The sequence below is a fragment of the Natrix helvetica genome, assembly GCF_964273705.1.
Source record: "Natrix helvetica genome assembly, chromosome: 3".
In the NCBI taxonomy this organism is placed as follows: domain Eukaryota; kingdom Metazoa; phylum Chordata; class Lepidosauria; order Squamata; family Natricidae; genus Natrix; species Natrix helvetica.
Window position 1 is genome coordinate 175,905,092 of NC_138549.1, and position 261,500 is coordinate 176,166,591.

At 47.8% G+C, this 261,500-nt stretch overlaps 7 protein-coding genes across 16 annotated transcripts in view; 3 read left to right on the forward strand and 4 right to left on the reverse strand.

The window, feature by feature from the left end:
- The window catches only part of LOC309390061 (bactericidal permeability-increasing protein-like), a 22,584-nt gene extending 10,196 nt beyond the window's left edge, over window positions 1-12,388 (forward strand). Inside the window, exons 7-16 of the mRNA XM_081949141.1 lie at window positions 1,924-1,984; window positions 2,069-2,160; window positions 3,439-3,615; window positions 4,361-4,420; window positions 4,539-4,706; window positions 5,917-6,005; window positions 8,272-8,314; window positions 10,033-10,093; window positions 10,232-10,308; window positions 11,703-12,388. Of these exons, the coding sequence (XP_081805267.1) occupies window positions 1,924-1,984; window positions 2,069-2,160; window positions 3,439-3,615; window positions 4,361-4,420; window positions 4,539-4,706; window positions 5,917-6,005; window positions 8,272-8,314; window positions 10,033-10,093; window positions 10,232-10,308; window positions 11,703-11,759 (885 nt within the window). The 3' untranslated portion in view covers window positions 11,760-12,388. The remainder of the gene's footprint in view (window positions 1-1,923; window positions 1,985-2,068; window positions 2,161-3,438; window positions 3,616-4,360; window positions 4,421-4,538; window positions 4,707-5,916; window positions 6,006-8,271; window positions 8,315-10,032; window positions 10,094-10,231; window positions 10,309-11,702) is intronic.
- An 8,134-nt stretch (window positions 12,389-20,522) lies between these two features.
- Window positions 20,523-81,275, reverse strand: BCL2L1 (BCL2 like 1). Of its 3 annotated transcripts, none has more exons than XM_081949801.1 (3): window positions 81,025-81,275; window positions 73,111-73,775; window positions 20,523-22,923 (listed from the first exon to the last, which is right to left on the reverse strand). In XM_081949801.1, the coding sequence occupies exons 2-3, from the start codon at window positions 73,720-73,722 to the stop codon at window positions 22,786-22,788; spliced, it is 750 nt and encodes a 249-aa protein (XP_081805927.1). In that variant the 5' UTR covers window positions 73,723-73,775; window positions 81,025-81,275; the 3' UTR covers window positions 20,523-22,785. The 3 variants fall into 3 exon arrangements, with proteins under 3 accessions (XP_081805927.1, XP_081805926.1, XP_081805928.1); XM_081949800.1 differs by lacking the exon at window positions 81,025-81,275 and adding an exon at window positions 75,820-75,980; XM_081949802.1 differs by lacking the exon at window positions 81,025-81,275 and adding an exon at window positions 74,109-74,223.
- Window positions 76,187-134,885, forward strand: TPX2 (TPX2 microtubule nucleation factor). 6 transcript variants are annotated; one of them, XM_081949696.1, is made up of 18 exons: window positions 76,187-76,227; window positions 103,722-103,873; window positions 107,345-107,467; window positions 107,994-108,111; window positions 109,828-109,956; window positions 111,680-111,733; window positions 111,902-111,994; window positions 115,284-115,417; window positions 116,915-117,069; window positions 118,730-118,901; window positions 120,308-120,440; window positions 122,217-122,433; window positions 124,144-124,245; window positions 125,473-125,649; window positions 129,317-129,463; window positions 132,939-133,050; window positions 133,468-133,634; window positions 134,525-134,885. In XM_081949696.1, exons 1-18 carry the CDS (start codon window positions 76,202-76,204, stop codon window positions 134,633-134,635), a joined length of 2,322 nt encoding a protein of 773 aa, XP_081805822.1. In that variant the 5' UTR covers window positions 76,187-76,201; the 3' UTR covers window positions 134,636-134,885. The 6 variants fall into 6 exon arrangements, with proteins under 6 accessions (XP_081805822.1, XP_081805826.1, XP_081805823.1 ...); XM_081949698.1 differs by lacking the exon at window positions 76,187-76,227 and adding an exon at window positions 85,501-85,654; XM_081949699.1 differs by lacking the exon at window positions 76,187-76,227 and adding an exon at window positions 86,999-87,200.
- Window positions 134,886-136,585: 1,700 nt separating this feature from the next.
- Window positions 136,586-184,858, forward strand: MYLK2 (myosin light chain kinase 2). 2 transcript variants are annotated; one of them, XM_081947892.1, is made up of 12 exons: window positions 136,586-136,856; window positions 154,097-154,420; window positions 155,648-156,003; window positions 161,585-161,690; window positions 162,816-162,909; window positions 163,021-163,130; window positions 164,621-164,762; window positions 168,830-168,900; window positions 172,950-173,078; window positions 174,919-175,071; window positions 176,812-176,944; window positions 182,194-184,858. In XM_081947892.1, the coding sequence occupies exons 2-12, from the start codon at window positions 154,185-154,187 to the stop codon at window positions 182,272-182,274; spliced, it is 1,611 nt and encodes a 536-aa protein (XP_081804018.1). In that variant the 5' UTR covers window positions 136,586-136,856; window positions 154,097-154,184; the 3' UTR covers window positions 182,275-184,858. The 2 variants fall into 2 exon arrangements, with proteins under 2 accessions (XP_081804018.1, XP_081804017.1); XM_081947891.1 differs by lacking the exon at window positions 136,586-136,856 and adding an exon at window positions 147,179-147,352.
- Window positions 184,859-209,209: 24,351 nt separating this feature from the next.
- On the reverse strand, window positions 209,210-210,794 carry FOXS1 (forkhead box S1). The gene has a single exon (XM_081949443.1). The coding sequence runs from the start codon at window positions 210,788-210,790 to the stop codon at window positions 209,435-209,437; it is 1,356 nt and encodes a 451-aa protein (XP_081805569.1). The 5' UTR covers window positions 210,791-210,794; the 3' UTR covers window positions 209,210-209,434.
- Window positions 210,795-214,261: 3,467 nt separating this feature from the next.
- Window positions 214,262-230,613, reverse strand: LOC309388864 (interferon regulatory factor 4-like). Of its 2 annotated transcripts, XM_081946564.1 has the most exons (8): window positions 230,435-230,613; window positions 230,089-230,281; window positions 226,023-226,108; window positions 222,704-222,794; window positions 221,808-221,924; window positions 219,694-220,089; window positions 218,409-218,527; window positions 214,262-216,552 (listed from the first exon to the last, which is right to left on the reverse strand). In XM_081946564.1, exons 1-8 carry the CDS (start codon window positions 230,609-230,611, stop codon window positions 216,427-216,429), a joined length of 1,305 nt encoding a protein of 434 aa, XP_081802690.1. In that variant the 5' UTR covers window positions 230,612-230,613; the 3' UTR covers window positions 214,262-216,426. The 2 variants fall into 2 exon arrangements, with proteins under 2 accessions (XP_081802690.1, XP_081802691.1); XM_081946565.1 differs by lacking the exon at window positions 221,808-221,924.
- A 7,211-nt stretch (window positions 230,614-237,824) lies between these two features.
- On the reverse strand, window positions 237,825-256,820 carry DUSP15 (dual specificity phosphatase 15). The gene is made up of 7 exons (XM_081949842.1): window positions 256,403-256,820; window positions 253,587-253,620; window positions 249,326-249,408; window positions 245,638-245,687; window positions 244,249-244,323; window positions 241,788-241,962; window positions 237,825-238,403 (listed from the first exon to the last, which is right to left on the reverse strand). Exons 1-7 carry the CDS (start codon window positions 256,421-256,423, stop codon window positions 238,179-238,181), a joined length of 663 nt encoding a protein of 220 aa, XP_081805968.1. The 5' UTR covers window positions 256,424-256,820; the 3' UTR covers window positions 237,825-238,178.
- Between the last annotated feature and the right edge of the window lie 4,680 nt (window positions 256,821-261,500).

Here is a 261,500-nt window from a genome sequence, read left to right on the forward strand (position 1 = left end):
TTCAACAAACAGATTGTCTTTCATTAGAGAGCCCAATTTATCTTCCCGCTGGTTCATGCCGAGATTATTTTTCCAAGGTCCTTTCTCTGAATGGGAAGGGGGGGGGCCCTCCGTCGCTTCCCTCCCTGCCCCAGCCAGGTGGAAGGCAACAGGTGTTGGTCGATATTTTCCCAGCCCCTCCTGCCTCTTTACGCAGAAAATGGGCAGGTGCAGGTGGGAGGGAGGGCTCCAATGTCAATCAAAGGGCTCACCTGTCCGGTGGCAGAAGGCGGGTGAGCAGGTAAGGTGCCAAACAGATGGGTAGCGACTCTAGAAATGGTCCATCCATCGTCCTCGCCCTACCTGTTCACCTGTCCAGTTTGCACACTGCTTTTTTTGAGTCCAAAGATAGTCCGAAGGGCACTTTGTCCTCCCTGTAGTGTAGGCCAGGATGAAGAAAAAGAGCATGATACCAAAAAAGGTGATCCTGAGGCGAGGTTGCGACCTACAAACTTTGTTCGACTTCTCAACTCTACATTGAGTGACTGTTCGAACTTACAACGGTCAACAACTGATGGCTTTTGACGCTTACGACTGTCATAGCATCAAGATTCGGTACACTTGGCTATTGACTCATATTTACAACGGTCGCAGTGTCCCAGGGGGGTGTCACACGATCCTCTTTGGTGAATTTCCAACCAGCAAAGTCAACGGGGAAGCGTGTTTCACTTAACAACCGTGTGGCTCACTTAAGGACGGCAGTGGGTCGCTTCACCGCGGTGGCAGGAAAAGGGGGCAAAACGGAGCAAAACTCACGCAACAACTGTCTTGCTTAGTGATGGAAATTCGAGGCTCCGTTGTGGTCTTAAGTCGAGGACCCACCTGTATAGGTTACCGGGTGATAATTGAGGGGTTGGGGGTTTAGGAGTCAACTCCCGACGTTTCTGGGGGACACCAGAGGCCAGATGTCAGAGCTGGCATTTCACACCTGCCCTTCACATTCATTTGCTGCCAGCCTGCCATAAACTTTGGGGGAAGGGAGCTGGATGGGAGGGGGGGAAATTTACTGCTCATGGTCCCTTCTAGAGACACAATGGGTGGGATTCAGCCAGTTCGGGAGAACCGGATGTTAATTTTAATCTGGTTTGCCAAATTGGTAGTTACAAGGACTGGCTGGCCTCGCCCACCCCTCCCCACTCCTCCCAAGAATCTCCACGCAGTCCGTTTTGGATGCCAACTAAGCGCAGGGCCCATGCGGAGGCTCTGTGAGGGCGAAAAATGAGCCTCCCGGAAATACCGGAAGTCCAGAAATGGGCGCGTTTTGGGCCTCCGGTGCCCAGGGGAGATCGTTCTCACCCTCCCGGAGGCTCAAGGAAAGCACCGCCCCATTTACAGTCGAAGAGACCGTTCCCAAAACATTTTATATGATTGGACAAAGGGAAACCAGCCATGGGAAGGGACTAAGGGGAGGAAAGTTATCTGGGAAAATTTGGGAGCGTGAATTTCAGTTCTGGCTTTGCTATCCATTTGACCTTTCGTAAAGCATACCTTTCACTATGAATGGAGTCGAGGGTCTTTTCTGCTTAAAGGACCAAGTTGGGGCAGGACTGACACTGGAGAACTGAAAAAGCTTTTCTATGCTGGCCTCTTTTTCTTCTTCTTCCTCTTCTTCTTCTTCTTCTTCTTCTTCTTCTTCTTCTTCCTCCTCCTCCTCCTCCTCCTCCCCCCCCTCCTCCTCCTCCTCCTCCTCTTCTTCTTCTTCTTCTTCTTCTTCTTCCTCCTCCTCCTCCTCCTCCCCCTCCCCCCTCCTCCTCCTCCTCCTCCTCCTCCTCCTCCTCCTCCTCCTCCTCCTCCTCCTCCTCTTCTTCTTCTTCTTCTTCTTCTTCTTCTTCTTCTTCTTCTTCTTCTTCTTCTTCTTCTGAACAGGTTTTCCTTCTTTTCCAGGTGTGCGCAGAGGTCAAGAAATCCGTTGACCATTTTTCATACGATTTGAGAAACACAAAGTGTGAGTACGCCTACCACCATCCAGTTCAAACCCAGCTTCCCCTCCAACAGATCTTGAAAGTTGCTTTCTCTTCTTCTTCCCTAGTCTGGGCCGAGATCGACGCCGTAGGAGGGTTCAACTACTCCTTGGTGGGCAAACCAGAGATCACAGAGGATGAATGTAATCTGGACTTCCAGGTAATGGCAGACGGACACAGCATTCAAGGTGGTCTCAATTGATCTGTGATCCCCCGGTTATTTTTTAAATTCTAGAGTGCAGAGAAGAGCAACGAAGACGATTAAAGGCCTGGAGGCTAAAACATAGGAAGAACAGTTGCAGGATTTGGGTTTGGCCAGTGTAGAGAAAAAAAGGACTAGGGGGAACATGATATTCTTCCCCTCCTCTCTCTCCCTCCTCCTCCTCTTCCTCCTCTTCCTCTTCTCCTCTCCAAACCCCCTTCCTTCTAGCATTGACATTGTTCCCTAGTTGGGTCATGAAACATCTGGAAGAAAAAAGCCAAGCTCAGAGAGAACCAAGATCCCCACAGTTCTTCTCCTCCTCCTCCTCTTCCTTTTTCTTCTCCTCCTTTTTCTTCTCCTCTTTTTTCTCCTCCTCCTCCTCCTCCTCCTCCTCCTCCTCCTCCTCCTCCTCCTTCTCATTCTTTTTCATTCTTTCCTTCTAGCATTGACGTTGTTCCCTAGTTGGGTCATGAAACATCTGGAAGAAAACAGCCAAGCTCAGATAGCACCAAGATCCCCACAGTTCTTCTCCTCCTCCTCCTTCTTCTCCTCCTCCTCCTTTTTCTTCTCCTCCCCTCCTCCTTTTTCTTCTCCTCTTTTTTCTTCTTCTCCTCCTCCTCCTCCTTCTCATTCTTTTTCATTCTTTCCTTCTAGCATTGACGTTGTTCCCTAGTTGAGTCATGAAACATCTGGAAGAAAACAGCCAAGCTCAGATAGCACCAAGATCCCCACAGTTCTTCTCCTCCTCCTCCTTCTTCTCCTCCTCCTCCTTTTTCTTCTCCTCCCCTCCTCCTTTTTCTTCTCCTCTTTTTTCTTCTTCTCCTCCTCCTCCTCCTTCTCATTCTTTTTCATTCTTTCCTTCTAGCATTGACGTTCCCTAGTTGGGTCATGAAACATCTGGAAGAAAACAGCCAAGCTCAGAGAGAACCAAGATGCCCACAGTTCTCCTCCTCCTCCTCCTCCTCCTCCTCCTCCTCCTCCTCCTCCTCCTCCTCCTCCTTTTTCTTCTCCTCTCCTCCTCCTTTTTCTTCTCCTCTTTTTTCTCCTCCTCCTCCTCCTCCTCCTCCTCCTCCTTCTCATTCTCTTTCTCCTCCTCCTCCTCCTCAACCTCCTCTTTTACCACTTCAGATGTCAACGGTTAGGCCCTTCCTATGGAGAATGTCACCCATGGAACTTAGCTTTCCACCAGTTGGAAGAGAAAGGAACGACTTTACCGTTTCTCCTCTTGTCTTTCAGGGGGAATTCTTCTCGGTGAGACAGCGCCAAAGAAGCCCCCTCGTGCCCACCCCCATCATCCTACCCAACCGGTCGCCCTCCATGGCTGTAATCGGGATCTCTGATGTTTTGGTCAACTCTGCAGCCTTTGTGTATTTCACTGGAAACAGGTTACAGGTGAAATACACCGACAAGAGGGTAAGGATCCTCCAGGGATTATCCCAGCTTGGAGGAGACCTTTCTCCTTCAAGGGGGAGGAGGAAGGAGGAGGGGGGAGAAGGAAGAGGAGGAGGAAATGGAGAGGAAGAGGAGGAGAAGAAAGAGAAGAGAAAGGGGAAGGAGGAGGAAGTGGAGAGGAAGGAGGAAGAGAAGAAAAAGGGGAAGGAGGAAGAGGAAGTGGAGAGGAAGAGTAGGAGGAGGAAGAGAAGAGAAAGGGGAAGGAGGAGGGGGAGGAAGGAGGAGGGGGAGGAGGAGGAAGAGAAGAGAAAGGGGAAGGAGGAGGAAGAGGAAGGAGGAGGGGGAGAAGGAGGAAGTGGAGAGGAAGAGGAGGAGGAGGAAGAGAAGAGAAAGGGGAAGGAGTAGGAAGGAGGAGGGGGAGAAGGAGGAGGAAGTGGAGAGGAAGGAGGAAGAGCAGAGAAAGGGGAAGGAGGAAGAGGAAGGAGGAGGGGGAGAAGGAAGAGGAGGAGGAAGTGGAGGGGAAGAGAAGAGAAAGGGGAAGGAGGAAGGAGGAGGAGGGTGGAGAAGGAAGAGGAAATGGAGAGGAAGAAGAAAAAGAGGAAGAGAAGACAAAGGGGAAGGAGGAGGGGGGAGAAGGAGATTGGGGAGCCGTTTGTCCGAAATGGTGTAGGCTCTCCTGCTTGAGCAGGGGGTTGGAGTAGACGACCTCTAAGGTCCCTTCCAACTCTGGTTGCCTATATTCGAAGCAAACCCGTTCTCCTTTCAGATACCCAAAAGGGTCCCGTTTCGCTTGAATACCCAACACATCGGAGCCTTTTTACCCGAGGTGAGAATGGTTTGGGGAATCAGGCGGGGCTAGGGGGCTGATGGGGGGGGGGGTTTGCTGGGGATGGAGGGGGGGGATCTTGGGTGGACCTTCAGCCTCCACTCTTCTCCCTCCCCAGCTGAAGAGGCAGTTTCCAAAGATGCCCATGGAGGTCCACCTGGCGGCCCAGAAGGCACCGAAGCTGCACTTCCACCCCGGGGGTCTGGATGCCACCATCCAGGGCCAGGCGGAGGCCTTTGTGGTCCTGCCCAACAGCACCCTGGTGCCCGTCTTCACCCTTTGCGTTGTAAGCATTTATAGGGGCAGGGAAAGGGGTCCGGTTGGACAGAGGGAGCCTGGCGGGAAGGCCTCTGAGATGAGGAGAAAGGGAGGTGGAGGGGGAGAGAAAGGAGGAAGAGAAGAGGGGAATGCAGGAAACAGGAAGAGGAAATAAGACAAAGGAGGAAGAGAAGAGGAAAAGAAGAGGGGAATGGAGGAAACAGGAAGAGGAAATAAGACAAAGGAGGAAGAGAAGAGGAGAGAAGATGTGGAGGAGGAACTGGGTGACAGCAGGAGGAGGAAGAGGAGGAAGAAAGAGGAGGAAAGGAGGAGGAGGAAGAGAAGTGGTGGAGGGGGAAATAAGAGGTAGAAGATGAAATAAGAGAGAGGAGGAAGAGAAGAGAGGAGAGGAGAGGAGAGAGGAGAGGAGAAGAGAAGAGGTGGAGGAGGAACTGGGAGATAGCAGGAGTGGGAAGAGGAGGAAGAAGGAGGAAGGAAGAGGAAGGAAGAGGAAGGAGGAGGAAATAGGAGATGGGAGGAGGAAGAAGAGAAGAGGAAGAGGAGAAGGAGGAAATATGGAGGGGGGAAAGGAAAGAATGAAGGAAGAAAAGATGTAGAAGAGGAAATAAGAGAGGAGGAAGAGTGGAGTGGAGAGGAGAAGAGAAAAGAAAAGAGAAGGAACAGGAACTAGGAGACAGGAGGAGGAAGAAGAGGCTGAAGAAGAGGAAGGAGGAGGAGGAAGGAAGACAGTAGAAGGAGGAAGAGAAGAGTAAGAGAAGAGGAGGGGAAGGAAATATGGGGAAGATAGGAGGAAGAAGGAGGAGGAAGGAAGAGGAAGATGGTGGAGGAAGAGAAGGGAAAGAAGAGAGGTGGAGGAGGACAAAGGAATAGGAGGAAGGGAAGAGGAGGAGGAAGAGGAGGAGAATGAAGGAGGGGGAAAAGCAGAGGAAGGAGCTGGAGAAAAGAAGGAAGGAAGAGGAGGATGAAAAAGGAGGAAGGGGATTGCCAACACAGATAGACCAGTGAATATGCATCTAACACGCATGTAAATAAGACGGTCTTACTCAATCCCATGCACTTCAGACTATTTCCAGAAAGTCTTCCTGAGACCCCTACTTGGGAGTCAAGAAGACCCCCAGGCCAAGGCCTGCTCCTCCACCTCCTCCTTGGGGGCCACAGGGGAGTAGGCACTCCAGCCTCTTCTGCACCTGACGTACGTTGTTCTTGCTTACTCCTAGGAGTGCAACCTCACGGGACAGATCTTTCTGGAAGCCGGCTGTTTGGGCAGCTCCTTTGCCAAGGTTGGGGGCTCGGTGGCCCTCAAAGGGTGAGGCTCCCCCTCTTCTTGCTCCCCTTCCCCTTCTGTCTTCCCCGAGCATTGCTCCTGTTTGCAGGCAGTCCTCGACTTACGGCCATCCATTGAGCAGATACGTTACGAGGGCAGTGACTTACAACCAGTCCTCACACACTTAAAAACTGTTGCAGCATCCCACAATCCCCTTATGAAAATTAAGATACTGATGTCCGGCAGATACATAAAGTCCTCGACTTACAACGGTTCATCTAGTGACCATTTGAAGTTACGGCAACACTGGAAAAGTGGCTTAGGGCCATTTTTCCTGCTTACGACCGTTGTAGTGTCTGGACGAGGGGTCAACATTCAGAAGCTTGGCAAATAGTTCATGTTTATGATGGCCGCAGAGTCCCCGGGTCATATGTAATCCTGCTTTGCGACCTTCTGACAAGCAAAGTCAATTCAGAAGCCAGATTTACGTAACAACAGTGGCAAGGAAGGTCGTAAAATGGGGCAAAACACACTGAGCAGCAGTCCTGCTTAGCAACAGAAATTCTGGGCTCAATTGTGGTCGTAGGTTGAGGACTCACTGTATATAAAAATTGGGCTGCAGGCCAGAGATGAGAGAATTAAATTAAATTAAAACTAATTTGAAATAATGAAGAGAAAAGAAAAGAAAAGAAAAGAAAATATGGAATGGAATGAATTAGAATACAATATATTAGACTAGAAGAGAAGAGAAAAGAAGAAAAAAGAAAAAAGAAAAGAAAAAATATGGAATGGAATAAATTAGAATAGAATAGAATAAACAGTTGGAGGGGATGTTGGAGGTCTTCTAGTCCAGCCCCCTTCCTAGGCACAAAGTCTATATACGATTCTAGACCAAGGGCTGTCCAATCCCTTTTCAAAAACCTCCAGGGATGGAGCACGCACAACTTCCTGTGGCAAGCAGTTCCACTGGTTAATTGTTCTCACTGTCGGGAAATTTCTCCTTGATCCTACGGTAGGTTAGTTCTTTCATAGACCAATACTAGAGTTGGAAGGGACCTTGGAGGTCTTCTAGCCCAACCCCTTGCTCAGGCAGCAAACCCCAGACCATTCCAGACAAATGATTCTCCAATCTCTTCTTAAAAACCTCCAGGGATGAAGCACCCACAACCTCTGGTGGCGAGCAGTTCCCCTGGTTAATTGTTCTCATTATTGGGAAGTTACTCCTTAGTTCTAAGTTGCTTCTCTCCTTGATTAGTTTCCATCCGTTGCTTCTTGTCCTGCCTTCGGGTGCTTTGGAGAATAGCTTGACTCCCTCTTCTTTGGGGCAGCTCTTCAAATACTGGAAGATGCTATCAATGTCCCCACCCTGGTCCTTCTTTTTTCTAGACTGGCCCAACCCAAATCCTGCAGCCGTTCTCCCTCTCTCTTGGCCTCGGTCCTCCGTGGGAATCCCAGGCTCATTCCGTTCAAAAAGATTTAGCAAAAATGTTTAAGGATAAATCAGCTTAAAATGTTGGAAATGTCACCAATTGCCAGGAACGTACTGTCATATGTGGTGGATGTGCAAAAAGCTATTGGGTTAAAATACAAACATGGTTAGAGAAAATGATACCTCAACCCATAGAGTTTAAGCCAGAGATATTTTTATGGGGTATTCTACCAGAGAAATACAGTAAAGAAGATTCATATTTGATTGTACAAATAATAAGAGCAGCCAGAATTGTATTGGCACAAAATTGGAAAGCAGACAAAATCCCCTCGGAATGGGAAGTAATAAAGAAGATATATTAGATTGTGTAGAAATGAACAGGTTGACATTGAGAATAAAGGACAAAGAGGAATCAGTATACTTACAGGACATGGGGGCGATTTTACGAGTGGTTTGAAAAAAGGTATAAACAGAAAGAAAAAGGAACAAAAGATGAAATAAGTATCTCAGACGACACATGATTAATATAGGGCAGGGGTGTCCAAACTTGGGAACTTTAAGACTTGTGGACTTCAACTCCCAGAATTCCCCAGCCAGCAGAACACCCCTGATATAGGGGGAGAGGGGAAATAAGAAGATATCGAAATGTAAATATATGGGCCGAAAAATGATATGAATTGATATACATTAAATAACAATGATAAGAACGTATATCTAAGAATGCATTTGAAAGGGAAAATTAAAAAAACTTTTTACAAAGAAGAAAAATTTGGGGCAGAGGCCGTGGGTTGGTGGTGGGGGTGGGTGGGTGGGGGTCTGTCTTGAGAATACCAAAAGACACCCCCCCCCTGATGAAGACTGTTTTGTGTGCCCCCACAGTTTGCGCTTGTCCCAGGAGTGGTCCAGGATTGGCGAGATCCCGGTGAGTGTCTCAAAGAGGAGAAAACTTCACTCCATCCATTTGGGACCTTCTTAAATGCAGGCAGTCCTCAACGTATTATTTCGCTCATATTAGTTATATAGAAGGCTTTATTTTATTTTTTTCATTTGCATAACATATAACCCCATGGATACTATTACATAGCCAACATCGTGTTGCATTGTTAAACGTTTACATCAATTCGTCTTGCCATCAACTCCCCAAAACCAATTATTGGCTCTTCTGCTCTCCATACATCCTATTTGTACCTTATCCATCACTTTCTTCTCCCTCTCTCCTCCCTACCTCCTTTCTTCCCTTTGTCATCACTCTCTTCTCTACTTCTCCCTCCTCTCTCCTTCTCCTCTCTCCCCTTTCCACTCCTTCTTTCTCTCCTGCTTGTCCTCTCCCTTCTATTTCCCTATATTTTCCTCCTCCCTACCTGCTTCTTCCCTCTGTCTTCCTTCTCTTCTCAACTTCACCTTCCTCTCTCCTCCTCCTCTTCCCCCTTTCTTTCTCTCCTCCTCTTCCCCCCCACCCACTCTCCTATCCCTCTCTTCTTCCCTTCCCTCTCTCCTCTACTTCCCACTCTTCCTCTCATTTACTTGGTGTATTTCAGCCTCTGAGCGAGCTCCATTTTATGTTGATGGTATTTATAATTCCTTTTCAACGTACATATTTAGTTTTGACATGTATCTTCCTCCTCCTTTTTAAAGGAGGAGGAACAAAAAAGTATACATATATAGTAACTGTGCTTTTAACACACACACACACACACACACACACACACACACACACACACCCTCATTTTGGCCGAGATGTAGACCTGGTTACACTTCCCAGCTATTCTCATCATTAAATTTATATAATTATACATCCTTAATTATTATGGAGCCTTATTAGGAATTAGGATTTCCATTGCCAAGCCAGGTGGTTGCTAACTGAGACATGCTTCCTTTTGCAACCATTTGGGCCACTCTGGGGAAGCAAATGAAGCCCTTGACTTACCAGGGTTCATTTAGTGACCGTTACCACAGTGCTGAAAAAAAGGGAGCGTTTTTTACACGCTGCCTTGCCCCATGCTCACGTGATCGCAAGACGCTTGGCCACTGGCTCGTCTTTATGACGGTCACCGCGTCCCAGGGTCACGCGATCCCCTTCTACAGAATTTCGGACAAGCAAAGTCAATCTGGGAAGCCGGATTGGCTTAACAACCGTGTTACTCATTTAACAACGGCAGGGGTCCGCGTAACACTGGTGGCAGGAAAGGTTGTAAAATGGGGCAAAAATTCACTTCACAAATGTGACAACGGAAATGTTGGGCTCAATTGAGTTTGTACCTGTAGTCCTCGGGTTATGACCACAATTGATTCAAAATTCATAATTAGAGCTGTGGGGTCAGACTAGAAACCCTCCAAGGTCCCTTCCAGCTCAATTCTGATTGATTGATTGATTGATTGAGCAAGGGGTTGGACTAGAAGACCACCAAAGTCCCTTCCAGCTCAATTCTGATTGATTGATTGATTGATTGATTGATTGATTGAGCAAGGGGTTGGACTAGAAGACCACCAAAGTCCCTTCCAGCTCAATTCTGATTGATTGATTGATTGATTGATTGAGCAAGGGGTTGGACTAGAAGACCTCCAAGGTCCCTTCTAGCTCAATTCTGATTGAAATAATTCATAATTTCATAATTCTGAAGTATTTATTTTCTTGTACAGGTGTCCCATCTGGAGAGCCTTCTGAAGATAGCTGGGCATGTGGCATTAGTCGGACTTAACAGTGAGTCCAGAGGCCCATCTTCCCCTTCCCCAAGGGGGGGTCTCCCCCCCAACTAGCCCACAGCTGTTGATGGGAGCGGTGGCTTCCTGGAGGCCATTTTCTCCTCTTAGCCTCCCCTCCTTCCTCCTCTTTCTTTAGGAAAGCTCCGAGCAGGGACACCCCTTCCCAACTTCTACACGGCCAGCCTTATGGGTCCTGAAGTCTCCATGCACGAGGTGGGTACCCCTTTTCCTATTCGGAGGCTTCTCGTTATGCTTCTGTCTCTATCCTGGTCTAGGAAGTCCGATATTGGGAAATCCTCAAGTTAGGATGGTCCATTTAGTGACCGTTCAAAGTCCCAACAGACTGAAAAAAAGGATTTAGGGCCCTTTTTCACACTTACGACCGTTGCAGCCTCCCCGCAGTCACGTGATCGAAATTCAGAGGCTTGGCAACTGACTCATACTTATGACGGTTTCATTGTCCTGAGTTGATCCCCCTTTTGCGACCTTCTGACCAGTCATGGGGAAGCTAGATTCACTCAACAACAATATTACTAACTTAACATCTGCAGCAATTCACTTAACAACAGTGGAAAGGAAGGTCGTAAAACAGGGCAAAACTCACACCACTTGTTTCACTGAGGGACGGAAATTTTGTGGTTGTGGTTGCAATTCGCAGATTATCTGTACGGTTCCTATGATATTGCAATAATATTCATATTACGTGTAGCCCTCGACTTATGACTGTAATGGACCTTAGAATTACGGTCATAAGTTGTGCCGGTTGTTAAAGAGGTTACCCTGTGACCACACCCAGTTTTTTTAAAAATTTTTTGTGGTGGTCATTAAGCAATTCTGGCAGTTCTTAAGTGAATATGGCCATCATTAAGTGAGTGCGTTGTACAGGTAGTCCTTTACTTCACTGTACTTTAGTCCTCGACTTATGACCACATTTTCTCCTCTCCTAGTTTCCTTCTTTCTCTGTAAAGATTTTAAGAAAAACAGGCAGTCCTTGCCTTAACGACCATAATCGAGTCCAGTTGCTCCCTGAGCTTTGCCCCGTTTTACGACATTTCTTGCCACTCACGTTAAATGAATCACCACAGTCATTAAGTGAGCCACATGGTCGTTAAACGAATCTGCCTTCCCCATGGGCTTTGCTCGTCTGAAGGTCGCAAAAAAGGGACGCTGCGACCGTCGTAAATATGAACCGGTTGCCGAAAGTAGAAATTTTGTTCCCATGAGTCATCAGGGAGAAAAAAATAGTCCTTTTTTTAAATGCCATCGCAACTTCAAACGGTCACTAAATGAACGTTTGTAAGTTGAGGACTACCTGTAGCCAATGGGCCACAAATTTGCCAGAAATCGGACATGAATTGCCTAAGAAGGAATGGTATATAGAAGATATCAGGTCCCTGAGTGGATGCGGCTGCTGGGGCGGTCAAAAAAGTCAAAATGGCTGCAATCAAAGCCACATTAAAAGTGGGTGTGGCTCCCGTGGCACAATCGGGGCCGCCATTTTGACTTTTTTGACCATGCCCTGCAGAGTTCACCCCTCCCCTGCAAGAAAAGGAGAGGGAGGGTCCTAAATTTCACCTTCTTCTTTTTCTTTCTTTTCCTCTCCGCAGGGGTTTATGCTGATAAAAACGGACCTGCAGGTTTCCCTCCCAAACTCCGTTCTGTAGCCCCCCAGCCCACCCCCCCGGGATGAGCGGACACGGGGCCAAAGAAGAAGGAAGGAAGAAGAAAGGGGAAATACGGGGGGGTCCCCGCTTGAACTGCGGCAGCAAGCAAGAGACCCTGAAATCTTGCAGGCCGTTTGGGACATTAGACCCCCAAATTATCTTTTTTTCGCCATCTTCTTCCTCTGTTCAATGACAGCTGATTAAGTCCTTGCAGCTTTTCTGGGCCAAGTTTTCTTGGTTTGCCACTGCCTCCTTCCTAGGGCTCAGAAAAAGCGTCTGGCCCAAAGTCTGTCTTTCCTGGCTAAGGCGGGACTAGAACTCACCGTCTCCTGGTGATTGGCCCAACGTCACCCAGATGGCTTTCATGCCTAAGGCGGGACTAGAACTCACCGTCTCCTGGTGATTGACCCAAAGTCACCCAGATGACTTTCCTGCCTAAGGCGGGACTAGAACTCACCGTCTCCTGGTGATTGGCCCAAAGTCACCCAGCCTGCTTGTATGATTACAAGTCTAGAACTCCCAGTCTCCCGGTTTCTTGGCTGCAGAGAAAATTCATGGCAATCAAGGCCTCCCAGAGTCGCCTGATGGCCAAGAGGGGTGGCATATAAATGTAATAAATGAAAGAAATAAAGAATAAAACTCAATCAAGTGTTGTGAAGGGAATGTTGTTCTGCAGGAGGGGGTCCCTTGCCCCCCTGCCTTTCTGTTTGTCTCTGCTTTTCCCCCAAATTTTTGTTATAAACTCACACACAAACACAAACACAAACACACACGGTGGCATTTGAAAACGTTTTGAGTCCACAACGTCACTTTTAATGAAGGAGGACACTGTTCAGGTAGTCCTCGACTTAACAACCATTCGTTTAGTGACGGCTTGAATTGACGACAGCGCAGGAAAAAAGGGAACTTATGACCAGTTCTCAACCCCCTGAGGACCATTGCAGCATCCTCAGAGGCTCGGCAACTGGCATGGACTTGTGACAGTTTGAAAATGTCCCGGGGGGGGGAGGGGGGGAGTGTCACTTGAAGACCCCTTTTGACCTTCCCAGCCAGTCGGCTTCCAACAAGCAAAGTCAATGAAGAAAGTTGGAGTGCGCTTAACGACTGCACAGCCCTGCCCAACCAGGTCACAAAATCGGACGTGACTCGCTTAACAACCGCTTGCCTTAGGAGTGGAAATTCTGCTCCCAGCTGCGGTTGTAAGTGGAGGACTTCCTGTGTAAACTGGGAGTATTCAAGGGGGTATACAAAGGACAGGGTCAGCAAAACGTGGGCGTGTGTGTCCGTGGTTGTGTATGTTTGTGTGTTTGTGTGTGAGTTGTGTATGTGTGTGTATATTTATATGTGTCTGTGATTATGTCCGTGTGTATTGTGTATGTCTGTCTTTGTTTGTGTGTATATGTCTGTGCGTTTGTATGTGTCTGTGTGTATACTTGTGTGTTTTTTGTATGTCTCTCTGTGTGTGTTGTGTGTGTGTTTGTGTGTGTGTCTTTGTATGTTCCAGACCCTCTTCTTCAAAGCTTTTATGCAAAACCGGGTCCCCAGGGAGCCTCTGTTGTTCCCCATTGGGCCACCAGAGGGCGCAAGCGGCCGGTGAGCGTGGCTCAGGACTGCTGCAGATCTTCCCATCCTTCCCAAATTAATGGAAAAATTGGGGAGGCAGAAGCCGCATCAGGAGCAGAAGTTGGAGGGGGGGCGGAGGAGAAAGGCTCGCCCATTCTGGGGAGGAAATTACTGTAATAAGGAAGACAGGAGCTCTCTATTGACACAATATAATTAGCCAAACAAGCCCCCTCCCCTGATAAAGGCCCTCCTGGAGGCAGAGTGGAAATCCACATTTCCCATCCCGATAATCACAGGCTGTGAGGCTTCAGGGCGAAGGCAGCGACAGGCTGGTAATCTTTTCTTCTCGCCATTAAGTCGTAACCAAAGAACGATGATTAAACGTGGACCGGAGACCGCTGGGCGTTTGCATTTCATTCCCTTTCCTGATTTATAACAGCCCCCAATTAAAAAGGGGCCTTGGCTGCCTCTCATTCTCTTCTGGATGCAGAAACCCCAGTTCCCAGTCCCTCCCACCCATTCACCCACCAGGGAGCTGCTGTGATGGGAAAATGGGTTGGAAGCCTCCTGGCTGATCTTGGGAAGTCCCGGGAATAGAAAAAGAGTTACTAGAAAAGGGATAATGGGTGAAAATATCACACTCTCTCTCTATTTTTATTATACTGTAAGCCACCTAGAATTGCCCCAAACAGTGACATGAGCAATATATAAATGAGAAAGAGAGAGAGAGAGAGAGAGGGAGGGAGGGAGATAATAGTAGAACTATAGAAAGATAGATAGACAGCTGGCTAGATGGATGAACAGACACACAAGCTAGCTAGACAGATAGCTAGACAAAAGATAGATAGATGATATGTGATAATTGATAATGTTACCTAGGTGCAGAGATAGATATAAGATGATGAAAGATGTTTGATATTGTGTAGATAGATGATAGGTGTTAGATGAAAGAGGGAGAGAGGTGATGATAGATAGATAGATAGATAGATAGATAGATGATAGATAGATAGATAGATAGATAGATAGATAGATAATAGAGATAGATGATAGATAGATAGATAGATAGATAGATAGATAGATAGATAGATAGATAGATAGATAGATAGATAGATGAGAGAGGGAGGGAAGAAAGGAGGGAAATGGTAGATGATAAATGATGATAGATAAGATAGATAGATGGATGGATAGATAGATAGATGAGAGAGGGAGGGAGGGAGGGAGGGAGGGAAATGATAGATGATGATAGATAGATAGATAGATAGATAGATAGATAGATAGATAGATAGATAGATAGATAGATAGATAGATAGCTGTGTGAGAGATAGAGAGGACAGAAAGAGGGGGAGGGAGGGAGATGATAGATAGATAGATAGATAGATAGATAGATAGATAGATAGATAGATAGATGATAGATAGATAGATAGATAGATAGATGATAGATAGACAGACAGACAGACAGACAGACACAGACAGACAGATGAGAGAGGGAGGGAAGAAGGGAGGGAGATGATAGACAGACAGACAGCAGATACATAGATAGATAAATAGATAGAAACAGTATAGATAGAGAAAACTGATAGATGTTACATAGCTGCAGATAGATGATAAGTGATAGATGAGAGAGGGAGACAGACAGACAGATAGACACAGACAAGATGGATAGATAGAAAAGAGATAGCTATAGACAGGACAGATATAGATAGAACATAAAAAGAAAGAAAGAAATAGATAAAAATAGAAATAGATAGAAATAGAAAAAAGATAGATATAGGCAGAAAGATAGGTAGGTAGGTAGGTAGATGATAGATAGATAGATAGATAGATAGATAGATAGATAGATAGATAGATAGATGATGATAGATAGATGATAGATAGATAGATAGATAGATAGATAGATAGATAGATAGATAGATAGATAGATAGATGATAGATAAATAGATGATAGATAGATAGACAGACAGAGGGAGGGAGAGAGAGAAAGAGAGAGACAGAGGCATACATAGAGACCCTGGGGATGCTGCAATGGTTACTAAGTGTGAAAAACAATCATAAGTTTTTTCAGTGACGTCATTGTGAACAGTTACTAAACAAATGGCTGTAAAACGAGGACCTCCTTGCCCTGAATGTTTGGATGCCACCAAACAGATTCTTCCCCCTCAAAAAACTTCACTGCTCCTTCCTCCTTCACCTGCTTAGCTCCAAGCTGAAAATTAAAAGGGGAGAAAAAGAGGTCGGGAAAACAACAAACAAACAAACACAAACAAACCGTGGGAGAAAATGGCATTTCCTGGATTTCCTGCTGGAGCCCCCAAACCTGCCAGAGCGCCAGGCTCAACCGCACAAGGTTAGAAACCCCCCCGCCTTGCAAATTCAGATTCTGCAGCATCGAACTTTCTTTTGAAGGAAGGGAGATGGGAATATTGTGGAGCAGGGAATGAAAGAAAGTGGCAAACATTAATCATAATTTGTTTTCGTGCCAATGTCAGGGAGGGAAAGGGGGCGAGGGGGCTCCGTTTGGTGAGGCCACATGCCACGTTTCCTGCAGGGGGAAAGGATGGAGGGAGAATTTGGTTGTGACTTTAACATCCAGTATTAAACTGAGTGTGTGTATTCTGATTGATGGATTGAGCAGGGGGCTGGACTAGAAGACCTCATAGGTCCCTTCCAGCTGTATTCTGATTGATTGATTGAGCAGGGGGCTGGACTAGAAGACCTCATAGGTCCCTTCCAGCTGTATTCTGATTGATTGATTGAGCAGGGGGCTGGACTAGAAGACCTCATAGGTCCCTTCCAGCTCCATTCTGATTGATTGATTGATTGATTGATTGAGCAGGGGGCTGGACTACAAGACCTCCAAGGTCCCTTCAAGCTCTATTCTGATTGATTGAGCAGGGGGCTGGACTAGAAGGCCTCTGGAGTCCCTTCAAGCTCTATTTTGATTGATTGATTGAGCAGGGGGCTGGACTAGAAGACCTCCAAGGTCCCTTCCAGTTCTATTCTGATTGATTGAGCAGGGGGCTGGACTAGAAAACCTCTGAAGTCCCTTCCAGCTCCATTCTGATTGATTGATTGAGCAGGGGGCTGGACTAGAAGGCCTCCGAGATCCCTTCCAGCTCTATTCTGATGGATTGATTGCCATTTGCTGTTTGGGCACTTCTGCACTGGAAGACACTTCCAATCAGAGGGCATATTCCCTCTGGCCCAGCTGTTCCTCCTTCCTCCCCCCCATCTCCCAACCCAGGTCTTTTGCCCGCAGCCACCGATGGCCCAGATCCATGGGGAGCAAACCCCCCCCCCCATGTGCTCATGTCAGCCTGCAGTCCTGAGCACCAGGGTGGGGTAGGAACAAAGGGCTCCTGTTGGACTCCCCCTGGTTGATGCCCGCTGAGCTGTTTTCTTGGCTTTGCAACACAAGCCCCTTTGCCAAGCGAGGGGTGTGGAGGAGGAGGAGGAGGAGAAGGAGGAGAGCCAGGGAAGCAGGAAGGAGCCGGCTCTCTGGCGAGGCAAGGCGACTGTTGGCATCCTTCTCTGGGCTCTAGGCAATCCGTGGAGCTACCATTGTTTAGGGGGAGACCCTGGTGCGAACAGCTAGCCCACCAGGTAGAGTGGTGTCCAATCTTGGCAGCTTTAAGGCTCGTGGACTTCAACTCCCAGAATTCCCCAGCCAGCATGGGATAGCTGCTGGGTCATTGCCAATATTGTGGCTCTTGGGGTGGGGAGAGGCGGAAGGGTCCTAGCTGGAGCAACCTGTACCTGGGTGGGCAGCTCCCCAAATTCTCCAGGCAGCATGGTCCTTGTTGACATTCTGGCTAGGGAATCCTGGGAGTTGAAGTCTACATCTCTTCAAGGACAGGAGGAGCAGAGGGGTGGACTAGAAGACCTCTAAGGTCCCTTCCAGCTCTATGCTGATTGATTGATTCAGTCATTGAGCAGGAGGTTAAACTACTAGAAGATCTCTAAGGTTCCTTCCAGCTTTATGTTGATTGATGGATTGATTAGAGGGGTGGACTAGAAGACCTCCAAGGTCCCTTCCAGCTCTATTGTGATTGATTGACTGATTTAAGTAGGGGGTTAGACTAGAAGACCTCTAAGGTGCCTTCCAGTTACATTGTGATTGACTGATTAAGCAGGGGGTTGGACTAGAAGACCTCTAGGATCCTTTCCAGTTCTATTCTGATTGATGGATGGATTGATTGATTGATTGATGGAGCAGGGAGTGGACTAGAAGACCTCCAAGATTCCTTCCAGCTTTATTCCGATTGATTGATTGAGCAGGGGGTTGTACTAGAAGACCTCTAAGGTGCCTTCCAGTTCTATTGTGATTGATTGACTGATTAAGCAGAGGGTTAGACTAGAAGACCTCCGAGGTCCCTTCCAGCTCTATTCTGATTGATGGATTGAGCAGAAGGCTGGACTAGAAGGCCTCCGAGGTCCCTTCCAGTTCTATTCTGATGGATTGATTGATCAGGGGGTTGGACTTGAAGACCTCCAAGATCCCTTCCAGCTGTTGTTATTCTATTGAAGCTTTGAGTCCTTCTGGCCAAAGCCATTTCTCTCCCACCACTTGGAGGCTGCAATGTTTTCCATTCTGCTCCAAAGTCTCTTCGTAGCCGTGGGGCGCAGAGGTTAAACCACTGTCCTTTGATGTGGCTGCCTGGTGTGTATGTGTGTGTGTGTGTGTCAGCCCCAGCTTGACAAGAAACACGAGACCTAATGGCCCTTTTCCGGTTTTGCAGCTTTGCACGGCCCTTGGGTGCCCATTCAGAGTCTCATCCTCTGCAATCGTCCAGGGGACGGATAACTGGCACAAGGGGATTATCTGAACAAGCCAGGGCCTATTCCCCCCTCCCCCCCTTGCAAACACCAGGCTTTTTGCGTCCGCAGGGATCTTGGTTTGGAATTTGTCAACGCAAACAGGGATCCCCCCCCCCCCCCAAGGATCTCCAACCAAGGCTTACAGCTTTGAAAATAATCATTTTAGATCCGCGGGGACCCTGCTTGGACTCCTTTGTGCAAAGTGGCCTCCCCCCACCCCCACCCCCATCATTTGAAAAGGCTGCAACTTTTCAAATGATGTGTTGAGAACTGGCTGGATCCTGGCTTAGGGCCCTAAACGATCCCTCCAAGGTCCCTTCGAACTGGGTTACTCTGTATTCTGGTTTGTAGCTAATATCTATATTCCAATATCTCAGGGGTTGCCATCCAGATCTGTCTGTCTGTCTGTCTACTGTTTCTACCTATCTATATCTCCATCCACCCACCAACCAACCTCTACCTAACTACCTACCTGCCATCTGTTTATCTATCCACCCATCCGTTGTCTATCATCTATCAATCTATCATTTATCCATCCATCGTCTATCTATTTATCCATCCATCTATCAATCTATCATCCATCCATCATCTATCAATCTATCATTTATCCATCCATCCATCCATCCATCCATCCATCCATCTATCTATCATGTATCTATCCATCCATCTAATTATCTATATTGTTGAAGACCTGCCCCACCCACTGGTCATATTTTGGTTTCTAAACGCCCAGTTTTTGAGCCTATTTTTTGGGCTTTTCTGCCCATTTTTCAGGGCTTTTTTTCAGTCCGTTTTTTTTGTGTGGGAAAAAACGTGCCGAAAAAAGCCTCGAAAACCGGCTGGGAAAAAAAAGCCTCAAAAACAGGCCCAAAAGCCCCCCAAATGTGCCAAAAAAAGCCTCGAAAAAGGGCTGGAAAAAGGCAGAAAAAGAGGACCTCCCAAAGGGCCAAAATTGGGGCACACAGAGGCCAAAATCCTTTTTGTTTTGCTCTTCTAAATTTAGGTGCGTCTGATACCCCCCAAAATACGGTATTTGTACCTCTATCTATGGATTGTGCCTGTTTACCATCAATTTCTATCATCCCTCCCTCCAACCGTCTCTCTCATCTATCCACCACAGTGGCCCCCAAACTTTCGGGCACCAGGGACTAGATCCATGGAGAGAGGCTTTTCCAGGGACTGGCAGGGGACTGCCTGCATCCCAGAGATAGTCTTCTCTTGTTTGTGTGGCCCGGTTGCTGCGTGCCGTGGCCCGTCCACGGACTGGGGGTTGCAGACCCCTGATATCTATATTTAGAAATCCCACCGAGGAATTCCGTTCCCCCAGGGAGGGAGCCCCCACGGAGAAAGCCCTTCAGACGACCTCCTTAAAGAGGGACACCTATAACACCCCCTGCCAACCCCTTCTGTTGCCAGGCAGAGGGTCCCCAGGGAAAGGCAGTCTACAGCACCCCCTCTCTGGCTTTCACGGGCCAACGTTGGAGGTGACGGGTGCTGTAGTTAAACCCATCTGGGGGTCCCTGGATGGGGGAAGAAGTCTTCTGCCTTGGCCAATCCTGCTGAGTCTGGCTGAAATGTATAGGGTTGGACTAGAAGACCTCCAAGGTCCCTTCCAACTCTCTCATCCTGGCTCTGCTCGTCAACTTGGGAGTCTTAGTGGACAACTAGCTAAATAGGAGCCAGCAAAAAGCCAATGCAATCCTAAACTGCATTAACAGAGGGATTGAATCAGGATCGAGGTACTAATACCCCTCTGTAAAGCCTTAGTAAGGCCACACCTGGAATTCTGCATCCAGTTTTGGTCACCACACTATAAAAAAAGATGTGGAGACTCTAGAAAGAGTGCAGAGAAGAGCAACAAAGAAGATGAGGGGACTGGAGGCTAAAACATAGGATGAACGGTTGCAGGAACTGGGCCTGGCTAGTCTAGGGAAGAGAAGGACCAGGGGAGACAGGAGAGCATCTTCCAGTATTGGAGGGGCTGCTACGGAGAGGAGGGGGGTCAAGCTATTTTCCAAAGCACCCAAAGGCCAGACAAGGAATAAATGGATGGAAACTGACCAAGGAGAGATTCAACCTAAAAATAAATAAGGAGGAATTTTCTGACAGTCAACCGATGGAAGAGAAGTTGCCTTCAGAAGTTGTGGGAGATTCATCACTGGAGGCTTTCAAGAAGAGACTGGACTGCCATCTGTCAGAAACGGTGTCGGGTCTCCTGCTTGGCTGGGTGTGGTTGGGGTTGGACTAGATGACCTCCAAGGTCCCTTCCAACCCTGTTAATCTGTAACCTGTAGCCCTGGGGAGCCGGTTTTGCAGAGGGGGTCCCTTGGAGAGCCCACCGCCCACCCTGGAGAAAGGACCCAAGAACCAGACAGGAAGCTCGGCTCAAACACCACAGTTTTTATTATCTGTCTTCAGATTCACCTTCATTTTTGTCTCTTCTCTAATAAGGGCATCGTCAGAGGACACTGAGGACAGGCAGGCTGGGGAAAGGGGGGTGGGTGGGCAGGCGGGCGAGAGAGCTGGGCTCTTTCCGGGCTGGGACCCCCACACCTCCCCTCCCGAGGGGCTGCCTTTGCAATCGAAAGGGGTGGGGGGGTTAAATGGGGCACAGGGGGTGGGAGGAGGAGGGCAAGCACAGCCAAAACACATAAATACAGACATACGGTTAACAAAAATAGTATTATTGTATTCACAACTGAATAAAAACTAGTCTTCCATATATACAGCTGATCTCAGTCGTATATCTTCGGGGGGGGGGCAGGCAAGCTGCGAGGGTACGCCCTGGGCTTTTTCTGTGGGGAGGGGGGCAAGGCCAGGCCGGGGAGGAGGTGGGGGGACGTCATTTGAGTCCGGAGGGGGTGGGATGGAGCCCCTTGCTGAGGAAGGCTGGGCTCTCCCAAGGGGAAGAAGACCCCTCCCCAAGACCTGGATAGGGGCCTGTCGTGCTGCAGTGGCTGAAAGAGACCCCCTCCCCAAAATGCCCCGTGCCCTAGGCTGCTGCAGAGCCCAAGGGAAAAAGCAGACCCCCATGTTTCTCGCTTGCCCCCCCTCCAGCTCCAGCTGCCCTACCCCTCTCTTCTCCCTCCCACACACCTGCTACCCCCTCCCCAAATCCTCAGCCCCCTCCCTGACTCTGTCCACTGACCTAACACTTGCAAGCAAACCTCAAAAGAAGTGCAGCCCACCCCCTACCCACCTCCCGCCCCCCACCACCACAACCACAACTAAGTTCCTGACCCCCACGCCCCCCCTGGCTTGCTCCTCAGAGCCTCAATACCCCCCCACCCCCAGCCTGCCTGCCTGGTCCTGCACCCACGCACCTTTCCCCCACGCCCCAGGCAGAGGGCGCCCCTCCCCTCCCCTTCTCCTCCCCTCCACCCCCACCACCAAAGGACCCGCCGATGATGCCCGCTCTTCCCGGAAGATCTTTGGGCCAACGCCAAGGAGGGTCCCCGGAGGGCTCAGTGGGCAATTAGCAACTGGTGGTAAACACCTTCTCCAAGCGGCTGCAGAGAAGGCAGTGGGGGCCCCTTCCAGTCCCCCCCCATCCTGCCCCTGCTCTCTCTCCCCTGCCCCCAGCAGCAAAATGGGGAGGGGGAAGACCGCGAACGAGATTTCCCCCGAGTGCTGGAGAATCTAAGATTCCTTCCCAGGCCTTTTTTTTGGGGGGGGGGAGGTTGGGGGGGGGGTTGTCTGCCTTAAGGGGTCTCTGACCCACAGTCCTTCTGGGGCACCCAGCCACCGTCCTTGGCACAGTGGGGCCCATAACTGAGTAGGGGCGCGGAGCCAGGGAGGCCGGGTTTTGCGAGATGAGCTTGAAGCTGGCGTCCCTTCCTCAGCAGCTGCCCTGCCCCTAAACTGCCCCGGAGCGTCCTTCGTGAGCCCCCTGGGTACTGCCCAGGCTTACGCAGAGCTGGGGGGGGGGGAAGCCTTGCCATCCCCCTATTGACCAGCGATTAGGGCAGCCCTGCGGCATGGCCACGCATAATATCGGGAGCCCCGTGTTTCGTGAGGCCTTGTACCCCTTCCTCTCCCCGTGGCAAAAGCTACACACACACACACCCTGGGAGGCATCCCTCTCCCTTGCAACTCCCAGGAGCATGGGTTGTGTAGTTGTCAGGGTCTAGGGATGCCCGTGGGAAGAGAGAGGCATCAGGAAAAGTCCCGAGATTCGCTTAACGGCGGCAGATGGAGAAGGAGCCATGCGTTTTTTCTCCCTTGCCAAAGCCTTTGGAGGGTGGGGTATAGCAGCCCCTCCCCTCCCTGAAGCAAACACTGCCCCCCCCCTTCTCCCCAGGGTCTGCTGGGGGGCGGGGGAACAGGGCAAGGGGAGCCTTTACGGACGTTAATTTGCAGAAGGGACTCCTCGGAATGGGGAGGGGGGGCTTATGAGGGTGGGCGTGTGCTCGGAGGATCGGAGGCCCCCAGCCAGGGGGTCTGCGTAGGGGACAACAGAGATTGTGGGTCTTTTTCTGGGGGGGGAGGCGGGGGCTGGCAGGAGGCCCCCGGAAGAGGTCGGTGAGTTGCCTGGGGTCGGAGGGGGGGCTTGCGAGGCAGAGCCCCCTCCCCCCCACCCCCTGGAATGATTACGAGGCTGAGGGCCGGGTGGCCGAGATGGGCGGCTGGTCAGTCGGTCAGTCTCTAGCTATTTGCGGCTCAGCAGGGAGCCGAGGAGAACCACGCCGGCCACGGTGGCCCCCGTCCACAGCCACTTGGTGAAGCGCTCCTGCCCCTTCCGGCTCTTGGCGGCCGCGTCGTTCCCGTAGAGATCCACAAAACGCTCCTGCGAGGAAGAAGAAGAGGAGGAGGGTCAGGCCGGATGCTTCCATACGAAAGGGAGAATAACAGGGTTGGAAGGGACCTCGGAGGTCTTCTAGTCCAACCCTAGGTGCACTAGAACTCACCGTCTCCTGGTGATTGGTCCAAGGGCACTTAACTGGCTTTCGTGCCTAAGGCGGTACTAGAACTCACAATCTCCTGGTGATTGGCTCAGAGTCACCCAATTGGCTTTCAGGCCTAAGGCAGGATTAGAACTCCCAGTCCCCTGGTTTCTCGCCTTGCGCCTTAACCACCAAGCCGACTGTCAAGTCCTTTGATCTTGGCTTCGCAGCGAGGGGGAGCTGACAGGAGGCCCTCTCGGGAAGGAGGCGTTTTTGGAGCAAGGCTCCATCCTGACAGGGCCTCCCCGGAGACCCTCGCCTAGAGACGTCCCAGCCGTCGTCAGTTCAAAGCAGCCCGAGACCCCCGGCTGGGCTCGATTTTATTGGGAATTTTGCTCGCTTTTCACAGCGGCTGCTGTGTTTTTTTCCCTCCTTTTCTCCCCCTTATTGTTTGCGGCTTGTATTTTATTCTTTTTAATTTATCTCAGCATTTGCCCAGAGCGAGCGCCGGGGATTGGATGACGGGAGCGTGCAATAAAGGGAATTGATTTTGCAGGGACGCCATCTTCCCCGCTCGGCAGTGACGGAAAAGGAATTTCCCTTTTTAAAAAAAAATCAAAAAAATCGAAATCATGCTGGACGTTGGAGGGAGTGGAAGCCCCAAAACAGCCAAAAGGCATTCAAAAAATACCGTAAGTTGGACCTAAACAGGAAAAGCTGCCACTGAAGTTATGGCACCTCTCCGGGTCCTTCCGCTCCAACCTGGCGAAAGGCGCAGCTGTCCGAGTCGCCATCTTAAAAATGGGTGGGTGGGAAGGGGTGCCAGTTCTGCCCTTGTGAGGCATGCCAAGCCCCTCCGGATTTTTCCTTCCTTCTACATTGAAACTTTCCTTCCTTCCTTCTTTTTTCCTTTCTTCCTTCCTTCCTTCTTCCTTCCTCTTTTTCCCTTCCTTCCTTCTTTCTTTTTTCCTCCCTTCCTCTTTTTTCTTTCTTTCCTTCCTCTTTTCCTTCCTTTCTTTTTTCCTTCTTTCCTTCCCCTTTTTTCCTTCCTTCCTTTTTCCTTTCCTTCCTTTTTTCCTTCCTTCCTTCTTTCCTCTTTTTTCCTTCCTTCCTTCCTTCCTCATTTTTCGTCCCTTCCTTCTTTCTTTTTTCCTTCCTTCCTTCCTTCCCTCCATATGCCCCTCCATCTCAGTGTTCAAAGTGGGAGGCTTACAATATAGTAAAACTAGAAATATAACAACCATTATAAACGTATAAAATTGAACCAGATTAAATCCAGACGAATAAAATAAAAACCGGAGGCATTTTTTCCTCTCCTCCGGCCCAGAGCCCCTCACTCCGAATGGCCTTCTTCCCCCCAAATCGTTTCTCAATCCTGGCTCACAGCCGCTCCGTGCAGTGCCAATGGATGCATGGGAAGCAATGGGCCAACAGCCAAAGCCATGTTTTCCGACCCAACTTCCTGGTCTCCAAAACTGGCACACACACACACACACCGAACTTCTGTGGGCCCAGAGAAAGCAGCAGAGGGAAGAGTTCTTGGAAGCCCGGATGGCCCAGCCACGAGGCATTGGGAGCACCAGAGTGAGCACGGAGGGGGAGTGGAGGAAGGAAGGAGATGCTCCCCCTGCAAAGGCAGAGCTTCCCCACAAGGTTGCCCTCAGAAGAGAGGAGAACTTCATCTTGTGAAGATGCCTGGCCTGGTTGCCGAGCGTCCTGGAGGACGAATGCCCCTCCACGCCAAGACTCAGGTGCCCGAAACCTCCCCTTCAAGAAGGCCAAGCGGAGGAGGGCAGGGAGGACCACGCAGGATGAGGCCCCTGGGAGTTTGGGCCCCTGGCTCAAGCAACAGACTCGGCACCGGTTGTCCAACCTCTTCTTCAAAACTTCCAGTGTTGGAGCACTCACAGCTTCTGGTGGCAGGTTGTTCCACTGATTAGTTGTTGTAACTGACAGGGAAATTTTCCTTCTGTTCTAAGTTGCTTCTCTCCTTGATTAGTTTCCACCCATTGCTTCTTGTTCTGTCCTCAGGTGCCTTGGAGAATAGCTTGACTCCCTCTTCTTTGGGGCAACCCCTGAGATATTGGAAGACTGCTATCATGTCTCCCCTGGTCCTTCTTTCTCTTAAGCTAAACATACCCAGTTCCTGCAACAGTTCTTCATATGTTTTAGCCTCCAGGCTCCTGGCTCAGCAGTGCCCAAACTTTCGGGCGCCAGGGGCCGTTTCCGTGGCGGGCAGTTTTTCCATGACCCTTGGAGGGCATGGTTTCATGTAGTGCCTGGATCCTGCACATCCACGAATGGGGCTTTGCTTGTTGTGTGGCACGGATCTTGGTGGGTCTTAGACCGGGGCCAGTCCATGGGCCAGGCGTTGGAGACCCCTATTCTAGCATATTTGAGGTAGAGGCTCTCAATTTCACCCTTTGAAAGCATATTTTAAAGCATATTTTTAAAGCATATGGCTAATCTAGGGAAGAGAAGGACCAGGGGAGACAGGAGAGCATCTTCCAATATTGGAGGGGCTGCCCCAGAGAGGAGGAAGGGGGTCAAGCTGTTTTCCAAAGCACCCGAAGGTCCAGACAAGGAACAATGGATGGGAACTGACCAAGGAGAGATCCAACCTGGAAAGAAATGAGAATTTTCCTGGAAGTGAGAACAATTAATCAGTGGAACGGCTTGCCACTAGACGTTGTGGCTACTGCAAGATTGGAGGCTTTCAAGAAGAGTTTGGGTAACCATTTATCTGAAATGGGAGAGGGTTTCCTGCCTGAGCAGAGGGTTGGACTAGAAGACCTACAAGGTCCCCTACAACTCTGTTATTCTATTCTGTTAGCTTAATAAAAAGGAGGGCTACGGGGGACATGACAACAGTCTTCCAATGTTTGAGAGGCTGCCCCAAAGAGGAGGGAGTCAACTATTCTCCAGGGCACCTGAGTGTAAAACGAGAAGCAATGGGTGGAAACTAATCAAGGAGAGAAGCAACCTAGAACTCAGGAGAAATTTCCTGACAGTGAGAACAATCCACCCATGGAACAGAAGTTCCCTTCGGAAGTTGTGGGTGCTTCCATCCCTGGAGGCTTTCAAGAAGAGACTGGACTGCCATCGGTCAGAAATGGTGTAGGGTCTCCTTCTTGGGCGGAGGGTTGGACTAGATGACCCACAAGGTCCCTTCCAACTCTGTTCATCTGTAATAGAACCTGTATCCTCTTCCAGGTCTATTTGAGAACCAACAGGGCCGCAGGATTCTTGAAGGGAGGAGGAGAGGAATGCCTGCTTGGGATTAGCCAAGACTGTGCAACCTGCAGCCTCTTGCCTCATTCGCTGCTGATCTTGAGCTTCTCCTACTGCAGCCAAGGCCCACGTCTCTTGCCCTCTCCACCCATCCGTGGGTCACATGCACACCTCACATGTGGCCTGGGAAGAGACGCCCCCAGCACACAGGAAGGGCACATGGCCTGCTCATGATTTCCCTTGTGATGTTTTGGGACGGTCAAACTCATCTCAGCACAGACATTCGCACTCTCCACCCCCCCCCAGGTGTCAGGAAAAATGCAAGCAGACCCATTTAAGCAGCCCCAAAATTGTAGGGTGGAAGGGACCCTTGGAGGTCTTCTAGTCCAACCCCCGGCTCAATCAGATGATGCTGTATTATCCCAGACAAATGGCTGCTTAGTCTCTCCTTAAAAACACCCCTGCCTGCTCCTGTTCCTCTCTGCAAACCTAACTCCCTTCTAGCACTGATGATGTTCTCTAGTTGGGTCATGAAACGTCTGCAAGAAAACCACCAAGCTCAGAGAGCGCTAAGGACCCCATCATCGAGAACCTATACCATTTCAGACAAGGTCTGACCAGACTTTTCCTAAAAACCTCCAATGATGGGGCACCCTCCCTCCTCTTCCTCTCCCCTCCTCTTCAAACCCTCCCTATCTTCTAGCACTGATGATGTTACCTAGTTGGATCATGAAACGTTTGCAAGAAAACGACCAAACTCAGAGAGCGTCAAGGACCCCCCCAGTTGTCCACCTCCTCCTCCCTCCTATCTCTGATGATGTTCCTTAGTTGGGTCATGAAACGTCTGCATGAAAACCAGCCAGAGAGCCCCCAGGACCACACAGCCCTCTTCCTTCTCCTCCTCCTTTCCTCCTCTTTGCAAACCCCTCTTCCTTCTAGCACTGATAACGTTACTTAACTGGGTCATGAAACCCCCACCAAGCTGGGAGAACACCAAGGACCCTGCAGTTTCATGCTGAGTTACGGATATTCTCTTTTGCCGATGCTGTTATTGATCTCCCGCAGCTGATGAGGGTTGATAACTGTGTCATCCCACCCACGGTGGAGTGGGACTCAGTGCCACGAGATTAAGTGGGACTGCTTTGGTTTCACCCCACCAAGCTGCCTCTACTGCGAGGGTCCTTCTACAGGACCCCTAGTTAATTTGAGACCACCAGCACCTCACTTGCTGCCAAGTAGACAGGATGGAAGTCCGAGATCCGCTTCGCTTGAGCTGCCTAATCAAACTGAAACTAACTGAAACTGATCAAAGGAGAGAAGCGAGGAGAAACTTCGCCACAGTGGGGACAATTAAGCAGTGGAACTGCTTGCCACCAGAGGTTATGGATGCTCCAGCACTGGAGGTTTTTAAGAAGAGACCGGACAGCCACCTGTCTGGAAGGGTCTCCTGTCTGAGCAGGGGGCTGGGCTACAAGACCTCCAAGGTCCCTTCCAGCTCTATTCTATTCTATTCTATTCTATTCTATTCTATTCTATTTCATTCCATATTTTCTATTCCATTCTATTCTATTCTACTCTACTCTACACACCATTTCATTTCATTCCATATTTTCTTTTCTATTCTATTCCATATTTTCTATTCTATTCTATTCCATCCCATTCCCAGAATTTCCCAGCCAGCAGGCTATAAGATGGGTGGACTCCAACTCCCAGAATTCCCCAGCCAGCATCTTAAAGTGGCCAGGGCTGAGCAAAACTGCTTTAGGAGAATGGAATTTGAATCTTGGTGAGCTGCCATCAAAAATATTTCTCCGTTCTTTCGGCCGTGGAAATAAAAGCTGCATTCCAGGAGGATCAGATATTTGGGGTGTGTGTGTCTGGCTGATCTGATCCCAGATTCAGCACCCTTTAAATCCAGCAAGAGGGTGGGTAGGGCGTGGGATTCCAGAAAGGCCCTGCAAATCGGACTCTGGGGGCTCCCGGACCAGAACCGAGAAAGGAGGACTTGACCGTGAAGAGTTTGCCAGGGAGCCTCACTCAGGATTAGAAGGGATGGTGACCTAATTGATCTCTCCTGCCTTCCTAGGAGACGGATCCGGTAGAGCAGTGTTCGGATCTCTGGTACCGAAGAGCTCGGTCTAAAAATGTATTTTTCAGGTCGTGGAGGAGAAGCAGCGTCTGGGGAGCTGCTGGGTCAGCTCTGAGGAAATCAGGATGGGGCTGAGAATAAAGTTTTGGGGAGGAATGTTTCTACTGGACCTCTGCTTTAATCCAACTGCCTGCCCAGCTGAGCTAGGCTGAATGGCCTCCGGAAGTGTGGATGGTCCAAGAGTCTGAAATGGTCTGGGGTTTCCTATCTGACAAGTGAGGTGGACTATAGGACCTCCAGGGTCCCTTTTCCTTTCCTTCCTTATTTCCTTTCCATTCTTTTCTTTTTTCCTTTCCTTTCCTATTTCCTTTCCATTCTTTTCTTTTTTCCTTTCCTTTTTCCTTTCCATTCTTTTCTTTTTTCCTTTCCTTTTTGCTTTCCATTCTTTTCTTTTTTCCTTTCCTTTTTCCTTTCCATTCTTTTCTTTTTTCCTTTCCATTCTTTTCTTTTTTCCTTTCCTTTTTCCTTTCCATTCTTTTCTTTTTTCCTTTCCTTTTTCCTTTCCATTCTTTTCTTTTTTCCTTTCCTTTTTGCTTTCCATTCTTTTCTTTTTTCCTTTCCTTTCCTTTCCATTCTTTTCTTTTTTCCTTTCCTTTTTCCTTTCCATTCTTTTCTTTTTTCCTTTCCTTTTTGCTTTCCATTCTTTTCTTTTTTCCTTTCCTTTTTGCTTTCCATTCTTTTCTTTTTTCCTTTCCTTTTTGCTTTCCATTCTTTTCTTTTTTCCTTTCCTTTCCTTTCCATTCTTTTCTTTTTTCCTTTCCTTTTTGCTTTCCATTCTTTTCTTTTTTCCTTTCCTTTCCCCTTTCCATTCTTTTCTTTTTTCCTTTCCTTTCTTATTTCCTTTCCATTCTTTTCTTTTTTCCTTTCCTTTCCTTTCCATTCTTTTCTTTTTTCCTTTCCTTTCTTATTTCCTTTCCATTCTTTTCTTTTTTCCTTTCCTTTCCTTTCCATTTTCTTTTTTCCTTTCCTTTCCCCTTTCCATTCTTTTCTTTTTTCCTTTCCTTTTTCCTTTCCATTCTTTTCTTTTTTCCTTTCCTTTTTGCTTTCCATTCTTTTCTTTTTTCCTTTCCTTTCCTTTCCATTCTTTTCTTTTTTCCTTTCCTTTTTCCTTTCCATTCTTTTCTTTTTTCCTTTCCTTTTTGCTTTCCATTCTTTTCTTTTTTCCTTTCCTTTTTGCTTTCCATTCTTTTCTTTTTTCCTTTCCTTTTTGCTTTCCATTCTTTTCTTTTTTCCTTTCCTTTCCTTTCCATTCTTTTCTTTTTTCCTTTCCTTTTTGCTTTCCATTCTTTTCTTTTTTCCTTTCCTTTCCCCTTTCCATTCTTTTCTTTTTTCCTTTCCTTTCTTATTTCCTTTCCATTCTTTTCTTTTTTCCTTTCCTTTCCTTTCCATTCTTTTCTTTTTTCCTTTCCTTTCTTATTTCCTTTCCATTCTTTTCTTTTTTCCTTTCCTTTCCTTTCCATTTTCTTTTTTCCTTTCCTTTCCCCTTTCCATTCTTTTCTTTTTTCCTTTCCTTTTTCCTTTCCATTCTTTTCTTTTTTCCTTTCCTTTCTTATTTCCTTTCCATTCTTTTCTTTTTTCCTTTCCTTTCCTTTCCATTCTTTTCTTTTTTCCTTTCCTTTCCCCTTTCCATTCTTTTCTTTTTTCCTTTCCTTTCTTATTTCCTTTCCATTCTTTTCTTTTTTCCTTTCCTTTCTTATTTCCTTTCCATTCTTTTCTTTTTTCCTTTCCTTTCCTTTCCATTCTTTTCTTTTTTCCTTTCCTTTTTGCTTTCCATTCTTTTCTTTTTTCCTTTCCTTTCTTATTTCCTTTCCATTCTTTTCTTTTTTCCTTTCCTTTTTCCTTTCCATTCTTTTCTTTTTTCCTTTCCTTTTTGCTTTCCATTCTTTTCTTTTTTCCTTTCCTTTTTGCTTTCCATTCTTTTCTTTTTTCCTTTCCTTTTTCCTTTCCATTCTTTTCTTTTTTCCTTTCCTTTTTCCTTTCCATTCTTTTCTTTTTTCCTTTCCTTTTTCCTTTTCATTCTTTTCTTTTTTCCTTTCCTTTCCTTTCTGCTCTCCTTTCTTATTTTGAATTCTATTCTATTCCATTCCATTCTATTCTTATTCTATTCCATTCCATATCTCTATTCTATTCTATTCCATTCCATTTTTTCTCTTCTCTTCAATACCATTCCATCAGGGGGCGTTGGGCTAGAATAAATAAATCTGTTATTCTGTTAGAGGTGGAAGGAACCTCGGAGGTCTTCTAGTCCAACCCCTTGCCCAAGCAGAAGGCCCTAGAGTAGACCACTTCAGGCAAACGGTTCTTGAAAATCTCTTCTTGAAAACCTCCAGTGATGGGAGCCCCCACAACTTCTGGGTTCAACTGATTAATTGTTCTAACTAACAGGAAACTTCTCCTTAGTTCTTGGTTGCTTCTCTCCTTGATGAGTTTCCATCCATTGCTTCTTCTCCTGCCTTCTGGTGCTTTGGAGAGTAAGTGGACCTTCTCTTCCTTTGCCCTTAGTTGCCACTGAGCTTTGGTGCGGCTCCTGGCAAGGCACATCTGCAACCGAAGTGCAGGCGGAAATCAAACAATGATCCTTTTTTCCTAGGAAGGGAGGCGTCCCTCCGCCCACGGGAGATGTGCGATGACGAGGAACATCCATGCTCATGTTTTCACGTCCCTCCCTAGGCTGCCTTTCAGCCCACGAAGGGAGTGGCGGAAGGCAGTACCCAAGATTTTCAGGCCACGCACCGTACGGGAGAAGCAGGAAAGGGTGTGTGTGTGGGGAGTTCAGACCTCTCCAGAAAACAGAGATGAGAGAGATGCTAGGCATGGAAAGGCAGATGTTGGGAGAGGAGGTACGCTCTGGGCAGAAACTCTCCGGATTTCAGCTTGCAAGAGGGAAACTGTAAATCAGGGATCTCCAACCTTGGCTCACTTTTAAGACTTGTGGACTTCAACTCCCAGAGTTCAACTCCCAGAACTCTGGGAGCTGAAGTCCACAAGTCTTAAAAGTGAGCCAAGGTTGGAGATCCCTGCTGTCAATCATCCCTTCCATGGATTTTCCCTTGTGGAAGCAGATCCAGCTGTAACTGTCGTAAAATATTACTACTGCTTTACAAAGCCTTAGTAAGGCGACACTTGCATCCACTTTGGGTCACCGTATTGTAAAAAAAGGATGTGGAGACTGTAGAAAGAGTGCAGAGAAGAGCAACTAAGAGGATTAGGGGACTGGAGGATAAAACATACAAAGGACGGTTGCAGGAATTGGGCATGTCTTCGTTTAAGGAAGAGAAGGACCAGGGGAGACAGGAGAGCATCTTCCAATATTTGAGGGGCTGCCACAGAGAAGAGGGAGTCAAGCTATTCTCCAAAGCTCCTGAAGGCCAGGCAACGAAGAATGGATGGAAACTAATCAAGGAGAGAAGCAACCTGGAAATAAGGAGGAATTTCCTGACACTTAGAACAATTAATCAGTGGAACTGCTTGCCCCCAGAAGTTGTGGAACACTGGAGGTTTTTTTTAAAGAACGGCCATTTGTCTCAAATGTGTAGGATTTCCAGCCTACAGGGGGTTGGACTAGAAGACCTCAGAGGTCCCTTCCAACTGTTATTCGGTTATGCTAGTCTGTTAATTAGCTACTTGTGCCTGTTTTACAGGAGGCAACAGACTTTTATAAAAGTGGATGCCCAAGGGACGTGTTGCCACAGGGCTCCTTGGGGCCCTCTGAAACAGCCGGTTTTCTGGCAGACGTTTCGTGACCCAACCAGGGAACATCATCAGTGCTAGAAAGAAGGGAGGGTTTCAAGAGGAGGGAGGGAGGAAAAGGAAGAGGAGGGAGGGAGGAAGAAGAGGCATGGAGGAAGAGGGGGGAGGAAGAGGAGATGGTGGAGAACTGTGGGGTCCTTGGTGCTCTCTGAGGTTGGTGGTTTTCTTGCAGACGTTTCTTGACCCAACCAGGGAACATCATCAGTGCTAGAAAGAAGGGAGGGTTTCAAGAGGAGGGAGGGAGGAAGAGGAAGAGGAGGGAGGGAGGAAGAAGAGGCATGGAGGAAGAGGGGGGAGGAAGAGGAGATGGTGGAGAACTGTGGGGTCCTTGGTGCTCTCTGAGGTTGGTGGTTTTCTTGCAGACATTTCTTGACCCAACTAGGGAATATGATCAATGCTAGAATGGAGAAGAATTTGCAGGGAGTGGGGAAGAAGAAGAGCAGGAGAAGTGGAAGAGGAAAAGGAGGAATATGAAGAGGAAAAGTGAGGAAGAGGGGGAGGGGAAAGGAGAAGTGTGGGGTCCTTGGAGCTCTCTGAACTTGGTGGTTTCCTTGCAGACATTTCATGACCCAACTAGGGAACATCACCAAGGCAAGCTTTGTGTTAGTCTCTGCTTATCTGGGTGTTGAGTGCTGGTGAGGAGAAGTCGTGGTCTTTTTGTTTCCTTGTTAGCTTTTTAACTGAATGGTGGTAGGCAGATGTTGTTGATCCCTGTGTGCCTGTTGATGGCGGGTTTGTCTGAATGCCAAGCTCTAAAAGGAAATCTCTGGTGTTTTGGGACATGGGATGCTCCCCGTAGTTGCTCAAACGTGCTCAACGTGCTTTCCAGTTGACACTACGATGAAGTCCGTCACCCTCCACCCGCCATGGTTTCATCATGTCTTCCGACTGGTAGTTGAGGTTTACTCATCACTCCCACAAACACTGACAGGGCAAACCATTACATTTGAAGAGAAAGCAAACCACTTCCTTCTAGCAAGGATGATGTTACCTGGTTGGGTAATGAAACGTCTGCTACAAAACGGCCAAGCTTAAGAGAGCACCAAGGACCTCGGAGTCCTCCTTCTCCTCCTCCTCCCGTCTCCTCCTCTCTTCTCCTCCTGCCCTCCTCCCTCTCTGCAATCCCCACTCCCTTCTAGCCCTGATGTCATTACCTAGTTGGGTCATAAGAAGAAAACAAACAAGAAAACTATCAAGCTCAGGGAGCACTGAGGACCACACAGTCCTCTTCCTCTTCCTCCTCCTCCTCCTCTACTCCACAAACCCCCCTCCCTGCTAGCACTGATGATGGTCCCTAGTTGGGTCATGAAACATCTGCAAGGAAACCACCAAGCTCAGAGAGCACCAAGGACCCCACAGTCCTCCTCCTCCTCCTCTCTGCAAACCCCACTCCCTTCTAACACTGATGATGTTCTCTAGTTGGGTCATGAAACGTCTGCAAGAAAACCACCAAACTCAGAGAGCGCTAAGGACCCCATCACCGAGACCCTATACCATTTCAGACAAGTGGCTGACCAGTCTTTTCCTAAAAACCTCCAATGATGGGGCACCCACAACGTCTGGTGGCAAGCAGTTCCACTGGTGGATTGTTCTCACTGTTAGGAAGTTTCTCTTTAGTTCCAGTGTTGCTTCTCTCCTTGTTGAGTTTCCACCCGTTGCTTCTTCTCCTGCCTTTGGGGGCTTTGGAGAATAAGTCGACCCCCTCTTCTTTGGGGCAGCCCCTCCAATACTGGAAGACATCTCTCATGCCTCCCCTGGTCCTTCTTTTCTCTAGATTACCCAGAGCCAAATCCTGCAACCGTTCTTCGTATGTTTTAGTCTCCAGGCCTTTGATTGTCTTTGTTGCTCTTCTCTGACCCTTTTCCATCTTTTTTGTAGTATGGCAGGGGTGTCCAAACTTGGCAACTTTAAGACTTGTGGACTTCAACTCCCAGAATTCCCCAGCCGGCTGGGGAATTCTGGGAGTTGAAGTCCACAAGTCTTAAAGTTGCCAAGTTTGGACACCCCTGTAGTATGGGGACCAAAATTCGTTGCCGTAATCCAGGTGTGGCCGTACTAGTTTTTGTTTTGAAGTGGCCAAGGTTGGGAAACGCCCTCCTGTCTGTCTTTCTTCTCCCCACAAACTCTCGGGGCCAAGGACTTATTTTATTTTTGGGTCATCTGTGATTAAAAAGCAGTGTGCGAGGTAAACAGACACGCAAGCGAGCTATGCGCAACCAAGGAACAATGCCGTTCGTTGCATCACCCCCTGGTCATACACAAGGGCCCGACTCTCTGCGTGGGGAAATAATACTCCCCACTTCCGCAAAGTCGTAAATTGCCCTTCTTAGGAGAGCCTGAGTGGATGCCAAGGAGCTGATGTAACTGCTGCAGACGTGCCTACTCCACGTGGGTGGAAAGATAGCAAACCCATAAAAGGAGCAGCCCGGAGGTTTTCTCTATTTGAGGTGGTAGAAGAGGAGGAACATATGAAGAACGGTTGCAGGAACTGCGTGTGGCTAATCTAATGGGAGGAAGGACCAGGGGTGACTTGATAGCAGTCTACTTGAGGGGCTGCCCCAAAGAAGAGGGAGTCAAGCTATTCTCCAAAGCCCCCGAAGGCAGAACAAGAAGCAATGGGTGGAAACTAATCAAGGAGAGAACATCTCCCTCCCTCCCTCCCTCTCATCTATCTCTCATCTATCTATCTCTCATCTATCTATCTATCTATCTATCTCTCATCTATCTCTCTATCTATCTATCTATCTGTCTGTCTGTCTTCCAATATCTCAGGGGTTGCCACAAAGAAGAGGGAGTCAAGCTATTCTCCAAGGCACCTGAGGGCAGGACAAGAAACAATGGGTGGAAACTAACCAAGGAGAGAAACCACCCCTGTCTCTCGTCTATCTATCTTATCTATATATCTATCATCTATCTGTCTGTCTTCCAATATCTCAGGGGCAATGGGTGGAAACTAATCAAAGAGAGAACATCTCTCCCTCATCTATCTATGTATCTATGTATCTATGTATGTATGTATGTATGTATGTATCTATCTATCTATCTATCTATCTATCTATCTATCTATCTATCTATCTATCTATCTATCATCTATCTATCTATCTATCTATCATCTATCTATCTATCATCTATCTATCTATCATCTATCTAGCTATCTAGCTATCTATCTATCTATCTATCATCTATCTATCTATCATCTTCCAATATCTCAGGAGCAATGGGTGGAAACTAATGAAGGAGAGAGGCTAGGCTAGAATAGGGGTCTCCAACGCCTGCCCACAGACTGGCCCCGGTCTAAGACCCACCAAGAACGGGACCACACAACAAGCAAAGCCCCATTCGTGGATGTGCAGGTTCGAGGCACTACATGAAACCTTGCCCTCCAAGGGTCATGGAAAAACTGCCCGCCACGGAAATGGCCCCTGGCGCCCGAAAGTTTGAGGACTGATGAGTCAGGAGACTGGAGGCTAAAGCATACGAAGAACGGTTGCAGGAACTGGGTATGTCTAGCTGAATGATAAGAAGGACTAGGGGAGACAGGATAGCAGTCTTCCAATATCTCAGAGGTTGCCATAAAGAAGAGGGAGTCAAACTATTTTCCAAGGCACCTGAGGGCAGAACAAGAAGCAATGGGTGGAAACTAATCAAGGAGAGAAGCAACTTAGAACTGAGGGGAAATTTCCTGACGGTTAAAACAATTCATCAGTGGAACAGAAGTTGCCTCCAGAAGTTGTGAATGCCCCAACATTGGAAGTCTTTAAGAAGATGTTGGATAGCCATTTGTCTGAAACGGTAGAGGGCAGGGTTGGCGAATGTTTTCGGCACCGAGGGCAAGAACTGTCGCCGATTGCTCACCACCACCCACCCAGTTGCCCCCTCGCTTGCAACCCTTTGCATTCCAGCTGTCAAAGAGGAGACGGCTGAAAAGTCCTCGGGTTAGGCGAAAAAAGCAAGTGCCGTCACCGCCATGTTCTTCGCGCATGTGCATCCCATTGCCTTGCGCATGCGCGAAGAACATGGCAGCAATGGCAGCCGATTTTTCACACCCCGGAGGACTTTTTAGCGGCCAGCCTCTTTTGAGAGCTGCTTTGCCCTGTTCTGTTCTGCTCTATTCTATTCTCCAAGGCACCCGAGGGCAGGACAAGAAGCAATGGGTGGAAACTAATCCAGGAGAGAAGCAACCTGGAACTCAGGAGAAACTTCCTGACAGTCAGAGCAATCAATCAGTGGGACAGCTTGCCTCCAGAAGTTGTGAATGCTCCAACACTGGAGGTTTTAAAGAAGATGTTGGATAGCCATTTCTCTGAAACGGTAAATAGGATTTCCTTCCTAGGCAGGGGGTTGGACTAGAAGACCTCCAAGGTCCCTTCCAACTCTCTTATTCTGTGACATCCAGAAGGAAGCCGAGAACGGATGTGTGTCCAAGAAAGAAGGGGATGTCCTCATTAAGGACGGTTGAAATCTGGAAGCCGCTGATCCGCTGAGGTGCAATCTCGCAGCGGTGCAGTCATGCTGCACCAGAGACGCGATGCCGTTCCTTCCGCCAATGCGCTTCTCCTCACTGCAACTAGCGGCTCGTTGTGGGAATAAAACAGCTCAGAAACTTGATTAACGTGACCTATATAATGGCGGAAGGTGCAGCAGCCGGGAAAACTGCGGCAAGCCTGACAGCCCTCGACTGGAAAATGAATGCAACGCAGGGCGAAGCGAGCGCAGGGAGGACGGCTTGATTCGATTTCAGAATAATTAGAGGACGGCCAGATCCTTCCATTTGATTAGCAATGTTCTGCAGAATCTCCGGCTGAGAAAAGACGCCGAGGAAATATCATTTGGGGGGAGGGGAAGCGGGGGGGAGAAGGGAATTTTGAGGATCCTTGCAGATTGAGGTGGGGGGCGAATGAAGTGGAAATAAAGCAAGAATGAGCTTTCCAAAAGAGGAAAACACACATTTATGTGTCATTTGGATTCTCCAACAGTCGAGGGCATGGGCGGGGGTGAGAGAGAGAGAGAGAGAGAGGGACAGATCTGGAGGGGTGTGCTTTCCTGCAACAGCAGGAATCCCCCACCTACACTCACACACATTCCCCCCCCCCCATGAGCACTGATGATGGTCCCTAGTTGGGTCATGAAACGTCTGCAAGAAAACAGCCAAGCTCAGAGAGCAGGAAACATCACACAGTAGTCTTCCTCCTCCTCTTCCTCTCTGCAAACCCCCTTCTAACACTGATGATGTTACCTAGCTGGGTCATGAAATGTCTGCAAGAAAACCAGCAAGTTCAGAGAGCATCAAGGACCCTATAGTTGTCCTCCCCTTCCCCCTCCCCCTCTTTCTCTCCACAAACCTTACTCCTTTCTGATACTGATGTTAGCTAGTTGGGTCATGAAACATCTGCCAGAAAAAACCCCACGCTCAGAGAGCACCAAGGACCCCACAGTCCTCCTCCTCCTCTTCCTCCCTTTCTCTTCCTCCACTCCACAAACCGCACTCCCTTCTACCATAGCATTGATGAGGTTCCCAAGTTAGGTCATGAAATGTCTGCAAGAAAATCATCACGCTCAGAGAGCACAAAGGACCCCACAGTCCTCCTCCTCTTCCTTCTCCTCCTCTACTCCACACACCCAACTCCCTCCTAGCACTGATGATGTTACCTAATTAGGTCATGAGACATCTGCAAGAAAACCACCAAGCTCAGAGAGCACTAAGGACTCCACAGTCGTTATCTTCTTTCTCATCCTCCTCCACCCTCGCTCCCTCTCCTCCTCCTTTTCCTCTCCTGCCTTCCTCCTCCTCAAACCCCACTCCCTTCTAGCACTAATGATGTTCCCTAGTTGGGTCATGAAACGTCTGCAAGAAAACAACCAAGCTCAGAGAGCATCAAGGACTCCTCTTCCTCCCTCCCTCTTCCTCTCCCCTCCTCTTCAAACCCTCCCTTCCTTCAAGCACTGATGATGTTACCTAGTTGGGTCATGAAACGTCTGCAAGAAAACAACCAAGCTCAGAGAGCACCAGGGACCCCACACTTGTCCTCCTCTTCCTCCCTCCCTCCTCTTCCTCTTCCTCCTCCTCTTTAAACCCTCCCTTCCTTCTAGCCCTGATGATGTTCCCTAGTTGGGTCATGAAACGTCTGCAAGAAATGCACCAAGCTCAGAGAGCTCCATGGATCCCACAGCGGACCTCCTCCTCCGATTCAATTTTAGTGAAGAATAATTGCAGACCTAGGAAGGTCCTTCCGTTTGATGAGGATTAGGCTCCAGAGGGGCTGCTAGGAAAGAGGTTGACCAATTTGGGAGAAACGCTCCTGCGGAGACTGGTGGGGGCGAAATGCTGAGGATCCTTTCCAGACTAGGGGGATAAAGTGGGAACGAAGCAACCAACGGCTTCCACAACTGGATTATCTTGCTCTGGAGGGCCGTTCAGACAGCGGGGCCATTATGAAGCAAGCAGAACAGATGTTTTCTCCGTGATGTAAGAGCCAAGAGCTTGGAGGGAGACAATGGTGATAACAAGGAAGCCTTCCCCAAGCTGGCGCTCTCCAGATGCCTGGGCCTTATTTCTATTTGTTTATTTATGTATTTATTTAGAAAGCTGCCTTGTTGACAGGGGCAGGAGCTAGAATAACCAAAGCAATCGGTATACTGGTTTTTTTCGGAGTATAAGACGCACCTATTTGTCCCCCAAAAGGGGGTGAAAATGTCGGTGCGTCTTATAGACCGAATATGGCCGAAGCTCCACCTGCCTGCCAGGCCAGGATTTGGCCCCTGAATGCCACGTTTTCAGGCCTTTTTTCAGCCTTTTTCAGGCCTTTTTTCAGCCCATTTTCGGGGCTTTCTTTCAGCCTGTTTTCGAGGCTTTTTCTGGCCCATTTTTGAGGCCTTTTTCAGCCTGGGTTTTTTTTTGGGGGGGGGAAGGTAATGACCCCCCAAAAGGGCCCAAAAAACCTTCAAAAACTGGGCAAAAAAGTCTCGAAAATGGCCCAAAAAAGGGCTGAAAAAAGCCTCAAAATGGCCCAAAAAACACCTCAAAAATGAGTAGAAAAAAGGCCGGAAAAGGCCCCAAAAAAGGCCCCCCAAAGGGCTGAAAATGTGCTGTGCGGAGGCCAAAAACCTTTTTTGTTGTTTTCCTCTTCTAAATTTAGGTGTGTCTTATACTCCGAAAAATATGTTGTTTCTTTTTTTCCTTTTTAAATATTGATGCTGTGTCTCCCCCTCCCTTTCAAACAGGCGAAAGCTGGAGAGGAATTGGACGTTGGGATTCAGAGACTTACATCAGGACGGAGTGCAGGCGGTCCTCAACTTACAACGGTCCATTGAGCGACCGTTTCAAAGTTACAACAGGACTGAGAAAAGTGACTCAGGAGACGGTTTTTCACCCTGGCGACCGTTACGGCATCCCTGATCAAAATTCAGACGCTTGGCAACGGTCTCGTATTTATGACGGTTGCACTGTCCCGGGGTCACGTGATCCCCCTTTGCAACCTTCTCACAAGCAAAGTCGGAGGGGAAGAACAGGTCGAACTTCACAACCGTGTCACTAACCTAACAACTGTAGGGATTCACTTAACAACGGTGGCAAAGAAGGCCGTCAAAAGGGGGCAAAACTCATTTTAAGGAGAGTCTCGCTTAACGAGGGAAATTTGGGGGGCCCAATTGCGGCCGTAAGTCAAAGACTGCCTGTATCCAGATTGAAGGGACCAATGCTTGTCAGTGTTGGATGCTTAGAGATGGAGTGGACTTCAACTCCCAGAATCCTCTGCTGGCTATGGAATTCTGGGAGTTGAAGTCCACTCACCTTCCAGTGGTCAGGATTGAGGAACATGGCTCCGTGAAACGCACTCTGCGTCAGTCAGCGAAGGCGACAAACGCAACCATCCCCTGTGCCTCCCCAGTGCTGAGGACACAACACACCACTGGTTCTCAGGACACACAAAGCACAATTTCTCCCACTCTGGAGACAGGGAGCTGAGGTCAGCTTCTGAACTTCCAGAGCATGTCCATTTTCCAAGCCCGGAAAAGCAGGAGAAAGGTCCCATTATTTGGCCATCTAAAAATATCAGCCGGAGCGTGACTCCTTCTCCTGCCAGCGGCTCTTCTTCAAGGAATGATCCAGAAGATTGTGCAAAACGGATTGTTTAAGGACAAGTCCTTCCCGCCCCCCCCCATCCTCCCCTCCCTGCTTCCTGAAGGGACCTCCCATCCTTTGTCCTTGGCAAGAGAGACAATAGCCGAAGGGAGGGGCAGAGAGAGGGAGGGGCTCCAGACCCCAGGGAGCTATCAAGACCCTCTTGCGCACAGCACCCACTGCTGCAAGACTCATCACAATTCTGGCAAGAGGATAGGATGCAGATCGTGGGAAGTGTTCGTACCGCTTTTATAAGGCCTGGACATTGCACCCAGTTGCAAAAAAAGACGGGGAGACTCTAGAAAGAGTGCAGAGAAGAGCAACAAAGAGGATTAGGGGAGGCTAAAACATATGAAGAACGGTCGCAGGAACTGGGTAGGTCTAGTTTAATGAAAAGAAGGACCAGGGAAGACATGATAGCAGTCTTCCAATATCTCAGGGCTTGCCACAAAGGAGGAGGAGTCCACCTATTCTCCAGGGCACCTGAGTGTAAAACAAGAAGCAGTGGGTGGAAACTAATCAAGGAGAGAAGCAACCTAGAACTGAGGAGAAATTTACCGACACTGAGGACTGGAGACTAAAACATATGAAGAATGGCTGCAGGAACTGGGGATGTCTAGTTTAATGAAAAGAGGGACCAGGGGAGACATGATAGCAGTCTTCCAATATCTCAGGGGTTGCCACAAAGAAGAGGGAGTCAAATTATTCTCCAAGGCACCTGAGGGTAGAACAAGAAGCAATGGATGGAAACTAATCAAGGAGAGAAGCAACTTAGAACTGAGGAGAAATTTACCGACACTGAGGACTGGAGACTAAAACATATGAAGAATGGCTGCAGGAACTGGGTATGTTTAGCTTAAGAGAAAGAAGGACTAGGGGAGACATGATAGCAGTGTTCCAATATCTCATGGGTTGCCACAAAGAAGAGGGAGTCAAGCTATTCTCCAAGGCACCTGTGGACAGAACAAGAAGCAATGGGTGGAAACTAATCAAGGAGAGAAGCAACTTAGACCTACCTAACAGTGAGGACAATTAACCAGTGTAACTGCCTGCCTCCAGAAATTGTGGGTGCTCCATCACTGGAGGTTTTAAAGAAAAAATTGGACAGTCACTTAGCTAAATTGGTATAGATTCTCTTGCGTGAGCAGGGGGGGTGGATTAGAAGATCTCCAAGGTCCCTTCCAGCTCTATTCTGAACTGAATAGCCTTATTCTATTCTATTCCATTCCATTCCATTCCATTCCATTCCATTCCATGTATTCTATTCTATTCTGTTCTATTTTGTTTTGTTTTGTTCTGTTCTATTCTAATTCCAATATTCTATTCTATTTCAATTATTCTATTGTATTTCAATTATTCTATTCTATTCTATTCTATTCTATTCCATATATTCTGTTCTATTCTATTCTATTCTAATTCCAATATTCTATTCTATTCCATATATTCTATTCTATTCCATTCCATTCTATTCCATATATTCTATTCTATTCTATTCCCAATCTAGACCAGACCAGACCAGACCAGAAGTGACATGATAGCAGTCTTCTAATATCTCAGGGGTTGCCACAAAGAAGAGGGAGTCAAGCTATTCTCCAAAGCACCTGAGGGCAGAACAAGAAGCAATGGGTGGAAACTAATCAAGGAGAGAAGCAACTTAGAACTGAGGAGAAATTTCCTGACAGTGAGAACAATTAACCAGCGGAACTGCTTGCCTCCAGAAGTTCTAACTGTCAGGAAATTTCTCCTTATTTTCTAGGCTGAATCTCTCCTTGGATCAGTTTCCATCCATTGTTCCTTCTCTGGCCTTCGGGTGCCTTGGAAAATAGCTTGACTCCCTCTTCTTTGGGGCAACCCCTGAGATATTGGGACACTCCTATCATGTCTCCCCTGGTCCTTCCCTACTGACTACCCTGATTTGCAGCCCGAGACAATATCCGCTTCACCACAACGCAGGGAACTGAACCTCTTGCCGAACAGGTAGTTATAACGGGGACCTCTTGAATGGAAAAAACACAAAGTCCACTCACACGCTGGCTTACAGGTTGTCGGAATCTGCAGGCCAGGTCAGAAGATGATTGAGGAACGCTGGGAATTGAAGTCCACCCACCTTCATATCGGCAAGGTTGAGAGACCCCGCACTAAAGACGAGATCGGAAATGTCCAATATGTGCTTTTTTCAGGAGGCAACTGGACCTTCAGGTTTTTTTCTTTTAAGACGTTACCCTTCTCATCCAAGAAGCTCTGACTGGGGGGGGGGGGGGGATGGAAGTCTGCAAGGAGTATAAATCCTTCCCTTCTCCACCCTCCAGTCAGAGCGGAAGAAGCTTCTTGGATGAAAAGCGAAAGGTCTTCAAAAGAAAAAAAAGACAAGGAAATCCAAGCCCCTTTGGAGCAACCGTGACCTGGAGGAGGGAGAATCTCTATAGACTTTTACCTATGCAATTTGGGATGGAGACCCTTTGAATGGTGTAGGGCAGTGTTTCTCAAACTTGGCGACTTTAAGTCCTGTGGACTTCAACTCCCAGAATCCCCCAGCCAGCTATGCTGGCTGGGGCATTCTGGGAGTTGAAGTCCACAGGACTTAAAGTCGCCAAGTTTGAGAAACACTGGTGTAGGGGTAGGGACGGATTTCCAGAGGGGAAACTGCAGGCTACAGGAACCATTTGCCCCACTCAGGTGACCCTGAGAATACAGAGAAACGTCCAAGTGGCCTCAACGACCCTCCAAAAGGATGCAAATGACCAGCTGTCCGCAAGGAGTGTCAATCCTTCCCTTCCCCACCCTCCAGTCAGAGAGGAAGAAGTTCTGGGATGAGAAGTGAAACCTCCTCAAAGACCAATAATAATAATAATAATGAAGTCCAGTTGCCTCTTGGAAAAAGCACCTTTGGGACATCCTTGGTCCTAGCTTGGCCTCTCATAGACCACAGAACATAGAATAGTAGAGCTGGAAGGGACCTTGGAGATCTTCTAGTCCAACCCTCTGCTTAAGCAGGAAACCCTAAAACAGCTCGGAGCTGAAGAAGCTCCTCGGAAGAGAAGCGAAACATCTTCAAGGAAAAACCAGAAAGTCCAGTTGCCTCTTGGAGGGGGGTGGGGGGGAAGCAGCTTTGGGACAACCGTGACGTGGGTGGCTGAGAATCTCCATAGACACAAGACTGGAAACTTGCGGCCACTTTAGTGTGTGTGTGAGTGTGTGTGTGTACACAAGCTCCAGGCCAGGCAGGATAGGTTTCCGATTCCTGGCTCCACGTGACCTCCTGGAAATCAAATTCTGAGAAGGGCCTCCTCGTCTGCCGGAGATAACCGCATCCCCCAGGGCTATCAAGAGCTGCAAGCTGTTGGGAGGGACTCTCGGCTGGGGAGGGGGTGGGGGAGGCCTCTTTTTTCAGCTGCAAAACTGGGATGCCCAGGGATGGGCCTGGCTGGCTCTCTGCCCTGGGAACGGAACCAGAAGGGACCATTGCTCCTGTCTCTGGGACTGGTGGGGAGGAGGAGGCCCACGGCTTATAACACAGTTCTTCTCCTCTTTTCATGACATGTTGGGAGGAGGAGGAGGAGGAGGCGGAAGAGGAGGTGGTGGTGGAGGAGGAAGAAAAGGAGGAAGAGGAGGAGGAGGAGAAGGCAGAAGAGGAGGAAGCGGAAGAGGAGGTGGTGGTGGAGAAGGAGAAGGAAGAGGAAGAGAGAGAAAAGGAGGAAGAGGAGGAGGAAGAGGAGCAGGAGGAGGAGGAGGAGGAAGAAGAAAAGGAGGGGGAGGAAGAGGAAGAAAAGTAAGAAAAGGAGGAAGAGGAGGAGGAGAAAGAAGAGAAGGAGGAAGAAGAGAAGGAGGAAGAAGAAAAGGAGGAGGAGAAAAAGGCGAAGAAAGAGTATTGTGGGGTCCTTGATGCTCTGAACTTGGTGGTTTTCTTGCAAATGTTTCCTGACCCAACTAGGGAACATCATCAGTGCTACAAAGGAGTAGGGCGTGCAGGGAGGAGGAGGAGGAGGAGGAGGAAGACTGTAGAGTCCTTTGTGCCCTCTGAGCTTGTTTATTTTCTTGAAGTTTCATTACCCTAATTAACTAACTAGGGTCGCTCTGACGAGGTTACCTAGTTTGGGTAATGTAATGGTTGCAAGAAGGCAACCAAGGGACCCCACAGTCCTCCTCCCCCTCCCTGCAAGCCCCCTTCCCTTCTAGCACTGATGACGTTACCTAGCTTGGGTCACGAAACGCCTGCAAGAAAACCACCCAACTCAGAGTCAACCCGGAGCTACAAATATTCTCCGTTATTGATGCAAAGCATCACCCTGAAAAATATGCTGGAGGCATTTTCGAAAGCTCCTGGGGCATAAATGTTCTCTCCAACCATCCCACCACAATGCTCTCCTGAGAACACGGTCACCATGATACAGAAGATGTGGAGACTCTAGAAAGAGTGCAGAGAAGAGCAACCAGGATGATGAGGGGACTGAAGGCTCAAAGATACGATGGGACGGGTGCAGGAACTGGGCCTGGCTAGTCTGGTGAACAGAAGGACCAGGGGAGACAGGAGAGCATCTTCCAATAGTTGAGGGGCTGCCCCAGGGAGGAGGAAGGGAGTCAAGCTATTCTCCAAGGAACCTGAAGGTCAAACAAGGAAGAATGGATGGAAACTGACCAAGGAGAGAGTTTGTTAAGTGAATCACTGCAGCTGTTAAGTGAATAACCCGGTTGTTAACTGAATCTGGCCTCCCCCATTGATTTTGCTTGTCAGGTGCGACCGTCGTAAATGTGAGTCAGTTGTCAAGCATCCACATGTAAACCAGGTGATCAAGAGGATGGTGCAATGGTCGTAAAAGTTTGGAAAAATAGTCACCGGTGAGTTTTTTCAGTGCCGTCAGTAACTTTGGTCACTAAGTGAGCTGTCGTTAGACGAGGACTATCTGTAGAGCTTTGGCGGACCATGGTGATGCTGCAACGGTCGTAAAAGTGTGAAAATGGTCACAAGTGGGGTTTTTTCCAGTGCCGTCATAACTTCAAACGGTCACTAAGTGAGCTGTCGTAAGACAAGGACTACATGTAGAGCTTTGGCGAGATCTGAGAAGTTTATAGCCTGCAGCGACAACCACGCAGGCGTTGAAAGGCATTCTCACAACACACCGCTTTCTCCCTGGGCAAGGAGCAGGAGCGACTTCCTTAACACCTTCTGGGCGCGCTAAGTGAAGCGTGACAGATCTTTGGACCAGGGCTTGAACCCAGGACTTGCCTCAACATGTTCGGACGCCTCCCCTTTGGAGAGGAAATATTTGGCATTCCTGGGTTACCCAACCAGCCCTTCGGAGGTAGCAACGGTCAGAACTGGTACACACGGTGACTAAGCTCCCCGCTTCTTTGCACACTCATGGAGGAAGGACAGGGCACGCTGCAATCAGCTGCAAATCTGGTGTGTGTGTTTGCGCGTGTGCCTGTATGATTCCCATGACTGCGTGGTCATTGCATGACGGCAGAGAAGCGCAGGGGACTGGGCAGCTCAAAGGCTCAGCATCCTCTTTCTATGCTGAGCAGGGAGCTCCAAATATGTAAGACTTGCGGACTTCAGCTCCAAGAATTCCCCAGCCGGCACAACTTTAAGACTTGTGGACTTCCAGGTGTGCCGGCTGGGGAATTCTGGGAGCGGAAGTCCGCAAGTCTTAAAGTTGTGGCTGGCTGGGGAATTCTGGGAGCGGAAGTCCGCAAGTCTTAAAGTTGTGGCTGGCTGGGGAATTCTGGGAGCGGAAGTCCACAAGTCTTAAAGTTGTGCTGGCTGGGGAATTCTGGGAGCGGAAGTCCACAAGTCTTAAAGTTGTGCCGGCTGGGGAATTCTGGGAGCGGAAGTCCACAAGTCTTAAAGTTGTGCCGGCTGGGGAATTCTGGGAGCGGAAGTCCACAAGTCTTAAAGTTGTGCTGGCTGGGGAATTCTGGGAGCGGAAGTCCACACGTCTTAAAGTTGTGCCGGCTGGGGAATTCTGGGAGCGGAAGTCCACAAGTCTTAAAGTTGTGCTGGCTGGGGAATTCTGGGAGCGGAAGTCCACACGTCTTAAAGTTGTGGCTGGCTGGGGAATTCTGGGAGCGGAAGTCCACAAGTCTTAAAGTTGTGCTGGCTGGGGAATTCTGGGAGCGGAAGTCCACAAGTCTTAAAGTTGTGCCGGCTGGGGAATTCTGGGAGCGGAAGTCCACAAGTCTTAAAGTTGTGGCTGGCTGGGGAATTCTGGGAGCGGAAGTCCACACGTCTTAAAGTTGTGGCTGGCTGGGGAATTCTGGGAGCGGAAGTCCACAAGTCTTAAAGTTGTGCCGGCTGGGGAATTCTGGGAGCGGAAGTCCACAAGTCTTAAAGTTGTGCCGGCTGGGGAATTCTGGGAGCGGAAGTCCACAAGTCTTAAAGTTGTGGCTGGCTGGGGAATTCTGGGAGCGGAAGTCCACAAGTCTTAAAGTTGTGCCGGCTGGGGAATTCTGGGAGCGGAAGTCCACACGTCTTAAAGTTGTGGCTGGCTGGGGAATTCTGGGAGCGGAAGTCCACAAGTCTTAAAGTTGTGCTGGCTGGGGAATTCTGGGAGCGGAAGTCCACAAGTCTTAAAGTTGTGCCGGCTGGGGAATTCTGGGAGCGGAAGTCCACACGTCTTAAAGTTGTGCTGGCTGGGGAATTCTGGGAGCGGAAGTCCACACGTCTTAAAGTTGTGGCTGGCTGGGGAATTCTGGGAGCGGAAGTCCACAAGTCTTAAAGTTGTGCCGGCTGGGGAATTCTGGGAGCGGAAGTCCACAAGTCTTAAAGTTGTGCCGGCTGGGGAATTCTGGGAGCGGAAGTCCACAAGTCTTAAAGTTGTGCTGGCTGGGGAATTCTGGGAGCGGAAGTCCACAAGTCTTAAAGTTACCATGTTTGGAGACCCCTGCTCTAGAGGAAGTCTCTAAGCCAGTGGCCCCTCACCTTTCTTCCTTTGCAGACTGGCGGGGAAAGCAGGAGAGGAAATGGCCTGGGGGGGGGGGCAGGTACGCATGCTTGCCAGCTCCGTTTTCGTGAGGGGAGGGGGAACAGGACTTGTGTGTGTGTGTGATGGTCCGTTGGCGCGAGTGGTGGATGTGCCCACTGCTCGTTCCAACGGAGCTTTGTGCGCGCTCTCAAGTCCCCTGCCACTCATGGAAATGGAGCCGTGAACTCTTCTGAATGGTAGGCAGATGTTGTTGATCCCTGTGTGCCTGTTGATGGCAGGTTTGTCTGAATGCCAAGCTCTAAAAGGAAATCTCTGGTGTTTTGGGACATGGGATGCTCCCCGTAGTTGCTCAAACGTGCTCAACGTGCTTTCCAGTTGACACTACGATGAAGTCTGTCACCCTCCACCCGCCATGGTTTCATCATGTCTTCCGACTGCTAGTTGGGGTTTACTCATCATTCCCACAAACAGTGACAGAGCAAACCATTACATTTGAAGAGAAAGCAAACCACTTCCTTCTAGCAAGGATGATGTTACCTGGTTGGGTAATGAAACGTCTGCTACAAAACAGCCAAGCTCAGAGAGCACCAAGGACCTCGGAGTCCTCCTCCTCCTCCTCTCTTCTCCTCCTGCCCTCCTCCCTCTCTGCAATCCCCACTCCCTTCCAGCCCTGATGTTATTACCTAGTCGGGTCATAAGAAGAAAGAAAGCAAGAAAACTATCAAGCTCAGGGAGCACCGAGGACCTCACAGTCCTCCTCTCTCTCTTCTTCCTTCTCCTCCTCCTCTACTCCACAAACCCCACTCCCTTTTAACACTGATAACGTTCCCTAGTTGGGTCATGAAACATCTGCAAGGAAACCACCAAGCTCAGAGAGCACCAAGGACTCCACAATTCTCCTCCTCCTCCTCTCTGCAAACCCCACTCCCTTCTAACACTGATGAGGTTCCCTAGTTGGGCCATGAAACAACATGCCTGCAAGGAAACAACCAAGCTCAGAGCGCACCAAGGACCATGTCCCTGTCTCAGGGGAATCTTTTTTAAAAAACTACCTCCAGCCCTGTGATCTCCCTGTGGTCTCCAGGCTGAGCAGACAGCAGGCGCATCCTTGCCAAAGCTTTCTGAGATTGGCCGGCCCTGCCTAAGGAGTCCAGCATGGCTGGGCTGGCTGAGGAATTCTGGGAGTTGAAGTCCACAAGTCGCAAAGTGGCCAAGGATGGAGACAATCCCCCACACACACACACACATACACTCTAGAGCAGTGTTTCTCAAACTTGGCGACTTTAAGTCCTGTGGACCTCAACTCCCAGAATCCCCCAGCCAGCATAGCTGGCTGGGGGATTCTGGGAGTTGAAGTCCACAGGACTTAAAGTCGCCAAGTTTGAGAAACACTGCTCTAGAGGATTCCAGAAATATCCATTTGATATTTTCCCCCCTCTGGGATCCTGGGCTGGATGGGGAGAAGCCTAAACTGGGAGGGGTCCCTCTCTAAGCTTCCAACGTCTGATGCTTACTGGCAGGGCGTGCCCCCAGCCCGAGGGGGCTGGATTAGCCCCAGTGAGCCTGGCAGGTGCAGCCGGGGTTTCCAACTGTTATGCAAATGACTTCGTTGGGACCAGCTGGTCTCTTTCAGCAAAGACCGAGGGAGGGAATGCTGGTCCCCCAGCAGAGCAAACAAGCCCTCATCGGCCTCCGTTGCCTCTCCATGCAGAGCGGAAAGGGTTAAGGCGTCACAGGGGAGTGTATGTGTGTTTGGGGGGCTCCCTCCCTCCCTTCCCTCCCCCACCCGCAAGGCTTGGGAACCAAGTCAGCAAGACGCCTGGCTTCACCCCTAGTGGCATTCGAGCCCCAAAAGGGCAAAGGGGGGGGGGATGAGGATGCCCAGCCCCCCCTCCTCTCTCAAACTGCCCACCCCAAAGTATTTAGAATAGAATAGAATACCAGAGTTGGAAGGGACCTTGGAGGTCTTCTAGTCCAACCCCCTGCTCAAGTAGGAAACCCTATACCGTTTCAGACAGATGGCTATCCAACATCTTCTTAAAGACTTCCAGTGTTGGGGCATTCACAACTTCTGGAGGCAACTTCTGTTCCACTGATTCATTGTTCTAACTGTCAGGAAATTAATCCTTAGCTCTAAGTTGCTTCTCTTCTTGATTAGAATAGAATAGAATAGAATAGAATACCAGAGTTGGAAGGGAGCTTGGAGGTCATCTAGTCCAACCCCCTGCCTAGGCAGGAAACCCTATACCGTTCCAGACAAATGGCTACCCAACATCTTCTTAGAGACTTCCAGTGTTGGAGCATTCACAACTTCTGGTGGCAACTTCTCTTCCACTGATTCATTGTTCTCACTGTCAGGAAGTTTCTCCTCAGTTCTAAGTTGCTTCTCTCCTTGCTTAGTTTCCACCCATTGCTTCTTGTCCTGCCCTCAGGTGCCTTGGAGAATAGCTTGACTCCCTCTTCTTTGTGGCAACCCCTGAGATATTGGAAGACTGCTATCATGTCTCCCCTAGTCCTTCTTTCTCTTAAGCTAAACATACCCAGTTCCTGCAACCGTTCTTCGCATGTTTTAGTCTCCAGTCCCCTAATCCTCTTTGTTGCTCTTCTCTGCACTCTTTCTAGAGTTTATACAACACAATACAATACAATAGCAGAGTTGGAAGGGACCTTGGAGATCCTCTAGTTCAACCCCCTGCCTAGACAGGAAACCCTATACCGTTTCAGACAGATGGCTATCCAACATCTTCTTAAAGACTTCCAGTGTTGGGGCATTCACAACTTCTGGAGGCAACTTCTGTTCCACTGATTAATTGTTCTAACTGTCAGGAAGTTTCTCCTCAGTTCTAAGTTGCTTCTCTCCTTGATTAGTTTCCACCCATTGCTTCTTGTTCTGCCCTCAGGTGCCTTGGAGAATAGTTTGACTCCCTCTTCTTTGGGGCAACCCCTGAGATATTGGAAGACTGCTATCATGTTTCCCCTGGTCCTTCTTTTCATTAAACTAGACATATTCCCATTGGGCAGATTGGCAGTGGTGGCAAGCCATTTCTTAGCTGGCATTGTTGGCATTTCTACATTTTTTAAGGGGGGGGGGGAAACCCCTGGCAGAATTTCCACCCAGCACTGGTAAAGGCAGGTTTGGCTGCCAACAAGGGTTTTGGTGGGCAAGCAGAAAGCCTGTGTATACCAGGAAGGGGGGGAGGGGGGGGGAGAACCAAACTGATGTGCCAGTGGCGACATTCCCAGAGGTCCCCACCAGCCTGAGTCCTCCCTCACCCACTTAGAAAGGAAGAGAGGTGAGATAAGGGGTCTTTGGTGCCCTCTGACCTTGGTTGTTTTCTTGCAGGCATTTCATGGCCCCACTAGGTAACGTCATCAGTGCGCAAGGGAGTGGAGTTTGTGGAGAGGAAGAGGAGGACTTAGGGGGTCCTTGGTGCTCTCTTGAGCTTGGTGTTTTCCTTGCAGATGGTTCATGGCCCAACTAGGTAACATCTTCGGGACAGAAGGGAGTGGGGTTAGCGGGGGCGGGGGGAGGGAGGAGACTGTGGGCTCCTTGATACTCTTTGAACCTTTTTTCTTGACCCAACCAGGGAACATCATCAGTGCTAGAAGGGAGGGGTGGATGTGAGGAAGAGGAGGAAGAAGAGGGCAACTGTGGCCTCCTTGATGCTCTCTTGAGCCTGGGTTCTTGCAGGCATTTCATGACCCAACGAGATAACATCATCAGTGCAGAAGGGAGTGGGGTTTGCAGGGAGGAGGAGGAGGAGGAGGAGGACAACTGTTGGTGATCTTGGTCGTTTTCTTGTAGACGTTTCATGACCCAACTAGGTAACCTCATCAGTGCTAGAAAGGAGTGGGGTCTGCTGCTGATGTTCCCTGGACATTGACTTCTTATCCATGTATTAATACTCTTTGGAACTTTTGAGGAGGCTGAGACCCAAATTAGGTAATAATCAACACTGCTGATGGTGTGAACAGAGAACAACGGAGCTGGAAGAAACCTGGGAGATCTTCTAGTCCAACCTCCTATAGCAGGGGTGTCCAAACTTGGGAACTTTAAGACTTGTGGACTTCAACTCCCAGAATTCTGGGAGTTGAAGTCCACAAGTCTTAAAGTTCCCAAGTTTGGACACCCCTGTCCTATACCAGTGCAGGAAACCCCATAGTAGGGTTAACCTTTTCGGCCACATGTGCCAAAACTGGAGTGCGCATGCGGAAGAGAGCAGCTGGCTGGTACACATGCGCACAATGCAACCTGGAAGAGCAGCTGGTGATGGCGCATATTCCAACAGCTCTGCATGCCACCTCTGGCACGTGTGGCCAAGGTTCGCCATCATGGCCCTATACCATGTTGTCCAATCTCCTCTTAAAAGCCTCCGGCGATGGATCACCCACAACTTCTGGAGGCAAGACGTTCCACCGATTATTCTGGGTCACGAAACGTCTGCAAGGAAACTACCAAGCTGGTATTCTTCTCTATTCTGTACAAAACACTGCATTGCCACTACAAAGAGGATTAGGGGAGGCTAAAACATATGAAGAACGGTCGCAGGAACTGGGTAGGTCTAGTTTAATGAAAAGAAGGACCAGGGGAGACATGATAGCAGTCTTCCAATATCTCAGGGGTTGCCCCAAAGAAGAGGGAGTCAAGCTATTCTCCAAGGCACCTGAGGGCAGAAGAAGAAACAATGGGTGGAAACCAAGGAGAGAACCTCTCTCTCTCATCCATCTATCTATCCATCCATCCATCCATCCATCTATCATCTATCTATCTATCTATCTATCTATCTATCTATCTATCTATCTATCATCTATCTATCTATCTATCATCTATCTATCTATCTATCTATCTATCTATCATCTATCTATCTATCTATCTATCTATCTATCTATCTATCTATCTATCTATCTATCATCTATCCATCCATCATCTATCATCTATCATCTATCTATCTATCTATCTATCTATCTATCTATCTATCTATCTATCTATCTATCATCTATCTATCTATCTATCTATCTATCTATCTATCTATCTATCTATCTATCTATCAATCTATCATCTATCTATCTATCTATCTAATCAGTCTTCCAATATCTCAGGGGTTGCCCCAAAGAAGAGGGGCTCCACCTATTCTCCAAAGCACCTGAGGGCAGAACAAGAAGCAATGGGTGGAAACTAATCAACCTCCAACTCTCTTTATTCTGTAATTCCGTAAGGGTCTCCTGCTTGAGCAGGGGGGTTGGACTAGAAGACCTCCAAGGTCCCTTCTAATTCTGTATTCTGTAATTCTGCCAAGCGGGATAGGACAACTTTGACCCAAAAGCCGCTCTTAAGAGATTAGCACCTGCTGGGCGGGGTTTCCCTCCCCCAGATGATCCCGGTTAATGCCCTTTGACTCTGCCCCTCCCCCCTCCCCCTTTAATGGACATCTGTTGCCTGAGCCTCCCTCGGGAGGGGGGGGAGGGCTTTGTTGAAGGTGGGGCTGCCTTGCACCCGATAAGACCGGCATTAAGCAGGTCGACTGTGGGGTCTGGCTAAGTCTCTTTAGGGGGGTCATCGCTTTAGTGGATCGGGAGTAATCCTGATTTTCCTCTCATTTGCTTGCAAAACAACCCTGCGAAGCAGGCCAGCACCGTTCCCATCTCAGGGTTCTTCACGCTTAGGGGGTGTATGGAGCACTCTCGAGAAAAGCAGAGGCAAGGTCCATCTAGGTCAGATGTCCAGGCACAAGATGGGCCGGACTTTAATGGTTCCACTTTACAAGGAGTCCTCGGCTTACTGCCACAATTGAGCCCGAAATTTCGGTTGCTAAGTGAGACATATGCCCCGTTTTACGACCTTTCTTGCCACCGTTGTTAAGTTAGTCGCTCGGTTGTTAAACGAATCCGGCTCCCCCGTTGACTTGGCTTCTCAGAAGGTCGCAAAAGGGGATCACGTGACCCCGGGACACTGCGACCGTCATAAATACGAGTCCGGTGCCAAGGCTCTGAATTTTGATCATGTGACCCTGGGGATGCTGCAATGGGCGTAAGTGTGAAAAATGGTTCCAGGTCCAATTTAACTGTGAGCAGTCACTAAATGAACCGTTGTAAGTCGAGGACGACCTGTATAGCAAAGGCTATTCGATACTTCAGACTTCCGAAGAAATTACAATGGCACTAGAAAAAGTCACTTAGGCCGGTCCTCGCACTTATGACCGTTGCTGCATGCCCTGTGGGCACGTGATCAAAATTCAGCCACTTGGCAAGGGATTCGTATTTATGACGGCCAAGCAACCTTTTGACAAGCAAAGGCCATTCTGGGAAGCCGGGTTCACTTCGGGACCGTGTCCTTAACTTCACAACTGCAGGGATTCACTTAACAGGCGTGGTGAGAAAGGTCGTAAAGCGGGGCAGAGCTCGCGTAACAAACGTTTCGCTTAGCGACAGAAATTCTGGGCTCCGTTGTGGCTGTACGCCGAGGATTAACTGGGTAGGCACTTAATCTAACTAACTCCAGTTAGTTGGGGGGGGGGGAGAGTTTCGGGCCTAAGCCACCCAGAATTACCCCTATGTTAAGATAAGGGGGGGGGGGGAGAGAGAATAAATTTAATAGAAAGAAATGACTACCGTATTTTTCAGAGTATAAGACGCAATTCCTCCCCCCAAAGAAAGAGGATGATAACCTCGGTGCATCTTATACACTGAATACAGCATTTTTCTGCCTTCCGAAACCCCGCCCCCTTTGCAAAAATGGCCATGCAGAGCCTTTAGGGGGCTTCCAGAGTGCTGGGGAGGGCAAAAACGAGTGAAAAATGGGTCGTTTTTTGCTCCTTTTTGCCCCCAGAAGCAATCTACAAGCCTCCTAAAGGCTGTGCATGCCCGTTTTCGGAGAAAAAAATGGGCTCATTTCCGCGAAAAAGGGGCCTTTTCGGGGAGCTCTGCAGAGTGCAAAAACTTTTAATTTTAATTTGCCTCTCATACTCTGAAAAATACGGTAAATAAAAATTTCCACTCTTTTCTTTCAAGGCGGGATTTCCTGCTGCTCCTCCCGCAGAGACGGGAACTAGGATGGTGCGAAGTCCAAGTGTTGGACGGAGCTTGGACATTTAGGGGGTTTTAGCCACGCGGGTTCAGAGTTCACCGCTGGCGCCCATCTCTGGTGCCGCCACTCGAATGTGCAAAGAGAGAGAGAGAGAGAAAGAAAGAAATAAGAAAGGAGGAAGAGGAAACGGATTGAGGAAGCACCCCATAAAACAGCATTTTTCAACTTCAGTCGCTTTCAAGATGGATGGACTTCAACTCCCAGAATTCCCAGGTCTTCCAATCCAACCCCAGGCTCAAGCAGGAGACCCTATACGCACGCATGCCGGAGGTGGCACGCAGAGTCATCTCTCCAGGCACGCCAGCCGTCGCCTGATGCTCTTCCGGGTTCCGGCGGGCACACGCGCCCCTGCCAGCTGGTCTTCATGTGCCCCGGGAGCGCTGAAAGCTGGAAGAACAGCTCTGTGGTGCGTATCTACGCGCCGGGAAACTGAGCTTCCGGTTTCTGGCGTGCCAACTGGTGTTCATGTGCTCCCAGAAAGACCAGGTGACTGGTGCGCATGGGCACGCCAGAAACTGGAAGCTCAGCTTCCCGGTGCCAGGGAACTGCTCTTCCAGTTTCCGGCATTCCCATGCGTGGCTCCCGTTTCGGGACTCTGTGCCGAAAAGGTTCGCCAACACTGCCCGATGGCATTCTGGACAAATGGCTGTCCAATCTCTTCTTAAAAGCCTCCAGTGTCTCCACTGCCACAACGTCTAGTGGCAGGCTGTTCCACTGGCTGATTGTTCTGCTGAGTTCCAGGTTGCTTCTCTCCTTGATGAGTTTCCACCCGTCTTGCCTTCGGGTGCTTTGGAGAATAAGTTGACCCCCCCTCCTCTTCTTTGGGGCAGCCCCTCAAATACTGGACCTCTTGCTCTCGTGTGCCCCCTAAGTCCTCCTCTTTGTTAAGCTAGACGTAGTTACTTCCTCATTGCTCCACCACGCCTGTCTCCTTCAAGCCCATAAAAGCCACCGCAGGAAGAAAAAGGACCGTGTGCCACGACTACTCCGAGGTCAATCCCACCACGTTCACCCCCGTTACTTCCAGGTGAGGCTGCCAAGGCCTGCCCAAGCCAGACAAGTCGAAAGTCCAGGGGCCGTTCCCCGGTGTGGAGGAGGAGGAGGAGGAGGGCAGGCTCAGGGCTCCAAGGCCCTGGCTCCGCAGAAGGCAGCGCCAGCTGATCTGCCAAGGCAAACCACCCGTGCAATTCCCCCTGCATGGCTCAGAAGGAAAAACACGGCACCGAAATGCCACCCTGGGGGTTTGTGGGGGGAGGTGTTGCAGGCTGTTTAACTCCCCCTTCGCTGCTCCTCCCTTCCTCCGCCTGCCGCTTTCCCCCCAGAGAAGCAGAGGGAGGGGGAGGGAGAGGCAGGGGGAGGGAGGCTCCGATTCCCCACGAAGGGAATCCTCGGGGATGGCGCAGGGAGGTCCACGTGAGCTGATTCCCTCGAGCAACACGTGACATTGCACAGAGGCACAGGCTGCGCACAAGAGCCGCACTGGGTGTCCCTGCCTGGATGTTGTCCCAGGTCTTCCTTCCTTCCTTCCTTCCTTCCTTCCTTCCTTCCTTCCTTCCTTCCTTCCTTCCTTCCTTCCCTCCCCTGATCTCCCATCCCTTCCTCCTTGCTTGATTTCCTCTCCTTCCTTCCTTCCTTCTCCTTCTTTTCCTTCCTTCCGTCCCTCCTTCCTTGATCTCCTCCCTTTCCTTCTCCTTTATTTTTCTTCTTTTCCTCCCTCTCTCCCTGGTCTCCCTTCCTTCCCTCCTTCCTTGATCCCCTCCCCCTTCTTTATTTTCCTTCTTTTCCCCCCCTCCCTCCTTGACCTTCCTTCCTTCCTTCCCTTCCTCCCAATCTTTATTTTCCTTCTTTTCCTCCCTCCCTCCTTGGTCTCCCTTCCTTCCCTCCTTCTCTCCTTCCTTGATCTCCCCCCCTTCTTTATTTTCTTTCTTTTCCTCCCTCCCTCCTTGACCTTCCTTCTTTCCTTCCCTCCCTCCTTCCCTCCCTCCTGCGCTCAGAGCCAGCTCCAAATAAAGCAGGAGATAAAACAAGCCAAGGGGAGTAGAAATGCAGGGGGGGGGGAAAGGAAGGCAGAATAAGTGGGTCAGGCCAGACCCTGCACCGTAGAGCCCCCGCATGGGTGCCGGCTGCTCAGCCACACACACACACCTGCTCCTGTGGCCCCCCCAGCTGCAGCCATCTGCCAGCTAACGGTCCGGCCCCACAGGCGGAAGCTCCATGGCCCCCCTCCACCATCTTGCCCCCAGCTGTTTTGCTTGTGCAACTCGGTGGAACTCAACCCTTCACCGCCCCCCCCCCCCACCGGTGCCAATCCGGGGCAGCACGAAAACAAGCCCAGATGCGCCCTGCGGGGGGATTGGGCCTGAAAAGAAGGGCCAGGGAAGGCAGCCTATTCTCCAAAGCTCCAAATAGGGCAAGACAAGAAGCAACAACGGATGGAAACTAATCAAGGAGAGAAGCAACCTGGAAGGAAGGAGGCATTTCCTGACACTGAGAGCAATTGACCAGTGGAACTGCTTGCCACCAGGAGTTGTGGGGGCTCCAACACAGGAGGCTTTCAAGAAGAGAGTGGGCAGGCATTTATTTAGAATGGTGTAGGGTTTCCTGCTTGAGCAGGGGGTTGGACTAGATGACCTCTGAGCTCCCTTCCAACTCTGGTATTCTGTTATTGGGTAGGTCTAGTTAAATGAAAAGAAGGACAAGGGGAGACATGAAAGCAGTTTTCCAATATTTGAGGGGCTGCCCCAAAGAAGAGGGAGTCAAACTATTCTCCAAGGCACCTGAGGGTAGAACAAGAAGCAATGGGTGGAAACTAATCAAGGAGAGAAGCAACTTAGAACTGAGGAGAAACTTCCTGATAGTTAGAACAATTAATCAGTGGAACAGAAGTTGCCTCCAGAAGTTGTGGGTGGACTTCAATTGAAGTCCACCCATCTTCAAGGGCCCAAGATTGAGATGTATTAATCTAAGTCAGCAACCTTAAACACTCAAAAGAGCCACAAATGCCCTAACCGGAAGCCCCCCATTCAATTCTGGAGCCGACAGGAAGTCCGGTTCCCCCACCATAGAGTCTCTTCCTAGTGTGGCGTCCTTTTTCCTCTGCCAACCGGACGTCCAGTTCCCCCACCATAGAGTCTCCTCCTAGCGCGGCGTCCTTTTTCCTCTCCCTGTCCTAACCGAAAGCCCTATCCATTGTGGAGCCGACCGGTGACAGGGAGCCGCAGCAGAGGGATGAGAGAGCCACATGTGGCTCCAGAGCCGCAGAATTGCCGACCCCTGATCTAACTTGAAAGGACCCTCTGCCCCTCACCGCACCTGCGATCAAACCAAACCAGTGGCGCCTCACTCAGTAGTTCCACTCAGGTACCCCAGTCGTCGTCCCCCTCCCCAGCTCGAGCGACGAGTGCCATATTGAGGCTGGTAAAATCGCCAAACTTCGCAGCTTTCCCGATTGCACAGCAAAACCAGAGAGAAAAGAAGATGTCTCAGAAGTGACATTCAGCCTTGCCTCCCCTCCCACCCACCCCCTCGACCACGGCGGGGGGATGTGTGTGCGCTCCCCAGCACGTCCTATTATATAACATCTTACATCATTTTTCTGAGTCAGGGCTGGAGTATCGCGCGCCCGTCCTGCGTTTTTCTGCACTCTGAAAGAGAAGCGGCGCTTGTGCGACGAAGAGGAAGGGCCTGGGGGTGACTTGTGAGAAGCCACAGTGTGTGTCTGTGTGCGCGCGCGCACTTTTTGCACTGATCTTGTTGATCGACGGGTGGAAAGTGATCAAGAGATGCAACCTAGGCCTAAGAAACAATCTGTGGAACAGAAGTTGCCTTCAGAAGTCGTGGGAGCTTCATCCCTGGAGGCTTTCAAGAAGAGGCTGGACTGCCATCTGTCAGAGATGCTGTAGGCAGGGTTTCCTGCCTGGGCAGGGGGTTGAACTAGATGGCCTTCAAGGTCCCTCCCAACTCTGTTCATCTGTATGTGGTGGCATGATAGCAGTCTTCCTACATCTCAAGGGCTGCCACAAAGAAGGAGGAATCCAATTATTCCCCAAAGCACCTGAAGGCAGGACAAGAAGCAACGGATGGAAATAGGTATGGGGTCTCCGGCTTGAGCAGGGGGCTAGACTAGAAGATCTCCAAGGTCCCTTCCAACTTAGTGGGGTGCTGAAGCTGGCCTTCTGGGATGCCCAACAATTCCCCAACCTCCAGAATAACAGACTTATTCTTAGGGGTTTGTGGGTGCTCCATCGTAGAGCTGGAAGGGTCCTTGGAGGTCTTCTATCCCAACCCCCTGCTCAGGCAGAAGATCCTATCCCATTTCACACAAGTGGCTGTCCAGTCTCTTCTTAAAAGCCTCCAGTGTTAAGAGCGTCCGCAACTTCTGGTGGCAACCAGAGATTAATTGTTCTCACTGTTAGGTAGTTTCTTCCAGTTCCATCACTGGAGTTTTTAAAGAAGGGATTGGAAGCCATTTGTTTGACATGATACATGGTCTGCCTTGGGCTGCCTTGGGGGTTGGACTACAGGACCTCCAAGGTCCCTTCCAACCCTGTTATTCTATATTCTGCATGAAACACTACGCTATCACGACAAAGATGACCAGAGGTCAGGATGCTAAATCATATGATGAACAGTTGCAGCAACTGGATAGGTTTAGTTTAATGACATGATAGCAGGTTTCCAGTATTTGAGGGGCTGCCCCAAAGAAGTGGGAGTCCAGCTATTCTCCCAAGCACTTGAAGGCAGGACAAGAAGCAACGGCTGGAAACCCACCAAGTGGGTTGGACTAGAAGACCTCCAAGGTCCTTTCCTGTCCTGTCCTATTTCGAATTCTATCCTATCCCATCCCATATTTTCTATTCTATTCTATCCTATCCTGCATCCTATCCTATCCTATTCCATATTTCCTATCCCATCCCATTCTAAATAATCAAGGAGAGAAGCAACCTGGAATTAAGGAGAAACTTCCCAACAGTGAGGGCAATTAGCCAGTGGAACAGCTCACCTCCAGAAGTTGTGGGGGCTTCATCACTGGAGGCTTTCAAGAAGAGACTGGACAGCCATCTATCAGAAATGGGATAAGCTCTCCTGCCTGAGCAGGGGGTTGGACTAGAAGACCCCCCGAGGTCCCTCCCAACTCTGTTATTCTGTTATGTACACCCCGTGAATCACAAAACAGCCTTCAGCCAAGTCACCAAAACTTCACAATCTCCCACAGCAGCAGCAGCAGAAGAAGAAGAAAACCCGGCTCTAAAATGTCCTCTAAATTCAGAAAGAAAATTCATAAATGTGTGCCAGGATCCTCTCCGTCAAAAGCAAAGGGGGGAAAAAAAGAAGCCTGAAGCTTGCACTGGCTCCCCCCCACAAAACACACACACATCGCATTCTCTGCGCCAGGAATGCGACCTGGGAGAGGAAATGGTGGGGAGGGAAGTCATTCCATTGGCATTTCCTGAAAAGCTCCGCAGAATCCCCTCCCACTTCCGAATCGGCTTGGGCGGCTGCCAGCCGGAGAAGACAGCCCAGCCTCCTCCCGCCCCTCCGACTGCAGGGGCTACCTGCGGCTGGAAGCTCGGGCTTTGCGTCAGGCGCTGGGAAGCCACGGGGGTCTTCCTGGGAAGCCGAGCTCCTGGCGCATTGCCGCGCATACAAAATAAGAGAAGAGCGGAGTTGGAAGGGACCTCGGAGGTCTTCTAGTCCAAGCCCCTGTTCACGCAGGAGACCCTTTCTGGTGATGGCGAACCTATGACATGCATGCCAGAGGTGGCACATGCGCCATTGCAGGCTGGTCTTCACGGGCAGCAGAGCATGGGAAAATGGCCTCAAAAGGGCCAAAAACCAGACCACTTTCAGGCTGTTTTAGGGATCAAAAAACAGCCCTGGAAACGGCCCGAAAACAGCTTGAAACCGGCCTGAAAACAGCCCAAATTTGGCCAAAAAACAGGCATACACGCCTTTCCATTTCATATTCACCCGCACGCCTGTTCTGGTTTGGGCACTTGGTGCCAAAAAGGTTCACCGTCCCTGCCCTGTTCCATTCCAGACAAATGACTGTTTGTCTCTTCTTAAAAGCCTCCAATGACGGATCACCCACAACTTCTGAAGGAAAGCCCTCCCACTGATTCATTGTGGGTGGGCAGGAAATTCCTCCTCAATTCTAGGCTGCTTCTCTCCTGGATTAGTTTCCACCCATTGCTTCTTGTTCTACCCTCGGGTTCCTTGGAGAATAGCTTGACTCCCTCTTCTTTGGGGCAACCCCTGAGATATTGGAAGGCTGCTGTCATGTCTCCCCTGGTCCTCCCCCCCCCCACTAGAGTAGACACACCCCATTCCTGCTCTTCGTATATTTTAGCCTGCTGAGGAGTCGGGCTAGGAATATGGGTGTAGCCAATGACGAAGGAAAATGGACATTTAAGAGTGCAGTGAAATGAGAACCAGGACACTCTAGAAAGAGTGCAGAGAAGAGCAACGAAGAAGATTAGGGGACTGGGACGGTTACAGGAATTGGGTATGTTTAGTACAATGAAAAGAAGGACTAGTGGTGAAGAGAAGGACCAGGGGAGACACTCTCTACATGGGGCTTCCCTTGAAATGCACCCGGAGGCTACAGTTGGTCCAGAACGCAGCCGCGCGGGTAATTATGGGGAGTACTAGGTACTCCCATGTGACACCGTTCCTGCGCGAGCTGCACTGGCTTCCTGTGGTCTATCGGGTGCGTTTCAAGGTTTTGATAACTATCTTTAAAGCGCTCCATGGCTCAGGACCTAGTTACTTACGGGATCGTATTCTGCCCCATACATCCCTGCGACCAATTCCCTCGCACAGAGAGGGCCTCCTCCAGGTGCCGTCCACCAGACAGTGTCGAGGGGCGGCGCCTAGGAGTAGAGCCTTCTCTGTGGCGGGCCCAGCCCTGTGGAATGACCTCCCCCCCGGATATTAGGAATACCTCTGACCTCCGCTCCTTCCGTGTAAAGCTCAAGACCCACCTATTCCAAGTAGCTGGCCTGGCTCGACCATGATCTAACTATATCGCTCCTGACGGGTTTTTTATTAGTGTAATTTAATTGTATTTATTTATTTAGGGGTTTTTAAACATTGTGATTTTAATTGTTTTTATCCAACAGCCCACCTCCTCCTTGTACACGTCTTATTATATGTCTTTGTTATATGTATGTCTTGTCTAGATATGTATTTTATATGTTTTATTGTAAGCCGCCCCGAGTCCTTCGGGAGAGGGTGCGGCTAAGAAATAAATATTTATTATTATTATTATTATTATTATGATCAAAGTCTTCCAGTATTGGAGGGGCTGCCCCAGAGAGGAGGGGGTCAAGCTATTCTCCAAAGCACCCGAAGGCCAGACAGGGAAGAATGGATGGAAACTGATCAAGGAGAGATTCAACCTGGAAATAAGGAGGAATTTCCTGACAGTGAGAACAATCCACCCATGGAACAGAAGTTGCCTTTGGAAGTTGTGGGTGCTTCCATCCCTGGAGGCTTTCAAGAAGAGACTGGACTGCCATCTGCCAGAAATGGTGTAGGGTCTCCTTCTTGGGCGGAGGGTTGGACTAGATGACCTACAAGGTCCCTTCCAACTCTGTTCATCTGTATCTGTATATGGTGGACTGATAGCAGTCTTCCAATATCTCAGGGGCTGCCCCAAAGAAGAGGGAGTCAAGCTATTCTCCAAAGCTCTTGAGGGCAGAACAAGAAGCAACGGGTGAAAACTCACCAAGGAGAGAACATCTCTCTCGTCCGTCTATCTATCTATCTATCTATCTATCTATCTATCTATCTATCTATCTATCTATCTATCTATCTATCTATCATCTATCTATCTATCTATCTATCTATCTATCTATCTATCTATCTATCTATCTATCATCATCTATCATCTGTCTGTCTTCCAATATCTCAGGGGTTGCCCCAAAGAAGAGGGAGTCAAACTATTCTCCAAAGCACCTGAGGGCAGAACAAGAAGCAATGGGTGGAAATTAATCAAGGAGAGAAGCAACCTAGAACTGAGGAGAAATTTCCTAAGAATGAGAACAATCAAGCAGTGGAAGGACTTTTCAGAAAGCCATTTGTCTGGAATGCTGTGGGGTCTCCTGCTTAGCCAGGGGTGGGACTAGAAGGTCCCTTCCAACCCTACCATTTTATGTCCCGTGCCGCTGTTGGGAAGGATCCTGTCTCCGGGTTTTATAAGGTAACGGGGGGGGGGGGGACCCAGGTCTTTTGCCTTGCAAATGTGGGAGTGCCTGTGGCGTCAAAGGTGCGCTCGGAGGCGCAAATCACCTTTTAGGCCAGGACACCCTCGCCTGCCTGGATCACATGCTGGACGGGCAATGCCACAAGCCTGACAACCGCAAGCCGCCGTACGGATCCTTCTCTCTCTCATTAAACCCGCTGGGGATTCGATCCGTGGTTTGCACGCCAGCTTCGATCCACGGGGCCCTCCCTCAAAAGTCGAGTCGAGGCTTCCCGGGAAGGTTTGAGGTGTTCCCAGGCGTCTCGCCACACGCCATGCGCAAACCAAGTTCACAGACACACCTACCTGTCCTGCTCACATTCCAGCCCGTGAGACAAAGAGGCCGGTTGCTGAGTTTTAATCCCAGCACCCATTCCACACAATGGGTGGGTGTTTAATGTTGAACCTGGCAAACGCTGCCCTCTCTATGGTTGCCCGGAACACATGGCTGCCTTTCAGGGTTATAGGGACCCTCTCACGGCTTGGCCTAGGGGTGCTGCCCTAGCAGCCCTCCCCACCCCCGAAAAAAAGCAGCACAGAAGAGGCCGCCTGGGTGGGCTGCAGGGAAGAAGGACAAGGAGAAGCAGAAGAAGGGAACGAAGAGCATAGGAGGAGGAGGAGAATAGTAGTAGAAGAAGAAAAGGAGAATAGAAGGAGGGGAACAGAAGAAGGGAAAGGATGGGGTGGGAGGAGGAGGAAGAGGAGGGGAAGAGGAGAATAGTAGAAGGAGAGAAGAAGGGAAGAAGGACAAGGAAAAGCAGAGGAAGAGAAGAAGAATGGAATGGAATGTGGCTAGGAGGAGGAGGAAGAGGAGGAGAACAGAAGAAGGGGAAGAATGGGATGAAATGGGATGGGGGGAGGACGAAGAGGAGAATACTAGAAGGAGAGAAGAAGGAGAAGGGAAGAAGGACAAGGAGAAGCAGAAGAAGAGAAGAAAATGGGATGGAATGAAATGGGAGGAGGAGGAAGAGGAGGAGAACAGAAGATGGGGAAGAATGGGATGGAACGGAAGGAGGAGAAGGAGAAGAATAGTAGAAGGAGAGAAGAAGGACAAGGAGGAGGAGACAAAAAGGAGAATGGGAGAAGAAGAATGGAACATGAATAGGAAGAAGAGGAGGAGGAAAGTAGAAGAAGAGAAGAAAGAGAATAATGGGATGGGATAGGATTGCAAGGAAGGAGGAGAAGAAAGAGAAGGAGATGGAAAGAAGAACAAGGAGGAGAAGGGAAGGGAATGAGGAGGAGGAGGAGGTGGTGGTGAGGGAGAAGAGAAGGAAGGGAGAAGGAAGGAAGAGGAGGAAAAAGAGAAGGAGGGGACAGTCGCTGCCTTCCCAACAGGGCCTGGGCAGACCTACCCATCCAAACTGTCCTTTGTCACCACGTTCTCCGCCCCCTCCCCTTCCAGCCCCCCCCCCCCCCGGTTTCTCCACCGCCCTGAAGAGGAAAGGACGGGAAGGGACACCTCTGCCTAGCCAACGTGTCCCCCAGGCACTCTTCGCCAAGGTCCTCCCTGAGCATCAAACGCTGGGGGCGGAGGGGGGGGCTCGGGGGAATGCATGCAAGGCTGCTCCCTGCCAGGGACAGGCCTGCCAGAACATGTATGCCTCCGGGTAGCTCTCTTTCTTGGCAGCTCCGCCCTGCCCACAGAGGCCTCGTTCCAGAGGGCCAGGACGAGGAGGCTCTGCTTCCCTGGGCCTCGAGAGAGAGAGGGAGGATGCCAAGCGCACAGGAGCTCGGGGGTGGGGGGGTGGGCTTGGGTCAGAGGCAGGGGAAACAGCCCACTCCCTTCCATCCCAGGGGTTCTCCAGGCCATCGGCCCAAGAGAAGAGCAAGGCCGTGATGGCAAACCTATGGCAACGTGCCCAAAATGGCACGTGGAGCCATGTCGGCTGGCACGCATGGCACCGCCTGTTTCTGGTGTGCATCAGTTGTTTTCTGCATGTGCGGCACTGGCAGAAACCGGAAGAGCTGGTCCTCCAGTTTCCATTGTGCCCATGCGCCCCAGCCAGCTGATCACCGTGCGTGCATGCGCGCCAGTAACTGGCTGACAAGCTGGCCGGTGCGCCTGAGCACGCTAGAAAACCATAAAGTTCGTTTCCCAGCACACGCGTGGCCACTTGGCAGCTTCTCTTTCAAGGCAGTTGGCACACATGCGGGCAAAGGGGGTGCAAAGCGCATGCACAAACTCACTTTTCCGCACTTGGTGCCGAAAAGGTTCACCATCCCTGGCCTAGGGGTTAAGGCACTAGAGTAGGAAGCAAAGCAGAGAATTCCTGACTCAGCCATGAAAATGGGACTTTGGGCTAATCACTAGGAGATTCTAGGTGGGTGACTTTGGGCCAATCACCAGGAGACGGTGAGTTCTAGTCCCGCCTTAGGCACAAAAAAGCTGGCTGGGTAAATTTGGGCCAATCAGCAATAGACAGTGAGTTCTAGTCCCACCTTAGGCATGAAAGCGGCTGGAGGACTGGCCAATCAGTCCTTTTCAGCCTCACCCACCTCGCAGGGTTGTTGTGCAGAAAATAGGAGGAGGAGGAAGTGTTCACGGCCTTGAATTATTTGTAAAAAGAAAGACTCTGGCCCCTTCAAGACCTGTGGACTTTAACTCCCAGAATTCCTAACATGGCTAGCATAGGAATTCTGGGAGTTGAAGTCCACAGGTTGTAAAGGGGCCAGAGTTGCCCACCATTGGTGTAACTGCGATCGATTGATCAATCAATAGAGATAGATGGAGATATAGATAGATAGATAGATGGATGGATGGATGGATGGATGGATGGATGGAGATATAGATAGATACAATACAATACAATAGTAGAGTTGGAAGGGACCTTGGAGATCTTCTAGTCCAACCCCCTGCCTAGGCAGGAAACCCTATACCGTTTCAGACAAATGGCTATCCAACATCTTCTTAAAGACTTCCAGTGTTGGGGCATTCACAACTTCTGGAGGCAACTTCTGTTCCACTGATTCATTGTTCTCACTGTCAGGAAGTTTCTCCTCAGTTCTAAGTTGCTTCTCTCCTTGATTAGTTAGATAATGATGATAGATAGATAGATAGATAGATAGATAGATAGATAGATAGATAGATAGATAGATAGATGATTGATAGATAGATAGATAGATGATTGATAGATAGATAGATAGATGATTGATAGATAGATAGATAGATAGATAGATAGATAGATAGATAGATATAGAGATGGATGGATGGATGGATGGATGGATGGATGGATAGATAGATAGATGATTGATAGATAGATAGATAGATAGATGATTGATAGATAGATAGATAGATAGATAGATAGATAGATAGATAGATATAGAGATGGATGGATGGATGGATGGATGGATGGATGGATGGATGGATAGATAGATAGATAGATAGATAGATAGATAGATAGATAGATAGATAGATATGGAGAGATAGATGGATAGATATAGAGAGATAGAGAGAGATACCGTAGATGATAGATCAATGAGATAGATAGATAGATAGATAGATAGATAGATAGATAGATAGATAGATAGAAATTGGAAACAGTCCCATTTCAATTGAGCTGTTGCTTCTAAGGAGATAGGACTCTCTTGGGAAGATCTGAGGGCAGGAATCCATCTCCAGAAATCCTCAGGGAAGGTCCAGGGCCAAAACCCGAACCCTGCCCTTCCTGGAGGAAGAAAACAATGGGCCACGAAGGCACGCCAACCTCTTTATTGTTGCTTGGCAGAAACCATGCAGTTCACCTCCTTCCTAAAACTTTATTCCCATTTCGGAGCTTGGCAATCGAAAAACCTCTGTTGCATAAACAGAGGCAGAGAATCAAAATCAGTACCGCTTTGCAAAGCCTTAGTAAGGCCACACCTGGAATATTCTGCATCCAAGTTTTGGTCCCCACACTACAAAAAAGAGATTGAGACTTTGGAAAAAGGGCAGAGAAGAGCAACAAAGAGGGTTAAAGGCCTGGAGACTAAAACATATATGAAGAACGGTTGCAGGATTTGGGTATATCTAATTTAATAAAAAGAAGGATTGGGGGAGACATACAGCAGAGAGGCTGCCACAAAGAAGAGGGAGTCAAGCTATTCTCCAAAGCATCAGAAGGCAACCGAAGGAAACTGAACAAAGAGAAAAGCAACCTAGAACTCAGGAGAAACTTCCCAATACTGAGAACAATTAATCAGTGGAACTACTTGCCTCCAGAAATCGTGGGTGCTTCATCACTGGAGGTTTTTAGGAAAAGACTGGACAGCCACTTAACTATTCTGTTCTTCAATAATCAAGGAGAGAAGCAACCTGGAATTGAGGAGAAACTTCCTAACAGTGAGGACAATTAACCCGCGGAACAGCTTGCCACCAGAAGTTCTTTGGTGACCCACCATTGGAGGTTTTTAAGAAGAGACTGGACTGCTACCTGCCAGAAATTTATTTTTATTTTATTTCTTTCGGAAAATGTATATTGCCGCCTCCTCGCACAGGGCGACTTCATAAGGGCCTCCTCTTTGAGCAGGGGGCTGGACTGGAAGTCCTCCAAGGCCCCTTCCAGCTCTGTTCTAAACTGAATTCCCTGCAACGTCCCTTGAGATTTATTTTTTAAAAAAAACCAGGGATAGAGAGAGAATGACGGGAGAAATTAATTTAGTTCTGGCTGTCAGCTGGCTGATCGACATTTCCAAAGCCGAGCGCATCCTCTCTTAAGCCTGCACCAGGAATGAATACTTAAAACTGGCTCCACAAAGGCTGACTGAGGGAAAAGGGGAGGGGGGAAGGGAAGGAGCATTTTTAGCACCTTTTGATTAGTCAGGTGTAGTTCAGGTGGAAAGAGAAGCTCCAGAGAATTGCGAAGGCAGGTGGAGAGAAACTTCCCCACCATGATGAGGCTTATTTTAGTCGAAGGTCCCAGCTGGGCCCTGCTAAATGAGCAGGTTGAGCCCGCAGGCAGGTTGAGAGAGGCAGATTTTCCAAATAACTAGGTGTGTCCATGCAAACACAATTCGTAGAGTACGCCCTGCGTACCTGGGAGTGAAAGATTAATCGGTTTTGTAAAATAAAAAAAATATTAAACCAGAGCAGAAATAAATCCGGAAGGCAGCTTTCTTTCATTTTCAGGTCTGGTTTTTATTACGGTCAGCAAGGTTACTGCTAATAGCTGATCTCCATGTAGATTGATGCATTTTGGGATCTAAAGGCCAATTACTGGTTTCACTGACCTGAAGCTAAGCATGTGTTAGCCTGGTTAGATTTTGGAGGGGAGGCTTCTACGGAGCAATGAGGTCACAGGCTCAAGTGTGACATTCAAAATCTCCGGAGGCGGTGGGATGCTTTCATGCCCATGGCCAACAGAGCCTGTGTGATCCAGTAGTTAAGGCTAGAAATCAGGAGATGGGGAGTTCTAGTCCCACCTTGGGCATGGAAGTCAGCTGGGTGGCCTTGGGCCAATCACCAGGAGATGGGGAGTTCTAGTCCCACCTTGGGCATGAGAGCTGACTGAATGACTTTGAGCCGGTCACTCTCAGCTCGACCTACCTTACAGAGTTGTTGTTTAGGAAAACTAGGAAGTGGAAGGAACATTAGCTAGGTTTGCTGTCTTGTGTTACTTATAACACTAATAAAGGTGTGAGAGTAACAAATAAAGAACCAAAGAAAGAAAAAGAGAAAGAGAAAGAAAGGAAAAGAGAAAGAAAGAGAAAGAAAAGTAAAATTAGACAGAAAAAGATAGAAGGCAGAAAAAAGAAAAAGAAAGAAAAAAAGGAAAAGAAAGAAAAGAAAAAGTGAAATTAGACAGTAAATGCGGCAGAAAAAAGAGAGAGAGAGAGAGAGAGAGAGAGAGAGAGAGAGAGAGAGAGAAAGGGAATGAAAAGAAACGCCAGGAAACGGAGTTCACCTTAAGACCTTCCCAGCACATTTTTTTTACTAAAAATAGATGCTTCAACTTGTGACTCCATAAAAGAACAAATGTGGTTTGTAGGCTGGCTGGACTCAAAGCAGAGAATTTATTGTCTAAACTTGCATTCTGCATTTGGACATTTTCTTCTAAACCGTTCCTTACGCATTCAGCAACACGGGCAAGAACAACATTTTCTCTGTTTTCAGAAGAAAACAAATAAGGAAGACCTATTGCAATTGGCGCCTGAGGTGGGTGACTTGTGTGTGCGAGGTTTGTGTAACTTGTGCAGTCCCTGTCATTCTGTTGGGAGGGGGGAGCCCCCCCACAACCTCCTGTTTTATGGGGGCTGCTTCACCCTCCTGTCCTTTTCGAGTTCAGTGTTTACTTGTCAAAGTGTTATTATTATTTTTTTAAACGCGTTGAGTAAAAACCAAACATCTAAAGTTGCACAGGAGTTGTGAAATGAAGCCAAGTTTCCTGACGTCAGTCTCTGGATCTCGGGCTGCGCAATTCCTCAGCACGGCAGCAGCCCAGTTTTCCCGTCTCCAGCTCCAGGATTTGGGGGTACAATTCCCAAGATGGGAGGGTTGCAGGATGCAGAAGCCCCCCCCCCCCCCCGGTCAGTCTTCCCAACCTCAGGATTCAGAGGGCTGCACTTCAACTCCCAGGATTCCCTGCCCAGCTCTCTTTCCCTTCTTCCTTCCTTCTTTTTCCTTTCATCCTCTCTCCTTTGCTCCATCCCTTTCCTCCCTCTCTCCTTGCTTTTCTTTTACTTTGTTTCTCTCTTTCTTACTCTCTCTTTTTCCCTTCTTCCTTTTCCCCCTTCTATCCTTCCTTCCTTCTTTCTTTCTCTTTCCCTTCTTCTTTACTTCCTCCCTTCTTCCCTCCCTGCCTCTTTTCTTTTTCTTTCTCTCTCTCTTTCCCTTCCTTCTTTTCTTTCCTTCCTTCTTTTTCCTCCCTCCCTCTTTTCTTTGTCTTTCTCTCTCTCTTTTTCCATTCTCCCTCCCTCCCTCCCTGCCTCCCTTCCTTCTCTCCTCCCGTCCTACTTTTTCTTTCTTTCTTTCTTTCTTTCTTTCTTTCTTTCTTTCTTTCTTTCTTTCTTTCTTTCTTTCTTTCTTCTTTCTTTCTTCTTTCTTTCTTTTCCTTCCTTCCAAACTGTGGTGGCACAGTGGTTAAAATGCAGCATTGCAGACTAACTCACTCTCTCACTGCCAGGAGTTCGATCCTGAGTGGCTCCAGGTCAACTCACCCTTCCATCCTTCTGAGGTTGGTAAGATAAGGAGACGGCTGTAAAAGCCCTGAGAAGCAGCAGATATAAAGGCTGTTGCTATGTCTACTCTAAGGAAGAGAAGGACCAGGGGGTGACATGAGAGCAGCCTTCCAATATCTCAGGGGCTGCCACAAAGAAGAGGGGGGGGTGTCAAATTATTTTCCAAAGCACCAGAAGGCAAAACAACAAGCAATGGAGGGAAACCAACCAAGGAGAGAAGCAACCTGGAACTAAGGAGAAACTTCCTAACAGTGAGGACAATTAACCAGTGGAACCACTTGCCTCTGGAAATTGTGGGAGCTCCAACGCAGGACGTTTTGAAGAAGAGACTGGAGAGCCATTTGTCTGACATGGTACAGGGTCCCCTGCCTGAGCAGGGGGTTGGACTAGAGGACCTCCAAGATCCCTTCCAACTCTGCTATTCTGTATTCTGTTTTGTTTCCCCCCCCCCCCCTCCATTCCCACTTGACAAGCAAGGGCCAGTGACTTTCCATCCGCAATTTAATCTAAATCCCCCCGGGGGAGTTCATTGACAAAATCAGATTACATTATCGCCTTGGTCTCCAGGAGACGGCCCCATCGTCACCCGAGCGACCGTGGAAAATCTCCACTGGGCCTAGGATTAATCTCGGAAGCTGGAGGCTAGGGCGAAGTGGGGGGTGGGTGGGGTGGCAAGTGAAGAACCAGAGGGAAGGGAGAGGAGACAGCCAAAAAGGAAGGAAGGAAGGAAGGAAGGAAGGAAAGAAAGAAAAAGAACGAAAGGAAGGAAGGAAGACAGAAAGAAAGAAAAGAGTAAAAGAAAGAAAAGAAGGACAGAAAGGAATGGAGGGTGGAAAGAAAGAAAGAAAAAGAAAGGAAGGGAGGAATGGAGAGGAAAGAAAGAAAAAGAAAAGAAAGAATGAAAAGAAAGGAAAGAATGGAGGGAGGAAAGAGAAAAAGAAAAAGAAAGAAAAGAAGGAAGGAATGGTGGGAGGAAAGAAAAGGAAAGAAAGAAGGCCTAAAGGGGGGCCTGCACCCCCTCCCCACCAGGTGATCCAGAAAGAACCAGTCTGATTTGTTTGGCCAGACACACCCAGGCTCTGTTCCTGGGACAGCTGCATACCAGGCATTCCTGACCCCCCCCCGCCCCTTTGCCCCTCCCCAGGAGCTCTTCCTACCTCTCACCTCCTTCTCTTTGCCCTGCCTGGCCGTCCTCTTCCTCCCTCCCTCCCTCCCCCAGGGAATCCCCCATCTGCCTCCTGCATGACAGGCAGTCCTCAACTGACAGCTATGCAGGGTGGGGGGGGATGCTGGGAGTTGTAGTCCACCCCTCTTCAAGCGGCCCAATGTTGAGAAAGGCTTGGGTGGAGCCTTAAGAGCTCCTGCCAGCAAGGAAGCCAAGGCGAGGCTTTGCCGCTCGACCGAATGCACCTGCACGACACACAACAGGCTCAACGGCAACCTTGGCGACAATATTGGCCTGGAGAGCAAAAGTTGTAGCAGGCCGGCTGGGGGATGCTGGGAGTTGAAGTCCACCCGCCTTCAAGGGACCGAGATTGAGGAGGAGGAGTAGCCCACACGTAGGCCGAGGATGGGATTCAGCCCCTGGACCTCTTGCGGTCTCTGCAAGCGGACGGACCAGATTTACTCGCTGGAGCTGCAGCAGACGGTGGACCTGCCTCTAAGGAAGGGGAAGGAACCTCAAGTCCCTGGCAAGGTGGATCTCCAAGCCACCATGCCAACTCCACAGCCCTGAGGTTCCAGGAACAACAAGAAGCTGGTTGGCCAGACAGGGCACTGATGATGTTCCCTAGCTGGGTCATGAAACGTCTGCAAGAAAACCACCAAGCTCTGAAGACTCTCAAAGACTCCACAGTCCTCCTCTTCCTCCCCCTTCTAGCCCTGATGATGTTCCCTAGTTGGGTCATGAAACATCTGCAAGAAAACCACCAGGCTCTGAGAGCACCTTGGACCCCACAGTCCCCCCTCCTCCTCTCTGCAACCCCATTCCCTTCTAGTGCTGATGATGTTCCCTAGCTGGGTCATGAAACGTCTGCAAGAAACCAACCGAGCTCAGAGAGCAGCTAAGACCCCACTGTCGTCCTCGCCCTCTCCGCACACTCCACTCCCTTCTAGCCCTGATGATGTTATCTAGTTGGGTCATGAAACATCTGCAAGAAACCAGCTGAGCTCAGAGGGCATCAGCTCAACCCCCAAGTGTCTCCTCCATTGGCTTCCCCTCCCAGCTCAGACCTAACCTTCACCGGAGATCTGGGCTCGCTTCACCTCTTCCCTGCCACCACGATGGTTGCCAGGTCAAACAAGGGAAGGCAGCTCTGGGCCTTTGATCCTCTGCCAGGGGGGCAAGGTTCCAGGAGGAGGGGGCAGCCCTACACCGGGCCCAAGGGCAAGATAGCCCCTCCCACGTTTTAATTCTAGAATTGAGCCGCCTTTGCAGGGAGGGCAGCCGGAGGAAATCCGAAATTCCGCGGGAGGCTTGTCACCGAAGGTGCGGGGGTCCCACTCAACCCCAAAGGCTGATGGACCCCGATAGAGGATTTTACCCTAAAGGGCAGACACCCCCGCGACCGATCCCACTCCCGCCGAGGATCAGAGGCCGTGAGAAATAACAGGTAGTCGAGTTACGACCGCAACGGAGCCCCGCATTCCTGCTGCTCCGCGAAACGTTGGGATTTAAGCGAGTTTCGCCCGCCCGCCCGCCCTTTTACGAATCTCCTTGCCGGGGCCATTAAGAGAACCAACTGCCGTTGTTAAAGTTAGTCCCCCAGTTCTGAAGTGAATCCAGATTCCCCATTGGCTTTGCTGTCACATGACAGGGGAGTCACATGACTCCCGGGGGAAGGCCGCGACTGTCCTACATGTGAGCGAGTTGCCAAGCGGGTGAATTTGGACCACATGGCCGTGGGAAGGAAGGAAGGAAGGAAAAAGGCCACTTTTTGCGTTGTTGTTTTGAACGGTCGCTAAATGAACAGTTGCCATTCGAGGACTACCTTGTTTCCCTGAAAATGAGACCCCTCCGGATAATAAACCCGGTGGGGCTTTTGAGCGCATGTGCTAAAATAACGCCTCCCCCCCCCCAAATAATTGCAACACAGCAGCAGCTATGAGGTGACTACGCCAGGGGTGTCCAAACTTGGGAACTTTAAGACTTGTGGACTTCAACTCCCAGAATTCCCCAGCCAGCTACAAGTCTTAAAGTTCCCAAGTTTGGACACCCCTGGACTACGCTCACCGCCTCCTGCGCCACCCAAATAATAAGACCTCCCCGAAAATAAGGCTTATTTTGGGTGTCAAAAGAAAATAAGACCCTGTCTTATTTGGGGGGGAAACACGGTACCTCTGCATCACAGCTGATTTTACAGGGAATCGGAAGGGGCGCCCCTCTTGCCTCCCCCTCCCCGCCTTCGCCACCCCGCTGGTCCTTTGCCAAAGCTTACCCAGCCTCCGTTGTCTTGGATCCAGGGGTCCAGGTGTTCGGTGAGGTACGTCGCCATCCAGGAGGCGATCCGCTCCACCAAGCCTCGCATTTCCTTGTCAACGCTTTCCACGCACAGAGCACCGCCGAAGGAGAAAAAGGCCACAATCCTGCCCCAGTTCACCCCGTCCCGGAAAAGTTCGTTCACCACCTGCTCGAAGCTCTGGTAAGCCGTGCCGGGAGTGATGTGGAGCTGCGAGGTCAGGTCGCTAAAAGCCCGCCGGTAGCGCAGTTCGAACTCGTCCCCGGCTTCCCGCAGCGTCTGCCTGACATCCAACTGGGGGCCGTGGTCCAGGGTTTCCAGGAGATCCGAGTGGCCCGCCGCCCCGTTGACCACCGGGCTGGGGCTGGGGTGCCAGGGCTGGCTCCCGCCGTTCAGGACGCCGCCCATCTCGCCGGACAGCTCCGTCCGGTTCTCGCCGTCGCCCTCGATCTCGCGCCAGCTGTGTCCCCTCTGCGCCAGCTTGTAGGAGATGAAGTCCACCACCAGGGACCGGTTGCCGCTCGACATTTTCACACCTCTGCAGGTCTCAGTGAGTCCATGGTCTGCAACACCAGCCGTCCTGCTTACCATAGGAGGCTCCCTTCCGTGGCGGTCACAGCCATCCCAAGCGCCGGGCACGGAAACTTCGCAGGGGTGGCAAAAGGGGGGGAAAAAAGAGGAAAGTATTAAAGGACCAGCCGCTGACTGGGTGTTCTCCGGGGCGAGCAGCAGGAGCAGCAACGGGGAGGGGGGGAAGACTTCACGGCCCCCTCAGAAAGCTCATACGTTTGCAAGCGGCAATTCTTGCCTCTCTCTCTCTCTCTCTCTCTCTCTCTCTCTCTCTCTCTCTCGTCCGTCCCATGTAGGGGCCGCCCAGCAACACAACCCCGGCTACCGATTCCGCCCCCCGGAGGGTCCCTAATGGGAACCAGATCCTCGTCACCCGGCCAGGCCCCGTGCCTCGCCTCCCAGCCCACCTCCTGGAGCCAAACCAGCTGCGACCGGCGTGCGATGCTGCAGCTTGCCAGGCTGGAAAGCGACGGAGAGCGAACCCAAGAGGTTTCCCTTTGCCACTTTGATGGAGTGCTGCGGGTCTGCTGCAGCAGTAAAGCATGGAAACCCCTCCCTCTTCACGCCCCCTGCCTCTCCCCCTCCCACCCACCCACCCACATCACCTCCCTCCTCTCCCTGGGATCAAAGCACTTCCTGGTTCTTGAGAGTAGCTGGCTGGCTGGCTTGCTAGGCTTTTTATTTTTTATTTTTTAAAGAGACAAGAGCTGGCGAGGGCTTCCGGCCACCAACGGGGACCAGGGCTGAACTATGACCCTGATTTCCAGAAGGGGCTGCTCCCAAGAGGTGGAGCAGAGGGGACAAACAGGCCAGGAAATATTGCCAAAGTCAGGAAGGGGGATTAATAGCAGGTTTCCAGGGCTGGTGAAGCCAATCAGAATCAAGCTGGAAGGGACCTTGGAGGTCTTCTAGTCCAGCCCCCTGCTCAAGAAGGAGATCCTATACCATTTCAGACAGGTGGCTGTCCAGTCTCTTCTTAAAAACCTCCAGGGAGGTTTTTACCCACAAACTTCTGGAGGCAACTCATTCCTCTGAATAATTGTCTTCCCTGTCAGAAAAATTATCTTTAATTCCAGGTTGCTTCTCTCCTGGATTAATTTCCATCCAATTCTTTCTTGCTTTGCCTTTTGGGGCTTTGGAAAATAAGTCGACCCTCCCCCTCTTCTTTGTGCCAGCCCTTCAAATACTGGAGTGCCCCCCCCCCAAGCCCAAATCCACTCAGTTGCAAGACTGCAAGTTTCCCAAGGAGGCTTCGAGCTCAGACCCCCCACTTCCCAGCCTCCTCGCCGTCCCCACGGATGGGCGGCTGTATGGCAACCCCGGGAGCAAAACTTTGGTGTGAAGTTAAATGCAGGCAAAGTGGAGAAAGGAAGAGAGAGAGAGAGAGAAAGAGAGAGAGAGAGGGGGAGAAAGAGAGAAAGAAGAGAGGGAGAAAGAGAGAAGAGAGAAAGAAAAAGAGTGAAAGAGAGAGAAAAGAAAGAGAGGGAGAGGGAGAAAGAGAAAGAAAAGAGAGAATAAGAAAAAGCAAAAGAGATAGAAAGAAGAGAGGGAGAAAGAAAGAAAGAGGAGAGAGGAAGAGAGAGAGAGAAGAGGGAGAGAGAGAGCAAAGGAGAGAGAAAAGAGAGAGGGAGAGAAGGAGAAAGAGAGAAAAGAAAGAGAAAGAGATAGAAAGAAGAGAGGGAGAAAGAAAGAGAAAGAAAGAAAGCGAAAGAGATAGAAAGAAGAGAGGGAGAAAGAAAGAGAAAGAAAGAAAGCGAAAGAGATAGAAAGAAGAGAGGGAGAAAGAAAGAGAAAGAAAGAAAGCGAAAGAGATAGAAAGAAGAGAGGGAGAAAGAAAGAGAGAAAGAGAGGGAGAAAGAGAGAGAGAGAGAAAAGAATTCTCAATTCTCCTCTCCTCCACTACGGCAGTGAGTCATCCGGTGAGACACATTCCAAGAAGCGGTGAAGCAAGCAGGGGCCGGGGCAGGCAACAGACACCAACCTCCCCAGGAATGGCTAGGGAGAAAAACCACCAGCTGTGCGCCTGGCTACCCTGGCTTCCTGGTGTTTGCAAAGCCCCTCCAGGACTTCCCGATGGGCTGGCCGGGCACGCTTCCAGGGGTCTGCGAGGGTACTCACCGCCCTGGAAAAGGCAGCAGGGGCTTCAAACAGGGGGGGGAGATCTCAGCCGAGGGAGCTGTGCGCGGCGGAGCGAGCGAATGTGAGAATCTGGAGGAGGAGGAGGCAGGCAGGCAGGCAGGCGAGCGTTCCAGGCACTGGCTGACCCTCCTTGTCATCCAATTGCCCGCCTACCGGGGAGTCCCGCCCTCCCCCTCCCCTCCCAGCGCATAAGCCGCCCCATCCCCACCCAGGTTTTGCAAGTGTCAAGGCTCGGCCTTGCAAAACCAGGTGAGCCTCCTCCCTGCTCGCCTTCCCTTCGGCAAAGTTTGGGTGGCCGCCTTAACCCGAAGAAAAAAAAGCATGGAGACTTTGGGAAAAGTGCAGAGAAGAGCAGCCAGGGATGATTAAAGGAGCGGAGAGGAAAAGGTACGGAGGACGTTTGCAGGAAGAAAAGGACGGGGAGGGGACAGGGGGAGAACAGGATAGCAGCATTCCAGTATTTGAGGGGCTGCCACAAAGAGTGGGGGGTGTCAGCCTACTCTCCGAAGCGCCTGAGGGCAGGACAAGAAGCAACGGATGGAAACAAACCAAGGAGAGAAGCAACCTAGAAATTAGGAGACATTTCCTGACAGAGAGAGCAATCAACCAGTGGAACTGCTTGCCACCAGAAGTTGTGGCTGCTCCATCACTGGAAGTTTTTAAGACGAGACTGGACAGCCACTTGTCTGAAATGGTGTAGGATCTCCTGTTTGAGTAGGGGGTTGGACTCTTATTTTAGTCTTATTCTAGTCTTATTCCTATTCTATTCTAATTCTAATTCTATTCGTCTTTTATTCTATTCTAGTCTTATTCTATTCTTATTCTATTCTTTTTCTAGTCGTATTCCTATTCTATTCTATTTTCCATTCTATTCCATTCCATTCTATTCTATATTCTATTCTATATTCTATTTTATTCTATTTTCTGTTCTATTCTATTTTATTCTATTTTCTGTTCTATTCTATTTTCTATTCTATTTCTATTCTATTCTATATTCTATTCCTATTCTATTCTATTCCTATTCTATTCTATTTTCTAATCTATTCTATCTTCTATTCTATTCTATTCTATCCTATTCTATCCTATTCCTATTCTATTCTATATTCTATTCTATTCCTAGTCTATTCTATTTTCTGTTCTATTCTATTTCCTACTCTATATTCTATTCTACTCTATATTCTATTCTATATTCTATCCTATCCTATTCCTATTCAATATTCTATTCTATTTTCTATTCTATTTTCTATTCCTATTCTATTCTGGTCACATGGCTATTAAGTAAATCTGCCTTCCCCATTGACTTGGCTTTTCAGAAAGTCCCCAAAGGGGAAATCACGTGACCAGGGGAGAGGGCAGCCATCGTAAATGTTGAGTTGCCAAGCATTTGAATTCCGATCCCATGACCCTGGGGATGCTGCAATGGTCTAAAAAATGGTCATACGTCCCTTTCTCCGATGCCCTTCTAACTTTGAACAGTGACTAAACAAACTGTTGTGAGATGAGGACTTCCTCCATTCCAAATCGGCCCTTGGATTCGAACCACGATCCCTCAAGTTGTGCACAAATTAACTCTTCCTCTGTAGTCCATTTAGATCAGGGGTGTCCAAACTTGGCAACTTTAAGACTTGTGGACTTCAACTCCCAGAATTCCAGAGCTGGCTGGGGAATTCTGGGAGCTGAAGTCCACAAGTCTTAAAGTTGCCAAGTTTGGACACCCCTGATTTAGGTAAAGCTGGAGGATTCATTTGTACTAACCCCACAGGGTCTGTAGGTGTAAAACAACACACCTGGATTCTCTGCTCTGACTTCCTGCAGCAGCCATAATAAGAACTGCAATGTATCGGTAGTCCTCAACTTATGACGGCAATGGAGGCCGGTGTTTGTCGTTAAGCGAGACCTCGGTTGAGTCCATTTTTGTCCCATTTTACGACCTTTCTTGCCACAGTTGTTAAGGGAATCACTGCGGTTGTTAAAGTTAGTTCACACATCAAAGCCAGCTGGGTGACTTTGGGGCCAGTCACTCTCTCTCTCCCTTCAGCCTAACCCACCTCGCAGGATTGTTGTTGCAGTGAAAACAGGAGGAAGGAGTTATTAGGTATGTTCGCCCCCACCCTACCCAGAGTTGTTTATAAACCGTACAATAAAAGCAGGATAAAAATCAAATGAATAAATCAAAGGGAGGACTGAAGAATGGCAAGTGAGATGGCTATTGTTATCGGCTTGATTTAGAATAGAATAGAATAGAATAGAATAGAATAGAATAGAATAGAATAACCGAGTTGGAAGGGACCTTGGAGGAAATAAAGGAGAGAAGCACCCTGGAATTAAGGAGAAACTTCCTAACTGTGAGGACAATTAACCAGTGGAACTATTCGCCACCAGAAGTTATGGGTGCTTCATCACTGGAGGTTTTTCAGAGAGATTGGAGAACCATTTGTCTGGAATGGTATATAGCAGGGGTGTCCAAACTTGGGAACTTTAAGACTTGTTTGACTTCAACTCCCAGAATTCCCCAGCCAGCATGGCTGGCTAGGGAATTCTGGGAGTTGAAGTCCACAAGTCTTAAAGTTCCCAAGTTTGGACACCCCTGGTATATAGGTTCTCCTGCTTGAGCAGGGGGTTGGACTAGAAGACCTCCAAGGCCCCTTCCAGGTCTATTCTATTCCCCTTCCTTATAAACTAGGGATGTCCAACGTTTAAGACTTGCGGATTTCAACTCCCAGAATTCTCCAGCCAGGTTGGGGAATTCTGGGAGTTGAAGTCCACAAGTCTTAAAGTTGCCAAGGTTGGAGACCCCCTGATCTAGACCAACATTTTTGCCAGCTCTCTGCACGGCTGGCTCAGGAATTCTGGGAGTTGAAGTCCCAGGAGTTTATATCAAAAGTGAGTGGTGGTGTTTTGCTTTGCTTTTGAAAAAAATACATTCTTCCAACAGCATCTAATACAACTGAGGAAGCTTTCAGGATAGGAAATGAAACATCTCGCTTGTCTAGTTGCTTTGTTCAAAAAAACTTTTTAATATTTTTGCTACAACTATGACTTGAGGATCTTCATAAGACATTCTCCTAGAATTTTACCCCTGGTAAAGTTGCCATAGTGCCACAACCTTGCAGCAAACAATATCTGTGTGTGATTTATTCATTAACCTTATTCATTCATGAGAGGGGTGTGTGTGAGGGGGAAAGGGTTTCCTTTAAAAAAAAAATCTACAGCTGTTTTGTTGGTTTGAGTATATTAACAACAGAGCCACATAAGGAAAGTGTCCTTGGGGTGTTAGCATATCACAAAGTCCACGACAATGTGGATAAATAAAGATATAGGTGTAATAAAAAACAAACAAACTTGAACCAGGACGCATTGAATAAACTCTGAGGTTGCAAATGTGGATTCAACACCCTGGAGAAGTTCAGGGCCAGTGTCCCAAGGGTGTTTTTTTTTTCAAGAGGCAATTGGACTTTCTGGTTTTTCTTTGAAGATGCTTCACTTCTCAGCCAAGAAGCTTCCCCCGCTCTAACTGAATGGTGGGGAAGGGAAGAATTTATATTCCTTGCAGACAGCTGGACATTTGCATCCTTTTAGAGGGTTGTTGAGGCCACTTGGAAGTTTTTCTGTATTCTCAAAGTCACCTGAGTGGTGCAAATGGGGGTGGAGCCTTCTTGGCTGCAGGATGCTTTCTGCCTTGTGTCCCTCGTCCCCAACAGCCTACACCTGCCATGCACATTTGCACAACTCTGAGCACACATACAAACCTCCCAAGTATGGGTCATAAAACATCTGCAAGCAAGCAACCAAGCTCAGAGAGCATGAAGGACCTCCAATTTTTTCCCCCTCCACCTTCCCTTTCCTTCTTCTCTACTCCGCAAACTCCACCCCCTTTCAATACAGATAACGTTCCCTAGTTGGGTCATAAAACATCTGCAAGAAGCAACCAAGCTCAGAGAGCACCAAGGACCCCACAGTCCTCCTCCTCTCTGCAAACCCCCCTCCCTTCTAGCACTGATGATGTTCCCTAATTGGGTCAAGAAACGTCTGCAAGAAAGCCAAGTTGGGAGAGCACCGGGGACCCCAGAGTTCAACCCCAAGCTACAGATATTCTCTTTGATTATGAGGTTTTAATCATTTGTGTTAAATTTAATTTGCCTTATTCTCCCGGGGCCATAATAAACAGATTACAGGTAGACCTTGATTTATAAACCCGAATTGAGCCCAAAATTTATGTTGTTAAGTGAAACATTTGCTGAGTGAATGTTGCCCCATTCTACGACCTTTCTCCCTTCTGTCGTTAAGCGAATCAGTGCTGTTGATAAGGCAACTCAAGTGAATCTGGCTTCCCCGTTGACTCTGCTTGCCAGAAGGTCGCAAAGGGGGATCACGAGACCTTGGGGCGCTTCATAAGTATGAAGCAGTTGCCAATCGTCTGAATTTTGATCACGCGACCCTGGGAGAGGCTGCAAAGGTCATGGGTCTGAAAAACGGTCATAAGTCACATCTTCCAGTGCTATTGTAACTTTGAACGGTCACTAAACAAAACGGTCACTAAGTCGAGGACTACCTGTATTTTCTGGCTTCCCAATCCCAGCCAGCCCACTCACCTCTTACCTTCTCAGTCCCCCCACCCTCTTCATCACCCATCCAGAACTGGGTCTCCCCCCCCCAAAGGGCCAGGAGAGCAGTTCCTTAATGGGGCATTAAGGGTAGGGTCTTTTCTAGAACCCCCCCCCCCCAGCCAATATCCAGGTTTAGGAACCAAGATGACAGCAATCATGGCTTGCCAAAGCTGATTCCAGCAAGGCGCCTTATGGGTGGGTGGCTTTGATCATCCCCCCCAGGGGGCTTCCCTTTGTTTCCCCGCACCCTCCCCCCGTCCTTTTTGTCCACAATCTCTAGACACGTTGGACTACAACTCCCATAAGTAACAGCCTGCTGGGAATCATGGGACGGGGTGCCCAAGACCCCAACCCCAAAGCGCCCCATCCTGGAAAAGCTGCCCCCCCCACCATACTACCTCCCCCCTCCCCTTCTCTCCATTCATTTTCTCAAATATTCAAATTGGGAAAAAACACGCCCCGCTCTCTCCGCCCCAAGCCAATCAAAGCGAGCGGGAGGCGAAAAGGGGAGGGCGCAACGCACGGCGGCTTTTATTGGCCGGCGTCCGTGTCAATCTCTCCCAATCTCCGCCCTTACCTTGAATAATGACGAAGAGGCCCCGCCCCCGGCCCCGCTTCTCTTTACCGGTCTCGTTTGCCGGCTACCTCTGAGGGGAACCGGCCGGTTCGAACCGCTAGAACGAGCCACCGAAGTGAGTCGGTGGCTTCGGCGGTAACAGCTTGGCTTTTTCCCCCTCCGCGCACTAAGCGGCAGTTTCCCCCGCGAGTGCTGACTCGTTCTGACCGGCCGGGTGAAGGAATAGTGCGCATGTGCCACAACCGCGCCTTTCGAGCCGGCCGGGCGCATGCGCGGCTCGAAGGCAATGCGCAGGCGAATAACGTAAAGCAGATGGGGCGGAGTCGTTGCTCTAATGCAGTCAACGCGCTTGCCCAGTCGGGCCGGCTGCCCAGAGAAGGGTTGGAGCGCCCTCTGTCGGCTCAAGGACTCCATGTTAGCATTTTTATATATCTTTTTTTGTCTTTTTTTTTCCTCTCCAAAAATGAAACCACCCCCAAAAAATATCACAAGGAATTTGGTAGTACTTTCCCCCCCCCAATAAATTTTATTATAATAAATTCAAAAGGTTTCATGAGCTGCAGCTTCTTGTTGCCATAGTCCTCGACTTAATGACCACAATTGAGTGAAAGGACACAGAGTGGAAACCACACCTGCAGAAAATACAGCTCCACTACATAGTTCTTTCAACGGTTCTAAAAAGGCTCCAAACCCATTTGCACCACTCAGGTGAACCCTGAGGACACAGACAAACCTCCGAATGGCCTCAATGACTCCCTTTAAAAAGTGCAAATGACCAGCTGTCCGCAAGGAGTATAAATCCTTCCATTCCTGTCAAGAATAGAATAAGAGAATGAAATGGTTGCACGCTATTATTATTATCTCTTTTATTCATTAAACATGAAACTCAGTCAAGTGAACATTTAAAGATGTGTCACAAATACCAGTGACTGGTGCTAATGGTTGCTACTGGTTGCTGCCAGCGTCCTAGGTATCAACCAAGGACCTTCTTAAAATATAAGAGGTTCCGAGTAGCACAGATTTTTGCAGTTCTGCTGCTGTTATTGCAGTGTAGGAAGTTATCACCCAGCCCTCTCCCAGAAAAATGAAATATCCTAGGAAATATTGATAAGGCAGAATATTATATTTTCCTGGATGTGAAAAAGGGAGAAACACATTTTAAACAAAGTAAATTCCTGCAGCTTCCGGCCCATCCCCACTTTATCCCCACTTTGTCAATGGGCCATTAAGAAGGCCAAGCTAGTCCACTTTACATAATAAAGAGTTCAGCTCCAGGGGGATGGGTGTAGAGTTCTGGCAGGGACAATGAAGGCATGATAATATAAGCCTTTACTCAACTGACCACATGGCATCTGAACTCAATCAAACCTGGATTCAAAACTCAGCAGCCTAGAGAGTTGGCCCATGTGAGTCTGACAACCAATCAGAATACATTTCTTACACAGGAACAGGAAACAGAGAGGTGGGACTGAACAGGTTATAAAAATCCCTGCAAGCCCTTCTTCAGCCCTTCTCTTCCCTTCTCTTCTTCTCCACCAACATTGAAGCATGTGATCACCTTTTCTGTTCAGGACTCAAGCCATGCGGTCCTGTCCACCATTAAACCATCTTTCCAAGCAGCCTCCATGTCTCCAGTGTCTTTTCCCCCACTTGGAACCAAACCCAGAAGGACATTTCTTTCAACAGCAGGAAGCTGCAATTTGTGGATGTATCTTGTAAAATTCTTGGACATGGTGCCAAGTGCCCCAGTGACAATGGGTATCACTTACATGCTTCATCCATAGCCATGTAGTTTCGATGGCCAGGTCCCAATATTTCATGATTTTTTCTAGTTCTTTTTCTTCGACTCTGGCATCTCCAGGAACAGCGATATCAATAAACTGTACCCTTCGGCCCTCGACAACCGTGATATCTGGCGTGTTGTGCTCCAAATGACGATCCGTTTGTATTCGAAACTCCCACAAGATCTTCACCTTCTCATTTACGATAACTTTCTCCACTTTATGTTTCTATGACTTTCTGGATACAGGTAAACCATAATTTTTTACATAATGACCAGTGGATTAATTTAGCAACTCGGTTGTGTCTAGCTTTATAATCAGTTTGTGCGATTTTGCTGCATTCACATATTGAGTGTGAAACAGTTTCGCCTTTGTTATTCCAAAGTCGGCAGTTTGGGTTGTCAGTGGATTTTTGTATCTTCGCTTTCATGGCCTTAGTTTGTAGTGCTTCCTCTTGAGCAGCCAGTATTAAACCTTCCGTTTCTTTCTTGATGGTTCCCAACTGAAGCCATGTCCATGTCAAGTTGTCATCACATTTTCCTTCAATGTTTTTCAAGTGCTGTCCATACAAAGCCATCTATTTCATCTGTCATCCAGCTGTTTTTCCTTATATTCTGCCTTTGATTGTTGTTTTTATAATGTTTTTATGATGACAGTGGTTATCTGTTCTGCCCCCCCTCCGTCCAGTAATGACACAAGCTTAGCTGTTTGCCACTCTTTATTTACAGTAATTATAATCCTGTTGGCTGAAAGCCCAAACACGACTCACGGGCAAGATGTTGGCAGCAACCCAGACTCCAACAGATACAGACAAGAGTTTCTTAGGAACGGTTGTGTCCTGCAAAAAGCCTCCTCCCAAAGTCTCTTCTTATATACTCTCTTGGGAGGGGCCAAACCACAACCACCTGGGCTTGATTATCTCTTATGAGTCTGTCTCCATAATTGCTGCCTCCGTTTCTCCGCCCTCCGTTGCCTGGCGTCAAGGACCAACTCCCTCTGATCTTCCCCACTGCTCCATGCCTCAGGCGCCTCCTGGTGGCCAACCTGCTCTGAGTCTGAACCCTGCCCAGGGTCCTCCATCTCTTCCATAGCCGACTCATAGGGTTCGTGGCTATTGAGTCCCTCAGCAGCTCCAATGGATCCTGCTGGGCCACAACAGTATCACTGTTACATGTTTCATCCATAATCACATAGTTTCAATGGCTATCTTTATCTGTTGTTTTGCAAGCACATCAGTGCTCTCTCTACCAGAGACAAATTCCTTATGTGTCTAACCACACTTGGCCAAATAAAGTATTCCTATTCTATTCTGCCAATTCCTGCCATGTTTGAAGGGTGTTGGGCTGAGAGATGAAGAACAGCTGAAGCAGAAAGGTGTGATTCTCAGCGATAAAATAATGAAAATATATTTGGGGCCTGCCACATTGCGGAACTGCAAGTTGCACATAATTGGGTTGGCAAAATTAGTTGCTGTGTGTTATTTTTGTTTCCAGGAAGGTCTGCTCATTTGCGATTCGGGAAAGTAAGAGCCAAGCGAGCGGCACAAGATTTTCAGAGACAGCAACGGGGAAAACTGGGAAATGATTTCTCCAGTTCTCCTGGGTGCCTTTTCCCAGACATTCTAGCTTGCTGGTTTCTCCAATGTAGGAAGCATAATTTTGACCTTGCAGGTTGGGTCATGAAACGTCTGCAAGCTCAGAGAGCACCAAGGACACCAAAGTCCTCCCCACTCCTCCCTGCAAATTCTCCTCGCCTGCATCATTGATAACGTTCCCTAGTTGGGTCATGAAACATTTGCAAGAAAGCAAGAAAGCTCAGAGAGCACCAAGGACCACACAGTTGCTGTTCTTGTTGTTCTCCTCCTCCTTCCACCTCCATCTCATCCTCCCTTTCCTCTCCTCCCTCCCTCCTCCTCCTCCCCCCTCCCTCCTCCTCTTGCTCCGCCATGCCTTCTCTTTCTCCTCCTCCTCCTCCCCATAAACCCTCCTACATTCTTGCACTGATGATGTTCCCTAGTTGGGTCACGAAACGTCTGCCAAGAAAACAAGCAAGCCCAGAGAGCAACAAGGATCCCACAGTCCTCCCCCCATCCTCTCTTTCCCTTCCTCCACAACACTCCACAAATCCCACCCCCTTCTACCATAGCACCAATGATGTTCAGAGACCAGAGAGCACCAAGAACCCCCAGTGTCCTCCCCAGAGTCCTTCTCCTTCCTCCTCCTCCCCACTTCTGGCACTGATAATGTTCCCTAGTTGGGTCATGAAATGTCTGCAAGAAAACCGCCATGCTCAGAGAGCACCAAGGACCCCACACAGTTATCCACCTCCTCTTCCTCCCTCCTCCTCCTCCCTCTTCCCTCCTCCTCTTGAAACCCTCCCTTCCTTCTAGCACTGGTGTTGTTCCCTAGTCGGGTCACGAAACGCCTGCAAGAAAACCACCCAAAGAGCAGCCAGGACCCCTCATTTCAACCCTGACCTACAAATAGATTCTCCATTGTCACCCCCTCCTTTCGGCTTCTCTGCTTTGAAACTGACCAAGCCCCGCCCACTCAGCTGGCTGGGCTGTCCGGCTCCGCCCCCTCCCTCCCTCCCTCCCTCCTCCTCCCCCTCCGACTACCCCTCCCAGCAACCCTCAGGGCGGCGCGGGCGCAAGGCAGGATGGGAGGCGCGCCTCTCCCCGCCCTCTCTCCCGCCTCCCTCGCGCACTCCGCGTCCAATCGGCTGGCGGGAAGGCCAGGCTGGCGAGCGGCGATTGGCCGCTTTGGAAACGAGGCGGCCGTTTGAAATCTTTTAACGGCGGCGGGCCGTGAGGTAAACTACGAGGGTCCTTTCGGAGGCCCGGTAGTGAGGTAAGTCTGATTTGAGGGGGGGGGCTCTTGGTCTGGGGGGGGCAGAAGGGGCCCTTTGTGGGGGTCACGCCGGGATTGGGAAACGGGTGTGTAGGAAAACAGGGACGCACTTTCCCTCCCGGTCCGCACTCCTTTTTTTCACCCCCTCCTTTCCTCTCCCCCCCTTCCGCCCCAAAACAAGTGGCAGGCAGTCCCGCGAGTGAACCGGGATGAGGGAGGGGAGCTTTGAGGGAGAGGGGAGGTCTGTGCTCCCCGCCCGCCGAATTCTGGGTGGCTTGGACTACAACTCCCATCATCCTGAGGGTTGTGTGGGGAGGGGTCGTGAGGGGAAGGGGGGACACCTCGACAGCCTCTCTTCGATGTGGTGGAAAAAGGGAGCCCGATACATACATATATATATATATATATATATATATATATATATCATGATATTACACAATAACGTCATTTTTTAAACGTGATATATATTTATTTTAGATCTAACCATCATTGATCATCATTACAACAATGCTGGTTATCCTTTATGATGCTATGTAATATTATCTAACATTGTCACCAAGAAGGGGCTGTGGGGGGCTTTGTTTTTTTTACTCTTTTTATAATGTTTTTATTTTTTTGTGAGTCCTCTTTAAAGAGTCAGTGAAAGTGCCTGTGTATAAATTATATTTTACATTGTGTACATTTACCTATGAATATTATCCATTTTCTACATAAATAAAAACATAAACAGGTCCCTGCTATAATTTGCAAGTATATAAATTATATTTTGCATTGTGTACATTTACCTATGAATATTATCCATTCTCTACGTAAATAAAAACTTAAATAGGCCCATGCTATAATTTGGAAGTATATAAACTCTATTTTACATTGTGTAAATTTACATGTGAATATTATCCATTCTCTACGTAAATAAAAACATAAATAGGTCCCTGCTATACTTTGGAAATATATAAATTATATTTTACATTATGTACATTTACATATGAATAATATCCATTCTCTACGTAAATAAAAACATAAATAGTATAATTTGTGTATAAATAGTATAATTTGGTATAATTTGTAAGTATGTAAATTATATTTTACATAGTATACATTTATCTATGAATATTATCCATTCTCTACGTAAATAAAAACATAAATAGGTCCCTGCTGCCTGACTCTCAACCACTCTTGAGTGTTGATTCAACAGAGAAATTAAAAATAGCATCAAAACAACCTAAGCACCCTTTGTTTTTATTGTCCGAAATAATAAAGATAAAAGGTGTTGAAGGAAAGGCTTTTGCTCTTCCTGGAGTGTGTGTTTGTGTTTGTACTGATGGCCAAATCTGGCTTTTTCAGGCTTGTGCGTATTTTCCAATGAGACAAACCGAGACAGGAAGATCATTTTATTACAATTTATCAGAATATTCAGAAAAAGGATTCCTCATTTAAAGACCAAACCCCTAACTTTGGAATAGGATTCTTTATTGGCCAAGTGTGATTGGAGACACAAGGAATTTGTCTTTGGTGCAGAGGCTCCCAGGGTACATAAAAAGACAAGGTACATTAATCAAGAATCATAGGGTATAAATAAGCAACCAGAAAACAATATAAATAATAAGGATACAAGCCACAAAGTTACAGTCCTACAGTCATAAGTGGGAAGAGATGGGGGATATGAACATGAGAAAAATAATAGTAATAGCAATGCAGCCTTAGTGAATGGTTTGACAGTGTTGAGAATTGTTTGTGTAGCAGAGTGATGGCATTCAGGAAAAAACTGTCCTGGTGTCTAGTTGTCTTGGTGTGCAGTGCCCTATAGCATCGTTTTGAGGTAGGAGTTGAAACAATTTATGTCCAGGATGTGAGGGATATGTAAATATTTTACAGGTCCTCAATGGAAGGCAGGTTGGCAGTAATTGTTTTTTCTGCAGTTCCGATTATCCTCTGAAGTCTGTGTCTGTCTTGTTGGGTTGCAGAGCCAAACCAGACAATTATGGAGGTGCAGATGACAGATTCAATAATTCCTCTGTAGACCTGGATCAGCAGTTTACATCCTTTACATCCCCTTTTATAGTTAACATAACAAAGAAATCTGAAAGAGGAAAGTTGATTGGACAGTATAATAGCATGTATGTTTATTAAAATGAACGTCTGAAGGGGAATAAATTGTAAGAAGAAAGTTATTTTAGGGCTCACAAAAGAGATAAGCCAGACCCCAAGTTGTACTAACCAATTTTTCTTATCTGGAACTTGTTTATCAGTTTAGTAAACTTAAAAACTAATAACCCTTGAACATCACTTTAAAAGAAAGAATATAAACCAGATTAAAATACAAAGTAACTATGTTAATTAACAAATAATAAAACCCATGTTATTTGTCTCTCAATGCACACACACAATTACTACATATATACTCAAACATCTTTTTGTGTTTCTATCTTCTTATATTTATTTTATTCCTTAAATTTATGTGCTGACCATCTCACTCATTAAAGCAACACTGAAGAAAATATATTAGATGTCTTAAAGTTTTCTACAGGTTTTATTGTTTTTTTTCCCAATTAGATATAGAATTTTTTATTGGTAAGATTGACATGGAAGGAATTTTTCTCCTGTGCTTACTCTTCAGAGTAAATACTCTGGTAGTAGAGAAGATGAGAAGGATAATAATACAGTCTACTACATGGGTAAATATATTTAGGCCTAATTTACTGCTGTGGGAATCACCTAATTCCCACTGCAGAGTGATGGCACAGGGAAAAAACTACCTTTTGTGCCTAATTGTTTTAAAATGTTTTTCTTTAATTTTTAATTATATGTTTTGAATGGTAAATTGCCCAGAGTCATTGACTGATATTGGATGGCTATAGAAACTAAACAAATGAATAAATATTATTGCATGTATAGTATAATACAATATATGCTAACCCCAAACATTGGGTTAAATGCCAGGGATGCTGGAGAAGACGTTTTTTAAGGGCCTCGATTTTTCTTTAATCGTTGCCCATGTTTTATTATTTTGTCTACCATCCAGACTTCCACTGCTTAAGGGGGGCAGCCTGTAAAGTGGATTCAGAAAATTTAAAAATAAATATTGCATCTTTATTTCCTTCAGCGCCTGCTGTTTGCTCCTGTGGAGAAAATCAGTTTTCAGATAAAACAGAATCGATTTAACCTTAAATCAAGTTGACATATAAAGACCTAGGACATTTAGCCTTCAATCTACAGCCTGATATCTTATTGGAATGTTCCCATGGCAACCCATAAATCTGTCCTCAAGGTACCAGTCCGGGATGCCTCTCCTGGGTCATTTGGCAACTCTGAATTGCCCCCTTCTTTTGATTTATTTCTTCTCACTCTTTTGTTAAAAATAAATAGGCAGTAGAAGGGTTGGAAGTAGCTTTAGATCCATTCCTTTTGGAAATGTAGGTTGCATCATTTAACACAAACACCTTACAGTGCATCTCTTGCTGGCAAGGTGTCTCACTATCTTCTCCAGAGCTAAAGGGATATTTGCACCTCAAGGTTGAATTGTGGAGTCCTTGGTGCTCTCCAAGCTTGGTTGTTTTCTTGTAGTTGTTTCATGATCCAACTAGGTAACATCATCAGTTCTACAAAGGAATGGGGTTTCCTGTCTTGTTTATATACAGTACAAGGTTCTTGCCCTGTCAGGCAACCAAGGAACTTTAAACCCAGATAAATAATCAAACAACAGCCTAATCAAGAAAGCACAAGAACCCTTCCACCAACACTGGTAGAACAAGCCACTGGTATATAAACAGCTAACCCCACCCACCCTTCCAGCACTGATGATGTTAGGTGATCAAATGTCTGCAAGAGAAGAACTCAACTCCGGGAGCACCAAGGACCCAGTGATAAACACTGAAACGAAATTGCAGGCAGTCCTTAAGGCTGTATGGAACCTACATATTACGGTCATAATGTCAGGGTTCCAAATAGCATCCAAAAGTAAATCAGAGTCCAAGGCAGAGTCCTCCCATTTTACCACAATAGAAAATGCATAGTATAATAATAGAATGAAATTCAATGGTGAAAAGAGTAAGGTTCTACATTTAGGCAAGAAAAACGGAATGCACAGGTACAGTATAGGTGGTACCTTGCTCAACAGTAGTAACTGTGAAAGGGATCTTGGAGTCCTAGTGGACAACCATTTAAATAGGAGCCAGCCGTGTGCAGCAGCTGCCAAAAAAGCCAACACAGTTCTAGGCTGCATCAACAGAGGGATAGAATCAAGATCACGTGAAGGGTTAATACCACTTTATAAGGCCTTAGTAAGGCCACCCTTGGAATACTGCATTCAGTTCTGGTCACCACGATGTAAAAAAGATGTGGAGACTCTGGAAAGTGCAGAGAAGAGCAACAAAGAGGATTAGGGGAGTGGAGACTAAAACATATGAAGAACGGTTGCAGGAACTGGGCATGTCTAGTTTAATGAAAAGAAGGACTAAGGGAGACATGAAAACAGTCTTCCAATATCTCAGGGGTTGCCCCAAAGAAGAGGGAGTCAAACTATTCTCCAAGGCACCTGAGGGTAGAACAAGAAGCAATGGGTGGAAACTAATCAAGGAGAGAAGCAACTTAAAACTGAGGAGAAATTTCCTGACAGTTAGAACAATGAATCAGAGGAACAGAAGTTGCCTCCAGAAGTTGTGAATGCCCCAACACTGGAAGTCTTTAAGAAGATGTTGGATAGCCATTTGTCTGAAACTGTATAGGGTTTCCTGCCTAGGCAGGGGGTTGGACTAGAAGACCTCCAAGGTCCCTTCCAACTCTGGTATTGTATTGTATTATATTGTATAGAAAGTGTGGCAGGCCAAAGATCCAAAAGAAAAGATGGCTGCAGGCCTGACACATAACTTGTGACAACCCTAAAATTATTTGATGACCTTTCTTACTTGCAACTCACTGTAATTGTTGCAACTCACTGCAATCATTACGTGACAATTGTTAAGCAAACCAACAGTTTCCTATGGGCTTTGCTGAATTGGAAATAAATGCTGGCTTTGGGTGAACCCAGCATAAAATGCACACCTTTGAATCTGGGTAAAATGTATTCCATCTGCCCCCCCTCCCCCCACTCTGATAGGTCTGTTGGAATTTTGAATGGTTGGTAAATGACTGGTCGTAAGTCGAGGACTAGCTGTATTGGCTTTGGGCCCTTGAATTTGCGCGTTGGAAGGCTCCTTGCTGAGGGTTTTGCTTTAGGGTTTGGCAAAGGCACCTGGGAAGCCTTCGTTTGAAGAGAGATGCTGCCCTGGAGGTACCCTCCGCCTGCCAACTTTAGATAAAAGCATGGGTGGGGCCTTTGAATTCTCTGCCTCCCTAACAGAAGTAGAAGTACAACTGGTTGCTAGTTTTAAATAAGGTCCGGAAAAGAATATTTGTAGCTCGGGTTCTCAGGAGGAGGACTGGCGCTCTCTGAACTTGGTTGTTTTCTCGAAAATATTTCATGACCAGTTAGGTAACACCATCAATGCTGGAAGGGAGTGGGATTTGCAGGGTGGAAGAGAATGAGGAGTGGGGGGAGGACGGTTGTCTCCTTGGGGTTCACTCAGCTTGGGTTGTTGTTGTTGTTGTTTTGTTTTTTGCAGACATCTTATGACCCAACTAGAGAACATCATCAGTACTAGAAGGGATCAGAATTCACTGTCTCTTGGTGATTGGCCCAGAGTCAGCCAGCTGGTTTTTTGTGTCGTTCACAGCTAGGCTAAAATGAGAACTCATTGATATCTGAAGCCCGTTTGGGAACCAGATAATGACACTCAGCCTCAATATGGCTGATTTATTAGTATCACTATATAGTCCTTGACTGACGACCACAAGAGCCCCACATTTCTGTTACCAAGGGAGACATTTATTAAGTGAGTTTTGCCCCATTTTACGACAGTTGTTAAGTGAATCACTGCAGTTGGTAAATTAGTAACACGGTTGTTAAGTGAATCCGATTTCCCCATTGACTTTGCTTGTCAGAAAGTCGCAGAGGGGATCGCGTGGCCTTGCAACCGTCCGTTCTGTTCTGTTCTGTTGTTCTGTTCTCTAGTGGAGTCACGTGGTGGTTAAGTCAACCTGGTTTCCCCATTGACTTGGCTTCTCAGAAAGTCCCAAAAGGGGGAATCCCATGACCACAGGGATGCGGCAGTGGTCCTTTGTGGGGAAAAGGGTCATAAGTCCTTTTTTCCGGTGCTGTTGCAACCCCGAATGGCCACTAAATGAACTGTTGTTACACAAGGACTTCCTTTATGTGTGATTCCAAATCAGTCCTTGTGTTTTAACCACGATTTGTCAGCACATCTGACTCTTCCTCTGTAGTCCATTTAGATAAAGCTGGATGCTTCATTTGTACTAACTCCACAGTGTCTGTATGTGTAAAATAACACACTTGGACTCTCTCCTCTGATTTCCCCCAGCAGCCATAATAAGAACTGCAATGGGTTTTTAAGGACTGCAAGACTTATTTTAATTTTGGGCCTTTGTTGGCTTGTGAAATCTGGAAAGATATCTTTAGAAATTGGCAAGAGTTTGTGGCTGCTCATTTAACTCTGCTGTATTCTGCCTTGCACAAAGCAGCCAAAGGCAGGGTCCTCTTTACGGAATGATTGATCTTTGCTGCAACACGGTGAGAAGAAGGAGGAGAAAGAGGGAGCGGAGCAAATACAGCCTTCCTCTGAATTGCAATGCATGCCACCGCTGTGGCATTGCAGATTTCCAAGACCTATATGGGCGAGGAATCATGGGCAACGTAGTGCAAAAGAGGAGAGGCTTAAGGGAGATCCCAGGTTGGGAAAAGGGCCAAGCACGCAGTGGCCAACGTCTTCAAAACTGCTCCCTGGGGTTACATTTGGCCAGGGCAGGGGTCGGCAACCCTAAACACTCCAAGAGCCACAAAGATCCTAACCGGAAGCCCCCCATTCAATTCTGCAGCCAAAAGTCCGGTTCCCCCACCATCGAGTCTCCTCCTAGCGCGGCATCCTTTTTCCTCTACCTGTCCTAACCGAAAGCCCTATCCATTGTGGAACTGACTGGAAAACCCGCCCCTTGCCATAGAGTCTCCTCCTAGCGCGCTGTGCTCCATTGTGGACTGCGTAACTTGAAGACTACCTGTATTGTGGACCCAGGGTTAAACGTCCGGCTCGGGCCTAATTTGGTTTGGAAAGGGCCCAAGATTGCCAAAGGCCTTTTCTCTTTGCTTATGGACCCCTCGCTTGCGCCTGTCTGCCTATCCTGGCTCGGCTTACTGGCCCAGCGTTGTCATCAAACCACAAACCAGACATCCCTGAGTCAAAGCATCTGAAGAATGAGACAATAACCCATGAAGAAGGGCTACAGGTAGTGGGTAATCTCTACAGACTTTTAGCCATGCAATTTGGGATGAGGACCCTTTGAATAGTGTGGGAATAGGAACGAATTTCCAGAGGGGAAAATTGCAGACTGCAGGAACCATTTGCACCACTCAAGTGATTCTGAGGACACAGAGGAACCTCCAAGTGCTTCAATGACCCTCTAAAAAGGATGCAATGACCAGCTGTCTGCAAGGAATATAAATCCTTCCCTTCCCCTCCATCCAGTCAGAGCTGAGGAAACATCTGGGATGAGAAGCGAAACGTCTTCAAAACAAAAAAACAAGAAAGACCAGCTGCCCCCTGAAAAAGCACCTTTGGGACAACCATGACGTGGAGGATGGAGAATCTCTACAATAGATGGAAACTAATCTAGGAGAGAAGCCATCTGGAATTAAGGAGAAACTTCCTAACAGTGAGGACAACCAGTGGAACAGAGGTTGCCTCCAGAAGTCATGGGTGATTCCATCACTGGAGGATCTTAAGAAGAGACTGGACAGTCACTTGCCTGGAATGGTATAGGGTTTCCTGCTTGGGCAGGGGGTTGGACTAGAAGACCTCCAACGTCCCTTTCAGCTCTATTCAATACAATACAATAGCAGAGTTAACATCCCAAGAAAACAGGAGCTTGAAAACATTTTTGCAAGCGCATTTGTTTTTTTATAAGGCCGATCTTAATGACTTAACGACTGTCTTGCTTCACCGTAGACATTTTGGTCTCAGCTGTGGTCACAAGTCAAGGATTACCTCTATCCCCCGAGGTGATCCATTATAACGTCAAACGTTTACTTAAGTGACCCGTCATAAATCGAGCAATTACTTGTCTGGTCACAAAAGTCAAAATGGCCGTTCCAACGATGCCTCCGAAGTTCCATCTCCGTTTTGATGCTGGTCACGCACTAAACAGCCGGTGCTTCCATCACATCACATGACTTTTTTTGTGACTGCCAGATGCTCCTGCTCCCAGTTTAAATCCGGGCAGTTGCGCAAACATTGTGGTTGTTGAAGAGATGCTGGATGCAGCTGATAAGCCTTCTGGAGGGTGACAGGTAGGAAGAAAATTGGACTGTACATTACCATCAAGTCACCAAAGGAGGCAGCTGCGCTCAGAGCTACTCGGCAGCGGTATTTGAAATCCTGGCTGTCGAGATGATTGATGGATTCGGCCTGGCCTGTCAGGAAGGGAACCAGGCTTGACTGAAAAGTGTTAGATTGCTAATCGAAATAACTTGTGAGGCGTCCTTGGTGCTTCCTGGGCTTGGTTCTGTTCTTGTCGATGTTTCGTGACCCAACTAGGTAACATCATCAGTGCTAGTGGGGTTTGTAGAGAGGGGGAGGAGGACTGTGGGGTCCTGGGTGCTCTCTGAGCTTGTTTTGTGGCAGTCATTTCATGACCCCGCTAGGTAACAACATCTGGTAGGAGGGAGTGGAGTTTGCAAGGAGGAGGAGGAGCCCTTGATGCTCTCTGAAGTTGGTCATTTTCTTGCAGATGTTTTGTGACCCAACTAGGTAACATTGTCAGTGCTAGGAGGGAATGGAGTTGACGAGGAGGAGGAGAATGGAGGAGGGGGACAGGGGACCTTGATGCGCTCTGAACTTGGTTCTTGTCTTGCAGATGTTTCCTTAGCCAAACTGGGTAACATCATCAGTACTTGGAAGGGGTGGGATTTGTTCAGCAGTCAGAAGTGTTGATGAAAACTCTTTAATTTCACAACAGGCTTACCCATAGTTTCAGCTGGTACATCCCAATCCAAACCAAGCAATTTCTAGCAGCCTGGCATAGTGACAAATTACTAGCTATCAACAGACACATAGACATAAAGAAAATGTAGTCAAAAAAGTGTTCCTCTCCACAAATTTCAAACCCCCGCTCCCTTCTAGCACTGATGGTGTTACATACTTTGGTAATGAAATGTCTACAAGAAAGCAACCATGCTCAGAGAGGACTGAGGACCTCAGAGCCCTCCTCCTCCATCATGCACACTCTGCTCCTTCTAGCACTGATAATGTTACCTAGTTTGGGTCACGAAACGTCCACCGGAAAACAACCAAGCTCAGAGACCACCCAAGGCGCCCCCATTTCAATCCTGAGCTACAAATATTCTCCTTTATCCACCATCCGTGGTGCCCCAGCGGTTAGAGCGCAGTACTGCAGGCTACTTCTGCTGCCTGCTGGCTACCTGCAATTCAGCAGTTCGATTCTCACCAGGCTCAAGGTGGACTCAGCCTTCCATCCTTCGGAGGTGGGTAAAATGAGGACCCAGATTGTGGGGGCAATATGTTGACTCTAAACCGCTTAGAGAGAGCCGGAAAGCACTACGAAGCGCTATATATTGCTATTCCTTCCTTCCCTCCCTTCCTTCGAAAGCACTATGAAGTGGTATATAAGTAAGTGCTATTGCTATTCCTTCCCTCCCTCCTTCTTTCCTTCCTTCCTTTGAAAGCACCATGAAGTGGTATATAAGTCTAAGTGCTATTGCTATTCTTTCTTTCCCTCCCTCCCTCCTTCCTTCGAAAGCACTATGAAGTGGTATATAAGTAAGTGCTATTGCTATTCCTTCCCTCCCTCCTTCTTTCCTTCCTTCCTTTGAAAGCACCATGAAGTGGTATATAAGTCTAAGTGCTATTGCTATTCTTTCTTTCCCTCCCTCCCTCCTTCCTTCGAAAGCACTATGAAGTGGTATATAAGTCTAAGTGCTATTCCGTCCTTCCTTCGAAAGCATTGCGAAGCGGTATATAAGTTTAAGTGCTATTGCTTTTCCTTCCTTCCTTCCTTCCTTCCTTCCTTCCTTAGCACTATGAAGTACTATATACTGTAAGTCTAAGTATTATTGCTTCATTGAAACGGCTCTTTATTAAATTGGTCTATCGTTCCTCATCTTGGGCCAGCGGTGCCCGATGCAACCTGAAAGAATTCCCTGGCTCAGAAAAAGCCACCCAATATTTTGCCAGGCTGCATGGTGGCAATGAAACAGAGATTTTTTTTTCCTCTTCTCCCAGCGGGAGAAAAAGTTACCCGTCCGTTCCTGGCCCTATAAGATGGGTCATCTTAGGGACTCGCTGGCCGGGGTTTGCAGGAGGCTCAAAAGTTTCTGCTTTTCCTTTGACACCTATTTTTAACCTGATGTTGCTCAAAGCTTGTTGGGGGAGAGGGGGGGCGCGAATTACAGGGCATGCAATGTCAGGGGCATTTATTTTTGGGTTGCTGGGAAGGGAGACACGGATCTGTAGCCAGGACAGGCTGGGGGCGGGCAGCGAAGGAGCCTGGGAAATCCTGGCACCGCTTTGATCTTCCCTTCTGGACTAATGCCCAATTCCAGAAATGGCTCCGATGCTCCTTCGGGCACACCAGAGAAGCAGAGTTAGCCCGGATTTTTTAGCATAAGCCAGCCATGACTGGTAAGGGATGCGGTGGCTCAGTGGCTAAGGCGCTGAGCTTGTCGATCTAGAAAAGTTGGCAGTTTGAATCCCCAGCGCCATGTGTGATGAAGTGAGCTCCCATTACTTGTCCCAGCTATTGCCAACCTAGCAGTTTGAAAGCACGTAAAAATGCAAGTAGAAAAATAGGGACCACCTTTGGTGGGAAGGTAATGGCGCTCTATGCTCCTTCAGTGTTGAGGTATGCTGGCCACATGACCACGGAGACGTCTTCAGACAGTGCTGGCTCTTCGGCTTTGAAACGGAAATTAGCACCGCCCCCTAGAGTCGGGAACGACTAGCACATATGTGCGAGGGGAATCTTTACCTTTATCCATGACTGGCAACTTGGGCATTGGAGAAAGGGGACCCTCTGGAGGTCCCAAAGGGGCTTTTTCCATAGACGACTGGACTTTGTTTTTTTCCTTGAAGATGTTTTGCCTCTCGTCCAAGAAGCTTCTTCAGTTCTTCAGGTGAGAACCGAAGAAGCTTCTTGGATGAGAAGCGAAATGTCCTCAAGGAAAAACAAAGTCCAGTGGCCTTTTGAAAAAGCACATTAGGAAATACTCTGACTTTGGGTGACCGAGAATCTCCATAGACCCACTTGGTGGCCTTTGGAGGGGTCTTCATTCCCTATCAGCAGGAACAGTTGGGTTTTGGCTCTTGGGCCAGCCCTGCCAACTAAATACAGGTAATCCTCGACTTACAACAGTTCATTTAGTGACAGTTCAAAGTTACAACGACACTGAAAAAAGCGACTTTGGACCGTTTTTCACAGTGACCTTTGCAGGATCCCTGTGATCGAAATTCAGATGCTTGGCAACTGACCCGTATTTATGACCATTGCTGTGTCCCATTTGATCACCTTTTACGACCTTCTGACCAGTAAAGTCAATGGAGGAGGCCAGATTCATTTAACAACCGGGTGACTAACTTATTAGCTACAGTGACTCTCTTAACAACAGGGGCAAGAAAAGTTGGAAAATGGGGCAAAATCCCATAACAAACATCTCACTTAACCGCAGAAATTTTAGGTTCCATTGCGGTTGTAAGCTGAGGACTTGCCTAGATAACAGAAGTGTCCAACCTTGCCAATTGAAGACCTGGCTGGCTGGGGAATTCTGGGAGTTGAAGTTCACAAATTTTAAAGCTGCCAAGGTTGGACACCCCCTGATACACACATTCCTAAGGCTGGGGAAACTAGAAAAAAAGAAGCATTTTTGTAGATGAGGGCAGCATCTCATCAGCTTGCTGTGAACTGCGGCCTTCAAGATCGGCCGAATTTTATATTTGTTTTTTTAAAAGTTTTTTATTGAACACAAATTAAAACATCGGACACGGTGTAACCGTCCTGGCAAAGTCTATTCTATGCCATACATACTGGAGTATAAAGTTATCCATCATAACCATCATGCTTATTTACAATTGGTCTATTCAGTATTTACAAATATAAAAATATTGTATTTCCAACCATGTTGTAAATGTTATATGTTTTTTACTCCATTGTACGCCGCCCCGAGTCCTATTCGGAAAGGGAGCGGCTAATAAATTTAAATTATTATTATTATTATTATTATTATTATGTTGCTTTGTTTTTATCTTATACATTTTCACTGTTATAGTTTTATACATAATTCTAATCTCCATTCTATAAATCTTAGTCATTGCTTATTTTGGGTCTTTCCTTTTTTGTTCCAACCATCGATAAAATTTTTCCCAGATCTTATAATATTCTGATTCGTCTTTATTCTTCAATTCCCACATCAATTTATCCATTTCAGCACAAATAAAAATTTTCCTAATTACTTCCTCTTCTTGTGGAATTTCCCTGTTTTTCTAGTTTTGGACAAAGACCATTCTTGCTGCCATAATAATATGTATTGTTAAGTAGATTACCCCCTTGTTATGTTTATTGTTTATGATTCCCAAAAGAAATAGTTCTGGTTTGAATTCTATTTCCTCTTCCGTTATCTATCAGCCACCTTTGAATTTTCTGCCAATATTCTTTTGATTTTTGGCACAACCACCACATATGGTAATACGTGCCTGATTCATAATTACATTTCCAACAATTTGGCACTAAATTTCTAAAAGTTTTGGCTGTTCTCGTGGGTGGGAGATCCCACCTATAAAACATTTTATATGTTTTCTTAATACGGTGTTGACAATGTTATTTTCCTATTCCTTTCACATAGTTCTTGCCATTTTTCCAGATATATATGATAGCCAAAGTTTATCGCCCCTGCAGAATTTCATATTTGGATGGGGATGAGGACCTGTGTGTGTGTGAGTGTGTGTGTGAGAGAGAGAGAGAGAGAGAAGGGGGAGAGAGAGAGAGAGAAATATATCTCTCAACTGGATCAGAATTAAAAAGTAGGAGACGTTTTCCACTTTGAGCAGTCTATTTCTCGAAATATGTGCAAAAACGTTCCCCATTTCAAGAGCAAAAGATAGGTACCGTAGTCCTCAGGTTATATCCATAATTGAGACCTAAATTCCTGTTTTTGGGTGAGACAGTTAAGTGAGTTTTGCCCCACTTTACAATCTTTCTTGCCATAGGAAGTTGTAAATCGAGGACTTCCTGTACTGCCTTTATTCTGGAAGTGTTTAAGGCTGCCCAACTTGGCAATGATTCTAGTTGCCATACCTTCAAAATACAGATAAAAATCAGTTGTTAAGCGAATCCCTGCAGTTGTTAAGTTAGTAAGCTGGTTGTTAAGTGAATCTGGCTTCCCCGTTGACTTGGCTTGTCAGAAGGTTACAAAAGGGGATCACATGACCCACTGCAACCATCAGAAATAGGAGTCAGTTGCAAAGCATTTTCATTTTGATCGCATGGCCATGGGCATACTGAAACGGTCGTAAGTATGTAAAATAGTCATAAGTCACTTTCTTCAGTGCTGTTGTAACTTTGAAAGGACACTCATCGAACTGTCATAAGTCAGGGACTATTTTTACTTATTGTTTTATTTTAGAAAATTAAGTTGCACCTGGCCACTCAAGGCCACTCCCTGCATTGTGTCCGCGGTGTCTTCTAATTGCAGAGTTAGCGACTTCTCCTTTCCGCTTGGTGCCTGCTTGTTCCAGTGGAGAGCTAAAAGAACAAGAATTTAGCAGTTGAAATAAGTTGAAATAAAAAAAAACAGACCTACGATTCATTCATATAAAATAACACATTATGAACTGTATAACTGCCAAATATTCAGGCTGCCTAAGGTTTAAGGAATTTTGTTCCAAGCTGTTTTTTTCTGCCAAACCTACTTATTTCTGTAACTGTAAGGGAAACCAGGAAAGGGATTTAGTCCAGCGGTCCCCAATTTTCTGGCGCCGTAGATTAGTGGTGGTGGTGGTGGGAGGCAATCACTGTGGCTGGTTGAGGGAGGGGAGAGTTCTTGAACACAGCCTAGATCTGTGATGGCAAACCTATGGCACAGGTACCAGAGGTGGCATGCAGAGCCCTTTCTATGGGCACACCTGCTGTTGCCAACTGTACTGTTTCTGCTGGCGGCCAGGTGGTCTTTGTGGGTGCTGCTGCGCCGGGAAACGGCCCAGAAACAGCCTGGAAATGGCCAAAGACAGCGCAAAACCAGGCAGCTGATTTTCGGGTTTCCGGTACTCCGGCGGGAGTGAAGGCCAGCTGGCCGGCGCATATGCTTGTGCCGGGAACACAAATACCAGCTGGCTGGTGTGTGCATGCACCCTGGCCAGCTGGTCTTTGGGTTTCCAGCACTCTGGCGCATTCACCTGCATTCCAGTTTGGCCACTCAGTGCCGAAGAGGTTCTCCATCACTGACCTAGATATCCCATGCATGCGCAGATGAAGCTTCGTGCGCTCACCTGTCACTTGCATGGCTCAGTGCGCAACAGGCTGCAGCCCGGGAGTTTAGCACCGCTGATTTAGACCATCGGTAGTCCTTGACTTACAACAGTTCATTTAGTGACGGTTCGAAGACCGAAAAATAGTAACTTACGACAGGTTTCCCATTTACCTCTGCTACGGCATCCCCACGTGATCATCATCCAGGCGCTTGCCAACTGACTCGTATTTATGACAGTTGTAGTGTCCTGGGGTCCCCATGATCCCCTTTTGCGACCTTCTGACCAGCAGAGTCAAGAGGGGAACCAGATTCCCTTAGGACTGTGTCGCTAACTGAACAACCGCAGTGTTTCACTCAACAACGGTGGCAAAAAAGCCATAAAATAGGGGGCAAACCTCACTCAACTGCTCTCTCACTTAGCAGCAGAAATGATGGGTCCCATATGGAGGCATCGTACTGGTATTCAATAAATAATTCGTATCGCACCCTGGCTTTTGCAATGGTTTGGGAATTCTAGCATCAGGTGGTGCTCCAAATTGCCAGCAGCCGAAGCTGGGCAGAAACGTGTCGATTTACGTCCACTCTGGAAATGACCTGGTCACGGAGGGGGATTCCTTCCATGATCTCCCAGAGGACCACTTCCTCTTTTGCTCTCCATAAAGAAGCCGCCATTGTCACTCCGTCGCCAAGCGAGGCACGGCGCCCTGGAGACGTTGCTTGGGTGGAGGGGGCAAACGCCACTGAAATGCGATGCCTGCTCATCATCCTTGGCAGCTCCGCTTGTTGAGCTGAGTGGGCGAGAAGAACGCCGATGACGCAGTTATGATTACAATTTTATTTTCTTTTACGGGAGGAGTGTTGACAGAAATGCGATCCCCACCCCAGGGGGCAGGGGGTGAAGAACGGATCTCTTTCCAGCCCGGCTGTCAACCTCCATTCCTCTCCTTCAGGCTCCACTACGTTTCCCTTCCTTTGGGGCGCACAATTTTGTGAGGGGGAGGAGGGCAAGGTTGGCATCTTGTGGTCCAAGGCTTCTGCTCCTTTGCAGCCAAGCGACGCTTGTGTGCGTGGGGATTGCTCCCCACTTGAAGTTGGCCGTCGTCCACCTTGCAGCGAGGGGAGGCCGGGGTTAAGGATGAGAGTGGCACCTGCTAATGGCCTGGTAATACACACCTGGGCAATATGCCCACATGTCAAAGACACTAGTTGAGTAAAAACAGATAAATCCAAGGTAATGCCACCCTCGGCCCCAGCTGTCTGCAGGGAAGCTTGCACTCAAAAGCCTTTCTCCAGAGATGGCAGCGATGCTTTATACCTGGGTGACTTTGGGAAGCTTTCGCCGCCACTGTCTTGGGCGGCATCTGATGCCATCTCCAGCTTCTGGTTTAGAAGAGCCAGGTATGGCTGGTCCTCAACTTACGACCATTCGTTTAAAGACTGTTCCATGAGCCCGAGACGCTGCAACCATTTGAGTCAGTTGCCAAGCATCTGAATTTTGATTATGTGACCCTGGGGATGGCTGCAACGGTCGTAAGTGTGAAAAAATGGTCATAAGTGACTTTTCACTCACCTTGTAACTTTGAACGGTCACTAAATGAACTGTTGTAAGTCAAGGACTTCCTGTACAGCACTGGAAAAAGGACCATTTTTGACATTTCCCGAGCCGCAAATTTCCATTGCTAAGCAAGGCAATGGCTGAGGGAGCTTGGCCTCGCTTTACGACCTTTCTTGCTGCAGTTCTTAAGCCAATCACTGTGGTCGTTAAGTGAATCTGGCTTCCCCAATGACTTTGCTTGTCAGAAGGTCGCAAAAGGGGATCACATGATCCCGGGTCACAGCGACCGTCATAAGCATGAGTCAGTTGCCAAGTGTCTGTCTTTGAATCGTGTGACCATCGGGATGCTGCAATGGTTGTGTGGAAAACGGCCGTAAGTCACTTTTTCAGTCCCCTTGTAACTTTGAACGGTCACTAAACGGATGGGTCGTAAGTCGAGGAATACCTGTATTCAGGGTTTTGTAAATTGGAAGGAGCAGCCCTTGGGCATGAGAAGAGTTTCAAGGGCTCCCATAACGAATCTGGCCATCAAGGAAAGTGATGAAGGCAAATTGCAACACACACACACACAAATAACACACCCGCCACAACACCCCCAGGTTCCACTTTATGGACTAAAAAGACTTTACCAAACGAAGGAGGCTAGAGAACTGAATGCCCATAAGGAGTATTTGGGGCATCATGTAGCCTTCCCCTTGGACAATGTCCAGCCATGTGCGATGCAACAGCCAAAAAAGCGAATACGACCCTTGGTTGCACAGAGGCATGGAATCCAAATCACCTGAAGTATTAGTACCGCTTTGTAAAGCAGTAGTAAGGCCACACCTGGAATATTCTGCATCCCGTTTTGCTCACCACGTTACAAAAAAGATGTTGAGAGACTTGGGAACAAATGCAGAGAAGAGCAACTAAGGCAGGGAAGGCTAACCTTTATGTCATTGCGTGCCCGCAATGCTTGTGCAACACACACACCCCCTATGCTCCCCCTGCCCATGCACGCATGACCCCCCTCGTCCCCCATTTTGGGCCTGGCAGGACTCTCTCCAGCCTCCTGGGACCAAAAATGGGGCACTGTGGGGGGCACGCCGCACCTGCCTTACTCCCCCCTACCCTCACATATGCACGTGACACCCCCTCCCCCCTCCGTGCATGCACACATGTCTCCTGTATGCACCCCTCCCCCGTGCGTGCACAGCAGACACCCAAAAATGAGATGCTGGTGGGAGGTGTGCGTGCAAGCGCGGTGGAGGTGAGCTGGGGCGACGGTTTGCATGCCCGCAGAGAGGGCTCCGCTGCCACCTGGGGCACACCTGCCATAGATTAGCCATCACGGAACTAAGATGATCAAAGGCCCGGAGAGTAAAACATATGAATAACAATTGCAGAATTTGGGTTTGGCCAGACTGGGCAAGAGAAGGATTGGGAATGGGGACAAGATAGCAGGATTCCGGTATTTGAAGGGCTGCCAGAAAGAAGAGGGGGCTCAACTTATTTACCAAAGCACCACAAGGCAGGACAAGAAGCAATAGATGGAAACTAATTAAGGAGAGAAGCAACCTCAAACTAGGGAGAAATTTCCTGAGAGTGAGGACAATTAACCAGTGGAACAGCTTGCCACCAGAAGTTGTGGGTGCTCCATCACTGGGGCTTTTAAGAAGAGACTGGACATCTATTTGTCTGAAGTGATGTAGGGCAGGGGTGTCCAAACTTGGGAACTTTAAGACTTGTGGACTTCAACTCCCAGAATTCCCCAGCCAGCTCTGCTGGCTGGGGAATTCTGGAAGTTGAAGTCCACAAGTCTTAAAGTTCCCAAGTTTGGACACCCCTGATGTAGGGTCTTCTGCTTCAGCAGAGAGCTGGACTAGAAGACCTCCAAGGTCCCTTCCAACTCTGTTCCAAATTCTAAACGTGGCCTTTATTGTCCTTTGCAGGTCTTCACTTCAGAAGAACTGGGCACAGCCTGTGCCAGCCGAGGAAGAGATTAAAATGTCTCAGGAAACGTATTCTTACGATGTTCCCGATGTGGGCCTTGACTTCAGAGATATGAATGATGACCAGACCTTTAACATTGATGCCTGGTTTGGTGAGTACCCCCTCCACGGCCGGGAGGAGGATGTGCCGTCTGCCAAGAGGCCACACTAACTACCGGTCTCTTTCCTGAGCGTTATAGGTGGGAAGGGCAGGGGGCTTTATGAGTGATGCTCCACCCGTGTTTCATTCTTTATATCCCACCTTTCTTATTTTTACCGCTCAGGGCAGTGAACATATCCAACACACCCTCCTTCTATTTTCTGTACTACAACAACCCTGCAAGGTGGGTTGGGCTGAGAGAGAGCAGTGGCCAGTTGGGTTTCACGCCTAAGTGGAACTAGAATTCACTGACCCCTGGAGATTGGCCTAAAGTTCCCTACCTGGCTTTCATGCTTAATGCAGGACTAGAACTCACTGTCTCTTGGTGATTGGCCCAAAGTCACCTGGCCACTTTTCCTGCTTATGGTGGGACTAGAACTCGCTAGAATTCACTGACTCCTAATTTGGCCTAAAGTCCTCTAGATCAGTGGTTCTTAACCTTTTTGAAAGAATTGCCCCCTTGAGCCATTGAGGAAGTTATCATCGCCCCCCCTCCCGCGACATAACCTCTCAATCACAACACAAGCAAAGCAAATACAACAATAAGAGCTGAGACAATTATTAACGAAGAAAATGCATGTACACAAAAAGCAAAAAAAGGAACATCAATGGCTGCCTTGTGCTTGGTGAGCTGATGCCAATTTCCTGATGTCTGGAACCATTTTTGTTAATCTCATTCTTAAATCGCCGCTCTCAGTGATCTTCAACATGTTCCTTGACTTAGAAAGGATCGGTTGGATGGCGCTGAAGCTCCTCTCCACTAAGTAAGTGGAAGGAAAGGCTAAAAGAAGCAACTTAACTTCCTCCCACAATATTGGGGAAGTGTTCCTCATTTTCACCCAAAAGGTTTCGCAGCCGTAACTCTGAAAATGATTGGGCTTCACAGTCGTATTTCAGATCTGTCAGTGGCTCTTGCAGTTTGGGATGAAGTTGTGCAAAGTCTGCTGTGAAAGGATTTAGCACCCAAGTGGGCACTTCCAGATTTCTCAGATCATAGAATCTGGTTTCCACGTCTTCTTTTAGTTGCTTCAAAAGGCAGCAAAAAACGTCCACATCTTCTGCTTGGAGTTGACGTTCATTACCAAGGCTTGGGAACTGATGCAGCTCCTGCCGACTCATATTGCTTGCAAGGAGGTCCAATTTGGAAATAAATGAGCAGATGACTCCTTTGGCCTTAAGAAAATTGATTTTATCTCCTTGCAGCTTTATGTTCACTTCATTCAGCTTGTCAAAACCATCAGCGAGATAAGCTGCATCCAGACGTCGAAGTTTAAGAGAATTGCTTAGACTTGGATCAATGGATTCAAGAAATTGGACAAGTGTGTCAAAAAGTTCGTGGAATTCCTTTTGAAAGCCACTTTACTTCGGTGTGCAAAAGGAGACGCTCAAACTCCTCGTCATTTTCTTCACAAAGCTTGTGAAAAAGTCGGTTGTTCAAGGCATTCGACTTAATTTTATTCACAGCGTTAATGACGTAACGTATAGACTCGTGCAAACGGCCACTCAAATTTTTTGAGACAAGGTGCTGCCTATGAACGACGCAATGGACAGTCATAACTCCAGGTACAACCGATTTTAGATGAGCTTGAAATCCGCGATATCGTCCAACCATGGATGCAGCTCCGTCGGTTGCACCTGTTTGTCAAAGGGATGTTTTTCTCATTAAAAAACTCTTCAACCTTTTTAAATGTCGAAGAACCTTTTGGGTCGGTGGCTAAATTTCGAGCAAATAACAGTTCTTCCCCGAACTCTTCATTCCCGTTGATGAAACGGACATAAGCCAATAACACGGCTTCATTTTCACGACTCGTTGGCTCATCAATCTGCATCACAAATTCTGTACTTTTCAAGGTGTCAATAAGCCTTTCTTCCACATCAGCAGCCCTTTCATCAATTCTTTTTGACACGGCGTCATTGCTCAAAGGAATCGATTGTGTGAAAGGGCTTGCGCTGGGCCCCAACATGGTGGCAACAATCTGTTTCACTGCTGGTAAAATCAGCCTTTCTCCGATAGTGTGAGGTTTGCCCCATTTTGCTCTCAACAAAGATACTTCATAGGAACAAATGGGCCCCTTGTCGGCGTTGAGTGACGATTTTCCAAATAACCTCTCAACAGTGCTGCGACCCTCAAACTTGGCCTTTAAGGATTGGAAAAACGATAGCGGTTTGTCGGCTTTATCCGAATGAATTCTTACCAAATGGTCTTTCAGTCGGGAAGGCTTCATCGCTTCATTTGAAAATGTTTTCGCACAAAGAAGAAAAAACGGAAGCTGTACGTTGGAAGGAGATGGAATGAATCCTAATTTTAGGTATTCCGTCAAATACTGGCGATGCTTCCTCTTCTGGGCCATGTTGAGAGGTCTTCGAAATGAAAGGCACTAACTGCAAATTAAACTTTTGACTGCACTGGCACACTATAAAACACACATGGACGTCGCTAAACCTAGTTTCAACAGTTACGTTGATATTACAGCTGACATCACAGGGGACAGCCACTCAGCATGCGATGTTTCGAAAGAAGTGCTCGGCCCTCCATCACTGCCCATTCTGGCCAGTGGCGCGCCAGTAGGGCGATAGAGGCCGCTGCGCAACGTGCATGAAGATGTGCGATGCGTATTCACATATGTACGGTGTTCTGTACTGAAGCTAGCTGGAGGAACATTTTAAAACACAGTACAATCCACTAATAGCGAGCGATCAGATGTTTTTGTGCGACAGATATACAGCGGTTCACTGTATGAAAAAGGTCTCAAAAGTGTCCCCAAAACCTCTCGCTCCATCACCCCCATATCGACTCCTTCCGTTTCTTTGCCCCCGCCTCGCCCCTTTTTGTTCCATTTTCCCAGGTTAAGAACCACTGCTCTAGATGGCTTTCATGCTTAAGGCAGGACTAGAACTCACCATCTCCTGGTGATTGGCTCAAAGCCACCTGGCCAGTTTTTGTGCTTACAGTAGGACTAAAACTCTGTCTCTCAGAGAATGGCCAGCTGGGGTTCATGCCTAAGTGGAACTAGAACTTACTGTCTCCTGGTGATTGTCTTAAAGTCCCCTCCCTGGCTTTCATGCTTAAGGCAGAACTAGAATTCATCATCTCCTGGTGATTGGCTTAAAGTTACCCAGACAGTTTTCGTTCTTACGATGGGACTAGAACTCCCTGTCTCCTAGTGAGTGGCCAGCTGGGTTTTATGCCTAAGAGAAACTAGAAGTCACTGTCTCTTGGTGATTGGCCCACAGTCACCCACAGTTTTTGTGCTTACGGAGGAACTAGAACTCCCCATCTCCCAGTCTGTAGTTTGATGCCTTAACTGCTAAACCAAACTGGCTCTTTAGGCTGGGCCCAGGGAGGTGCTTGATGGTTGGTGGCTGGTGGTCTCCTTGCCTCGCAGCGTGGAGGACCCTGCAAGGATCGTAACTATTTTTGCAGATGTCCGATCTGCCGCCTTGATGACCCCAAGAGCAGAGATGGGGACGTCGGGCATCCTACCTAAAGCATTGTCATCGAGGCCTAACCTTCCCTTGGCTGTGGTCTCACCCATGATGAAATCAGGTGAGATGCTTCCTTGAGACCCAACCAATCAAGTTTCAAGGCTGAAAGAGGTCCACCTGCAGGGCCCATCCAGCCTTTGTTGGTGTTCTTAATCCCACCAACACCCTTATGGACTCTCAAGGCATCCCTTGGGAGCTGAGGCACCATCCCCTTCTTCGGGCCACGTCGCAGAGTTCCCCGTAAGCCGTTTTAACTTGGGTACGGCAAATTGTGGGCACTTGGCCTCTGGGGGTGTGTCTCTTGGACCTTAAAATGCCGGGTCTCCCACATGAGAGAGTTCAGATGAGCTTCTGTCTCGTCCTCTCCTGAGGCCACCATCTCCAGGTGCTGATATCTCCATTTTGGTGTGAAGAGAGCAGGTTACGAAAGGTCTACGAGTCTCCCCAAATGTTCACCTCGGTCTCTTCCAAAGTATAACTCCGTTCTTCCCCAGGAGGTTAGAGTCCTGGTGAGGACCATGCTTGGTTCCATCGCTTTGCTTTGATCTCTTGCCTGAGAAATATCCTCTATGTCTCCCTACCTTTAGACGACAAGGAGAATGGGGATCAAAAGGTGGAGCTGGCCAATGAAGGCCCAGCCAATGTGGTTCGTTCGATGGCGGAGTGGCACCCAACCAGACAAGAGAACGCGCCCCCTCCAGGACGGTAAGACCCTGCTTCTTCTTGAATGTAGCCCCGGATGGAGCCTTCCCTTCTTCTGGAATGGGGATGTTCATTCAGCTTTTGGGCTCCAGAACTGCCTCTAACAGAATAACAAGAGTTGGAAGGGACCTTGGAGGTCTCCTAGTCCAGCCCCCTGCTCAAACAGGAGACGTTACATTCTTCTGGACAAATAGTTGTCCAATCTCTTCTTGAAAACCTCCAGTGATGGAGTACCTACAACTCCTAGTGGCAAGCAGTTCCACTGGTTAATTGTCCTCACTCTTAGGAAGTTTCTCCTAAGTTCCAGGTTGCTTCTTTCCTTGATTACTTTCCACTCATTGTTTCTTGTCCGGCCTTCCTGCGCTTTGGAGAATAGGGTGACAACCCTCCCCCCCCCCCCATTCTTTATGGCAGCACCTCAAATATTGGAAGACTTCTATTATGTTATCCCAGCCCTCTCTCTTTGTTAGACAGAATGACAGAGTCAGAAGGGACCTTGGAGGTCATCTAGTCCTACCCCCTGCTCAAGCAGGAGACCTTATAGCATTTCAGCCAAGTCTCGGTGTCTAGTCTCTTCTTTAAAAAACTCGAGTGATGAAGCAACCACAACTTAATAATTTTGGCAATAAAGGTCATAAAATGGAGCCAAACTCCCTTAAGAACTATTTTGCTCAGCGACACAAATTTTGGGCTCAATTGTGGTCATAAATAGAGGACCACCTGTCCTATCATATGGAAAGAATGACCAATCCTGTTTGTCCAGCACATTGTCCTCTAAAGGGCTTGAGATTGTCCGGCTTCTGTATCTAGAAATGCTGAACTGTCTCTTTTGCCTTGCGAGAATAGCTGGTGGGATTTGAAGGGGTTGTTCTGCCCTAGGCGTCCCCAACAGCACGAAGCTGAGTCCTCGTCCCAATAAAACCCCTTTTATTTCATTGACAGGGAATTCCTCTCCAGCAAAGTCTTTCCTCTCCCACAGTGTTTCAAGATAGTTCCCAATTCCTGACCTTTATCAGGCTTGGAGAGTGGCCAGGTTGATATCTTTCAGACGCCCCAATACTTGGCAAGAATGCAGGAATGAACTAATGGCCTCCTGCAAACTCCACTCCCCTTTCGCTCCTCTTTTATTCCCTCTGGGAGGGGCCATTCATTGTCCATCTGTGGCCTTACTCCCAAGTCGACCCCTGTTCTTTAGCTCTTCTCTTCATATGGAAACTCTGTGCATGTGCACATTGGGAACAGGCTCCAGCTGTTTGTCTGCCTCACTGATGTCTGACTCCGAAGGCAGCTGATAACTGGCACACAGCCCTGGCCCCCTCTCTGCCTCCGACACAGAGCCCTCCTCAGAGCCTTCCCCAGACTCCAGGAATGGCCCAGCTTCCTCCCCAATCTCCTCACTGTCCGAATCTGCTGCCAGATCCGCTGGCTGCTGGTGGGCCACAACAAGGGGCTCCACATCCTGGCATGGTCGAAAAGCAAAGACAAAGGATGACCTTGGCTTTCTAGAAAGAATTTTGTTATGGCTACATAGCATCTCACTCCGTACAATCTCCCCCTCCCATGTTCCCACTATAGAAAATGCATAGCAAAATAATAGAAAGTGTGGCGGGGCAAAGATCCGAAAGAAAAGATGGCTGCAGGCCTGACACTCTCCTCCTCCCTCCCTCCCTCCCTCCCTCCTTCTTTTGCTCAAGGGCTCTTTTTCTTTCCCCCCTTTAGGGTGGCCAAGAAGCTTTCAGCCCGGCGAAGGAGTGCCCAGCGTCGGATTATGGCCAAAAGCCATGCAGAGAAGGTTGCCACCACCTTGGCCAACAAGCAGGAACCCCCTCCTTTAAAGAAGCAGAAAATGTAGGTTTCTGGGATAACGCTGGCACTTAGACTTATACAGTAGATACCGCCCCACAGTGCTTTACAGCCTTTTCTAGGCGGTTTACCATGATGGTGTTATTTGCATCTTGCCCCCAACAATCTGGGCCCTCATTTTACCCACCTCGGAAGGAGGGAAGGCTTAGCCGACCTTGAGCCCGTCGGAATTGAACTCCTGACAGTCGGCAGAGCTTGCCTGCAATACTGCATTCTAACCATTGCCTCAACAGATATAGAATAGGTGATGACAGATAGATAGTTGAATGGATGGATATAGATGAGAGAGAGACAGAGAGAAAGATGATGGAGAGAGAGAGAGATGATAGATAAGAGAGCGGGTTAGAGCATTAGTATTAGACTTATATACCACTTCACAGTGCTTTACAACCCTCTAAGTGGTTTACAGAGTCAGCATTTTGCCCCCAAACATCTGGGTCCTCATTTTACCGACCTCGGAAGGAGGGAAGGCTGAGTCGACCTTGAGCCGGTCAGGAGTGAACTCCTGGCAGTGGGCAGAGTTAGCTTGCAATGATGCATTTTAGCCACTGCACCACCACCACTTGGAAGGAAGACTTATATACTGCTTCCCAGTCCTTTCCAGCCCTCTCTAAGTGGCTTATAGAGTCAGCCTCTTGCCCCCAACAATCTGGGTCCTCATTTCACCCACCTCGGAAGGATGGAAGGTTGAGTCGACCTTCAGCTGGTGAGGATCGAACTTCTGGCAGATGGCAGAGTTAGCCTGCAATGCTGCATTCTAGCCATTGCGCCACCAGGTATGGAATAGGTGATGATACCTTGTGTGCTGGATTCCTCTGTCCGATAAAGCTAGGCTTCTGAAAAAGGAGAATTGTTGGTAGCTCAGTGTTGAAATGTCTCCTGAGCATGGGTGTTTCCTTGCAAACATTTCATGACCCATCTAGGTATCATCATCAGTGCTAGAAGGGAGGAGGGTGTGCAGAGTGGAAGAAAGGGAAAAGGAGGAAGAGGAGAAGGTAGACTGTGGGGTTCTTGGTACCCACTGAGCTTGGATGTTTTCAGATGTTTCATGACCCATCTAGATAGCATCATCAGTGCTAGAAGGGAGGAGGGTGTGAAGAGTGGAGTAGAGGAGGAGGACTCTGGAGTCCTTGAGGCTCTCTTTCTCGCAGACCTTTCAGTCCCCAACTAGGGAACCCCATCAGAGCTCAGCTCTTCCCTAGAGAATGCCCCACGGCTTTGCCCTCGGGCAGACAAATGTCCGTGCAAACTGGGTGACAGGATTCCAAGTAGCATCCAAAAGTAAATCAGAGTCCAAAGCAAAATATTGCTCAAAGTTCCAATTTATGAAGAGAGCCATGTTGGGAAAACCCGAATCTGAAAGCTTCCCGGTTTTCCCCACCCAGTTGAAAGTTCAAGATCTTGCCCCCACCCCCACATGGTCCAATCTCCCACTGCCACGCTGGCAGTTCCACCCATCCAGTTCCGGCCAGGTGCAGCGGTGCAGAGACAAAAGATGACCTTGGCTTTCTAGAAAGAATGTTGTTATGGCTGCATAGCATCTAACTCCGTACAATCCTCCCTCCCATTTCCCCACCATAGAAAATGCCTAGTAGAAGAATAGAAAGTGTGGCAGGCCTGAGACCCAAAAGAAAAGATGGCTGCAGGCCTGTCACGGGGGCCATGGTGTTAGTGCAAACTATGAGCGAGTGCCCTGTTCCCTCTCTAGCTCCGTCAGGCGTGCCAAGACGTCTGGGCCCCGTGAAGTGGCCCAAACGGTGAGGTAAGGCCGAATCACCTCCAGGTGCTGGTGTTTGGGTTTCCACGCCCCACGGGCTCACCTTGTCGTTAAGAGGAACACAGTGGGGAGTCAAAGGCCTTTCCTTCCTTCCTTCCTTCCTTCCCTAGCACACCCTCCACCCTTCTCTCTCTCTCTCTCCTCAAAACCCAGGTCTACCCATCGGGAGAACTTGGGGGAAATTGATCTGAACCAAAACGCCTTGCCAGAGAACCCACAAGATCCCGTCACACCCGATGCACACAAGTAGGTGGCTGGGCTTAGAGGTGTGTTTTGTCTGCTGCTTCTCTTCTCCCCCACCCCCACCCCCAGGATTTGGGTGCTTGTGTGAATGCACATTGGGGCACGCAACACGGGGGGGGGGGTGTCAGTTGTAATGAAAAAGGCTTGTTGTACGCAGTGAAGTCAGGAAGAAGCCTTGAGATCAATAAGTTTGTAAAATCCGTTTGAAAAGCTGTACAGGTAGGCCTCGGCTTACGATGGCTTGCTTAGCGACCATTCAGAGTTGCAACGGCACTGAAAAAAAAGCAACCTCTGACCAATTGTTTCACACTTGCGACCATTGTAGTATATCTACGGTCGTGTAATCAAAATTCGGACGCTGGGCAATTGACTCATTTATTTACAAAAAAAAATGATTTTTTATTCTCTTACATACCATACATTTACATTATTATTACTATTCTTTGCATTTACCATTCTTATACATTTGCTATTCCATTTAATAGGTTATAACCGTGATGGCGAACCTATGGCACGCGTGCCACAAGTGGCACGCGGAGCCATTTGTCAGGGCACGCGAAGCGCTGCCCTGTCAGCTGGCCAGCGCGCATGCCCGCGCTGGCCAGCTGAGTTCACCTTTCTAAAAGCTATTTTTCGTCTTCCCCAGGCTCCAGAGGCTTTATAGGAGCCTGGGGAGGGTGAAAAGAGCTCCCCCCCCCCCCCCCGAGGCTTCAAGGACCGTCCGGCAGCGATGTGACGGCCGGGCCCTGGCGAGCGCGCAGAGGCTGGGCGGAGCAGCGCAAGGATGCCGGGCCCGAGGCGCCACGTGGCGGAGGTGATCCGAGCCCGGGCGATGGAGACGCACGTCTCGTGCCTGTTCAGGGACCGTCCGGAGGCTTCCCTGAAGCCTTCAGAGTGCTTAAAACGACCATCCGAGCAACCCGGAAGTCACTTTCGGGTTGCTCGGAGGGTGGTTTCAAGTATTCCGAAGGCTTCAGGGAAGCCTCCGGACGGTCCCTGAAGCCTCCGGAGGGCCTCCGTGGGGGCGGGGGAGGCTCTTTTCACCCTCCCCAGGCTCCTATAAAGCCTCTGGAGCCTGGGGAGGGCGAAAAAAGCATGCAAAAATGGGTGCCTTGTGCGCGCATGCGCACTGGGGGGCGCGTTGCATTATGGGTGCGGCACGCCCGCACACGACCCCCCCCCGCGCTCCCCCCACTTGTGGCACGCAAGCCAAAAAAGGTTCGCCATCGCTGGGTTATAATATACAGTTTGGGTTGCTTTATTTACCATCCTTTCCGCCTGTTGTAACACCATCTTCTTTCCCCTTTCTTTTCTCCCTCCCTCCCTTCTCTACTTTCTTCTGTCCTCCTCTCCTTCCCCTTCCTTTTTCCCTTAGCTCTCTCCTACTCTTCCTCTTCCCCTTCCTACCCTCTCTCCTTCTCTTTCTCTCCCTTCCACCCTCCTCTCCTTTCCTCTTCCTTCCTTCCCTCCTCTTCCTCTCCTCCGCTCTCCCTTTCTTTTTCTGTTGTTATAGGTGTCTCTTTCAAATCTCAGTTTATGTTTTCTTGGGATGGTATTTCCGCAAACCCAAATATAATTTAGTATCATTTCTTATTTCCTTACCTTCACTAATCTATCCTATGTTTTTCCCCCCCTTTATATCTCGCTCTTGAATATATAATATATTTAATATTTTCTTTTCTATTTTTCCCTTCTCCCCTCCCCCTTTTCAAGGATAAAGTGGCAATTGACTCATATTTATGACTTTTTTGCGACCTCCTGACAAGCCAATTTAATAATAATAATAATAATAAAAACAATTTATTTGTTAGCCGCACCCTCTCCAGAAGGACTCGGGGCGGCGTACAATAAAAACACATAAAATACAAATATAGACAATACATACACATAAACATAGACGTATACGTGGAGGAGGTAGACAGATAAATGGAAATAGAATTAAGATTGCAATTTAAAATCCCCTAATTAAAATTACAAGGTTAAAAACCCGTCAGGAGCGATATGATCAAACTATGGTTGAGTCAGGCCAGCTACTTGGAAAAGGTGGGTCTTGAGCTTTGCACGGAAGGAGCGGAGGTCAGAGGTGGTCCTGATATCCGGGGGGAGGTCATTCCACAGGGCTGGGCCCGCCACAGAGAAGGCTCTGCTCCTAGGCACCGCCCCCCGACACTGTCTGGTGGACGGCACCTGGAGAAGTCCCTCTCTGTGCGAGCGAATTAGTCGCAGGGATGTATGGGGCAGGATACGATCCCGCAAGTAGCTAGGTCAGCTACTAGTAGCTAGTAGCTCCATCAATTTGATGGAGAAGCCGAATTCATTGAACAACAGTTTGACTTGTTCAGCAACTGCTGTGATTCACTTAACAACAGTGGCAAGAAAAGTCGTAAAAAGGGGCAAAACTCACTTAGCAATCGTTTAAATTAGCAACTGAAATTTTGGGCTCAATTGTGGTCATAAGTCAAACACTATTTCTGATGTAGTGCAGGACATGCAAAAGCAGATTTCCCCAATCTGGTGTCTTCTAAGTGTGTTGGACAATAGATAGTCCTTGACTTACAACCATTCATTTAGTGACTGTTTGAAGTTACAACGGTGCCAAAAAAAGTGACTTGAAAAAAGATGGCTTTTCACACTTAACCCACGGTTGAAATAAATCCTTGAATTTGTGGAAAGGACTTTTGTTTGGAACTGTTACCCTTCACAGCAGACACGTTGTATCCTGGGGAACTCTGAATGTTGCCTGCGACAGATAATCCTGTGTCATCTTTTTAAGGTTATAAAGGTAGAAAGCAACAGAAATATCTCAGGCTCTGTGCAACAAGACGGATATCAAGAACACCTGAAGCCATCTTGTGTTCTCCTAATGATCTATTGCAGAAGTCTCCAAACCTGGCCACTTGGGGACTTCAACTCCCAGAATTCATGGTTGGCTGGCTGGGGAATTCTGGGAGTTGAAATCCAGAAGCCTTAAAAGTTGAATTCTGGGAGTTGAGGTCCAAAAGTCTTAAAAGCAGCCAAGCCGTAAAATTGAATTCTGAGAGTTGAAGTTTTAAAGTTGCCAAGTCTCAACATTGAAGATGAAGTTTGGAGACCCCCGATCTCTCACAATCTCTCTCAACCTCAGCAACATTCAGCTGTGTGGACTTCAACTCCCAGAATTCCCCAGCCAGCTGTGGTTAGAGGAAGAGGACATCCCTCTTGTTGGTCTTCTGTTACAGGGGGTGTCCTTGAAATATATGCTGGCTCTAGGCAGCTCATTCACTTAAAAGCACCGTCGTGTTTTCCTCTGCAGGACGAGAGGTCCCTCCACTAAGGGGAAGTCGACGGAGGAGCTGGAACTGGAGAAGATGCAGCAATTGCAACAAGAGGTGGTAGAACTGCGGAGGAAGAATGAGGAGTCCCTCAAAGCAGCCATTGCTGGACCAGGTGAGACCTTGGTGGGGTTTCTCTGAGAGATAAGACTCTTCCATTCTGGTTTTGACAAGACGTTCTAATAGAAGAGACCATTTGTAGGTCGGGTGAATTGTTTGGTCCTTGGGGCTTTCTGAGGTTGGTTGTTTTCTTGCAGATGTTTCATTATCCAGCTAGGTAATATCATCAGTGCTAGGAAGGAGGAGGATTTGTGAAGCGAAGGAGGCAGAGTGGACTGTAGTGTCCTCTTGGTGGTTTTCTTGCAGACATCTTGTTACCAAACTAGATAATATCAATACCACAAGGGAATGGGGCTTGCAGAAAGGAGTCGTCCTCGGTGATCTCTGAGCTTGGTTGATTTCTTGCAGATGTTTCATTTCCCAACTTCTTTAGTGCTAGAAAGGAATGGGGTTTGCCCTCTCTTGATATACAATTCCTTCTAGCACTGATGAAGTTCCCTAGTTGGGTAATGAAATGCCACCAAGAAAACCACCAAGCTCAGACAGCACCAAGGACCTCAAGTTCTCCTCCTCCTCCTTCCTTGTAGCACTTTGTAGTAGTTTTCTGCAAAAAACAAAACAAAACCCAATGACCCTACAGTCCTTCCCACCCCCACCTCCTTTTCCTCTTCTTCCTTCTCAAACCTCCCTCTCTTCTAACACTGACTATGCTCCCTACCTGGGTCATGAAATATCTGGAAGAAAACATTTCTAGAAAGAGTACAGAGAAGAGCAACAAAGACAATTAGAGGTAAAGGTAAAGGTTCCCCTCCCACAATTGTTCTAGTCGTTCCAGACTCTAGGGGGCAGTGATCATCTCTGTTTCAAAGCTGAAGAGCCAGTTCTGTCCAAAGACGTCTCTGTGGTCATGTAGCCGGCATGACCAAACTGAAGGCGCACGGAACACTGTTTATTAGAAGGCTAAAACCTACGATGAACAGTTAGAGCAACTGGGCCTGGCTAGTCTAGTGAAGAGAAGGACCAGGGGAGACAGGAGAGCATCTTTCAATAGTTGAGGGGCTGCCACAGAGAGGAGGGGGGTCAAGCTATTCTTCAAGGCATCTGAAGGCCATCCAACAATGGATGGAAATTGATCCAGGAGAGATTCAACCTGGAAATAAAGAGCATTTTTCTGACAGTGAGGACAATCAACCAATGGAACAGAAGTTGCCTTTGGAAGTTGTAGGACCTCCATCACTGGAGGCTTTCAAGAAGAGACTGGCCTGCCATCTGTCAGAAATGGTGGAGGTTCTCCGCCTTGACCAGGGGGTTGGACTAGATGAGCTACAATGTCCCTTCCAACTCTGTTAATCTGTTAGACACCCCCAAGGACCCTACAGCCCTTCCCCTCCTCGTCTTCCTCCTCAAACCTCCCTCCCTCCCATCACTGATCATGCCTGGGTCATGGAAGGTCTGGCAGAAAAGAGCCAAGCTCCACAGGCCACCAAGAAGCTCCTTGGCCTTTGACTTGCGGCCTGGCTGACTTCTGCGATCTCCCCTTTTTCCTGGTCAGGGCAACCGGTGAAGGCGAGCAGCCACACTACCAAGCCCATGGATTTCCACTTCTGTACCGATGAGCGGCTCAAGCAGCACGGCGAAAGCCAGCCGGCCACAGAATATAAGGAGGTGGATTTCATAGGCGCCCTAAGGAAACACCCCCCGTCTCCGGTGAGAGCCTGCGGCTGGGGAGGATGGGTTGGAGGGCCGCTTGGTCAGAGAGGCATGTTGCAAGGGTAACGAAGGGCAGGGAAGCCTGGGGGTGGAAAAACGGAGCAAGGCAGGTTTGAGCCCCGTGCGGGTGGTCCTTGACTTACAACCGCGACTGAGCCCCAAATTTACTGAAGGGAGAGGTTTGTTCACGGCGTTCGGCTCCATTTTACAACCTTTTTTGGCACAGTTGTTAACTGAATTACTTGTAGGATTAGACCTCGGCTTATGACTGCAACTGAGCCCAGAATTTATGTTGCTGAGTGAGACGTTTCGTTAAGCGAATTTTGGCTCTGTTTATGACCTTTCTTGCCACATTTGTTAAGTGAATCCCTGCTGTTGTTAAGTGTGTCACACAGTTGTCGAGTGAATCTGGTTTCCCCATTGACTTTGCTTGCCAGAAGGTCGCAAAAGTTGATCACGTCACCCCAGGACACTGCGTCCGTCGTAAATGTGAATCACTTGTCAAGCATCCGAATGCAAATCATGTAACCCTTTGGATGTGATGTGAAATGTGTGTCAGAAAAGGTCACGACTCGCTTTTCTCAGTGCCGTTATAAATTTGAACGGTCACTAAATGAAGTAAGTCAAGGACTGCATGTAGTTAATAACATGGTCGCTAAATGAATCTGCCTTCCCCACTGACTTAGCTTGTCAGAAGTCTGCAAAAGGAGATCACGTGGCCTCAGGACGCTGCAACCGTCATAAATATGAAACTGTTGCCAAGCGTCTCATATTTATGAATTTTGAGCACGTGAATGCTGCAATGGTCATAAGTGTGAAAAATGGCCATAAATCAATTTTTTCCCATGCCGTTGTAAGTTCAAACATTTCCTAAACAAATGGTTGTTAAACTCCTCAACTTACAACAGTTCATTTAGTGACCAAAGTTAGGACAGCACTGAAAAAAGTCACTTATGACTATTTTTCACACTTATGCCCATTGCAGCATCCCCATGGTCACATGATTTACATCCGGACGCTTGACAAGTGACTCACAGTTATGACGGGGTCCTGCGATCCCCTTATGGGACCTTCTAATGCATAGCTGGCTGGGGAATTCTGGCAGTTGAAGTCCACAAGTCTTAAAGTTGCCAAGTTTGGACACCCCTGTTCTAATGAGCAAAATCAATGGGGAAGCCAAATTCGCTTAACAAAGGTGGTAGTAATTTAACAACCGCAGGGATTCACTTCACGACGGCAAGAAAGATAGTAAAAATGGGGCTAAATTCACTTAACAACTGTCTTGTTTAGCCACATAAATTTTGGGGCTCAATTGTAGTCGAGATCGACCTGCGCCTCTTAATGTCCCTTCCCCATGTCAAAAATTGGAATTTTGTTAAAAAAACCAAAACGAAACCAAAATCCATAACGTGACAGCAAATTGCCTTCATGCCTTCTTAAAATAAGAGGCAACTTTTCACGGATTTGTCTCTTTGTCCCGTCTCACCCCCCCTCGTCCCCTGGTAATTTTTCGGCCTTCTCCGGAGTTACAGCCGGCTTAAATTTCACTTGCGGCGAGCTGGAAGACGGGGGAAGATTGACAGGCTGATCTAATCGAAATGGGTGATGGAAAAATACACTTAAATTGAGAAATTACGAGGCAATCCTCCTTTTGCAGTCCCGGCTGACCAAGGGACCCACAATCCCAAAGCCCTTCAACCTCTCCTGCGGGAACAAACGTAAACTGGACGAAGCCCCCGCCCAATACGTCCCGCTGGCCCAACAGGTGGAAAACTTTCAGAAACGCACCCCTCAGAGATATCATCTACGGAGCCGGAAGGAGGAAGAAGGTAAGGCTAAGGGGGGGGGGGTCTCGTTTCTGTGGCCTCTGCTGTTTTACGTCAGTTCAGCCAATGGTGGCTTACTCCGTCAATCAGGGCCCAGGGTTCTGAATGATTTGGGAAGTGTTGAACCCGTGCCCGGCTCCGCTTCCTCCCAGGGCGTGGGCGAAAATGGCTGGGATGGTTAGGTTTGTTGGCAGGGCGTCTTGAAATGGCTGGTGGGGGAGGATTAAGTCAGGAGTCTCCAAACCTGGAAACTTAAGACTTGTGGACTTCAACTCCCAGAATTCCTCAGCCAGCCACGCTTGTGCTGTCTTGATGATCTATTGCGGAGGTCTCCAAACCTAGCCACGTCTGGACTTCAACTCCGAGAATTCATGGCTGGCTGGCTGGGCAGAATTCTGGGAGTTGAAGTCCAGAACTCTTAAAGTTGCCGAGCCTTAAAGTTGAATTCTGGGAATTGAAGTCCACAAGTCTTAAATTTGCTGAGTTAGGAGATCCTTCAAAGCACTAAAGGGTCAGCTGCTATCTTCGCATTGCAAAGACGGGTGTGTTTTCCTTCCACAGACCAGCTGTGAATTGTGGGGAAGGGGTTTCCCTTTAAGTTGAGAGAACATAATGTGTGCTTTTGAAACAGATCCAAGCTGGGTGACCCTCGACTTAACAACTAATTGAACCTGCACTTTTGGTCGTCAGTTATGATGGTGGTAGACCAGGTCACCATATCACTGGGACTGATTTGACAAGGGTTTTTTTTAGTGACCATTAAGTGAACCTATTGCCCATTTGGTCTGGTGGTTAAGGTGTCAGACTAGAAAGTGGGAGAAAGTGAGTTTTAGTCCTGCCTTAGGCATGAGAGCTGGCTGAGTGACTTTGGGCCATTCATCAGGAGACTGGGAGTTCTAGTGCTGCCTTAGGCATGAAAGCTGGCTGGGTGACTTTGGACCATTTACCAGGCAATAGTGAATTCTAGTCCTGCCTTAGACATGAAAGCTGGCTGGGTGATTTTGGGCCAATCACCAGGAGACTGGGAGTTCTAGTGCTGCCTTAGGCATGAAAGCTGGCTGGGTGACTTTGGGCCAATCACCAGGAGACTGGGAGTTCTAGTCCTGCCTTAGGCATGAAAACCAACTGGGTGACTCTGGGCCAAAGACCCGGCGACGGTACACCTGGCAGTTGGTTGGGATTTTATCCTTCATTTGTGTCTAATTTTTGCCATCTTAAATTCAGCCTCACGTTTGGAGCACAATTGTTTTTGGGGAATAAGTTGAATTCATAAATCAGTCAATCAATTTGAATCAATTTCCTCCCTCACGGTGTGTATATAAAACTCCTAACGCTCAGCCTCCCCCCTTTGGCCTTTTGAATGCTGATGGTCATCCTCTGCTATTGTCTCTCGCCTTTCTTTGGCCCAGGTCCAAGCAGGCCTTTAAGACCCCGACTGACCAACCCCAGAACTCCCCACCTGGAAACCAAGAGCCGTTTGAGACCCACCAGCTGCAAGAGTGCAGCCGAGCTGGAAGACGAGGAAATTGCCAAGCTCCAACAGTGAGTTTTTTTAAAAAAATTATTCACTGAGTAAATAGAACTCCAGTGCTGAACAAAACATTCAATCAGAATACGGCTGGAAGGGACCTTGGAGGTCTTCTAGTCCCACCCGGTGCCCAAGCAGCAGACTCAATACAATTTCAGACAAATGGCTGTCTAGTCTCTTCTTAAAAACCTCTAGTGTTGTAGCATTCACAACTTCTGGTGGCAAGCAGTTCCACTGGTTTACTGTCCTCACTGTTAAGACATTTCTCCTTAATTCCAGGTTGCTTCTCTCCTGGATTAGTTTCCATCTGGTGGTTCTCATCCTGCCTTTTGATACTTTGGAGAATAGATTAACCCCCCTCTTCTTTGTGGCAGCCCCTCAAATATCTCCCCTCGTTCTTCTTTTCATTAAACTAGACCTTCCTAATTCCTGCAACCATTATTCATATGTTTTAGCCTCCAGTCCCTTAATTATCCTGGTCGCTCTTCTCTTCAAGAACATCTTTTTATAGTGTGGTGACCAAAACTGGGTGCAGTATTCTAGGTGTGACCTTACTAAGTGGTATTAGTACCTCCCTTGATTTTGATTGTATCCGTCTGTTAATGCAACTGAGGATTGCCTTGGCTTTTTTGGCTGCCGCTGCACACGGCTGGCTCCTATTTAACCGGATGCCCACTGATCATATTATATCAGTAAATTCTGGTTAAGGCTGGTTTGTAGCATAACCTACAATACTCAAGGTTCATCCTAGCTCTTGGAGATTTGAAGTAAAGTCAACGTGTTTTCTTCACGGGCTAGCATGTCTCCTTACGATTCTGTAAAAACAAGACGGCTCTCTTTCCCACACTTTGAATAATACAATAATACAATACAATACAATAGTAGAGTTGGAAGGGACCTTGGAGGTCTTCTAGTCCAACCCCCCCTGAATAAGTTTACTTTCCGCTAATGGATAGGTTTTCTCATGTTCTGCATCCAGTTTCAGTCACCACATTATAAAAGAAAGAGGTGGAGACTGAAGAAAGAATGCAGAGAAGAGCAACCAGGATGAGGAGGGGACTGGAAGCTGAAACATGCAATGGACGGTTGCAGGAACTGGACCAGAGATGGTATTCAGCAGGTTCTGACCAGTTCTGGAGAAGCGGTAGCGGACATTTTGAGTGATTCGGAGAACCGGTAAATACTGCCTCTGCCCCCATCTATTCTCCGCCTCTCAAGTCCCAGGTGATCGGGAGGAAATGGGGATTTTGCAGTAACCTTCCCCTACTACGCCCACCAAGCCATGCCACCCCCACCGAACCGGTAGTAAAAAAATGTTGAATCCCACCACTGAACTGGGCCTGGCTAGTCTAGTGAAGAGAAGGACCAGGAGAGTGATGAGAGCAGTCTTCCAATATTGGAGGGGCTGCCCCAGAGAGGAGGGGGGGGTCAAGCTATTTTCCAAGACACCCGAAGGCCAGACAGGGAATAATGGATGGAAACTGACCAAGGAGAGATTCAACCTGGAAATAAGGAGGAATTTTCTGAGCGTGAGAACAATCCACCCATGGAACAGAAGTTGCCTTTGGAAGTTGTGGAGGCTTCATCCTTGGAGGCTTTCAAGAAGAGACTGGGCTGCCATCTGTCAGAAAGGGTGTAGGGTCTCCTGCTTGGGTTGGACTAGATGACCTCCAAGGTCCCTTCCAGATCTGTTAATCTGCAATCTGCTCTGTACCCTGAGCCCCAGAGCACCTGGCTTTCTGCTAAGAGAGCCTCACCGCCTGCTTCCCCACCCCCGTCCCTCCCAACAGGTACCGGTTCAAAGCGCAGGAACTCAACCACCGCATCTTGGAGGACGGCCCCCTCCTGCCCAAGAAGCCCCAGGCGAAGGAGCTGACCAAGCCCATCGGCTTCAACCTGGAAATCGAGAAGCGGATCCAGGAGCGGGAGACTAAGAAGGTTCCGGAACAGGAGCACTTCGAGTTCCATTCCAGGCCCTGCCCCACCCGGATCCTGGAAGATGTGGTGGTAACTGAGGGGTTTGGGTTCCCGCCTTCCTCAAGAAAAGGTTTTACCTGAATAGTGTGAGAAACTGGTAGTCCTCGACTTACAACCCCTTCACTTAGTGACCGAAGCTACAACGGCACCTGAAAAAAGTGGCTTATGTCCGCTTTTCCACACTTATGACCGTTGTGCGCCCCCATGGTTGGATGCTTAACATTCGGACGTTTGGCAACTTGACTCATATTTATGACGGTCGCCTTGTCCCCAGATCCCTTTTGCGCCCTTCTGACCAGCCGAGTCAATGGGGAAGCCAGATTCACTTAACAACCATGTAACTAACAGGTGCGCCTCAACTTACAACTTTTCATTTAGTGACCGTTCAAAATCACAACGGCATGGAAAAAGAGGACTTATGGCCATGTTTCACACTTACGACCGTTGCAGCGTCCCCCACGGTCATGTGATAAAAATTCGGACGCTCAGAAACTGACTCATATTTATGACGGCTGTAGCATCCCGGGATCATGTAATCCCCTTTTGCGACCTGGTGACAAGCAACAGTCAATAGGGAAGCCAGATTCGCTTAATGACCGTGTTACTAATTGAATAACTGCAGTGATTCCCTTAATAAATGTGGCAAGATTCACTTAGCACATTTCTCACGTAGCAACAGAAATCTTTAATTTTTTTTTTTCCTCAAATTTATGACCATTGCCGCCTCCTCCTGGTCACGTGATCAAAATTCAGCCGCTTGGCAACTGACTCACATTTATGGGTTATAGGATCCCCTTTTGCGACCTTCTGGCCAGTTATAAGTCGAGGACTACTTGGAATTGTTCTCATTAGACCAGGGGTGTCCAAACTTGGGAACTTTAAGACTTGTGGACTTCAACTCCCAGAATTCTGGGAGTTGAAGTCCACAAGTCTTAAAGTTCCCAAGTTTGGTCACCCCTGCATTAGACACTCCGCACGGCATTGGTGTCTTTGTTGCCCAGGTAGTCCTCAACTTAACAACAGTCCATTTAGTGACCGTTCGAAGTCACAACGGCAGTGAAAAAAGTGACTCCTGGCCCTTTTTTCACACTTACGACCGTTGCAGCATCCCCGTGATCACGTCATCGAGATTTTGCTGCTTGAGAGAACTGACTCTTATTTATGACGGTCAGCGTATCCCAGGCTCAAGTCCCCTTTTGCGACCTTCTGACGTGCAAAGGCAACGGGGGGGGGGGAGCCCGATTCACTTAACGACCCCGCGACTCACTTCACCACTGCAGTGATCCGCTTAACCACGGTGTCAAGAAAGATCGTCAAATGAGGCAGGAACGTTGCGCTTAGCGACTGAAAATTTGGGTGGGCCTCCCTTGTGGTTCTTAAGCCGAGGACTCCCTGAAATGGTTTTTATCAGCCCCCCCTTGTATGTCGTCAATGTCTTTGTTGCATTTGATGAACTAAATATGTTGGGGATCCACCCGGTCACTTGACTGGACAGAACAGGGAGAGATCCTCGGAAGGCAAAGCGATCTCGTTCCCAGAAGAGCAGAATATTCGTCTGATAAAGGCCTACATTTTGGGGGGATGGTCAGTGCTTGATTGCAGAACGATCTGTCCGTCCTGTCTCCTTTTGCGCCAAGAGAATCCGATGCGCTTGGTGGGACCCTGGCTGGGTCTTCTCCATCCCATAGCTGAACCAGGCAGACACCCCCCCATGACTTCCTCCCCTTCCTCTCATTCCAGGGAGTTCCGGAGAAGAAGCAGCTGCCCATCACAATGCCCAAGTCCCCAGCTTTTGCTTTGAAAAACAAAGCGAGGGACCTGGTTAAAGAGCAGAAGGAAAAGGTATCGGTTGGGCGCTGGGGCTGGTGGGCACGGCGGGGTATCTCTGCCCATGGTGGAGGGGCTGGTTCCTGCCTCCATGGTGCTCTGAAGCCCCGGTTGATCTCCCTGGGCTGAGGAGGTTTTATGCCGCTTCCCCGGAACTGGTTTTCACTCCCCTTCTTAACAAATCCCCCTCCTTTCTAGCACTGATGATGTTCCCTAGTTGGGTCATGAAACGTCTGCAGGAAAATAACCCAGCTCAGAGAGCACTAAGGACCTTACAGTCCTCCTCCCTCCCTCCTCCTCCTCTCCTCCAGTTTTCCTTCTCCCCTCTGGACACCCCACTCCCTTCTATCGCTGATGATGTTACCTAGTTAGGTCATGAAACGTCTGCAAGAAACCAACCAAGATCAGAGAGCACCAAGGATCCCATAGTCCCCCTCCACTTCTTTCTCCTCCTCTCCTCCAGTTTTCTTTCTCCCCTCTGGACACCCCACTCCCTTCTATCGCTGATGATGTTACTTAGTTAGGTCCTGAAACCCCACAGCTGTCCTCCTTCCCTTCTCCTCCTTCTCTTTCTCCTCCTGCCTTCCTTCCTCTCCACAAACATCAAACACCCCTTCCTTCTACACTGTTGATGTTACGTAGTTGGATCCTGAGATGTTTGCAAGAAACCCACCAAGCTTAGAGAGCACTAAGGACCCCACAGTCTTCCTCTCTGCAAACCTCATTCCCTCCTAAAGCTAATAATATTACCCAGCCGGGTCATGAAACATCTGCAAGAAAACCCCCAAATTCAGAAAGCCCCTTTCTCCTCTTTCTCTCCGCTCACCCTAATGCCCATTGCAGCAACCCCCTGATGCCATGATCAAAATCTGGGCATTTGGCAACCGGCATCTACTAATAATGGTTGGACGGTCCCAGGGTCACGTGATCGCCATTGGCGACCTTCCCAGCCGGCTTCCGGCGTACAAAATCGACGGGAGAAGCCAGATTCACTTAGTAACCACATCACCTCAGCAAGAAAGATAATAAAATCAGGGGTGACTCCTTGAAAACGACCTACAACGGATATTCTGGTCCCAGCTTTCGTCATAAACGGAGGACTACCTGTATTGGACCTGGCGCTGATGCCAGCAATAAATCTGCCCATGCCAAGACTGGTGTCCCTGGGTCTCCCCCAACAGTGGGCTGGGATTCTCTCCCCTCTTTTTCCATGCGACCTGCTGATGCCGGGGTCTCTTGCAGGTGGAGGAAGTGGCCCATGTGATAAAAGCAAAGCCGGTGCCCCATCCAGGGGTGCCCTTCAAACCCAAAGCCGCAGAGCCGAGGCTGGTGGAAAGCTGCCCGTTCTCTTTTGACGCCCGGGACAAGGAGCGGCTGCTTCAGAAAGAGAAAAAAATTGAAGAGCTGCAGAAGGAGGAGGTAGGTGCCAATTAAAAGGGTACTTCCTTGTTATTATTTATTGGTGGACTTTATTGTCCCCCTGTCTTGCCATGGGACTATAATTAAAAGAAAAACAAAAATGAAAGGAGTGAAAACGGAGCAGAAGTAAAATAATAGAACAATAAAGTAAACAACGACAAGAAGAATGCAGGAAGTCCTCGACTTCATGGCCGTAACTGAGCCCAAAATCTCTGATGTAAAACGAGGGCGTTGAGTTTTGCCCCATTTTAGGACCGTTCTTGTCACCGTTGTTAAGTGAATCACTCCAGTTTTAAGTCGTTAACGTGGTTATAACATGAATTGGGCTTCCCCTTTGACTGAGACTTAGAATAACTTGTCACTAATCAGCATACATTAAAATGAAATTTCATTGCCCACAGCTCTCCACCTCCAATATATACTACATAACCATGACAAATCAATAAATAATATGCATATACCCACATATATTCTATGACACAGAGAAACAATAGTCTAGTCCAGGGATGGCGAGCCTATTTCGCCTCGGGTGCCAAAAGCACGTGCGTGGGCGCTCTCGCGCTCGCTCGTGTGCCCACCCCCATAATTTAATGCCCCTCCCCCCCCATCACGTGACCCCTGCTGCCCTGTGCACGGCTTTCTTGGCACCTGGGAAGGGTGAAAACTGCCTCCCCCACCCCACGAAGGCCCTCCAGAGGCTGGAAACGGCATGTTTTCCATTTCCGGTGGGCCCAGTATGCCCGTTTTCCACCCTCCCCAGGCTCCAGAGGCTTTCTATGGGCCTGGGGAGGGCAAAAACGGCCCGTTTTCCAACTTACGGTTTGTGGGTTGGGCTGTTTTTCACCCTCCAGAGGCTTCACGGAAGCCTCCTGAAACCTCCGGAGGACAAAAAACAGCCGAAAATCAACACCAAAATCAGGATGAAAATCAAGACCGCGCACTGCCTCACGTGCCTTCAGAAATGGTTCCGCAGAAATGCTTTGAAACCCCCTCCCAGAGGGAAGCATGTATCCAGCTCTTAAGCACAGAACGCTTACAAGCAGCATCCTAAATAATGGGAAGGGAGCTTCCTATAATCTTCTCCACGTCCCTCACCACTCTCTGTAGGGACTTTCTATCTAAGGCACTGCAGCCACCAAACCAAACAGGGATGCATTTTGTTAAGATGCTCTCAATTGTCCCTCTATAAAAAGTGGCCAGGACAAGTCCTCCTTAGCCGTGAAAGCCAAATGGGTGACCCTGGGCCAATCACCAAGAGAAAGTGATTTCTGGCCCCACCTAAGGTACGGAAACCCACTGGGTAACCTTCGGGCCAAGTCCCCCCTTCTCTCTCTTATCCCGACCCACATCACAGGGTTATTGTTGTGGGGAAAATAGGAGGAGGAAGTTATGTTGGATATGTCCACCGCCTTATTTGAAAAACTAATAACAGTGGGATATAAACAAATAAAAAAAAATACTTGAAATAACCAAAGTAGACATCAGACAAAATCAGGGGGAAACCCGTTGCAGCCGAAAGTTGCTTTTTCAGGAGGCACCTGGACTTTCTTGGGTTGTTTTCTTTGAAGACGTTTCGCTTCTCGTCCAAGAAGCTTCTTCAGCTCTAACTGGATTGATGGGGGAGGGGGGGATGGAAATCTGCAAGGAGTGTAAATCCCTCCAGGCCCCACCATCCAGTCAGAACGGAAGAAGCTTCTTAGATGAGTAGCAAAACGTCTTCAAGTAAAACGAGGAAAAGTCTTGGAAAAAAAGCACTTTGGGGGGACAACCGTCACCTAGGGACATTGCAGCCTAACTTTTATGAACGCTTCTCCTGGGCTCCTTCTTCCACCCAACGCCAAGCTGGATTCTCGCACATGTACAGTAAGGGATGCCTCTTTTCTCTTGGGCTACAAAAGCACTCGGACTATTTGCACCCGCCGCCAAAGGTCTAAAAGTGACGTTTGAGAAGTCAGGAAGAACGTCTCTCCCTCCCTCCCTCCCGGCCCTGACCCCTGCATTTCCTGTGGCTCTTTCAACACTTGTGCTGCAGGGAGGTCTTGGCTCCCGGGACATTCGTGCCGGTTTCCCAAAATGTCAGGCGATAAGGGAGCGGCCATCTGGACACGGAAGTACAAAAGCTCCATTATCAGCTGAGGTGGAGCTTGTCTTTCCTAGTGGCTTCTGGCTGCCAGATAGTAAATGGCATTACAAACTTTTTGTCACACTTCAGGACGGGACGTGATATAAGGTTGGACTAGAAGACTTCCAAGGTCCCTTTCAGCTCTGTTCTGAATGGAATGAGTCGTTCCCAGAGGGGGGCTGCTGCTGGTTCGCATCGGTTCAAATGAACTCATAAAGATTCTGCACAGTTTGGCAAACCAGCAAATCCCAACACTGGCTGGCCTCGCCCCAGTTGCTTTTCGGCCTGCTTTTCGGCCTGTTTTTTTTTTTGCTTTCAGGCCAAAAATGATCCGAAAAATGGGCAGGGGCGGGGCCAGCCAGTGGTGGGATTAACCCCTACCTTTACCTTTGAGGGGGGTGGCCAGGAGGCAGGGCAGATCAGTGACGTCACCCACCCAGTCACATGACCAACCGGCCACGCCTACCCAGCCAGAGAACCAGTTGTTAAATTATTCAAGTCCCACCACTGGTCGTTCCCATCTATCTAACATGTCCCATGGCTGTCTTCTTGAAAAGGACATAGAGTAACTGCGGCTAGAATGTCATTTGCTCAAAACTGGATAACTCCAGAGCTGCAGTTTGCTGACCCCTGCCCTAGACCATTCCACACAAATGGCTGCCCAGTCTCTTCTCAAAGACTTCCCGTGATGGAGCAGCCACAACCTCTCGAGTCAATTTATTCCCCTGATTAATTGTTCTTGTTATCAGGAAATTCCTCCTTTGTTCCGGATCACAGCCCTCGATTTACAACAGCTCTGAAAAATGTGACCTATGACCGTTTTTCATACTTGCAAACAACCGTTGCAGCACCCCCATGGTCACGGGAACAAAATTCAGAACATGTGGCAACGGTCTCATATTTATGACGGTTGCAGTGTCCGGGGGGGGGGGGTTGCACATTTGTGTGATCCTCTTTTGCAACCTGAAAAGCAAAATCAATGAGGATTCACCTAACAGCCATGTTACTAACTTAAGAACTGCAGTGATTCGCTGAACAAATGGGGCAAGAAAAGTCGTAAAACGGAGCCCAAAGTTTATGTTGTTAAGTGAAACATTTGTTCAGTATTTTGCCCCATTGTACGACCTTTCGTGCCACAGTTGTTCAGTAAATCGCTGCCGTTCTTAAATCAGTCACCCGGTTGTTAAGCGAATCCGGCTTCCCCCTTGACATTATTGGTCAGAAGGTCTCCAAAGCGGATCAGGTGACTCGGGGACACCTTGACCGTCATAAATGTGAGTCAGTTGTCAATCATCCAAATGTGGGTCACGTGACCCTGGGGATACTGCAACAGTTGTAAGTGTGAAAAAGGGGTCGTAAGTCCCCTTTTTCAGTGCCGTTGTAAATTTGAACGGACGCTAAGTGAACTATTGTAAGTCGAGGACTGCCTGCAACCAGCGGAAAGGCTTGCCTGCAGAGGTTTGTGGGGGCTCCATCCTAGCAGCCCCTGGGCCAAAGAAAGCAGCCAGCAGCCTCACTCACCAGGTGTGTTTCCTGCCTTCGCAGGTGCCCAAGTTCAAAGCCCAGGCCCTGCCTCAGTTTGACCACATCAACCTGCCCGAGAAGAAGGTGAAAAGTGCCACGAAGCCGGAGCCCTTCCAGCTGGCCATCGATGCCCGCGGAGCCGTCCGGCAGGAGATGTGGCAGAACCAGGTAAGAGGGCAGCGGTGGGGGGGGGGAGATATGGCAGGATCTGGGGGGGCTTCAAAGACATTGTCAGGGTTCCAAATAGCATCCAGTTGAAAGTTCAAGATCTTTCCCCCACCCACCCACCAGTCCATCCCATGGTCCAATCTCCCACTGCCATGCTGGCAGTTCCACCCATCCAGTTCCGGTCAGGTGCAGAGGTGCAGAGACAAAGGATGACCTTGGCTTCCTAGAAAGAATTTTGTTATGGCTACATATCATCTAACTCTGTACAATCCCCCCTCCCATTTTCCCACCATAGAAAATGCATAGCAGAATAATGGAAAGTGTGGCAGGCCTGAGACCCAAAAGGAAAGATAGCTGCAGGCCTGACAGACATGTTTGTCCACAAATGAGAGAACAGAAATCCCAAGATGGGTTCAGCCCCCTGCCCTGGCCCTTGTGGCTTTGGGTGGGTGGCTCCAAAGGGCTCTCGGAATACGGGAACGTGAGCACCAGGTTTTCCTCTCCCGGAAGAGAGTTTTCCGATTCTCTTTTCCTGCCGAGGAGAAAAATGTGAGTGAGCTGGTGACTGTGCTTTTTTTCCCCCTTAACAAGGGAAAGATGGGTACATAACTAGGCGTCTGGGGTCCTTGGTGGTCCCTGAGCTCTTTTTCTTGCAGACATTTTGTGACCCAACTAGTTTACATCATCAGGGTCAGAGGGAGTGGGGTTTGCTCTGTGTTTATATTCCATGGCTTAGCTGATTCTTTTCTAGCACTGATGATGTTCCCTAGTTGGGTCATGAAACGTCTGCAAGGAAACAACCAAGCTCAGAGAGCACCAAGGACCCCACAGTCCTTCTCTTCCCCACAAACCCTAATCCCTTCTATCACTGATGATGTTATTTAGATGGGTCATGAAACATCTTCAAGAAAACAAGCTCAGTGAGCATCTAGGACCCCACAGTCCTTGTCCTTCTCCTCTGCCTCCTCCTCTCCCACCCTTTCTTCTAGCACTGATGATGTTAACTAGTTGGGTCATGAAACTGTTGTGGCCGCCAGCAGAGTGGGACAGTGAGGAGGTTGGGGAGGAACCTGGGCCAGTCCTGGGGGCTGAGGAAAACTCAGGCGAGGGCTCTGCGTCGGAGGCAGAGAGGGAGCTAGGCAGCAGTGAGGCAGAGGAACAGCTGGAGCCTGTTCCCAGTGTGCGCATGCGCAGAGCTGCCCGAAGGCAAGAACAACTGAGAAAGCAGGGTCGACTTAGGAGTAAAGCCACACTGTGGAGCTGATTGGCCCCTCCCATAGGGAACAAAAGAGGGGCAAATGGGGAGGGGGCTTTTGCAGGAAACAATTTGTTCCTTCGGTCGTTTCAAGAGTGGAAAGTTCTGTTTGTGACTATAAAAGACTCTGTGCCAATTGTTGCCTTGCCCTGCCTTTGGACACTTGTTACCTGGCAGCTCTTCAGAAGAGATAAGGTGCGTGTGGATAAACATTCCTCGGAAAGACTGCTTGCTAAGCCTGGCTGTGAATGGAAGGAATTCTCAGTCGTGTAAATGAAAGGGGTTTTGCAGGGACCAAGACTCTGATTCATGCTTCCTAAGGAAGCCTGGGTCAGAACAGAAACGTGTGCAAGAAGACAACCAAGCTCAGAGAAGCACCAAGGACTGCACAGTCCTCCTCCTTCCTGTAAACTCCCCTCCCTTCTAGCACTGATGATGCTCCCTAGCTGGGTCATGAAACGTCTGCAAGAAAACCACCCAGTTCAGAGAGCACCACGGACTCCACAGATCAACCCCGAGTCACAAATATTCTCCTCTCTCAGTGATTAGCCTTGGGGAAAGTGTGAGGTGTGTACACACACCACGTTATCTCCAATTCTGAAGGCTGCCTCCTCTGCAGTCAGTAGGACAGGGATTTGCAGAACCGTGACAGCTAAAAGTACTCCTGGCCCCGGGAGAATTGAGTCAGGGCTTCCTCTCCAATGGCTGCCAAATGTAGAAACGGGTCGACTCGGGCGCACCTTTTGAACATGTGTCTCTCCAGAACAGCCCTGAAGCGTTCATGGCCTGAACCTGGCCAAGGGTAATGTCTTCAGGCGCCATCCCAGATTGTTCAGAGGCCTGGTTTGCATTCCCCATTTGGCCAAATCTAGCTATCTTTCGGCTCAGTGTTGTCTCTACTTACTACCGGTTGAATAAATACTGCATATTTCAGAGTATAAGGCACTCGGAAGAATAAGACGCACCTAGCTTTTGGGGAGGAAAAGAAGAGGGAAAAAAATCTGCCTCTGCCTCCCAGCCATTTGCCTCCTTGCAGCAAACAGCAAACAGTACAGACGATATAAACTGTTTGTGGTGTTAACATTTCAGACTATACTTGTACAGATGCTGTTAAAATTGATGTGGCTTTCTGGAAGTATACCTTATTCTCTGCTGTTTAAAAGAAGATACAACAGCACTGGGCCTCTTCGGATCAAGCATTTATTTTAAAAAGCTTCTTCATTTTGTTAAGTTGTCTAGAACAATAATAAGGGCAGTCTTTAAAAAATAAGTCTAATAATTTGAACATTCTACAGGCATTTATAGTTATTGACTTACCTCCTCACAGCAAACAGCCTGTTTCAGTTTAGCCCCGAGATGCCACAGGTGGCATGCAGAGCCATATTTGCTGACACGCCAGCCATCAGCTCCGGCGTGCATGCATGCGCCAGCCAGCTGATTTTCGGCTTTCTGGAGGCCTGGGGGAAGGCCGTTTTTGCCCTCCCCAGGCTTCAGGAAAGGCTCCAAAGGCTGGAGAGGCAAAAACCAGGCCCAACAGGCCAAACTGAAGTTCGGAAACGATCTGTTTCCAGCTTCCGGAGGGCCTCCAGGGGGCCGTGGGAGATCATTTTTTCCCTCCCCTGGCTTCAGGAAAGCCTCCGGAGCCTGGGGAGGGGATGTGCGCTCATGCGCAGGTGGGCAGGGAGGAGTGAATTGGCGTGGGCACACCATAAGAAAAAGCTTCGGCATCACTGGTTTGACCTGATTAGAAGGGAAAAAAATAACTGCCTCCCAGCAATTTGCCTCCTTACAGCAAACAGCCCGTTTCAGTTTCAACAGGGGCCTCCCGATGATCAGCTGTTTCAGGCTGCAGGGATTGCCACGGCCTATTGCTGCCTCCGCAAGCCCCAGTTTCCCCTTTTGCTGCAAGGAGCCAAATGGCTGGGAGGCAGAGGCCAAAGGGTGGGAGCCAGTGGGTGGGCGGGGCTACATTCGGGGCATAAGACGCACCCAAAGTTTCACCCTCTTTTTTTGGGGGGGGAGTGCGTCTTATACTCCAAAAACTACAGTAAGCCCTTTTACTGGTTCAGTAAAGTCACTCAGCGACTGTCTCACTCAGCAGGAAAAAACCAGGGCTCCCTCGCGGTCGTAAGCCGAGGACTGTGTGAATTTTTCTTCCGTTGGATGTCTCCTTTAAACCTTTCTCCCCTCTCTCTTCCCCCCCCCCATAATTTTCCCCAGCTGAAGGAGGAGATGAGGCGCCAGAAAGAAGCCACTGTCTTCAAAGCCCAGTCCAGCCAGGTGTTGCACCAGGAACCTTTTGTTCCCAAGAAGGACAGCAAGGTGCTTTCAGGTGAGGCCGGGTCTTCAGGTGGGGCCCACCTGATGTGGCTTGGAGGTTTTGAAGAAGAGACCGGGCAGCCATTTGCCTGGAATGAGACAGGGTAGTCCTCAACTTACAACACTCCAGGAGTGGTATTCAGCCGGTTATAACAGGTTCTGGAGAACCGGAAGCGGAAATTTTGAGTAGTTCGGAGAACTGGCATATAGGCTGGCCACGCCCCTGCTGCCTTCCAGCTGATCTTTGTTGCCCTGAACGGGAGAACGGAGCTGGAAAGCGGGTTAGTGGGGTGGGGAGGGAATGGGGACTTTGCAGTAGCCTTCCCCTGCCACACCCACCACGCCATGTCCACCAAGCCATGCCCACAGTTTAGCCAGCTTCAGGGTTGCCAGTTTCTCAATCTGGTGCCTGTCCTTTCTGGTTCTACAGTGCCTGACAATTTCGAGCTGGCCACCGATAGACGGGCCAGGGAACGTCAGGAGTTTGAGAAGAGGTTAGCGGAACTGCAGATGGAGAAGGCCCGGCTGCAGGAGGCCACTCGGCGGGTGGAGGAAGAACGGGAGAAGGAGGAGATGGCCAAGCTTCGCGAAGAGCTGGTAAGACCCCCTGCGCTTTGGAAGGGAAGGACAATGGGACGTCCCCTCTTAAATTGGCCAAGGCTGAAAAACACCACTTTGAACTGGGTGTCAAGGTTCCAAGGAATGCATCCCATTCAATAAGAACTCCGAGGCCGGCAAATTCCTCAAAGAACATTTTATTAGAACATATCAAATTGGCATGTTCTTGGTGGTGTGGCCCGCTGGCAAAGCTGGCAGCGAATTGGGACAGTGAGGAGGTTGGGGAGGAACCTGGGCCAGTCCTGGAGGCTGGGGAAGGCTCTGATGAGGGCTCTGTGTCAGAGGCAGAGAGGGGGCCAGAGCCGTCTTGACAGTTATCAGCTGCCTTCGGAGTCAGACATTGGGGGGGGGCAGAAGAACAGCTGGAGCCTGTTGCCAGTGTGCACATGCGCAGAGCTGTCAGATGAAGGGAACAGCTAAAGAACGGGTCAACTTGGGAGGAAGGCCACAGGTGGATGATGAATGGCCCCTCCCAGAGAGAATAAAAGAGGAGCGAAAGGGGAGTGGAGTTTGCAGGAGACCATGAGTTTGCTTAATTGGTTCGTGACTCTCTGAAACTCCTTGACAAGTTGTGCAGATATCATCCTGGCAGCTCTCCAAGCCAGAGAAGGTCTGTGACTGTAAATCCTCCCTCAAAAGACTTTGCTGGATGTGAATGAGCAGAATTCACAGGAAATTCATAAAAAGGGGTTTTGTCTTCAAATTTTCATTTTTAACGTGTGCCAGGGTGCTCACAGTAAAAAATGACAACAAAGGTTGTCTTTTTTTTTGCCTTTGTCCTTCTCTTCAGCAAGCCTCTCTTTCCAGAACAGGCAAGGCTGCCCGTGTGACCTCACCCTCACCCAAGTGTCCCTTCTCTCTCCTTCCAGGTGCACAAGGCCAACCCCATCCGCAAATACGCCAACGTGGAAATCAAGGCCAGCGAACACCCACTGACCGTGCCGCGCTCCCCCAATTTCTCCGATCGGTTTCAGCGTTGAGCCCCGATGCCTCAAGGCCCGTCCGATTGCCAATGCCCCCGAGGGCCAGGGGGAGGGGGTCCTCCTTGGCTTTGAGATTCCCCCCCATTTAGTTCACACACAGAAACGTCTTTTTTCAGCCTGTGACTCGGGGGCCTCGAGACTCGTCCCTCCCCTCTGAAAAGTCACCTCCAGTTTTATCATTTTATCATACCTTTGGCTGAGCCTTTGTATTTATCTGCATTCAATAAAAAAGTATAGATTAATTTAATTAATTTATTAAACTTCTAGACCGCCCCCTCTCCCCGAAGGGAGATGAGGGGAATTGTACACCGGAAAGGTTTCTTTGTGTATGTGTGTGTGTGTGTGAGAGAGAGAGACAGAGAGCGCTGCTATATTCTTCTGTCCTCCTGGGGGGAGCATACCGCATGGGAGGGGGCACTTACCCTTTTTTATATACATCATCTCTTGGCTGTGGATTACCAAGTCAAGAAGGGTTTTGGCAGTCCTGGAAGAGAGAGAGAGAGTGCGCGCATTGCTGATTTAAGTGCCATGCTCTGGGGTAAGACACCCCTAAAACCCCTCAATGTGTTCTGTTAAGATACAGCGTGTTGTGCCTTAAAACGGCTTCTACCATACTGCTGTAAAATGGCTTCTACTGTACAGGCAGTGGAATTGCCATGGTAACGGCTTCAGAGTCCTCCACAAGGGGACTCCCTCTGGTAAGGGAAAATCCAACATTAGAAATTACGTTTGGTCCGAACATTTTCCCCCTATAAATAAATAAATACCAGGGCAACACTGAGTTATTGACTAGTCTGCTCTAGGTTGTAAGTACCATTTTCACACAGGATCCAAATTCTGACGCTTGGCAACTGGTTCACATTTACGATGGTCGCAGTGTCCGGGGGGGGGGGGGGGAGAGGCAGCTGTGTCATGTGATTCCCCCGTGGCGGCCTTCCGACAAGCAAAATCCATCGGGGAAGCCCGATTCACCTAACAACCGTGTTCCTAACTTAGCCACGGCCGTGATTCACTCAACATCTGTGGCCAGAAAGGTTGCAGACACGGAGCAAAACTCGCTTTAATCATCTCACTTGGCAAGGGAAATTTGGGGCTCAAATCGTGGTCATAAATTGAGGACTACCTATGTCAATTGGATGGAAATGAATCCAGGAGAGAAGCAACCTGGAATTGAGGAGACACTTCCTAACAGTGAGGACAATTAACCTGTGGAACTGCTTGCCACCAGAAGTTGTGAGGGCTCCATCACTGGAGGTTTTCAAAAAGAGACTGGACAGCCATCTGTCTGAAATGGTCTAAAGTCTCCTGCTTGAGCAGAAGGGTTGGACTAGAAGACCTCCAAGGTCCCTTCCAACTCCTGTTATTCTGTAAGGCTCAATTGTTTGAACAGGGCTGGCCTAGAAGACCTCCAAGGTCCCTTCCAACTCCTGTTATTCTGTCATTCCGTAAGGATCTTCCGCTTTAGCAGAGGGCTGGACTAGAAGACCTCCAAGGTCCCTTCCAGTTCTATTCTGATTGATTGATACTTAGCTGCCTCCTAAGCCCAGTCAGCTGGCTGCCTGGGGAATTCGGGGAGTTGAAGTCCACCGATTAATTTGGAGTTGCAAAGTTGAGAAAGACAGACTCCTGCCCGTCTATAAATACCGTTTACACTCCTGTTTCTTTTTATATACGTGCCACCGAGCTTCTTCTCCCTTCGATCCCGGTCAAGCTCTCCTCCCTCCACCCATTTTTTCTCCACCGCCATCGCTTTCTTCAAAGACCCTCATGATGGGGGGGAGAGGGGCTTCACCCTCTTTCCCCCAAAACCTAGACCCAGCTTCCAAGCACGACTGTTGACAAGGAAGTTTGCAAAATGCCAGCCTCTCGATACGGGCTGTTTTTTTCCTGCCGCTTGGCATCGCCTGGGCGCCACATGACCGACGCCGGGTGCCAAAAACAACCCCGGGTGTTGTGTTCATGGCAGGGCAAGCTGGACCCCAGATGCTCTAGCCAAGCAATGTGCTGGCACCAGGATAGGGTGGCTTTTTTTAGCTAGGCTGGGATGGTCGCTCCCAAAGCAGAGTTGCTGAGTTGTTCTTACGCCTCCTCGGATCTGCAAATCTGGCCGCAGGGTGGGGGGAAGACCCCCGTCCCACCGATGGCCGACGAACGGATGCATCTGCCTCTCCCGTCCCGGCAAGGTGTGATGTGCGTCACGGAGCAGCCGGGATTGCAGGTAAGATGGGCCTGTGTGAAGTCTCTTGTTTTGCAATGCCCACCCAGCCGCCTGGCATCAGGCTGGCAATGGGGCTCGATTTAGCCCGGAGATCGGGTTTCCTCCCCCCCCGGGAAGGGGGATGAGGAGGGGGCTTTCTCAACCCCACCACCCCTTTGGAAAGAGCAGGAAAGGTTATAGGGTGTCCTGCGCCGGTTGTGACGGCAATGTCACCAGGGGAACGGGCATGCTTGATTCCGTGCCAGCTGTCCCAGGACGGATTCAATTTCCTTCCTTGCAAAAGCCTTTTGCAAGAGTGATGCAAGCTCCAGCGAGCTTGGCTTCAGGTAGAGAGGCCCCTGGGCTGGAGGCTCTATCGGTCTTGATACCCTCACTTCAGGGACAAGACCTAAATTATCATCTTCACAGAGAGAGCCAAAGTACAAGTAGTCCTCAAATTACGACCACGACTGAGCCTGACATTTCTCCTCCTAGTGGATTTTGCCCCATTTTATGGCCTCTGTTTACTAAGTTGTTAAGTGAATCACTGAGTGACACGGTCGTTAAGTGAATCCACCACCCCCTGGACTTTGTTTGTCGGAAGGTTGCAGAAGGGTGACCCTGGGATACTGCAACCGTCATAAATATGAATCACTTCTGGGTATGTCTAGTTTAATGAAAAGAAGGACTAGGGGAGACATGATAGCAGTCTTCCAATCTCTCAGGGGTTGCCCCAAAGAAGAGGGAGTCAAGCTATTCTCCAAGGCACCCGAGGGCAGAACAAGAAGCAATGGGTGGAAACTAATCAAGGAGAGAAGCAACTTAGGAGAAATTTCCTGACAGTGAGAACAATCAATCAGTGGAACAGAAGTTGCCTCCAGAAGTTGTGAATGCCCCAACACTGGAAGTCTTTAAGGAGATGTTGGATAGCCATTTTATATGGTCTGCTTGAGCAGGGGGTTGGATTAGAAGACCTCTTAAGGTCCCTTCCAGCCCTGTGGTTCTATGTTCTGTCATATCCCTCCCCCAACAGCTGTCAACTTTCTACTTTTTTGTCTGCAAAATAATCTGTAGAGATTCTCAGTCATTCAGATCCTGGTTGCCCCAAAAGGGCTTTTTTTTTCTTTTTCCAAGAGCCAACATGAGTTTCTGGTTTTTCCTGGAAGACGTTTCCCTTCTCATCCCAGAGGCTTCCTCAGCTCTGACTGGAGGGTGGGAAAGGGAAGGATTGACACTCCTTGCAGACCGCGGGTCATTTGCTTCCTTTCAGAGAGTCCTTGAGGCCCCTTGGAGTTTTTTTACCTGTGTCCGTAGAGCAGGGGTGTCCAAACTTGGGAACTTTAAGACTTGTGGACTTCAACTCCCAGAATTCCCCAGCCAGCCATGCTGGCTGGGGAATTTTGGGAGTTGAAGTCCACAAGTCTTAAAGTTCCCAAGTTTGGACACCCCTGCCTTAGAGTCACCTGAGTGGTGCAAATGGTTCCTGCATTCTGCAATTGTTTCCCCTCTGAAATATCCATCCAGCTGCTTTTTCAGGAGGAAGAGCTGATTTTCTTCAAAATCCAATCCTGGATATTCTTTTTTTCCGTGCGCTTCAAAGTTTGGCATCGCAAGCGAAGCTCCGGTAACGGGTAGCTGTTGCTTTGGCCCTCGGGAAGCCCTGCTAATTAGACAATAGGCCTCTGTGATTGTTGCCCGGCTGTCTCCCGGATCTGTCTGATTAAGGCTAATCAGGCGCATGGCATCGGGGAGGACGGGTGTTAACTCACTGCTATGTCGCAGACAACAACGTCCCTCTGAACCGTTTGCTGATTTCTCAGCCGGCCGGCCGGGGAAAGAAGCCAGGTGGTTTTTCTCGCCCAAGGAATGGATGGAGGCAATGAGATCCCCATGGAATAAAACACCTGGGTAGCAGGATCAACGTGGGGGGAATTTGCACCAGGAGCTTCGGATTTTCCACTGGGTATCTTTTATTTATTTATTTTTAAAGTTGTTTTCCCGTGCTTGGTCTGTATGAGGGAAAATCCCTAAACAAAGCATTGTGTGCGGCTTTTGAAAACTCAGAGTAACAGAGTTGGAAGGGACCTTGGAGGTCATCTAGTCCATCCCCCTGCCCAAGCAGGAGACCCTACACCATTTTTGACAGATGGCAGTCCTGGCTCTTCTTGAAAGCCTCCAGGGATGAAGCTCTCACAACTTCTGAAGGCAGAGGAGCTTATTTTTATTTGATTTATTTAATTTATTGGCCGCCCATCTTACCACAGGGTAACTATTAGATATTATCCATCCAAGATAAAATCTGATCCAAAATATTAGATTTTCTCCATCCAAGGCTGGCTGGGTCACTTTGGGCCACTTACCAGGAGACTGGGAGTTCTAGTCCCGCCGTATGCATGAAGGCTGGCTGGGTCACTTTGGGCCACTCACCAGGAGACTGGGAGTTCTAGTCCCGCCGTATGCATGAAGGCTGGCTGGGTCACTTTGAGCCACTCACCAGGAGACTGGGAGTTCTAGTCCCGCCTTAGGCATGAAGGCTGGCTGGGTCACTTTGGGCCACTCACCAGGAGACTGGGAGTTCTAGTCCCGCCTTAGGCATGAAGGCTGGCTGGGTCACTTTGGGCCACTCACCAGGAGACTGGGAGTTCTAGTCCCGCCTTAGGCATGAAGGCTGGCTGGGTCACTTTGGGCCACTCACCAGGAGACTGGGAGTTCTAGTCCCGCCGTATGCATGAAGGCTGGCTGGGTCACTTTGGGCCACTCACCAGGAGACTGGGAGTTCTAGTCCTGCCTTAGGCATGAAGGCTGGCTGGGTCACTTTGGGCCACTCACCAGGAGACTGGGAGTTCTAGTCCCGCCTTAGGCATGAAGGCTGGCTGGGTCACTTTGGGCCACTCACCAGGAGACTGGGAGTTCTAGTCCCGCCTTAGGCATGAAGGCTGGCTGGGTCACTTTGGGCCACTCACCAGGAGACTGGGAGTTCTAGTCCCGCCTTAGGCATGAAGGCTGGCTGGGTCACTTTGGGCCACTCACCAGGAGACTGGGAGTTCTAGTCCTGCCTTAGGTATGAAGGCTGGCTGGGTCACTTTGGGCCACTCACCAGGAGACTGGGAGTTCTAGTCCTGCCTTAGGCATGAAGGCTGGCTGGGTGACTCTCTCTCAGGCAACCCACCTCAAAAGGTTGTTGTTCTTCTGGGGGAAAATAGGAAAGAAAGAGCATTAGGTATTTTCCCCGCCTTGAGTCATTTATAAACGATAATAGACACAGGATAAAAATCAAATAAAAACTTCAAATAAATAAGCAGCACCGATACATCCCTAAGTATGGCTTACTTGGGGCCCTCAAATGAAGCAAACCGCTTTCTAGCACTTGTGGACCCTACTTTGCAGGAATGTTGTTATTGGGGGGGGGGATAGGAGACATAAATATTCAGTATCTTGTCTGGTGAAGAAATGACAGGATGTTTATTTAATAAATGGCAATTCTGCCATTTCTGCCCACTGAGCTTGGAATCTGTAATCGAATGAAGAAACCCTGCTGGGGGGGTTGATCCCAACTTGGGAACTTTAAGACTGGTGGGAGTCTTAACTGGGAGATGAAGTCCACCAGTCTTAAAGTTCCCAAGTTTGGACACCCCTGCTCTAAAACGAACAGTTGCTGGCAGGGAATCCAGCCGCACCCTTTGCATCCCGGCTGACTTTCAAATCTCGGTTTGCTTTTGGGGAATTATCTCCAGAGGGAAACATGGGAACCCTCGAACTCGGCGCAGATGTCAATTCTGGGGTATTTTGGGGGTGGTGGTGGTGTTGAGGAATGCCCTGGCTCTGTCCCTCCCCAGTCATTCCGGGGCAAATTCTTGCAAACCACTGCTCACTTTTTGTTCTTCTCGAAAGCCAGTGAAACGTCTGGTTGGAGTGAACGCTTCAAAAATAGAAAAATAACAACAACAACAACACACAATTGGCTGCGATTTATCCCCCTTGCGAGCAAAACAGCAAAAGGATCAAAATAAAACAAACAGCTGCAGCCTCTTAAATGTGAGAAATAAATAAGCATCTTGCAAAGCGACAAAAAGCCTCTTCAGGCATGTTTACGACATCAGCCGTTCTCTCTCCAGCTTTCTTGTCATTTCAGCCACCACAAAAACACACAACCACACTCTCAGAAATGGGAGCCCCCTTAAAATGGCTCATCCAACCCGTTTCAAGAGCTTTCCTTTATTAGTTACCACCCACATGTGGAAGGCCAGGGGTTAGGGTTAGGGGGGAGGGTTAGTGTGAGGGTTAAGGTTAGGGTATTGGTGAGGAATGAGGGTAGCAGTGAGGGTGGGGCTTAGGGTTCGGTTAGGGTTAGAATTAGGGTGAGGGTAGCGGTGAGGGCGAGGGTTAGTGTGAGGGTTAGTGTGAGGGTGAAGGTTAAGGTGGGGTGGGGATTAGGGTGAGAGTTAGGGTTAGAGTTGGCGTGAGGGTAGCGGTGAGGGTCAGGGTGAGGGTAGTGATGAGGGTGGGGATAAGGTTTAGTGTTAGGTTTAGAGTTAGGGTGAGGGTAGCGGTGAGGGTTAGGATGAGGGTTAGTGTGAGGGTGGGGGTAGTAGTGAAGGTTAAGGTGAGGGTGGGGGTGGGGTGAGAGTGAGGGTTAGGGATAGTTTTTGTGGGAGGGTTAATATGAGGGTTAGGGTAGCAATGAGGGTGGGGGTTAGGGTGAGGGTTAGGGTGTGGTAGGATAAGGGTAGTGGTGAGGGTGAGAATTGAGGTGAAGGTTAGGGTTAAGGTTATGGGTAGGATTAGGTTTAGGGTGAGGCTAGCGGTGAGGGTGAGGGTTAGTGTGAGGATTATTGTGAGGGTGAGGATTAGGGTAGTGGTGGGGTTAAGGGTTAGTGTGAGGGTGAGGGTTAAGGTAGTGGTGAGGGTGGGGGTTAGTGTGAGGGTTAGGGTTAGAGTTAGGGCGAGGGTAGCGGTGAGCATTAGGGTGAGGGTGAGGGTAGCAGTGAGGGTGAGGGTTAGTGTGAGGGTGAGGGTTAGTGTGAGGGTGAGGGTGGTGGTGAGGGGAGGGTTTAAGGTGAGGGTGAGTGTTAGTGTGAGGGTGAGGGTAGTGGTAAGGGTGAAGGTTTAAGGTGAGGGTTAGGGTGAGGGTGAGAGTTAGGGTTAAGGTGTGGGTTAGGTTTCCTGGAAAACTTTGGAAGTTCCATTTGGCGTGGAGCTGCTCAGGAGCACTGTTAGTGTGAGACATTCTCCCTGTATCCCTAACCTGGTCCTTCAGGTCTTCCAACGGTATCCCCACCACAAATGTATCTTGAGTCCACCTCCTTCTTGATGGCTAACCATTCTTCTCTTTCCTTCCACCTATTCCCAGCATTATGGGCTTCTCAAAAGAGATGGGTCTTCAATTGTTTGATGGATGGATTGATGACTGATGGATGGATGTGCTATCAACTCAATGTCAGCTCTTGGAAACCTCAAAGATTTCCTACGTGATAAATGTTCCTAAACTTCAGGAATGGTGTCCTCACCACTACTGTAATGGAATCCTTCCGCCTGGACCATCCTTCTCTTCTTCTTCTCTTTCCTTCCTTCTCCTTTTCCCAGTGTGATGGACTTCTCAAAGCCACTTGGTCCTGGCATTAAGTCATTCTTGACTCTTAGCAACCATATGGATCATCCTCTAGGATGATCTGGGCCCATCCTGGTCCTTCAGCCATCCTAATGGTGCTCTCCCCACCAGTCTTATGTACTGTTGCCCTTGATGATGTCCCATTGAGTATGAAGTCATAGTTGACTCTTGGTAACCACATAGATTTTCTTCATGATGGTCTCCTCCCCCATCCTGGTCCTTCACATCTGCTAGTGATGACTCCATCACGGCTGTAATTGAGTCCCTCCACCTTGATCTTCCTCTTCCTCTTCTCTTTCACTTTCAATCAGAACTTTTCCATCAACCAGAATAGAGCTGGAAGGAACCTTGGAGGTCTTCTAGACCAACCCCCTGCTCAAGTAGGAGATCCTAAAGTAACATTCCAGACAAACAGCTGTCCAATCTCTTCTTCAAAACCTCCAGTGAACCTCCACAACCTCTGGAGGCAACTTCTTTTTTTAGTTTTAATTAAACAAAAAACACACACAAAAACATTCTTCATTACATCTTCCAGAAAGCATGTCGATTGGTTACAAATAAATTTCATGCGTTACTACAATCGTTCTTTATACTTCATTCATATTGAATTGTACGTTTTAAATCAAAAATCTTTATACCATCAATATACCATCATTCTCATTTAACTATAGTTGTTTAAACGTGCTTTTGTCTAGAATCATTTATATTTATATTATAATAAATCTAGACAAAAATTTATTGCTAGAATTTATAAGTACCCAGGAGCGATTACATCTTTATAACAAAATCTAAACAAAAAAATATTAATAAAATTAATAAATCTTTTCCCCAGGTCCCATATTATAGTTTATATGCAAATTGTGTTTACCAGTTAGAGTTATTATTTCATTATTATTGTCATGATGGGTTATCTGTTAACGAATAAACATTTTAAAAACAAAAACATTCTATAAGCATCTACAAAGTTCTACTTATTAATCACCAAAAATTAACTAAGCTTTTATTTTTATTATTTCCCCCCCCCCATTCAATTGTATTTTATTTGGGTTTCACCATTCTTAACTTTCTTATTTTACTCATAACTATTATTTTTGAGTTTTGTTACATTCCTTCATTGATTCCTGTTTCTTTCCTCCATCCACCTATGCCATTTATCCCATATCTGGTAGAATTCTGATTCTTCTTTTCCCTGAATTTCTTTAGTTAGTTTGTCCATTTCAGCATAGTCCACCACCTTTCTTATTATTTCATCTTCACTTGGAGTTAGTTTGTTTTTCCATTTCTGGGCATAGGCAATCCTTGCCGCCGTAGTTATATGTAGTATTAAATACTGGATTTCTTTTTTGCATTTTGCAGACATTATTCCTAATAAAAAGATTTCCGGTTTCCATTCTATTTTAACTCCCGTTATTGCCTCCAGCCAATTTTTGATTTTTTTCCAAAACTTTTTAGCCTCCTCACAGGTCCACCATAAATGGTAATACGTTCCGTGTATCGATTCGCATTTCCAACATTTTGGGGAGGTATTTGTTGATATTTTAGCTAACCTTGTTGGTGCCAGGTGCCATCTATAGAACATTTTATACTGGTTTTCCTTGTATGCAACTGAGAGTGTCATTTTTAAGTTTGTTCCCTATAATTTTTCCCATTTGTCTAATTCAATATTATATCCAAAGTTCTGCGCCCATTTTATCATTCTGGAGGCAACTTCTGTTCCACTGATTAATTCTCCTCTCTGTTAGGAACCTTCTCCTTAATTCCAGGTTGCTTCTCTCTTTGATCAGTTACGGTCCGTTGGTTCTTGTCCTGCCTTCAGGGTTGACCCCCTCCTCTTGGTGGCAGCCCCTCAAAACCAGTCAAGACCATTTGATTTTGTGTAATGATTCAACTTTCCCCAGCATTATGGACTTCCCAAAGCAAAATGGACTTGACATTGATTGATGGTGCCATCAAGTCACTCTTGACTCTAAGCAATCGTATGGCTTGACCTCTAGAATGATCTGTGCCCAGCCTGGTCCTTCAGGTGTCTTAATGGTGCCCCCCCCCAACTGCATACTCTTACATACTGTTGCTCTTGATGATGTGCCACCAAGTATGGTCATAGTTGATTCTTGGTGACCACATAGGTAGATTTGTCTCCATGGTAATCTGTCCCCAACTTGGTCCTTCAGATCTCCTAATAGTGTCTCCATCCATCCATCATCCCTCAGTATCATTGCTGGTCATTCTCTTCTCTTTCCTTTCATCTTGGACAACAGTATAGCCTTCTCCAAAGATTTGGGTCTTCTGATTGATTGATTGATTATTTTCCACTATTGATCCACTATTGTCTCTTAGGAGCCACGTAGATCCAAGACATTATCCGAGACAATCTGTCCCCAACTTGGTCCTTCAGATGTCCTAATGGTGCCCTCCATCATCACTGTAATTGGAGTCCCTTCAATTCACTGCTGGTCATCCTCTTCTTTCTTTCATCTTTCCCAGCCTTCTCCAGAAAGTTGGCTCTTCATATTGATTGATTGATTGATTATTTTCCACCACTGACTCTTAGCAACCTCATAGGTAGATCTTCTTGAAGATAGATTCTCCAAGACAATCTGTCATCATCCTGGTATCAGATTAACAGAGTTGGAAGAGACCTTATACTGTGGTCATCTAGTCCAACCCTCCGGCCAAGCAGGAGACCCTACAGCATTTCCAACAGATGGCAGTCCAGTCTCTTCTTGAAAGCTTCCAGGGATGAAGCTCCCACAACCTCTGAAGGCAACTTCTGTTCCATGGGTTGATGGTTCAGGTGCTTTGACCCCTTCCTCTCTGTCCTCAACTTACAACAGCAATGGAGCGCCCCAAATTTATGTTGCTAAGTAGAGTCACTCCAATTTGGAAGGTTACAAATTAATAATTTTCAGTTGCTTCTCTCCTTGGTCAGTTGCCATCCATTCTTCCTTCTTCCAATCCACCACCCAACCTCCCTTGCCTTTCCCTTCCCGGTGCCTTGACCAATTCCCTCAGGACATGGCACCACCCTGGCATTTCTCCGCCCAACTGGCCAGTTTAAATGAAAACACCTTCGGATGCTTTGGAAAATAGCTGGACCCCCTTCCTCCAATCTGGGGCAGCCCCTCCAATATTGGAAGATGCTCTCCTGTCTCCCCTGGTCCTTCTCTTCCCTAGACTAGCCAGGCCCAGTTCCTGCAACCGTTAGATAGCTAGATAGCTAGATAGCTAGATAGCTAGATAGCTAGATAGCTAGATAGATGATAGATAGATAGATAGATAGATAGATAGATAGATAGATAGATAGATGATAGATAGATAGATAGATAGATAGATAGATAGATAGATAGATGATAGATAGATAGATAGATAGATAGATAGATGATAGATAGATAGATAGATAGATAGATAGATAGATGATAGCTAGATAGCTAGATAGCTAGATAGATGATAGATAGATAGATAGATAGATAGATGATAGATAGATAGATAGCTAGATAGCTAGATAGATGATAGATAGATAGATAGATAGATAGATAGATGATAGATAGATAGATAGATAGATAGATGATAGATAGATAGATAGATAGATAGATAGATAGATAGATAGATAGATAGATGATAGATGGATGGATGGATGGATGGATGGATGGATGGACAAGCAGACAGAGTTGGAAGGAACCTTGTAGATCATCTAGTCCAACCCCCTGCCCAAGCAGGAGACCCTATACCATTTCTGACAGATGGCAGCCCAGTTTCTTCTTGAAAGCCTCCAGGGATGGAAGCTCTCACAACTTCTGAAGGCAACTTCTGTTCCATTGTTGATTGTTCTCACTGTCAGAAATTTTCTCCTTATTTCCAGGTTGAATCTCTCCTGGATCAGTTTCCATCCATTCTTCCTTGTCTGGCCTTCGGGTGTTTTAGAAAATAGCTTGACCTCTTCCTCTCTGGGGCACCCCCCCCCCCAATACTGGAAGATGCTCTCCTGTCTCCCCTGGTCCTTCTCTTCCCTAGACTAGTCAGGCCCAGTTCCTGCAACCTTCCATCGTATGTTTTAGCCTCCAGAAAAACACTGGTTTAGTCAGGGAATTCTGGGAGTTGAAGTCCACAGATCTTAAGTTGCCAAAGTTCCAAAACACTAGTTTGACTAGGGAATTCTGGGAGTTGAAGTCCATCTATCTTATAACATGATGGCTGGGGAATCCTGGGCGTTAAGGCCGCAGATCTTAAAGCTGCCAAAATTTGGGAAATACTGGCCTAACCAATCCACCATCCAACCTCCCTAGCTTTTCCCTTCCCGGTGCCTTGACCAATTCCCTCCGGACGTGGCACCACCCTGGCATTTCTCTGCCCAACTGGCCAGTTTAAATGAAAAGACGAGCGATTCCATTCCACTCGTCCTGGCTCCGACCCAGGGCGGCTGGGAGGTCCGGGGGCGGGGGGTGTCTGTTGAGCCGAACCCTGAAATAACCCCTCTGCCTGCTCGCCTGTCTTGAAGCTTCAAAACGGGCCGCCGTGGCTGCTTCTGCAAGGAAGATCCCGCTTTGACGGGCGTCAAGAGTTCACTGGGGATAGTGCGTCATTTTCTGCTTTCTGTTTGCTGAAATTCTCCTCCCCGTCCAGCCTGGCAGGCCAGCAGGCAGCAGAATGGACTGTCCTTTGAACTGGGGCCAGCAAGAACAGGTGGCCAAAGAGACAGCGAGTAGCTCATAATTCTGCCCAATGCCTTGGGTAGAAGAGGCTTCCCTCTCCCTGCCCTAAATCCGGATCTGTTACGCGGGGTATAGAAAGGGACACGGCCGAAGACCCTCGCCGACAGGGACGGCGGTGGACTTCTGCTCGGCAGCCTTGCCCCGGGGGTGGCGAGAAGGCCACACGGAGGGCTCAGGACTTCCCTGCTCTTGGCCTCTGGGTGAGTTCCTTGCAGGGCTCCTTGCTCAGGGTTACCTGCCCAGGTCAACTCCAGTGGAGGTGGTCCAACCAGCTGGTTTGGGGGGGGGGGGTTTCCCCCCAAAAGAAGCCCATGGGAGACTTTTCTGGCCTAAGCCCAGTTGATATGGGCAGCTAAGTCTTCAAGGTACCACAGCCCACCTCTGCTGTGGGCTGCTTAATCTCACAACATCTCCAGAACTTGCTGGAGGACTTCAGCCAAATCCTTCTAACGGTGGTCGGGCAAGGCGAGATAAAACCAGGGTTGGCTTGGTTGAGGGTAAACAGGGGTGAGTCTTCAACCTTCGTTTTGTGTCGCATGAGCTTTTTCTAGATGGGACCATGGCTTAGGAGTTCACAAGGCCCCACATGGTCCCTTCTTTCTGCTCAGCTTTTGGCCCAATGTAGTGGCCATCATCTAGAACCTTGGAGGTGGCCCATTGTCTTTTAAATCAGCCGCTCTGACCGGCGCTAAGCTGCACTTCTCCAGATTTTCTGGACTGGTGGATTATCTGTCGTCAAGTCGGACGACAGCTCCTGGGGACGACAATTATACATTTCCTCCATGCTGGGATTTTTCTAGGGCGCATGTAAAAGTTTTGGAAAAGTGCGATCTTGTCTGCAACTGCGTGCAGGGATTCCTGGGTGGGGGGGTGGGGGGCAGAGGGTCTTACTTTTCTGATGCATGGCGGGGCTATTTGGGCCACGGAATGATTCCAAAATAGTGAAAAGGCTTAACCGATCGAGAAGGGAAGACCTCGCAATGCGGCAACAACCGAAGGCCAAATGGAACTTTATGTAACGAGGAGTTTTCCTAAGGTCTCTGCGCCGATGGTGGGGTTAAGAAATAGTGGAATGGAATGGAATGGAATAGAAGGCAGAATGGAATAGAACGAAGAATAGAATAGAATAGAATAGAATAGAATAGAATAGAACTGAAATAAACTGAAAGGGAACTTGGAAGTCTTCTAGTCCAGCTCTCTGCTCAAGCAGGAGAATCTCTACCATTTCTTTCAGATTAACCACTTAGATTAACAGAGTTGGAAGGGACCTTGTAGGTCATCTATTCTAGTCCAACCCCCACCCACACCAAGCAGGAGACCCTACACCAATTTCTGACAAATGCAGGCCAATCTCTTCTTGAAAGCCTCTAAGGATGAAGCTCCCCCAACTTCTGGAGACAAGCAGTTCCACTTGTCCTGACTATGAGAAAGTTTCTCCTTCATTCCAGGTTGCTTCTCTCCTTGATGAGTTTCCATCCATTGTTTCTTGCCTTCTGGTGCTTTGGAAAATAATTTGACACCCCCCCCCCTCTTCTTTACGGCATCCCCTCAAATACTGGAATCCTGCTACCATGTCCTCCTTAGTCCTTCTTTTCTCCAAACTAGCCAAATCCTGCAGCCGTTCTTCGTATGTTTTCGCTTCCAGGCCTTCGATCCTCTTCATTGCTGTTCCTTAAAAGGCCAGGAGGCTGGCCTGGTGCCTCTCTTGGCACAATTTATTGATTATTGAAGCGGAAAGGGGAAGTGATTCCTTAATCAGCAGCCGGGTGGTGGATGAGGGCACCGAGTTGTTCCGTTTGAAAAATGCCTTCACTTCTGGTGCCCTGCGAGAAGGAATGGCCCAACTATATTAAGGCAACCTCGCCGGACAATGCTAGTTGCCCGTTACATGATGTCATCTCCTACTCATCCAGGATTAAACCCTGGTTCAGGAGCAGAGAGGTCGCAGAGAGGCATGTAAGAGGCAGTGGAATCGAAGCAATGTTTATTTTGGAAGTTGCAGCGGGCGCTGGAAAAAAGTGACTTATGACCGTTTTTCACACCTGCGACCCAGAATGTGGGTTCCTACCGGTTCGTACTGGTTTGGGCGAACCGGTAGTGGAGTGTTGGCTTCAGGGGCAGAACCGGCAGCGAGCCAGGCTGGCCACGCCCCCCCCCCCCCCGAACCGATACTCCGGTCATCGCTGGAGTTGACAGTATGTTTTTTGGGTCCTTTTTAAATGTTCTGTGCATGCACAGAATTATTTATAGGCAACTGTGCACGCAGCAAACCAGCAGTAACAATGGCAGCAACGCACCCTTGCTACAACCATTGCAGCATCCCCGGCAGTGGTAGGTTCCTCTCCCCGTCGGTACCGGTATACTGGGCCGGGCGTCCTGGTCATGCATGCATGCCTTGCACATGTGTGTACCTCTCCACCACCCCTGCTGCTCGTTGGACACCCAGCTGCTCGTCGGAGGTCATGCAGGCAACACACACTGTGCTCACGGTCGCAATTGGCCCGGAACCCTCCACTGATCCCCGCACTCACGACTTGTGTGCTTCAATGCCAGAGTTCCTGAGCCAACATGACTGTTGGTTGAATTCTGGGAGTTGAAGTCCACAAGTCTTAAAGCTGTCAAGTTTGAACACCCCTGGGTTTTTTTTTTCTAAAGGGTTAGCGGTGCAAGGCTCTTGTAACCTGACAGCTTTAAGACTTGCACACTTCAATGCCAGAGTTCCTGAGCCAACATGACTGGAGGAGGAATTCTGGGAGTTGAAGTCCACAAGTCTTAAAGCTGTCAGGTTTGAACACCCATTGGGTTTTTTTTTCTTTTTCTTTTTTAAACAAAGTTTTATTGGTTTTTAAGAAATAAAAAGGAAAGGTGTGATGGAAAGGGTTACAAATTTTGGCAGTTGCAATATGTGCAGGTGTCCCCTCCCCCCATACTCATAGTATACATTTAAACAAAATTCAATACAAAATAGCAATATTTAGTCAGCAAGTAAATTCAAATGATAATTTCAATCAGTTTATATCAAGCAAATTTTCTTACTCATTTTTGTGATCTGAGCTTTCTTGGTGTTGCCCCTTCTCCCCCCGCCAGCAGAGCTCCGGCCCCTCACCTGTCCTGTGTATCTGTTGTGAAATCATCTGGTTTATCTAGGAGTGCTTTGTTTTTTTCCATAAAGGCCTGTGCCTCTATGGTTGTATTAATTCTAACTCTTGTATCCTCCCAGAATATTAACATACCTTCAGGCATCAGCCATCTAAACCACACCCCCTTCTGGTAAAGTTTCTTCGCTAATTGCGAATAATTTTTCCTTTTCTCTCTCACTTTCTTGGGGATCTGTTTCAGAATGGTTATCTCTCTATCTTGGTATTTCAAAACTTGCCCCCTTTGTGCACTCAGAATTTCATCTCTTGTGGTCTTTCTGAGAAATTTAATGTGTACCTCCCTGGGTACATTGTGTGTTCTAGCATATGCTGAATTTACTCTATAGACCAGATCTAGTTCCCACCCCATCTGTTGCTTCTCTTTCTGAATATATTCCGCCAATATGTTCGTCATGATGTCCCTTAAATCTTCATCATCTGCCTCAACCACATTTTGAAATCTAAGAAAAAAGGACATTCTTTCAAATTCTCTCACTCACGACTTGCGTGCTTCAATGCCAGAGTTCCTGAGCCAACATGGCTGGAGGAGGAATTCTGGGAGTTGAAGCCCACAAGTCTTAAAGCTGTCAAGTTTGAACACCCCTGGGTTTTTTTTTCTAAAGGGTTAGGGGTGCAAGGCTCTTGTAACCTGACAGCTTTAAGACTTGCCTGCTTCAAATGTCAGAGTTCCTGAGCCAACATGACTGGATGAGGAATTCTGGGAGTTGAAGTCCACAAGTCTTAAAGCTGTCAAGTTTGAACACCCCTGGGTTTTTTTTCTAAAGGGTTAGGGGTACAAGGGTCTTGTAACTTGACAGCTTTAAGACTTGCACACATCAATGCCAGAGTTCCTGAGCCAACATTTTGGTTGCTAAGCAACAGCGTTGTTAAGTGAGTTTCACCACATTTTATAAGTTGGCTATGCCCACCCAGTCACATGACTGCCAAGCCACTCCCACTCCATCGCATGGCTGGCAAGCCACTCCCATCCGGTCACATGGCCAGCAAGCCACTCCCACAACCCAGGCCACACCTACAGAAGAGGTTCTAAAAACTTCTGAAACCCACCACTGGTGTGGGAGTACCAGAAACAGGAAGAGCATCTCCCTGGCAAGCATGCATGCCGGTCAGCTGGTCTTCGCACATGCATGTGCACTAGGGACTAGAAGACCAGGACACCGACGTGCATGCTCACCCCAGAAACCAGAAGCTCAGCTTCCAATCACGCACATGTGCGCCGGGAACTGCTTTCCTGGTTTCTGGTGAGCGCATGCCAGAGGTGGGTTCTCACTGGTTTGGACTGGTTTGGCCGAAAAGGTATTCACTCAGCCGGACACTTGACCACACCGGTTCTATCCTCGGCGGGGCCATCTTTACTTTGTCTCCTGCACATGCGCAGAACAATCTTCCTTGAAAAAATGTAATTTTTGCAAACTTCTTTGGGCATCGAACCGATAGTAATGCTGGCAGGAACCCACTCCTGGTGCATGCGTGCCACTCACCTGGTCTTACAGTTTCTAGTGCTCCCCTTCCCCCCGTGAATACGCCCCCAGGTTCGCCAACACTGTGACAGCATGTCAGCTGGGGAATTCTGGCAGTTGAAGTCCCGATATCTTGAAGCTGCCATTGTGAGAAACAAACTCACTCTTCAGAAATTTGACAGGAGTCGTGAAGTGAAGCAGCAAGCAGTTTATGGCGTGTAAAATACGTTCTTGCAAGAGCAGGTGGCTACTAGCTATGTGGGCGCAGCTAGGAATACATTTCTCCAATTTTTTATTCCCTCCAACCAAACCACAAATCCCTCCTTGCAGCCCCCTCTGACCACAAGGTTGCAATCTTCCCGGAACGCCTGTTTCTCCATGAATTTCCCCATGCTTCATCTTTTGTCCAGTTTGGATGAGGGGATAGATGGGGAACTCATCAAATTTGCAGATGACACCAAGCTGGCAGGAATAGCCAACACTCCAGTAGATAGGCTTAAGATACAGAAGGATCTTGACAAACTTGAACATTGGGCACTATCTAATAAAATGAAATTCAATGGTGAAAAGAGTAACATTCTACATTTAGGCAACGAAAATGAAATGCACAGGTACAGTATAGATTGTACCTTGCTCAATAGTACTAACTGTGAAAAGGATCTTGGAGTCCTAGTGGACAACCATTTAAATAGGAGCCAGCCGTGTGCAGCAGCTGCCAAAAAAGCCAACGCAATTCTAGGCTGCATCAACAGAGGGATGGAATCAAGATCACGTGAAGTGTTGATGCCGCTTTATAATGCCTTGGTAAGGCCTCACTTGGAATACTGCATTCAGTTCTGGTCGCCACGATGTAAAAAAGATGTGGAGACTCTAGAAAGAGTGCAGAGAAGAGCAACAAAGATGATTAGGGGACTGGAGACTAAAACATATGAAGAACGGTTGCAGGAACTGGGTATGACTAGTCTAATAGAAAGAAGGACTAGGGGAGACATGATAGCAGTCTTCCAATATCTCAGGAAATTGCCCCAAAGAAGAGGGAGTCAAACTATTCTCCAAGGCACCTGAGGGTAGAACAAGAAGCAATGGGTGGAAACTAATCAAGGAGAGAAGCAACTTAGAACTGAGGAGAAACTTCCTGACAGTGAGAACAATGAATCAGTGGAAGAGAAGTTGCCTCCAGAAGTTGTGAATGCCCCAACACTGGAAGTCTTTAAGAAGATGTTGGATAGCCATTTGTCTGAAACGGTATAGGGTTTCCTGCCTAGGCAGGAGGTTGGACTAGAAGACCTCCAAGGTCCCTTCCAACTCTGGTATTCTGTTCCCCTTTTTCCATACTACCTTTTGTCCCTTTTTAAAAAATTCTTAACCTATATTTCTTGTTTCTCTACAATCTCTGCAGCATAAGCATAATAAATTGAGGCAAGCGGTTAATTACTTTCTCCACTATATTTACTAGACTGTGTGGTTAAAAACCGTTAACTAATCTGCTTGACGAAGCTGAGTCACTCATCGGAATAACAGTTTCTTCCTGTTTCCCAGTCTTCAACTTTTTACCTTTGATGTCCCAATGTCCGGCTGAATTTTTAGACTCACGACTCTTCAAAAATGGCTGTCTTTGCAAAATCAACATCATTGCCATCAGCTTCTTACATCATGATTGGAGACATCTGATCTAAGTTATAGAATAGAATAGAATAGAATAGAATAGAATAGAATAGAATAGAATAGAATAGAAATGCAGAGTTGGAAGGGACCTTGAAGGTCTTCTAGTCCAACCCCCTGCCTAGGCAGGAAACCCTATACCATTTCAGACAGATGGCTATCCAACATCTTCTTAAAGACTTCCAGTGTTGGGGCATTCACAACTTCTGGAGGCAACTTCTGTTCCACTGATTCATTGTTCTAACTGTCAGGAAATTTCTCCTCAGTTCTAAGTTGCTTCTCTCCTTGATTAGTTTCCACCCATTGCTTCTTGTCCTGCCCTCAGATGCCTTGGAGAATAGTATGACTCCCTCTTCTTTGTGGCAATCCCTGAGATATTGGAACACTGCTATCATGTCTCCCCTAGTCCTTCTTTCTATGAAACTAGACATACCCAGTTCCTGCAACCGTTCTTCATATGTTTTAGTCTCCAGTCCCCTAATCCTCTTTCTTGCTCTTCTCTGCACTCTTTCTAGAGTCTCAGTATCTTTTCTACATCGTGGCGACCAGAACTGAATGCAAATATTCCAAGTGTGGCCTTACCAAGGCATTATAATTATTATCTTGGCTTCTTTTTGTAGCATGGAGATACATAGTGATCAACCTGTTGTTTTGTCTCCTGCAGGAATTGATCTGAAGTCCCTGGAAAGGAGAAGGGTTAGTTTGGAAGATCTCTACAGGGACCCCATTGTCTCAGAAGTATCTTCCAGAAGATGGAGAAGGACGGAGAAACCAGCAGTGTGCAGGATACTGGGGGAGGGGGAGAAAATGTCCTTCCGGAAGGTCCAGCCCAGGAGAAAAAGAAGCCAACAGACCAGGGCCCAGGTGAGAAAGAAGAGCCCTCAGGTGAGTCCCTGGAAGTGAAGGACTCCCAAGAGGAACCCAAGGAGGATCAACGGAAACCCCTCCACATCCAACACAGCTTCAGCTGCCCAGCAAAAGTGAGCAGGTAACGTTCTTCTCCGCTACCTCCGTTCATTTGAGGTCCTTCTGCCCAGAGGTCCACCTGCCCAATGGGCAAAGCCATGGGGGGCGACTGGGGAGGGGGGCGCAGGGGTGGGAAGTGGGAAGATAGGCAAGCGATTGGGTGAGGATGGGGGGTGGGTTTTTTGTGGGGGAGGGGGAAGACTAGTGAGTGCCCTGCAACCAGTTGGGCAGTTTGGACGGATCCTACGTAGAGACTGTTTATGGTGAGCTTCGGCTCTGGGCTACATGTGATTGGGATGAAGCCACCTGGGGCCTTGAGAGGATGAGGAACCTCTTACAAGGTGTAGAGCAAGAGGAGGAGGAGGAGGAAATTGAGAGAGGTGGGGGAGGGGAGGAAAAGGAGACAGGAGGAGCAGAAATAGATGAGAAGGAGAAGGAGAGGAAAAGGAGACAGGAGGAGCAGAAGGAGGAAGAGGAGGAGGAGGAGGAGACAGGGGGAGGAGCAGAAGGAGGAGAAGAAGGAGGAAGGGGAGGAGAAGGCGAAGGAGAGGAAGAGGAAAAGGAGACAGGAGGAGCAGAAGGAGGAAGAGCAGGAGGAGGAGACAGGGGGAGGAGCAGAAGGAGGAGGAGAGGAGGAGGAGAGGAGGAGGAGGAGATGGGGGAGGAGGAGAAGGAGAGGAGGAGGAGACGGGGGAGGTGCAGAAGGAGGAAGAGAAGGAGAAGGAGAGGAAAAAGAGAAGGAGAAAGAGAAAGAGAAGGAGGAGGAGACAGGGGAGGAGCAAAAGGAAGAGGAGGTGGAGAAGGAGGAAGAGGAGGAGAGGGAGAGGAAGAGGAGACTGGGGAGGAGGAGAAGGAGGAAGAGGAGGAGAGGGAGAGGAAGAGGAGACTGGGGAGGAGGAGAAGGAGGAAGAGGAGGAGAGGGAGAGGAAGAGGAGACAGGGGAGGAGCAGAAGGAGGAGGAGGTGGAGAAGGAGGAAGAGGAGGAAGAGGAGACAGAAGGCCAAGGCATTGGGCAGAACGATGAACTTGCCGCTGCTCTCTCTCTCTATGGCCCCCTGTGACCACTAAACGGTCGTAACTCGAGGCCTGCCTGTGCGAAGGCCTTTAGGGGCCAGGGAAGCCCACCTGAACGGAGCCAATTTCTAGGCTGTCCTTGTGGGAAACCTCCCTTCCTGGCTGTCTCCCACCCTGCTGCGTTTGGGGAGGGGGCCTTTTAAAATCCTCAACCTGTCGCCTCTCTCACTTTCAGCTTAGGGGATATTCCAGAAGAGACCCCGGAAGCCCCCAGCGCACAGAGTCCCAAAGACCCCGCGGCTGCTTCTCCCTCTGCCCCAGAGCCCGCCTCCACAGAGACCCCCAAACAAGAGGAGAAGGAGAAGGAGGAGGGGGCCCCTGAGCAGGGCCCGGAGCCGTCAGCGGAGGCCCCCAGCCCCACCAACCAAGAGAGTGACAGGACTTTGCCTGAAGAGCCCCTCCCTCCTGTTCCCGAGGCTGCGGGGGCCTTGCCATCCCCGGCAAGCGAAGAGACCCCCAGCCCTGCGGAACCGGGCTGCAGCCCCTACCTCACTCCAGATTTTGGCAAAGAAGACCCCTCCCTGATCTTGGGTAAGATTGTCAGGGAATCGCTGGTTTCAGGCCCCGGAGCAAAAAAACTGATGGAAGGAGACCGTGTCCCTTCGCAAGTTTCTAGTCCTCATGAGGACAGACGCAGGTCATCCTGGGCCCCTTATGACCGCAATTCGGACCAACATTTCCGATGCTAAAGCAAATTCAATGAAGTCCCTCCCAGTTTTATGTCCCTTATTGCGATGGTTGTTAAGTGAATCAGGTGGTTGTTAAGTGAATCGGATGGTAAATCTGGCTTACTCACTCACTTTGATAGCCAGAAAGGTCGCAAATGGGGGAGTCACCCCAGGATGTTGCAATCATGGTAAATCCATGGTGATTTACTCAAAGCCTACATTTTGATTACATGATCCTGGAGTATGTCAAGACGGTTGTAAGTGTGAGGACGGGTCGTAGATCACTTTTTTCAGTGCCGTTGTAACTTTGAATGGTCACTAAAGAAATGGTCATAAGTCGAGGATTTCTGCACCTGGAATAACTTCCGCTTCCAAATAAAGGTAGCCCTTGATGGATGTTGTTTCATTTAGTGACCGTTCAAAGTTACAACAGCACATAAAAAAGGAAGTTATGACCGTTTTTTCACACTTACAATGACCATTGCAGCATTCCCTCAGATCAAAATTCAGATGCTTGGCAACTGATTCATATTTATGACGGTTGCAATATCACTCCGTCCCCTTTTGCACCTTCCGGACAAGCAAAGTCGATGGGGAAGCCGGATTCACTTAATAATGGCGCTGTTCAATTCAAAACTGCAGTGATTCACTTAAAGACTGTGGCAAGCAAGGTTGTAAAACGGGGCAAAGCTCACTTGACAAATGTCTCACTTAGCAACATAAATTTGGGGAGCTCCATTGCACTTGTGAGTTGAGGACAGAGAGGAGGGGGTCAAGCTATTTCCCAAAGCCCCCGAAGGCCAGACAAGGAATAATGGAAGGAAACTAAAGAAGGAGAGATTCAACCTGGAAATAAGGGGAAATTTTCTGACCGTGAGAACAATTAACCAGTGGAACTGCTTGCCACCAGAAACTGCAGGAGGTTTCAAGAAGAGATTGGGCTGCCATTTGTGAGAGGTGGTGTAGGTAGGGTCTCCGGCTTGGGTGGGGGGTTGGACAGGATGACCTACAGCAGGGGTGTCCAAACTTGGGAACTTTAAGACTTGTGGACTTCAACTCCCAGAATTCCCCATGCCATTTGCCCCCATTGGGTACAATGGCTTCACTTAACGACCACGGTGTTTGCCACGTCTTGTAGTGGCAACATTTTGCTCAACGACTACTGCAAAAAAGATAATAAAAATCATTCCTGTGGGTGACCTGCTTTATAACCATCACGATGTAATAGACAGCCTCCATTAAGGTCGTAAGTCGAGAACTACCTCCGTTATCACTGGAGATCAAATATGACACTCTGGCTGCGGTTACGAAGGGATTCTTCCGATAACTGATCAGAAGCTCCTTGGGCTGAAATACAGGGAGTCCTCGACTTACGACCACCATTTCTATTGCTAAGTGAGACAGTGAGTTTGGCCTCATTTTATGACCTTTCTTGCCGTTGTTGTTAAGTGAATCAGTGTAGCTGTTCCGTTAGTCACGCAGTTGCTAAGCGGGTCTAACTTTGCTGGTCAGAAGGTCGCAAAAGGAGATCACTTGACCCCCTTTTGCGACCGTCGTTAATTCGAGTCAGTTACCAAGCATTTGAATTTTGAACACGGGGATGCTGCAACGGTCATAAGTGTGAGAAACAGTCCTAAGTCACCTTTTCCCACTGCCGTTATAACTTTGACCGGTCGCTGAATGAAACTGTTGTAACTCGGGGACTACCTGTAGAAATTCTCTTTCTAATTGTCCCTCTCTTCCTAAATCTGAAGGCAGGCCCTGTTGGGAGAGGACAATGGGGAAGTTTTAAATGCAGAGAGAGAATATAATAATGCACTGAGAAGGGGGAGCATCACCTCCTCTTGTGCATATTAATTCATAAAAAGTATAAATGAAATAGCGATAGAGTTTAATGTCTGGTTCGTTTAATGGCTTTTCATTCCTTATTCCGTCTGAAAAACTGGAGGATTTAAAGCAGAGATCGGGCAGCCGCTTGCCCAGAATGGCAATTATTCCGGCTACCAGCTGATGATAATGTTATTGCATTATCATTATATACTTCATTCATTAAACATGAAACTCCGTTAACTGAACCTTTAAAAATGTATCACAAATCTTATTAACTGGCACGGATGGCTGATACAGTTGCTGCCAGCATCCTAGGGATCAACCAGAGGTGGGATTCAGCAGGTTCTGCCCAGTTCTGGAGAACCGATAGCCGAAATTTTGAGCAGTTCGGAGAACCGGCAAATACCCCCACCTCTGGCTGGCCCCGCCCCTGTCTATTCTCTGCCTCCCGAGTCCCAGTTGATCAGGAGGAAATGGAGCTTTTACAGTATCCTTCACCTGCCACGCCCACCAAGCCACGCCCACCAAGCCACGCCCACCAAGCCACACCCACCAAGCCACACCCACCAAGCCACACCCACCAAGCCATGCCCACCAAGCCACACCCACCAAGCCACACCCACCAAGCCATGCCCACAGAACTGGTAGTAAAAAATAAATAAATTCCACCACTGGTATTGACCAATACCTAGATGTGTTGTTGTTGTTGTTGTTGGTGGTGGTGGTGGGTCACACAGTCAGCCAGATGTTCAGACTGGGATTGGCATCTTTGCCCACCTACCGAGTCCTTCCCAGGACCTGAGATAGGCGGAGGTGGCTGCTTGATGGTGTTCAAGGTATTACATCGCAGGATGGCAGCTCTTCCAAGTAAAGCTGGCATTTGCAATTGACTGGCGGGGATTGTGTCAATGCCGAATGGTGTTCAAGGGACGTCCCAGATGTTTTGGGGCTGCAGCCAAGGCACTTATCACTATTGTTTTCTTTTGCCACAGTCGTTCTATTTCTGTTTAGCGGTTCTTCGCCTTTTGCGATGTTCTCCGCTTCTTTCCTCTTCTCTTCTGCTGTCTCGAGCTCTTGCCATGTCCACTATGCAGATTTGGGTGTGTGTGGGCGTGTCTTTCTTAATTGTTAAGTCAGGGGTGTTGTGTGTTTGAATTCTCACAGGGATGTAGCTTCTTCGTTTTCTATGACTTCCCCTATTCTGTGTTCTCACCAGTTGTCGCTAGCAGACAAAAGGGGCTTCTTGCAGATCTTCCAATGCACCGTTGTTGCTACTTTGTCGGGCGGCTGCTTGTAGTCAGTCTGGGGGATCCTCTGGCAGCAGCTCTCCAGGTGATCCACAGTTTCTTCGGCTTCTTTACGGAGATGCCATTGGCTGTCTTTTCAGTTCTGGCTTTGAGTCCATTTGGTCTTAAGCCTTGGTCTTGTGTAGAAATATACATATGGAGTCTCTCTCTCTATAGATATACATAATATAGTGGCAGCAATAACTCTCTCTGCCCCTTTCTCTCTTTCTCATCTATCTATCTATCTATCTATCTATCTATCTATCTATCTATCGTTATCTCTCTCATCTCTCTCTCTCACCTATCTGTCTGTCTGTCTGTCTGTCTGTCTATCTATCTATCTATCTATCTATCTATCTATCTATCTATCTATCTATCTGCTATCTCTCATCTCTCTCCCTCATCTGTCTGTCTGTCTGTCTGTCTGTCTGTCTGTCTATCTATGTATCTATCTATCTATCTATCTATCTATCTATCTATCTATCTATCTATCTATCATCTATTGTTATCTCTCTCATCTCTCTCTCTCACCTATCTGTCTATCTGTCTGTCTGTCTGTCTGTCTATCTATCTATCTATCTATCTATCTATCTATCTATCTATCTATTATTTTTCCTTTCCTATTTTTCTTTTTATTTCGGTAATTGGGTAATTATTGCTAAATTTGCTGTTTATTTTTTGTTTATTAATATGCATTTTGCACACCTTTATAAAATCTATATGCTGTACCTGGTGTGTGTGTGTGTGTGTGTGTGTGTGATCTTACACACACACACGCATTGTCGTAGCCCCAGGACCTTGATTCACTCCCATCTGACAGTTCAAAGTTGCAACTGCATTGAAAAAAGCGACTTATGACCGTTTCTCACACTTGCGACCACAGCAGCATCCCTGTGATCAAAAATTTGGGCACTTGGCGACTGGTACGTACTTATGACGGTTGCAGCGTCCTGGGGTCGTGGGATTTCCACATGAGACTTTCCCAGCTGGCTTCCGACGAGCAAAGTCACTGGGGGCAGCCAGGTTCACTTAACACTTGCAGGGATTCCCTTAATGACTGTGGCAAAACAGGTCGTAAAATGAGACGCAACTCACTGAACAGCTGCCTTGCTCAACAATGAAAATGTGGGACTCGGTTGTGCCCATAACAAACACTCCTTGTATTGTGAATAATTCTACCCCAATCTCAAAACGTTTGGGAATTCATGGAAGCAGAATTGGGCTCCCGTGGATAAATCTTCTAGCAGCTTTCTAGATTCTGGAAAAATAGGACGAAGTTTGGGTCATAGGTACCTTTTGGTCCCCAACCCCTGAGACGCGGCCCACTATTGGGCTGTGGCCGGTGGCCTGTGGCCTGTTTGGAACTGGGCCATATGAGAAGAAAGAGAGAGAGAGAGAGAGAGAGAGAGAGAGAAATAGAGATGGGAGAGAGGGAGAGAGAGAGAGAGGGAGGGAGGAAGGGAGGAAAGAAGGAAGGAAGGAAGGAAGGAAGGAAGGAAGGAAGGAAGGAAGGAAGGGGAAAGATAGACAGATGCTCCACCACTGGAGGTCTTCAAGAAGAGTGGGCAAGAGGGGGGGAGGAAGGAAGGAGGGAGGGAGGAAGGGACGGAGAGAGGAAGGAAGAAGAAGGGAGGGAAGGAAAGATGGGAGAAGGGAGGGAAGGAAGGAAGGAAACAAAGGAGAAAGAAGGATAGAGAAAGGGAAGGAAGGAAGGAAGGAAGGAAGGAAGGAAGGAAGGAGGAAGGAAAGGAGGGGAAAATAGACACATAGATGCTCCATCATTAGAAGTCTTCAGGAAGAGATTGGGCAAGAGAGAGGGGGGGAGGGGGGGAAGGAAGGAGGGAGGGAAAGAGGAAGGAAGGAGGAAGTGTGGGAGGGATGGGAGATGGGAAAAGGGAGGGAAGAAAGGAAGCAAAGAAAGAAGGAGAAGGGAAGGATGGAGGAAGGAAGGGAGGGGAAAGATAGACACACAGATGCGCCATCATGGAAGATCTTCAGGAAGAGGTTGGGCAGCCATTTGTCTGGAATTCTATCGTGTCTCCTGCTCAAGCAGGGGGTTGGACTGGAAGACCTCCAAGGTCCCTTCCAGACCAGTCCTGTGATTCTGTGATCCTTTTGCCCCCACCCGGTTACTTGTCCCCAATCCAATGTGGGGACTGGCAAGCCAGGCACGGATTTTCCCCCTGTGGCCCATAGATGTCACCCTCTGAGCATGGATGCGCATAGAAAGCTGTTCGGAGCAGAAATGGTTCCCATGCTCTCTCTTTCAAACATCTCCCCCCCTCTCTCCCTCTCTCTCTCCTTCCCTCTCCTCTCTCTCTCTTCCAGACGACACCCCCCCTCCTCCTGCGCCCTTCACCCACCGCATCGTCACAATGAGGACTGGAGACTTCAAAGAGACTTACAAGCTGAACACGAAGGAGGTCCTGGGAGGGTAAGGAAGGTTTTGACCCAGGGGAGACTTTTCCTGATCGAGCGAGAAGAATTAATCGGGGGGGGGGGGAGGACGATCTGCCTGCAGATGGGGTGGGGTCTCCATCACTGGGGGGGGGCTTCAAGAAGAGACTGGACAGCCGTTGGTCTCGAAGCGTAAAGGAGAAGGAGGAGGCCCAAATTTGGGAACTTTAAGACTGGTGGACTTCAACTCCCAGTTGAAGTCCACCAGTCTTAAAGTTTCAAAGTTGGACACCTCTGGTATAGTTTCTCCTGCTTGAGCAGGGGGTTGGCTAGAAGACCTCCAAGGTCCCTTCCAACCCTACCCTTCTATTCTCTTCCTTCCTTCCTTCCTTCCTTCCTTCCTTCCTTCCTTCCTTCCTTCCTTCCTTCCCTCCCTTCCTTTTCCCCCTCTCTCTTCCTTCTTTTCTTCCTTCCATATTTCTCGTTCTCCCTCCCTCACCCAGATCTTCCTTCCTTCTTCTCATCCCCTTCTTATTCTCTCCTTCTCTTCCTTCCCTTCTTTCTTTTCTTCCTTCTACCTTTCTCTTCCTCCCTCCATCTTCTTTCCTTCCCTCCCTCCTTCTCTCTTCCTTCTTTTCTTCCTTCCATATTTCTCTCCCTCCCTTTCTTCTTTCTTTTCCTCCTTCCCTTCTTTTCTTCCTTCCATCTTTCTCTTCCTCCCTCCCTTCCCCCCTATATCTCCCTACTTCCCTTCCTTCCTCTTTTCTTTTCTTTTATTTCTCCCTCCCCCCTCCCCATTCTTTCTCTCTCTCTCTCCTCCTGTCTTCCTGTCTTTCTTCCTGTCTGTCTGTCTTCCTTCCTTCCTTCTTTCCTTCTTCCTTTCTTTCTCCCTCTCGCCCCATTCTCTCTCTCTCCTTCTGTCTTTTTGTCTTTCTTTTTTCCTTCCTTCCTTCCTTCCTTCCTTCCCTCCCTCCCTCCCTCCTTCCTTCCTTCCTTCCTTCCTTCCTTCCTTCCTTCCCTCCTTCCTTCCTTCCCTCCTTCCTTCCTTCCTGTCTCCAGAGTGATTCTGGGTGTCTTAACATAGCATAAAAACGCCAATATAAAAGCATTCATATTAGCAGAGGTTCAAGGCTTTCCCCTCCCTCTCCTTCTCGCTCTCCAGAGGGAAGTTTGGAGAAGTCCGCCTGTGTACGGTGAAGGACTCGGAGCTCAAGTTGGCCGTGAAGATCATCAAGAAGCAGGGGCCCAAAGACACGGTAGGCCCCTGGAGGGAGACCAGGGGTGGGGTGGGGGGCGTTGGGGGAGGGGGGGGGCTTGCCAGGCCCCCTCCCCCCTTCAGTCCCTCCAAGGCCGCTTTTCTCCGGCAGGAAAATGCCCAAGTGGAGATCGACGTGATGAATCAGCTCAACCACCGAAACCTGATCCAGCTCTACGACGCCATCGAGACGCCCCGAGAGATTATGCTCTTCATGGAGTTGTGAGTTGGGGGAGGGGGGAGACCCCACCCTGCATGTACAGAGGGTCCTCGACTTACGACCACAATTGAGCCCAACGTGGAGGTGGCTACGGGAGACGGTTGCTAAGGGATCCGTGCCCCATTTTGCCACTTTCCTCATCCCAGCTGTTCAGTGAACGGCTGCAGTTGTTAAGTGAGTGACTGGGTTGTTAAGCGAATCAGACTTCCCCCCCCCCATTGATTTTACGTGTCCGAAGGTCACAAAAGGTCATCATGTGACATCTCCCGGGACACTACGACCGTCATACATATGAGTCAGTTGCCAAGTGTCTGAATTTTGATCATATGACCATGGGAATGCTACAGTGGTCATAAGTGTGAAAAACAGCCATAAGACATTTTTTCCCTACCATTATAACTTTTAATGGACCCAAAATTAATGGTTGTAAGTCAAGGACTGTGAAGCGGTATATAAGTCTAAGCGCTATTGCCCTTCCTTCCTTCCTTCCTTCCTTCCTTCCTTCCTCCCTCCCTCCCTCCCTCCTTCCTTTCTCCTTCCTTCCTTCTCTGCCTAAGATCAAACTTAGTTCCTTCATCCCTTCCCCACTTCCTCCTTCCCTCCTCTCTCCCTCCCTTGCTCCCTTCCTCCTTCTTCCCTTCCTTCTATCATGAAGATCAGACTTCCTCCCTTCCTCCTTTCTTCCTTCCTTCTCTGCTGCAGATCAAACATCCTTCCCTCCCTCCCTCCGTCCTTCCTTCCTCCCTCCTTCCTTCCGTCCGTCCTTCCTTCCTCCTTCCTTCCTTCCTTCCTTCCTTTCTCCTTCCTTTCTTCTCTGCCTAAGATCAAACTTCCTTCTTTCATCCCTTGCTCCTTCCCTCCCTCCTTTCTTCCTCCTTCTCTGCTGCAGATCAAACATCCTTCCCTCCCTCCTTCCTTCCTACCTTCCTTCCTTCTCTGCTTAAGATCAAACTTCCTTCCTCCATCCTTCCTCTCTCCCTCCCTTGCTCCCTTCCTCTTTCCTTCCTTCCTTCTTTTTCATTAAGATCACTTCCTCCCTCCCTCCTTTCTTCCCTCCCTCCCTCCTTTCTTCCCTCCCTCCCTCCTTTCTTCCTTCCTTCTCTCCTGCAAATCAAACATCCTTCCTTCCTTCCTTCCTTCCTTCCTTCCTTCCTTCCTTCCTTCCTTCCTTCCTTCCTTCCTTCTTTCCTTCCTGTGGTGGCACAGTGGCTAAAATGCAGTATTGCAGTCCAACTCAACTGCTCACTGCCAGCAGTTCGATTCTCACCAGGCTCAAGGTCGACTTAGCCTTCCGTCCTTCCGAGGTCGGTAAAACGAGGGCCTTGATTGTTGGGGCCAAGAGGCTGACTCTGTAAACCACTCACTAAAAGTGATGTGAAGCGGCAAATAAGGGCTACTGCTATTGCTGTATTGTCCTGATGTTCCTTGGGGAGGGAGGGGCCACCTTATGAGCCATCCTGACGCAGCCTTGATTCCCCCCCCCCCCCCCCAGTGTGGAAGGGGGCGAGCTGTTCGAACGGATCATCGACGAGGATTACCAACTGACCGAAGTGGATTGCATGGTGTTTGTGCGGCAAATTTGCGAAGGAATCCTCTTCATGCATCACATGAGGGTACTGCACCTGGACCTCAAGGTAAGCAGCCCCGGGTGGGGGGGGGGCAGGGTGGAGCCCCCAAGTGGGGAGGGCCAGATACTACAGAAGGCCAAAGCCTGTGCGGGAGGGGGGCTTGGGGCCCAATCCATGGCGGCTTTTGCAAGGGGTCCCGACATCATAGCTTCCTGCAGATGACTTCCCAGAGTGAACCAGGCTGAATGTAATTCAATAAGAGAATAACAGAGTTGGAAGGGTCCTTGGAGGTCTTCTAGTCCAACCCTCTGCTCAAGCAGGAGACCCTAAACCATTCTGGACAAATAGTTGTCCAGTCTCTTCTTAAAAACTTCCAGTGAAGGAGGACCCACAAATTAGAACATCATATAATAGGGTTGGAAGGGACCTTGGAGGTCTTCTAGTCCAGCCCCCTGCTCAAGCAGGAAACCTATACCGTTTTAGACAGGTAGCTGTCAAATCTCTTCTTAACCTCTGATGATGAAGTACTCACAGCTTCTGAACGCGAACTATTCCACAGGTTACTTGTCCTCACTGTTAGGAAGTTTCTCCTTAGTTCCAGGTTGTTTCTCTCCTTGATTAGTTTCCACCCATTGCTTCTTGTTCTGCCCTCAGGTGCCTTGGAGAGTAGCTTGACTCCCTCTTCTTTGTGGCAACCCCTGAGATACTGGAAGACTGCTATCGTGTCTCCCCTAATCCTTCTCTTCATTAGACGATTCAATTCAGAATTGAGCTGGAAGGGACCTTAGAGGTCTTCTAGTCCAACCCCCTGCTTGAGCAGGAGACACTGTAGATTCCAGACAAATGGCTGCCCAATCTCTTCTTGAATACCTCCAATGATGGAGCATCTGTCTGTCTATCTTTCCCCTTCCTTTTTTTCTTCCTCCCTCCCTTCCTTTCCCCTTCCCTCTCCCTCTCCTTCCCTATTTTCCTTCCTCCCTCCCTCCCCCTCTTTGCTTCTTTCCTCCCTCCCTTCCTTCCCCCCTCCCTCTCTCCTTCCCTATTTTCCTTCCTTCTTTCCTTCCTTCCTTCCTTTCTCCCTCCCCCTCTCCTTCCCTATTTTCCTTCCTCTCTCCTTCCCCCTCTTCCTTTCTCCCTCCCTTCCTTCCCCCTCCCTCTCTCCTTCCCTATTTTCCTTCCTTCTTTCCTTCCTTCCTTTCTCCCTCCCTCTCTCCTTCCCTATTTTCCTCCCTCCCTCCCCCTCTTCCTTTCTCCCTCCCTTCCTTTCCCCCTCCCTCCCTCTCTCCCCTATTTTCCTTCCTCCCTTCCTCTCTCCTTCCCTATTTTCCTCCCTCCCTCCCCCTCTTCCTTTCTCCCTCCCTTCCTTTCCCCCTCCCTCCCTCTCTCCCCTATTTTCCTTCCTCCCTTCCTCTCTCCTTCCCTATTTTCCTTCCTCTCTCCCTCCCCTTCTTCCTTTCTCCCTCCCTTCCTTCCTTTTGGGACAATGGTCCCAAAAAACGGCCTGAAAACGGCCCCAAAACGATCTGAAAGCCCAAAAAATGGCCTGAAAATGGCTCAAAAAACAGTCTGAAAACAGCCCGAAAAATGGCCTGAAAACTGCACAAAAATGGTCTGAAAACGGCCCCAAAACAGCCTGAAAATGGCCCAAAATATCCGGAAAAAAATGGTCCAAAAATGTTCTGAAAACAGCCCCAAATGGCCTGAAAACGACCCAAAAATGGCCTGAAAACAGCCCTAAAAACGCCCCCAAACAGTCTGAAAACAGCCCAAAAAGTGGCCTGAAAATGGCCCCAAAACGATCTGAAAATGGCTGAAAAATGGTCCAGAAATGGCCCGGAAATGGCCCAAAAACAGCCTGAAAACTGCCCAAAAATGGTGTGGAAACGGCCCCAAAACGGTCTGAAAATGGCAAAAAAATGGCCTAAAAAAAGCCCAAACCCAGCCCATTTACAGGCCATTTTCTGGGCCATTTTTTGCTCATTTTCGGGCCCAAAAATGGCCTCAAAACTGCCCCAAAACTGCCCCCTAAACAGGCATGCTTGTGTCGGCCAGCTGGCCTTGGGGATTTCTGGCACGATGGCGCCTGTACGCATGCATGCACATTCCAGTTTGGGCCCTGGGTGCCGAAAAGCTTCTCCATCCCTGGCCTAGGGTCTCCTGCTTGGGTTGGTGGGAGCTGAACGAGATGAGCTGCTTTCCTTTTGCCATGTAAGCAATCGCAATGCCTCTCACATAAGCCATGTGTCTTCTTTTTTTATCTTCCCGGAAGAACAAGCGCATTGCTTCCTCCACCCTCGATTGGAATTCTTCATGTTTTATGATTCTTCATGTTTTTAAAGTCCATCTCGATCGCTTTCTTTTGTCCCCCCCCTCTTATTAAAGACGTGATTGGAAGAGATGTTAGATCAAAAGAGAGATTCAAAACCAGAAATATTCCTATTGGGAATAATGGAAGAAAAAGATAGTGAAGGAGAGACGTATTTAATGCCACAGGTGATGACCGCAGAAAGATTGGGTATATGCACAAAATTGGAAAAACAGAGATGCCCCCAAGCAAAGGAGTGGTCAGAAAGAAAACTTTGACCTGTGCAGAAATGGACAGACTGACAGTAGAAATCAAAAATAGAGACGAGACAGAATATTTGCATCCAGTTCTGGTCGCCACGATGTGGAAAAGATGTGGAGACTCTGGAAAGAGTGCAGAGAAGAGCAACAAAGAGGATTAGGGGACTGGAGGCTAAAACATATGAAGAACGGTTGCAGGAACTGGGTATGTTTAGCTTAAGAGAAAGAAGGACTAGGGGAGACATGATAGCAGTCTTCCAATATCTCAGGGGTTGCCCCAAAGAAGAGGGAGTCAAGCTATTCTCCAAAGCACCTGAGGGCAGAACAAGAAGCAATGGGTGGAAACTAATCAAGGAGAGAAGCAACTTAGAACTGAGGAGAAATTTCCTGACAGTAAGAACAATGAATCAGTGAAACTGAAGTTGCCTCCAGAAGTTGTGAATGCCCCAACATTGGAAGTCTTTAAGAAGATGTTGGATAGCCATTTGTCTGGAACGGTATAGGGTTTCCTGCCTAGGCAGGGGGTTGGACTAGAAGACCTCCAAGGTCCCTTCCAACTCTGCTATTGTATTGTATTGTATAAACTCTAGAAAGAGTGCAGAGAAGAGCAAGAAAGAAGATTAGGGAACTGGAAGCTAAAACATATGAAGAACGGTTGCAGGAACTGGGTATGTCTAGTTTAATGGAAAGAAGGACCAGGGGAGACATGATAGCAGTCTTCCAATACCTGAGGGGCTTCCATAAAGAAGAGGGGGTCAAATTATTCTCCAAAGCACCTGAGGGCAGAACAAGAAGCAATGGGTGGAAACTAATCTAGAAGAGAAGCAACTTGGAACTTTCCTGATAGTCAGAACAATTAATCAGTGGAACAACTTGCCACCAGAAGTTGTGAATGCTCCAACACTGGAAGTTTTTAAGAAGATGTTGGATAACTATTTGTCTGAAGTGGTTGGACTAGAAGACCTCCAAGGTCCCTTACAACTCTGTTATTCTATTCTATTCTATTCTATTCTATTCTATTCTATTCTGAAATTTGGAACTAAATGTAGCAATGGTGGGAAATGAGGAAAAGGAGCCAGAACAGAATATTTTGAGGATTGTAAAATTGGAACTGGATAATACATAGATCGATATATAAAGGAGGGTAAGGGAGGTCTTAATAAGATTAAGGTAGCCATGTACAAAAAGTAGAAACTGTTGTTATGTTAAAGTATGTATGGAAATGACAAAGCCTGAAATGTCACTCTAGGACAGGGGTGTCCAAACTTGGCAACTTTAAGACTTGTGGACTTCAACTCCCAGAATTCCCCAGCCAGCTGGGGAATTCTGGGAGTTGAAGTCCACAAGTCTTAAAGTTGCCAAGTTTGGACACCCCTGCTCTAGGAGGTCCAATGTTTTTAATGTTTATTCAATATAAATATTTTTAAAAAAAGAAGAATTGGATGACCTACTGGGTCCCTTCCAACTCCGTTAATCTGTAAAGCTCCTGATCTTTACAGATTAATGGAAAGGTCAAAGACCTGTCTATTCCCTCTCATGTGGTCACCCCTTTCCCCCTTATTCTGCAGCCCGAGAACATTCTTTGTGTGACGGCCACTGGCCACATGGTGAAGATCATTGACTTTGGATTTGCCCGAAGGTAATGTGGGAATCCGGGTGGCCAGAGCTTCCTCCGCCCATGTGCCGAGGACAAACGCATTTTGAGTTCTCTCTCATCTCTCCACGAACATCTCCAATATGTTCTCTTCTACGGGGTCCCTGGTGCTCTCTGAGCTTGGTGGTTTTCTTGCAGACGTTTCATGACCCAACTAGGGAACATCATCAGTGCTAGAAGGAAGGGAGGGTTTCAAGAGGAGGAGGAAGAGGAGGGAGGAAGAGGCGGGAGGGAGGGAGAGGAGGAGGTGGACAACTGGGAAGTCCTGGATGCTCTCTGAGTTTGGTGGTTTTCTTGTAGACGTTTCATTATTCAACTAGGATACATCATAAGTGCTAGAAAGTTGTGCAGTTTGTAGAGTGGAGGAGGAGGAAGAAGAGTAGAAGAAGGGAGGAGAAGAAAAAGAAGAAGAGGAGGAGGAGGAGGAGGAGGACAACTATGGGGTCCTTGAAGCTCTCTGAGTTTGGTGGTTTTCTTGTAGACATTTCATGACCCAACTAGGGAATATCATCACTTGTAGAAGGAAGGGAGGGTTTCAAGAGAAGGGAGGGAGGAAGAGGAAGAGGAGGGAGGAAGAGGAGATGGTGGACAACTGTGGGGTCCTTGGTGCTCTCTGAGCTTGGTGGTTTTCATGCAGACGTTTCATGACCCAACTAGGGAACATCATCAGTGCTAGAAGGAAGGGAGGGTTTCAAGAGGAGAAGGAGGAAGAGGAGGGAGGAAGAGGCGGGAGGGAGGGAGAGGAGGTGGAGGACAACTATGGGGTCCTTGAAGCTCTCTGAGTTTGGTGGTTTTCTTGTAGACATTTCATGACCCAACTAGGGAATATCATCACTTGTAGAAGGAAGGGAGGGTTTCAAGAGGAGGGAGGGAGGAAGAGGAGATGGTGGACAACTGTGGGGTCCTTGGTGCTCTCTGAGCTTGATGGTTTTCTTGCAGACGTTTCATGACCCAACTAGGGAACATCATCAGTGCTAGAAGGCAGTGGGGTGAAGAAGAGGAGGAAGAAGAGAGGGAGGAGGAAGAGGAGAGGGAAGAAGAGGAGGAAGAGAAGGAGAATGACTGTGGGGTCCTTGGTGCTTTCTGAGCTTAGTGGTTTTCATGCAGATGTTTCATTACACAACTGGATAACATCCTCAGTGCTAGAAAGGAGGAGGAGGATTGTATGGTCCTTGGGGATCTCTGAGTTTGGTTGTTTTCTTGCAGATATTGTTTCTTTTCTTTTTAAAAAAATATTTTTATTGAACATTTTTTCAGTTTTTTAACACAATTATCACCTTTGCAACATTTCCACATCGGTATACCTCCATTACACCATTTTTGTCCATACATGGGTACCTATATTTCTTTTATACATGATAGTCTATTAATATATTAATTTATCTACCATACCTCTTATGCCCTACCTATGTATTTATACTTCCTTTATATATATTAGTCTACTAATATGCACTAATTTATATGCGATACACCTTATATCTGTCTGTGTGTACATATATTTCTTTTATTCATTTTAATCCCTTAGTGTACTGTTTCATATTCAAGGCCTCTCACATTTTCTATCACGTTCAATTATGCAGTTTTGTAATTACTTTCTAACTTCTTAATCGTTCTTTCCTTAGTGCTTTCTTATTCTTTACATCTTTCCTCTAGTCATTTATACCACTTATTCCATTCCAAATAATAACCAGATTCTCCGTTATCTTTTATTTCTTTTGTAAGCCTGTCCATCTCAGCGATTTTTTTAAAATCACATTTTCTTCTCTTGCAGATATTATTTCATGACCCAACTAGGTAACATCATCAGAGCTAGAAAAGAATGGAGTTTGTGGGGAGGGGGAGGGGGAGGGGGAAGAGGAGGAGGACTGCAGGATCCTAAGTCCTCTCTGAGCTCAATTGTTTTCTTGTAGATGTTTCATGACCCAACTAGGGAACATCATCAATGCTCGATGACGAGGTAGAGCAAACCCCACCCTCTTCTAGTGTTCCCTAGTCTGCAAGAAAACAAGAGAGCATCAGGGACCCCACAATCCTCCCCACCATCCCCTCCTCTTCCTCCTCACTCCTCACTGCTCCCTTCTAGCACTGATGACATTGCCTAGTTGGGTCATGAAACGTCTGCAAGAAAACCACCAAGCTCAGAGAGCATCAAGGACCCCACAATCCTCCTCCTCCTCCCCCCTCCTCCCTTTCCTCTCATGTCTTCCTCCTCCTCCTCCTCCTCTTTCCTTCTGATGATGATGTTCTCTAGTTGGGTCATGATACGTCTGCAATAAAACCACCATGCTCAGAGAGCATCAAGGATCCCACAGTCCCCCTCTTCCTCCCCCCTTCCTCCTCCTCCCTTTCCTCTCCTGTCTTCCTCCTCCTTCTCTTCCTCTTTCCACTGAAGATGTTCCGTATTTGGGTCAGGAAAACAAGCTCAGAGAGCACCAACCCCATAATCTTCCTCCTCCTCAAACCCCACTCTCTTCTAGCACTGATGATGTTATCTAGTTGGGCCATGAAACATCTGCAAGAAAACCACCAAGCTCAGAGAGCACCCAAGGACCGCACAGTCCTTTTCTTCCTCCTCCTCTTCTCTGCAAACCCCGCTTCCTTCTAGCACTGCTGATGTTCCCTAGTTGCGTCATGAAACGTCTGCAGAAAACCATCACAGTCTTCATCCTCATCCTCCTCTTCTCTCCATCCTCCCTTCTAGCACTGATGATGTTCCCTAGTTAGGTCATGAAACGTCTGCAAGAAAGTTCAGAGAGCACCAAGGACATTACAGTCCAACCCTGAGCTACAAAGATTGTGTCCTCTCGGTCTTCTATTCCTGTTGGAGAAAGTTAAAATGCCCCAATAATGCTCTCCATTTTGTGCACATTTTTCTAAGACCCATCTGTGGTTTTTTGTTGTTGTTTTTTTTGCAATTTTGCCTGATGGACCCAGTTGTCGGAAAAGAGTTTTCCCCAAACTTAATGCATTTTTTTGTCTCCTTGTGCATGGGTGAGGCGGGCAGATTTTTTTTGACTGATGGATTTCTATTGATTGATTTATTACTTAATTTATAATCATGCTTAATTTTTTGACCATTACTCAATGTTATTTATGACCCATGGAGAAGGAGAACGACATTTTTGACTTCTGCACTGAAATTCGCTAAATGAGATACTACATAAATAGAGGTCCCTCCTGGCTCCCATTGAATTGAATGGCTATCTAGCCAGGTCACTTTAGGATACGGTTAGGGAGTCCTTGTTGGGTGCACCTTTACCTGGAAGGAGTGTGTGTGTGTGTGTGTGTGAGAGAGAGAGAGAGAAAAAAAAAAGAAGTGTGGGGAAATTTAATCAGATCCCAGGTACTTCTTATCATACGTGGTGTGGACTTGTATGAAAGCAAGAAAATATAGGAAGAAAATATATACTTGGCTGCAAAAGATGATTAAGCAAAATGTGGATTTGAAGCCAGAAATATTTTTGTTGGGTATAATGTTGGAGGGTTATGATAAAGGGACTATATATTTAATTTTGCATATATTGACAGCAGCAAGGATTGTATTTGCACAAGATTGGGAAAATGAGAACACTCCATCAGATGAGGATGTAATTCGGAAAATATTAGACTGTGCAGAGATGGATAGATTGACTTTGAAAATAAAAGAGAAAGAAGACACAGAATATTATTTGACATGGAATAGATTTTATGAGTGGTTAGAGATAAGAGGTAGAAATTAGATCAGGAAAGATGATTGCTGTGTATGAATTAAAGGTAAAGATGGTTTATCATTATAAACATGCCAATATAATTAACAGAATTTTCAATAAGCTAATATAAAGAGAAACTGAGCCAAACTATTCTGTTAAATGACTACTATTGTTACCAGTAAATGTGTTAATATTTCTTTCTTTTCTCTCTTTGTTTTTCTTTTGTAAATGATATACGCTGAATTTCAAAATGTTCATGAATAAAATAAAATTAAATTTAAAAGTGTGTGGATTGGAGAAGCATCGTTCGAACATACCAATACTAATTTTTTCTCCCCATTCCAGGTTCAACCCCCGAGAAAAACTAAAAGTTAACTTTGGCACCCCGGAATTCCTGCCGCCAGAGGTGGTCAGCTACGAGCCGGTCTCCTACAGCAGCGATATGTGGAGTATGGGGGTGATCGCATATATGCTGTGAGTTGGGGTGCAGGGTGGGGGAGCACAGGGACCCTACATCTAGGGGTTTGCAGCATACGCTCCATTGCAAAAACCTCTAAAGCTGGTTTAAATTAACAAAAAGCACACGAAAACGTTGCAGGAATTAGGTTTGGCCAGCCTAGAGAAAACATGGACTAGGTGTGACATGACAGCAGGATTCTGGTATTTACAATACAATAGCAGAGTTGGAAGGGACCTTGGAGGTCTTCTAGTCCCTGCCTAGGCAGGAAACGCTACACCACTTCAGACACATGGCTATCCAACATCTTCTTAGACTTCCAGTGTTGGGGCATTCACAACTTCTGGAGGCAAATTCTGTTCCACTGATTAATTGTTCTAACTGTCAGGAAGTTTCTCCTCAGTTCTAAGTTGCTTCTCTCCTTGATTAGTTTCCACCCATTGCTTCTTATTCTGTCCTCAGGTGCCTTGGAGAATAGTTTGACTCCCTCTTCTTTGTGGCAACCCCTGAGATATTGGAAGACTGCTATCATGTCTCCCCTAGTCCTTCTTTCTATTAAACTAGACATACCCAGTTCCTGCAACCGTTCTTCGTATGTTTTAGTCTCCAGTCCCCTAATCATCTTTGTTGCTCTTCTCTGCACTCTTTCCAGAGTCTCCACATCTTTTTTACATCGTGGTGATCAGAACTGGATACAAATATTCCAAGTGTGGCCTTACCAAGGCCTTATAAAGTGGTATCAACCCTTCACGTGATCTTGATTCTATCCCTCTGTTGGTGCAGCCTAGAACTGTGTTGGCTTTTTTGGCAGCTGCTGGACACGGCTGGCTCCTATTTAAATGGTTGTCCACTAGGACTCCAAGATCCCTTTCACAGTTACTACTGTTGAGCAAGGTACCACCTATACTGTCCCTGTGCATTTCGTTTTTGAGGGGCTGCCACAAAGAACAGGGGTCAAATTATTTTCCAAAGCATCAGAAGGCAGGAAAAGAGGGACCAGGGTGGTGGCCTAGAGGTGGAGCTCACTCCACACGATCATGAGGCTGTGAGTTCGATCCTAGGTAGAGGGGATATTTCTCTTCCTGGGCACAATGAGAATGTATCTGCTGAACAAAACTCCACATTGGTGACAGGAAGGGCATCCGGCCAGTAAACACCCAACTAGCTCCATTCAGTTTGTCTAGGCTCCACCCTGCAAGGCATTATGGGTTTGTTAAAAGACAACGATGACCAGAAGGCAGGAAAAGAAACAATGGATGGAAACTAATCAGCGAGAGAAACAACCTGGAATTAAGGAGAAATTTTCTGACAAGTCAGAACAATCAACCAGTGGAACGGCTTGCCACCAGAAGTTGTGAATGCTCCATCCCTGGAGGTTTTTAAGAAGAAGTTGGATAGCCACCTGTTTCAAATGGCATAGGGTCTCCTGGTGGAGCAGGGGGGTGGACTAGAAGACCTTCAGGGTCCCTTCTAGCACTATTCTATTCTAAAAAGCAACCAATGGAAATTAGTCAAGGAGAAAATCAATCTAGAATATAGAGAAATTTCCTAATGCTGAGAATAATAAATCAGTGGAGCAACTTCCCTCCAGATGTTGCTGGAGCTATACCACTGGAGGTTTTCAAGGATGAACAACCATTTATCTGAAATTGTACAGGGTCTCCTGTTTGAGCAGGGGGCTGGACTAGAAGACCTCCAAGGTCCCTTCCAACTCTTGTTTTTCTGTCATTCTGTAAGGGCCTCCTGCTTGAGCAGGGGGCTGGACTAGAAGACCTCCAAGGTCCCTTCCAGCTCTATTCTGATTGTTCTGCAAAAGGTTTTGTGTTCTCATCTTCTCTCTCTTTGTCTCCCTTCCAGGCTGAGTGGTTTTTCCCCTTTCCTGGGGGACAATGACACAGAAACCCTCAACAACGTCCTCCTGGCGGAATGGTCTTTCGACGAGGAGGCCTTTGAGGGCATCTCGGATGAAGCCAAAGACTTCGTCTCCAACCTGATCATCAAGCAAAAAGGGTCCGTGCTTCGGAAAGCAAACTTCCCAGATAGGCGGAGGGGTCAAGCAGGGAATTAGCATAAACTCAGTGCCTAAACCAGGGGTGTCCAAACTTGGCAACTTTAAGACTTGTGGACTTCAACTCCCAGAATTCCCCAGCCAGCCATGCTGGCTGGGGAATTCTGCGAGTTGAAGTCCACAAGTCTTAAAGTTCCCAAGTTTGGACACCCCTGGCCTAAACACAAGAAGGAAAAGTCCGCCCCCCCCCCCAACACTGAATGCCTTAGAACAGAGGTCTCCAAACTTGGTTAACTTTAAGACTCGTGGACTTCAACTCCCAGAAAAGCTGGCTGAGGAATTCTGGGAGTTGAAGTCCACAAGCCTTAAAGTTGCCAAAGTTGGAGACCCCCTGCCTTAGAACACGGATATACAATCTTGGTTAACTTTAAGGCTTGTAGACTTCAAGTCCCAGAATTCTTCAGCCAGCATCTGAGATGGGATAGGCCAAGGGAGAGGGACTGGCCCAAAGTCACCCAGCTGGCATTCATGCCTGACATGGGACTAGAACTCACCCTCTCCTGGTGATTGGCCCAAAGCCACCCAATCGACTTTCATGCCTGAGGTGGGACTAGAACTCACCCTCTCCTGGTGATTGGCCCAAAGCCACCCAATCAGCTTTCATGCCTGAGGTGGGACTAGAACTCCCCCTCTCCTGTTGATTGGCCCAAAGTCACAGCTGAATTTCATGCCTGAGGTGGGACTAGAACTCACCATCTCCTGGTGATTGGCCCAAAGTCACAGCTGAATTTCATGCCTGAGGTGGGACTAGAACTCCCCCTCTCCTGGTGATTGGCCCAAAGTCACAGCTGAATTTCATGCCTGAGGTGGGACTAGAACTCACCATCTCCTGGTGATTGGCCTAAAGTCACCCAATCGGCTTTCATGCCTGAGGTGGGACTAGAACTCACCATTTCCTGGTGATTGGCCCAAAGTCACCCAATCAGCTTTCATGCCTGAGGTGGGAATAGAACTCACCATTTCCTGCTGATTGGCCCAAAGTCACCCAATCGGCTTTCATTCCTGAGGCAGGACTAGAACTCACCCTCTCCTGCTGATTGGCCCAAAGTCACCCAATCGGCTTTCATGCCTGAGGTGGGATTAGAACTCACCCTCTCCTGCTGATTGGCCCAAAGTCACAGCTGAATTTCATGCCTGAGGTAGGACTAGAACTCACAGTCTCAACTTAGAACTGAGGATAAATTTCCTGACAGTGAGAACAAATAATCAGTGGAACAGAAGTTGCCTCCAGAAGTTGTGAAAGCCCCAACACTGGAAGTCTTTAAGAAGATGTTGGATAGCCATTTGTCTGCCTAGGCAGGGGGTTGGACTAGAAGACCTCCAGGGTCCCTTCCAACTCTGCTATTGTATTGTATTGTATTGAATCGGTAGAAACCGACCTCTGCCAAAGGGGATGCGTGTGAGCAAAGCCAGTGCGCACGCTCTCACATTTGCGTACCAGTAGGGAAATTAAGTGAATACCACTCCTTCCCATGACTCAGGGACACTGCAACCATCGTAAGTCCATGCCAGTTGCCAAGCGTTACAGTTTTGATCCCCTTATCATGGAGACGCTGCAAAGGTGATAACTCTGAAAAACGGTGGTACGTCCCTTTTTTCAGGGCTAACGAACCGTCGTAAGTTGAGGGCTACCTCTAACGTCTTCTTTTCTTCCTCCTCTCTTTCCTCTCCCTTTCTCCCAGCGGGAGGATGAGTGCAGCCCAGTGCCTCCAGCACCCCTGGCTCAACAACCTGGCCGACAAAGCCAAGCGAGTCAACCGGCGCCTCAAATCTCAGGTTCTGCTCCGGAGATACGTCATGCGACGCCGCTGGAAGGTAACAGCCGGTTGGGAGGGGCAGAGGGGCCCTCGGCTGGCCCGCTGCTAATGCTTGGCGGAGTGGATATATATATATGCAGAGTGATCAAAAGAGTCAAGATGGCGGCCGTGTAGAGTAGAATTGCCCCCCCGACTGCTTTTTTTACAGGTAGTCCTCGACTTACGACCGCCAAATTTGAGCCCCAAATCGAGGTTGCTAAATGAAAAATTCATTAAGTGGGATTTGCCTCGCTTTACGACTTTCCTTGCCACGTTGTTAAGTTAGGAACACGGTTGTTAAGTGAATACGGCTTCCCCATTGACTTTGCTTGTCAGACGGTCGCAATAGGGCAGGGGTGTCCAAACTTGGGAACTTTAAGACTTGTGGACTTCAACTCCCAGCATGGCTGGCTGGGGAATTCTGGGAGTTGAAGTCCACAAGTCTTAAAGTTCCCAAGTTTGGACACCCCTGCAATAGGGGATCACGTGACCCTGGGAGACTGCAACCGTCGTACATATGAACCAGTTTTGAAGCATCCTAAAGTAAATCACATGGCCCTGAGGATGCTGCCATGATTGTAAGGGTGAAAAATGGCTCTGTCACCTTTTTCCCCCCAATGCCGTCGTAACTCAGAACGGTCACTAAATGAACTCGTAAATTGAGGACTGCCTGCATTTGTAACCCTGACACAAACTCTTGTCTGGTTTAACTCAAAGGCTGTGGTTTGCAGGAAACTTTCATCCATGTTTGCCTTTTTTTTTTCAGTTTTGCCCCTCAATTTTTTCCCTTTTGGTTTCACTTTTGCTATAACTGAGGGGCATTCTGGGAAAATGAGATCAGGAAGGAACTTTGCTTCGGTCTTGGTAGGGAAGCAGAGTGACTGCCCTTAGAAAGGCATCTGAATGCTCTGAATAGTATAGAATAGAATGACAAGAGTTGGAAGGGACCTTGGAGGTCTTCTAGTCCAACCCCCTGCTTAGGCAGGAAACCCTATACCGTTTCAGACAAATGGGTATCCAACATCTTCTTAAAGACTTCCAGTGTTGGAGCATTCACAACTTCTGGAGGCAACTTCTGTTCCACTGATGGATGGACTTCAAAACCCAGAATTCCCCAGCTGCCGTGGGTGGACTTCACTTCCTGGCTAGGGAATCCTGGGAGCTGAATTCCAATCATGTTAGCTGAGGAATTCTGGGAGTTGCGGTCCATCCATGCTGGCCAGGGGATTCTGGGAGTTGTGTCTATGTTAGCTGGGGATTTCCGGAGAGTTAAATCCATCTATGATAGCTAGGGGATTCTGGGAAGAGTTGTTTCCCTGTCCTGGCCAGGGGATTCTGGGAGTTGAACTCCAACCATGATGACTGAGGAATTCTGGGAATTGAAATCCCTTCATGCTGGCTAGGGGAATCTGGGAGTTTGATCCACTTTTGCTGGCCAGAGGATTCTGGGTGTTGAAATTTACACCTGTTGGTTGGAGGATTCTGGGAGTTGTTGACCGCCATGCTGGCCAGGGGAATTCTGGGATTCGAAGTCCTTCCAAGCTGGCTAGGGGAATCTGGGAGTTTGGTCCACTTTTGCTGGCCAGAGAATTCTGGGGGTTGAAATTTACACCTGCTGGCTGGAGAATTCTGGGAGTTGAAGTCCCTCCACGCTGGCTAAGGGAATCTGGGAGTTAGATCCATCTATGAAGTCCACCCATGATGGCCAGGGGATTCTGGGAGTTGAAGTCCAGACAATCTTGAAGCTGCCAAAGTGAAGACACACTGTTAAACACATACATACATTTGCTCACTGGTTTTGCAAGTGTGAAGTTCCTTGGAGGCTGGATGAGTGACCTTGTAGTAGTTGTAGTTGGCCAACAAGTGCTTTGCCCAGCCAGATTTTGATGTGAATTTGGCAGGATCATCACTCTCTACTTCATCTGACCCCGGAGAGGAATTTTGAGCTGAATACAAGTGAAAATGGTTCCAATTTTGCCTCCAAAAATATTACATCCAACTTTATCCTTCGTTTCTGGATTTTGTACCCGATTAGAGTGCCTTTCACACAAACCTATAAATAAACCTCCCAAAGCAGTTTAATCCCAGCCATCAAAAATGTCCCCCAAAGGGAAGTGCCCCCCCCCCCAAAAAAAGGGAAAATTAAACAGCAAAGGTGGGATTAATGGGGAAAGTCAGGGGGGGAAAACCGGGGAAAGGTACTAAAACAATAGAATTAAAAAGGAGAAAAAAGATTGGGAAGAAAAGATACAGAAACTACCAAAACAAGAGCAAGAAAAAGGAAGGCGAATGGGTGGAAAGAAAAGAACGTAAGAGAAGTTCTTGAGAGACTAAGAGAAAATGGTTGAAAGGAGGAAAGAAGGAAAAGGAATTGCTAGTAGAATAGAATGAAATACGTTAAATATACCCAATGGCATATAACTAATATGATGTGAAGGAAACAGATTGATATTACTAATTGTGGATAATTAACTAAGTGAAATGTTTACTATATAAAATTGGAGGATATATGTTATCGATGGTAAAAGAGAATAGCAGATGGAAACGATATGATAAATTTGGAGACGATATGATAAATTTGACGAACTTGGAGAGGCAAATAAGGACATTGTTTGTATATTAAGAAGAAATTAAAGTTAAGCTGGAAAATATGGAAAGAAAACAAGAGGACTGACGTGTCAACTGGAAATGTGATGTAAAATGATCTATGCCAGGGGTGTCCAAACTTGGGAACTTTAAGACTTGTGGACTTCAACTCTCAGAATTCCCCAGCCAGCATACGAAGTTAAAATATGTAACCCCCCAAAAATGTCCCCCAAAGAAATCCACAGCAATGATGCACACACCCCCACTCCCACTGGCCAGACCCGAGGGCTTTCTCTCCCACTCATCAGCCAAGCTTTGATGCAGACGGTCCTCCACTTATGACCAAAACTGACCTCAACATTTCCACTACTAAGCGTGACAGTTGTTCAGTGAACATTGCGCCCTTCTATCACCTTCCTTGCCACCGTCATTATGTGAGTCGCTGCCGTTGTCAACCTGTCATACAATTGTTAAGCGAATCCGGCTTCCGCATGGGCTGTGAACGGTCTCTAAGCAAGCGGTTGTAAGTCGAGCATAAGGATAAGCACATTGTGAAATATGCTATCTGCTTCTTTCTGGTTTTTAAGACAGGGGGGAGGGGAAAAGTCCTGGACAAACTCCCAGCTCCAGGCCAAGCCAGCTCTCCCTTCCTCCCAGCAGGAGCTAAGAAAAAGTAGCTGCCAAACAGATTTTTAAAGTGCCAAGTCTCAGTTTGCAGAATTTGTTTGTCTTCCGGATGCTCCTTCGCCGCCCGGAGGCTCCGTTGGAAGTTGTCCTTGGAAAGCAGGGTTTTCGGTCATGCAAACTGATTTTTCTAGCTGTGCCTGGATTCCTATTGACATTGATGGAGAAGGACTAGGGCAGGGGTGTCCAAACTTGGGAACTTTAAGACTTGTGGACTTCAACTCCCAGAATTCCCCAGCCAGCTGGCTGGGGAATTCTAGGAGTTGAAGTCCACAAGTCTTAAAGTTCCCAAGTTTGGACACCCCTGGACTAGGGAGACTTGATAGCAGTCTTCCAATATCTTTGCCACAAAGAATAGAGAGGCAAACTATTCTCCAAAGCACCTGAGTGTAGAAGAAGAAGCAATGGGTGGAAACTAATCAAGGAGAGAAGCAATTTAGAACTAAGGAGAAACTTAGAACAATTAATCAGTGGAACAACCTGCCTCCAGAAGTTGTGAATGCCCCAACACTAGAAGTCTTTAAGAAGATGTTGGATTGCCATTTGTCTGAAACGGTACAGGGTTTCCTGCCTATGCAGGGGGTTGGACTAGAAGACCTCCAAGGTCCCTTCCAACTCTGCTATTGTATTGTATTATATTGTATCGATAGTCTCTGAGCTTGGTTGTTTGCTTGCAGGCTTTTGTTGACCCAACTAGGTAACATCATCAGTGCTGAAAGGGAGGAGGAGGAGGAGAAGCGGGGGGGAGGGGAGGAGGAAGAGGAGGAGGAGAACGAAACTGTGCAGTGCTTGGTGCTGTCTGAGCTTCCTGGTTTTCTTGCAGACATTTCATTACCAAAGTAGGCAGCAGCATCAGTGTTAGAAGGGAGTGGGCTTTGTAGAGAAGAAGAGGACAAAGAGAATGGGAGGAGGAAGAGGGGGCAGGGAGGGATGAAGAGGAGGAGGAGGAGGGGCTGGTGGACAACTTTGGGGTCCTTGGTGCTCTCTGATCTTGGTTGTTCTCTTGCAGACGTTTCATGACCCAACTAGGGAATACCATCAGTGCTACAAGTAAGGGGGATCTGCTGTCCTTTGTATGTACTGACTGCGGCCCGCTCTGTCAGTGTTGGTGAGAGTGTCATCTTCTTCTCGCTGGCTCCTTGATGAGGCTGCGGTTCACTGTTTGATTGTCTGCCTGAGTTGGTAGTTGCTTGATTGGGGTCTCGTTTTCATGCAGGATTGCAAGCCACACATGTAAACAAAGAGCAAACCCCACTCCCTTCTAGCCCTGATAATGCTACCTAGTTGGGTCATGAAACGTCTGCAAGAAAATCAACAAGCTCAGAGTGCACCAAGGACCCCATAATCATTGTCCTCCTCCTCCTCCTCCTCCTCCTCCTCCTCCTCCTCCTCCTCCTCCTCCTCCTCCTCCTCCTCCTCCTCCTCCTCCTCCTCCTCCTCTACTCCACGCACACTACTCCCTTCTAGCAGTGATGATGTTACCTAGTTGGGTCATGAAATGTCTGTAAGAAAACCACCAACCTCAAGAGGACAAAGGGCCCCTACAGTTCTTCTCTTCATCCTTCTCCTCCTCCTCCTCCTCTTCCTCTTCCTCCTCCTACCACTGATGATGTAACCCAGTTGGGTCATGAAACGTCTGCAAGAAAACAACCAAGCTCAGAGAGCACCAAGGATCCCATAGTCCTCCTCCACTTCCTCCTCCTCCTCTCCTCCAGTTTTCCTTCTCCCCTCTGGACACCCCACTCCCTTCTATCGCTGATGATGTTATCTTGTTAGGTCCTGAAACCCCACAGCTGTCCTCCTTCCCTTCTCCTACTCCTCTTTCTCCTCCTTCCTTCCTTCCTCCTCCCCAAACCCCCCTCCCTTCTAGCACTGATGTTATTACCTAGCTGGGTCATGAAACGTCTGCAAGAAAACCGCCCAGCTCCCGAGAGCGTGAAATCCTGAGCTACCGTCATTCTCTTCTTTTGCTCCTCGTTGTCCTCTTTCCTCCAACAGAAAAACTTCATTGGTGTTTGTGCTGCCAACCGATTCAAGAAAATCACCAGCTCCGGATCCCTGACTGCGCTCGGGGTTTGAACTGGGGGGGAAGGGAGGAACATGGGGGACGCGGTACCCCGCGAAAGAGGAACGAGGGAAACCACCAACCCAAAGCTTGGACAGTATTGCGTTTGTTGTGCCCTGCCATCCAGGGATTGTGTAGCGGGGGAGTATAATGGGACTCTTCACTGGAGAGCAGAGCCCGGGAGCATGGGACCTGGCGGTGCATTGATGCTCCCTCCCCTCCGTACGAAGCCTGCTCAGTCTCCTGCCTCTGCCTACCTGGGCAGGTGAAGTCCTTCCCCTCTCTCAGCTGGCTTCAGCTTTGCCAACCCCCAGGGCTGCTTGGAAGGATTCTCCCGCTGAGATCTCCTTAGGACTCAATGCTCAACGTTGCGCGTGGTGCCATCCACGCACCCTTTGCCAGAGCTCCGGCTGCTTAAAGGACCCTTCTACCCTCGCTGCAGGAAGCCGGGTCCCGCTAGGGACATCTAGACGTGTCGTTCATCGGGGCAGAAAAGGGTCCTGGCATCCCCCCACTGTTGGGCGTCTCCTCCTGTCAGAAGGTACCCAAGGAAGCTCAGTTTGAAACCTCAGATCCCTGCAGGGGGTACCTGCACCTTCCTGCCATGGCTTTGCTTTTGGGGGGGGCAGAGGGGGGGAGGGCAAAGAACTGTTGGAATTTTGGCTACCCGACCCCTGCTTGCCTGGTTTTTTTTTCCTCCACAGAGAATTTCTTCTGCTTCTCTCCTTTGTAAAATGGTTTCTTTGCTTAAAAGCTGGAGTGGAAGTGTTACTGGGGGACTGAGTTTAGGGAAATTCACTGATACCCCCAAGCAGCTCCCAGCCCTGGGCAGGTCCGTGAGTATCTCTTCTCAGCCTGGGAGGGTCCCCAAAAGCTTCCTCCCCCTTGGAAGGGCCATGTGGAGCCCCCAAAGCCCCCCTTGGCACTTCCTCCGGAGGCTAAAAGGAGGATGACGGAAAAAAGTCAGGTTCTACATTTAGGCAAGAAAAACCAAATGCACAGGGACAGTACAAGCCACTAATCCTCAAACTCTGGCCCGCGGGCCAGATACAGCCCGCCAATGCAAATCATCCAGCCCCGCGGAGTGGTGGGATTCAGCCCTTGCCCCGCCCCTCATCACCAGCCTTATCTTCCAGCAAGCATCCACTCCAGCTGCTCTTCTGGTTAGTTATTTCACCGGTTGAGCTGGACTTCTGATCCCACCGCTGGTGATGAAGGTAAGGTTGGAGGGGGAGGGGGAGGGGGAGGGCCAGTTGTCTGAAGGGTGAGTAGGGGAGGGGCCGCGGCCAGCTTGTAAAGTAGTTTGTCAGGTTTCCAAATAGGATCCAAAAGTAAATCAGAGTCCGAGTCAAAAGTTTCCTCAAAGTTCCAATTGATGAAAAGAGCCATGTTGGCACATCTGGGAAAACCCGAATCTGAAAGCTTCCCGGTTTTTCCCCACCCAGTTGAAAGGTCAAGATCTTTCCCCACACCCACCAGTCCATCCCATGGTCCAATCTCCCACTGCCACGCTGGCAGCTTCCACCCATCCAGTTCCGGTCAGGTGCAGAGGTGCAGAGACAAAAGATGACCTTGGCTTTCTAGAAAGAATGTTGTTATGGCTGCATAGCATCTAACTCCGTACAATCCCCACTCCCGTTTTCCCACCATAGAAAATGCCTAGTAGAAGAATAGGAAGTCCATCACAAGTACTGACCAGTGCTTTAAAAGTCTTTAAAAACACTTTAAAAACAGTCTTTGAGTGAAGAGGGGAGGGGCAAGGACAGCAAGGAGAAAGGCAAAATGGACTGCTAAATTGCCCACCCAGTCACATGACCACCTAGCTACGCCCAACCAGCTAGTCCGCCCCCCCCCCCCCCAACAGTCTGAGGGACCGTGAATCAGCCCCCTGGGCATAGGTGGTACCTAGCTCAAGAGTAGTAACTGCTAGAGCAGGGGTGTCCAAACTTGAGAACTTTAAGACTTGTGGACTTCAACTCCCAGAATTCCCTAGCCAGCCATGCTGGCTGGGGAATTCTGGGAGTTGAAGTCCACAAGTCTTAAAGTTCCCAGGTTTGGACACCCCTGTGCTAGAGGGATGTTGGAGTCCTAGTGGACAACCACTTAAATAGGAGCCCCTGTATGCTTCCTTCCCCACCAAGCCACAGAACCAGTAGTAAAAAAATGGGAATCCCCCCCACCACTGGTCATTGCATGACCCCAACGGAAGGGCCGCCATTCCTTCGAGGGGAAACGAAAGCCCAGCTCTGCAAGAGCCCTTCAAAGCACCAGCTCATCTCTTCGTCCCTGTGAAGCCTAAAAATATAAAGAGGGTTTTTTATTTTAAAGAAGAGAAGAAATAAGCCAACAAAACGCAGAGACTGAACCTTCCCAGGGTCAAATCTGAAAACTGACATTCCCAGGGAAAAGGCACATGTTGCAGCCTAGGATTTAAAACATATGATGGATGGTTGTAGGCAGGGGAGTAAGTGGCTGCCACTTACGGTCCGGTGTGTGCACAAAAACTCTGTGTGTGTGTGTGTGTGTGTGTTTGCACTTAAATAGGTCTGCGCAGGCGCAAAACATTAAAAAAATGAAAAAAAATTACATTTCTCCAATGAAAATTGTACTGTGCATGTGGAGAACCGAAAATCAAGATGGTACCCCCGGAGGAGAACTGGTTCAGGAGCATGGCAGGGGTGGGTCACTGCTGGTTCCAGCAACTCCAGGTGCCAAATCGCTACCAGTTGGGTCGAACTGGTCCGAATCAGTAGAAACCCACCACTGGTTGCAGGAACCGGGCCTGGCTAGTCTAGAGAAGAGAAGGACCAGGGGAGACGGGAGAGCATCTTCCAGTATTGAGGGGCAGCCACAAAGAAGGGGGGGAAAGTTAAGTCTTACACTTAGGCAAGAAAAACCAAAAGTGCACATATTAACTGGGTGAAACCAGGCTTAATAGCAGGAACCGTGAGGGGGATCTTGGAGTCTTAGTGGACAACCAGCTAAATAGGAGCCAGCCGTGTGCAGCGGCAGCCAAAAAAGCCAATGCAATCCTCAGTTGCATTAACAGAGGGATACAATCAAGATCAAGGGAGGTACTAATACCACTCTATAAAGCCTTAGTAAGGCCCCACCTGGAATACTGCATCCAGTTTTGGTCACCACACTATAAAAAGATGTTGAGACTCTGGAAAAAGTGCAGAGAAGAGCAACCAGGATGATGAGGGGACCGGAGGCTCAAACATACGAAGAACAGTTGCAGGACCTGGGCCTGGCTAGTCTAGGGAAGAGAAGGACCAGGGGAGACAGGAGAGCAGTTTTCCAATATTAGAGGGGCTGCTACAGATAGTAGGGGATCAACCTGTTCTCCAAAGCCCCCCCCCCCCCCGAAGGCCAGACAAGGAATAATGGATGGAAACTGACCTAGGAGAGATTCAACCTGGAAATAAAGAGAGATTTTTGACTGCAAAGACAATTAACCAGTGGAACTGCTTGTCACCAGATGTCGTGGGTGCTCCAACACTGGAAGTTTTAAAGAAGAGAATGGACAACAATTTCTCTGAAATTGTACAGGGTTTCCTGCCTGAGCAGAGGACTGGACTAGAAGACCTCCGAGGTCCCTTCCAACTCTGTATTCTGTCATTCTGTGTGGGTCTCCTGCTTGAGCAGAGGGCTGGACTAGAAGACCTCCAAGGTCCCTTCCAACTCTATTCTGTCATTCTGTGTGGGTCTCCTGCTTGAGCAGAGGGCTGGACTAGAAGACCTCCAAGGTCCCTTCCAACTCTGTATTCTGTCATTCTGTGTGGGTCTCCTGCTTGAGCAGAGGGCTGGACTAGAAGACCTCCAAGGTCCCTTCCAACTCTATTCTGTAATTCTGTGTGGGTCTCCTGCTTGAGCAGAGGGCTGGACTAGAAGACCTCCGAGGTCCCTTCCAACTCTGTATTCTGTCATTCTGTGTGGGTCTCCTGCTTGAGCAGAGGGCTGGACTAGAAGACCTCCAAGGTCCCTTCCAACTCTATTCTGTCATTCTGTGTGGGTCTCCTGCTTGAGCAGAGGGCTGGACTAGAAGACCTCCAAGGTCCCTTCCAACTCTGTATTCTGTCATTCTGTGTGGGTCTCCTGCTTGAGCAGAGGGCTGGACTAGAAGACCTCCAAGGTCCCTTCCAACTCTATTCTGTCATTCTGTGTGGGTCTCCTGCTTGAGCAGAGGGCTGGACTAGAAGACCTCCAAGGTCCCTTCCAACTCCGTTATTCTGTAATTCTGTTCTCTGTTATACACATTCTGCAAAATGACCAAAGCATTGGAGAATAGTTGGTAATGGCAGTGCAACAAAGGGCCTCTTCAGATGGCTGGCGGTGGGGGAAGCGTTCTGCTCAGGGGCCTCTTTTCCTGCTGGCTTAAAGCTCCCCAGACCTCAAGAGAGAGAGAAGGAAAAAAGATGATTTCAAACGGAGGCGTGCGCATTCACACAGCCGCATTCCCAACCTTCTCTCCAGTGTGTGATCAGGTCTGCGTTCCTCTTCCGTCCTGCCCACCCACCTTCTCTCCTTCCTCTCGGTGGGTGGCCTGGACCGCTTCCTCCACTGAAGAGGCGCCTGCAACTCTCCCCTTCCTGCTTCTGGGTGGAGGTGCCAAGGACCGGAGGCTGCCTGGACGCTGTCTTATTTTTTATTTTTAATTCCTTATTTTGCTACGGTCTCCGTTGAGCTCAGCAGCTGAGCCAAGGTCTACGAGCGATTTGGCCTTTCATCAGTTTTCCTCCCGAATCCAATGAGGTTAGGGGTGTCCAAACTTGGGAACTTTAAAACTTGTGGACTTCAACTCCCAGAATTCCTCAAGCCAAGCTGGCTGGGGAATTCTGGGAGTTGAAGTCCACAAGTCTTAAAGTTCCCAAGTTTGGCTGCCCCTGGATGAGAAGGATGTTTTTTTAAAAAATGATTGATTGATTGATGATTGTCTTGCCTTGGCTATGTTTGCAAATAACTCAAGGGGGTAAACATATCCAACACGTATCTCTCTCCTCCTCTTTTCCCCACAAGGACAACAACCCTGAAGGGCGGGCCGAGGAAGAGGCACTGGCCCAAAGTCACCCAGCTGGCTTTCAGGCCTAAGGCAGGATGAGAACTCCCAGGCTCCTGGTGATTGGCTGAAAGTCACCTGACTAATTTCTTGGCCCAAAGTCACCTGATCTGTTCCTTAGTGCGGGACTAGAATTCTCAGCCTCCTGGTGATTGGTCCAAAGTCACCCAGACAGTTTTCATGACTTAAGCGAGACTACAACTCACTGTCACCTGGTGATCTATCTATCATCTATCTATCTATCTATCTATCTATCTATCTATCTATCTATCTATCTATCTATCTATCCATCCATCCATCTATTTATCTATCTATCCATCCATCCATCCATCCATCCACCCACCTATTTATTTATATATCTATCGATCCATCAATTCATCCATCCATCTATTTATTTATCCATCCATCTATTTATCTATGTATCTATCTATCCATCCATCCATCCATCTATTTATCTATCTATCTATCCATCCCTCCATCCATCCATCCATCTTTTTATCTATGTATCCATCCATCCATTTATCCATCCATCCATCCATCCATCGATCCATCTATTTATCTATGTATCTATCCATCCATCCATCCATCCATCTATTTATCTATCTATCTATCCATCCATCTATTCATCTCTGTGTCCATCCATCCATCTATTTATCTATCCATCCATCCATCCATCTATTTATCTATCTATTCCTCCATCCATCCATCTATTTATCTATGTATCCATCCATCCATCCATTTATCTATGTATCCATCTGTCCGTCTATTTATCTATCCCTCCCTCCCTCCCTCTATCCATCCATCCATCTATTTATCTATGTATCCATCCATCCATCCATCCATCCATTTATCTATGTATCCATCCATCCATCCATCCATCCATTTATCTATGTATCCATCCATCCATCCATCCATTTATCTGTATCCATCCATCCATCCATTTATCTATGTATCCATCCATCCATCCATTTATCTATGTATCCATCCATCCGTCCGTCCATCTATTTATCTATGTATCCATCCATCCATCCATCCATCCATCCATCTATCTATGTATCCATCCATCCATCCATCCATCCATCCATTTATCTATGTATCCATCCATCCATCCATCCATCCATCCATCCATCCATCCATCCATCCATCTATTTATCTATGTATCCATCCATCCATCCATCCATTTATCTATGTATCCATCCATCCATCCATCCATTTATCTATGTATCCATCCATCCATCCGTCCGTCCGTCCATCCATCTATTTATCTATCCATCCATCCATCCATCTATTTATCTATCCATCCATCCATCCATTCATCCATCTATTTATCTATGTATCCATCCATCCATCTCCCCCCCCCCCAGCCCGGTCACAACTGCGACCGTCCCAAGTCGAAGTCGAAGGGGCAGCTTGGCCTTCGGCTGTGCTGTTGAGGCTTGGATTGCCTTCCTGCCGGCTGATCTTCCCACGCCTGGGGGCTGTGGCCGCATGGCCTTGGCAGAACCACTGATGGTGCCACCCGTCTCCTGGCCTCGGCTGCACTAACCGTGACTGTCCGAGGCTGTTTTTAGCCCGGAGCCAGCTCGGTGGGCTAGATGACCGCACGTCTGAAGGACGGTGGGTGAATCAGCCGAAGGGACACATTCCTGAGAGCTGGGAAATTGGCAGAGGCTGGAGAAATGGGGGAGCCCTGCTCCTGCTGGGCTTCTGCCCCACTGGAGGGGGGGGGGAAGCCAGCCTCCTCCTGGGCTCACCAGGCCCCGAAGGTGGGCGAGGGATGCAGGACCCAGCCCAGCTCCTGGGAACCAGACAGGAAAGCTGAGGAGGACGTCAGAAGCTTTCGATGTAATTCGAACCAGATGCTCTCCGTCCCAGAGGGGCCGCAGGGGTGGTCAGAGTCAGGAACTGCTCCGGGGCAGGAAACAGGCCGGGGAGTAAAAAGTCCACCGTGAAGACAGAGAAGGAATCTGTGTCTAAATTTATGGGATTTTTGTGTACGGCACAAGCCAAGGAAGCTGATGCAATCCTAGAGGCAGGAGAAGAAGCAAATGGGTGGAAACTAATCAAGGAGAGAAGCAACCTAGAACTAAGGAGGAATTTCCTGACAGTGAGGACAATCAACCAGTGGAACAGAAGTTGCCTCCAGAAGTTGTGAATGCTCCATCATTGGAGGTTTTTAAGAAGAAACTGGACAGCCAATTGTCTGAAGTGGTATAGGATGTCTTGCTTGAAAAGGGGGTTGGACTAGAAGACCTCCAAGGTCCCTTCCAACTCTATTCTGGTTAAATGATTGATTGCAAAGAAGCATACACCATAGCAGTATTCCAGTATTTGAGGGGCTGCCACAAAGAAGGGGGGGGGTGTCACCCTATTCTCCAAAGCACCTGAAGGAAGGAGAAGAAGCAACGGGTGGAAACTAATCAAGGAGAGAAGCAACCTAGAACTAAGGAGGAATTTCCTGACAGTGAGCACAATTAACCAGTGGAACTGCTTGCCACCAGAGGTTGTGGGTTCTTCATCACTGGAGGCTTTCAAGAAGAGATTGGACAACCACTTATCTGAAATGGTAAAGGGTCTCCTGTTTGAACAGGGGGCTGGACTAGAAGACCTCTGAAGTCCCTGGCAGTTCTATGATTCTAGAAGGAAGGAAGGAAGGAAGGAAGGAAGGAAGGAAGGAAGGAAGGAAGGAAGGAAGGAAGGAAGGAAGGAAGGAAAGAAAGAAATGGGTGGAAACTAATCAAGGAGAGAAGCAACGTAGAACCGAGGAGAAATTTCCTGACAGTCAGAACAATTAATCAGTGGAACAGAAGTTCCCTCCAGAGGTTGTGAATGGCCCAACACTGGAAGTCTTTAAGAAGATGTTGGATAGCCATTTGTCTGAAATAGTGCAGGTAGTCCTTGACTTATGACCACAACTGAGCCCAAGATTTCTGTCGCTGGGTGGAACGTTTGTTAAGGGAGTTTTGCCCCATGCCGCGACCTTTCTTGCCACCGTTGTTAAATGAATCGCTGCAGTGGTTAAGTTAGGGAAACGGTGTTTTTAAGTGAACCAGGTTTCCCCATTGACCTTCCTTGTGAGAAGGTCGCAAAAGGAGATCCCGTGACCCTGGGACGCTGCAACCGTTGTAAGTATGAGTCAGTTGCCAAGCATTCAACTTTGGTTCATGTGACCACTGGACACGCTGCAAAGGAAAGGGGAAGGGAGGGAAAGGGGAAAGGAAAGGAAAGGAAAGAGAGAAGAAAAAGGAGAGGAAATAGAGAAGAAGGAAAAGAAAGAAAGAAGGAAAGGAAAGGAGAGAAGAAGGAAAGGAAATAGAGAAGAAAGAAAGGAAATAGAGAAGAAGGGAAGGAAAGAGAGAGGAAGGAAAGGAAAGAGAAGGAAAGGAAATAGAGAAGAAGGGAAGGAAAGGAAATAGAGAAGAAGGAAAGGAAAAAGAAGAAGGAGAGGAAATAGAGAAGAAGGAAAGGAAAAAGAAGAAGGAGAGGAAATAGAGAAGAAGGAAAGGAAAAAGAAGAAGGAGAGGAAATAGAGAAGAAGGAAAGGAAAAAGAAGAAGGAGAGGAAATAGAGAAGAAGGAAAGGAAAAAGAAGAAGGAGAGGAAATAGAGAAGAAGGAAGGGAAGGGAAAGGAAAGAGAGAAGAAGGAAAGGAAAGAGAGAAGAAGGAAAGGAAAGAGAGAAGAAGGAAAGGAAAGAGAGAGGAAGGAAAGGAAAGAGAAGAAGGAAAGGAAAGAGAGAGGAAGGAAAGGAAAGAGAGAAGAAGGAAAGGAAAGAGAGAGGAAGGAAAGGAAAGAGAAGAAGGAAAGGAAAGAGAGAGGAAGGAAAGGAAAGAGAAGGAAAGGAAAGAGAGAAGAAGGAAAGGAAAGAGAGAAGAAGGAAAGGAAAGAGAGAGGAAGGAAAGGAAAGAGAAGAAGGAAAGGAAAGAGAGAGGAAGGAAAGGAAAGAGAAGGAAAGGAAAGAGAGAAGAAGGCAAGGAAGGGAAAAGAAAAGGGAGGGAAAGGAAAAAGGAAAGGGGAAGGGGAAGGAAATGAAACAAAATAGAGAAGGAAAGATAAGGAAAAGGAAAGGAAAGAAAAAAGGAAAGGAAGGGAAAGAAAGAGAGAAGAAGGAAAGGAAGGGAAGGGAAAGATCTGGAGAAATGCAGTTCTCTAGGAAAGCCATCCTAGCAGACTCTTTAGCAGATCCCTCTGAATCTCCCAACTAGGGTCAAAGGGCAACTCCTATGAAATAGCTCCTGCCCATATAAAGAAGGCAGCTGGGCAGCTCCTTCCCGTCTCTCAGAGAAAGGCTGCAGAAGCCCAAACGGCCAGGGGGGGGCGAGGGGCCTTCCCCTGGCGCCTTCTCCGGCTGACCGAGCCCCTCGCTCTCTGGGAAGGCCACGTTTCACTTCTGGCACCTGGAAGTTGCGGCTGGGCTGGGTGGACCTTTGGCATTGTGCCATCCGATCCGCCCCTGGCTGCTTCTGCGGTGCCCCCTGGCGGGTTTTGGGAGGTGGCCTGGATCAGCCCCTCGGATGGTTAAATTGGCACTTTGCAGATGGTGAGGAAGCAGCCCCGATTTCGGCATCAAGTGAAATCTTTGGGGTTTGTTGTTTCTTTGAGTCGGCCTTAATTCTTGGAAGCCGCCTGGAACATGTCAATGTTTCTTGGCAAAGTTTTCAGGAATGGGATGCCCAGCATTTCTTCTGTCCCCCAGCTGGCTTTCATGGCAAATGCAGGACTAGAACTCCCAGACTCCTGGTGATTGGCCCAAAGTCCCCCAGCTGGGTTTTGCACCTAAGGCAGAACTACAATGCACCATTTCTCAACTTCTGATTAAGTGACTTCAACCACTCCCCTAAAGTAGTTTTCAACAGCCATGCTAGTATTTTATTCTTTGACTGACCTTCCTTCTTTCTTTCCTTCCTTCCCTCCCTCCCTCTCCACCTTCCTTCTCTCCTTCCCTCACCCTTCCTTTCCTCCTTTCTTCTGCCTAGTTTCCTTTCTTCCTTTCCTCTCTCCAGTTTTCCTTCCTTCCTTCCTTCCCCCATCCTTCCCTTCTCCTTTCTCCCTCCCTTCCTTTCTCCCTCCCTTCTTCCACTTGTCCTTCTTTCCTTCCTTCCTTCTCCGACTGCTTTCCTTCTACTATTTCTTTGCTTTCTTCCTCCCTCCCTCCCTCCCTCCCTTCACTTGTCTGTCCTTCCTTTCTTCCTCCCTCCCTCCCCACATCAGCTGCAGGAAGCAAGAAAAAGATTGAGAAAGTCTGCAAGAGATTCTTGAGAAAAGAAGGGAGGTCCAGATTCCCCCATTGTCACAGGGCCCTTGCCAACTTGCACAAAACCTCTTTCTTTCTTTCTTTCTGCCCCCCCCCCTCTCTCTGGCAGGAAGGATTTCCAAAGGTCTCCTGACCTCCCCATCCCAGATAATGAAGAGCAGGGAGGCAGCTGGGAAGGGATCTACGCAGGCTCTTTAGCCAAGATCCCCCAAACAAGGAAGCGGGGAGAAGTGAAGGAAGGAGCAGCCCTGAAGATCTCCCTCAACTCCCAAAGCCCCCTTTGACCATCGCAGGCTGTCCTTTTTCCTGCTGGGAAGGCCTCTCCCTTCAGGGCTTCTGCCTCAAGACTTCCCTTTGTCAATCCATCCGATTGAGCAGGAAAAGCCAATCCTCCCTCCCTCCCTCCACTTGTCCTTCCTTCCTTCCTCCCTTCCTTTCTTTTCCTTCTCCTTCTCCGACTGTCTTCTTTCTCTTTCCTTCCTTCCTTCCTTCCTCCCTCCCTTCTTCCACTTGTCCTTCCTCCCTTCCTTTTCCTTCTACAACTGCCTTCCTTCTACTCTTTCCTCCCTCCTTCCCTCCACTTGTCCGTCCTTCCTTCTTTCCTCCCTCCCTTCCTCCATGTCCTTCCTACCTTTCTTCCTTCCTTCCTTCTCCGACTGCCTTCCTTCTACTCTTTCCTTCCTCCCTCCCTCCACTTGTCCGTCCTTCCTTCCTCCCTCCCTTCCTCCATGTCCTTCCTCCCTTCCTCCCTTCCTTCCTTCCTTCCTTCTCCGACTGCCTTCCTTCTCCTATCTCTTTCCTTCCTTCCTTCCTTCCTTCCTTCCTTCCTTCCTTCCTTCCTTCCTTCCTTCCTTCCTTCTCTGACTGCCTTCCTTCTCCTATCACTTTCCTTCCTTCCTTCCTTCCTTCCTTCCTTCCTTCCTTCCTTCCTTCCTTCCTTCTCCGCCTGCCTTCTGTTAGATATTAACATATATCGGGGAAAGTCTTCCCTCTGGTCCGCTCCTACAGCGGGAAACAGGTATCCCTCTGATTGGTCGAGGGGCGTACCCAATCCCTATAAAAGGGGGACCCTCCGACTACCGAACAAGCTGGATCACTACTATTACTAATAAAGAGCTGTTAAGTCACTTCGTGTCCGCAGTCTGTCTCTCGTTGCCCAGATCTAACATTGGCGACGAGGATGGGATTGAGAGACAGATAGGACGAAGAACGCTACTCCAGAATCTCCGGATTTGATCCAGCCCAGGAATTCGGCAGCAATTCCGACAGCCATCTCAGATCACCGCAGCGCGGCAAATTCAAACTGAGAAGATGGCGATGCATGCTCCCCCCGCTCCTTTCGACCCAGAAAACGACGAATGGGAAGCTTTCATGATTCGTTTCGAGTGTTTCCTCGAAGCAAACGAATACACGGGGATCACCGATGCGAGGAAGAAAAACATCTTCCTCGGCTACTGCGGAAAGGAAGTCTTCAATACGGCCAGAGACCTCACTGCGCCTACTCCAATACAGGCAGTATCGTGGACGACGTTGCAACAAACTCTGCAAACTCATTACGCGCCAAAACCTTCCCGCCATGTCTGCCGCAAGGAATTCAACATGAGGACTCAGAAGGCGGGAGAATCAATCAATCAATATGTTGCAGCCCTACGAAAAGCAGCAGCTCACTGCGAATACAGAGATTTGGAAGAGCACATCTTAGAGCGGCTCATCTGTGGGGTAAGAGACATTTCGTTGCAAAAGAAGATGTTGGCAAACCCGAATTTAACCCTACAGGCAGCGTTAAACGAAGCAAGAGCGTCAGAATCAGCGGAGAAATCAGCGGTGACCATACAACGAGGGGCCAGCGCATACCAGCCAGCACCGAGACAAACCAGAGTTCACTATGAGGACACAAGCCCCGACTACGAGAATCCCGAGTTCGAGGACAGTCACCTGATGCAGAGCAGTCACTTGAGGCCTGGGGGGAGACCCGGATCCCGTTTGCCGCCCTGCGCAAGCTGCGGAGGGAATCACCCCAGGTCTACTTGCAGGTTCAGGAACGTTGTTTGTTCGCACTGCAACAAACTTGGGCACATCGCACGAGTGTGCCGGAGCGGAGTCCCTGCCTCACGGCAGCCACCCATGTACCGCCAACAGAAGCCCAACCCAGGGGCTTGGCGAAACCAAAAAGGGCGCCCAGAGAGAAATCCACAAGTGTTTACCCAGAGAGAAAATTTCCAAAGAGCTGAACGAGCGTATTCCCAGAGAGATTACTCACAAGAAAGTGAGCGAGCGTATCCCCAGAGAGAATACACACAAAGAGCTGAAAGAGCGTTCTATCAAGACGCTCAACGAGAGTATTTCAGGATGTTGACGGTGAGATAGAGTTGACCCAGAGAGAGGAGTTGCGAACGTATCTCACCACAATACATCAGGTCCGCCCTAAGCGGCCAAAAAGGCTGAGAGTCACAGTCCTCTTGGAGGGCTCACCCTGCGAGCTAGAAGTTGACACAGGATCAACCCTGACGATCATTTCATGGGCATCCATGAAGCAGGCTATCCCTAGCCTCAGAAAGAGCCAACTACACGCCCCAGACGTCCTGCTACGAGACTACCAGGGGAACCAAGTCCCCATCGTGGGCCAAGGCACATTCCACATCCGTTTCAAGGACATCGAAGCCCAGCTGCCCGTGACCATCGCCAGCGCGCCATTGCAGAACCTTCTGGGGCTTGATTGGTTTGAAGCCCTGGGGTTAGAAGTCACCGGGATCAACGCCGTAAGAAACAGCAGCGCTGAACAGATTTTTAAGGAATTCGAGGACGTGTTCAGCCCCGGTCTTGGTAAGTATGTGGGTAAACCAATATCATTCAATTTAGACCCCAAAGTGGCGCCAATCCGACTTAAACCAAGACGAGTGCCTTTTGCACTCCGCCCTAAAATAGACAAAGAGATAGATAAGTTAGTGGAGCAAGGAATCCTTGAGCCGGTAGATCACGCGCGCTGGGAAACGCCCATCGTGACCCCAGTCAAGCCAGACGGATCAGTCCGCATCTGCGCGGACTATAAGTGTACAATTAATGTCGCGCTACAACAGAGCGCATATCCTGTGCCAGTAGTACAACACTTATTGCACTCGTTGGGACCAGGAAAGGTATTTGCAAAGTTAGACATGGCACAAGCTTACCAGCAACTGCCAGTTGATAGCGCCACAGCGGAGGCCCAAACTATAGTGACGCATAGAGGAGCATTCAAATGCAACCGGCTACAATTTGGCGTAAGCATTGCCCCAGGACTGTTCCAGAGCGTCATGGAACGACTGTTGCAAGGGATACCAGGAGTCGTCCCCTATTTTGACGACATCTTGGTGTCAGCTGCAAACGAGGAGCAATTAAACAAAAGAGTCAGATCTGTTTTGGCCAGAATCAGAGAAAAGGGTCTCCGCCTTAAAAAAGAAAAATGCCAAATTAACGTGCCTAGCGTAGAATTCCTGGGTTATAGAATCGATGGTCAGGGAATACACCCCACTTCAAAGAAAATTAAGGCGATCCAGGACGCCCCCACACCACGAAATCAGACCGAGTTGCAGGCCTTCCTCGGATTACTTAACTTCTACAGCGTTTTTCTGAGGCAGAAAGCGACCGTTGCTGAGCCACTACACCGTCTACTCCAGAGGAACGCACCATGGAAATGGGGACGATCAGAAGCTGCAGCTTTCGCCGGGGTAAAGCGCCTGCTCACCACTGACTCACTGCTTGTTCAATACAGCCAGACCCTACCGCTGGTATTGACCTGCGACGCATCACCTTTCGGAGTTGGAGCAGTCCTCAGCCACAGGATGCCCGACGGAAAAGAAGCACCCATCGCGTTCTACTCCAGGACTCTTTCATCGGCCGAAAGGAATTACAGCCAAATGGACAGGGAAGCGCTGGCTGCCGTCGCGGGAGTAAAGCGTTTCCACGAATACCTCTATGGACGTGATTTTGAACTGATCACAGATCACAAACCGCTGTTGGGACTTTTGGCGGGAAACCGCCCCACTCCGGTCTCCCTTTCTCCTCGCATGACCAGGTGGACTGTTTTCCTGGCTGCGTATTCATACAAATTGATACATCGACCGGGTTCCACTCTTGGACACGCAGACGCACTCAGCCGTTGCCCATTACCTGACATTCTGCCAGACCCCACTCCAGAAGTACCGGTATTGCTCATTGACTGTTTGGATTCAGGACCGGTTTCTTCCTACGATGTTGCAAGATTCTCCTCTAAAGACAATTTAATAAAGCAAGTTCAAACTTGGGTTTGGAGGGGGTGGCCAAAGGGAAATGTGGGCCCGGAATTCAAAATGTTTTGGTCAAAACGGGACGAACTCTCAGTATTACAAGGATGTTTGTTGTGGGGGGATCGAGTTGTTATTCCGTATGCTTTACGTAAAAACGTACTAGATGCTTTACATATGGGTCATCCGGGGATTGTTAGAATGAAGGCGTTAGCAAGAAGTTACGTGTGGTGGCCAAACATGGACAAAGAAATAGAGGAGTGGGTGGCCACTTGTGACCCATGCCAGGAATCGAGACCAGCACCCCCGGAAGCGCCCGCCACAGAATGGGAGAAACCCAAAGCACCCTGGTCGCGAATACACATCGACTTCGCAGGGCCATTCCAAGGTCAGACTTTCTTTATAGTGGTAGATGCATACTCAAAATGGCTAGATGTAGTCCTAATGACTTCAACCACGGCAGAGGCAGTCGTAAAGGTTCTACGGCGACTCTTCGCCACCCATGGCCTGCCAGATCTCCTCGTATCCGACAACGGGCCCCAATTCACGGCCATGCACTTTGAAACATTTTTAGCAGGGTTGGGAATCCGGCATGCCCTCATCGCGCCATTCCATCCAGCATCAAACGGACAGGCGGAGAGAATGGTGCGATTCGCAAAAGAGGCCCTCGCCAGGATGGGTCCAGGTGATTGGCAAACACGCATTGACCATTACCTCCTCATTCAACACATTACCCCGAGCGCAACGACGGGTAGGAGCCCCGCTGAACTACTCATGGGTCGTCGACTACGGTCTCACCTAGACCGGCTCCACCCGAATTACTCTGCCACGGCTCCCCCAGACTCTACAAGTAAGATCCGATCTTTCAGGGTAGGGGATTCAGTATACGCTCACAACTACACGGGGGGAACATTGTGGATGCCGGCAAAGGTCATTGGCATCACGGGTCCACGATCGTATTTGCTAGAGCTAGAAGATGGGCGGAATTGGAAAAGGCACATCGATCAACTACGGGGTCGCCTAGCACACTCCAACCTTCGAAATGAAGACGAAAGTTTCCTGTCTACGGAAAGTCAGCCACAAGAAAACCCCATCATAGGAAACAACGACGCCGGCGAGCCAAGCGTAGAACAAGACTACACGCACGTAGCAGAGCAACCCCCAGACAACGCAGCCGAACAAACTCCTGAACGCCCGAGCAACAAAGGCACAAGACCTCCAGAACGGGAAATAGAAAAAGCACCCGATCCTGCAACTACTTCGAACCAACCCACAACCAGTCCTGCAACCACTTCAAGCCAACCCGAACTACGACGTTCCTCCCGAGCAAGACAAACACCTACCTACTTAAAGGATTATGTTACCTACCGCAACGTCCCATCTAGGAGGGGAGGGATGTTAGATATTAACATATATCGGGGAAAGTCTTCCCTCTGGTCCGCTCCTACAGCGGGAAACAGGTATCCCTCTGATTGGTCGAGGGGCGTACCCAATCCCTATAAAAGGGGGACCCTCCGACTACCGAACAAGCTGGATCACTACTATTACTAATAAAGAGCTGTTAAGTCACTTCGTGTCCGCAGTCTGTCTCTCGTTGCCCAGATCTAACACCTTCCTTCTCCTATCTCTTTCTTTCTTCCTTCCTTCCTTCCTTCCTTCCTTCCTTCCTTCCTTCCTTCCTTCCTTCTCCGACTGCCTTCCTTCTCCTATCTCTTTCTTCCTTCCTTCCTTCCTTCCTTCCTTCCTTCCTTCCTTCCTTCCTTCCTTCCTCCCTCCCTCCCTCCCTCCCTCCCTTCCTTCCTTCCTTCCTTCTCCGACTGCCTTCCTTCTCCTATCTCTTTCCTTCCTTCCTTCCTTGGCCAAGACTTCCCTTGGTAAATCCATCAGATAAGAATGAGAAAATGTAGATAAGATTTAAAACTATATGAAATGATGTTTGACTCGGCTCGCACTTTGTCCAAAAAATATGTACTGGCGGGGGGGGGATTATAATGGAATTGTTATATATGTTTTATTTTATTTCTCTTATATATAGTTACAGGTATACATTCACAGAGTTATTCTCCTTATTTATCTTCATCATTTTTACATATATGTTTTCCCGCATAAAAGGTTAAAATATAAATTCTGGTTTGCTTTGCTTACTCTCCCCATACAACTCCTTACCCTGGAACTGGCAGCGACCCAGCCCTGCCACACCCCAGAACCGGTTCTCCTCCGGGGGTACCATCTTGATTTTCGGTTCTCCGCATGGGCAGAACAATTTTCATTGCAGAAATGTAATTTTTTTTCATTTTTAAATGTTTTACGCCTGCGCAGACCTATTTAAGTGCAAATACACACACACACACACACACACACACACACACACACACACACAGTTTTTTTGCACGCCCCGGACCGGCAGTCGTGCCAACAGCCACCTACTCCCTGCCTGCAACCATCCCTCATGTGTTTTAAATCCTAGGCTGCAACCTGTGTCTTTTTCCCGGGAATGTCATTTTCAGATTTTAGCCTGGGAAAGTTCAGTCTCTGCATTTTGTCAGATTATTTCTTTTCTTTTCTTTTAAAACCCTCTTTATATTTTTAGGCTTCACAGGGACGAAGAGTTGAGCTGGTGCCTTGCAGGGCTCCTGCAGAGCTGGGCTTTTGTTCCCCCTCGAAGGGGTCATGCAATGACTGGGGGGGGGATTCCCATTTTTTTACTACTGGTTCTGCGGCTTGGTGGGGAAGGAAGCACATGGCTGGCTCCTATTTAAGCGGCTGTCCACTAGGACTCCAAGATCCCTCTAGCAGTTACTACTCTTGAGCCAGGTACCACCTATTCTATATCTATTATTCTATATTGTAGACTAATTAAAGTTAATGCTAAGGAACCTTGTCAACCAGTTTGAAGGCAGCCCATTTGGGCTTGAACTGGTTGAACGAAGCAGGTAGTATAAACGCAGCCACTCAGCCAGAGTTCCCAATCTAAGTGTGCTTTGGATGTGCAAGATTAGAGGCGACCATTTCACTTTTCATCAAGCAATCGCTTTTGGAAGTCTGGTTGAAAACGTGGATGCAGCTGAGATCATTTTCTGCAGAGATGCGTTTTTGCTGGGAGACCCAGACGAAGAAGAGACCCAGGTTCCGAAGAATATCCTGCTTTGTGTATGATTTTCATGACTCTAAATGTAGTCCTCGACTTAAAACACTTCATTTAGTAACCATTGAAAGTTACAACGGCGCAGAGGAGAAGAGAGGAAAGGGAAGAGAAGGAAGAAAGAGAAGGAGAGGGGGCAGGAGGAGGAAGAGGAAGAGAGGAGCAGGGGAGAGGCAAGGGAAGAAGAAAAGGGTAAGGAGAGGAGGGAGGAAGGAAGTAGAGAAGGGAGAGAGGGTGAAAAGAAGAAAAAAATAGGGTGATTATAATACAAAACAGATGTATGGGAGAATAAGCAAACCAGAATGTATATTTTAACCTTTTAGATGGGAAAAGAAATATGAAAAAATGATAAAGATAAATAAGAATAATAACTGTGAATTTATACCTGTAACTATATATAAGAGAAATAAAATAAAACTTATATTTAAAAAAAGGAAGTTAAAATGGCGCTGAAAAAAAAAAGGGACTTATAATTGTTTTTCACTCTTATGACCATCGCAGCATTCGGAGGCTTGGCAACTGGCATGTACTTATGACAGTTGCATGTCCTGGGGAGTCTCATGGTCCCCTTTGGCAACTTTTTGAAAAGCAAAGTCAGTGGGGAAGCTGGATTGACTTATAACAGTTCATTTAGTGACGGTTCAAAGTTATGAGACCACTGAAAAAGGTCACTTACTGGCCATTTTTCACACTTACGACCTTCGCAACATCTCCCGGGCCTCATGATTTACATTTGGATGCTTGACAACTGACTCACATTTATGACAGTTGCAGTGTCCCGGGGTGACGTGATCCCCTTTTACGACCATCCGACAAGCGAAGTCAATGGGGAAGCCGGATTCGCTTAACCATGCTACTGATTTAGCAACTGCAGTGATTCACTTAACAACTATGGCAAGGAAGATCGCAAAAGGGGGCAAAACTCACTTAATGGCCATTTCATTTAGCAACGGAAACTTTGGGCTCAGAAAGTCCAGTTGCCTCTTGCAAAAAAAAAAAAAGCATCTTTGGGACAAATTGGACCTGGGATGATGGAGAACCTTTGGAATCAGTTGTGGTCGTAAGTTGAGGACCACCGGTAGCCTGTTTCCTCCCAGCGTTTTCCAAAATTTCTGATGAGCAAAACCGCTGGGTCGCCTTGCCAGAAAGGCAAACTTTGCACGGAGTTAAAACGATGGATCCTGGATTGGAGTGTTGGAAGAAAATGTCCTTCTGGGTTCAGTTCCAAGTGGGGAAAAAGACTCTGGAGACAGGGAGGCTGCTTGGAAAGATGGTTTTAATGGTGGACAGGATCACGTGGCTTGGAGCTCCTGGACAGAAAAGGGGGATCACATCCTTCCAGACGTTGGGAGAAGAAGAAAAAGAGTGAAAAGGGGCTTGCTGAGAGTTCCTGAGTTTTTTATATTCTGTTCGGCCCCATCTCTCTGTTTGCTTTTCCTGTGTAAGAAATGTATTCTGATTGATTGTCAGACTCCCAGGCATGGGGTGGGGGTGGGGGGGTCTCAGCAAACTTAGTAGGTTGTGTGTCTTTGGAGTCCCAAGCTTGGTTGAGTTCCCAGACGCCGTGTGGTGAGTTTCTGTAGAGGGTTAATCCTACCTTTGTTATGTAGAGTAGACCAAACTCAGGCTTTTTAATGGCCCCTTGACAAAGGTGGGGGCTTTTAAGAGTGAGCCTTTTTCCTGCCTAAAAACATGTTTCTCCAGTCCTGATCCCCGGAAATAATAATATTCTGCCTTTTTCAATATTTCCCAGGATAGTTCATTTTTCTAGGAGAAGGGTGGGCCCTACAGGTTCTAACCATGAAACCGGACGGGCGCCTCTCCTGACCCCAAACTTGCTCCCGTGGGGCCTATGCAGGAGCCAAATCCTACAGCCGTCGGAGGAGAGAGAGTGTGCCATGACCGCTGCCATTAAAAAAAACAAAACAGTTCGAATCCTCCCATTCAGGCATTCATGGAGGAAAAAAACGCCCAATTCCTGCTAGAAAGAAATGCCTTCCTGCTGGCTTTTGGACCGGATGGATGAAACACGGAACAAAGATGCTTGTTTGGTCTCCCTCTCTGGTGGAGATCTAATTTTTTTGGGTCTTCTCCCAACCGGAGGCTGACCCCAGGGCGGTGGACAAGAAGAGGCACAGTGGACACGGCAGTTCCTGTTTCTTGGTGGTCGGCTCTCCGGCAGCCCTTGGAAATGGCCAGGAGGAGGAAGAGGAGGAGGAGGAGGAGGAGGAGGAGGAGGAGGAGGAGGAGGAGGAAATGAAGTGCAGCTGGGGCCCTTGTAGCAGCTCCTCCTTCAAGGGGCAAAGAACGTCTCGGTGCCAAGAGCACTGGACAACTAGTGTTCCTTCTTCCTTGCCCCCTGCCCATCTGGTGGGGAGTTCCCTTCTTCTCCTGCAACCTGCCCAGAGGCCAGGAGACAACCCCCCCCCCTCCCCAGCCCTCCGTTTCCTGCCTCAAGATCTGTTCTCCCACCACCACCCCACCCCCGCCCAAGCTGGTCTCTCCTGCCGTTTGGAGTGACGGACAAGGAGAGGAAGGGGTTGCAGGGAGGATTAAATTAGTTTAACAAGAGTTGGAAGGGACCTTGTAGGTCATCTAGTCCAACCCCACTTCCCGCCCGCCCAAGCAGAAGACCCTACACCAGTGATGGTAAACCTTTTCAGCACCGAGTGCCCAAACCAGAACATGCTTGCCCCAGCCAGCTGGTCTTTGGATTTCTTGCACGTACATTTACACCAGCCAGCTTTGCGCAAACAGTTTTGGGGGCTAGTTTTAGCCTGAAAAATGGCTCAAAAACAGCCGAAAAATGGCCTGAAACCAGTAAAGTCTATATATATAAAAACCCAAAATATACAAATAGACTGGAGAGAAATCAGGCTTAATAGCAGGGACTGGGAGAGGATCTTTAGTGGACAACCAGCTAAATAGGAGCCAGGCGTGTGCAGCAGCAGCAGCCAAAAAAGCCAATGCAATCCTCAGTTGCATTAACAGAGGGATACAATCAAGATCAAGGGAGGTACTAACACCACTCTGTAAAGCCTTAGTAAGGCCACACATAGAGTCCTGCATCCTGTTTTGGTCACCACACTATAACAAAAGATGTTGAGACTCTAGAAAGAGTGCAGAGAAGAGCAACCAAGAGGATTAGGGGACTGGAGACTAAAACATATGAAGAACGGTTGCAGGAACTGGGAATGTCTATTTTAATGAAAAGAAGGACTAGGGGAGACAGGATAGCAGTCTTCCAATATCTCAGGGGCTGCCCCAAAGAAGAGGGAGTCAAATTATTCTCCAGAGGGCAGGACAAAAAGCAATGGGTGGAAACTAATCAAGGAGAGAAGCAACCTAGAACTAAGAAATTTCCCGACAGTGAGAACCATCAAATGATGGAACAGAAGTTGCCTTCAGAAGTTGTGGGAGCTTCATCACTGGAGGCTTTCAAGAAGAGATTGGACTGCCGTCTGTCAGAAATGGTGTAAGGTCTCCTGCTTGGGTGGGTGGGGGTTGGACTAGATGACCTCTAAGGTCCCTTCCAACTGTTATTCTATATTCAATGGAACCGAAGTTGCCTTCGGAGGTTGTGGGAGCTTCATCACTGGAGGCTTTCAAGAAGAGACTGGACTGCCATCTGTCAGAAACCCCGCTTGGGAAGGAGTTGGACTAGATGACCTCCAAGGTCCCTTCCAACTCTGTTTATCTGCAGAGACAGAGACAGATAAACAGAGAATGTAAATTGAAGGTAGTCTTCACCTTGTAGTAAGACCCGGGCTTGGGAGCAGGCGCCCCTGCCTCGGGGGCTGCGCCGCCTTCCCAGCGAGCGGGGAGCAGCTGCGATGCGAGGCTGCGTTCCCAGCGCTGGGGGCGAGGGAGGCCGGGCTGGGTGTGTGGGAACCAGACAGCCCGGGCCCAGAGCATGTGGGGGGGGGCTTCCTCCAGCGCCCCCTGGGAGGGTCCGGCCCCCTCTCCCCCCCCCTCCCCGCGGACACCACTCCTCCGGCCCGCCTCGGATTTTTGCGCTGCCGGAGCGAAGCCAGGAAAGAGCCCCGAGAGGAGCGGGGAAGCCCCGCCAGTCGCTGCCTCTGCCTCCCGCGTGGGAGTGGGTCTTGGCTCCTTTGGCCCGGCGTCTTCCGTCCCCGACCCCGGCCGCCGCCACCCTGGAAGCTGCGTTCACACAACGTAGAAATTCAGGGTTGATCCGTGCGGACCCAACTAGGGGAAAAACATCAGGGATAAGCGGGAGTGAGGTTGGAGGAGGAGGAGGAGAGAGGAGGAAGAAGACAGTTGCATCCTCAGAAGTCCCTGGCCTTGGGGGTTTTCTTGCAGACGTTTCAGGACCCAACTATGGAACAACCTCAGTGATAGAAGGGAGTGAAGTTTGAGGAGGAGGAGGAGGACTGTGGGGTCCTTGGTGCTCTCTGGGCTTGGTAGTTTTCTTGTAGACCTTTCAGGACCCAACTACGGAACAACCTCAGGGATAGAAGGGAGTGAAGTTTGAGGAGGAGGAGGACTGTGGGGTCCTTGGTGCTCTCTGGGCTTGGTAGTTTTCTTGTAGACCTTTCAGGACCCAACTACGGAACAACCTCAGGGATAGAAGGGAGTGAAGTTTGAGGAGGAGGAGGAGGACTGTGGGGTCCTTGGTGCTCTCTGGGCTTGGTAGTTTTCTTGTAGACCTTTCAGGACCCAACTACGGAACAACATCAGGGATAGAAGGGAGTGAGGGAGGAGGAGGAGGAAAACAGTCCCTGGGCTTGATGGTTTTCTTGCATCCATCAGGATGTTCCAACTATGGAACACCCTCAGTGCTAGAAAGGAGTGGGGTTTGTGGAGAAGAGGAGGAAGACGACTATGGGGTCCTTGGCACTCTCTGAGATTGATGGTTTTTCTTGCAGACATTTCATGACCCAGTTAGGGAACATCATTGGTATAGAAGGTAGTGGGCTTGCAGGGAGGAGGAGGAAGAGGAGGAGGAAGAAGACGACAGTTGCATCCTCAGCAGTCCCTGGGCTTGGTGGTTTTCTTGCAGAAGTTTCAAGACCCAACTATGGAACAACATCAGTGATAGAAGGGAGTGAGATTGGAGGAGGAGGAGGAGGACTGTGGGGTCCTTGGCGTTCTCTGAGATTGATGGTTTACTTGCAGACGTTTTATGACCCAACTAGGGAACATCATCAATACTAGGGAAGGAAGGAACTCCCTCTCCCACTAGCACTACCACTGATGATATTCCCCAGTTGGGTCATGAGACGTCTGCCAGAAATCCAGATAGAAGGTGGGAAAAACACATAAACAAAGACATTAAATTAACTGCCCACTGCCAGGAAAGTAAGTTGAAAGTCTCCTTTAATTGTATAGATGTTTTAAAAAGATGGCCAGGATAAAGAAATGATTTGCCATTGTTAACTTTCAGGATATTTCCCCAACTGTTCAGCCTAAAGCTTTCCTTGTGGTGCCCCATCCGAGGAACAAAACCAGTTTCCACCGGCTTTGCTTTTCCACTTCAAGAAAGACACGCCGGCTGGGGAATTCTGGGAGTTGGAGTCCACACGCCTGGAAGCGCTGGCGAGGTTGAAGAAACGAGCGGCAGATAGCATCTTTAAACACACTTCAGCTGGTGTTTAGTCTAGTCTGCGCGAACGTACGAAATTCCCATTACTGCATCCTTAATTAAAGCAAGAGATCGGAGAACACAAAACATTCACAATCACACCGAGTAGGCTAACGGGATACGGTGGTCTTTGTTTTATTATTGAGTGGGTGGCTGGGGAATTCTGGGAATTGAAGTCCACGCAGCTTAAAGTTGCTGGGAAATCTTGCTCTAGTTCCCTAAACTTGCCAATTTTGAAGACCTGTGCTCTAAAACAAACAGGAGGATGAAATGGGGAACTTCCAGCTTCCTGCTGATTGTGATTCACACACCGCACCCTTGGCCACATTGCTCTGCCTTTTAAGATATCTAGCCAGCTTAAGGCTGGCATTCTTCAACAGACCAATGGTTGCAACTTCAACTGCGAACGACAATTGGCAACCGGGTTGCCAACTGACCAGATATGCTGTGTTTAATTCGATCTGCAGAAGAAGGCAAATTTGATATTATTTGGAAGCCTCAGCCCTGGCAGGCGGGCAAACCCTTGCTCCTTAAAGAGCCAGAAGCACAGAACGCTCGGTACAGGTAGTCCTCGATTTACAACGGTTCGTTTAGTGACCGTTCAATGTGACAGCGACACCAAGAAAGGGGGTGTATGACTTTTGCACACTTACAACTATGGCAGCATCCCCAGGAGAAGGTCCTGGAAGGAGATGTTTACTTTGACTGCAGAGTGTGCTAGAAAAAAAATAAGTCCTCGACTTACGACTGTTCGTTTAGTGACCGTTAAAAGTGACAACGGCGCTGAGAAAGGGGATGTATGAATTTTGCACACTTACAACTATGGCAGCATCCCCAGGAGAAAATCCAGGAAGGAGATGTTTACTTTAACTGCAGAGTGTGCTAGAAAAAAATAAGTCCTCGACTTACGACTGTTTGTTTAGTGACCGTTCGAAGTTACGACATCACTGAAAAAAGTGACTTCGGGTTGTTTTTCCCTCCTGCAACCATGGCAGCATCCCCTGGCCACATGTTGAAAGTTCAGAGGCTTGGCAACTGGTTCATATTTATGACCGTTGCAGTGTCCCGGGGTTACGTGATGATGAGCAGAGTCAATGGAGAAGCCAGAAACTATTAATTTAACAACTGCGGGGATTCACTGAACAATTGTGGCAAGAGAGGTGGTAAAAAGAGGCCAAGCTCACTTAACAACTGTCTCGTTTAGCGACAGAAATTTTGGTTGTAAGTCAAGGACTACTTGTCATTGTACAAGACAGAAGACACTTACATGTACCCTATCTGTCTCCAGCCAGATCAATAAGAGAAGGCACCGCATTTTAAAAGGCAAAGAAAAAAAAATTCTATTTGAAAGCATCATCTTGGGAAAAAATAAAATCCTGGCTGGAAGAGATCACTGCACTTCAAATAGAACCAAAACCAGAATTATTTCCATTAGGAATAATAAAGGGTAACTATGAGAAAAGTATCAAATCCCTAATTCTACACATAATTACGGCAGCGAGAATCTCATTTGCACAGAATTGGAAAAATAAACACATACCAACGGAGGAAAATGTAATAAAAATATATATTGGAATGTGCTGAAATAGACAGGCTGACGAAAGAGCTAAAAGATAAAGAGGAATTACTTCATATGGGGCAAGGTATAATTGGCTAGAGGAAAGGGGGAAAGAAATAGGAAAGCAATAAAGAGAAGACGAAAGATCAAGAAACTATAAAACAAATACAAAAATGGAGAAGGAATAAGAGGTGATAGTACAAAATAGACTGTAGACAAAAATAGTAGGAAATAAGAGACATAAGATGACTTAAATGTATATAAAGGTTGTTATATATGGAACTGATAGAAAAGATATATGAAACAAAATATATGTGTGTGTGTATAAGAATTACATGTACAAAGGAAACACAAGGGATGTGTAAAAGAAGTATAAAGTGTTGCAAATATGTTGTGTTTGAATAAACAAAATAAAAAAAGAAAGAAAGCACCATCTTATTTTAAAGATTTTTTTAAAAAAGAGAGAAACTTAGATTTAAAACCACTTTCTTTTTGAATAAATGGACAGGGAAGATTTTTTAAAATGCAAGTTAATTTTCAGGCCTTACAACAGTCTCAGACAAGAAGATTTTGGCGGGTGGGAAATGGGTGCAAAGGAGAAGAATTTGACTGGTTTTCCAAAATTAAAAAAATGAATGATAATTCTTGATGATTCTCTGCTTCTGGCCCTTTAAAAGAGCGAAGTCAAATAGAGATAGTCCTCGGCTTACGACTATAATTGAGCCCCAAATTTCTGCCACTAAGGGAGATGGTTGTGAAACTTTGCCCCGTTTTACGACTTTTCTCATTGTTAAGTGAATCACTGCGGTTGAAGTGAATAACACAGTGATTATGTAAATCTGCCTTCTCCCTCCACTTGGCTGGTCAGGAGGTCGCAAAAGGGATCACTGACACCCCCCCAGGACACCGCAACTGTCGTAAATATGAATCAGCTGGCAAGCGTTTGAATTTTGAACAGCTGATCATGGGGATGTGGCAAAGGTCGTAACTGTGAAAAGCCGTCATAAGTCAGGTTTTTTAGTGCTGCCGTAACTGATGACATACGTTATTTCAGCTTTAGTCCTCAAGTTACAACTGTTTGAAGTCAGAACAGAAGCGAAAAAAGCAACTAAGTACCAGTCCTCACACTTACGACCATATTCAGTATCTCCCCCACAGTCACATGATCAAATTTTGAGCCCTTGGCAATTGGCATGCATTTACAACGGTTGCAACATCCCGCCACTGTATGATGCCCACGTGTGGCTTCCCAGCCGGTTCTTGACAAACAACGTCAGGTTCACTTAATGACTGCATGATTCACTTAACGACCACAGTGATACATTTAACAGCTGTGGCCAAAAACGTCGTAAAATGTGATGCGACTACCTGCCTTGCTCAGTGATGGAAATTTGAAGATTCGCTTAATGACCACGTAATTCACTTAACAGCTGCAGTGATTTTGCTTCGCTGCAGGTTGTAAAATCGAGCAGGACTTGACCTTTCTGGCCACTGTTGTTAAGGGGGTCACCGCAGTGGATAAGTTAGTGACCCTCACTGAACGACCATCTTGCTTAGCGGCAGAAATCCCAGACCCAATTTCGGTCGTAAGTCGAGGACCGAAAGCAGGGGAAATTTAGATTCCTGCTCCCATCGACGCCAATGGACAAAGCCTTCCTTCTTCCTTGGCTTTAATTCTGTAGCGCCGCAAAATAAAGCATGAGAAAAAGCATCACTCCAAAAGTGGCCAGGCGTTTCAGGCTCCTCCAACCCCCCCAATCTCTGGGGAGGACTGTCACCCCCGTTCCCATGATCTCATTCCTCCCAAAACAGCCAGCCCCAAAATAAACACAGGCCACAAAATAGATAAAATTGCCTCTGACCGTACGCAGAATGCCCCTTCCCCACAACCCTGGGATTAAAAAAAATTCCAAAATTCCATTTATTTATTTTTTCCTGGCTGGCATTTAATGTTTGCTGGCAGCTTTTTTCTTGGCAATTTTTTGTTTTGTTTTGCTGAAGGCTGGCATATAAAAGGTTCAAATGCCCCCTCCCTGCCCACCCGCCCCTCGTTATCCACCTTGCAAGAGGCTGGCCAGGTTGCAATGCTGGTTTTAAAGCTGGAATCCAGGATTCGGCCGTGGGTAGCTTTGTCCCTCTGCATTTCTGCCAAGGTCCATGGAGCCCCCTGGGGGGGGGGAAGACTTCACGCTCACCCAGCCCCCCCCCCCGTTCGTTCTGCCAGAATTCAGACGGGCATCCAGCTCCTATCTCCAGGGCCTTGATGGGGGCAGACAGAGGGACCCCTAGTCCCTCCCCATCACTCGAAAAGGAACATACTCGAAGTCCTGTAGAGGCAATGGGGCAGCCCCAGCTGATAACTGCTGCCCCCTTGCAGGGAAAAGGAACTCCCCGGCCAGATTTCCTGCTCCCCTGGCAGCTGCACGAAGGACGGGGGCTGGATGGCAGCCGCAGGATTGGCAGCGGTGGGCGAGGAGGTCAGAAGGTGTTCCAAAGGGGGCTCGTTGCCACAGAAATTCAGGGCTTGCAGGCGGCACTGGTAGCCCCCACTCCGAGACTCCGGGTTGGAGTAGCCGAAGACGGGCAGGACCGAAGCTTTGGTGTAACCTTCGTGGCCGTCGATGGTGGGCGATGGATGCGGCCGGTGGCCGGGCTGGGCTGCTTTGCCGTTCCCCAAAAGAGCCGGGAAGTGGGGTGCCAGCTGGCCAAACACTTGGGGCGCCCCCTTGCCTTCCTGCCCAGGCTTCCCCTGGGAAGAGCAGGGGCCATTCTGCAGGCTTCCATTGATCTCCGGGCTGGGTCGGGAGGGCAGCCTCTCCGCCAGGGGGACCAGTGGGGTAACCTCGAGGTCATCCAGAAGGGCCCCTTTCACCTGGTAATTACTTCTCGGGGAGCAGAATCCCGATGGTTGGCTGTAGAGGCCAGCTTTGGGGCCCAGATGGAAACACGCCGTCTTGGAGGGGTTGAGCTTGGCACAAGGCTGGCCCCGAGGGCTGAGGGGCTCCGGGCAAGGCAGGGCTGGATCCTCACCCTCTTGCCCACCCATAAATAGATTCAGGGGCAAGACCCCCTCAGGCCTTGCCACTGCCCGGCTGGAACTTTGGCCCTGCCCGGTGGCATCTGCTCTCGGTGTGCCGTCTTCCATCTTGATCACCTTCCCGGGCAACCCCACGCCAGTCGGCTGGCCCCTGCCACTCCGGGGCCCCTTCTTGGCCCCTGGGCCGCCCCCCGCAGCCCTGGAGGGACGCCTCTTGCGGGTGAAACGCTGCCGTCGCCGTAGGAAGGAGCCGTTGTGGAACATGTCGTGGCACTCGGGGTCCAGCATCCAAAAACTCCCCTTGCCCGGTTTCTGGTCGTCCCGGGGCACTTTGACGAAGCAGTCGTTGAGCGAGAGGTTGTGGCGGATGGAATTCTGCCAGCCTTGTTTATTGTCTCGGTAGTAGGCGAAGCGGGAGGTGATGAAGCGGTAGATGCCACTCAAGGTGAGCCGCTGCTCCGGGCTGCCCTGGAGGGCCATGGCGATCAGGGCGATGTAGCTGTAGGGGGGCTTGGCGCCCACGCAGGATTCCAAGCCGTAGGCTGGGGCTCCCGCCGCGCCCGCTTCGCCCACGCGGGACAGTGCCGGCCGCCGAGGGCCCGCGAAGTCCAGCTGCATCGTCCTGTCGCTGCCCGGACGGTGCCTTCGGCGGGTTTAAATCGCGCTGCGGTCCGGCCTCTGGGCTGAGCCGGGGGAAGGCGCTGGACGGCCCCACCTCCGCCCGCGGGTGGGTAAAGCCCCGACAGACGCGGGGCCGGGTTTCAGAGCCCACGGGGCTGGACGGGCGGCTGGAGAAGGGTCATTTTGGGAGCGAGACGCTCCCCCTCCGCAGCCCTTCCCAGGCGGAGGGAGAAAAAACTGGAGGATGGGGGGGGGAACCCACACAGGACGCGGGATACTGGTTTCCCAAATCCAGCGAGGTTGTAGAAAGAGGTCAATGGACAGACAGACAGACAGCAAGAAAGAAGGGAAAAAAAGAAGGAAGGAAGGAAGGAAGGAAGGAAGGAAGGAAGGAAGGAAGGAAGGAAGGAAGGAAGGAAGGAAGGAAGGACATACACCAGTCCACAATCGGACCTGGACGCAGGCGTTTGGGGCTAGTTCCCCAGAGCCCACGCAGTCACCCAAACTAACCAACCAACCGACCAACTCCGAGTTGAGCAAGAAGAGTAAATGGAAGGGTTACAAGCCAGTTGCTAGTGTCCGAAAATCAAGCGAGGTGTTTAAAACACGCACTCGCCTGCAGGGACACCCGTGGGTGCTTTATCACTGGAAGCTTTCAAGAAGAGACTGGACAGCCATCTGTCAGAAATAATATAAATTCTCCTGCTTGGGGGGGGGAGGAGGTTGGACTAGATGACCTACAAGGTCCCTTTCAACTCCGTTATTCTCTTCTCTTCTCTTCCCTATTCTACTCTTCTCTTATTCCTATTCCTATTCTATTCTATTATCTATTCTACTCTATTCTTCCGTTCTTATTTCTATTCTATTCTTTCATTCTTATTTCTATTCTATTCTTTCATTCTTATTTCTATTCCATTCCATTCCATTATCTATTCTATTATATTCTATTCTTTCATTCTTATTTTTATTCTTTTGCTATTATTTCTATTCTATTCTATTATCTATTCTATTCTACTCGATTCTCTATTCTATTCTATTCTATTCTATTCTATTATCTATTCTATTCTACTTGATTCTCTATTCTATTCTATTCTATTATCTATTCTATTCTACTCGATTCTCTATTCTATTCTATTCCATTCTATTCTATTTTCTATCTATATAATAGCAACCCATCTTATAACCAACTCTACGCAGCTCCCAGATCAAAAGTAAAATGATAAAAAGCATGATAAAACTATAAGACAGCCATAAATATATTAAAAGCAATACATATATTAAAAATAATTTAAAAGGTGGCCTCTGTAACAGGCCCTTTCCTGCATATGGACCTGAATTGTCCTTTGCCAGCAAGGCAAGAAAAGAAAAAAAAAAAACCTCAAACCCTCAAGAAGTTGAAATCATCAGAAAGAAGAAGGAAAAGATCCTGGAGAAAAATAGTCACGGCTTCCCTCTACTGGAAGATGCCATAAATAAGCTTAAGTCCAAAATTTAGATGGCTAGCTTGCCTCTATCATCCATCTTGTTAGATCGGGTAATGGATAGGCACAGACAGGCTTAACGTTAACAACAGCTCTTTATTAAAGTACAAGTGAGAACCATCCAGCGACGGTTGAGTCTGACTGCAGCCCTTTTATAGGGAGCTGTCAGACCTTTCGACCAATAGGATTAAACCTCCATTCCCGCCGGAACAGAGGACCTTGGTGGAAACCACTGTAGTTAGAACAAGTATCTAACACATCTGTCTGCCTGTCTATCTATCTATTACTTCCTCTATTTCAAAGTATCATGATCTATATGATATATCATTTATCTTTTATCTATCAATCAATCTACTATCAATCTCTCATCTCTCTCATTTATCTATATCTATCTTGTCTATCTCATCTATTTATCTCTCATCTATCTAGCTCTCATTTATCTATCTATCTATCATCTCTACCTCTCATCTCTGACCTCTCTCATCTATCTCTTCTCATCTATCATCTATCTATCTATCTATCTATCTATCTATCTATCTATCTATCTATCTATCTATCTATCATCTGTCTATCTATCTATCTATCTATCTATCTTATTCTCTCATCTATCTCCTCTCATCTATCATCTACCTCTCATATCTCAATCTATATATAGATATATATTTATACTGTATCTTATCTATCTCGCTCATCTCTATCTCTATATTTATCTCTATATCTCCCTATATCTCTCTATCTCTCTGCCTATCTACCTACTATCCATCATATCTCATCTATCTATATTTCTATATCTATCTATCTATCTTATTCTCTCATCTATCTCCTCTCATCTATCATCTACCTCTCATATCTCAATCTATATATAAAGATATATATTTATACTGTATCTTATCTATCTCGCTCATCTCTATCTCTATATTTATCTCTATATCTCCCTATATCTATCTCTCTGCCTATCTACCTACTATCCATCTATCATATCTCATCTATCTATATTTCTATATCTATCTATCTATCTATCTATCTATCTATCTATCTATCTATCTATCATCTATCTATCTATCTATCTATCTATCTATCTATCTATCTATCTATCTATCTATCTAATCTATCATCTATCTATCAAAATCATGTGAAGTATTAGTATAATTTTTATTGAACATTTTCAAGTTTAAAAACACAAGTGAAAAAGAAAAAATGAAAAAGGGAAAAATGTATCCAGTTTTGGTCACCACGATGTAAAAAAGATGTGGAGACTCTAGAAAGAGTGCAGAGAAGAGCAACAAGGATGATTAGGGGACTGGAGACTAAAACATATGAAGAACGGTTGCAGGAACTGGGTAGGTCTAGTTTAATGAAAAGAAGGACCAGGGGAGACATGATAGCAGTCTTCCAATATCTCAGAAAGAAGAGGGAGTCAAACTATTCTCCAAGGCACCTGAGGGCAGAACAAGAAGCAATGGGTAGAAACTAATCAAGGAGAGAAGCAACTTAGAACTGAGGAGAAATTTCCTGACAGTTAGAACAATTAATCAGTGGAACAGAAGTTGCCTCCAGAAGTTGTGAATGCTCCAACACTGGAAGTCTTTAAAGAGATGTTGGATAGCCATTTGTCTGAAATGGCATTAGGTCTCTTGCTTAAGCGGGGGGTTGGACTAGATGACCTCCAAGGTCCTTTCCATCTTCTCTTCTTGTCTATTGTCTGTCTGTCTCTATCCTACCTAAGCATATCATATCTGTCATCTAATCATTTAGATTGTACATACTTATAATAAATAAATAAATGAAACCGTAGCAAACAGTGGCTTATTTTACGAATGCCACGTTCGCTTAATGACCACTACGTATCATAAAATCTGGTTCATGACTGTCACAACATATGACCATAATAAGCAGGCTCCCTTATGGTCGTTATGTTGTGGATGACCTGTAATATCTCAAGTTTTCAATTCTGGCAAAAAAGAAACAAAACACATAAAAAGTCTGCAAATCCTCATGTTATTTTTATTGTTTTTATTCATTCCATGTCTGCGGCCACCCAGTTCAACCGAGTGATTCTGCGCAGCTCAGGTTAAGGTTGATTGTACTGCTCTGCATCTTAAAAACTGCACCTGCTTCTCTCACAGTTCAGAACTCACACACAAACACACCCTGCAAAGACCCACAAGGGAGACTCCTAGTGCAACTTCAAAGTTAAGAATAATAATAATAATAGCACATATAAAATATAACTGCTGTGAAGAATATCAGAAGCTGTTTCTTTCTATCCGGGGAGTCCTTAAGACCACCACTGAGGCCAAATTTCTGTTGCTAAGTGAGACAATTGAGTTTTGTCCCAGTTGTTAAGTGAATCATGGCAGTTGTTCAGTTAGTAACATGGTTGTAAAGTGAACCTGGCTTCCCCATTGACTTTGCTTGTCAGATCACGTGACTCTGGGACTTTGCGACCGTCATAACTATGAGTCAGTTGCCAAGCATCCATGACCATGGGGTTACTATAGCAGTCATAAGTGTGAAAAATGGTCATAATTTACTTTTTTTCAGTGCCATCATAACTTTGGAAGGTCACTAAACGAATTGTTGTTAAGACGGGGACTAACTGTATTTCTTCTTTAGAACTTTTTTCTACTTTTTTGTTATTGCACTTTTAACTTTTTCTTTTTCCCCGTTTTCACAGTGCTATTTTAGTTTATATTCCTTAAAACATTTCATAAATATTATACATATTAAAAAAGAACATACGGGCTAAACACAGAACCCTTATTCAAACAAATTTTTTCCATTATTTCTCTTCCCCCCCCCCCCATTTTCTCTGTTCTGTCCTAGATTAATGTCATTAAATAATAGTTTAATTCTTATTGTTCTTGAAATATTTAATAAAAAAAATTTATTTTAAAAAGGGACATCCAGAATCACAAGTTTTTATTCATACAACCTTCTTCTGTTATTTCTTTTTTCTTTCTTTCCTCTATTCTGTTTTAGTTTACATTCATTCTTATTGTTGTTCTTAAAATATTTAATAAAAATTATAGCTATGTATTAAAGAAGTAAATTCCAGAGCTTTTATTCATAAAAGCTTTTCTGTTATTTCTTTCTCCTTGTTTTCTCTGTTCTATTTTAGTCTGTATTCGTACTTCATTCATACATTCATACATACTATCTATTTCTGTCTATTTATCTTTGTCTAATCTATCTATCATCTATCTATCTATCTATCTATCTATCTATCTATCTATCTATCTATCTATCTATCCATCATCTATCTATCTATCTTTAATCTCTTTAATCATTTATCTTTAATCTGTCTATCATCATCTATCCTTAATTTATTCGTCTGTCTGTCTGTCTACCTATCATCTATCTTTAATCTGTCTGTGTCTATGATCTACCTTTAATCTGTCTGTCTGTCTATTTCTCTATCATCAGATCTATCCTTAATTAATCTGTCTGTCTGTCTGATCTCTATCTCTCTGTATCACATTTTAAGAACAATAAGAATATAAACCAAATAGAACAGAGGAAACAAGGATACACACACACTTTTTAAAATAAAGGAACATCCAGGCTAATTACAGAGACCTTACTCATAAAAGCTTTTTCTATTACTTCTCTTTCTGCTTCCTCTGTTCCATTTTAGTTCACATTGGTTCCTATTATTATTATCATCACATTTTTTTAAAATAAAAATTTGTATTTGTATGTGTATGTGTGCGTGTATCTCATTTATATATACCGTTTTCCCGAAAATAAGACCTTCACAGATAATAAGCCCACTCGGGCTTTTGAGTGCAGGTACTAAAATAAGCCCTCCCTGAAAATATTGCAACGCAGCAGCAGCCATGAAGTGACCACGCTCACTGCCTCCCGCACCTCAAAAATAATAAGGCCTCCCCCAAAATAAGGCCAAGCACTTATTTCGGTGTTCAAAAGAAAATAAGACCCTGTCTTATTCACGGGGAAACACGGTATATAGATTTCTAAAAAGGAACATCCAGGCCAAACACAGAGTCCTCCTTTCTGCAAGATTTCAGCACTGGCCAGCCATGGATTCCTGAGAGAAGGGCTGAGTCTTGAGGGAGGGGGTCCCTTGGTCGGCGCTCCACAGAAGCAGCCAGGACTTCATTCCAGGTCAGCGGTGACATCCGGAGCGGGTCAAGAGGAGGAGAGCAGCTGCAGGATCTGAACAATCTTCTTGGGGGTCTTCGGAGGGCAGGTATGGGAGCCCTGGAGGTACTGCTGGGCGTGGAGACAGAGATCGCGGGCAAACACCGGCTCCACCTAGAGAGCAAGCGGAAAGAGAGAGGGGGGGGGGACACATTCGTTCAAGTGTGCACAGGTGTAGCACATGTATCAACCCAGGAGCAAGCACAGTCAACAGGGGCTTGTATCAGATTAGCTAAAATTAATAAAAACTTATTGCCATGATGCTGGAAATGTAAAGTTGAGCTAGGAACCTTCTACCATATGTGGTGGGAGTGCTCGAAAGCTCGGGCCTTTTGGCACCAGATAAGAAAGTGGTTGGAAGAGACGTTAAATCAAAGGATAGAGTTGAGTCCAGAACTATTTCTATTAGGGAATTACAAAAGAAAAACATAGCAAAGGTGGATTATATTTAATGTTGCATATTTTAACGGCAGCAAGACTGGCCTTCGCACAAAACTTGGGGGGAAAAAAGAGATCCCCCCCGTAACAAGAAATAATAAGTAAGATACTGACATGCGTAGAAATGGACAGGCTGACTCTAGAGCTCAAAGACAAGGGACAGACGGAATATCTACTGATGGTTAGAAAGAAGGGAAAAAGCCTGGGACAGAAAAACACAAGATAAGAACTGGAAAATAGGGTATTAATATTGTATGATAGGTAGGAATTGGATATGCATATGTGCTGATAGTAATGAAAGGGATTAATAGGTAGGTAATTTGACTGACTACACATGCCTATGTAACGGATATAAACTGTTATTGTTGTAAGATCAAAAGATTCTATGGAAATGACTATGCCAGAAATGTCGCACTATGCCCAACATTTTTAATGTTTAACTAATAAAAACCTTTTTAAAAACCCAGTGGCTGGTGGTATTTATCTGCAACTAGCTGATAACTTGGTGCTGCCCGGGTATTTATTTATCCCAACCCTCCTTCCGTGAATGTTGGCGCAATTTCTAATGTTGGATTTCCTCTTTACCAGAGGTAGCCCCCTTGTGGAGTGCTGTGAAGCCATTACCATGGCAACTCCACAGCCCTGTACAGTAGAAGCCATTTTAAGGCAGTACGGTAGAAGCCATTGTAACTTTGAATGGTCACTAAACGAATTGTTTTAAGTCGAGGACTATCTGAGGTCCACAACATATGACCACAATGGAGCCTACCCCACTACAGTCGTTAGTTGTTACTGTTGCAAATTGGGTCACCCACGTGACCAACTCAATTTTACAACCTTTTGTGTGATGGTCATTAAGTGAATCACCATGGTCTTTAAGTGAACCCATTGTTTGCTAGGGGGTGATTTTGAGGGAAACCATTAAGGAAATGCTGATTGTTGTAAATCAAAGTCATAAATGCAGGTTAGTAGTTGCCAATTGTCCAGAATGTGATCATGTGACTCCAGGGTGGTGGTGGTTGGAAGTCCCTTTTGGGGCGGTCTGTTGTAACTTCAAATGGTTGCTAAGCAACTGGTCACAAATCGAGGATTACCTACATAGAATCCCTTCCATGAAACACTTAATGGCCCATGAGAGTAACTGCAAGACTTTGAGACAGCTGTCTTCCCATTGGCCAGGCGGGCACGAGCAGTAACCAATCACCGCTTGAGAAATATGCTTCCCGCAGCCCCACCTGGGCAGTGAGTTGTGCAGTAGAGAGAGAGGCCCGTTTTGGTGAGCCTCTCTTTGTCTTCAGCTCGGTACCCAGGAGGATTAGAGATGTAAAAACGGGTGCATGGATGTTTGTTTCCTCAGCACAACTCATTGGATGGAGTTACCTGAATCCTGAGTGTGAAGGGTCTGGGGATTAACTGGTGACTCCACTGACCCTCATTTGTGTTTCTGCAATTCACAAACCCTCCATTAACCTGGTTTAAGTCAGGAAAGACAGTGGCTCAATGAGACCCTTCGTGGTCGCCAAAATATTCACCTGGGCGGTGATGAACTTGTGGAGGTTCTGGTTGGGGACAGGTGGAAATTCTTCTCCAAAGCAGAGGTGGATCTGGAACTGCGGTAGCGGCTTTCCGTGTCTGAGAAAGCTTCGTAACTCTGAGAGAAACACAAGAGGTTTTTAAGGATTTTCTTGATCCAAAAACCGAACATTTAATTATATCGAGGTCAAAAATATGGACCCTTTTTTTTGAGAGAGAAACGAAAAGAAATGAAATTTTCATTCTGGGATTTGATGGTTAGAATTATATGAGAGTAAACGGTAATATGGCCTGAATAGTGTGTTTGGCCTAAAGGTGGAGCTCTCACCTCACAATCAGAAGGCTGTGAGTTCGATCCTAGGTGGAGGCAGATATTTCTCTCTCTGGGCATGTTGAGATTATATCTGCTGAATATAACACCACAGTGGTGACAGGAAGGGCATCCGGCCAGTAAACCCTCAGCTCCATTCAGTTGCCCAAACTCCACCCCGCAAGGGATTATGGTGTCAGGGTTCTAAATAGCATCCAAAAGTAAATCAGAGGCCGAGGCAAAGGATTCCTCAAAAGTTCCAATTTATGAAGAGAGCCATGTTGGCACATCTGAAAGCTTCCCGGTTTTCCCCACCCAGTTGAAAGTTCAAAATCTTGCCCCCCACACCCTCCAGCCCATCCCATGGTCCATTCTCCCACTGCCACGCGGGCAGCTTCCACCCATCCAGTCAGGTGCAGAGACCAAGGATGATGACCTTGGCTTTCTAGAAAGAATGTTGTTATGGCTACATATCATCTAACTCCGTACAATTCCCCCCTCCCGTTTTCCCACAATAGAAAATGCATAGCAGAAGAATAGAAAGTGTGGCAGGCCTGAGACCCCAAAGAAAAGATGGCTGCAAGACTGACATATGGGGGTCATTAAAAGACGACGGTGACATAAGTAATAACGACTAATATAGGACTCTTCAAGACCCAAATGGTTTGGGACCCCAATTTCCATAACTCCCCCTCTCATGCTAGTGTCGCCATGAGCACCGCAGGTGCGGTGGCATTGCCATGTGCGTGAGGGCACAACTGTTGCCACGAGCGCCACGCAAGCACGCTAGCATCCTACCAGCAGTAGCGTCATGCCACATGCACGCAGGCGCCACCCCGAGTGCATTTGCAGCCCCGTTCATGCGCGCACATGCACATATAAAGGGCCCGCCCCCTTCCTTTGGCCCTCCAATCCCGAAAGGTTGGGGAACCGTGTTCTAACTTTCCCCGGCGAAACCCGAAGTGAGCGCTCACCCTGGAGGAATTGTTGCGTGTCCAACAGCCGGTAGGTTTTCTCCCTCTCCAGCTTGTTGGGCTGGTCCTTGTGGGGCGCCAGCGGCCCCTTCCAGTAAACTCGACTTTGGCACTGGCGCTTCATGAAGACTCCTTCTGGGGCTACCCAAAGGAGCACCCCACGATTCAAATGGGGGAGCAACCTCTTCAGGACCCAGATGACTTTGGGCGACCAACTCCTGTAGCCCAGGACATCCGGAGGAGGGAACTGGATTTCTTCCAGGCCGCTGGGACCGTAAAGGTCATCGTTCTCCGCCACCTCCGGCTGGTAGGTGATCCGGCAGCCTTCTGCTGCGCTTGTGGTCATCTCTTTCACGAGGACGTCGCAATAGTAGAGGCGGACGCGGAGGCAGCAATCTGGAACGGGTTAAGAGGCCAGAAATGGACACCATGACGTAGTTATGGAGTCTGTAAAGCCATATGACTTTTTTTGGCTTCAAAGTAGAGTCACAGAATTCTGCGGCTGGAAGGGACCTTTGGAGGTCTTCTAGTCCAACCCTCTGCTCAAGGCAGGGGCCTCAAACCATCCCAGTCAAATGGTTGTCCAGTCTGGTTTTTGAAAACCTCCAGTGATGGATCACCCACAACTCTTGGGAGGTAAGGCCTTCTGCTGATTACAGGTAGTCCTCGGCTTATGACAACTGAACCCCAAATTTCTGTTGCTAAGCGAGACAGCTGTTTAGTAAGTTTTGCTCCATTTCTTACCACAATTCTTAAGCAAATCCCTGCCGTTGTTAAGCTAGTAACATGGTCATTAAGTGAATATGGCCACTACATGACCCCAGGACACTGCAACCATCATAAATATGAATCATTGGTCAAGTATCTGAATTTTGATCATGTGACCATGGGCATGCTGAACACTTAATGACCATTGCAACATCCCCATGGTCACATGATCAAAATTGGGACGCTTGGCAACTGACTCATATTTATGACGGTTCCAGTATGAAAACTGGTTATAAGTTACTTTTTCCAGTGCTGTTGTAATTTTGAACAGACACTAAATGAATGGTTTGTAAGTTGAGGCCTGTATTTTACATACATGATGATCTAAGTTTTTAATTCATCCTGGAGAAGGTCAGTCTTTGCGGCCACGAATGGTGGACACTGACCTAAAGGCATTCAATCAATCAATCAATCAATCAATCAATCAATCAGGGTGTTCTGACTGAGGCTTCCCAAGAAACCTCCTTTTATTAACTGACTGTGAATTCTGCTCATTCCCATCCAGCAAAGTCTCTCAAGGGAGGATTTACAATCACAGACCTTCTCTGGCTTGGAGAGTTGCCAGGCCGATCTCTGCAGAACTTGGCAAGGAGTCTCGGAGAGTCATGAACCAATGAAGTGAACTAATAGTCTCCTGCAAACTCCACTCCCCTTTCGCTCCTCTTTTATTTCCTCTGGGAGGGGCCATTCATCGTCCACCTGTGGCCTTACTCTCAAGTCGACTCCTGTTCTTTAACTGTTCCCTGCTCCTGGCAGCCCTGCGCATGCGCACACTGGGAACAGGCTCCAGCTGTTCTTCTGCCCCACTGATGTCTGACTCCGAAGGCAGCTGATAACTGTCGGACGGCCCTGGCCCCCTCTCTGCCTCCGACACAGAGCCCTCGTCAGAGCCTTCCCCAGACTCCAGGACTGGCCCATCTTCCTCCCCAACCTCCTCACTGTCTGAATCGGATGCCAGCTCTGCCTGACCTCTGGCGGGCCACAACAAAGAGCTTTTATCCTTGCATTTAGCTAACATTTTGATAAACTGCTTCAACTTGCAACCTCCTTTCTCCAAATGAAGAAGGAAATAAATAGTTCCTTCGAATCAGTTGCAATTCCTCTTTTCTTTTTCTTTTTGGTGTTTCTGTGTGTTTGTTTTGTTTTTGTTTGGCCAATGAATATGGAACAACTTTGTGCCCACCTCCTCCTGGCACACTTCCCCATTGCATCTCTCTCTCTGCTCCTAACCCATCCTAAAGTCAACCAGCCCCAACCCAGCTTAGCTTTTACAAGCTTCAGCCCTGGTCAGCGAAATGCTGAACAGGATGCGGTGAGGAAATTCTCGAAATCAAAGCCTCTATTACCTGAATTGGTTCTTTTGCTGGGGGCAAACTGTGAACTGGGACTAAACAAAGCCCGGTTTGGAAGCTGGTAGATCTGTGATGGAGCCCGTGTGTGGAAAAAACCTTTAACCTGGCACCCTGTGGAGCGGAGCACAACAAACGTCAAGGGTTGCTTGAATGATGTACTTATTGCATCGATCCACGTGGCTGAATCCATTCTGATGGGTTCGTAGAAAATGCTGAACTAATTTCAGGAACAGACTTTCCTGCCGGCTTCCCCAGAAAGTCAATGGGGAAGACAGTGGGAGACTTTTTGTTAGGATACAAGCTTCGTTTGGCCAGATCGGCACAGGAGTTTCCTTCTGCCTCCTCCTTTCTAAGTAACGCTTTTCGCTCCATCTGCTTAACGACCTGGGACAGCCAGGATTGTCATCATTGAGCAAAGTAGTCACGAGGGGAATCTGATTTAACAACCGCTTCACTTAACAACTGAGATTCTGGTCCCAATAAGTCGAGGACTACCTATACTGTAAATCTCTAGAAAACAATTGTGATCCTGGAATACCCACTTTGTTGGTGCATTATTGTTTTTGTTGTTGTTTCACTCCATTATAGCATAAATCCACCCCAGATCAAATCTCACTAACCATACAATGCTGTTACATTTATTTATTTATTTATTTTATTTATTTGAATCCCTCCTTTATCAAAAGAGCTATGGTGGCACATTTGTTAAAGTGCTGTATCGCAGGCCAATTCTGCCAACGGCCAGCAGTTCGATCCTTACTGGCTAAAGGGCTATTGCTATTTTTTTTACAAATAACTCAAGGCAATTGCACCTATCGTATCCTGCCCCCAAAACAGCTCTGCATAATTTTTCAATCAGAGACGAAGAGAAGAATTCGTTTTTGCCTTACCCTGGAGGTGTTCACTGCTCATCTTCTGGGGGAGAGGAGCCCCCCCTGCGTCACCATGCCTTTTCCCATCAGGCTCTGAAGATGGTTTGGCCTGGAGAGAAAGGAAACAAGTCCTTTGGGAGAAGGGCGGCATATAAATCCAAATAAACCAAACCAAACCAAACCAAGAGTGGTTGAAATTGGGAAGAAGGCACCTAAATGCGCAGTCTGGAATCTTTTGTTGGGGGTCAAGCTATTCGAAAGCCAGACAAGGAATAATGGATGGAAACCTATCAAGAAAAGATTCAGCCCAGCTTTGATCACACTAAAAAAGAGGTTGAGACTCTAGAAAGAGTGCAGAGAAGAACAACCAGGATGCTAAAACCTACGATGGACGGTTGCAGGAACTGGGCCTGGCTGGTCTAGGGAAGAGAAGGACCAGGGGAGACAGGAGAGCATCTTCCAATATTGGAGGGGCTGCCCCAGAGAGGAGGGAGGGGGTCCAGCTATTTACCAAAGCACCCGAAGGCCAGACAAGGAATAATAATGGATGGAAACTGACCAAGGAGAGATTCGACATGGAAATAAGGAGAAGATTTTGGCGAAGAAGCCTAAAGTCATTTGGGTTCATTTAAGAAAAGAAAAGACAGCCACATAATCTGAAGTGGGAGACGTCAGTGATGGTGAACCTTTTCCGCACTGAGTGCAGCACATGCCAGCCAGCTGGGGTTCGCATGCACCGGAGCATGCACATTTCTGTTTTTGGCTGTTTTTCAGGCCATTGGTGGGGGCGTTTCCCGGCGCTCCAGCCCTTCCGAAGACCAGCACGCGGGAAAACAGAAGAGCAGCTGGTGATGGTGCACGTGTCCACACGAGCCATAGGTTTGTCATCACAGGTATAGGTTCTCCTGCTTGAGCAGGGGGCTGGACTAGAAGACCTCCAAGGCCCCTTCCAGCTCTATTCTATTCTGTCCTGTTCCGTTCCACTCCATTTCATTCTATATTCTATATTCTTATTCTCTTCTATCCTATCCTATTCCATTCCATATTCTATTTTATTCCATATTCTATTCTATTCTAAATTCTTATTCTATTCTATTCTATCCTGTCCTATCCAATTCCATTCCATATTCTATTCCATTCCATATTCTATTCTATTAATTCTTATTCTATTCTATTCTATCCTATCCTATGCTTCCATTCCATATTCTATTCTATTCTAAATTCTTATTCTATTCTATTCTATCCTATCCTATCCCATTCCATATGCTATTCCATTCCATATTCTATTCTATTCCATATTCTATTCTAAATTCTAATTCTATTCTATTTTATCCCATTCCATTCCATATTCTATTCTATTCCATATTCTATTCTAAATTCTTATTCTATTCTATTCCATTCCATATTCTATTTTATTCCATATTCTATTCTATTCTATTCTATTCTATTCTATTCTAAATTCTTATTCTATTCTATCCTATTCCATTCCATTCCATATTCTATTCTATTCCATATTCTATTCTAAATTCTTATTCTATTCTATTCCATTCCATATTCATTTCTATTCCATATTCAATTCCATTCAATTCCATTCCATATTCTATTCCTATTTCCATTCCAATAATCTATTATCTCCTCTTCTCTTCTCTTGTCTTCTCATCCAAACCAGCTGTTTCTAGGACAGCCGTCCTTGAGCCCCTCTTTCCTCTGGCCCGGGTGTCCTTGAGGTCTTATCTCCAGCCGGCACAAAGCAGTTTGGAATTCCCCCTTGACTCCTCCCATACAGCTTCCCTCTCCCCCCCCCCGCTCCCCCCCCCACACACACAAAGGCCACAGCAGGCTGGCATTGAAGCAAGACGGAAGGAGGAGAGAGGGGGCAGATCTGACAAATTCTTTTTCTGGCTGTTCCCTTGAAAATGGAGACAGTCTGGGAAGATTCTTGCAAACATGCAAGCAGCAATAAAGAAGCAGTTTTGGTTTCTGGCGCCCAACAAATCTGGAACTACCGGTAATTGTTCCAGATCTGAAGCTGCTGTTTTCATCTTTAGGGAAGCTGCATTTTAAAAGAAAAAAATCCAGAGCAAAAACTTCCTGCTCAGAGGCAGGCTCTGTGGTTAGGATACAACCCCCCCCCTGCCTCCCCCCCCCGCCCCCGGTTTCCAAAATAAAAGCTGCTAAGTGTGTTTTAAAGCCATAGGACGAAGACCTGTGAGATTTTAATTGTGTTCATTTTAAGAACGCTTCCATTTACGTAATAATTAATTAAGTTAGATAAAGAAAATAAAGGTAAGTTCACCACCCAAAGTCACTGGTTGGGATGTGCAGCAATTCAAATGGGGGGGGGGGGGTTGAGATAAAGAGAAAGAAAAGCCGGGAGGGAGGGAGAAAAAGGCAGGAAGATAAAGGAAAGAAGAAAGGAAGGAGGGAGGGAGGGAGGAAAGAGGGAAGGGAGAGTGGAAGGAAGGAGAGAGTGAGGAAGGGAGGGAGGAAAGAGGGGAGGGAGGGAAGAAAGGAGGAGGGAGGGAAGAGGGGAGGGAAAGTGGAAAGAAGGAAGGAAGGAGAGACGGAGGGAGGAAGAAGGGAAGGGAGGAAGGAAGGAGAGAGAGAGGAAGGGAGGGAGGAAAGAGGGGAGGGAGGGAGGAAGAAAGGAGGGAGGGAGGAAGAAAGGAGGGAGGGAAGAGGGAAGGGAAAGTGGAAGGAAGGAAGGAAGGAAGGAAGGAAGGAGTGTGGGAGGGAGGAAGGAAGGAAGGAGGGAGGGAGGAAGAAAGGAAGGAAGAAAACAGAGAGGGAGGAAGGGAGAAAGGAAAGAGGTGAGGGAGGAAGGCAGGAGGGAGGAAGGAAGAAGGGAAGGGAGGGAGAATGGAAGGGAGGAAGAAAGAAGAAGAGAGGTCGGAAGGAAAGAGGGAGGGAAGGAGGAAGGAGGGTGGGAGGGAAGGAGGGAGGAAAGAAAGATATAGGCTGGCTTTTCAAACAGAATATTCTTCAAAATCTACATCACAATACATTTAAAACACCGGACTGCATGTTTATTCATTCATTCCACAGTCAAAAGGTCACCCCAGCTATTACCTTTTCCTACATGTGGGCTGGGGAATTCTGGGAGTTGAAGTCCACACACCTTCAAGGGGCCAAGGTTGAGAAACCCTCTACATACATTCAAGACGTAACACCAATCAATGCTTCTTTGCCAAAGCAAGTTTTAAGGCAAGAAAATGCAAATATTCCTCCCTCTGGATCATAATCCTCAGCAATTTGCAGGTGAGCAGAGATCTCTTTGAGTGGGGATCTGTTCTGACGATTCTTACAGGAGCTGAAGAGATCCCACCCGGAGGCTTACCTTGTCTGACAAGCCCTGGGCCGCTTCAGGTGCTGGTGCCAAGGGACATTTCGGCTGCAGAGGTGAGTCTGTCCCACTTTCCATCTCTGGAAACCACAACAACAAAGACACAAAAGGTAGATTCACACAACCCCTCCCTCTCCAGATTAAGCTAGCACCAACCTGGATTTAGACTAGGTTTAACTTTTTTGTGAATCAGAAAGCCCACAGAGATAACTGATTCAACTGGATTCATTAACTTCTTTATATGCATAAAAACGGATGAATAAATGTACGATACTAGCAGATCGTTCTTCAGTTTCAGATCAGAGCAGCAGACCAGTTTAATGCTCAGCAGAGACTACTTTCAGTTTCAGTGCTCAGCACAGACTCAGATCTCTTTAAGCTCCCATTGGCCAACTTAGCTGCTATGCCTATTCATTGGCTGATCTTGTTCCCATGTCTCTTCCAGTCATAAATATTTTAACAAAACAACCATTCCTTCTGCGTTCTGGGTGAACCTGGGAGTCATCCACATGAAAACATCATTGTGGCTGTGTGAACCCAGCAATTCTTGCAACCTGAACGTTGGGCGCTATCTAACAAAAGGCAGGGGGTTGGACTAGAAGACCTCCAAGGTCCCTTCCAACTCTGTTATTCTATTCTATTCTAAAATGAAATTCAAGGGTGAAAAGAGTCAGGTTCTACATTTAGGCAAGAAAAACGGAATGCACAGGTACAGTATAGGTGGTGCCTTGCTCAACAGTAGTAACTGTGAATCAGGGATCTTGGAGTCCTAGTGGACAACCATTTAAATAGGAGCCAGCCGTGTGCAGCAGCTGCCAAAAAAGCCAACACAGTTCTAGGCTGCATCAACAGAGGGAGAGAATCAAGACCACATGAAGAGTTAATGCCACTTTATAAGGCCTTGATAAGGCCACACATGGAATCCTGCATCCAGTTTTGGTCACCACGATGTAGAAAAGATGTGGAGACTCTATAAAGAGTGCAGAGAAGAGCAACAAAGAGGATTAGGGGACTGGAGACTAAAACATATGAAGAACGGTTGCAGGAACTGGGTATGTCTAGCTTAAGAGAAAGAAGGACCAGGGGAGACATGATAGCAATGTTCCAATATCTCAGGGATTGCCCCAAAGAAGAGGGAGTTAAACTATTCTCCAAGGCACATGAGGGCAGAACAAGAAGCAATGGGTGGAAACTAATCAAGGAGAGAAGCAACTTAGAACTGAGGAGAAACTTCCTGACAGTTAGAACAATTAATCAGCGGAACAGAAGTTGCCTCCAGAAGTTGTGAATGCCCCAACACTGGAAGTCTTTAAGAAGATGTTGGAGAGCCATTTGCCTGAAACGGTATAGGGTTTCCTGCCTAGGCAGGGGGTTGGACTAGAAGACCTCCAAGGTCCCTTCCATCTCTGTTATTCTGTTCTATTTTATCTGGTTAACCTTGGTCTTTGATATCTCGTGGAAGGCAGCTCAAGGCTTGTGTGGCCTAGAGAAAGGGAGGGGGCCTTTTTGTAGCAGCCCAGGAAAAAAGGCAGAAGGTGACACATGTTTAGTTAGATGCCTAGTAGCCTGTAAACTTTGAGGATCCCAGAGGCCCAACTCCTCTCCCCCGTTCCTCAAGTAGAGTCTTCACAAAAATTTTGCAGGGGTGAAATGCTACCGTTTCGCCCTAACTGGTAGTAAAATATACTAAAAAAAGTAAAAAAGAAAACCTGTTCTGACGATTGCATGTCACACAGCTGATCTTTGGAACTTTAAAAAAAAAACTTTTAAAGCATTTTTTTTAACTACAGGTTTTCTGGAAATGCGTGGGCAGGGGGGGTCTGTTTTTGCTCCCAGAAGGCTTCCCTGAGCCTGCTAGGCCAAAAATGGGAGAGTGGGGGTGACGAGAAAGAAAGAAAGAAAGAAAGAAAGAAAGAAAGAAAGAAAGAAAGAAAGAAAGAAAGAAAGAAAGAAAGAAAGAAAAAGAAATAAACAGAAAGGGAAGAAGGACGGGAAGGAGGGAGGAAAGAAAGAAAGAAAGAAAGAAAGAAAGAAAGAAAGAAAAGGAAGGGGGAGGGGGAGAGAAAGAAAGAAAAAGAAAGAAAGAGGGAGGAGGAAGGGAAAGAAAGAAAAAAAGAAAGGAGAAAGAGAGAAAAGAAAGAGGGAGGGAGGGAGGGAGGGAGGGAGGGAGGGAGGGAAAAAGGAGAGGAAGGAAAGACTACAAACCTGGCACTAGATGCAGCTTCAGAGATAATAATCCAGGCTGGAAGGCACCTGGAGGTCATCTAATCCAACCCTGCTCCAGCAGGACACTGTGGGTTTCTGTCTTTTGATCCCCCAGTTACATGACTACATAGCCATGCCCACCCAGTCACATGATTCCCACCAAGCCATGCCCCCACCAAGCCACACCCATAGAACTGGTAGTTAAAAAAATTAGATTTGACAACTGTGCCATTAGCATCATAAAGGGGATGATTTTGATTTTGAATTTTCGGAAAGGAAGGTGTGAAAACGTGGCCCCTTGCTTGGGGTGCAGAAGGGAGCACACTGGCGTGGGGCTGGTGAGTGGCCTGCAGCCCCTCCCCCTGCTTTTAAATTCAGAACTGAACAGAATAACAGAGTTGGAAGGGATCTTGGAGGTCCTCTAGTCCAACCCCCTGCTTAGACAGGAAACCCTGGACCATTCCAGACAAATGGCTATCCAACATCTTCTTAAAGACTTCCAGTGTTGGGGCATTCACAACTTTTGGTGGCAAGCAGTTCCACGGGTTGATTGTCCTCACTGTCAAGAAATTCCCCCTTAAGCCCAGGCTGAATCTCTCCTTGTTCAGTTTCTACCCGTTGCTTCTGCCTTCAGGGGCTTTGGAGAACAGCTTGACCCCCCTCCTCTCTGTGGCAGCCCCTCAAAAATTGGAGCACTGCTATCCTGTCTCCCCTAGTTCTTCTTTTCATTAAACTAGAGTAGACATAACCATTCTTCATATGATTTAGCCTCCAGTCCCCCAATAATCCTGTTTGCTCTTCATCCTTGCCTTTTGCAATTTTAAATCTTACATACTGTTTTTATGTTTGACTCTTTTTATCTGTACATTACCCTCTATGAGAGTGTTGGAACAGTTTTAAAATTGGATAGGTCAGTAGGAAAACAGACAGACAGATAATATAGGCGACAGAGAGATAAAATAGGTAGGTTATTAGACAGACAAATTAGATAAAAGAACACAAGAGAGGGAGAGCAATAGGCAGGCACGCAGACAAAACATAGATTCATAGGGCTGGAAGGGACCTTGGCGGTCTTCTACTCCAACCCCCTGCTCAAGCAGGAGATTTTATATCATTTGAAACAAATGACTCTCCAGTTTGGTCTTGAAATCCTCCAGGGATGGAGGACCTACAGAGATTAGATAAATGATGATAGACAGACAGACAGACAGATGATAGGTAGGTAGGTAGGTAGGTAGAGATGATAGACAGACAGACAGACACAGACAGACAGGATAGAGATAGATAGATAGATAGATAGATAGATAGATAGATAGATAGATAGAGAGATAGAGAGAGAGAGAGAAAGATAGATAGATAGATATAGATAAACAGACAGACAGATAACTAGACAGACAGACACGATCGATAGATCGATAGAGAGAGCGAGAGAGAGAGCGAGAGAGAGAGAGACAGACAGACAGACAGACGATGGATGGATGTACAGAGAGCAATTCACAATTAATTAATTCAATTTTATTCCCATCAGATGTCACCAAAGTACCTTTTTCCCCCAACCCACAATCTCCTGGAGGGCAAAAAAAACCACCATCACCCCAAAAGCATGCAAAACTCCCTTTTTATTTCCAGATTCAATCTTTTTTTGGGGGGGGGGGATTGCAAATAGAGATAGACTGGCAGGCGTCCTGGATGCAGAATTGACTCGGCCAATTTTAGGGGGCGCCCAGGGAGGGAGACGCTTGGACACCCCCCCCCCACCTCCCCAGGTCCTGAGCCCATGCTCCTGTCCCCAGCTGTGGGGGGGGGGGGAGAAACTGCCTTCCCAAGCCCCTTCCTCCGGGGTTTTTTGTCCTACCTGCGTTCTGGGCCGCCTCGGGAGAGACCACCTGGTAGACTTTGTAAGGCTCGAGAGCCTCCAAGCGACTTTTCTCGGGCACCTCTTTAAAATCGGGGCTTTTGTTGAGCGCGCAGCGGAGACGCGTCTTCCAGACGGAGGGGTCTGCTTCGTCCAGCCCTTCCCGATACTTGCCCTTGTAGACTGCCCAGGCCTGCGGGAGGGGGGAGGGGGGAGGGGGAGGGGGAGGAGAGGGCAGTCAGAAAGCCCAGAGCCAAGCCCCCCACCCCCACCCCCCGCCAGCCTGGATGCCCGGGGCGGGAGAGGGTTGAGCCAGGCGGGGGTCCCTTCCCCGACCCCGCCGTACCTTGAAGAGCGCCGCGTCCTCCCGCTCGCGGTAGTCCTGCTTAGCGGCGTGTTTCCAAGGGATGCGGAAGAGCGTTTTCTGCCCGTCCTCCCAGCGCAGTCCCGGATAGCGACCGCTCTCCACCTGGGCCAGCAGCCACTCCTTCAGCCGCATGGGCTGCGGCGCCTCCCCGGCCATGTGGCGCCCTGCCTCCCCCGGGACCCCGGACGCCCGAACCGAAAGCGCCCGCCGCGCCTGAAGTCGGCCGAGCTGGAGAAGCGCCCACAGGCAGCACCGGCCGCGGGGAAAGCGAAAGGCCGCCGCCGGGGCACTTTCGCTTTCGTTTTCGCTCTCGCTTCCCGTTTGCGCAAGGCGAGCGGAAGGCTGCGTCGGATCCCAGGGCTGAGGGGGAGACCTTGGAGGTCGTCTAGTCCTGCCCGGAGCCCAATCTCTTAAAAAGCCTCCCGGGCTGGAAGCCCCCCCCTCCCCCCGCGACTTCCCAAGGGGAGCGGTTGCACGGGCGGAGGAAGGCTTCTGACGGTCAGGAAAGGTCTCCTTAGGTCCACCTGGATTCGTCTCCAGCCGTTGATCCTGGCTTTCATGGGCTTCACGCACACGCACACGCACACAAACACACCCTTAGTCCTTCTTTTCTCTTTCTCCCTCCCTCCCCCTTTCTCCATTTCTCTCTCTTCTCTCTCCTTTCCTCCCTCCCTCTTTCTCTCTCTCTCTCCTTCCCCCTCTCTCCCTCCCCCTTTTTCTCTCTTCTCTCCCTCCCATTCGCCTTCCCTCCCTCTCTCTCTTTCTCCCTCCCTCCCTCTCCTTCCCTCCCTCTTTTTCCCTCCCTCCCTCTCCCTCCCCCCTCTTTCTCTCTCCCCATTCTGCCTCCCTTTCTCGCTCTCCCTTCCTGCCCCCTCTCCCTCCCTCCCTCTTTCTCTCATCTCTCTCCCATTCTCCCTATCTAGCTCTATCTATCTATCTATCTATCTATCTATCTATCTATCTATCTATCTATCTATCAATCATCTATCTATTTATCATCAGTGGAATGGCTTGCCTTCTAGCGTTGTACGCGTTCCATAACTCAAGATGTTGGACAACCTTCCTTCCTTCCTTCCTACCTATCTACTTACCTATCAAATATCCATCTTTCTTTCTCCCTCCCTCCCTCCCTCCCTCCCTATCTATATTATCTATCATCCATCCATCCATCCATCCATCCATCCATCCATCCATCCATCCACCTGTCTATCATTTATCTAGATCAGGGGTAATCAACCTTTTTATACCTACTGCCCACTTTCGTATCTCTGTTAGCAGTAAAATTTTCTCACCGCCCATCGGTTCCACAGTAATGGCGATTTATAAAGTAGGGAAGTAACTTTATTTTATAAAATTTATAAAGCAGAGTTACAGCAAACCCCTACCGCCCACCATGAAAGCTGGAATGCCCACTAGTAGGCGGTAGGGACCAGGCTGACTACCACTGATCTAGATAAATAAGACAGATAATTATCTCTATATATATCTGTTTGACTATCATCTCTCTATTATCAATATATCCTCTACCCATCCATCCATCTATCAACCCTTCCTCCCTCCCTCGGTCTTACCGTGTTTCCCCAAAAATAAACGCTTGGCCTTATTTTTGGGGAGGCCTTATTATTTTTGGGGTGCAGGAGGCAGCAAGTGTGGTCACCTCATGGCTGCAGCTGCGTTGCAATATTTTCAGGGAGGGATTATTTTCAGGGGGGGCTTATTTTAGCACATGAGCTCAAAAGCCTGATTGGGCTTATTATCCGTGGAGGTCTTATTTTCAGGGGAACAGGGTAGAAATCCTGACTTTTCGGGGGGGGGCTGATGGGGGATACCGCATCTGTGTCATCCCCAAAATGCATAGAACCAGCCTCTTCTATTTGCTGGCCACCTCTGGTTAAAGCTCCTGGGGCTATTTTAAGGTGTGGAGAAGAAGCAGGCCACCCTGATTGGGCTTCCATGCAGCAAGTCCTTCCCAATGCATGAAGGTCACCGTCCAATTGTGGGAAGCAGGCCCTACCGCTATCTTGGAGTCAGTTGGAGGGAAGGCGGCAAGGAAAATTCCCGCCCGCCCGTTGTAAAACTTTAGACTGCGTTTGCGCAGGACACTTGACTTCGGTTAACCTCTTTGGTGAGTGTTTACACAATGTGCCGAATAATTGTAAATTAATCCAGTGGGTTAGAGTTGTTGAGCTACTCAAGGTTGATTGTAGCCAAGCACATTTCGGAGAAAGGGGTAAAGAGAAAGTGGAAGTGGGGTTGTTTTTTTTACAAAGTGCTGCGTGCGGTTAAAAAACAACAACTCTGCATTTGTTTTGCTTTTTGAAATATTAAAAAAAAACTTTTCATAAATCAGATCTTATTTCTTTGTTTATTTGACTTCTATAGCTACCTATCTCAGCAAACAATTCTTGAGAGTCTCAGTTTTAACTTAATAACAACAACAATAACAACAACAATAATAATTTAAATGCCGCTCGGTGCTGAGAGTTGTGGGTGCTTTGTTCTTTGCTTCTGCTTTTTCTTGTTGTTGTTGGATTTGCTTTATTAAGAAGCAAAAAATAACCAGGAGAATCCTGGAAAAAAAACGCAGCCTGCCATATATAGTGTGTTCTCGGAATACATCTGGTTAGTTATGCTGTGCCAACTGAACCTAACTTTTTGATCTTTGGTCCTGGGTTGTCTAACAACAGCTGGTTGGCCCAAAATTGCTGCCACAGTGAGAGGGTCAGCATAATAAATTGAATAAGGAACGAAAGGTAGAAAGAAAGAAGGAAAGAAAGAAAGAAGAAAAGAAAGAAAGAAAGAAAAAAGGAAAGAAAAAAGGAAAGAAAGAAAGAGGAAGGAAGAAAAAGAAAGAAAAGAAAAAGAGGGGGAGGGGAGAGGAGGAGGAGGAGGAGAGAGGAAGGAAATGAAGAACAAGAAAGGAAGGAAGGAAGAGGAAAGGGGAGGGGAGGAGAGGCAGGAGATGAAGGAAAGAAGAATAAGAAAGAAAAGGAAAAAGGGAGGGGAAAGGATGGGAGAGAGGAGAGGAAGGAAACGAAGAAGAAGAAGGAAGGAAGGAAGTGGAAGGGAGAGGGGAGGGGAGGAGAGGAAGGAAGGAAGAAAAAGAAAGAAAAGAGAAAAAGAGAGGGGGAGGGGAGAGGAGGAGTGAGAAGAGAGGAAGGAAGGAAGGAAGAAAAAGAAAGAAAGAAATTCACGTATTCTGTTGTGCTGCCTATTCTTTGAAATTTCATTCTCATCCCTGATGAGGTTGATCTCACCCTACCCCACCCCATCCAGCCAGCCTTTTGCAAAGCTCTCAAGATGTGGTTGTGTTCTGGGGGGTGGGGGTGGGGGCAGAATGTCAGTAAAAGCCCGTGGGAGGGTTGTTTTAATCATTGTTTAGTTTGTATCTTGGCTGCCTGGTCAGTGTTTTTGTCGCTGTTTGTCTCCTGGAGAGCAAATGATGGAGGGAGGGCCGGCGTCACCGAGATGTAAATTGAATAAACGAAATAACAACTTGCACGGGTATCTACTCCTCTTATCATTTGAATTAAACCCACTCTCTTACCATCCATTCTGGGTTAATAGAGAGGCTGTAATAGGCCAGGAATCGTGGTTTGATGGTTCAGGGTGGTTTCTCTTGATACGCCTTCCCATGCTTTTAGGATTTCCAAGTGTTGAAGGTGTCTTCTACTATCGGAGCCACGCTGACTCCTCGCTGGTGTACAAATATGTTGTCCTCCTTTTACAACAGCTCATTTTAGTGACCGTTCAAACTTAACAACAGCACTGGAAAAAAGTGACTTACGATCGTTCTCAAACTTACGACCATTGCAGGTCTCCGTGATCACGTGCTCAAAATTCAGGCGCTTGGGCACTGACTCATATTTATGACGGGTGGGGGGGTTGTCATGTGATTCTCCTTGTTTCTAACTTAACCACTGCAGTGATTCCCTTAACAGTGGTGGCAAGAACGGTCATAAAATGGGGCCAAAATTCACTTCACTGTCTCATCCTTGACTGGGGTCGTAAGTCGAGGACTGCCTGTGACATGAAATAAATCCCTGGAGCTACCCAATCTGTCAGAGGATACTTTCTCGGGGGTCAATGCGTCCTGCAAACTCAACTGCCAGATCTTTAGCTGATGTGATTAACGGTGTTGTGTGAAGGCAGGTGTTGCAGTCTATCATATGGACAGCCAACCATGGGTAGATTCTCCTGTCACCAGCAAACCAGGTTCTGCTGGGTTGTGCAAATGAAACCGTCACAAGATCATGGATGCACAACATGATTGCATCCGTGGTCATGTTCTGATCTAGGCATGCTGAGAAAGCGTAAGCCACAATCTTAGTCCCCAAAACACTCTTGAATTTAGACGGCTGGGAATTATGGCTATTCACAGCCCGTAATGATTCAGAAACAGTCCATGAAGAGTCCGACAGATGTCTGCTCGAGTTGCCACCGTCTTTCAAGGGAAGGTTGATAAGCGCCCACCTTAATCGCCTTTGAAACGCTGCCAGAGACCTAACTGCCAGTTAGTTTTGCAAGGCCAAATTTAGCACAGAGTCCAACAGAACTTCTCAAAGCTTGAACCGACCAGAACGAACAAAATTGCTTCCTGCAAAAGCTCACGTCCCATTCGCTCCTCTTTTACGTCTTATGGGAGGGGCCAATCATCTCCAAGCCTTACTCCGGAGTCGACCCTTTTGTCTTAATTGTTCTTGCCTTCTGGCAGCTCTGCACATGCGCGCACTGGGAACAGGCTCCCCCTGTTCTTCTGCCTCGCTGATGTCAGGCTCCAGAGGCAGCACATAACTCCCAGATGGCTCTGGTCCCCTCTCTGCCTCTGATGCAGAGTCCTCGTCCGAGCCTTCCCCAGACTCCAGGACTGGCCCATGTTCCTCCCCAACCTCCTCACTGTCCGAATCTGCTGCCAGCTCTGCAGACGGACCACAGCAGGTCAGCCTGCCCTGCCTCGTCATGGACCTTTCTGGACTCCAGATGTTTGTCTGGACCAGCGGCAGACTGTCTCCTGGACACCTGGGCTCCAATTGGACAGTATTAATAAATGAATAGATACTTTCTTTATTTAGGAATTCTACCTACTGCCCATTTCACTATCCAGCGTGACTCTGAGTGGCTTACCGTGAGATAAAAGCATAAACATAGGAGCATTAAAATTAACAGCTGCCCAGAATACCCTGAGAGATTCATCCCCATGTAATGCGAGAATGACTGTTGGGTTAATTTTATTCCTGATCTGGGGCAACCCTGCCTGAATATTCTGGATGCAAGAGGTAAGGCTGTGCTCACAATTTCCTGGTAGGGAGAACAATTAACCAGTGGAACAGCTTGCCTCCAGAAGTTGTGGGTGATCCAACACTGGAGGTTTTCAAGAAAGATTTGACAACCATTTGTCCAGAATGGTATAGGGTTTTCAGCCTGAGCAGGGGGTTGGTCTAGAAGACCTCCAAGGTCCCTTCGAACTCTGTTCTTCTTTTAAGGACTATGATAACAATCTTCCAGTATTTGAGGGGCTGCCCCAAAGAAGAGGGGGTCAACCTATTCTCCAAAGCACCTGAAGGCAGGACAAGAAGCAACGGATGGAAACTAATCAAGGAGAGAAGCAATCTGGAACTAAGGAGAAATTTCATGACAGTGAGGACAATCTGTGGAGCAGTTTCCTTCCAGAAGCTTTGGGTGCTCTAACACTGGAGCTTTTAAAGAAGAGATTGGACAACCAATTGTCTGGAATGGTAGGGTATCCTGCTTGAACAGGGGGTTGGACTAGAAGACCTCCAGTGTCCCCTCCATCCTGGTTAAATGATTGATTCAGAAGATGCATACATGAAAGCAGTCTTCCAATATTTGAGGGGCTGCCACAGAGAAGAGGGGACCGATCTGTTTTTCAAAGCAGGGGTCTCCAACCTTGGCAACTTTAAGACTGGTGGACTTCAACTCCCAGAAATCCACAAGTTGAAGTCCACAAGTTTTAAAGCTGCCAAAGTTGGAGACCCCTGCTTCAAAAGCATCTAAAGGCAGGACAAGAAGCAACAGGTGGAAACTAATCCAGGAGAGAAGCAACCTGGAATTCAGGAGAAATTCCATGACAGTGAGAACAATTAGCCAGTGGAACGACTCGCCACCAGAAGCAATGGGTGCTCCATCACTGGAGGTTTTCAATAATAGACTGGACTACCATTAGTTGAGGAGTTGGACTAGATGATCTACAACCCCCCTTCCAACTCTATTAACCTGTTAAGGATGGCACGGTATAAGCTCTCCTGCCTGGAGCAGGGGGTTAGACTAGAAGACCTTGGAGGTCCCCTCCCAGCCCTATGATTTTATGTTCTAAACACGAGTGACTGATGAATCCTTATCATCTGGTAGCATTTGATGAGAGGGAATGGTGACCAATGGTCACTAAGTCTTTTAACGCCACGCTTCGTTGGCATGAGCCTTGAGGCAGGAAAGATAGGCAGTCAAGAAAGCGGAAATTATTCCTGGGTTCAAAGCCAATTTTCTGAACTTGAGAACTAATAAAAGAGCTTTTTAATTCAGCCGAGGGAAAGGGGCAGGCCGAAAGGCTGAGGGCATCCACCACCCTAAATTTGGTTATCTGAATACAGCTGTAGATTAGGGGTCTCCAAACTTGGCAGCTTTAAGACTTCGACTCCCAGAATTCCCCAGGGCTGGCTAGGGAATTCTGGGTGTTGAAGTCCACAAGTCTTAAAATTGCTAAGTTTATGTTGTAGATAAAACACCAATTATTATTGGTGTCTCGTCTAGCAACATTTTCAGCATCAAAAAAAATCATCCCAGTTAAATTTGGGTTTGCTTCTCTTTTTTTTATTATTATTAAAAACAGTTGGGTCCTTGCTTTGCTGCCAAAATCTCTGCGGATCTTGGTGATCGCAGATCTTTCCCAAAATCCTGGAGATCCACTTTGGGACACAGGTAAATGTAAAATACCACGGTAAATTTTCTACGAGTGAATTACAATACCAGTTTGTTAGCAAAGGGTTTTGAAACTTCACTCTCATCTTTATTAATTTATTATTATTGTTCTTCCTGGTATCTAGTTTGTCATGAATATAATATATCAATGACAGGTTAATAATTTGCAAATAAATTTAAAAATGGGGGAGGGGGCTGTTTCGCAAGGGGTGGGAACTAATATTGAGTCATGCAATAATCAATATTCAACCAGGCAATATAGTATGTATACATGTTTTAATTCAATTCAATGTATACTGAGGGTTTTTATTTGTCCTGATCTCTGTAATAAACTGAATTGAATCGAATGTATCTATGTTTTGGCTTTCTTTTTCTATTTAATGCACTTTTTAAATGTTTTATTGCATTTTTTCTTCTTTGGTTTTTTTTAAAAAAACTTTTTTTGGGAGTTTTGCATTTTAAGTTTTTTTCGACTAAAATAAAAATAGTACATCTTGGGAAACCCAGTTCACTATTTCTAGAGGGCTTTGAGTTGAAAATCCTTCCGATGGGAATTTGGGAATCTTTAAGGGCCTGTTGGTTGCGATAAGCGATCGGAGCAGTAGAAAAATATGCCAGCTTCGCCTGGCACTGCCCACGTTTTCCCATTCCTCATCTCCAGCTCTGCCTGGTCCTTTCTTTTTCCTCTTAGGGATGATGACGGACGAGATCCTTCTTGCCTGGTCCTTCATTTCCTTCCCCATCGTGGGAATCTCCTTGAATCTTCCCCAAAAAACTTTGGAAAGTTTCATTTAAGACAGCTGGGCAGACAGGAAAAGGTGTCCTTCACTCGTATCAGAAAAGAATCCATGTGTTTGACCCCGCGGGGGCTGGTGTTCTTGGGCCCCGGGACCGGCCAAGCCCGCTCTGGGCTGGGGGGCTCCAGCTTTCGGCCAGATAGCAGAAGACCTCGGAGGGCTTCGCGGTCGTTGAAAAGGGCTCCTCGGGGCGGAGGCTGAAGTTTCCGGCGGATCTGCCAAGGACAGATAAGGCAACGGGTGAGAGTTAGGGGAAATCCAGGGTGGATCTGGGACTTTCTGATTTTCGTTTTATAGGGTGCAAATTCCAGATCTAGCTTTAAACTGCCTTTCCCAGCAAGTTTCTGAAGGCAGAGAAAGGGGCAGACTTTTTGAGATTAGAGTTTAGAGGTTGGAAGTGGACTTCAACTCCCAGAATTCCCCAGCTAGAGGTTAGAGATTGGAGGTGGACTTCAACTCCCAGAATTCCCCAGCCAGCAACTAAGGAATTCTGGGAATTGAAGTCTACATGTCTTACAGCAGCCATGTTTGAAAAACAGCTAGAGATCAATCTTTAGTAATAATAATAATAATAACAACAGTTCCTAGGTCCTTGGTTAGGACTCGAGCTGTTGAGCTACCAACCAGCCCCAAAGGCTGTGAATCTCACCAAAGAGTAACAAAATAATAATAACAACAACAACAACAACAACAACAACAACAATCCAGGATACAGGAAGTGAGGAATGAGTTGCTTCTAAAGAGGGAAGATCCCTTGGCCGATCCGGTGCCCTCTACATGGGTGGGCTAAGCTCTCCCAGCAGGGCAGGGGGTCAATCCCCAGGGACAGGAAGGAGGTCCCAGGACTTCTCTGTGCTTGACGCCAAAGCAATGCGGTGGTTTTATTCAGGGCTGCCTGCTTTATGGGTAGAACCTTGACTTACGACCACAATGGAGCCCAGAACGTCTGCTGCTAAGCAAGACAGTGGTCAAGCGAGTTTTGCTCCGTTTTATGAGCTTATTTGCCACCGTTGTTAAGTGAGTCACTGCAGTTGTTAAGTTAGTAACAGGGCTGTTAAGTGAATCCGGCTTCCCCACTGACTCTGCTCATCGCAAAAGGGGATCACGTGAGCCCGGGAAGCTGTGCCCGTCATAAATATGAGCCAGTTGCCAAGCGTCTGAATTTGGATCCCGTGACCACGGGGATGCCGCAGCGGTCATAAGTGTGAAAAAGGGTCATACATCACTTTTTGTAACTTTGAACGGTCACTAAACGAACGGTTGTAAGTCGAGGACTTCCTGCATTGGTAAACTAATTGTAAACCGAAAATTGAGACACTTGGCAACTGACTCGTATTTATGACGGTCGCAGTGTCCCGGGGTCCTGTGTGATCCCCTTTTTCTTTTTTTTTCTTTTTTTTCAAAAAGTTTTATTGGTTTTTTAAAACATTTATAAGGAAAAGGGTAAGTGGAATGGTATACAAATTTTGGCAGTTGCAAGTATGGCAGACGCCCCCTCCCTCCAAACTCATAAGGTACATCTATGTATAAAACATTAATATAAAATCGTATAAAATCAGCATATCACTTCTATAAAAATATTTCAATCAGCTTATATATTATAATATATAGTCTAGGTATAATTTCATTATTACTTTCGGTCTGTTTATAACAATGTGACTTTTTTACTCATTTTTGTGATCTGAGCTTTCTTAGTGTTGCCCCTTCTTCCCCTGCTGGCAGAGCTCCGGCCCCTCCCGTGTCCTGTGTAACCGTTGAAGAGTCTTCTGTTTTTTCTAGGATTGCTTTATTTTTTTCCATAAAGGCCTGAGCCTCTATGGGTGTATTGATTCTAATTCTTGTCTCCTCCCAGAATATCAGCATCCCTTCAGGCATCAACCATCTAAACCACACCCCTTTCTGGTATAATTTATTCACCAATTGCGAATAATTTTTCCTTTTTTCCCTAATTTTTTTTGGGATCTGTTTCAAGATGGTTATCTCCCTGTCGTGATATGTCAATGCTTGCCCCCTTTGTACACCCAGGATTGTATCTCTTGTGCTTTTCCTAAGAAATTTGATATGGACCTCCCTGGGCACATTGTGTGTTCTGGCATATGCTGAGTTCACTCTATAGACCAGGTCTATCTCCCATTCCATCTGTTGTTTATCTTTGTGTATGTATTCAGCTAAAATATTAGTCATGATGTCCCTTATATTTTCCCCATCTGCTTCTATAACATTTTGAAATCTAAGATAAAAGGACATTCTCTCAAACTCTGTTTTCATTTGTTGGATATCAAGTTCTTTGTTACCCTTCTGCAAAGCTTCAACACCCCCCCCCCTCGCCTCCACCACCCCACCCTCCACGAGGTCCAGTCTCTGTGAGTTCTTATAAATTTGGACTTGATTCTCTTTAATTTCCTCCTTCATTTCCTTCAATTGTTTCTTAATTTCTTCCTGGCCTTGTATGAGTTGCTGAAGCATTTGTTGCAAATCCATCTCTGTACTCTTGGGTTGCATTAGTTCTGTAATCTTTGACTGTGTGGCAGGACTGGATGTTGCAGATGTCGGTGCAGAGGTAGCAAAACCAGGTTTTCCAGGTGGTGGTCTTTTTGGAGACATAGTTTATAAAACAGAGAGATCAGTCAGTGTAGAGACTGGACAGCTGAAGAAGTAGAGCAGGCAGATGAGTTCAGGAGGCAGAAGATCCAAGCAGCTGGGAGTTTCTTTAGTCAGTCTAGCAACAGAGAAAAATTTTCTCTCCAGAGGGTTCAGAAAATGACAATCCACAAGAGATTCTTCTGGGTGGCACGGAGACAAAGACCGGAAGCCTGAGTTTTAAAGGTGGAGTCAGGTTTCAGAATTCATGAAGACAACGGAAGTGTGCCATCTTGCCCTGCCAGCTTTGGGCTCAGAGGCATAGCAAACTTTTAAAAGTTCAGAAGATTCTCAGTTCACCCATAAATTCTGGAGCTAAGTCCAATGAAAGTCACTTTTATAGGGGTGAGGCATCATTAGTTGGCTCTCCCCCCTCTTCCTTCCCCTGGGGGCGATAGCAAAATCTTTTCAAGCCGCTTGTCCAAGGGAGGGGGCTGTGTGATCCCCTTTTTCACCCTGCTGACAAGCAAGGTCATTGGGGAAGCCAGATTCACTTAACAATCATGTTAGCCACTTATCCACTGCAGTGATTCACTTAACAACAGTGGCAAGAAAAGTCGTAACTCGGAGCAAAACTCACTTAACAAACGTCTCACTGAGCAAGAGAAAGTTTGGCCTCAATTGTGGTTGTTAAGTCAAGATCTACCTATAGTGGTACTCACACTTATGACCGTTGTAGCATCCTCACGGTCACATGATTAAAATTCAGGTGCATGGCAAACTGACTCATATTTATGACGGTCGCAATGTCCCGGGGTTAGGCGATCCCCTTTTGCAACCTTCTGACTGGCAAAGTTGATGGGGGGAGCCGGATTCACTTAACAACTGTATGATTCACTTAACAACCTCCGCAAAAAAAAAAGTGAGTGATTCACTTTAGGACTGCATGGCTTAGCGATGGATGATCCAGGGACAGTTGTCATACATTGAGAACTAGCTGCATCATTACGAGGCCTTACCTTCTGCACTGACCGGCTACTTCCGAACTCCTCCAGCTGCCGACGGAAACCCAGGTTGGGGTTCGCCACTGGACGGACGGCCTTGACCGCTTCAAGGGCCTCCAGCCAGCCCAGCTGCGTCACCGCCATGAGGTAGGCCAAGACGATGGTGGTGCTGCGGGAGATGCCAGCTAGGCTGGAAGGGGAGTTGAAGGACAGGATTAGAACCCAGAACTGTCTTGCCCTCGGCCATCCACTCTCTGCCAGCTTCCCTGCAGAGACTTGAGTGACAGGGCACCCCAAAAGTCTCCAGGGACGTTTGCTGGTTGTTCCCACTTTGTCTCGGTTGACTTTGGCTTGGCGTAATGTGTGAACACGGTCATGTTGGCTTGTAAATCACGGCTTATGGGTTAGTAGAATGCGCGATCCCAGCCAGGCGGATTATGGTTAAATATTACACAATTAACCAGTGGAACAGCTTGCCACCAGAAATCATGGGCATTCCATCGCAGGAGGTTTGTAAGAAGAGACTAGACAGCCACTTATCTGAAATGGAATAGGTTCTCCTGCTTGAGCAGAGGGCTGGACTAGAAGACCTCCAAGGTCCCTTCCAGCTCTTTTTATTCTGTAATTCTGTAAGGGTCTCCTGCTTGACAAGGGGGCTGGACTAGAATACCTCCCAAGTCCCTTCCAACTCTTGTTATTCTATAATTCTGTAAGGGTCTCCTGGTTGAGCAGAGGGCTGGACTAGAAGACCTCCAAGGTCCCTTCCAACTCTGTTATTCTGTAATTCTGTATGGATCTCCTGCTTGAGCAGGGGGCTGGACTAGAAGACCTCCAAGGTCCCTTCCAGCTCTTTTATTCTGTAATTCTGTAAGGGTCTCCTGGTTGAGCAGGGAGTTGGACTAGAAGACCTCCAAGGTCCCTTCCAACTCTTGTTATTCTATAATTCTGTAAGGGTCTCCTGGTTGAGCAGGGAGTTGGACTAGAAGACCTCCAAGGTCCCTTCCAACTCTTGTTATTCTATAATTCTGTAAGGGTCTCCTGGTTGAGCAGGGAGTTGGACTAGAAGACCTCCAAGGTCCCTTCCAACTCTTGTTATTCTATAATTCTGTAAGGGTCTCCTGCTTGACAAGGGGGCTGGACTAGAAGACCTCCAAGGTCCCTTCCAACTCTTGCTATTCTATAATTCTGTAAGGGTCTCCTGCTTGAGCAGGGGGATGGACTAGAAGACCTCCAAGGTCCCTTCCAACTCTTGTTATTCTATAATTCTGTAAGGGTCTCCTGGTTGAGCAGGGAGTTGGACTAGAAGACCTCCAAGGTCCCTTCCAACTCTTGTTATTCTATAATTCTGTAAGGGTCTCCTGGTTGAGCAGGGAGTTGGACTAGAAGACCTCCAAGATCCTTTCCAACTCTTGTTATTCTGTAAGGGTCTCCTGGTTGAGCAGGGGGCTGGACTAGAAGACCTCCAAGGTCCCTTCCAACTCTGTTATTTTGTAATTCTGTGAGGGTCTCCTGCTTGAGCAGGGGCTGGACTAGAAGACCTCCAAGGTCCCTTCCAATTCTGTTATCGTTTCTCTCTTTATTTTTGGCTGGTTTCTTTTTTTGGATACCATTTTCCTTTTTTCCTCTCTACTCTTTCTGTGCCTCTATAAATCTTAATAGCATTGTCCCACTGAGTTTTGTTTTTTGTTTCTTTTTCTACCTTGTTAGTTTCTTGTTCATTCAGAGAAAAGCAACAAAGAGGATGAGGGGACTGGAGGCTAAATTGGGACATTAGGGGACTAAATAAGAGGATTAGGGGATGATTAGGGGACTGGAGGCTAAAACATATGAAGAACGGTTGCAGGAACTGGGGATGTCTAGTTTAATGGAAAGAAGGACCAGGGGAGACATGATAGCAGTCTTCCAATATCTCAGGGGTTGCCACAAAGAAGAGGGAGTCAAGCTATTCTCCAAGGCACCTGAGGGCAGAACAAGAATCAATGGGTGGAAACTAATCAAGGAGAGAAGCAACTTAGAACTGAGGAGAAATTTCCTGACAGTGAGAACAATGAATCAGTGGAACAGAAGTTGCCTCCAGAAGTTGTGAATGCCCCAACATTGGAAGTCTTTAAGAAGAAGTTGGATAGCCATTTGTCTGAAACAGTATAGGGTTTCCTGCCTAGGCAGGGGGTTGGACTAGAAGACCTCCAAGGTCCCTTCCAACTCTACTATTGTATTGTATTGTATTGTATTGTATTCTATTCTATTCTATTTGCATTCCTTGTCTATTCCTCTCCTATCTCCTGTTTCAATAGTTTTTCTGGTCTTTTTTTGGCTCTTTATTGTCTTTTAAGGTTGCTCATGCATTTTTAAATATTTCCAACAATACTATCAAACATCCCACTCTTCATAAACCCATCTTGTGGGTCCCAGACATATTCTGCACCCTAGGCCCACAAACCTCCCCCCCTCTGCCCCCCCCCATTTTTCTACCTACCAATGAACGAGGCAGCTTCCTCCTTGCAGACGACAGGAATGGATGAAACGGATGCATTTCTTAAAATGCTTCTTGCTGGACGGGGAGAAAATTGGGAGGAAGCAAACCACGATATTTTAAAAGGTTTATGACGCTTTAAAAGAAAACTCTGGCTACAGCTAGTCCTCAACGTACAAGAATTCATTTAGCGGCTGCTTTGAGGTTACCACAGTGCTGAAAAAAGTGACTTATGGTCCTTTTTTGCACTTACGACCACTGCAACATCCCCGTGGTCACGGGATCCGAATTTGGATGCTTAGAAACTGGCATGGACTTATGACGGTTGCAGTGTCCCTAGGTCATGTGATCATCTGGAGCCCTTTAAAAATGTGCGGACTTCAACTCCCAGAATCCCCTGGGGAATTCTGGGAGTCGAAGTCCGCACATCTTAAAGGGCTCCAGAACTGAAATTGAAGTCCACATATCTTGGAAGTTGGGAGTTCAAGTCCTCATGTTTTAAAGCCAACATAGCTGGCTGGGGAATTCTGGGAGTTGTAGTCCACGCCTCTTAAAATGGCCGAGGTTGAGGAAGGCTGCATTAGAGCAATATCTATCACGAGAAGATTGAACAACTCAAAGAACCGGAGTCTCCGATCTGCTCTACCTCTGTTTTACCTGGATTATAACACAATCAATCTGAATTATGTTTTAGGAGTGGTGTGGTGGCCTATCGGTAGAACTTTCGCCTCACAGCCAGGAGTTCCATCCCAGACAGAGGCAGATATTTCTCCCTCTGGGCACAATGTGAATATATCTGCTGAACAAAACTCCGCATTGGCGACAAGAAAGGCATCCAGCCATTAAAACACTCTGCTTGCTCCATTCAGATGCTCTGGCTCCACCCCACAAGGGATTATGGGGTCATTAAAAGAAGATGCTGAATCTAGATTATGTTTTGATGGACCCCGCTATCTGTTCCTCGTTAAAAAGAAAACAACATGGCTGAATCTATATATATAAAAACGGCTCTGTGTGTGTATGTTCCAGCATAACTCTGGAATGCCTTGAGCAATTTCAACCAAATTTGGTACACAGATGACTTACTCTCTGGAGAAAAATACTGTGGTGGTAAGACACCCCTAACACTCCCCAGGGTATGTGTTCTGTTAAGATACAGCCTGTTGTGCCTTACAATGGCTTCTACCGTACTGCCTTAAAATGGCTTCTACTGTACAGCGCTGTGGAGTTGCCATGGTAACGGCTTCACAGTACTCCACATGGGGGCTCCCTCTGGTAAGGAGGAAAAATCCAACATCAGAAATTGGGGCGACATTCAGGGAAGGAGGGTTGGGGTAAATAAATACCCAGGCAGCGCCGGGTTATCAGGTAGTAAATAAAATAAATACTTACATGTTGGCCTCAGGTGTGTCTGGCAGGACGATCCGAAGATAAGTGATTCCCTAGAAGAGAACATCAATAGCATTGAGGAACATCTCCAGAACCTGAAGTCAACTTCTGAAGTCCTTCAGATCTTCTCACTTTGATATCTCTGAGTTCAATATTACCTCATCACCTCTAGCTAGCATTAGTGTGGGGATGAGGGGGGGCTGGGGATGATGGGAAGCATGATCCCATCAGAGAAATGGGGATCCCATCATGGGGATTGAAGATAATACCAATCCTTTTCTCGGTTCTCCACAGCTCGCAACTGGGAGACAAGCAGGTAATCCTTGGCGTTCATTTAGTGCAGGGGTGTCCAAACTTGGGAACTTTAAGACTTGTGGACTTCAACTCCCAGAATTCCCCAGCCAGCTGGCTGGGGAATTCTGGGAGTTGAAGTCCACAAGTCTTAAAGTTCCCAAGTTTAGACACCCCTGATTTACTGGCTGTTTGAAGTTACTATGGCACTGAAAAAAGTGACCTTTTTACATTTACAACCATTGCAGCACGCTATGATCACGTGATCAAACTTTGGACGCTGTGGCTTGCCAGCGGCCAGAGGAGCTGGCAGCAGATTCGGACAGTGAGGAGGTTGGGGAGGAACCTGGGCCAGTCCTGGAGTCTGGGGAAGGCTCTGATGAGGGCTCTGTGTCGGAGGCAGAGAGGGGGCCAGGGCTGTCTGACAGTTATCAGCTGCCTTCGGAGTCGGAGATCAGTGGAGCAGAAGAACAGCTGGAGCCTGTTCCCAGCGTGTGCATGCGCAGAGCTGCCAGGAGAAGGGAACAGCTAAGGAACAAGGGTCGACTTAGGAGTAAGGCCACAGGTGGAAGATGAATGGCCCCTCCCATAGGAAATAAAAGAGGAGCGAAAGAAGAGTGGGCTTTTGCAGGAAACGATTCGTTTCTTCGATTCGTTTCAGGAGTGTGAAGATCTGTCTGTGAATCTCAGAGACTCTGTGCCAAGTCTTTCCTTGCACAGCACCTCATTTGGAAACTATTGACATGGCAGCTTTCCAAGCTAGATAAGGTCTGTGGTCATAAATACTCCTTTGAAAGACTGTTTGCCAGGCGTTTGCTGAAGGTGAATGAGAGGAATTCACATTCGTTTAATAAAAGGGGCTTTGTGGGGACCAGGACTCTGCCTCGTGCTTTTTGGGAAAGCCTAGGTCAAAATATTTATGACAGTCACAGAATCTCCTCTGGTGACCTTTCTTTCAACCAGCAAAGTCACCAGGGAAGCTTGTTGTTGTTAAGACTCACTTAACAACTGTGTGACTGGCTTAACAACGGCAGTGGTTCCCTTAACAACCGTTGCAAGAAAGGTCGTAAAACGGGGCAAAACTCACTTGCCTTGTTTAGCAAGGGGAATTTGGGGGATTCAGTTGTAAGTTGGAGTGGTATGCAATGTTCCCTCTAATTTTTTTTCGATGTGAGCAGAAAAGTATAGTGTTTGAGCGGCACATTTTCATGCCTGAGCACCTGAATTTTTTTCACAGATGTCACCTAAGACAACAACGAAATCAGTATTATTTGAAACTCAGAGTTATGTTTCTTCAAGGTACTCGCTTAATTCAAAGTGTTATATAATATCAGTATCACTTAACAACGCTCCTGCTTAGCAACCAAAATGTTGGCTCAGAAACTCTGGCATTTGAAGCACGCAACTCTTAAAGCTGTCAAGTTACAAGACCCTTGCACCCCTAACCCTTTAGGAAAAAAACCCAGGGGTCTTCAAACCTGACAGCTTTAAGACTTGTGGACATCAACTCCCAGAATTCCTCCTCCAGTCCTGTTGGCTCAGGAACTCTGGCATTGAAGTGTGCAAGTCTTAAAGCTGTCAAGTTACAAGACCCTTCCACCCCTAGAAAAAAAACCCAGAGGTCTTCAAACCTGACAGCTTTAAGACTTGTGGACTTCAACTCCCAGAATTCCTCCTCCAGTCATGTTGCAGCGACATCATCTGCGTGGATCTGCTCCATCATTGCTTTCTTCATTGTGGGCAGGGCTGCTGCTGAAGATGCCGACGAGCTGCTACCTCCTCCTCCTCCAACAGCACCACCAGATTTGCTCCTGAGCTCAGCGCTGGGTTACCCCTGCCCGTTCCTCCTCCTCCGTGCTTTTGAGGAGCCATGAGGCTTTTTTCCCCCTGCCCCCCCGCCTTCCTACTGTCTCCCGCATCCTCATGGCTCTTCAAAAGCACGGCGGAGGAGGAGGAGGGGGCAGGGGTAACCCAGCGCTGAGCTCAGGTGCTCCGAGCGGAGGGGAGGCGGCGCTGCCACGCGCAGGGATGCCGGCTGGAGCTTTGCCGGCTTCAAGTCAGTCGCAGCGCCGGGCGGCAAATCCGGCAGTGCTGCCTGTTAGAGGAGGTGGCAGCAGTTCTTCCGGTGGCGGTGGGGGCTTTGGGGCTTCACAACTAGCCTCAGTCGCCCCGTGCTCCTCAAAGCAAGTCTGGGGAAGTCCTTTGCGGGCGGCCCGTTCTAGGTGCCTGCAAAGGACCTCCCCAACCTCCGGAGCCTGTGGCAGTAGAAATCACTGCGCGGCAGTTGAAAACTGCTGCGTGGTGTTTTCTTGCCACCTGCACGGCCGCACAGCCGCGCACCTTAGAGGGAACGTAGGTATGGTGGCCTAGAGGCGGAGTTCTCGCCTCACAACCAGGAGGCTGTGAGTTCGATCCTAGGTAGAGGCAGGTATTTCTCTCTCTGGCACAATGAGAATATTGTTCTGACCTAGGCTTCCCCCAAAAAGTATAAAGAAGAGTCCTGGTCCTGACAAAACCCCTTTTATTAAATGAACATGAATTCTCCCCATTCATATTCCGCAAAGGCCTGGCAAACAGTCTTTCAAAGAGCATTTATGACCACAGACCTTATCTAGCTTGGAAAGCTGCCATGTGAATAAGTTTCCAAGGAAGGTGCTGTGCAAGGAAAGGCTTGGCACAGAGTCTCTGAGATTCACGGACAGATCTTCACACTCCTGAAACGAATCTAACGACAGAACGAATGAATCGTTTCCCGCAAAAGTCCCCTCCCCTTTTGTTCTTCTTTTATGTCCTCTGGGAGGGGCCATTCACCGTCCACCTGTGGCTTTGACTCTCAAGTCGACCCCTGTACTTTAGCTGTTCCCTTCGTCTGGCAGCTCTGTGCATGCGCACACTGAGAACAGGCTCCAGCTGTTCCTCTGCCTCACTGCTGACTAGCTCCGAAGGCACCTGATCACTGCCAGACGGCCTCGGCCCTGTCTCTGCTTCCAACTCAGAGCCCTCATCCGAGCCTTCCCCAGACTCCAGGATTGGCCCAGGTTCCTCCCCAACCTCCTCACTGTCCGACTCTGCTGCCAGCTCCGATGGCCACAACAAATATATCTGCTGAACAAAACTCCGCACCAGTGACAGGAAGGGCATCCAGCCATTAAAACACTCTGCTAGCTCCAGTCAGTTACCCAGACTCCACCCTACAAAGGATTAGGGGGTCGTTAAAATATGGTTATGATTTGTGGTTTCAAGTTAAGCATTTAATGCAATAGACGCAAGCCTCATAACTTCCAGTGGGCCTGATTTCCAAGGACCAACATCCTTGGAAATTCTGCTGCCTCCAGCTTGATGCCGTATCTCGGGTTGTCACGTTAGACGCTCCCCCCCCCCCCGCATGTTATCTCCGTACCGGAATGAAGGGCTGTGGGGACTCATGAATGGAGACGATGTGGGTGATATCATTCTTGCTCAGCTGATCGAGGTCTTTGGCATCTAGGAGAGAAGAAGGAGGAACACAGAGTGATTGTTAGAGGCCTCCTTCCCTCCCCATTCTACGCAGATGCTCTCAGCGCATGTCCAGCAGAAATGCTGACACATCAGCACACAGAGCGTCCCACATGCGCGGAGGCCTGGCATCTGTGCCACACATGCTCCACCCACTGGGACATCCTGAAGCAGGCATAAGAATAGCTGGGCCATTAGAAGGGCATGGCATGGATTGCATAAAATAGAAAATAGTATAGAAAATAGCATAGAATAGAATAGAATAGAAATTGAAATAAATAGAATAGAATAGAATAGAATAGAATAGAAATTGAAATAAATAGAATAGAAAATGAAATAATAAAAATAGAATAGAATAGAATAGAAATTGAAATAATAAGAATAGAATAGAACAGAATATGAAATTGAAATAATTGGAATAGAATAGAAATTGAAATAAGAATAGAATAGAATAGAAGAAATTGAAATAAATAGTAGAAATTGAAATAATTAGAATAGAATAGAAATTGAAATAATAGGAATAGAATAGAATGAAATAAATAGAATAGAATAGAAATTGAAATAATTCGAATAGAAATTGAAATAATTAGAATAGAAATTGAAATAATTAGAATAGAATAGAATAGAATAGAATAGATCAGAAATTGAAATAATTGGAATAGAATAGAATAGAATAGAATAGAATAGAATAGAAACTGTAATAAATAGAATAGAATAGAATAGAAATTGAAATAATTATAATAGAATAGAATAGAACCAAATAGAATTTGGAATAACTAGAACAAAACAGAATGGAACAGAAATAGAATAGAGCTGGAAGGGACCTTGGAGGTCTTCTAGTCCAGCCCCCTGCTCAAGCAGGAGAACCTCTATACCATTTCTGATGAGTGACTGTCCACTTTTCTTAAATAAACCCAATGTTCCTTTGCCAAATCCTAATTCCGAGCCCCGTGCATCATTTGATATCCACAAATCGGTCGATCCACATCTGCCAGATCAAACCTGTGGTTTATTTATTCCAGCTGTGGACTCATTTTCCTTTCTGCTTTGCAGCTCAGCCTCTGGGAACCCTTTTCGTGCAAAAGTATTTACAGCCAGTCCTCGACTTACAACCGTTCGCTTACTGACTGTTAGAAATTACAACGGCAGTGAAAAATAAGTGACTTAGAACCGTTTTTCACGCTTACGACCATTGCAGTTTCCCTGTGGTCACGTGATCAAAATTCAGACACTTAGCAACCGACTCATACTTATGACGGTTGCGATGTCCTGGGGTATGGTCCTCGAGTTACAACCACACCCGAGTCCAAAATTTCCATTGCTAAGCAAGGCAGTTAAGTGAGTTTTGCCTCATTTTGCGACCTTTCTGGCCACCGTTGTTAAGTGAATCGCTGCAGTTCTAAAGGTTGTTAAGTGAATCTGACTTCTCCATCTCCTTCTGCAACCTTCTGAGAAACACAGTCGATGGAGAAGTCAGATTCACTTAACAACCTTTAGAACTGCAGCGATTCACTTAACAGCTGTGGCAAAAAAAGTCGTAAAACGGGGCAAAACCCACTTAACTGCCTTGATTAGCAATGGAAATTTGGGACTCAGTTGTGGTTGTAACTCGAGGACCATTTCTAGACACGGCCACACGGCTGAATCTGGGTTTCCCCCTTGACTTTGGACATCAGAAGGTCACAAAATGGGATCACAGGGCACAGAAAACCGTTCTGATACCTGCCAGTTTCCCAACATCTGAATTTTGATGACACGATCACGGTAACGCTACCGCGCGGATATGTGGGAGAAATAGTCATAAGCAGAGGTGAGTTGCTCCCCATTTGGCCCAGTTCAGCCGAACCGGTACTGGTGATTCGGCCTGGGTCACAGAACCAGAATTGACTCAGGCTGGCCATGCCCCTGGGCCAGTTCCCCGATCTCTTCTGCCACTGGCATGTGCATGCACAGAACAAATTATGATCAATGATGCCAGGGGTGGGTTCTGGCTGCTGCTACTGCCGGTTCACTCATGCGTGCATTTGATGAGCGCTGCACATGCTTGCACAATGCAACAAAAATGGCAGAAACAAGATGGTGGCACCTATGGAGCTGCCGAGAGAACTCTTTGGGGGGCATGGCCAGCCTGGGTCACTGCTGGTTCCAGGGACCTGGGCCGCCAGGTTACTACCGGTTGGTCCGAACCAGTCTGAACCGGTAGGAACCCACCTCTGAATTGCACATGTGCGAAGAACACACAAAGCGAACCGGTACCAACCGGTACAGGAACACACCCTTGGTCATAAGTCACTTTTCTCAGCAGCGTTGTAACTTCGGATGGTCACTAACTGAGCTGTTGTAAGTTGAGGACGACCTGCATGTATTTCCCTGGGTTTTCAAAGCAATGTGTGTGTGTGTGTGTGTGTGTGTGTGTTTGTGTGTGATGTTCTTTAAGAGTTCTTAGGAGTTCAGCTGGCGGAGTCTCCAGCTCCTTTTTCAGGCCTGGCTGAACAGCTGGCATTACTCTCTGGGGTATCACTGCCCCCACCCCACCCCACCCCATGCCCCCGCCCACCCAAAAGGCACACCGTGGCTGCTCTTTCCGGAGCGCATGCTGAGGTCATCAGAATTGCATGCTTGCGGGCAATCTGAGCGCCAGGAAACAAGGAGTGCAGGCAGCAGCTACTCCTGCGTAGACTGCGGGGAAGGCTCCGGGGGGGGGGGGGGGGGGGGCTCTTCTTCCTGTCACCCTCCCCCCTCCCCCATGACTTGCCTCCCCCCACCCCTCCCCCTTTTTAATCCTGGCCACAACTCCAGGATTAATGTCTTTTAGTGATTGGACTTTAAAAATCACACCCTGCCTTAATTTTGTGTCTAAATAACTCAAGGCGATGCACAGACCTACGTCACATTCCTTGTTCCTCCTCTTTTTCCCACAATCACAACCCTGTGAGGTGGGTTGGGCTGAAAAGAGAGAGGGGGAGGGAGGGGAGGAGAGGGAGAGAGAGAGGGATGGAGGGAGAGAGAGGGGGAGGGGGAGGGAGAGAGAGAAAGAGGGAAGGAGGGAGGGAGAGGGAAAGAGGGAGGGAGGGGAGGGGAGAGAGAACTACAACTCACTGTCTCCTAGTTATTTGGTCAACTGGCTTTCTTCTTTTTCTTTCTTTCTTTCTCATTCTTTTTCTTTCTTTGTCACTTTCTCCTTCCTCTTCTTTTGTTCTTTTTATTTCTTTCTCTCCCCTTACTTCTCTTTCTCTCTCTCTCCCATCCTTTCTTTCTTCTTCCCTCTCTTTTTCTTTCTTTCTTTCTTTCTTTCTTTCTTTCTTTCTTTCTTTCTTTCTTTCTTTCTTTCATTCTTCTTTCTTTCTCTCTCCCCCTCCCTCCCTCTTTCTTTCTTTTTCTTTCTTTCTCTCCCTCCCTCCTTCCTTCTTTCTTTCTCTCCCTCCCTCTTTCTTTCTTTCTCATTCTTTTTCTTTCTTCTTCACTTTCTCCTTCCTTCTCCCTTTTTTCTTTCTCTCTCTCTCTCCTTCTCTTTTTCTCTCCCTTCCTCTCTTTTTCTTTCTTTTTCCTTCTTTCTTTCTCTCCTTCTTTCCCTTTCTATCTCTCCCTCCCTCCCTCCCTCCCTCCCATCCTTTGTTTCTTTCTTCTTCCTTCTCTTTTTCTTTCTCTCTTTCTTTTACTTCTCCCTCTCCCTCTCCCTCTCTTTCTTTCTCTCCTTCCTTCTCTTTCTCTCTCTCTCTTTCTTTCCCATCATTATTATTTTTACAAATAATTCGAGGAAGCAAATTATATCCAACACCCCCTCCTCCTCCTCCTATTTTCCTTACAACAATCCTGCAAGGTGGGTTGCGCTGAAAGAAAGAAGGAGGGGGGAGGGAGAGAGAGAGAGAGAGAGAGAGAGAGAGAGGGAGAGAGAGAGAGAGAGAGAGAGAGACTGGCCCAAAGTCACCCACCCAGCTTTCCTGCTTAAGGCAGGACTAGAACTCCCCATCTCCTGGTTCCAAGCCTGGCGCCTTCACCACTAGGCCAAGCCATCTCCTTGCAGGGGGAAGGTGACAGGGGACGTAGACGTACCTGCCCGCTGGCTGGGCATGTCTTAAAATCTTGGCCAAGCTGAGAAAATGCCCACCCCCTCAAACCAGCTAGCTTGATTCATCGCCTCTGTGACAGGTTGACTCTTCACTTACCTACGATGTTCCCAAGGAAGAGACCAGGAAGAATCTGTAAAAGTTTTTTTAAAAATATATATTAGTGTACATAATTTTTATGATTCACACAACCCTGTAGCCTGGCCTACAAAGCCCCAAATATAATACAATAATACAATAGTAGAGTTGGAAGGGACCTTGGAGGTCCTCTAGTCCAACCCCCTGCCTAGGCAGGAAACCCTATACCGTTTCAGACAAATGGCTATCCAACATCTTCTGAAAGACTTCCAGTGTTGGGGCATTCACAACTTCTGGAGGCAACTTCTGTTCCACTGATTCATTGTTCTAACTGTCAGGAAGTTTCTCCTCAGTTCTAAGTTGCTTCTCTCCTTGATTAGTTTCCACCCATTGCTTCTTGTCCTGCCCTCAGGTGCCTTGGAGAATAGTTTGACTCCCTCTTCTTTGGGGCAACCCCTGAGATATTGGAGGACAGACAGACAGACAGACAGACAGACAGACAGATGATATAGATAGATAGATAGATAGATAGATAGATAGATAGATAGATAGATAGATAGATAGATAGATGAGAGAGAGAGATGTTATCTCCTTGATTAATTTCCACCCATTGCTTCTTGTTCTACCCTCAGGTGCCTTGGAGAATAGCTTGACTCCCTCTTCTTTGGGGCAACCCCTGAGATATTGGAATAATGCTATCATGTCTCCCCTAGTCCTTCTTTCTCTTAAGCTAAACATACCCAGTTCCTGCAACCGTTCTTCATATGTTTTAGTCTCCAGTCCCCTCATCCTCTCTGTTGCTCTTCTCTGCACTCTTTCTAGAGTCTCCACATCTTTTTTACATCGTGGCGACCAGAACTGAGTATATATATAAATATATATATTAATCTAAACATGTGTATTAATAGTAGAATGATAAGGATTGAAGAACTGGAAAGAACATGAATAGAAATACCGAAAACGTATAAATGATTGTGATGGATACTAGAACTGGAGATATTGAAAAATGGAAGAATGAAGGATGGAACTTTGATTTAACTAAGGAAATATGAACAACAAAACAGGCGGAAAACACGTCTTTGAATATTATAGCGATACGAAAAGGGGGGGGAGTTAAAACAGGGATAGAAAATAGTGGGGGGGGGATAATAATGATATATTAATATGTTAAGATATACAAAAGGACAGAAAGATGGTTGAGAAAGAAAGGGTGATAATAGAAGAGATGTATAAATAAAATGGAACAATGGACATGAAATGTAATAAGACTATGTTTATGTCTACTGAAATGTATGTTACCCAGCTACCACACCATTCACACGTTGATATGTATAGAGAATATTAAAAAATAAAAATTTGATTGAAAAAAAAGCACCCAAAACTTGACAACTTTAAGAGTCTTAAACTATGCTGGCTGGAGAATTCTGGGAGTTGAAGTCCACAAGTCTTAAAGTTGCCAAGTTTGAAGACCTCTGAGACAAAGGCATCGGACAGGTCACAATTTATCACTTCACCCAAAACCGACCCAAGTCGGGCATCACGTTAAATCGGAGTATAATTTATTTAGCAATGGGTGGGTGGAAACTAATCAAGGAGAGAAGCAACTTTCGTGACAGTTAGAACAATGAATCAGTGGAACAGAAGTTGCCTCCAGAAGTTGTGAATGCCCCAACACTGGAAGTCTTTAAGAAGATGTTGGATAGCCATTTGTCTGAAACGGTATAGGGTTTCCTGCCTAGGCAGGGGGTTGGACTAGAAGACCTCTGAGGTCCCTTCCAACTCTGCTATTCTATTCTATTCTATTCTTATTTTTTCAGGCCACTGGAAGCCAATATTTATGCTGGCTAAAACCCCAGTTTAGAGGTTTTAATATGTCAACCAAGAACAGGAGAAAAAAAATAATACATTTCAGATTGACTGAACCACCAGCTGATTTTGCATGCCCAACACAAGCAGTCCTCGACTTACGGCCACAATTGAGGCCACAACTTCCTTTGCTAAGCGAAATGTCACTTTAGTGAATTTTGGCCCATTTTACGACCGTTCTCGCTACCGTTAACTGAATCCCTGCAGCTGATAAGTCAGTAACGTTGTTGTTAAGTGAAGCTGGCTCCCCAGCTGACTTGGCTTGTCAGAAGGTCGCAAAAGGGGATCACGTGACCCTGGGACACGGCGACCGTCGTAAATATGAGTCAGTTGCCAAGTGAATTGAATTTTAACCATGGGGATGCCCCAACGGTCGCAAGTGTGAACAAAGAATCCTAAGTCCCTTTTTCAATGCGTTTGTAACTTTGGTCACTAAGTGAACGGTCATAAGTCGAGGACTACCTGTAATTTATTGCTTCAGGCCTAACACGTCACACTTGTGGGTTAAACCCCCCAGTTTAAGGTTTAACGTCTCACGCAAAGCCAGAACAACAAAGAACGAGGTGGAGGGAAAAAATAAATAAATGTCAGAGTGACAGATTCAAAGTCATCCAGCTGATTGTTGTTGCCTGGAGGCAGGATTAGAACCCGCATCTCCCGATTCCTGGTCCAGAACTTTCCCCGCTACACTCCTAAGTGACTCACAAGAGAACACAACACCCTCATCAAGGTGAGGCATACCTTTGGTTTTGTCTCACTGTCCTCAGAGAAAGTTGACAATACGACCACTTCTCCCAAAAGCCAAAAAATGAAGAATCACCACCTTACAAAATATCTCAAAATCCTCATTGTAATTGTCGGATGTAAATTGGGGAAGGGGCACATTTCACGTGCTTTCTCCTTCTTCTTTCCCCTCTTACTGTAAACTTTGCAAAGATGTTATTTAAAAAGTTAAAAATCTGATTTCCTACCTTATTCATGCCGTTGCCCATAATCTTCCAAAGTGACCTTAGCAGCTTCGCAGGGCAGACCGAATGTCCTGGGCACGAGACCCCCCTCTCTTTATCCAAACGTCCAGCAATGGCCACTTCCCTGAGGCAGGCTCTGGGTCAAGATTTACAACCCCAGGCTGGCGGCCTTGGCCTGTCCCCAAAACAGCAGATCTCCTGGTGTGCGTGTGTGTCTGTGTGACAGCTGCGTATTTTGTGGCAGGGAGTAAAAATCTGCAGAGGCAGATTTTTCTCCTCCTCCTCCTCCCGGAAAGTGGTTCTTTCCTTCGCTCACGCACTCGTTTGCTCCTATCATAATGCCTTTTCCAGGGTTGGAGAAAACCCCACCTCCTTGCAAATTGGGGATGGGGGTGGGGAGGCTGTGAGAGAATCACCCTGGCCTGGTTTGCGTAGTTGTTGCGAGCGCACAAGGCGAAAGGCTTGCGATGTGCAAAGAGAATGCATTCTTTTGTCTCCCAAGAGGAGGCAGCTGCGGCTTGCTGGCCTCGTGCCTTGGCACCGGCTGGCAGGGTGGGATTGCGGGTGGGGGTGGAGGAATAGGACCCCAGGATAGTCCGTATCAGCAAAGCAAGCCCCCTCCCCAACCCAGTTCTGGAAGGTCACCAGGGCAGCCACGGATGAAGCAGGCCCAGAGAGAGAAGTGCCAAGGGGCAGGCAAAGTGTGTCTGTGTGTATGTGTGTGTGGGGGGGGTTGTGTCATTCCAAGAAGTATGGGGGGGGAGGGAAGGGGAGAACCAGGGAATGCAATGTTCCCAAGGCAATGGAATGTGCCATGCTGGCACTGCCTGTGGGAAGTCATTGAAACCTTGGGGCGGGGGGGGGGGCGTCACCTGCCCAAAATAGAGTCTCCAAGATCAAGGCCACCTCGCCCCACTCGTTCAGGGTGGGGGGGGTGATTGGAGGGGGTTCCCATTGCAGCAGAATCTTTTGGGGGGGTAGGAAGAGAGACGGACGGAGCAGAGGGTGAGAAATCTGATTTTGAAGGAGAATAGAGCTGGAAAGGACCTTGGAGGTCTTCTAGTCCAGCCCCCTGCTCAAGCAGGGGAACCTATATACCATTTCTGATGAGTGACTGTCCATCGGGGGGGGGGGGGGGGTTGGACTAGATAACCTACAAGGTCCCTTCCAACTCTGTTAATCTCTTATCTGTATCAGACATGTGACTGTCCAGTCTCTCCTTAAAAATATCCAGTAATGAAGCCACTACAACTTCTGGAGGCAAGCAGTTCCACTGGTTAATTGCCCTCACGGTCAGGAAGTTTCTCCTTACTTCCAGGTTGCTTCTCTCCTTGATTAGTTTCCACCCATTGCTTCTTCTCCTGCCTTCAGATGCTTTGGAGAATAGCTTGACTCCCTCTTCTTTGGGGCAGCCCCTGAAATATTGGAAGACTGCTGTCATGTCATTTATCTCATCATTTTTCTCTTGGGAGGCTGCCACAGAGATTCTGTAATTCTCTAAGAAGCTTCTTCGATTCAGTTCTAGTTTGTAAAGAGATTGTACGAATTAAGGTTTTTGTGCTAAAAGCTTTGTGAAGTTTGGAGCTTGCACCTGTTTTAAAGTCGTAGCTTAAATCATCTCAGCCTTTCCTGGCAGTGGGAACAATTAACCAGTGGAACTGCTTGCCACCAGAAGTTGCCAATGCTCCAACAGTGGAAGTTTATAAGAAGAGACTGAATAACCATTTATCTGAAATGATGAAGGGTCTCCTGCCTGAGCAGGGAGCTTGACTAGAAGACCTTCAAGGTCCCTTCCCACTCTTGTTATTCTGTTATTCTGTAAGGGTCTCCTGTTTGAGCGAGGGGGATGGACTAGAAGACCTCCAAAGTCCCTTCCAACTCTTCTGTAATTCCGTAAGGGTCTTCTGCTTGAGCATCGGGCTGGACTAGAAGACCTTCAAGGTCCCTTCCAACACTTCTGTTATTCTGTAATTCCGTAAGGGTCTTCTGCTTGAGCAGGGGGCTGGACTAGAAGACCTCCACGGTCCCTTCCAGCTCAATTCTGATGAAATTCCGGAGCAGGTCGAGGGAGGGGAGGGGGGGTGTTGCAAGATGTCCGGGGGTCGCGGCTTGGATTCCCCGCACGTGCGGAGCGTTACTCCCGAGGAAGCTTCCAAAATGCAGAAGCTTCTCCCCCCCCCTCCAAAGTTGCGACCACCCCTCTTGTGGCATTACGCCGCTCTGCAAAAAGAGACGAAGGGGGGGGAGACCACCCAGCTGGGATGCAATAAGGGGGCGGGGTGTGTGACTTTCCTCCTCCCACTCCACTAAGCCCCGCCCATAGAAGCCCCGGTTGCCCTGGCGACGGGACGCGCATCGGAGGGAGGACCAGCATGGCCAAGAACAAGGTCGGGGGGCGGGAGGAGCGGGGGGGGGCGGGAATTCCCCCCCCTGCGCGGGGAGGGGGCGTCGCCTTCTCCAGCCCCTTCTAAAGCCCATCGTCCCCAGCCATACGAGCTTGGGGCGGAATAAGGCCGTCTGGGGACGATGGTCCTGTCCCTACCCAGCTGGCCCCGCGATCGTTGAGCATCATCCGAGAGTGGATGATGGGGCTTGTAATCCATCTTTCGACCCTCACCCCAGGGGCGCCTGGTTGGGGCAGGCAGGGGTGGGCTTTTGAACCTTGCAAGTTGGCCTTGCAAAATACGGGATGCTGCCCGGCGATGGCGGCTTGCAAGGTTGAAAGGAATCGTGGCTTATTCGGATCTTGGATTGTTTGAAACTTTTCTGGTCGTTGCAACGAGGTAGAGGCTTAGACTGGATCCTGGTTTGTCAAACTTGGCTGCTTTAAGAAGGGTGGGCTTTAATTCCCAGCATTTCTCAGACAAAGGTGGTGCTCAACCTGAGCTCCACATTTCTGCCGCTGAGTGAGACAGTGGGTAATTTTGTCCCGTTTTACGACCTTCCATGCCACTGAGCAAATCACTGCAGTTGCTGAGTTAGTAAGTGAATCTTAACCACCCTATTGGCTTTGCTCGTTGGAAGGTCACAAAAAGGGAATCACACGTAACCTGGGACATGGCGACTGTCGTAAGTATGAGTCCGTGGCCAAGTGCCTGAATTTTGATCACGTGACCACGGAGATGCTGCAACGGTCGTAAGTGTGAAAAATGGTCCTAAGTCATTTCTTTCAGTGCCCTTGTTACTTCCAGCGGTCACTAAATGAACTGTTGTAAGTCGAGGACTACTTATGCCCACACAAGGAGTTGGATCGCAGCAGGATAGAAATGTGGCAAAGAGATAAACATATCGATACAGATGGTCCTCGACTTACGACTACAGTTGAGCCCAAAATTTATGTCGCTAAGTGAGACAGTGGTTAATTTCCCCCCATTTTAAGAACTTCCTTGCCATTAAGTGAATCACTATGGTTGGTAAGTTGATCACCTGGTTGTTAAGTGAATCTAGTTGGACTGCAGCAGGATACGAATGTGGCCAAGAGATAAAAATAGGTCCTCGACTTATGACCACAATTTGAGCCAAAATCTCTGTCGCTAAGCAAGGCAGCTGTTAAGTGAGTCATGCCACATTTTTACAGACTTTTTTTTTGCCCCGGTTGCTAAGTGAATTCCTGAGCTATAGGTTATAAGTATTGGTAAAATCTCTACCAGAAAAAACATATTTAGTAAAAACATTCATCTTAATAACGGAGGATCTACTCAATAAGGAGAGCTGCAGTTCATCCCATCATAAAAGGTCTTTTTTTTAAAAAAAAAATCATTCCAAAGAAAAAAAGAAAGTTATTTTGAAACTGTTCTGAATGTGTAAATTTGATCTCGTTGCAGAATGCAAATCATAAAGGACCATACGGCTGCCAAAAGCTGAAGGAACGGTGGGTGGTTTTCTTTTTAATATCCAAAATAAAAACGTTTTAGGTGGGGGGGGGGGATCAAAGGTACAAAGACAGATTGGGCACAATGAATTTTGAAGAATAATAATAGCAATACTAACAGTAACGTTTATCGCATTCATGATAATAATATTTGCTTATCCATACTAACAAACTTTCATTGTGTAAGTTGATCACTCTTCAACTTTTGAGTTTCTAACTTCTGTTTCTACTAACCAACCATAGGTCTGTCAGGACTCTGAATCATTGCTAACTCACCAGTCGTAAGTCAAGGAATACCTGTACGTCATGCCATTTATGCTTCATGAGGTCTAGCAACATGCTAAAACAGACCCAAGCAGCCGTAAAACCCACAAATGGAGAAATCTTTATCTTTTCTTCATCCTCTTATAATTCAGGGCCCTGTAAGAAAAGAAGCCAATGGGCTGCTTCCTATCTATACAAAGTGTGCTTGCTATATTGTGAAAGAAAAGGGATTTTTAAAATTTGTCAGTGTTTTGGCGGCCTATTATTATGAGATGAACCCAGGAGCAAAACACAGCAGGCAGAGACTTTATACCCCTGATGGCGAACCTATGGCATGGGTGCCAGAGGTGCCACACAAAAGCCCTCCCTGCGGGCACACCTGCCAGCGCCAGCTGTTCTTCTGGCGGCCAACTGGTCTTTGTGGGTGCCTGAGCGCCAGAAAACAGCCCGAAATACGGCCAAAAAACAGGATGTTTTGGAGGCTGTTTTCCAAGCAGAATTTTGGGCCATTTTTGCACACCAGCCAGCTGGTCTTCATGGGCACTGGAGCTCCAGAAAACAGCCTTAAAAATGGCCAAAAAACAGGCCGTTTTGGAGTCATTTCCAAGCCATTTTTCGGGCCCTGTTCAGGCCATTTTTTGGACCAGAAAATGGACTGAAAACAGCTTAAAAATGGTCTGAAAATGGCCAAAAAAACAGGAATGCGTGCACCATCCAGATGGTCTTTGGATTTCCAGCAAACACATGCACACATGTTCCGGTTTGGGCACTCGGTGCTGAAAAGGTTTGCCATCACTGCTTTACACAATTAATAGTAGTTTATATACAAATATATAGAGACATACTGTATACATGGAGATAAATCCCTTACTACTCAGCTACGGACACAAGGAGAGAAAAACAATACACGAAAAGAGAGACAGTAGGAGAGGCAGACATGGCCTCCCTTAAATAGATAGCACTTAC

Excerpts from the sequence above, each read along its gene's own strand:
- BCL2L1 (XM_081949801.1), bottom strand. The coding sequence starts at position 73,722 with ATGGTAAGCAGGACGGCTGGTGTTGCAGACCATGGACTCACTGAGACC. Across the intron at positions 22,924-73,110 it reads TCCAAGACAACGGAGGCTGG|GAGCGTTTTGTGGATCTCTA; the intron begins GTAAGCTTTGGC and ends TCTTCCTCGCAG.
- TPX2 (XM_081949696.1), top strand. The coding sequence starts at position 76,202 with ATGATTAAAGGAGCGGAGAGGAAAAG. Across the intron at positions 76,228-103,721 it reads AAAGGAGCGGAGAGGAAAAG|GTCTTCACTTCAGAAGAACT; the intron begins GTACGGAGGACG and ends TGTCCTTTGCAG. Across the intron at positions 118,902-120,307 it reads GAGCCGGAAGGAGGAAGAAG|GTCCAAGCAGGCCTTTAAGA; the intron begins GTAAGGCTAAGG and ends TCTTTGGCCCAG.
- MYLK2 (XM_081947892.1), top strand. The coding sequence starts at position 154,185 with ATGGAGAAGGACGGAGAAACCAGCAGTGTGCAGGATACTGGGGGAGGG. Across the intron at positions 156,004-161,584 it reads AGACCCCTCCCTGATCTTGG|ACGACACCCCCCCTCCTCCT; the intron begins GTAAGATTGTCA and ends TCTCTCTTCCAG. Across the intron at positions 176,945-182,193 it reads TCATGCGACGCCGCTGGAAG|AAAAACTTCATTGGTGTTTG; the intron begins GTAACAGCCGGT and ends TTCCTCCAACAG.
- FOXS1 (XM_081949443.1), bottom strand. The coding sequence starts at position 210,790 with ATGCAGCTGGACTTCGCGGGCCCTCGGCGGCCGGCACTGTCCCGCGTG.
- LOC309388864 (XM_081946564.1), bottom strand. The coding sequence starts at position 230,611 with ATGGCCGGGGAGGCGCCGCAGCCCATGCGGCTGAAGGAGTGGCTGCTG. Across the intron at positions 226,109-230,088 it reads CGAGGCGGCCCAGAACGCAG|AGATGGAAAGTGGGACAGAC; the intron begins GTAGGACAAAAA and ends TGTGGTTTCCAG. Across the intron at positions 221,925-222,703 it reads GAGCAGTGAACACCTCCAGG|GGTGCCAGGTTAAAGGTTTT; the intron begins GTAAGGCAAAAA and ends TCCGCTCCACAG.
- DUSP15 (XM_081949842.1), bottom strand. The coding sequence starts at position 256,423 with ATGGGCAACGGCATGAATAAG. Across the intron at positions 241,963-244,248 it reads GGAAGCTGCCTCGTTCATTG|CCTAGCTGGCATCTCCCGCA; the intron begins GTAGGTAGAAAA and ends CTCCCCTTCCAG. Across the intron at positions 238,404-241,787 it reads GTAGCCGGTCAGTGCAGAAG|ATCCGCCGGAAACTTCAGCC; the intron begins GTAAGGCCTCGT and ends TGTCCTTGGCAG.